This window comes from Chlorocebus sabaeus, chromosome 23 (assembly GCF_047675955.1).
Source record: "Chlorocebus sabaeus isolate Y175 chromosome 23, mChlSab1.0.hap1, whole genome shotgun sequence".
Taxonomy (NCBI): Eukaryota; Metazoa; Chordata; class Mammalia; order Primates; family Cercopithecidae; genus Chlorocebus; species Chlorocebus sabaeus.
In genome coordinates this window covers 57,152,913-57,441,270 of record NC_132926.1, presented here as the reverse complement: position 1 = coordinate 57,441,270, position 288,358 = coordinate 57,152,913, and the positions used below count along the sequence as shown (strand labels likewise).

General features: G+C 40.3%; 1 protein-coding gene and 1 pseudogene across 4 annotated transcripts; both read right to left on the bottom strand.

Moving 5' to 3' along the window:
• Window positions 1-74,818: 74,818 nt before the first annotated feature.
• On the bottom strand, window positions 74,819-187,885 carry ZNF608 (zinc finger protein 608). Of its 4 annotated transcripts, XM_008014276.3 has the most exons (11): window positions 185,247-185,981; window positions 183,133-184,220; window positions 140,162-140,417; window positions 87,875-87,962; window positions 84,942-87,396; window positions 82,482-82,899; window positions 81,747-81,919; window positions 79,161-79,314; window positions 77,045-77,126; window positions 76,693-76,734; window positions 74,819-75,814 (listed from the first exon to the last, which is right to left on the bottom strand). In XM_008014276.3, exons 2-10 carry the CDS (start codon window positions 184,036-184,038, stop codon window positions 76,731-76,733), a joined length of 4,536 nt encoding a protein of 1,511 aa, XP_008012467.2. In that variant the 5' UTR covers window positions 184,039-184,220; window positions 185,247-185,981; the 3' UTR covers window positions 74,819-75,814; window positions 76,693-76,730. The 4 variants fall into 4 exon arrangements, with proteins under 4 accessions (XP_008012467.2, XP_037864396.2, XP_008012466.2 ...); XM_038008468.2 differs by lacking the exons at window positions 76,693-76,734; window positions 185,247-185,981 and adding an exon at window positions 187,592-187,885; XM_008014275.3 differs by lacking the exon at window positions 76,693-76,734.
• A 59,901-nt stretch (window positions 187,886-247,786) lies between these two features.
• On the bottom strand, window positions 247,787-248,212 carry LOC103244435 (large ribosomal subunit protein eL28-like; annotated as a pseudogene).
• Between the last annotated feature and the right edge of the window lie 40,146 nt (window positions 248,213-288,358).

Sequence of the window (288,358 nt, the reverse complement as noted above, 5' to 3'; positions counted from 1 at the left end):
CCAAAATTACTGTTAAATTTTGTCACCCTTTGTGTCTTTGATTTGTATGCTCAGAAACAATAAGACATGGTGTTTCTAGGCCAGGCGTGGTGCCTCACACCTGTAAACTTGGCACTTTGGGAGGCCGAGGTGAGAGGCATACCTGAGCCCAGGAGTTTGAGACCAGTTTGGGCAACATAGAAAGACCCCTGTCTCTACAAAAAATACAAAAATTAGCCAGGTGTGGTGGCATGGGCCTGTAGTCTCAGCAAATTGGGAGGCTTCGGTGGGAGAATCAATTGAGCCCAGGAGGTAGAGGCTGCAGTGAGCCATCATGGCACCACTGCATTCCAGGCTGGGTGACACAGAAAAACCCTATTGATTCACATTAGTAAATCTTATGCTATCATTTCAGCACCTTCGGATTTTTATACAACTGTGGCTTTTCTTGTCATTGCCAGAATTTTACCTTAAAGATCTGGAAATAAACATACACTATGTGAAATCTTGTCTTAACAAGACTTGACTACCATATTATTTTCATGTACACTTTTTTTTTTTTTTTTTTTTTGAAATGGAGTCTTGCTCTGTCAACCAGGCTAGAGTGCAGTGGCGCTATCTCGGCTCACTGCAAACTCTGAGGCCTCCCAGGTTTAAGTGATTCTCCTGCCTCAGCAGGCACCCGCCACCATGCCCAGCTAATTTCTTGTATTTTTTAGTAGACATGGGGTTTTACTGTGTTAGCAAGAATGATCTCAATCTCCTGACCTTGTGATCCGCCCACCTTGGCCTCCCAAAGTGCTGGGATTACAGGCATGAGCCACCACACCCAGCCATGTACACATATTTTTTAAGTGCTGGGCCAATCTTAAGTTGATTCACATTAGTTAAATCTTATGTTATCATTTAGGCACCTTCAATGAAGTCTGTAAGCTCCAAACCTTTCCCTCTCGCACTAATCAAATACCTTAAATTCTACTCAAAGAGATCTAGTCCTTTCTCAAAGACACTTCTGTCTTTCAGAGTCCCCTATTAAAGTGCAAATGCTGGCCAGGCACTGTAACTCACACCTGTAATCCCAGCACTATGGGAGGCCGGAGCAGGCGGATAGTTTGAGACCAGGAGTTCAAGACCAGACGGAGCAATATGGTGAAATCCTGTCTTTACAAAAATTCAAAAACAGCCAGGTGTGGTGGCATGTGCCTGTACAGCCAGCCCCTAGGGAGGCTAAGGTGGAAGGATCACCTGAGCCCAGGAGGTTGAAGCTGTAGTGAGTTGTGATTATGCTACTGCTCTCCAGCCTGAAAGACAGAGTGAGACACTGTCTCAAAAATAAAATAAATTACAAAAGGCCTTCAGAAAGCAATGACCTCAAGAGAGCAGTTTTGTATGATGAACTGTCAGTTGGGCTCAGATCCCTGGTCTATAGAAATCTGAATCAAGATAGGGCCATCAGTAGAGGGAGAAAAGGGAAGGTGGGTAAGATGGAGATGACTCTGGAAGCAGAAGGAAGGCAGATATTCACCAAGAGGAGAGAATCACAGAAGACACTGCCGGGGAGAAGGGGGATCAAGCAAAACCATGCTTCTCCATTTCACAATATTTTAGAAGGGTAGATAACACAAGGGAGCTAAGAGACTTGCTTACAATGGCAGCAGAACAAGACAATTTTGTAGCAAGGCATCCAGAAACACTAAGTCACAGGTCACCAATTCAGTTGGCTTCAGCACTATGATTTTGAAACTCTCATAGAAAGTGTGTTAAGCAGAACAAAAGTTTATTGTCGTGTATTACTGTACACAGCATTTCTAGAATAATAGATTAGATGCCTCTAGGAGCTTAGAGAGAGAACCATATGGATGAGAAAGATTCCCCACTGATACTTGATACATGTCTAGACTCCCTGAAGCAACTTAATGTACATCTTGAGATTCAAGCTGGGAGAGGTTTTAATATTTATCTTTCTTAATTATAAAGGTGATACATTTTCATCATGAAAAATGGAGAAATTGAAAATGACTGTAAAACACCATTTCATATTCATCAGATCGGCCAAAATTGAAAAGCTCAATAATATCAAACGTTAATCAGGATGAAAAGAAATAGAAACTCTTTTATATTGCCGGAAAGAGTAGATTTTAGAACAACCACTTTGGTAAGACCTAGTAAAATTTAAAACTGTGTGTACTCTTTTTTTTTCTTTCTTTTTTTCTTTCTTTTTTTCTTTCTTTTTTGTCTTGAGATGGAGTTTCACTCTTGTTACCCATTGCTGGAGTGCAGTGGCGCAATCTCGGCTCACTGCAACCTCTGCCTCCCAGGTTCAAGAGATTCTCCTGCCTCGGGCTCTAAGTAGCTGGGATTACAGGAATGCACCACCATGCCAGGCTAATTTTGTATTTTTAGTAGAGATGGGATTTCACCATATTGGTCAGGCTGGTCTTGAACTCTTGACCTCAGGAGATCCACCCGCCTCGGCCTCCCAAAGTGCTGAGATTACAGGCATGAGCCACAAAGCCTGGCCATGTGTACTCTTTAACCCAGAAACTCCACCACTAGGTATCCACCTTCGAGAAACTCACCATTTTACACAACAAACCATGTACAAAGATGTTTGTTATAGCACTTTTTATAACAATAAAAAAGTGAAACCAATCTATATATTCCTCAAGGGTGATAGACGTAAACTGTAGAATAATATGTAACAGTCAAAATTAGTGAACTGTATCTACAGATATCAACACGAATAATTATGGAAAACATCTTATGTTTTTTAAAAAGCAAATTACAAAAGGATATGTACAGTATAATATTTAGTTATAATATTAACACATACTATATATTATTTAGGATACATACGTATGTGTTAAAAAATACAAGACATATTTCAGAACAATGCACAGTATATGGGTTAACTTAGGCTACCAGTGACAAGAAATTTAGTGATAGTGGCATAAATACATTGGAATTAGATTTGTCAAATAGAAGTCTAGGTAAGTTGCTTAAGTTGAGGTGGCAACTCTGCAGGCATGAAGAAAACAGAATTTTTCTGTCTCGTAGTTCCACCATCCATAGCCCATAGCTTCTACTTAGTAGTCCAAAAGAGCTCCTACCATGATAGCCCCACTCTAGCCAGTGTGAAGAAGGAAGAGGAAAGAGAAGGGGCCCTTCTTTCTTTAGGGAATCTTCCAGGATGTTGTACATATAACTTCTACTTTAATTCCACTTCCACTGGCCAGAATTTACTCAAATGGCAATATCTGGGAGATGCAATGTTTATTCTAGGCAAACATGTACCAAAAGAAAAAAACCATGATTACTTCTACAAAGCGGGGGTGGGGGAATAGGAGAGAGGAGTGAAACTAAAGTTGTTACCTATAATGTCAAATTTCTTGTATGTTTTAAGGAGAGACCAGAAGCAAACACGGCCTATTATCAGCATCTGTTTAATATTTGTGATGGGTGCATAAGTATCATTTCCATGATTTCCAATCTTGTCTATTTCTTTGAAATTTTCATAATTTAAAAGAAATTTTTGTTTTTGTTTTTGTTTTCGTTTTTGAAACAGAGTCTCACTCTGTCACCCAGACTGGAAGGCAATGGCGCAATCTGGGCTCACTGCAATCTCTGCCTCCTGGGTTCAAGCAATTCTCCTGCCTCAGCCTTCTGAGTAGCTGGGACTATAGGTGTGCCTCACCACACTGGGCTAATTTTTGTGTTTTTAATAGAGATGGGTTTCATCATGTTGGCCAGGCTGGTCTTAAACTCCTAACCTTGTAATCCACCTGCCTTGGCCTCCCAAAGTGCTGGGATTACAGGCACGAGCCACCATGCCCGGCCTAAAAGAAATTATTTTTAAGGCATGGAAAATATAAGAAAATAGCTATGTAGAAAAACCACTGACCATAGTTCCCCCATGCACATTACATATACATATACATAAAAATACCAGAGTTAACATTCTGGCAGCCAGGCCTTTGATCTTTCTCCTATACATATTTTTACACAACTGTGTTTTTAATATTTATATATTTTTGTAACCTACTTTTTAGTTTATTGCATCACAACTGTTTTTCATAGGTTTTAAATTTTAAAAATATATAATATTTAATGGCTATCAGGTAATCTATCATAAGGATGTATCATAATTTAATTACCCCTTATTGTTGAATATGATGATTTTATAAAGGTTAAATAAACTTTATATTATGGATTTCCAATGTACATATTTCATCTTCTATCACTTTGTCTCCAGATACTATTAATTTCAACATAGGAATATTTATTGGTGTTTCCCGTTCATTTAGTTATAATTCATCCCAAAAGCGGTTTTTGTTTTGCTAAGCGATTCTCACTGGTCTTCTGTCCAAATTTCTTAGAATCAGTTGAAATCCCCTGAAACCAGAAGCTATCCTCACATATTTTCCTGACTCTCCTGGAACTTCTATTGATTTTATGTGAGCCCACAAATATGACAGAGAAGCATATCAGGGAACTCTGATACTTGGGAATACTAAGAGTCGACGGTATTCTGTGTTCCCATCTCTGCAAGGCCTGAACAATATCTTGATACAATTGATGAATGTGGCCAAGGTGCTCATTTTTTTTCCAAATGCTAAGTTCAATTCACTCTCACTTGTGCTCTCATTCTCTTTCTCATGCATTTTTAGTAGTCTCCCATTTAGACAATGCATAAAAGATACCTTCCAAAACTCTTTTAATGGATCGTGCTTGTCATGCATGCATCCAAATGTACTTCAGAACTCTGTCTAGATACTATTGTGTGCCACAATTTAGGGATGCATTTTTAATCTAATTCAAAAATATATTGGCCAGGCATAGTGGCACATGCCTGTAGTCCCTGCTATTTAGGAGGCTAAGACAGGAGGATGGCTTGAGCTCAGGAGTTTGAGGCTGTAGTGCACTGTGATTACACCTGTGAATGGCCACTGCACTCCCACATGGACAATATAGTGAGAGCCAGTCTCTTAAAAAATACAAAATAATGCAAATGTGTGTGTGTGTGTGTGTGTGTGTGTATATATAATTACTACAAATTCTGAAAGAACCTACACAAAGAAAAGCTTTCCAAGAAATTCCAAATTGATTCATTCATTCATTTGACAAATGTTTATCAAGCATTCAGTGGGTTTCACTTCTGGCACTACAGAAAAGCACAGACTAAACGTGGGAAGTGGATATGTAAGTAAACAGTTAAGACAATGTGACAGGGGGCAGTGGCTCATCCCTGTAATCTCAGCACTTTGGGAGGCCAAGGTGGGTAGATCACTTGAGGTCAGGAATTCAAGACTAGCCTGGTCAACATGGTGAAACCCCATCTCTACTAAAAATGCAAAAATTAGCCAGGTGTGGATGTGCACACCTGTAATTCCAGCTACTCAGGAGGCTGATGCAAGAGAATCGCTTGAATCCCAGGGGCGGAGGTTGCAGTGAGCCAAGATCGTGCCACTACACTCCAGCCTGGGCAATAGAGTGAAACTCCATCTCAAAAACAAAAGACAATGTGACACCTGAGTAGAGTAAGAGCAAGTCTGGGAGTATCAGTTTGAATATGTTCATGTGAGTGTCTTTGTAAAACAAAGACCTGGCCATTTTCTTTGATTCTTTGATACATACTTATTAATCGAGTCTACTAAGAGAAACACACAGACTCACAGGTTCTGCCCAGAATCCATGGGAGCCAGTATCCCTTTCTGTAGCCACTCTTCTTCTAACTCCTTTCCCAGCTATTCACAACTTGCTGCTCCATCCTTACCATCTCCTTTGTTCTGTGTAGATACTAACCACACATCCCTCACAATCTCATTCTTGGGGATTCCTCTTTCAGGAAACCTTCTCTGAGTTATGTGATATCCCAGACCTTTCTGGTGTTATCTCTACTACGCCCCCAGCACAGTGGTTTGTAGTGGGATTTTGCAATAAAAAGCATATGGAACAAATTGGATAAACTCAGATCATGCCTGCATTTGCACTTACTCTACTCAGGTGTCACATTGTTTTAATTGCTTTGTTTGTTTGTTTTTGACATGGAGTCTTGCTCTGCCAACCAGGCTGGAATGCAATGGCACCATCTTGGCTCACTGCAACCTCCGCCTCCTGGGTTCAAATGATTCTCCTGCCTCAGCCTCCTGAGAAGCTGGAACTACAGGCGTCCGCCACCATGCTTGGCTAATTTTTGTATTTTTAGTAGAGATGGGGTTTCACCATGTTGGCCAGGCTGGTCTCAAACTCCTGACCTTGTGATCAGACCACCTTGGCCTCCCAAAGTGCTGGGATTATAGGCGTGAGCCACCAAGTCTGGCCTATTTTGTTTACTTTAATATCCACCTCCACCACAGTTAGTGAACTCAGATCATGCTTGAATTATCTTTAGCCAGATAATTTCTGGCTTTAATTTCTGGTTTTCTAAAATGGACATGGTAGATCAAATCTACAGTAAAGACTTAATATTTGCTGAGTGAAAGAAAAAATAAATCAATTTGTGTGTTTCTAGTTCCCCCTTAGCAGAGTGCTGACCATATAGGTTTCAATCAATTGTCAATTGATTTCCTTTTGTGGTACAAAATTATGAACGTATCAACAGAAATTTTTTAAGTAGGTGTTCTTTTTCTAATGATTTAGCTTGGTAATTTTAATATATATTCAATTAGATACAGAATGTTTGGCAGCACCTTTTCAGAATTGGTAGTCACATCAACTTCCCATTTTGAATGACAGATGTAAAACTTTGTTAAAGGAAAAAAATCTGCAGCCCAGTCCAAGGTTCCTAGGAGGCTCACCCATGACAGGACCTACCCACTGATGCCCAGTCTACTTGAAGAATGCAAAATGATCCCTGAATGTGTCATCTGATGGTCATTTTTCTTAGACACAAGGTGCAGCACATTACAAGATACCTAGAGGATAAGATAGCGTTCCCAAACTGCATCCCTACAAAAATCTACAACCATTCTCAGAAAGGCAGACATTCTTCTTCTCCCCTCCTGCAGGGCTCAGTTTTGTTCCTTCAAAAGTCATAGTTGAGGTCCTCACCCCCTGTACCTCAAAATGTAGCTGTATTTGAAGATAATAAGGTCTTCAAAGAGGTAATTAAGTTAAAATAGGATCACTAAGTTAGGCCCTAACCCAATATGACTGTTGCCCTTAGAAGAAAAGGAAATCTGGACACAGACTTGCGCGTGCACAAACGGTGACATATAAAGATCCAGGGAGAAGACAGCCATCTACAGCAACGAAGAGAAGCCTCACCAAAAACTAGCCCTGCCAACACCTCGATATCAGGCTTCTCAGCCTCCAGAACTATGATAAAATAAATGTCTGTTGCTGAAGCCACCCAGTCTGTGGTACCTTGTGATGGCAGCTCTAGCAAACCAGTAGATCTCCAGGGGGAACTCTCCATGTGACCCTCCTGCAACCAGCTCATTGTCCATGTTACAATGATGAGCTGCTCGAGACCTGCCAACAGAATTTATAAATGGTCTAACAGGGATCTGAAAATTAACATCTCTGCCCCAACCAGCTTAATTGCCCCCTCCCTGTGCGGAGAATCACCAGACAGCCGCCCCTTCCTCTGCCTGGCCCTGATTCTCTATCATACAGAGTTACTGTTTTTCGATCATAGCATTCAGTTGCAATCTATAATTATCTTGCTTTTTCCCTAACAAGAATGTAAGCTCTATGAGGGCAGATCCCTGTCTAACTCCTTATGTCTGTATCCCGAATGCCTAGCACAATGTCTCCCAGAGAGTCACAGATAGTTTTGAATGAGTCTATTATTTTTGTTTTTTGAATCTCCTAGGTAAGCACGAGCTCTTTTTGTTATATACTAATGCAAAAATAGAATATTTCTTCTTCATTTCAATTCATGAAGCTTTTGAAATACGCAACTGAGAGACCTAGACTTGACTTCTTTAAAAAAAAAAAAAAAAAAAAAAAGCCAAAATGAAACCAGATATCCCTGGCTCCATGTGTACTAGCCTGCCTGACAGCAACAGTTCACAGTATTTTAAACGATGGAGGTTGGGCGAGGGAGGGGTTCAGGATGGGAGACCCATCAGAAGAATGACATTGCATTCAGAGGAGTGTTAAAAATGAAGCATGTGTTATAAATAATAAAATACACCCAACTGTGCATATTAAGTTGTAATTTGATTTCTGGCTCCTTCTGACATTGATAAACCACTCATAGATTCCCTCTCATGGTTACGATGCCACGAGTGACTAACCTCTCTTAGTGGAACGTCTACCTCCTTAATCCCAGCTACTTGAGAGGCTGAGGAGGGAGAATCGCTTGAACCTGGGAGGCGGAGTTTGCAGTGAGGCGAGATCACACCATGGCACTCCAGCCTGGGCAACAAGAGTGAAACTCTGTCTCAAAAAAAAAAGAAAAAAGAAGTGAAGAGCAGAAGAGCAGAAGATGTGTACATCAAGTATACAGGTCCTGTCACTACAATTTCCTCTATTCGGTATTGACTTAAACAATTATTCTGAGAAAGAAACTGTGTTTTCCAGGTGGATAGGACCCCTGGACCACGTTGGAGGCAGTGCTGCTCTGGGTGTCCAGAAAGTCCACTGGGCTGGTCTGAATTCCATGGAATGCCTGACAACCTTCAGCATAAAATGGCCCTAACAGCAGAAATATCGGCTACTGGTTCTCCCCATCTGACCAAGTAAATTCACTGGACTTATCCTTTGAAAATCCGTCTTGCTGCCACTAGCTCCACTGTCACTCAGGGCTTTTCAGCCAGGAGAAGCCCAGGGTGAGCTCTATGCCCGGGATCTGAGCTTGGGCAGGGGTTTCACCAGGCACTTGGAGAATAAACACGAGCTCATTCTTCCACCTATTCATCAATTCCTATAAAGTTCCAAGGTCTCCCCTTCCTTCCAGGTATCTGGTTTATTCCCTTGGGAGCAATAGGACATCTGCTGAAGCTACCAAGTGTGGTGGCTGGTTCTGCCCCAAAGCACTTAGCTAAATCACGAGAAGGGAGTCTCAGCAGCTAAAAATAACAATAGAACATTGATAATTTTTTCTCTTCCCCTTCTCCCCTTCCCACCAGTCACTTTCACTTCAGAATGTTTTCTGCTGACATCAAGATAGGGGACAATCTAAAAGAAGAGGGTCAGCAGGCAAGGAAGAAAGAGAGGAAGAAAGAAAGAGGCATAAAGAGACACATTCTGGGACAAAAATCCTAGACCGGTCAGAGCAGGTTCCCCAGCACATGGGCCAGCTGGGGGCCGTCGGTCCCTCGACACACACAGATGGTCTTGCAGAAGCGTCACACAGCTCAAGCCAGCCAGAGCATCCTGAAATTGACACGCTGGATGGTCAAGGACAGCCTGTGACCTTCATGCCGCAGCAGCAGCAAATCAGGCTCACACTTGGATTTTGGAGTGTGCTACTCTTCAACGAACTTTCGTCAGGAAAAAGATCTGGAAGTGCACACAAAACAGCTATTAACTAGAGTTTATCTCTGAGGGATGGGGTGGGAGGTGTAGGAAGGGATTTGGACTTTTGACTTTACATCTTTTTATAAAAAGCAATAGAGTTATAAATGGTTTTTCCTTCCTTTTGGGATTTCAAAGTTTTTCATAAGAAATGGTTTGCTAAAACAATTTTTGAAATTTATTTTTATCTTTTGAGACAGAGTCTCCCCCGCTGCCCTCCAGGTTGGAGTGCAGTGATATGATATGATCTCACTCACTGCAGCCTCCATCTCCTTGGTTCAAGAGATTCTCATGCCTCAGCCACCTGAGTAACTGGGATTACAGATGTGCACCACCACACTCATCTAATTTTTGTACTTTCAGTAGAGACGAGATTTCGCCATGTTGACCAGATGGGTTCGAACTGCTGACCTCAAGTAATCTGCCCGCCTCAGCCTTCCCAAGTGCTGGGATTACAGGTGTGAGCCACCACACCCAGCCACTAGTACAATTATTAAATAAATAAATAAATATTTTAAAAACTGATTTCACAGGCACGATCACATTTAATCTTCTCCACAACCCAGTGAAGTGAGCAAGGTGGATGCAGCTCAGGATTCAGTCACCCAGCCTTGGGTTTGATCCCTCTTTTCAAATCTACCAGATATGGAATCTGAGGGAGGAATCTGAACTGGTACCACAGATGTGACAACAGTACCCACTATGTCAGCTTCCTAGGAGAATTCTATTAACTTTTTTTTAGACGGAGTCTCACTCTGTCCCAGGCTAGAGTGCAGTGGCTCAGTCTCAGCTCACTGCAACCTCTGCCTCCCGGGTTCAAGCAATTCTCCTGCTTCAGCCTTCTAAGTAGCTGGGATTACAGGCACGTGCCACCATGCCCTGCTAATTTTTGTATTTTTAGTAGAGACAGGGTTTCACCATGTTGACCAGGCTGATCTCGAACTCCTGGCTTCGTGATCCGCCAGCTTTGCCCTCCCAAAGTGCTGGAATTACAAGCGTGAGCCACCATGCCCGGCCTTAGATACAACATATGAACCCTTATAAAAATGCTCGGCACATGAGAAGCACTCAGTAATTAGAAGTCATCATCATTGTTCTTGCTATTATCCTAGTTAGTAGCATCATTATTATTATGAGAGAATTTTAAGAGCTAAGTCCAGGGCAACACAGCTAGCAGTGGCTAAGCAAAAACCAGAGCCAAATTCATTTTATGGCTACCACATGGCAGGGGGTTAACCAGGACTGGTTGTACTACCCCCACCTTGAGTTTCAGACTGGAACAGGACAGCCGGAGCCCTCTCCAGAATCAGCCTCAGAGAGAAAGCCTCATGAGAGCCATATAGTAATATGGACACGGGTCAGCTCAGCCCCAAATTCTTCCTGATCCAAATCACAGATGTTTTGGAACAAATAATGCTATCAAAACAGCTTTTGGGGGGAAAAAAAGCCTGTGCCTAATGGGCAAAACCCAAGAGAAAGGTTTGAAGGAAAATTAATATTTATGTGGATAGACCTAAAATAACTATTTTTTAAAGACACGGTCTTGCTCTGTCACCCAGGCTGGAGTGCAGTGGTGTAATCACAGCTCCATGTAGCCTCAGCCTCCTAGGCTCAAGCAATCCTCCTGTCTCAGCCTCCCAGTAGCTAGCACTACAGGCACATACCACCATGCCCAGCTACTGGCTAACTTTTTAAATTTTTTGTAGAAATGAGGCCTTGCTGTTTTGCTCAGGCTGGTCTTGAATTCCTGGCTCAAACAATCCTCCTGTCTTGGCCTTCCACAGTACTGGTATTACAGATGTGAGCCACTGGCCAGCCTTAAATTAACTTTTCACTAAAGATTTTATTTTTATTTTTGTTGCTCATAAAGACAAACGGCAACAGAAAAGTAGTTTGACTATTCCTCAAGTCTTGTCACCAATTTAGTTTCAAAGCAATTCCAAAATTTACTAGTGTTTCATTGCACTTCAGGGTCCCTTTATTTTTATTTTAGACAGTGTGATTACTGCGAATCTTAAACATCATTACATCATTCAGATTGAGGTCTAAACTATGTTTCAGATCTTCTCTGTGCTTCTGTTAGGGCCTTGAACAGTCTGCAGAGGAGATCCACAGTGATTCTGCCTGACACCAGGCAGGAGAACTAGGACACGGCAGGGAGGCCAACGCCAGGGGGAGACCCACTGCCCCTCAGTGGGAGTGTCCTCGGGACCCACTGCCCCTCAATGGGAGTGTCCGCCACTTGGAGCAAACACCTGGTGCTCTAGTTCATTGTGGTTAGTGATGACCCCTGATGTTTATATGGTGTTGAACTGTTTACAAAGCACATCCTTGTACATTATCCCCCACTATCCTCTCCACAATCCAATAAAAAACAAACATTATTAGCTCCATTTTTCAGCTTAAGAAACTGGACACTCAGCAAATTGAAGTGATTTTCTCGAACCCATAAGGCTAGTAAGGAACCACATGGCATGAACTCCACGTTGGCATCCTATCCTCTACACTTCGAATGTTGTTTACACCTCTAATTCCTAAAAAAAAAAAAAAAAAAAAAAAAAGGTTTTCCATTTAACCTCTCCATGCTTCAGTTTCACCACCAACACACTCTCACGCCCCTACACATTCCCCTCTCCAAAACTATGAAAGCTCAGGTAACAACAGGCAACAGCAAAATCAACCAATGCTTGTTGGAGTCCTGACAACATTGGCAAAGTCCTTGGCAGGCCCTTCTATTTTCATGATCAATGGTACTGCAGTCAGAGACAAGCCTAGCTGGCTCTGAGCTGATCTCTACTGTGAAAATGCACGCACGGTGTACACATTCGTTTATATTCTAAGCACAGAGGATGAAATAATTCTGCACCGTGTCCATTTTTGTGCTGTTAAGGCATACAGTTGCTTTGCAAGCAAAACAGTAGATCTTTCATTTGCCAGTGACATTCCACAAAGTGCTTATAATTCAGTGTTAGCTTATCAGCCGTCCAATCTCCCACTCCAGGGAATGTGTCAACCATCAAAAGGAGCAGAGGAGGTGTGCTGCATCTTAATGGCTTTCATTTCATCAGACTTACTTTCTTAAGGGCATTTAATCAATGAGGACAAGTAGTAGGCAGATTTTTAAATAAATGTGTCACTTTAGGTTAATCCACAGCACCGTTGAATATATTTGTTTATGTGACTCCCAAATATGTCCCTCTGTTGCTCAGCAGAATTGATAATCTGTAAATCAAAACATGTTACAAGTAGTTTTAAACTATCCCCCTAGGAACAGCTTTATTTCACCTGCCTGAATGGGAGATGTCCAGGAGTTTCAGGAACAAGGGTGTTGAATGTCAGAGCTGCTCAGAATGTCTGAGTGAAATGCCAGTTCCATTTACGACAAAGCTTTCTATTCATTCTTCCTTCCTTTCTTTCATTAGCCAGGTGAATGATGTGCTTAAAAAAATGTATTTGAAATGACAAAGAGCCTAGCAAAAAGATGGCAGACTGGGAAACAAGGAGGACTGCAGGAATCTTAATTTATTCTTTGGGCTACTATTAAATGCAGAAGGAAATAAAAATTGAAAGTAGACTGGAATGATCCTGATGGGGTTTATATCACTTTGCATTGATTATACCAAGATACAGGCTTCTGTTCGTTCTCTCCACTTTTTGCGTCCTTAATGTGCCCCAGACAAACAGAAGGGCTGTAATTGTGTAAACTCAGGTCCCATGTCAAATAGAAATTTCTTTTTCCATCCGTTATCAGCTATCTGAACTGTCAAAATATGATTGTCACATCTGCGGAAGTGTATTGGCCAGGTTGGGACGTGAATGTGGTGTTGTTATTTTAGATTGATTTTCTTAATGCTGGTCATAAGCGTGCCCATGTGCAGGCTTGGAGATCCTTTCAGTCCTTTTAACAAAGCTTGAACTGTGTTGACATTTGTCCCCAGGCAGCAGTGTCCATTCAGAGTAGGACCTCTGCTGAGGCTTTTGTTGGAACCACTTAAATAATCTCTTTCTTCTTTCTTTTTTTTTTTTTAAACAGTGAGTGTTTACCAAATAAGATTGAGACTGTATGATCCTTTTGACACTGCAGCTAACAAAAGTTATTAATATTCTGTGGGCTTCAGAGCAAGAATCTATTTAATGGTTTCAAGAATCATTCAAATCCCAGGCACAGCCTTAACTACAGCTTTTTATAGATAGAAAAGGATATCCAGATCTGTACGTGTCTGTGACATTGCAGAGGACACTGGGGGTTGATAAAAGCTCACTGTATTATGTCTCTTTCCCCATTTCTTTACAGACTGCCAGGGAGATGGCTTTCTTGGACTTGGGAAGAGTCATTAAACTGCCAGTGCTCGTGAATGAACATCACGAGAAAAGATGATGCGCTTCGTTTTATTTTATTTTACTGAAAATAGTGACATTTACATAATGATGTCTCATTTCTTTTTAGGCCTAGTAAAGACTCTGCAGGTTTTCAGAATGTTGCCTCTGCTTCCTTAGGGTGCCAGGACCTCAGAGTTTCTAAGACGTTCAGGGAGAGGACCCCAGCCCTAGGTGCACCTCTAAACATACATAATAGCCAATTTACAAGAGAGTCAGTCAGAATGGATATTCATGTGCCAGCTTGTAGTACAATTCAGCTTTCAATTCTGAGACAAATTAAATTCATTCTTGTGCATCCTAGTGGTAATGTACAATTAGCTTTCAGAAACTGTAATATATTTTCTTATCATATAGAAGTCTTTAGAAATTTCAAGGGTAACCTCTCCAGTCCCCTTAACACTAATCTTAAGTGTGTATCTCCGAAGTTACATAAATCAAACCATTTGGTAAACCGTGTTGTAACCTTTTTAAACATATCTCCCTGTTAGCTTTAACATCATTATATCCCATTGTGATGAAAATGGACTTTCTGTATCCAGCGATAATGAAAATAGCCATTTTATGCGGTTTCTGCATGCAATTATCCAGGCTTTTCTCAGACTCTAGAGAAATCTAAGCTAATTGCTTTGGGACTTTTCCTACATTTCCATAAATTCTTTGTTAATTTTTTATGAGAAACTGTTATTGCAGTCGCCCTTAAAGTTCCCATTGTATTCAATAATGTAAAGAAGTCATAATGGAAACAGCTATTTGCTAGTGTCCCTGCCAGAGCCAGACGCCTTCTCATCCCTATGTATTCTCAGGTGAGGTGGGAGGAGTTTTTTTCTCAGTTTTTTTTTTTTTTTCCAATACAAATTTTTCTTCATCTGAGTTTACTCAAAGCCAATCTAAAAGCAGTTCTATGTGGTGCACGACCTTGTCATTATAGGACGAGAATTGAGTTTGCTTTATCTGACAGTTTGCTCTGGATTTGCTTTTATACCTACTCATCAACCCCAAAGACAAAGAACTCTGTTTTAAGTGATAGAGGAGTAACTGAATGAGCCACGTTTCCCAGGGAATGCTCTAAAATTACCTTGGATGTTACATTTGATTTACTGATTGCTTCAAACCTAGAGTCACAATTTCTGTAGCTTTCAATAAGCACTGCCTAAGAGCACCTCAAACACATTGCCAAGATGTTCAGAGATTTTCTCAGCCTGATTTTCTCTTTTGAGCTCCCATGGGTACAAGAGCATGCCCTCTGGAACCACTAAGGGAAGACAATCTTCCCTCTCTTGTTCTTAGGCAGGGCTATACTAAACAGAGTCAGACCAGCCTGGTGCTTAAGACACGAAAAGCAAACACACAGAGAGGAAGAGAGATAAGCTTAGCTTTAATTAATTTATCTAGAATTAGCAATCAGAAAATATAAAAAGAAATCCTTTTAATATCAAAATACTTGCAAAGCTTGTGTTTTACAGCTTGCACTCAAGTTTTATGTCAAATCACATGAGAGACAGATATCAACTCATCAATCTAAACTTAAGATTTGTGCAGGTTACTATATGCATGCTACACCTCGATAAAAATGACACGGAGAGAAGACCAAAAAAAGTCACCTGAATTTGTCATTACTTTGGGCTTCTAAAGGCCTTCCTCTTTATGGGAAGGCAACAAGCATTGGGGAAGTTACTCTGCCACTTTCAGCCCACCTTGAGCTCTAGGTTGGAGGCTTTGGATGACTGACTTCCAAGAAAAGTACTTGCGTTCCCTGCAGGTTATTGTCTCTTAAATATTATAGGAACTTGGCTATATTTAGGGCAAACCACACATTGGCTGCACTACACTCTTGGTTAGGGCACACAAGTGGTAAGTATAGCGTAGGCCTGCCCACATGTGACCTGAGAACTGACCGTTCAGAGTGTGAAAGCAACAAACTCTTCTTGACATGAGCTCTTTGTTATCCACGGGTAGTTTTGACAGCCTGCATGTAAAAACTGCCCATTTGCAAACATGTTCTATACATCAGCAAATGACCAAGTGGATTTTCTCAAGTATCAAAACCCACTGGGAGACATTCAAAGTGTATAAATCCATTCATGCTCTCTTAAGGAAAACAGAATACACAAATATTTTCACAAATGATACTTGTTTATTTTAATGAATGATATTTGTTTAAAACGATTAAACCTGCTGCTTTCCAGTCATAAAGGCAAAGTTCTTGGACCCCAATGTCCCCCAGGAGCTTTCCTAAAGAGTAACTGTTCATTTTGGTAAGCAGTTCAGTAAATCTGTGTTACATTAAAATGGAAACTAAAAGAGTAATGTCATTTGGAAGATTCTTGGTCTGCTTTCAGCATATCTGAACACTTCACTTGGTACTGGGAAATCCTAAATGGTTCCCAATCTTTGATGGAGAGCATCAAGGCACTGCTGGTACTTAAGATGTTCTAGCTTCTCACAAGTGCACAGACATGGCTTCAACCACACTTCTCTCCAAATCACAACTCAGAATTCGGTCTCCTCTCATCTTCCAATTGGCATTAAGCATTCTTTCAACAGTTTCATAAACTATTTCTATCAGGAAGTAATTATTGTCTTTAACTATGGAAACATAAGTCAGCTGCATTACATAACAATAATAGCAGTTGGCCTGGCACAATGGTTCATGCCTGTAATCCCAGCACTTTGGGAGGACAAGGCGGGCAGATGACTTGAGGTCAGTGGTTCGAAACCAGCCTGGCCAACATGGTGAAATGCTGTCTCTACTAAAAATACAAAAATTAACCAGCAATGGTGGCACATGCCTGTAATACCAGCTACTTGGGAGGCTGAGGAAGGAGAATCCCTCGAACCCGGGAGGCAGAGGTTGCCGTGAGCCAAGATCATGCCACTGCACTCCAGCCTGGGTGACAGAGTGAGATTCCATGTAAACAAACAAACAAACAACAACAACAAAAAAACAATAACAGCAGTTATGTGATTTCAGGACATTACCACAAAGAAGCAAGGGTATGCTCTGAAGTCCCTATACTTACCAATTTGTATTTGAAAATTGAAAATTGGATGAGGGTGGAAGTACTATCACTTGAATATAAGAAAAGCTAGCTAATAAACAAGAAGATTTTTTTTTCTTAACAACAAAATTCATGTGGAGCAGTTACCGACACATCAGCATTCCCTCATGTAATCCTCCTAACAATGTGATTTAGAAAGCGTAATCCCCATTTTACAGGTGAAGAAACTGAAGGTCAGAGAGGTCACAGAAATTCCCCAAGATAACACAATAAGTAACATAGTCAGGACTTCAGCCTCCCCATCTCTAAAACTCATTTTTTTCCCACTGTGTCCCATTCAAGGGTCAGCTCCTCTGTGCCCTTTGACCTGTAGCCTTGACCTATCGTAGTAGAATTGCCCACATGGTTCTTTGGACTCTCTCAGTGTTCTATATGAACTTCTTCTGTGGTGCCTATAATACTTCACTGCAGTTTTTGTTTATGTGTCTGATAGACCATGAGTTCCCTAAAGAAAGGCGTCTTATCCTATATATCTTTGTATTCCTGGCACTTACCACAATACCAGGCACAGGCACGAATTTGTTGAAAGATAATACTGATGCCAAATAAACATATATAAAGATACTCAAGTGCTCACATAAATAAATGCAAGTAAAACAACAATGAAATTAGAGGGTTTTTTAGCTACTAGACTGACCAATATGTTAGAACATATTCTAACATTTAGTGTTTTCCAGGATGAGAAACAAAAACAAGGACTCTCCTACTTCATTGGTTAGCATAACAATTAATGTGTTTGAACAAATTGTTGGCAATACCTAACAAAATTTTAAATGTCCGCACCTCTTCTAGACATTTGCCTTTCAGATATACTCAAAAAACAGCACAAATATGTGTACAAGAATATTCATCATAGTATAGTTTGTAATAGAAAAAAAAATGAAAACTTCCTCAATATCCTTAATAGGAAACTGTTTAAATTGAGTGATACATTCCTGTGTCAGAATACCACTATCTGACTGAGGTGCAGCTCAGTTGCTAAAAAAATAAAAATAAAAAGTTCTTTGCATACTATGTACTGACATGACATGGAGATAATATTTATATATGTGGAAGTCTCCATAAAGTTATATAAGAAACTGATAGCTGTGGTTGCCTCCAGGGACTGGGGAGCTGAGAGAGATTGAGTAGGGAAACTTTTTTCTTTCATTTTATATTCATAGCTATATTAATGATTTTACAACACTCATGTATTAATTTGATCGTAATTATGCAAAATGTAGAATTTGATGAATGACATTATTGTTTCAAAACCTGTAAACTGTCTGGCTCAGTATTATGCAGATATTCCTTACACCAATCGCCAATAATGCTTTAAGACACAATGTGATGTTCTGAGGAGCACCGCAGGACTTGGGGATGGAGAATCAAGAGTTTTGTTTCAGATCTGCCACTTGTATAAACTTATGAAAATCATACTCAACCTATCAGCTCCTTGTTTGATCACCTGCACAACAGGCAGAGTGTCACCTACTTCATAGGACCACTGACAATGGTCAGCCAATGAATAAACAGGAAAGCTGTAACTTAACACCCAGCATATAGTAGGTCACTAATAATTATAATGAATGCTCTATGTGCTTTGTTTCCCACAGACAGTCGCTTGATTTATTAGCTTTCTCCCCATGGGAGGAGCTCAGAGACTAAAAAATAGAAAGAAAATAACTAGTTAATTTTGCTACTTATAGTAGATGTGTTTAAGATATGGAAATCAGTGAAGGAGGACAAAGAAATAGCAGATATAGCAGATTATAAAGAGATTCTGTTTTTTTTCTTTTTGGAGATAGAGTCTTGCTCTGTTGCCCAGGCTCAAGTGCAGTGGCACGATCTCAGCTCACTACAACCTCCACCTCCTGGGTTCAAGCAATTCTCCTGCCTCAGCCTCCCAATTAGCTGGGATTACAGGTGTGCACCACCACACCTAATTTTTGCATTTTTTAGTAGAGATAGGATTTCACCCTATTGGTCAGACTAGTCTTGAACTCCTGACCTCGAGTGATCCACCCACCTCTGCCTCCCAAAGTGCTAGGATTAAGATTACAGGCATGAGCCACCCACATCCTGCCTGTTTTGTTTTTGTTTTTGTTTTTGTTTTTGTTTTTTTGTTTTGAGACAGGGTCTTACTTTGTCATCCGTGCTGGAGTGCAATGGCACAAACATAACTCACTGCGGCCTTGACCTCCTGGGCTCAAGCAATCCTCCCACCTCAATCTCCCGAATAACTGGGACTACAGATGTGTACCACTACACCCACCTAATTTTAAATTTTTTTGTAGAGATGAGGTCTTGCTGTGTTGCCCAGTCTGGTCTCGAACTCCTGGCCTTAAGTGATTCTTTTCTGCCTTGGCCTTCCAAAGAGCTGGGATGACAGGCATGAGCAACCCCATCCAGTTTTTAACAAGATTCACGGTGGATTTTATTGTTTCCACAATGGACAATGATTCTTGTTTGCTTTCTAGCTGAGAAAGCTAAGGGTAGCAAATCATTCTTAACTAGGGTGACCAACTTGTCCCAGTTTGAGAAATCCTGGATCCCAGATCTCCCCTCAGTCTTCAGGACAGTTGTTCACCCTTTAATTGCAATGACTTGCCTGATACTCAATCTCCTCCCCTCCCCTCCCCTTCCCCAAAACTCAGCTTCACCTGAGCTGATCCTGGCCTTGCCCTTGAGGTGCTTTTCCAGCTTGAGAGAACCTCAGAAGAAGGCATAGCGAGCCCCTGTCCCATCAGGCAGCCTTTCCCAGCGTGGCAAGCGGGGCTTTTCTGAAACCAAGCAGGGTGCCCCGAGCCTCATTTGCATGTCAATGCCCTTTCAGTGGTGCAGTGATTTTGTTGCTGGGCTGGTCTCCCAGCTCTGGGAACAAACAGAAAGGTTTGTGTGCGCTTGTGAATGCATGCCATTCTCTTTGCTTTGCTTTGCTATCTGTCACCTCAAATGGTGAGGGTTAGACAAACAGTTCCTTGAACTGTTTAAAGGGAAACTACCCCTGCCTAAACAAGGCGGACTTGGATTTTCTCATCCCCAGGATAATGATAAAGAGATCGAACTTTGGCCTGTGAATCCACATTCAGTGCCTATAGAGGGATTGAAAGTGAATTCACTTTTTCTTAAAAGTGGCCACCAAATTAAATGGAGAAAAGGCTTTGTTTAGGTTTGGGTTTGTGTTTCAGCTCCCCACAAGCCTGGCTTTCATGCATTCTGACTGTCCAGGTCAGCAACCAGAATGTGCCTGGCTCCACAGCTGGGCCTCCGCACGGCTTGTCTGGCTAAGTCCAGGCGCACATATTATGCCATCCAAGCATCAGTAGGTATTCAGAGCAGACAATTAGTTCTTTGAAATCAACTGGAAAGCCAGCATTCCTGTGCTCCAGTGAGGAGGAGGGGGAGAAGAGGGCAACTTTTAGACTATTAAAACATCCATCATACAGCCCTTTGCTATCAGGGGCACCTCACAGGAAAGCAAAGGCGACAAAGCAAAGAGTATAAACAGCTGCTTGTTCGTGATTCTGCTGTGTCTCTAAAATCTCTCTGGCTCCTGCACTCCAAGCCCCAGCTGAGTGGAAAAGAAGTGTCCTGTGCATCAACGTGTTCTTCAGGATGCTTGTTCTTCTCCGCACTGACTAGGAATTTTCAATGCCGCCATGCAAGAATGGCGCTTTACTTAAAGACACTGCATTATGTTAAGCAGACAGTCTGTCATTACTTAGCAGCCACACTATACTGTGGATGCAGTCCTGTTGTTTTTATTAAAGGGGTTGTCAGGATCTATAATTCACACATCATTAACCGCTTCATTAAGAAGACAGCAGCCCTGTGGGCCCTAAACTTGTAGCAGTTTGAAGACAAAGCAAGTAAACACTCTCCTTGACTGAGCCAGAGAGGCGACCCCCCCAACCCCCCACTGGTGGGAGTGTCTGAAGAAGTGCTGTTTCCTAGGAAGAAAGCTTTTTCAAACTCTGGAGCATAAATGTGCAAAACATGTTCACTTAAAACTGATTTGATTTAAGTTAAAAGCATTACTTTGCAATGAGCTGCGCAATCCCACATCATTCATCAAAACCAAGCCATCACCGGCCGCAATGTGTGGCTACTTAAGCATTTTCATATGCCCTAGACTTTTTTAATGGAACAAAAAGCAAGACCATGAAATACACAGAAGGGAAAACATCAAAAAATTTGTACACGGCCCATGACATTGGTATTCCTCTAACATGGATTTTACTAAGCATCATTTATATAAACAATGGAGCCAAATCCTGTTTTCTATTTCATAATGCATGTTTTCTCAGCAGTAGTACTGCAGATCTTGAAATACAATATGAGGGCTCTGGTTTCCCAGTGAAATCATATGGTTGGTGTATTTCCTCACAATAAGCTTGCCTTATGGAACCAGCCCCAGAGCAGGCCTGGATCAAACAGAAATAGCTAAAGATCCTGCACCTCTTGAACCAGCCAACTCAGCCAGTGTGAAGACCAGTCAGCCCTAATGATTTCTTTAGTCTTTCCACTTGGGTCCTATATTGGACTTTCTCTGAAGTTTTTGTTTGAAGAAAGAATTCTGTGACTAAAGTGAGTTGGAAATATACCGTGATGGGACTTTCTTGATTTTTTTACCCTGTCAAAACCTTCCTGTTCTTATTGCCTTTTTTCTCGGAGCTCTACCAGGTAACTGGCTAAGTAAACCATACTATACTAAAGTCAGTGTAAGGGATAAAACATAATATGTTATGTTTTTCTGGATAACATTTGCATTTATACTTCAGTCTTCAACCTCCTAACCAAAGAGAGTTGAGCATGAATTTCAGGTTCCATGGCAGGGCTACCTGGCAAAATAGTTTTGTCATAGGAATGAAGTAAGGAAGAGACTTCTCATAGCACCTAGCAATCACCAAGACGATGATTCTCCAAATATGGTACCTATACCAGCAACATCAACATTACCTGGGAATTTGCTAGAAATGCACATTCTCTGGCCACACCCCAGACCTACTCAATCAGAAATTCTGAGATAAGGGGCCCAGTGATCTGTGTTTTTAACTAGCCTTGCAAATGATTTTGATGAACGCAAAAGTTTGAGAACCACAGACACAGATTCATGTTCTAAGTGGTGTTGCCTAGAAGCAGAGCCTGAGATGGGGATTCTTATGCAAGTTGTTTATTGAGGACCGTCTCTCGGTAGAAATCTGTAAGAAAGGAAGTGGAGCAAAGAAAGGGACAGAGACAAGCAAGCATGTGATGTGAATTCAGGTGAAGTCTCTCCTTGGCCTGATTCACACGAAGAGGATTCTAGAGTGCAAACTCTAGAATCAAAAAATTTGTACTCGGCCCATGACATTGGTATTCCTCTAACATGGATTTTACTAAGCATCATTTATATAAACAATGGAGCCAGATCCTGTTTTCTTTCATAATGCATGTTTTCTCAGCAGTAGTACTGCAGATCTTGAAATACAATATGAGGGCTCTGCTTTCCCAGTGAAATCATATGGTTGGTGTATTTCCTCAAAATAAGCTTGCCATATGGAACCAGCCAGAGTTTGCAAACTCTAGAGTGCAGCAGAGATATCTCCCTTTGAAACAAAGGGCTAACCTTTGTCATAAGTCCTTCTTAGTCACTAACTATAGGGAGGACAGAGTCCTCCCCAGTTGAGGCCGGTTCTCTGGAGAAGGGAAAGTAGTTGTCATTAGCAACCAACAGTCACATAGCTGTGTGATAGGGGGCCTGGGTGAGCGCTACTGCTACCAATATAAAAAGTCATCTTCAGCAATAGACAACCGCCACTGCTTTTACTATGAATCAACTAGAGAATGACTCATCTACTCACTCTCAGTACCCAAGACAGTATTGGTTATGCAAATACGAAGCAGGAAACACCTTAAACTCCAGTCTGCACTGAACAACTACCAGAAACCTAATCCACTTCAGTCACCTTTGAGTACTATCAACACCGGAATAAAGCTGGTTTCAGAACCTGAAGCCACCAGCCTCATGGTGCAGTGAGAGAACATTTGAATTACTAGTTCCATACAACATGAGTTTTGGATGCTTGCATATCTAGTCCTCCTTTTGTAAATAAGAGCACCCTGATTTCCCTTGGGGTACTTAGCCCTTCCCCATTGTATGCTGATCTTGGCGAAGCTGCAAATCACTGTGCCCGTCTTCTGCTAGACAAGGTGCAGGCATGTGGCTCAGTCTGGGTTGACTGATTACTTTCCTTGTAATTAAAATCTTAATCAGAGTGACACAACTGACTCTGGTCAGAGCACATTCATAGCAGTGCTTGAGACTTGAAGAAATTCTTCATCAGTTCCTTCTGCCCAGGCCCTCAGAGGGCCTTTTTAAGTGGAATTATTCTTAATTCCTCTAGACCTTTCCAGCCTCAAATCCTGCCAGTAAATTCTCTTTTGCTTAAGTGAGTGGATTTTGGTTGCATGCAACCAAAGAATACTGACTGACACTGGTTTCCAAATTCCTTGAGTTTGATGGTCTATTTTGTTTTAGTGTTATGGTTTTTATTCAGGTTAGAAGAATCCTGTTTCCATTATTTTTACTACAAAACAAGCTACCTCAAAGCTTCATGGTATAAAATAGCTATTTTAATATGTTTATAGAGTCTGTGGGTCAGGACATAGCAAGGATGGTTTGTGTCTTCTCCAAATTTTTTTTTTTTAAATTAGCCAGGTATGGTGGCACTTAACTGTAGTCACAGCTGCTTGGGAAGCTGAGGTGGGACCATCTCTTGAGCTGGAAAGTTTGAGGCTGCAGTGAGCTATAATCGCACCACTGTACTCTAGCCTGGGCAACAAAGCAAGACCCCATCTCTTAAAAAAAAGTAAAAGAAAGTACATAAAGCTAAAAGGCAACTTTATGAACCCAATCACAATTTTAAAGGAATTTCTTCTAATTTCTTTTAATATTATACATACATTTAACATAGTATATATGTATGTGACATTTCTTTTTACTAGTAATGAAACAAGAAAGTCCCCTGATCCCCCTCATAGGACATGCAGCAGGGCTGTGGCTAGCCTGTTTGGTCACTGCTGCTGCTCAAACCCCTGACTGGAGGGAGAGTACACAGATGGGCAGGTGTAGGAGCCAGGGTGAGTGCTGTGGGCTCCAGCCCCATGCTTAGGGGTGGGTGCCTGCAGCCCCAGTGTTACAATGCTCCTTTAGCCTTGCTGTCTACAGACAGCTTAAGTGTTAACCAGCTCAATGGACCGTCTGCCTTTTCACAAAGGCAGAAGGCCAGTGTGACAGCTTTCTGTATCCTGAGCTCTTGCCCAGCATCCTGGAAGAATTGGGTCACACACAGGCTTGAAGGATGAATGAGAGGTTTCATTGAGTGGTGGAGGGGGCTCTCAGCAGGATGGATGGGGAGCTGGAAAGGGGAATGGAATGGGAAGATGATTTTCCCCTGGAGTTTGGCCGTCCAGCTGCTAAATTCCCCTCTGACTGCCCCCAGCCAAACTCCTCTCAGCTTTCAGACATGCCTTCCCTTCTCTCTTTCTCTGCAACACCATTCTGCTGTTCATGTGCTTATCTCCTAGTCTCCTTGTCTGCTCTTCTCCTCATCAGCTACTGGAGCCTGGGGTTTGCAGTTTACACGGGTACAGGATAGGGGGTTGTGGTGGGCCAAAAGACAACTTTTCAACAGAAAACAGAAATGCCTGTTCCAAGTTAGGGCCATGGGTCTCCAGGCTTGAGGGTGGGGAATTTGCTGGGGAACTGCCCTCTTCTACCCAGTATTTCCCTGTCTCCTGTCCATATCAGTAACACTCAGAGACCACAGAGATTCTGCTCCCCTTTTGCAATCATACCCCATGCTCCCCACTTTCACGCCTAAGAGTACTTGACTTTTAGAGTAGGAATAGCAGCTATAGAAGATTCACCTTTGGGATCTTTTAAATACAAAATGTGCTAACATTTAACATAGTTAAGAGAAACATTACATTGCTCCAGAGTCACATGCTACAACAATCATGTCAGAAAGCAGAGTTTGCAGTCACTATTATCCTGTTATTCTTTCTTGCTTCCTCTGAAGCAGAAGTTTTTATCCTACTGTGGCAGGTAAACCCAGGGTAGTTCCCTGCCACATAGAAACTGAACGTGGCAAGAATGGCTATTCTGTAATTTCAATAAGATTGACTTTGCTTCTGAATGAAATCTGAATTTAATACATTTGCCTGAAGTAAACCAAATCCAGGCTAAATAAGAATCGATGTTGGAATTTTTTCAAAATGGCTTTCCAGTTTTCAGAAATGGTCTCAGCATCACCCTCGCAGCATTTCTCTCTGCTCCTCTTTCACTGAGGTGGATTGCAACTGAGTCAATGAAACTGAAGTGGAGCTTTCTGGGCTGTTTACTCCATCTCTCTGACATTTTCACACTCATCCATTTCTTCCTGCTTTTTGGACTTTTATCCTTGAATTTGGTTATTTTGAACTTTAATTTTTGTCTTTTTTTTTTTTTTCTTTATCCAAACCACCAAGGGTCAGTATTGATTATTGTGGAGACACACACCTTGCCCCAGAGACAAAGAAGCCTGTGAGAACAATCCCTGGTCACATCTCCTCAGCTTCTGCTTTGTCACTGTCAGAGTCACTCTCGTCTAGAAGCGAGGGATCAGGAAACCTCTGTAGCATGTTTTATGGGACTGCACACAAAGAATGCTAAATAAAATGGATGATGTTGTATTGTATACTTTGATATTAACCTAAGAGTGCCAGGGAGAACTTAATTGATTGATGATATGCCGAAGATCCATTTGAATTGTGCTAAGCTCATTCATTTCAGTTTTGCTGACAATCTGAACAGAATATTTGTTAGCATAAAGTCAGTCTCTGGGTAAATGTACTGTCAGCAGTGATATTGTACAGTCTTTTTGAGGTGAAATGTAAAAATTCTATCAACAATTTTTTTTTTTTTTTTTTTTTTTTTGAGATCAAGTCTCACTCTTTTCCCCCAGGCTGGAGTGCAATGGTGCTATCTCGGCTCACTGCAACCTCTACCTCCAGAGTTCAATCGATTGTCCTGCCTCAGCCTCCTGAGTAGCTGGAATTACAGGTGCCTGCCACTATGCCTGCCTAATTTTTGTATTTTTAGTAGAGACGGGGTTTTACCATGTTGGCCAGGCTGGTCTCGAACTCCTGACCTCAGGTGATCCGCCTGCCTCGGCCTCCCAAAGTGCTGGGATTATAGGCATGAGCCACCGTGCCCGGCCTCTATCAACAACTTTTAAAGTAAATAAATCTAAATTTAAAAAATTTAAAGCCATCCCTTTGAGCCCCTGTTGACATGTGTAGGTGACTCATACAACTATTTCTTTCTCTTTAATCATGTTGTGTCTGGTCAGTGTTATCATAGTCTCCAGGGGGAACTAATAGTCTGAAAAAATATATACACTCATATAGAGAGAGTTTAGTGATATGGGGAAGGGGGGTTCTGATCAGAGAAAAGAAATGACTGACAATAAAATGTGGATAACTACTTCACTTTGAGTCTTGAATATAGATCACAAATTATGATACATCCTTGGTATAATTCATCAAAATATGCATGCTACAAAATTGCAGCTAGTGCAAAGGTATCATTAACCTTCATTTACAAACAATGACTGTGTTCACTTCTTCCTGAATCACCTCAAGTCATTCTATTTTATTTTCATGAATTGGCCTTTAATCTTCCACTGATACATTTATGTTATGCGAAGTCTGACAAGAGGAGATTACTGAAAAATCTCCTATTTTTCTTTTACGCAGCCTACTAAATGAGGACTGTATTTGCTCACCAGAAAATCAAGTATGAGAACATTCTAATATTTGCCACTTTGAGGGATGTGTGAAGAGAGATTGGGCTGCCCCCCATCTTCCCCCTGTATGCACACACACACACGCTTGCCACTGACTTCAGTCTTAACCTAGAAACATTATTCCTAGAAAGAAGAGATATAAACCTAGTGACATTAGTTATGTGGCTTTTCCCTTGAGAGAAGTAGCTAGAGAGTGTGTTAATCATTTCCTGATATAACACTGATTCACCCATTTTTATGTTGTAAACCAGTTAGGACAATTTCTCATAGGGCAGAAAATGTGACTTGATACTCCTAAATATCAGCTAGCAGCTCTGGGCTTAATTGCTGCTGCTTTGGTACTTCTACCGAATATATAGTTATGTTGATTTTGAAGTGTTTTCAAGATGCTCAGCAATTGCACAAAGATACTTGATTACAAAAATCAAGGAAGCTATTTCAAACTATAAGTAATAGCAAAATGTAACATCTCTGCCTTATACCAACAAGGTAAAGAGTACCTGAAACATGTTTGCACTTTTCAAAGATTTTCAGACCTTGATACTTCTAAGGCTTATTCTATAGGGTTTTTGTACTTAATATAATACAATTTTACAAGGCTTAGAGGCAAACTGTTAGAGACATATATTAAGCAGAAAATAGAAATACTTGTATCTTTTTTCTATGTGTTAGTTTTACCCTCTAACTAGATAGCTCCTTGGCATCTTGAAGTTTACATCTTAGTATATATTTTGATGCAATACAAACTACTTATCACAATGTTATATTCAAAATTGCTTCTCTGTATTAAGTCTTTGATTGAGTGGATACTGGTTCCAACACTTCTGAGAGTAGATGGCATCTAGATCTTTTCCTGCTTCTTTGCCTTCCTTCCTTACTTCCTTTATCTAGTTATTTTCATATATATAGATAGATATAGATGTATGATTTCAGCTTTTATTTTATTTATTTATTTATTATTTATTTATTTATTTATTTATTTTGAGATGGAGTCTCGCTCTGTCACCCAGGTTGGAGTGCAGTGGCACGATCTTGGCTCACTGCAAGCTCCGTCTCCTGGGTTCACGCCATTCTCCTGCCTCAGCCTCCCAAGTAGCTGGGACTACAGGTGCCCACCACCATGCCTGGCTAATTTTTTGTATTTTTCAGTGGAGACGGGGTTTCACCATGCTAGCCAGGATAGTCTCGATCTCCTGACCTCGTAATCCGCCCATCCCGGCCTCCCAGAGTGCTGGGATTACAGGCTCTCCTTTTATCCACCGTGCCCGGCCCAACTTTTATTTTAGATTTAGCAGGTACATGCACAGGTTTGTTACATGGGTACATCATATGATGCTGAGGTATGGAGTATGACTGATCCCATCACCTAGCTACTGAGCATAGTACTCAATTGTTATTTTTCAGTCCTTGCTCCCCTCCCACGCACCTCTAGTAGTCCCTAGTGTCCATTGTTGCCATCTTTGTGTTTATGAATACCCAATGTTTAGCTCTTACTTATAAGTGAGAACATGCAGTATTTGATTTTCTGTTCTTGCCTTAATTCACTTAGGACAATGACCTCCAGCTGCATCTATGTTGCTGCAAAGGCATGATTTCATCTTTTTTTATGGCTACATAGTATTCCATGGTATATATGTACCACCTTTTCTTTATTCAATTCACTGTTGATGGGCATCTAGGTGGATTCCATATCTTTGCTATTGTCAATAGCACTATGATTAACATATGAGTACATGTGTCTTTTTGGTAGAATAATTTATTTTCTTTTGGATATATACCCAGTAATGGGATTGCTGGGTCAAATAGTAGCTCTGTTTTAAGTTCTTTGAATCTCCAAACTGCTTTCCACAATGCCTGAATTAATTCACATTCCCCGCAATAGTATATAAGCATTCCCTTTTCTCCACAGCCTCGCCCACATCTGTTGTTTTTTGACTTTTTAATAGTAGCCACTCTGACTAGAGTGAGATAGTATCTCATTGTGGTTTTGATTTGCATATCTCTGATAGTTAGTTATCACATGATTTTCAAATTCTTCTTTGAAACTTGGCAGATACATTTATAGGTAGAATGGGTCACTAGCAACATTTTCAACAGATGCATACAAGATAATTTTAAAGACGTGGGAAAATGCTCATTAAATAATTTTAATCAGTGGTGCCACAAGGTACAACTGGACAAGTCCCTTCATTTGCAAACCCATGGTTACTGAACCACTCAAAATCTGGAGAAACAGCTCAGGGCTCTGCTGAGGAATCATCCGTCATTGGACCAACATTGTAATCTGACCTGAGAAGTGTCCATTATATTTTCTGTCTTACTGAAGTTGTTTTTCTACTTCCTTTTTAACCTTTTTCAAAATTTTAAAAATATACATACAATAAAATCATTCTTTTTAGTGTAAAATGCTATGATTTTTGACAAATGCATAGAGCCATGTCACTACCATCACAATGAGGTGACAGAATATTTTCCTCATCTTCATCACTCTAAAAAATTCCCTTATGCTTCTCCTTTTCAGACAATGTCCTCAACCACCCCTAACTCCTGGCAACCACTGACCTACTCTCCATTTCTATAGTTTTACCTTTTGGGGAGTGCAGTATAAATGGAATGTCACCTTTTAAACGTGGCTTATTTTACTAGCATAATGCATTTGAGACTCATTTATCTCATTGCATATATTAGTAGTTTACTCCTTTTCACTACTAAGTAGTATTCCGCTGTATTCGATGTACTACAACTTGTTTATGCATTTCCTAGTTAAAGAACATATGTTTTGTTTTATTTTCCAGTTTGGAGAAATTATAAATAAAACTGCTATAAACATTCATGTAGACTTTTTATTCATTTTGTTTGTTTGTTTTTATTTCGTTTTTTTGAGACAGAATTTCACTCCTGTTGCCCAGGCTGGAGTGCAGTGCTGCGATCCTGGCTCACTGCAACCTCTGCCTCCTGGGTTCAAGCTATTCTCCTGCCTCAGCCTCTGAGTAGCTGGGATTACAGGCATGCGCCACCATGTCCAGCTAATTTTGTGTTTTTAGTAGAGAGGGGATTTCTCCATGTTGGTCAGGCTAATCTTGAACTCCCAACCTCAGGCGATCTACCTGCCACAGTCTCCCAAAGTGCTGGGATTACAGGAGTGAGCCACTGTACCCAGCCTTCATGTAGACTTTTAAAAAATCATTTCACTTGGGTAAGTATGTCAAAGTGGAATTTCTGCATCATACAGGAAGCGTATGTTTAACTTGATAGGAAATTTACAAACTGTTTTCCAAAGATAAAAAAAAATTTTCAAGATAAAAAAATGTTTTTCTTGCATTTCCACCAACACTGTTGAGAGTTCTAGTTGCTCTGTATGTTTGCCAGTTTTTTTTAAATAAGTGTGTAATGTTAGCTTGTTGTGGTTTTCATGAACATTTCCCTAGTAACTAATGATGCTAAGCATCTTTTCGTGTGTTTATTTGCCTTCAGTACATATTGTACCAAGAACAAGCTTAATAAGCAAAGGGAAGCAGAAATGAGAGAAATCCTGTGATCGCTGAGGTTGTGAGTATAAACATGGTCTTTAATTTCCCATTCTACGTCTCCTGAAACCTGTCTTCTCTTCTTCTCATCTGTAGATATCCATGAAATTGCCTTTTGGAATTCTTAAATTATCCTTTACTCTGTTACCTGAGTGAACCTTAGGGAGTTTCTGATCTTTGCCAACAAAACAACTTTAACAGGAACAACTCTGCACCCAGTATTATGTTCTTACTGAATGTGCGTGTGCACGCATAATTTTAAGTAACACAACCCAGGTAGATGGAGAAAACACATCATTTCTTTCATCTATGGATGATGTGTTCCTCCCCTTCAGTACTCAGATGTCATTATCTGGGAAAACATTAACTAAGTGCCCTGTCAGATATAACATTTAATCTGATTTTATAAATTAGACTGCTGCTTTAAGTAGTATTGAATAGAAATGCTAATATCTCAAGGTAAGAGGGGAGAGGTGACCTCAGGGCAGAAAAGCCAAGTCAATTTCTTTCAGTTCTTTGCCCTCCCTTGCCCTTGGAGCAACCTCACCCCCTAGATGCTACAGCCCCAAATGCCATTCATAGCATGTATCTGTAGCTGGTGGAGCTGGCAACCTGGTCTCTCAGCTTGGTTGGATAAGCTTGACATTCTAGACTTCTCTCAGGTCTTACATTTCCCACTGAGCCCCAGCTTGAGCTGTCAGCTCTACATCTTTTGTGACAGAGGCACCCCACCTCCACTCTGATAACCCTGTTTGACAGTCTCCACCGTCACGCTGGGTCTCTCTTGACTCCACAGGGACCAAGGACAGCTCCAAAAAGATAAACTTGAAGACCTCTCTCTGCCTGAGCTTGCTGTACCACCATTTATTTTGCTGTGGCTTCAGTTCTGATTGATACACGGTAGCCAGTGTGGCAACCTCCCCCATTCCCCCAAATGGGCATCAGGAGGAGGAGGTGGGCAAGACTCCTGTTGTTCACCTCATTTTTCTAACTCACAGCACGTATCTGATGTTTTCTGTCTCCCAATTCTCTTTCCTTCTTCTTCCCTCAAACTCCCTAGACTGGAACACTGTTGTAATCTTCCTGACCGGCCCTCTATTAAGAAATTACCTATGGTCTAGTTCACTAAGTATGGATTTTGATATGCTAAAAAATAAGGAAACAAAGTAATTTTGAATTATTTTTCTCCAAGAAATATCCTGATTTTCAAGACTATTGATTTGCTGCAAAATCATATCATTGAATATCAAAAATTGAGTATCACTGTGTTCCCTGTCTGCATTCCTGACAGATGGATAGGTGGTACATCAGGCAGAATAAGGCCAAGGTCAAGTGCTTAGAAAAATAAAAGAAGCCACATCAAACAATTTTAAACTATTATGACCACCACACCCCTCTTACAGGCCCACTTGCATACATGCCCCCACCCGCCCCACACACACACAGAAAGAGAGAGGGAGAGAGAGAAAGAGAGAAGTAAATACACATATTGAAAATTCCAAAAGACAACACATCGAATTCTCAATTGTGGCCGCCTCTGGGTGGTATCATTATAGCTGATTGCTGTTTTCTTCTTTGTACTTTACAGAATTTTCATAAAATGCAATGATGTGCATTTATTCTTTCCATAATTAAAAATATTAAGATTTCCAAAACTCGACTGCAGTCTTACTTCATTCCAGAAGCCTGCTCTATTAACTTCCCCATCCCAAATCCTAGGAATTACACCATTTGTTAAACATCCACCTAATACTTATTGTGCACTACTTACATGGCAGTCTCTGTGCTGGGTGCAGCAGATTCAATGTCCAACAAGTCCAGTACACAGGGAGGATATTCAAACCATCGAGCAATCTTTATGGCCCAGATGACAACTAAACAGAATGGCCCCAGGCCAAAATGCTAGAACCATGCCTGCAGGGCCTCAGTCTGTCCTTAGTTACTGAGTCTGTGGGAAATAGCTGGGGCTCCTGGGGTAGAAGGGACACTGAAGTCATCACCTACTGCTACAGGAGTATTTCAATGTTTTAACAACGGGAACAGTTATACCAGTGTGTGCTAGCCCTGCTCCCACACTCTGCTCTTACAGTGAGGTAAACACTATGTGGGGCTCAATGTGGCAAAAGGGCCAGTAAGGGAGCTGGAAGAACCCAGAGCATCTGACTGAGATGTCTCTCCTCCTTGTTCGCACAGCTGCATACCAGTAGATCTACTATAGTTTTGGGGTTTTTTTGTCTGTTTTTTGTTTGTTTGTGTGTTTGAGATGGAGATTCGCTGTTGTTGCCCAGGATGAAGTGCAATGGCACAGTCTCGGTTCACTGCAACCGCTGCATCCCTGGTTGAAGCACTTCTCTTGCCTCAGCCTCCGGAGTAGCTGGATTGCAAGCATGTGCCACCACATCCGGTTAATTTTTTTTTTTTTTTTTTTTTTTTTGTATTTTTAGTAGAGACAGGGTTTCTCCATGTTGGTCAGGCTGATCTCCAACTCCCAACCTCAGTTGATCTGCCAGCCTCGGCCTCCCAAAGTGCTGGGATTACAGGCATGAGCCACCCTGCCCGGCCCCCTGGCATAGTTTTTATTATGACTAATATATTACTTAATATTATCATTGATTTACTTGCCTATCTCCTCCCACCTGATTCTAAAATTCCTAAAGTGCTGAACGTGTATTATTTATTTAAGTGTCTACCTGGCACAGTACCTGGCACAGGGTAGGACTTTGAGAAACATTTGTTGAATAAATGAATTAAGTTTTAAGATTGTGATTCCCCAAATCTGAAAGGAGAAACAGTTTTCCAAATGGAGTCCTCTGAGAAATAACCAAAAGGATTCTGGATTAACAATGTTTGCTTAGATGCAACAGTTTGTTGGACAGTTGCTTGGGAAGGAGGAATGGTGCTGAGAGACAGGGCACCAGAAGATGACAAGAACAGTAGAGAGGGAATCCGGGAAGAAGGCAGGGGGAGCAAGTGTGGGGAAACAAAGGAAAAGAATTGTTCATTGTTGTGCGTGGAGCCACCATTCCACTTCAAAGCTGTACCAGGGATCCAGGGACAGACCTTACTGGAACACACACATGCAGATGAGCACACACCTGTCCCAAAGGACAGCCTAAGGTGAGTTTTAAATTCAGAGTATGATACTGAAGTCTAGGGGTACTAAACCAAATTCAGTAAAAGCATGTCTGAATACAAGCAAGAAGCCTGTTGCTTCATTATCCAAGTGACCTTTCCACTTCATTTAGGGCACGGTGAGGAGAAAACTGCACCTAGGAGCTGTCTGTTGTCCCACACCCCCAGGGTTGGTGCAAGATTTATGTCCTGAGTGTCCTGCATAGCCCAAAATAGCCTTATTTCCAGGACCTCTGTAATGCATGGATATGTGTCCTGCTTCTGGAACCCGGAAGGAGTGCATCCTCACTAAAATAGATAAAAACTGCCAGATTCCATGATTAAAGTCCTTCTCACTAAAGAACTGTGTCAAAGAACTGTTCTTGTCAAGCACAGTGACTCACGTGTGTAATCCCAGCACTTTGGAAGGCCGAGGTGAGTGGATCACAAGGTCAGGAGTTCGAGACCATCTTGACCAACATGATGAAACCCCGTCTCTACTAAAAATACAAAAATTACCCAGGCGTGGTGGCATGCACTTGTAATCCCAGCTACTCAGGAGGCTGAGGCAGAAGAATTGCTTGAACCTGGGAGGCGGAGGTTGCAGTGAACCGAGATCGCACCATTGTACTCCAGCCTGGGCAACAGAGTGAGATTCTTTCTCAAAAAAAAAAAAAAAAAAAACTGTTCTTTAGAGAGTCCACCTGTTCTGATTTCCTATTTGGTGTCTGTATTTCATTCAGAAGGCTAACACTTGGCCAAGGGTGGCCAGCAACTTCTCTGAAATGAGTTGAAGGCACAGTCAATGGGGCACTATTGAGCTGTGAGCCACTGGGCACCCCTTCACTCATGTGGATTTCACTTAGAGCACTTTAAAGTTCCAAATGAAACGCAACTTTTTTGTTTTCTATGAAATGCTAGACTTCAAAGCTGGAAAAAACAAGACATCAGTCATGTCACCAAATCTAATATTATTTTACTCTCAAAGATTATCAAGCCCAATGCACGTGGCACCGCCTCATTGTTTTAATCAATATAATATTCAATTCTCAAAGGATTTCTGGTGAAAAAAATTAAGATTACATATTTTTTAAGAATGGTAAACACCAGGAGGAAAGTACATCCTTGAAATACTCAATATATAAACACACACACACACACACACACACATACATAATACATATTATTTATGTCTTTTATTTATGTCTTCTAACCCCAATTCAAGTTAATCTGCTTTCTTTGTATTCCCTGTAATACCTTGTACAAATGATACATGATAGGCATTCAATAAATCCATGCTGAATCTACTGCCAGCTACTATTTGGTCCAGACAGTAGTTAAAAACATTTCTCATTGTGTGAGACAAATGCTATTGAAGGTGTGTGAAATGAAGTAGATCACAAACACAGCATTAAGTAACGCTAACTTACACAGTGAGTAAGTTATTCTATTTTCAGTTTTCTCTCAATCCTTCTGAATACATCAAGGAGAAAGTTGTTTTTCTTTTTTTTTTTTTTGAGACGGAGTCTCGCTCTGTCACTTAGGCTGGAGTGCAGTGGTGCAATCTCAGTTCACCGCAACCTCTGCCTACTGGGTTCAAGCAATTCTCCTGCCTCAGCCTCCCAAGTAGTGGGGACTACAGACACATGCCACCACACACAGCTAATTTTTTGTATTTTTAGTAGAGATAGGACTTCACCATATTAGCCAGGATGGTCTTGATCTCCTGATTTTGTGACCCACCCACCTCGGCCTCCCAAAGTGCTGGGATTACAGGTGTGAGTCACTGCGCACCGCCTTTCTTTTTTTCTTTTCTTTTTCTTTTTTTTTTTTTTTTGATGGAATCTCACTCTGTTGCCCAGGCTTGAGTGCAGTGGTGCGATCTCAGCTCACTGCAACCTCTGCTTTCCGGGTTCAAGCAATTCTCCTGCTTCAGCCTCCCCAGTAGCTGGGATTACAGGCACCCACCCACCATGCTCTGCTAATTTTTATATTTTTAGTAGAGACAGGGTTTCACCATGTTGGCCAGCTGGTCTCAAACCCCTGACCTCAGGAGATCCACCCGCCTCAGCTTCCCAAAGTGCTAGGATTACAGGCATGAGCCACCATGTCCAGCCAAGGAGAAAGTTTTAGTTTGGCACTGGTATGCCCTTGCCACCTCTCTAACCCTGACATCTCTTTCAGAAAAAAGAACAGGCCTCAATCTCAGATCCTTTTCAGCATTTAAAGTCTAAACACCATTGTTTTCTCTCCACAGTTTTGAATGGAGTCTCCTATTTATAGCATAGGATATCTTGTTTCCTTCTATAATACATTTATTTAAATTAAAATGTAAGTCAACTTTTTTTTTTAAGATTTGGTAAATTTTAGAAAGGTGGATTCACAAATAACTCAAGTGGGTGAAGCACTGCTTGAAAGATATATTTTTTAAGTTGTTTATCTCTAAACCCTGGTGAACATCTTTGGCCTGGAGCTTTGCATGCACAATCCATGGATCAACAGTAGGCAAGTTAGCACTAGTTCTGGAATAGGGGTGAGGAGCAGGAAGAAGGAAGCAGTCTAGACAGTGATGCCAAAAACCAAAAAACCAAAAAACCCATGAGTTTCATAAACACACAAGTCCCCCATAAATCAACTCAAATATCCAGGCATGCCTCACACACCCCTACCTCAGAGACTGCTCTGTGGGCTGTCTCAGATCATTGCTTTACCCTGATTTCACTTGAGTAAATACTCAGTTGTGGAAGGGGCAGACCACATGACTCATCCTAGACCGACGGCCTCTGAAGATTTGGACCTCACTTTTCCTAACCATGACTCAACATATTCGAGCTCATTATTTGTCTTTATCTTTGAGGTATGTATGAAATGGAGATCACAGCCCCAATTTGGTGATCTAAAATGTTAGCAGAAACTAATCTAAATTCCTAGCTTTAGGAATTCCTGGGGAAATCAAACCAGGGAAATTACATGACACCTGGCCAAGAATGTGTGTAAGAAGTAATTATGCTGAAATTCCTTTGTTATCTATTAATATCAACTGCCTGGCACTGTGTCAGCATGCGGATAAACAAGTGACCCTGCTGGTTCAATTGTTTAATTCTTTCATTCTAAAGGAGATAAGACAAAACAATAGATTCCTCTTTGGGAAGAAATGCCCTCTTATTTTTGTGGTAAACAAAATAGCTTTTTGGACAAGTCGTTTCATCATTTGATCCAGGATAGATTGATGGCTGAGGTTAGAATTTCAAGATATTTATCCTGAACAGAAGTGGTAGGAGAGAAAAACAGCAGATGTAGAGTAAAAAGTGGTTCCAAATGTTAGGAATGAGATTTACAAGGGAGCAGGGTTAGAGTCAAAAGAAGTAAAACTAAGGCAAGAGGACTAGAAATGAAGCTATCCAGGCTGACTGTCTTCAGGTAAAGATTATAGGAGCTTAGACACTACCATAAGTCATTTAAACAATTGCACAAGAAGTAATTATTAAATACATTTTATTTGATTAATAAATGTGTACAGATATATAAAATTGGTGCATGCTTAATTCTTCAAACCAATCTTTTAGACTTTGCATTAATGGAACACTCTAGCTAGTCTCTAAGAATAAAGCCAGTAGAATCCATGGTCATAATCCTGTCTGGTCTGCCAAAGACCTGGGTAACCCTACTAACATTGACAACACAGCCAGGGAAGAAGTGGACTGCCAGTTGCTACTTTGACATTTCAAATTTTATATTTTCAATAAAGCTGTGCTGTTGGCCGGGCACAGTGGCACACACTTGTAATCCCGGAACTTTGGGAGGCTGACGTGGGTGGATTGCTTGAGCTCACGAGTTTGAGATTAGCCTGGGAAATGTGGCAAAACCCTGTCTCTACAAAAGATACAAAACTTAGCCAGGCATGCTGGTGCACATCTGTAGTCCCAGCTACTCAGGAGGCTGAGGTGGGAGGATGGTTTGAGCCCGGGAGGTAGAGGTTGAAGTGAGCCAAGATTGTGCCACTACACTCCAGCCTGGGTGATAGAGCCAGACCTTGTCTCAAAAACAAAACCAAACAACAACAACAAAGCTGTGCTGTCATGGTTTCCGGAAAATATATTCACATACCACATGGGAATATATTTGAGATAAGTCAAAGATCTTACTTATTTAAAGTAAGCCAATGGAAACCTTTCTTTCTTTGCTACCAATAAAGCTGCAGTAGGATAACTTCTAAATACAGACTGATTATACTTAAATATCATCCATATTATACAATTAAAATGAAGTTATATAAATAGTAATAAATACAACAAAGACAGTGATATTGGCCATTTCTTATATGAGATAGCAAGTGTATCTGAAAGTCCTACACTATACACTATAATTTGAATTTCTTCCTCTGTAAAAGGTCATAATCCCACATTCCAGAGATTTAAGCTCCCCAAATCTGAGTAGGCAAATACCATGTAGTGAGGCTATTTTATCATAAATTTGATAAAAAATTATATGTTATTATTTATGGTAAACTGCAATGAGGCAACGTAGATATCTATGCATATTCACAATTATAACTAACCAAGGGTAAGTCTGAGTCTTTTTTATTTGTAGACATATTTAAAGTGATTTTCATATGTTCAGATTTCACAACTGTTGAATTTTACAAACGGAAATTACCTTGAAGATCCTCTTTGAAAAGACGGAAATCCAATAAAGTATAATTGTTAGACCTGGGAAACATCCTAGCTGGTATGCTACATATTAGATATCTGACTTTGAGCAAAATTCTTAGCTTTGCTGAGATTCCATAGGAAATAGCAAAGCTAACTGTATTCAGCTTTCAGGGCTTTTCTGAGGATAAGATGGAGTATTGCGTGTCAAGCTTGTAACAGTGCCTGGCATAGAATACAGGCTCAATAAACACAAGCTGTTGTCATCGGTATCATCAACAACAGCTTCGTTAAACTAGAAAGGTTAAGTGAGGACTTGACCAAGATCAAACAGCTACAATAGTAAATGGCAGAGTTAGGGCTTGCATTAAGGTTTCCTGAATTTTCATACAGTGCTATTCCCACTAAACCACAACTGCCACTGATGTCTCATCCAGTTTTTAAGATCACATTTTTAAGAGATTGATTAATGTGGTGTACCCTGCAGCTTCTGTTCAGCTTCATTTCGACTTTGCAGTGAAGCCACAGGAACTGTGTGTGATGTGAGATGAAATTGCAGTTGAACGGGGTCTTTAAGCCGGTTAGAGAAATTTCTCTTGTGTTCCATTAGTTTAATTATGACATAGTTAAACAGACTCTGAGAAATTTCAAACCTGGGAACATTTGCCCGCAGAGGCACGCAGGCCCTGGCAGTAGCTCTTAATCACATTCCTCAGTCAGGTGTCAAGCAGAACACAGGCACAAGCACACAAGCAAGTTTTGTTTAGAATACCTCAAAAAGCCAGCCAAGTGGCAAATGTGGACATCTGTTCTAGACTGTGGCTGTCCTGTTTTTTCAGTCTAATCTGTCAAGATAACCATTTCCCCATTCTCTTAAACAAACACAGACTTCCTTGTTTAAACACTATAACAGTTCTAACAGAACACACAGCTTTTAATCATTCTGTGTTAAGTACACTGGCAAGAGTCTGAGAAAAGAATCAAAACATCTTAAACGTAAACTGGCTGATTTTGCTACTTTACAAATCCCAGGAAACAGAAAAAAGAAACCTGAAATTCCAGATAAAAGGAATACAACATTGTAGGAGAGACTGCAGTGAATTTTAAATTTTTAATGGAATTGGAAATGCAATTGTGAACCCAGTTCAGCTTCTAATGAAGAAAGCGATCTGATCATGTTTTATTTTTTCTTCTAAGTTTTGCAAATTTCAGTTCATTTGTTCCAGTGGTTTTGTATATACTTATAAAGGCAACACTAATGCTTGAGCAATGTGATATTTTCAGGAGAGCTATTTAAACGCAGAGCAAAGTTGCTTCTCTGCTAACTCTCTTGAAAGCCCTTTAGCATAAAGCTCTGTCACAGTGCAGAGCACATTTTTTCCATATAATATTTGAGAATAAAAATGTGAAGGGTGGGGAGAAAACCTTTCACGGTGGAATACGCAGGAATATTGACAACACTGAAGTTCAGGTGTGCACCCTGAGCCTCGATACTCTTCATTTCACTTGCAAAATATCCAGGCTCACCCTGAGATATGAAAAAGTTAAAATGTACATAAAACCTGATATGCTTTCTACTTGGAGGAAAATGAGGGTTAAATAATCCAAACTCTGCTGGTGGCTCACGCCTGTAATCCCAGCACTTTGGGAGGCTGAGGCGGGAAGATCACTTGAGCCCAGGAGTTCAAGACCAGTCCTGGCAATATAACGAGACCCCTGTCTCTACAGAAAATTTTAAAAATTAGCTGGGCACAGTGGTGAGCCCCTGTAATTCCAGCTACTCAGGAAGCTGAGGTGGGAGGGTGGCTTGAGCCTGGGAGTTTGAGGCTGCGGTGAACTATGATTGCACCACTGCACTCCAGCCTTGGTGACAGGGAGACACTCTGTCTCTAAAAACATAAAAATAAAAATAAAATAATAATTCAAATTCTACATTGTCCGTGCTTGAGTGTGATTCATGTACAGGTTTTGAAACCTAACCAACTTAAGGTCATATCCCGGTTCTATGACTTAATTGTGACTGTACACAAGTTAATAAACTGAGTCTTTTCTATGAAATGGGGATAAAAAGTATCTTACAGAGTTCTTGAGAAGATGAAAGAAGACACATTTGCAATGGTAAGTGCTTGATAAAGTTAGTACTTTTTTTTTTTTTTTTTTTTGAGACGGAGTCTCGCTGTGTCTCCCAGACTGAAGTGTAGTGGCGTGATCTTGGCTCACTCACTGCAACCTCCGCCTCCCAGGTTCAAGTGATTCTCCTGCCTCAGCCTCCCTAGTAGTTAGGATTACAGGCACCCACCACCATGCCTGGCTAATTTGTGTATTTTTATAGAGACAGGGTTTCGCCGTGTTGGTCAGGCTGGTCTCAAACTCCCGACCTCAGGGGATCCACCCGCCTCAGCCTCCCAAAGTGCTGGGATTACAGGCATGAGCCACCGCACCTGGAAAAGTTAGTACTTACTATTAAATAGAATATCCATTAACACCTGTCAAAATTGTATAAAGTCCCAACTGACATAAAATTCAGGTTTAATTGAGTTTATATACAACATATGAATTACCAACTTTATAAAATTAGAAAATAATTTAAGAGTGAAAAACTAAACCTGTTTAAGAGATTTAATGCCAGGAGTGTAAGTCTCATGTCCAATTCCTTAGGTGAATAAGTGGCCAGAATTTGCACAGTTTTCACAGTCATCCTAACACCGCCGGCTGGGCCACAGTGGGACATGAGTAGGACCCCAGTCTAAAAACTCTGGCATTTGGCTGCCTTGTAGACTGTGGGCCAGCCACAGACGGCTTGAGGGCACCTAGTAGATTGGGACTGGCTGGTCAGTCAAATCTTCCACTCTAATGACAAAGTCAATCTTGAGAGCAGTGGTAGCAAAGACCAACAGAGGCTTAGTTTCCATAATGGCAAAGTTCAGGAGTTGGGAGCAACAGGGGCCTGTGCTGAGGAGCCAAGGAAAAACTAGAAAAGAGGTAAAAATTCTGGTCCTCCAGGAGCTGGGGTAGTGTGGGAAATGGATTGTTTTTAATCATTCTTTATTTCCTTTTGAATCCTTACAATATACGCCCTAATTGAAGTAGGCTGGATATATATTAGTTGTTTTGCAACCTGAAAGAGTCTAGTAGATCATTTTATCTTTGATGAGTCAGAACACACTTGAAGATCTCAAAACACTTGAGGGTCAGAATTGTTTGCATCAGTTATCACATAAGTATAGATGTCTAATTACTTCCTCTTGAGACTTCATGTCTATATTCTGATAGCTGCTACTAAGTCGCGGATTAGGACACTAATTGGGGTCTCTTGGGTCCAACCTATATACTTTAATTAAACAAATATTTATTAAGAAACTACTATATGTAAGGCACACTGATAAATATTGTGAGCAATTAACAAATAAATAAGAAGTTTCCCTGACATCAAGAATATTACAACTTAACAGTATTTGACAAGTTCACAAGTACTATGAGATAGAATGTAATAAATGCTTTAAGAAAGAAGCAAAACTTTCACCATGATCCAGAGCAGGAAGAAATTATAGGCACTTGGGAGGAAAAACACATCAGGAAACAGGGAAAGCTGTAGGAGGGCATGACTCTAAACACCTTGAAATCCAAGTGAAATTTTGACAGGAAAGGTGAAACCCATGATAGGGAGCAGGAAGAAATATTGTTTGAAGAATAGCAAGAATCACTGATTGGCTGCTGTGTAGAGAACTTCTAGTAAGAGATAAAGATGGAAGAAAGTTTAAGGCCAGCAAATGAAGGACTTGAAGTGTCAGAATAAAGAATTCAGAATTTGTTTAGTAAGTAATGGAGTCTGGTGAGGGTTTTGAGCAGGAAATGATACAATCAGCTGAGCGGGAGGCTGACACATGCTTCCACACTTGAATAACTTTTCTATAAAAATATGACTTTATCAAAATCTTTATGAATAAAATAACACATACCTATAAAACATGAATAGGCAATAGAAACACAATAGAGACTAAGACTGTAAATAGTATAACATCTAGGCATAATGTGTTATCCAATTTGCCTTATCAGAGAAAGATGTCAATTTTCTCTCCTAATAATCACTTGAAGCTGATTTCTGCCACCATTATTCTCTTCTTCACAGAGCATGGAACGAACTGGTCCTTCATCAGGTTCTCTCCCTAAGTTGCGGGATTGAGAGTAGTTATAAAGACTAGGAGCTAGACTGCCTTGAAACTGGAATTTTCATTCATAACTGGCTCAGCCCTTTTGGAGAGCAATTTGGCATGTGTATTAAAAGCTATGGAATATCCATACCCATTAACCCAGTGTATCCATTTGTAGGGTCTCTAGCCCCAGGACATCTTTAAAACAAGGGGAAAGTAATGTGAATTAATATAATTCAATATTATATAGTATAGGAACATATATGGCAATATGATTCACATAATATATAGTAATAGGATAGTATAGTTTACGTATATATGTGTAAAAATAAAAAAAAACTTAAATTTAAAAAATAGGAAGACTTCTCTATATAAACAATGGACCGTCTATTTCATGAACTGTTACACAGCTGTTTTAAACAATAATTATGAAAACCGGATTTAAAAATCCAGCAATAAGTCTATGTTAAGTATTAAAAAAAAGCATGATTACAAATCTATGTAAAATTGGATGTATACAAAAGAGACTGGATGACAAAATATGTTTTTTATAAATATCAATTGTGTTGGAATAATTTTATTAAAGGAGATGGTTTTTTCCTCCATTTTGTTTTCCAAAATGCTATTATGTTGTCATAATTATTCCAGCACTTTGGGAGGCTGAGGCAGGTACATCACCTGAGATCAGGAGTTTGAGACCAGCATGGCCAATATGGTTAAACCCCATCTCTACTAAAAATAGAAAAATTAGTCGGGTATGGTGGCGGGCACCTGTAGTCCCAGCTACTCGGGAGGTTGAGGCAGGAAAATTGCTTGAACCCAGGAGATGGAGGTTAGAGTGAGCCGAGATCATGCCATTGCACTCCAGCCTGGGTGACAGAGCAAGACCGCCTCAAAAAAAAAAAAATCTCTAAAAAGAAGCTAGTTAGTCCCTTTAAGGCATGCGAAGAAAGAATCAAGTGGCCGTGAGGGGTTTCCTTCCTGACAGATCCCATGGGAACTTAGGGTCCCAAGAAAACCTGAAGCTGCCAAAGCCACATAGCATAGGATGAAAAATGAGCTTCACGATGATTTTGTCCTCTATGGTTCTTGCATGACAGTGCAATCAGAAGGGGACACAAAAGGAAAGGAGGGCGTATGTGTGATATTTCATTGAGTTGTAGCTCTAGTGTGCACAAATCATCAGACTCCACTCTCCAAGGTCTACTCTCAAACGTTAGGCAGATTCTCGTTTCCTTGTTTCTTTTTCTTCCCTTAGGAATGAGAAATAGGAGATCGGTAATGGAATACTAGGAATAAAATCGATTTACCAGTTGATATTAGCAACATACATTTAGAAACAGAGCTATTTCATTCTTTTTTTACGTAAACCAGTAAAAATAAAATGCTTTCTGATCAATCGGGTCATCAATTGAGACCATGATAAAGTCCTGCTTAAGTGTTTTGTGAGTAGCAGGATGCAATATATATTTACCTGCTGGCTACAAATGGTCGAAGTATTATCTCTATGTTTCTTAGAATAATCTTATCTATAGAATTATTCACAATTCTACAATATGTACAGCAAATAAAAGAATTTTAAAAAGCGTCACCATATAAAACACAGCAAATTAAATTATTACTTTGCAAGGATTTAAATATTGCTCAATAATTAATGTTCCTCTTGTACTAAATCAGTTTTGAAGCAAAGGTCTGACTCCAAGGCAATTAGTACTATTAAATGAAAGTTTTTGCTTTGGGGACTTTTCTTATTTACAGTATATTTTATCATTAATTTAAATTAGGCAACACTTAACTAGGCTGCTGACATGTATATTGTATAAGACAGAAACAAATACTCTTCTCTGAATTCATTTCTATGTGCAGCCACTTTCCATTGGTAGTTGGCTGTTCAGACCTGGTCCTGTGTGCTGGAGTTATTTTCTCGGTGTGCAAACATCTTTAACCCTGCTCCTTCTGACTATTGTGAGGAAGATACACAGAAAGAATGCAGAGTCTCGGCAGTATTTCACACTTCATTCCGAGGAGAAGGCAAAGGTTAAGAATGAGGAAAATTAGGCAGACAACCATGTGTGGCCGAAAGAAAGGCTTACTATTCTGCAGAGGCCGATTCCCCTGACACAAAGAGAAGAAAGGCCCATGAATGAGATCATGTCAACTTCCTCTGCTTACATAGTAATGCTGGCCTTCTTTCCTTTCGGAAAAACAAGTCATCCGTGCACCAGAGTTCAGGGCTGCATTGTAAAATGTTTCCGAACTCCCAGTGACAGCACACTGACACAGGTCCAAGGGACAGGTCCAAGCAAGCTTTTCCAGGCTTGGCCTAAGAGCCCTAGAGAATTCACAGAGCCTATTTTCTGCATGTCGATGAAATCTAAACCTCTGATTATCCAACAGTCAATGAACTTCTGGAAACGCGCTAAATGAATGGACTTGATTTTTGAAGGAGAGTCTTTCAAGAATCTCAAGATGGTGTTGGGCTGGCTTTGGGCTCAGTGATACAGTTTTACATGTTAAAGGGAGGTGATTCTGGTTTTTGGCAGTGTCCCTACTTGTGGGGGACGGGACTCAGTAAAATCATTTCACAGATGAACTCTAAGTCAGAAACAGATTTTAAAATTATATTTTATCCATGGATTAGTACACTCGATTTCTTTTATGATTATTTTTCTCAATAAATTATTTTTGCTCTCCAAGAGTGATTCTAGTTAGGGAATATGACATCAATTCCCAGAGTAGGCATTAACTCATGGTAGATTGAAAGGCTGAAGATCATCATATTTCATATAAAGAACGAGGTTCCTATAATCTAATGTTGAACAGCATTACGCAACTGTTTTATGGGCAAATCAGCCTCTAAGTTACTGAACATTAAACAATAAGTAATATGCTGCTATGGAAATTCTACATTAAAATCAGATGTGTATAAATGTATTCATTTCAATATTTTTGTATGAATTTTTTTTTTTTTTTTTTTTTTTTTGCTAAGTCTCTGTTTAAAAAAATTGAAAAGGCCCTGTAGCATTTTCATTGCTTTATGTCAGACTAATAGCCATCTCTGCCAAGGCAGAAGTTACTGATAGGGGAATAGGGCATTATTCTAACAATACTTCCCACATTCCCTCCTCAAAGTAAGCTTCCCATGAGGTCAGGTATCTCTACAGACTGTGAGTGGTATTCTTTAGGGTTTCAGAAACAAAGCGATCTCACTCCAGGTAATTTGACAATACAGTAGATGCTCTGTTAACTCAACTCCAAATAGCCAAATTCCCAGACTAGCTGATATGTTCTCAGCCCTGATTCTTGGCCACGACACACAGATGTCTTGTCTCATCACAAACAGGCTCCTCTCTCCAGACAAAATATCTGAACACCTTTGCTCTCACCATTTGTATTATATACTTAGCAAGATAGGTTGCCTTTGTGCCCAAATCTGTTTATACAGGTTGTCTTTGTTATTATAATTAGATGATTTATTTAATATCTAAAATAAACTGATAAAATTACAGTGGTGGAAGAAAGAGAGTTGTATTTTCTCTGAAAGAGGTGGGGTTTTTTGGGTTTCTTTTTGGTTTTTTTTAACATCATCAAATTAGGTGTGGAGGGCCAGGCGTGGTGGCTCACGCCTATAATCCCAGCACTTTGGGAGGCTGAGGCAGGCGGATCACCTGAAGTCAGGAGTTTGAGACTAGCCTGGCCAACATGGCAAAACCCCGTCTCTACTAAACATACCAAAAAAAATTAGCCAGGTGTGGTGGCGGATGCCCGTAGTCCCAGCTACTCAGGAGGCTGAGGCAGGAGAATTTCTTGAACCTGGAAGGTTGCAGTGAGCTGAGACTGTGCCACTGTACTCCAGCCTGGGCAACTAAGCAACATTCCATCTCAAAAAAAAAAAAAAAAATACTTGGTGTAGAAGAGAAAGCTATAAATGGCTGCTGGGATAGCATTAAAATTTAGGAGGATTTTGTTCTCATATAGCTTCAAAAGTTTCTTTAAGTTCTTGCTCCATTTAAAAGAAACCAAAACCAAAGAAATCATGCAGTTGAGATGTGAATGCAAAAAAAAAAAGACGATGCAGAATATGAGTCAATGGGCCAGAAAGTGTTAAACTAAGGCACACTTATATGTTTTAAGGTAAAAAAAAAAAAAAAAAAAAAAAATGTAAGATATGTATGTACCATCTGATTCTACTTTAATTGGCTTTGTTTGTATTAACCCACATGCTACCTACAAATTCTGATATTTTAGAATAGGGGGATTTCTACTGTAGTGTGTCTCATGCCCTAGAGTTCAAGAGCTAGAAAGCAGACATACTGGCAAACCAAATTCAGGAAGCAATTTCACTCAAAGCAAGAAAGGAGAACCTGAACCTCAGTCATGACAAGAAAGTAGGAGGTGTACGTAAGAGAAGTTACAGAGTAGAAGTAACCTGTTTCTGACCGTTTATGAGAAGGCATTAAGAAGACTCCAAGGTTTGAGTGTGAGTGGGAGGTGGCACCTTGGAAAGATGAGAGTCCAGGAGAAGCATCTGATTTAGTGGAGGAAAAGGGACTCAGGTTTTTGATTGATCGAGTTTGAGATGGACAAAGACCTTCAGGTAGAGATACCCTGATGTTGTTAGGAGGGAGTTAGAAACGTAGTTCTGAAACTTAGGAAAGAGGTCAATAGTATAAATACAGGTTTGGAAGTGGCAACATAGACAACAGCAATTGAAGTCCGGAGGATGAAAGAAACCTGAAGGAAAACCAACAGAGAGAAGTGGCCTAAGGAAAAAAACAAAACAAAACAAAACAAAAACACTATGTTATGTTTGAGGGCAAAAGGTTTAAGAAAAGCTATAATACTAAGGAGATAAAAGAGGTGGGGAAAAAAAAAAAAAGGGAATTACTATTGGACCAGGTCTCAGCATCCAAGGGAAGGGAGAGTTGGGGAAGAGGAAGATGGTCAGGGACATAAGCTTCAGGGAAGTGTCACTTAGCCTGTCACCAGGCTCCAGTCACGGAAGCACTCTCAACAGAACATTAAGGGAATACACCAGATTTCAAAAGGTGAAGGATTGAGTATCTGGTGAGGAAGAAGAGTCAAGGGTCATAGAAAGCTCAAGAAGCTCAGTGTGAAGAGAAGGCAGACTGCATTATCTCTTTGAGGGGAAAATGTTTGAGTGGTAGTGTTTAAGATAATGAAGGCTTCGGCTGACCATATTCATGAGAGAAGGGAAGAAAGCATTAAACATACAGTTTGTGAGAGAGTAAAAGAGAAGGACCCCGCAGAGGTAGATGGGGGAGAATCAAGAGAGCCAGAAGGGGCAAACTGGGCAAAAAGGAAAGGGTCTTCTTTCTCCAAGATAGGAGCCAGGAAAGAGAAAAGGTAAAGAGAGGAGGAAAGTTAAAGTGTTCACATCCGCTAGCCTCCATTTTATTACTAAAGTCTGCTCACACAATGGCCAAATCAATGTTTAGTGAATAAATGTGTCTAAAGTCATCTGCTAAGTGGGATTATCAAGGATAGGACTGGGGATTGGAATTTATGCGTGACATGTAAGAAGCATACTTACCAAATGGACAACTGATTGATTAGTACATTCAGTGAGACAAGCATTCAATGCCACGTAAAAAATAAATTCCTGGACACAGACATCCTCACAAGACTAAACCAGGAAGAAGTTGAATCTCTGAATACACCAATAAAAGGCTCTGAAATTGAGGCAATAATTAATATCCTACCAACCAAAAAAAGTCCAGGACTAGATGGATTCACAGCCAAATTCTACCAGAGGTAAAAGGAGGAGCTGGTACCATTCCTTCTGAAACTATTCCAATCAATAGAAAAAGAGGGAATTCTCCCTAACTCATTTGATGAGGCAGGCATCATCCTGATACCAAAGTCTGGCAGAGACACACACACACACAAAGAGAGAATTTTAGACCAATATCCCTGAAAACAAATGGAAGAACACTCCATGCTCATGGATAGGAAGAATCAATATCGTGAAAATGGCCAAACTGCCCAAGGTAATTTATAGATTCAATGCCATCCCCATCAAGCTACCAATGACTTTCTTCACAGAATCAGAAAAAACTACTTTAAAGTTCATATGGAACCAAAAAAAAGCCCGCATTGCCAAGACAGACCTAAGCAAAAAGAACAAAGCTGGAGGCATCACGCTACCTGACTTCAAACTATACTACAAGGCTACAGTAACCAAAACAGCATGGTACTGGTACCAAAACAGATATATAGACCAATGGAACAGAACAGAGGCCTCAGAAATAACACCACACATCTACAACCATCTGATTTTTAACAAACCTGACAAAAACAAGAAATGGGGAAAGGATTTCCTATTTAATAAATGGTGCTGGGAAAACTGGCTAGCCATATGTAGAAAGTTGAAACTGGATCCCTTCCTTACACCTTATACAAAAATTAATTCAAGATGGATTAAAGACTTAAATGTCAGACCTAAAACCATAAAAACCCGAGAAGAAAACCTGGGCAATACCATTCAAGACATAGGCATGGGCAAGGACTTCATGACTAAAACACAAAAAGCAATGGCAACAAAAGCCAAAATAGACAAATGGGATCTAATTAAACTAAAGAGTTTCTGTACAGCAAAAGAAACTACCATCAGAGTGAACAGGCAACCTACAGAATGGGAGAAAATTTTTGCAATCTACCCATCTGACAAAGGGCTAATATCCAGAATCTACAAAGAACTTAAACAAATTTACAAGAAATAAACAATCCCATCAAAAAGTGGACAAAGGATATGAACTGACACTTCTGAAAAGAAGACATTTATGCAGCCAACAGACACATGAAAAAATGCTCATCATCACTGGTAATCAGAGAAATACAAATCAAAACCACAATGAGATATTATCTCCTGCCAGTTAGAATGATGATCATTAAAAAGTCAGGAAACAACAGATGCTGGAGAGGATGTGGAGAAATAGGAACTCTTTTACACGTTGGTGGGAGTGTAAATTAGTTCAACCATTGTGGAAGACAGTGTGGCGATTCCTCAAGGATCTAGAATTAGAAATACCATTTGACCCAGCAATCCCATTACTGGGTATATACCCAAAGGATTATAAATCATGCTACTACTATAAAGACACATGCACATGTATGTTTATTGCAGCACCATTCACAATAGCAAAGACTTTGAACCAACACAAATGTCCTTCAATGATAGACTGGATTAAGAAAATGTGGCACATACACGCCCTGGAATACTATGCAGCCATGAAAAAGGAAGAGTTCATGTCCTTTGCAGGGACATTGATGAAGCTGGAAACCAGTATTCTCAGCAAACTATCACAAGAACAGAAAACCAAACATCACATGTTCTCATTCATAGGTGGGAAATGAACAATGAAAACACTTGGACACAGGGCAGGGAACATCACACACTGGGGCCTGTCAGGGGGTTCGGGACTGAGGGAGGGATAGCATTAGGTGAAATACCTCATGTAAATGATGAGTTGATGGGTGCAGCAAACCAACATGGCACATGTATACCTATGTAACAAACCTGCACATTGTGCATGTGTACCCTAGAACTTAAAGTATAATAAAATAAATAAGTAAATAAAGAAAACACTACAAAAATATTTGTTATTGATATTTTTTCAACCTGGGTAAATATTAAATCGATGATCACAGGTACTGGTAGGACCAGAAAAGACTGAATTAAAAATTCCTGGTTTTCTCTCCAGGCTCTCTAGTCTGGGTGGGAAGAAGAGACACCTAGAGATTCACTTTTCATTTTGACAAAAATGTTGGGACATTGGCATAGGTAATAATAGCACAGAGCCTTAAGGAATCCATTTTAATGAATAAATTGTCCTTCTAATTCACACAGCATCTGCCCTAGCTCTTCTGCAAATGGATTTTCTATAGTTATAGTTGGTGTTTTTAATGAGGCCTCATCAAGTTGTGTGAGATTTCCTTCTTGAGAAGCAAAGCCTTTTCTTGATAAGAATGAGAATGTCCAGCTCCCCCTGCCAGAGAGGCCATCCAGCAGACCTTCCTTACTCATTCTCAGCCACTGAAAAAGGTGTCCAATTTAAACATGAAGCAGTTGGATTTGATTTTCCTTTTTAGAAACGTTGAAGAGCCGAGATATTTAGAAGATAATGTGATTGGACTCAGCCTTTACTAGGTTATTTCAATCTTATGCTGAAGCATTTCAACTGCATGGAGTAATCAGGTAAGTTGAAAGAGACATTCTCTGTTTCTGGTGTACATGAACACTGCCCACGCTGATCTTAAACAGATAGAAGGAAAATATGTTGTATGATTTGAAGAAATGGGAGGCCTTCCGATGCCTACCTCTCCCAAGATATCTCCCCTGTGAGGTTGCCCAAGTCCCAGATAACCTTATTTCATTCCTGCTGAGAAGGTCACTGTAGTTTTATGAGTCACCATTAAAATGAGAATAACCCCAAGAGAGAAGATCATCGTTAACACTTTATATGTTGGTATATCAAATTAATCAGCCTGTGACCTGAGGAAATTAGACCCAGAACAATTAAGTACAGAAAGGCAAGGGAAGCAAATGGTCTGACCCTAGAAATACTGAGCAGGGGAGCAGTTCTGAGTGGCAAACTTCCCAGGATGGAGGATACTGAGCAGCCAGCCTGGTCCCCCAGAGCAGGTCTAGAAATAATTACATCAGCTAAATGGAGGAGTGCTTCCTTAACTTCCCAAGGAACCCCAAATGCTGGTAGATCAAGTCCATTCCAGAAGAAACATATTTCATGAGGTCAGTCGCCTTGTACCCCACCAGTTTGCTTCACAGATGAAATTCAAGTCAATGGCTCCCCCAATCTGTTTTCTCCTTTAGTTCAGATAAGACCAAAGCATAAGAAAGAGGGGATTAGAACAAAAGGTGGGCCATTAGACCAGATGATCCTTAGAATCTCTTCTAACATCAAGATCCTAGGATTCTGTAAAATATTGCTGAAAGTATAGGGGCCAAAGCTTAGGATTTCAAAGGTGTTTGGTTAGATAAGACAATCTTGCAATTGAGATTTTGATTTTTTTTTTTTTTTGACAAAGAAATTATCCCGCTTAATTTTCTATTATTTCTTGACTGATTTTGAGTAGAGAAATCAGAAGTTTGTAAATATATTCCATTTAGCAGTTGAGAGATTTCAACTCCTTCATACACCTTTTGCTTGTTTGTTCGAGACAGGGTCTCGCTCTGTCAGCCAGGCTGGAGCAAAGTGGCATGATCATAACTCACTGCAGCTTCAATCCTCTGGGCTCAGGTGGTCATCCCACCTCAGCCTTGTAGGTGGATGGGACCACAGTCACGTGTCACTACACCCAGATAATTTTAAATTTTTTTCGTAGAGGTGGGGTCTTGCTATGTTGCCCAGGCTATTCTCAAACTCCTGGCCTCAAGTAATCCTCCTGCCTCAGCCTGCCCAAGGGCTAGGAAAGACATGAGCCATGGTACTGGGCCCCTTGTGTACCTCTTGATGTTAGGTTGAGATAGAAAAAGGAATAGGAAGGAGAAAATAATGTTTATTGAGCATCTATTAGGCACTTTAAATTAATTATTTTATCTAATTCTCTTTAATAAACATTTTATTTTATCTCCATTTTATAGGGGAGATCATTGGTCTTATGGAGGTTAAATCACTTGCCTATGAACATAGAATCAGAGGGCACAGATTTAGAGTCTAACCAAATTTTTTATACCAAATCTCATGCTTCTTTAATATGCATTATGTTCTATTTCATACTTTGAGTTGTAATATAGATATTTTTTGATTGATTCCACCAAATCACTCCACTTTCAAGGATGAAAGTCGCGTGAGTTTTAAATGTAGCTGGAACCCAAGGACATTTGTGACCCATATACTGCCCTTGCTAAGTACCTTCTATCCAATAAGGAAGGTTTATGCCTGTTCTATTCATAGAAATAATTTCAATTCATTGAAATGTAAACCATTAAAGAATTTTAAGTGCTAAATATTGAAATACAACCCTGTTTGTTTTAAAAGATATGTTAAAACAAAGCAAAAATGCCATGGGGTACTTTAGAAAACAATGTAGCACTCTAAAATATTTCCAGTATAACTAATGTTGCATATCTAAATAAGATGCTAAAAAAAAAAAAAGACTCTGGAAAGGTTAAGAATGCCTATTCGTGTCACCATTGCAGATCTTTATTTACTCTGGTATTTAATTTAAATTTTTACCAAAGTAATAAATAGATTACCCCCAAATATGGTGACAGACTTCCTAGCAATTATATGATCATTTTTATTTTGTATTTTTCTTTTTAGTGATAAGGTCTCACTCTTGTTGGAGTGCAGTGGCATGATCATAGCTCACTGCAGCCTCCAACTCCTGGGCTCAAGCTATCCTCCTATCTCAACCTCCAGAGTACCTGGGATTACAGGCTTGAGCCACCACACCCAGCTATATGATCTTTTATTTTTTTTTTAAGTCATATTCTCTGATAGAGAGCAAACTAAAAAGTAAGCCATGCCTTTCCTTAAATTAAAGAAGAAGTAGATTGTACCCCCGACACAATTTGAAATCATTTTTAAGAAACCTATAGAAAAAAAAATGATGTTCATTAAACTGGTTGACTCCATGAGGTTTGAGTCCTATAAGCATGCTTCTCCAAATGTATGATTTTTTCCACAAGAAGAAACAAATAGAAATTGAGTATTAATTATTTGAGGTTTTAACCTCTCTTCTGTAAGACTTGCTAAGAATAACAAGGCTCTGATCTTGCTTTAGTTCTTAGATTATATCCTGCTCTAGAATGTAACAGAAGACCTTCAGGCCCTTGAACTGCAGTTACCACATTCAGACTGAATCATCTAATGTGGTCCACCTCTATCCAGCCTTCTATTAATAAGCCCAATATGCTGAGTTTTTAGATTAAGAAGTGATAAAGCACAGAATTCATCTACTTTCTATGGACTTTAAGTGCTTAAACCAAAGGAGAAGGGGAGCTTAATTCCAAGAGCTGCTGATCTGTCTTAGGCCTTAACCAATCTTTTCTGACACAGATAGGTTCCAGATGAATCCCAGAGTTGGGAAAATCATGCTAAATATTTCAAAATTCTGAATATACTTCAAAGTATCTACTGCTGTTGTCCTATAACAATTTTTGACTTAGTATCTTGGAGAAATTCTTACCCATGGATATATATCTGAGTTCATAATAGACATCAATAGAGAAGTGGGATTTGCTTTGCAGAAATTCACTTTATAGCCAAATTTGCTAGCTGCATGTATTTGATAAAGTGAGGCATAAATTTATTTATGTTCGTATTTATCATATCTATATCTGCTTACCTCTCTGGGGTTCCTTCAGACAGAATCTGACAAAAGAAAATTGACTTAGAGGAGAATGTGGGTAGTTCAACAAATATGATAGATCTTGTTTGGGAGAGCTTAGCATAACATTTATAACCATTTCGTAGAAGCCTTTCAAATAGAGTGTATCGTTTAATTGCCTCCCCACTCCCAATCTTCTCCACCTAAAAAATAAAGCTGACTAATAAAGAAAGTATTATTCTCATCGTGTTATTCATGCCCTTATTGTACAGACTAGGAGATAAACGTTTAGTAATGTTATTTGATTTCCTCAAGATCACAAATTTAACAGTGTAGCAATAATCTTTTTTTTTTTTTTTTTTTTAAAGTTCAGGGTTACAAGTGCAGGTTTGTTATATAGGTAAACTTGTGTCATGGGAGTTTGTTGTACTGATTTTTTCATCACTGAGGTATTAAGCCCAGTACCCATCAGTTATTTTTCCTGATCACTCTCTCCAACCTCCTCCCTCCAAAAGGCCCCAGTGTGTGCTGTTCCCCTCCATGTGCCTATATGGGTTCTCATCATTTAACTCCCACTTAAATCTTAAGGGAAAGATTCTTTCAGGCCTTTTAAGCCCAAAGTTTGCCTTTCTTTCTCATTCATGAAACCACATTGTCTTGTTGGTTTCATGTAACAACTTAGTGACCATTTTTCTTCTCTTTCTTACCTATAGTCCTATTTTCCTTTCTTTCTATTGAATTTCTCTTCTTCCTTCTTTACCCAACTGAGAAAAAAAAGTTTCTTGAACTCCAAACCCTCTTTGTCTCTAAATTCTCTGATTAGAAATAAGACGCTAGCCAAGCTTTATTTCAGGTCAGAGCAGTCTTGACTCTGATTTGGAAAACTAAAACTGTGTGTGTAGTGGGGAGGGGTGGGAAAAGTAGGGGCAGAACAGTTCAGACATCCAGGTGGGATTTTTGAGTAGGACTCATCATAGCCCTTAAGAAGCAGGAAGGAGACCTGAAGCCGCAGAGTCATTCATTTGAGCTTCAGATTATTCACTTTCCTAACTAATCAATAATTGTTATAATTAAAATTGATAGCTGCAAATAACATGACAGAGGGCTGCTGCCAGAATACTGATTGTGTCTTTGGCTTGGAAAGATAGGCAGCAGCGTGGAACACTTATTTTCCAATTTGCTTTTAGCTGTGTGCAAATTGCTTTAGCTGTATCCAGCTGATTTAGACCTTGCCTGGAGGTACACTAGATTAATTGGGAGCCACACATTCATTGCTTACAGAATGGACTCTGTAATTGGCGAAATTTGTTAGTGCCAGTTATAAAATAACTATATAGTTCTGTTTTTAGCTCTCCTTTCATTACTCTTTCTGTTAGAAGGGCGTGGAGACAATTAGAACTCATCTGACGATTAAGATTGGCGCTTTTACGTCAGGACTCAAAGGAACGTGTCTACAGTCAATATTTTATCCAAGCAAATGTTAGTGTGAATATGGTATTGATTTTTTCAAAAACTGAGAAAGTACTTGAGCACATAAAAGAATTTTTTCATCTTTGTTGTGACTGAGCCTTAGATAAGAGAACCTATTTTATTAGAACTATCAGCAGATTTTTCAGAATGATTCTTTGTTCTCTCTTCTAACTTTATTGAGTTAAATAGAACAAGCACTCTTCCTTGCTTTTTGGAAATGAAAGAAATAAGAAAAATCTTGAAGTCACACTCAGGTGCCCTCCAGTTTGTCTTGTTTCTCCCACTTTCTTCTTTGGGTCACAGGGTACCACGGGGCCATCCACACTGCCGACTTAAAATACCAGATAAATATGAATGAATTCGAAAGTCATTTTTGGCAGAAGGGCATTTTTAAAGAGCACAACCACGCAGACCAAGGACAAAACATAAGTTATCATACAGGTTAGGAAAACAAAAAGTTTTTCTTTTAAATCCCTTAAAAAGTGTTTTATGTCAATAGACTTAAATATGCGAAATGGTAAATTACATCTCCCAAATGACTCGTAGTATGTTGAGACGCATGCCAAATTGTCAATGCTATTCCCGCATATATTCAAAAACCATATATACACACAGAGATGTCAGTGAGGACTCTGTCACCTGAGTGACAAAATCCCAACTCAAACTCATTTAAGTAAACAAACAAAAGAGTGGAAGAAGAGTGTGTTTATTAGTTTAGGTAACTAGAAAGTACACAAGGAGACTGTTAAGACACTACCAGATTTATGGGCTCAAAAAGGTATCATGACTCTCTTCTTCCATTTCTTGGCTCAATGTTATTTCCTGCTAGCTTCACTTTCAGAAAAGCTCTTACCCCATGGAGGTCCCTGTCAGACCCAGATTTATATTATATCTGTTCAGCACCTCCGATAAAAACAAGATACTTTTTTCCTAATAGTTTCAGCAAACTCTCAGACCAATAGTGAATTACTTGCCCACTTCCTGAACCACACATTATGGCCAGAAGGGTAGAGTATGCTTATCAACCACACCTGAGCCATGTGCTCGCCTGGACTGAGAGTGAAGGAGGGCAGTCCCCCAAAGGAACACTGAGGTACTGTTACCAAAGAAAGTGGAAAGGATACCAGGCAGGGACAACAACAAATGGCCACAACACTACCCACACTAAAGTTACAGTAAACTATTAGTATCCTTAGTAGTAGTACTTACACTTTTCATTCATTGGTGTCTTTGGGATCTAATTAAAACTAAAGATCTTTTCCTGTAGAAAAACGCCTACGTGACTATGTCACGCAAGATGTTGCTTGCTATTTCAGATGGGTTCATGCATCCCTAGAGCCCAACCAATAACACAGAAACTAGAAATCTTTCTGAAATAAAAGATGCTTTTTAAAGTATCCCGTCTTGTATCTAAGTCCCACAATTTTTGGTTTTTCTTTTCCTTCCAATGGCCTTTTTTTCCCCCAAGTAATTTTGTTTGTGAGGAATTCCTCTTATGCAGGTATTTGTTATCCTTATTGTAGAAGGACAAAGGAGGGAGCAGGCCTTCAGTTCTTGCTTTCAGATTTTAGAAAAGAGAGGGGTTTAAATGAAAACTCAGAAAAAAAAAAGAAAGAAAGAGAAAATTACCACAATCATAATGTCCAACTTTTGTTGAACACTTTGCCCTTGAAGATAGAAGGAATTGTCATATTTCAAGACCAATAATTCTTATAAAAATGTATCATGTTCTGTAGCTATAGAATAAGAGCAAAGTTAATGATAGGATGAGATAGTATCCTAAAAGTATTAACAAAAGACAAGATTAAAGATGAATTTTAAAATATATATCAATTTCATATACGTACATAGAGAAATATCTAGAAAGATGTGTACCAACCAGCAAAAACTGATCCTTTTTAAAGAGTTTAGGAGGAAGAATCAAAGAGACTTCTATTTCCTTCATTCTCATTTAGTTATATATGCCTTGTGCAATGAAAAAAACTGTATGATAGTAGTGAAAATGTTTAAAGTATGAGAATAAAGATTTCTGATATAAACAAAATGACAATTTGGTCCAGAATTTCTCTTCTCCTGGAAACTGTACTGAGTAACAAGGACTATGGAAACAACTTTTTGGTAAAACTTTATTATTATTATTGCTGCCCCAAATAGCAGAGATTAGGCAGAGCACAAAAGGAAGATATTCTGGAAGCATCAGGGAACAGCCCAGCAAGGGATGAAGGAGCCCAGATTCACAGCAGATCCCCAAAAGCATAAACATACGTGCACTGAAAATGAGAGGCATCCACTAAGAAGTGAAAACGAAAGAGAAGGCTGCTGTGAGATGAAACAGAGTTACCATCAGGCTATCAGGTTCAGAGAGGAAAAGAGAGCCTGCCAAGCATGGAGATATCATACTGAAGCAAAACGCCTCTAAGACAGCAAAAAAACAAGAACCATTACAACGCCTGGAATTTTATCTTGCCCTATTTCCCGCTCCTAACAAAAACATCCTTTAAATAAGTGGTTGAGGAAAATGTAACCCAATCAATCATGTATAACATGATTAGTACAATGTGGTTTTGAAAACATTTTTACAGCAGTAAAACTTAGAAACGGGTTTAAAAAAAAACCACTCGTTAAAAAGATATTGCCATAGAGTAGATAAAACTCATAATCACAAAAAGTATCGTGACTTTTTAAAGTAATAAAAAATTACCTCCATAAAGCAAGACTACAAAATAAAAATATAAGAACAGAGAGAAGACTAAGCACCCAAGGGAGTATAAAATATCACTGACAGAACTTAGGAAATAAATACTAGAAAAAAATTGCAGAAATGAATTTTTCTAAATGGAAGGAGCAAAGGGGGAAATGGAAAAAACCCAAAAAGAAATATTAAAGACAGAAATGCAATAAACTAACAAGATAGAAATTTTTTTAAAAATTAAAAAATTGTACAGAAAATAATGGTTATAAAAGACAAAATGTATCTAATTGATCTAGAAATCAAGGATATTCAATGTACACAAAATTGGAACCTCCAAAGACGGGAATGTAAAACAGAGCAAGTATTCTGAAACGATCAGCAAATAAACTTTCCTGAAATAAAAAAGATTTGTATCTATACATTCAAAAGGCACATTTTGTATTAGGGAAATCAAAACAGAACAACCAATACTGAGACATAATGGTTTTTTTTGTTGTTGTTTATTTGAGACAGAGTTTCACTCTTGTTGTCCAGGCTGGAGTGCAATATGGCGTGATCTCAGCTCACTGCAACCTCCACCTCCCGGGTACAAGTGATTCTCCTGCCTTAGCCTCCCAAGTAGCTGGGATTACAAGCATGTGCCACCACGCCCGGCTAATTTTGCAATTTTTGTACAGACAGGGTTTCTCCATGTTGGTCAGGCTGATTTCGAACTCCTGACCCCAAGTGATCTGCCTGCCTCAGCCTCTGAAACTGCTGGGATTACAGGCGGGAGCCACCGTGCCGAGCAACATAATCTTTTTAACTCTGAGATATGAAGTACCATAACAGGATACTTAGCCTATTATTAATAAAGATATCTATTTGTTTGCTACTCCACTTGAGCACTTTTCTAATAAAGTTATGGGAATTTTAAGATAAAGAAGTAATATTCTGCACAGCTAGGCAAAAAGATCACATCGTTTATAAGGAGGGTTTGGTTTCATTTTAGGTATGAAAATGTTTTTATAACCTCTTAAAAATAATAAAAATAGAGAGGAGAAGGTAGAAAATAGGTGAGGACAAGGAAATGTTATTTAATATTGACCAAGTGATGGAAGGGTTAGCACTACAAAGGTGACAACAAAAACAATAAGGCTAAATTGGAGGAAGGAGAGTACACAGAGAAAGAAGAGAACATCAACCAATCCTATCATGGATGATGGTAAGGAACAAAGAGGATGGGCGTTATTAAATAAAGGGAACCTTTGTACAAGGGAGCCTTTGGATGAAGAAGTCTTTGTATGGGGTAAATACGCTTTTATATAATACAAGCAAGTTGTGCAAAATAGTTGCACAAAAATATAAACCTTCCCAAATATCACAAGAATTACAATGTTAAAATTAGCACAAAGATAATATAGTACAAAATAATATGACAGAACAGAGACAAGTATACCTTTTAGAGCCATCAATAAAATGAGATAAACTTGAATATTAAAAAAGAGTTTCTGATTGGATTACTAAGAAACTAATCTCTACCCTTCCTAAAAGAAACACACCCAAACCAAATGATTCAGAAAGCTGGGGGTGAAAAGGTTGGGCAAAGGTATTCAGGCAAATAAAAAATACTTGCATATATATACAAAAGATCCAGGTTCACCTCCACTGACATAGAAATATATGAGTATATGAGATGGCAATACAAGGCAATTGTTTTACATTAAGAGCTATCTTAAGCCTGCTTACAGCTCCTGGTACCATCAGTGACTCCCAATCCCTAGAGACTAGCAGTAGAAAAGCAATGAAGGTGGAAGGAAGTCTTTCTGTTACTCTGGGCATTAACTAATCACAAGTCCCTCACCAAACTCATTTTTCACTAAACATGTAAGGAATCTAAACTACTCTTTTCAAAGCAGCAGCTCACAGTGCGGAGGAGTCCACTACTTGCTCCTTACTGCCCATCACAACTCATTCTTAAAATGATAAGACTTTTCTCTTTCCGGACCTGGCCGAGCAGGAGGCGCCATCATGGGAGTTGACATCCCCCACAACAAGGACCGAAAGGTTCGGCGCAAGGAGCCCAAGAGCCAGGATATCTACCTGAGGCTGTTGGTCAAGTTGTATAGGTTTCTGGCCAGAAGAACCAATTCCACATTCAACCAGGTTGTGCTGAAGAGGTTGTTTATGAGTCGCACCAACCGGCCGCCTCTGTCCCTTTCCCGGATGATCCGGAAGATGAAGCTTCCTGGCCGGGAAAACAAAACGGCCGTGGTTGTGGGGACCATAACGGACGACGTGCGGGTTCAGGAGGTGCCCAAACTGAAGGTATGTGCACTGCGCGTAACCAGCCGGGCCCGCAGCCGCATCCTCAGGGCGGGGGGCAAGATCCTCACTTTCTACCAGCTGGCCCTGGACTCCCCCAAGGGCTGCGGCACTGTCCTGCTCTCCGGTCCTCGCAAGGGCCGAGAGGTGTACCGGCATTTCCGCAAGGCCCCAGGAACCCCGCACAGCCACACCAAACCCTACGTCCGCTCCAAGGGCCGGAAGTTCGAGCGTGCGAGAGGCCGACGGGCCAACCGAGGCTACAAAAACTAACCTTGGATCCTACCCTCTTATTAAAAAGATTTTGAACGCTAAAAAAAAAAAAAAAAAAAAAAGATAAGACTTTCTCCATTACTTCGAAATAAGACATCTGCTAAAAGAACATTACATAGACAGCTTCACAATTGACATGTTTAACTCCAAGATGTCTATTTTTAACTCTGAGATATTATCATAAGAAGGTACTTAGCCTATTATTAATAAAGATATCTATTTATTTGCTACTCCATTTGAGCACTTTTCTCATTAAGCCTATAAGAATATGCATATAATGTTAAGCTAGAGAATAAAATATTATTCACTAATAGCCAAAGACAAACTTTGTATAATTCAAAGCCATTACCATCACTGCAAAAGATTATACAACTAATAAACATTCTCCCTTTATTTAATATATATTAAATTAATTAAATAGAAATAAATTAAATAGAGGTAGTGATACTGAAAGAGATAGAGATAATTTGGAGACACACCATGCCATGTTGGTGAAAAAAATGTCAGTTTATTTTTAAAGTGATATATGTCCTTCATTTTAAAAAACCAAATAGTTCATAATTATATTAATTAACAACAATATTTCCTCCCCACCAGGCTACTTCTTTGCACTTCCCATTCATCATAAATCACTTCTGCTAACAGTTTGAAATACTTTGCTTTCCAGGTATTTCTATCCATATATAAATATACTGCACAAACACACATACACATCTACACACAAACATACACATACATAAACGTGTACTCATTGTGTTTCTTTACAGAAATAAGATTACTCCTATAATCCTATACATAGTATCTAGCGAATTCGCTTGTTAACAATATGTGACGGCCACCATATCATGTAAATACATGAAGACTTATTTCATCATTTTCAAGGCAGTACACTGTGGCCCTGCTGTTACTAGAACACACTGATGGACATTTCGGTAGTTTTCAGTGATTTAAAATGATGCAATGAGCATTTATGTACAGTGTCTTTGCGCAATTGAGGGAGAAGAGCTATGGACTATTTCCCAAAAGGAAATTATTATGTGCATTTACATTGTTGACAAATAGTGCCAAATTTGTCTCTAGTAAATTTCTCACCAACGGTGCAGGAATTTGGACCCACACACCAACATTTAACCTCTGTCATACTGAGAAATGAAAAATAATCTGTTGTCCCTTTAATTCATTAAATGACCATCTTTTCATATTTTTCTCAGTCATCACAGTTTCTTTGCTGTTAATGTTGTTTATACCCTTTGCTCATCTTTTCTGTGAGGTTGCTGGCTCAATGCTTTTTACAAATAATTTGAGTATAAAAATTGGCCCTTTGCCTGAGGTATATTTTGCAAGTATTTTCCCATTTCCTGTTTGCTATTTGACTTTATGATGTTAGTCCCCAAGTGCAACTTAAATTTTTTAAAATATAATCAAATTATCTATCTTTTCCTATATGGCTTCTGAATTTCATGCTATGCACAGAAGCACTGCTCCAATTCCAAGAATGGAAATAAATTCATCTACACTTTCTTCTAGTAGTGTGATACTTGCACTAAAAGTTTGATCCATCTGGAATTTATTTTGTTGTAAGGCATTATATAATAGGATTCCAGGCTAATTTTTTTCCACATGGCTAACCAATGTGTCAAGGTATATTTAGGGCAATACATACCACATTTACTGGTCAAATAATGTTTTATTACAAATACAGATAAAATTACCTTTATGCTTTCATGTATTAATTTTACTTATTAGTTTGTCTGTTTGTTTGTTTTCTTAGACAGGATTTCTCACTCTGTTGCCCAGGCTGGAACGCAGTGGTGTGAACACGACTCACTGCAGCCAGCCTCCAACTCTTGAGCTAAAGTGATCCTCCCACCTCAGCTTCCTGAGTAGCTGGGATTACAAGTGTGTGCCACCATGCCTGGCAGAAACATTAACAGTACACTCTTGTTATTTCATAAGCTTTATGATTTTTTTTAAGAAACATATTCTGCAATTTACAAATAAACAAAATGCAATTGCTAGTTCTGTGTTACAGGAACATGAAAAAGGAATATCCCCTTAATTTCTTTTCAATGAAAGAATCCAGAAAAAAGAAAAAAATGAAAACAATTATACTGCACAAAAACATTTTTAAGTGACTCTTTTAGTAGAGCTTAAATTAGCTTTCAGGGTTTTATATCAGGTAAGATTGCTATGCCCTTTTGCTTCGTAAACAAACACTGCAACATTTCTTTTTTTTTGAGATGGAGTTTTGCGCTTGTCGCCCCAGGCTACAGTGCAATGGCACAACCTCGGCTCACTACAACCTCCGCCTCCCGGGTTCAAGGGATTCTCCTGCCTTACACTACTGAGTAGCTGGGATTACAGGCACCCGCCACCATGCCAGATAATTTATTTTATTATATTATTATTATCTTTTTCAAGATGGAGTTTCACTCTGTCACCCAGGCTGGAGTGCAATGGCACAGTCTCAGCTCACTGCAACCTCCGCCTCCCGTGTTCAAGTGATTCTCCTGCCTCAGCCTCCCAAGTAACTGGGACTACAGGCGCACGCCACCACACCTGGCTAATTTTTGTATTTTTAGTAGAGACAGAGTTTCACCATGTTGGCCAGGCTGGTCTTGAACTCCTGACCTCAGGTGATCCGCCCGCCTCGGCCTCCCAAAGTGCTGAGATTACAGGCGTAAGCCACCGCGCCTGGCTCAACATTTCTATCAGCAGGAAATATGTTGGTGTTCTGTCCCAGTTAACTCAAATCATGAAAATAGTGCCAAGTATAAAATATCATATTATTCAAAATCTATTCAAATGGGCAGAAGGAAATAGATAAGGACTAACTGAAACAGGACATCTTGGGGGGAAAGTCAAGTTTATTGTAAAAATTGAACAATCAGTTAAAAAGCAACCGTGTCCCTTGATCTTAAAGGTGCTAATTTATCTCCTCCTGTCTTGCAAAATTCTCCCATTAAACTTCTTCCAGAGCTGGCTGGATCTGCTCTCTAGGCTGACCCATGTCTGCTGTTGCCCAGTGCCTCCTTTCATCCTGGAGTAGCTGCCTTGTCCCACACTTTCTTCTCACTTTTTCATCATTGCAAAATTGGAATGACTGGTAGGCAAACATGTGAAACTAATACCCATGATCCTTCCCCCCGCCAACCACCCGTGACTCACATTCTCAGCAGCTTTTATAAAACACCACTCTTCAAAGAAGCAGCTGGCACCTTCTTCTATAATTTTTCTTACCTCCTACCTTTCCTAAAATCTTCCATGCATGTGACAAAGAATCATCTAAACAGGCAGCTCCTTCATTCCCTTTAAAGTAAAAATGAAGTTCTTACAAGAGTATACAAGATCCTAGTTAATATGTCACTTTCCCAACCCAAGCACACACACAACTCTTGGGCCTCACGCAATGACCATTTGCTGAATTGAGAATATTCAATTCTGTCAGAGAAGGCAAAGATATAAATTAAATTGATGTAAATCATTAGATGTGTTAAGCATAGATAATTAAATTATTTACCTGAGAGATATGTTAGATGGATAAAGTAAGTAGAGCATATATGTTTGAACCTAGTTAGGAAGGCAAGGAAGAACCAAGTAAATACTAAATACTCATAGCTGGGCGCAGTGGTTCACGCCTGTAATCCCAGCACTTTGGGAGGCCGAGGCGGGAGGATCATAAGGTCAGGAGATTGAGACCATCCTGGCTAACACGGTGAAACCCGTCTCTACTAAAAATAAAAAAATTGGCCGGGCGTGGTGGTGGGCGCCTGTAGTCCCAGCTACTCAGGAGGCTGAGGCAGGAGAATTGCGTGAACCCGGGAGGCAGAGCTTGCAGTGAGCCGAGATCGCGCCACTGCACTCCAGCCTGGGCGACACAGCGAGACTCTATCTGAAAAAAACAAAAAAAAAAAAGTACTAAATATTCATGATACACCAAATATACATGAGAAACATGAAGCACTGAATATTTATTGTATCCTAAATATAAATGAGGTCACGAAGCACTCACTATCCATGAAGTCTTATTTCAGCCACTTAGTGACACCCATGAAGGGCCTCAGCTGCCCTCTATCCTGGAGATGCAAATAAAGCCCTTAACTGCTCATCAGGCTAATGCTAAAGCCCTTGGCCAGGCTCTCCAATAGAGCAGGCATGTGCTCACTTCAGGCGCCTTCCAGTTTCCTCGTCCTCTATTTGGGCCCTCATAACCACATTACCAGACGGAAAGGCCGATGCAGCACAAAGAACGACAAGATATGTGATCATTGTGCTACCCTAAATTCAGGTCCTGTGGCCCTTCCATTTGCTTGTGCTCCCCCGCCTAGGTGCATTAATTTAGCGCATTTTTTTTTTTTTTTTTTTTTTTTTGAGACAGGGTCTGACTCTGTCGCCAAGGCTGGAGTATAGTGGTACAATCATAGCTCACTGCAGCCTCAAACTCCTGGCCTCAAACAATCCTCCTGCCTCAGCCTCCCAAGTAGCTAGGACTACAGATATGCACCTCCATGCTCAGCTAATTTTTTAGTTTTAGTTTAGTTTTGTTTTGTTTTTGCAGAGACAAGGTCTCACTACATTGCCTAGGCTGGTCTTGAACTCCTGGCCTCAAGTGATCCTTCCACCTCAGCCTCTTGTGTTACTGGGATTACACATAAGAGCCACCATGGCTGGCCTCCTCTCCATTTTATTCAACTTGCTTGTCACTGTATGCTTTAGTTTAAAATGCTTCAGCAAACTCTGATCTGTGCATTTTAAATCTGTCTTTCCCACAATTACAGGATAGCATGTCTGACTGTGTAGCTGAAGGTAACTGTAGCCTCAAGGTTGTATCCACATAACACCTCATCTGCCATTCTGCCCCTCACCTGTACTTCAACCACAATGTTTCCCATGCTTTCCCTTAAACACTCCAGACACATTCTCACCTTAGGACCTTTGCACCTGCTCTTCCCTCTGCCTGAAACATTTCCTCAGACATCTGCATGACTTGTTCCTTTAGTGCCTTCAGATGTCTCTTCCCTGAATTGTCTACAGAAAATTACATCATTTTCCCAACAACAATTTCCAATTCTCTAACACCAACTGGGTGTCCTACAACCCAGTTCAATTTGGACATTACTTGGAGTGAGTGCAGATCCATAAAGTTAAGGATTCAGTCCCACAAGACTTCCTTCACTTCAGGTGCCAGCCACAAACAGGGTCCCCATACTACTTGCATTTCTGCCCAGCCAACTACAAATCTGAGGCTTCTCATGATCCCCTTGTGGTTCAATAATTTGCAAAAATGGCTCACAGAACTCAGGAAAGAGTTACAATCTCAGTTTTATTATGAAGAATACAACACAGAACAGCCCAATAGAAGAGATATATAAGACAAGGTATGGAGACCGGGGTGGCACAGAGCTTCCATGCCCTCTCCAGGCATGCCACCACCCAGCACATGGGTTCAGCAGCCCAGTTCACCAGCTCCCTAAACCTTGTTGTTGAAGAGTTTTTACTGAAGCGTCATTACATAGCCATGGCTGATTAAATCACTAGCCATTGGTGACTGGACTCAATCTCCAGTCCTTCTTCCCCCAAAAAGTTCCAACCCTCTAATCACGAGGTTGGGTCCTCTGACGACCAGCCCCTTCCTGAAGGACCCGCCAAGAGTAACCTCATTAGCATAAAGTCAGGTAAGGTCCAAAGGGGTTCATTATGAAAAGTAAAACCTTCTAGAGGTTGTGGGTGAGGGAGATTCTCAAAGAAAGGAGGCAGATCAATGGCATCTCTACTGTATCCTGACATGACATTTGCTCACTCATTCATTTGACAATATTTAAGAGCCTATTTTAGGCAAAACACTGTTCTGGGTGCTGGAGACAGAATAGTAGGAAAAAATGATTAGGTCCCTGCTCTTATGGAGTTTACATTCTAATGAGAGGAGAGGCCATAATCAGATACACAAACAAATATATAACATGTCATTTGGTGGTAAACACTATGGAAAAAGTAAAGTAGGACAAAAGAGGAAGTACTCAGGAAAAAGGGAGACATTTCTATTTTTGTGGTATAAAAAATAAGTGTGTGTGTGTGTATACATATATATAGTCTTTGTCTGCCACCCCACAATTGCTGGCACAGAGCTCCTAAAATCCTTGGAATCCCCTAAGTCACAGGAGTGTTGACAGTCCTATATAATTCCATACACTTCTCCCAAATCTGGCCCAGCCACATTTGGTTATTCCTTGGACAGAAATCCACTGCACTTGGCACAGGAATTTGGAATGCAAACTGAAAGTCTAGGTCAGTTAAATGATGGTGAGAAACGAGCCCTCGTGAACTCCATAGCAATCCCAGGCCACATTCCATGACAAGAACAGGGAAGTCACAAAGAGGTAGAAACAGTCTGTCAGCAGAAGCAGGAGAATGGGACAGAGACACCAAGAGAAGAAGAGGTAAGAGATGATGTGATATTCGAGGAATATTTAGGGATTTTCTAGACACCAACAATCACTATGACCTGCCAGTTCCCTCCTATCCTTGGATAGTATGAGACAGATTCTTATATGCTTTCAATAAACCTTCTTTTTAACTAAGCTGGTTTGCTTGATTGCTCCTGGTCATAAAAGTTCCTTCGACAAAGGGCTTAGATGAAAGTGGTGTGGGGAGTCAAAGAAGCCAAAAGTAGGAGCCAGCTTAGCAACTGTTCCCACCCCACACTGCCCAGCCTCCGTTCCCTCAGCAAGCTCATTCTATCCTGCGGCCCTTGGGCCTGGCCACTTCAATCCTTTTTTCTTCAGAATCTGCGATTTGAACTGGGAGATGACAGACAGTATTGCCAGTCAGGTGAGGTCATGTGTTTGGAGAATCAGAGAGAGCCAGTGTGCAGAGAGAGGAATGGGGCAGAGGAGGAGTAACAGCAGACAAAACAAGCCATGATGTGTGAGAGAGAGAAGCTTCCATGGTGCCTAGACCTCCTCAGTCCCACCCAGCGCCAGCCCCTAGGAAGCTTGGACACAGTTGTCACCCTTGCCCTTGTAAGAACCCCTCTGCTTTTACATTAAATCTGCCTACTTTGCTTATGTTTGCTTGAATAGATTTCTGTGATTTATACCTTAAACGTCCTTGACCAAGGCACAGTGGCCCTGGAAAGCAGGAGGTACACAGGGGAGCCCTGCCAAGCATTCAGAGGGAGGCTTCTAGGCCTGTGGAGTTGCTGACATGGAGTGGGAAAAGATTAGAGATTCTCAGCCTCCCAGGAGGATATCACATTCATGTTAGGTACCAATTCATTGATTTCCACCGCCAGATGATAACGAGGGAGTCCCTCCTCTAGCTCACCTGGGAAGGCCACTTGTTCACCTACCGTAGCACACCGTATCCACTGGAATCAGTCACAGGAATGTCCCTGGGCCCCACAGGCTTCCAGAAACTACACTGCCACAGCTTGAGGACTGTCAAGCTGGAAGCCATTTAGAGGCTGGCTGCTCACAGGTACCGGGCGAGCTCGGTGTTGGCTCTCTCTGCTTTTGACTCCTCAACTCCCTGCCAGTGCCTGACAGGGATGGAGTGACTCACAGCATCTCCCTACCTCTGGGCACATCTGTGGCTCCCCAGTGTCCCGTTATGACCCAGCCCACAGCACTGCAGGGTCAGAGGCTTCCTCGGCTGTCTGCTGGGGCCTCTCCATGAGTCATCCCTGCTTCCGCCCTCAGCAGAGGCAGCCCTGACTGCGGGATGGTCTGGTCACCAAGCTGTTGTCATAAAATCCACCTTTTATGGTCTGCCTCCCAGTATCTTATCACTGAGGGGATGGTGGGGGCTGGCGGTGGCAGACACACGGGCACCTGGGGGTTTCTGAGGCTGAGCACAGCAGGCTCCCAGGTTTATGAGCTTTCGAGGCAGAGTCTCACGGTGAGTGCTTGCCTTCATGGCAGACCTTCTTGGCCAGCACTAGGTCTGCAGAGTTCAGCTTTGCTCAGCTTTACGGAGACATCTATGTGCTCATCCAGAGGTGGGAGGGGGCTGCCCCACTCTGTTTATAAGTGGGAGAAGGCAAGGCCTGGGCATCCTGTCCCCAGGACACAGGACCTGGGCACCCAGTCCCTAGCCCCCTCACAGGTACTCAGGAAATACTTCCTGAATGAATTCTGCCTCATGTCCTGCTCACCCGCTTTCAAAATTCCTTCTTTTGAAGGAATTAATCCCACCCCAAGGGTTTGCAGTCACTAGATCTGCTGGGTGGGTCACTCCCCACCACTCACCCAATCAGGGACAAATTCAGGTTGGTAGAGGGGCAGGAAAATGAGGCTACCAGCTGTGTCATGGAAGAGAGAGAAAAAAAAGATGGCAGGTTTCTGAATCTCTTCACGTTCCTTTGGAACAGTGCATTCAGTGCAGCCTCGTGCCCGCTATCCTAATTCTGCCTCATCACCAGATTCTCTAAGGAAAAATCAGTCACAGCAGAGGGTCTCTGTGAGTTCTGCTGGAGTGCAAACAACTCTCTGCCTCCCATGTACACCCATCCCAGATTTACACCTCAGGAGAACCCAGAGGACACTAGGAGAATCTACCACCGTTCACTAGCCTCAAGGAAAGGTTCATGCCTCAGAAAACAAAACATGCATCCCCCTCTCCATTCTCCCCAACAGAATCCTAGTTCTAAGCCATAAGCCACTCCTCCCATGCATGACTCAGGGGCAGATTCTCATCCTCCTTAGTCTAAGGAACTCATGGCAATCCCATTCTCTTGTGATGATGTTTCAGGAGTGAGCATGTGTCCTGGTTCTGGCCAAGGATATGGGAGGGATGCCTGCCAGAGGCGTCTGAGGAAGGTTTCTTCCCTCCTAAGAGACATAGGAAGACACAGTTCTCTCCCCTGGACACTGATGTCTCCAGACACAGATCTGGAACTCCTGTGGCCCTAACACCGGGGACAAGGCCAGGAAGACTGAGCAAAGAGTATCACGGAGCAGAGTCAGCAGCATGAAGGATAATGTCTGCAGATTACCCTGCTCTTGGCTTCGTGTTAGGGAAGAGAACACAGTTCCTTGTAGTTGGTGGCAGTTTCAGTCATGGTTTCCATTACAGGCAGCTGAAAACATCCAGCTGTACAGCAGCCTTGCTAGAGACAGTCTCCCTCTCCATGGTTATTACGCTGAAAGGTCATCCCCACTAGGCTAGGGATTCCACTCCCCTTCCCCCATCCTGGAAAATTCCAATCTGGTCTAGGAGGACAGGTTGGGTGGCTGGACCACCTTCTCTGGAGAGTGATGAGGAAGATGGAACTACTTTCTCTTTCAGACCTGTAGTTAGTTCAGTGACCTCTAGTGATTAAACGGGGGCCAGGATGCCTTCATTCACTGGCCCCTGCCACCCTTATTAGGAAGAATTTTTCAATTTCTGTATTTTGCCCCAATACATACTATTTAGAGCAAAGTCCTCACAAAAGCCAAGAAAAATCTAGGCATTCATTTTTTGAGGTTCTCACCATATTGAAATAAAGAAGCAATTTCAATATAATACTGCAGAAATTATAATTTAAATGTTTACATCTTGCAAGTAGTTTCACATATTCCCTTGTCCCTCAGTACACACAAAATACACTGGAGAAGGATCTGGTTAGGGGAAGATGTTTAAAGAGTTACAGCTGAGGTTTGAACATCCTTCTTTCTAATATTTTCAAAAATCCCCCGAGACAGTAAGAATGACATCATTTGTAGATAATTACAAGTACAAATTTGGGGCCCTTTGTCAGAACGTTGGAATGACCCTTTATAGGAGCCCATGATAGTCTCTGGCAGAATCACACTGGTATCAGCGTTCCTACCAGCCTCTGACACCCAAGCACCAGTTCCCATGAAGCCCAGCTCTTGTATTCTGAGCTTCTAGTCATCAGATACATATGGTAGAATATTGAAAAAGCAAGGGCCACCATAACAATGAGAAAACAAAAAAAGGTAACCGTTTCAGGAACCTCTGCCAGCAATGCACTGAAGAGCCACTAGGCTCTCAGGATCCTGGGCCTCGGATGTGGAGTTTAACAAGGGTTTGACACCTGGCTCCAGCAGAGGCTGCACAGGGGCTTTGTCTCACAGCAGCCTGGAGAGACACACCGTTATTTGCCCCTCTGAAATAAGCACTTTAGCAAAGCAAAATCTTGTCGATTCCCTAGGGAGTGTATTATCCCTTCTCTGAAGCAGTATAGCATAGTGGTTACGGTCCTGTCACTTACATACTGGTGTGAACTTGGGCAAATTACTTTAGCTTGGTGCCTCAGTTTTTCCAGCTCTAAAATGGGAATAGTAATTTAGGTGGCTATGAGAACTAACTGAGTTGTCACATGTGAAGTGCAAAGTAAATATACTATAATTTTGATGATGGTCATTATACCAATTGTAATATTTTATATTATACAGTAGAACTATTATACTATTATTATTGTGTTAATAATACTGCCCAGGCAGAAAGGAATTTGTGTTCGGTGGTGTAGCAGGCAGAGTGGTAGCCCCCAAAGATGTCCATGTCCTAATCCCCAGAATCTGTGATTCTGTTGTTATATGGCAAAGTGGAATTAAGATTGTAGATGGAAATAAAATTGCTAATCGGGTGACGTTGAGACAAGGAGATGATACTGGATGATCTGGATGGACTCTATCTAACCAAAGATCATTATAAGAGGGTGGCAGGAGAGCCAAAGAAGACATGATGGTAGTATGAAAGTAAAAGAGAAAAAAATAACACTTCCATAAATCAGTAGAAATTTGGGTCAATAAGTAACAATTCTGGTTCCCCAGCTTTTCTGACTAAAGAAATCACGGTTGGTTGAAACACTGAAGGTAAATAAATAACTTCCAAAGTTTCCAATAGTTGAAAGGAGGAACAGTGCCATGTTAAGCCTCCTTGCCTGAAATTGGGGAGTGTGAGGGTGACACCCTTCAAAGTTCCAGGGGTCATGATTTAGTTCCGTAAGAATTTAGTTTCTTGCAGATGTGGTAAACAGCCTTCGTGTTGCATGTCAACTTTGGTCTGTTTTTTAGGGGCTACTGGGAAAGCTGTACTGAGGAAGTTATGAGGTCTCACACGCATTCAGGTGGAGAGAACGCTGCAATGATTAGCCACGTCTGTTATGGACACAGGAAAGAAGCTGTGTTCCATTGTACTACTTGCCATTCCAGGTATTACCGACAGGGACATGACAACAGCTGCCCAAGGGTCAGGCCAGTCTGATCAGACCTAAACCTAGACTTGTCCATGGGTGTTATCGTGCCATGTGCTCTTGACAGCCCTGGATACTTTAACTTTCTCCATATTGCAGATTTTGATGTTTCCTTTCATTTTATTTTCAAATGTCTAAGTGGAAAAAAAAAAAAAAAACTTCACTGAAATGTACGGTGTATGTGAGAATCTCTCAAAGTTTGTTCCTGTATATGAAAGAAATGCCTCTCCCTGTGTGAAGAAAATCTGAGTTCCATCCCAGCAGCTCAATTAAGATTTATCCATTTTTTCCAGGTTTTCCACTGACAGCCTTCATTCCAGAAGAAATAATAATGTATTTTCAGTGGGCTAGCGTTGCTAATTGACATGCTGTGAAATGAATCTGGCCCTCAGATGTGGTTTTAAAATTGAATTCATCTTCAACCTAAAAGAACTACTGATTATTATGTTAAAATCTGGGTCATCCAATTCTTTTTAAAGAGGTGGAGGTCTGGTCCAACTTTATCCACATTGGTCGAATTAGTATCCCCATTCTATCTACATCGAGTTACAAGGAACCATCGATGGCTTTCCTATCTCTAAAAGCAACAAAGAACAATAGAACTCAGCACTCTACCTGTGGGGCAGGGCCTAGGCATGAGTTCTAAATTTCATACGACCTGTTGGTTGTCACAATTTGTTCAGGAGGTTGCTACTAGCATCTCCAGAGTAGAGGTCAGGGGTACTGCTAAATATACTACAATGTACAGAACAGCAAAGAATTATCTGGTCTCCTATGTCAATAGTGCCTAGGTTGAGAACTCACCCCTTGCTTAAAAGAGTGATTTTGTCAAGAAAAATGAAAAGTCAGACTGGGGACTTTGCTTTGTTTTCTCTTCTAAAGTTAACTGAAAGTAAACAACATTTATGACTCAGGCTACTGCAAGAAGCAGGGAATGGATGACTGTGGTTAGTGACAAAAACAATAATAAATGGCTTTGCCTGTCTTGTCTCTTTTTCAGAGTCAGGGAAGGAATGAAATGACCAGTAATTATCATTTAAACTGCTGTTTTTATCCTGCATCAATCAGAGCCATTCATTCTGGTTACTCACAGACCCTTGGGCTGAAACCACACTAAATCAGGGTCACAGCCAGTGTGAATGTATAAGGCCACACTTTTTACTCTGCAAGTGTTAATGACCTGGGCTGAACAGCAATGGCAAGTTTCCATGAAAAAGCCATCTGAGATTGTAATCTAGGAATGAATGGTTCTATACGGAGCCTATTACCTGGTTTTTAATATTCTGTATTCAACGGGACCACAGCTGTAAACAACTCTTCACTCCCATTTCTCCATGAAGTTAATTTGCACTGTGTCAGCACTGCAGGCTTTTTGCATATGTTCAGGACAAGCTGATATGAGCAGGCCTGGAATGAGTAATGTTTAGTAAAATCAATAAACCCTATTATTAGTCACTAAAGGGACTGATTTTATGTCTATAAAAGTAAAACAATTAGAACGTATTAATGGCAGATTCATCATAGTAATATAATGGAGCCAAGTATGCTTGTCTTTTGGGACTCTTTAACTTACCATTCGGTACTGACTATATACTCAGCCAGAGAAATGGCACACATAATATAAATAAGCCCTGGCCTTTGGCAATTCATATTGTCATCAGTAAAGACAACACTGTAACAGTAAGAGGAAGAAACAAAACTTCATTTAGTGATTAATGTAAACCCATCATGAATAATGTTCCAGTAAAAGCCTAGGGGAAGAGCCTATTCAAATTGCAATGTGCTTTTGGTCGTATATCTCTTTGTATTTATCAGCATTCCTGTTTATTACAGTAGCAGAGTTAAACATGGTCCAATGCAGCTATTTATAACCTACTTATTTAGCCACCTAATTAGAAGTGATTTTAAAAAGCCTGGTATGTAATAAACATACATCTAGTCATTTTGCAACTGAAAGGGAAGATTGACTTCCATATATATTATTAAGAGCAAGAAAATCATCAGGAGTCCAGAGTATCACCCAGCTACCAACAAGAACATGAAAATTCAGCTGGTGAAGATATAAGTTGACCTTAGTTCTGCTTCTGTGCTTTGACAGTTAAGGGGTTGGTCAAGAACTGAATCAGCATGTAGGCAACCAACAGATGCCAACTATATTCTGAACAGAGAAAACATACTTGCTTAACTGGTATAAGACAAATTGCCTCAAGTCTTCAAGGAGAATCAAGATGTCGTATAAAAATGAAAAAGCTTTGATAGCTTAAAAATGATGAAAAACATGTGAAATACTCTTATGTGTAGGATTAAACACCATAAACAATGTTCTTATAAATGACAACTTGGATGAAATTCAAAAGAAAAACTGAAAACTAACAGAAAAATATCTTCCTCCTGAACTCTATTAAGAACATAGACTAGATGTGTTGCAAAGGCAACACGTTAAGGTGGTCTTTCAAAATCAAGGGAAACATTTCTTTTTGATTGCAAAATTCTATTCATTTGCGACGCAAAGGCCTCTGGGTAGAACTAACCAAATTACACCAAGACAAATTCTGTCAGCTTAAAGAACTTTTTAGTAAACCACGTGGTAGCACTGTCATTAGCAATTATAGTAAAATAATAAAAACTTACAGCTGGAATGAAGCACTGAAATCAACCAGTCCAAACATACAACGCACACTCCCACCTTGGGGCTTCAGTACTTGCTTTTCCACATCATTGCAGTGATGTTCCCCCAGATGTCTGCATGGATCCCTCCCTCATCTCTTTAGTGGCCACTCTGTTTACAGTTACAAACTCCAGCACACATTCACTATGCCCCACTCCCATGCTTCGTTTCTCTTCATTGCATTCATCAACCATCTAACATGCTTTATATACCAGATATTTTATGATACGTTTATCCCACCACCAAAAAATGAAAGCTCCATGAAGACAGGAATTTGTGTCTGCTTTATTTACTGCAGTATGCCAGAACCCTGGGCAGTGCTTGGGATAAAGCAGGCACTCAGTAAGTGTTTATTCAAAGCAAAGAAGGGAAAGAAAAGGCAGTTAAAATTTGGCATAAAATATTCTAGTAAATCAATGTAATGACAGTTAACTAACTAAATGACTTTTTACATATTTTCCCTATTATCCATATGTCATAACATTTGCATCTTTGAAGTATCATTCCATACCACAGAAACCTGTATCTACTAATTTCCAGTGATATCGTACTCCATGTTTAGGGTAAATACCCTGTAAATGGGAATACATTCACCGAATTAAATACACTATTTGGTTGTTATACTTACGTATCCTATAAGAAACGTTAATATCTGTTTACTGTATCTTATGCATTGGATATTAATAATATTAAGAAACCCTTTCTTGAAAATTAGAATGACTATCAGGCAGAAAATAACATGAGACAGACAAGAAGCCATTATTTAAAAAAAAAAAACTTTTTAATTCTGATTGCCAAATTATTTAAGGCAGGTATAAAAAAGGAAAGCATTCAATATACATTTTACATAAAATAAACTAGATTACAGCATAAAACAAGTAACCAGGCAATGGCGTTAAAGTCTCTCTCCTCTAAAACTGGATAATTGTAAACATTAAAAAAAAAAAAAAAAAAAGACTGTAGAACTATTCAAGTAATAGAACAATCACAGATGTCTCTGGTACGCAGGCTATTGGGTTATTTGCCATTCAAGATTATCAAAAAATGACACCTCATTATTCACAGATGCTCATTATTTCCCCATTTTAATCTTTACATTATGTACAACACAGTTTTTGTGGTACTGGCAACCCCATGCCTTCCAAAAGTACTTTTTCCACAATACACAAGTACAAACAGTGACTACAGGAACATTTTACACTGATGCGTCTTTAACAGGAGCCACCAAATAGACATCTAAATTGTACCAAAGTGTCATCATCACAGTTAGCCTTTCTGAGGGGCTTATGGGAAATATGTGAAGGATATGCAAGGTTCAGGCACACTGATACATAACATTATTTATTTACAATTTTAAAGGAAAAGGAAAACAAAGTAAGTAGCCTTTTGTGGCTAACACTTTTCAACATGACAAATACATTTTTAATTTCCTTTACTGAGTGGTTTGCGACGTGGCAGCAGACCCTGTGTGTGCGAGCCTGGTTACTGATACAAAAAGTAAAGAATATATTTATATTTTTATATATATATATATGTATATATACAGATATGTATACGTATATATATATAAAACAGAAGTTTAATTACAGCAACATTTGTTACTCTGTGATAAAATCTGTAATTTACAAAAATGAAATGACTGGTTTTTGCCTGCCATTAAGGCATTTCAAATTAACACCATGGAACTGATGTCTGTATAAAGCGCTTCCCCATGTGATCCAGTCACATGACAATGTACATTTCCAATCTTGTTATTCTCTGCAAAAGAAAAGCAAACCTTAGCACACGATTCTATCAACACTTTGTTTGTTTGTTTGTTTTTTGAGTCGGAGTTTTGCTCTTGTTGCCCAGGCTGGAGTGCAATGGCTCAATCTCGGCTTACGGCAACCTCCGCCTCCTGGGTTCAAGCGATTCTCCTGCCTCAGCCTCCCAAGTGGCTGGGATTACAGGCATGTGCCACCATGCCTGGCTAATTTTGTGTTTTTAGTAGAGAGGGGGTTTCTCCATGTTGGTCAGGCTGGTCTTGAGTTCCCCACCTCAGGTGATCCGCCCTCCTTGGCCTCCCAAAGTGCTGGAATTACAGGCATGAGCCACCGTGCCCAGCCAACTTTTTTTTTTTTTAAATTTTGAGACACAGTCTCACTCCATCACCCAGGCTGGAGTGCAATGGTGCAATCTCGGCTCACTGCAACCTCCACCTCCTGGGTTCCAGCAATTCTCATGCCTCAGCCTCCCTAGTAGCTGGAATTACAGGCGCACGCCACCACGCCCAGCTAATTTTTGTATTTTTAGTAGAGACGGGGTTTCACCATGTTGGCCAGGCTGGTCTGGAACTCCTGACCTCAGGTGATCCACCCGCCTTAGCCTCCCAAAGTGCTGGGACTACAGGCATGGGTCATCACGCCCAGCCTCTGTCAACATTTGTCACTGTAAGCCTGAAAACCATAAGACTAATAAGACTTATTTTAATTCCATTCAAATGTAGAATTCAATTCCAGAGAAAGTGAATAAACACAAAGTAATGATATGCATTGTGAAAAATATTAATTTTATAATACTAATAATTTAATTCCTTTAAATCATTTTCCTTCTTAAAACTTAGGGAATAATTTAAAATATTAAAGAACAAACATTACCTTTAGTATTATGAAAATAAATGTCTCCATTTGCGACTTTATCTTTAAACATAATAAAACAAAGGGAGTCATGGTGAATTATTTTAGCAATGTTGTAAGGATAACCCAAGAAAATTTCAACTGCCTAAAAAACGAATCAGTTAATTACTAATCTACGTAACCCTTACAGAATGGGGTTCGTGGAATTTAAGTTGCATATGAAGCAACTTACACTGGCATAAATAAACACATTCATTACAAGGATATAAAACCCAAGGAGTTCAGTTTTTGGTCTAAAAATCCTGTACTTGCTTCCTCCCAACCATTAAGATATTTCTATCTAGAACTAATTAAAAATGTAGAGGATATTTACCTTCTTTGTCCAGGAAACATTCCAGATGCAGATGCCTGGGCAGCCACCTGCTGTGAAGCAACAAGGGCAGCAGAGGTCAAGCCTAATGGGGAAAAAAATGTAGAGTGTCTGTGATCTTTAGAAGGATAAGAGTAGATACAAGCCCAGTGGGGAAGGGCCACAGACCCAGTAGCAGAACGGTGTCCTCTCCTGAACACACACACGAACTCTTTCATGCAGCAAGGACACGGTACAAACCATTTGGTCTATCCGCTATCTATCCTTTCTTGAATACTCTGCAGTTTTCTTAATAGCTATTCGAAGGAGATACAGCATTCCATCTCTCCAGCTCTGCATGGTGCTAAATGGTTTGCATGCATTCCTGAATAGGAAGCTCAAGAGAAATAATAGATGCCAGGTAACAACAGGAATCAAAAGTCACAGTGAATTACAGAAGCGGCATGCTATTTGCCTAGAATACAATACTTCCATAATAATTGTTATCACTTTAACATTTCCCCAGTGACTGAACACAATGTGTCCCATAAGATACACAGAATCAGTAAATCAAACTTAGAAATGCTCTTCACTTTCACCCTGCAAGACAAAGGTAGCAGTCAGAGACTGTAATAGCTCCAAATGGCATGATGTTGCCTAACAGAGAATTCTTTCAAATTCTATAGAAGACAGTCCTGGGGAAAAACAGAGTAAACACATGCAAACCTAGGGAAGATTACTGTCTCTTTCTATGTCTTTTATTTGGATATATTTTCTTTTCCCAGAGGTAACTTAAGACAGTACAATAACAATAATATTATCTTAAAAGAGATAATTATTTTCTTCTCATATATACTTTATTTATATATAGGTATAATGTGTTAGACTAGAAATAAAACCTTTCTCTTCCAAGTACTTACCACACTCAATTCAAATTGTTTAAGAAATAGAAAAGCTCTTTTTAAACACTATTAGTTGACACCAACTAAAAAGACTTGAATAAAAAAAAATGACCCCTTCACATTTGTATATCACTTCCCAGTTTTGGAAACACTTTCAAACATATTATCTTACTTTCTATTCACACAGCAGCATAAGAGGCAACTTGGCAAGTGCAATAGACTAAATTATGTCTCCTCAAAATATGTTAAAGCTCTAATCCACAGTGTGATTAGATTCGGAGATGGGGCTTATAAGGGGGTAATTAAGGTTAAATGAGGTCATATGGGTGGGACCCTAATAGGGCAGGATTAGTGTCCTTATAAGAAAGCACATGAGGGCTCCCCCTGCCTCTTCCCCACCCACTAGCTCATGCACAAAGAAGAGGTCATATGAGCACACAGCAGGACAGCAGCTGCACACAAACCAAGAAGACAGGCCTCAGCAGAGGCTGGCTGTGCTGGAACCCTGATCTTGAACTTCCAGCCTCCAGAACTGTGAGAAAATAAATTCCTGTTGTTTAAAGCCATGTAATCTGGGGTATTCTAGCAAATTGTAAAGATGGTGCCATCACCCACCCCCTATGAGATGACAAAGATGGGACAAATAATACATGCTCAACTAATGAACCACAAGGTGAAGATTCCCTGATATCAATCCTATGGCTTAAAACATGTTTCTCTTTCTCAATTCTCCCATTTAGTGAAGTCGCAGCAGTGAAGGGCTGTGAAGAACCCTTGAATGAGGTTATCAAAGTGTTAAACCTGATCACATTACTCCCATGATTTCCATGGGAAAAGAGCAACTTAAAAGGCATGCAGAAATCAGAACAAGTAATTTCACCAAAGCCTCCCACAATCCCTCCCTTTTTCTACAATTTCCCTGAAGTAGATATCTGATCTTCTGATTGTTATATTCAGTGCCCCAGACACTGGCCACCACCCTCAGTCTGTGAGATAACAGTAAGCCGCCGATAACATCAACTGGTGACAATTATTAAGTGGTAGCCATTTCAAGTCTCAATAGAATACAAAGATGAGGGAATAGCCTTAGCTGTGTCACTAGGAAATAAGTGTTAAAAACCCTCCTGAGAGCTAATATGAACTCAAAGCTCAATATTTTTAAGATGTGAAATGCAATTTTAGCAACTGTTTTTCCAAAGCAGAATGGACAAAGACACAATAATGACAAAGCTGCTGACCTTGAAAAGGGTCATATTGACCCGGGATTAGCGGGTAACCCATGCCAACGTGGGTGTGGTGATGCGTGTGCAGGTGCCGCTGGCCGAAGGGGGAGTGGCGATCCCTTTCCCTTTCGGCCTCCCGTTCCCGCTCAGCTGTAGCCTTTTCCACAGGCTGCAACAAAAAAGAGAAATTTTCCCCCTTCATGCTCTGAAAATCAACTTATAAGAGTACTAAACCACCTTTGTCCCTCTGACAATATTGTGTTAATGATTAAAAAGTAAATATAAAGATACAATCTTTAGTAACTAAAGAGAATTTCAAAAAAACATGCATTAGTTTCCGTTGGAATTAAGCCAACACAAAAGAACTGCTCCACCCAGAACAAACCAAGTGACACCAATGTTTTCCTGAAATGACGGAAATAAGAGGACTTCTCTCCATATTCATTCATAATTGCAGGTTAAGAATTTATCCAATTGCTTGCCATAAACAACTTTTAGAGAATAAGTAGTTTTGGAGATATCTTTACGGTCAAGTTTTCTTTTTCTTTTTTTTTTTTTTTTTTTTTTTTTTGAGACGGAGTCTCGCTCTGTCGCCCAGGCGGGAGTGCAGTGGCCGAATCTCAGCTCACTGCAAGCTCCGCCTCCCGGGTTTACGCCATTCTCCTGCCTCAGCCTCCCGAGTAGCTGGGACTACAGGCGCCCGCCACCTCGCCCGGCTAGTTTTTTTGTACTTTTTAGTAGAGACGGGGTTTCACCGTGTTCGCCAGGATGGTCTCGATCTCCTGACCTCGTGATCTGCCCGTCTCGGCCTCCCAAAGTGCTGGGATTGCAGGCTTGAGCCACCGCCCCCAGCCAAGGTCAAGTTTTCTAATTACACTTGTATTTTATGGAGAGAACCTATCTCATAATTTTAAACGTGTCTGTATACATTTTGTTCTACTGAAAAAACATGCCCTAAAGTTATATGCCAACATAAAGCACAAGAAATCACTGTCCTACACCCACATTTTGAATCTCTCAATTTTTGAACTCTCACAGAGAAGCTCCCATCTCCCCAAACCATAGTCTGGGGTAAGGATGGTGTTATTTCCTATGACTTTCTACCTTTAGAACCTAACCACCCTTTAACTAAAGTTATCCTTCTCACTTAAAAGAAATCCTTGTACTAAGAAGGCGGTCTCAGAAAGATTCCGAAATCACCTTTTCTAGTTTCTCTATAGAGTTTCTGGTAGGCTCATACACATTGCAGATACCATTATTTTAATTTACTTTAAACTCTTTCCTAGCCAACCACCATCCTATTTTTGTTTAGTCTCTCTTCACAACAGTCTCTAGGACTACAGCAGTCACCTTTTTTGGGGAACAGTCATCTTTCACAGACAAATATTTGTATTATTCAGCAGAGTTAAAGGGACATGACAAAGAATTAAGGCCCGAAAACAGCAGACACAGCTCTCACCCCTAAGCCACATGACTTACTCTTAGAAATGAGCCTCACACTGTGCAAGGCTCAAATTTGTGCCTTATTACATGTCATGGGCACTCAGCTTTGCTCGTGATGAACCTCCAACCATGAACACTGGTGATGTGAATATGGAGGGTCAATACAAGTAGGAGAAACCTCAAATCTCTCCAGAAGTCAAGCTAACAACAAAGACAAGCGATGCAGGTTGGGGAGCTTTTATTTACATCCATGCACATTGATGGGGAGCAGGACAGACTGCCTAGATGGGGCTACTAGCTCCCATCAGTTACTGCCATGTGATTTTGAACAAGATTTTCTATTGTCTTTTTTTTTTTTTTTTTGAGACAGAGCCTTGTTCTGTCACCCAGGCTAGAGTGCAGTGGCACGATCTCTGCTCACTGCAACCTCCACCTCCCAGGCTCAAGTGAGTCTCCTGCCTCAGCCTCCTGAGTTCCTTCGATTATAGGTGCCCACCACCGCCAGGCTACTTTTTGTATTTTTAGTAGAGATGGAGTTTCACCATATTGGCCAGGCTGGTCTCGAATTCCTGACCTCAAGTGATCTGCCCGCCTAGGCCTCCCAAAGTGCTGGGATTACAGGCGGTAGCTCACTCCCGGCCCAGATTTTCTATTGTCTTAAGAGAAAGAGGTCATCTGAATTTGTATGTAAAATATATGATTTTTAAAAGCTGTCCCGCAAGGAAAACACTTTTTGAAAAGCTTGATTTGCCCAAAAGGTCAACAGTTTGTAGCCTCTGACCTGCTTACTTACAAAAATTATATAAAATAGACTCCTCTGTTACCTAATTCCTCAATGCCTTATCAAACATATTTTACACCAAAAGTTGGTTCCTATGAATTTAAATTCCCACCTAACAACCATCCTCCTGGGTAAGCAAGGTATACTAGATTTTGCAACAGAAAAGCTAGCTACTGCCATACATGCTTTAACAATTTTCTCTCATGTGGGAAAGCATCTTACTTTTGAACGCTCCATTCTTTATGTATTAGGATAAAACAGCATCCTGAAATCACAGCTGGGTTCCGAAACCATTTATATTTCAAGTCTGTTCTGTAGCTTGTTCCCCTTTCTCCCCAAAACACAGTACTTTTAAATAACAACAAAAGGAGGCTTACAGCAGGAGACTTGCTGCGGTATTGGTTAGCATGCTGCTGGAGCAAATCCAGTGCTTTAGATTCAGTGGTTGTTTTCGTGTTGATGCTAGGGCTGGTATTGACTTTCTCTGTCTCTTCTCTCCCTGACATCTTCCCATAAACAGGATAATGAAATCCTGGAGAGAGATAGGCCCCTGCAGATAAAAAACAAATGCCACATCAAGTTACAGGCTATATCTTTAAAAAAAAAATAATTTGGGTTACATGAATTTGGAATAAGAGTCAAAGAGATCTTAAAATAGGGGGTTACATTAACAATGGGCTACATCATCATTAAACTGTATCTAGCTTCTCCAGTTTTCTTCTCCCAGTTAATTCATCCTGATGAAGGGAGGTTATAAACAGAATTGAGCTTACAGCCATTTCATACATTTACGTGTCTGCTTAAGTGAAAGGAATAGTAACTATAATGATTATGACAGTAAGTGCTTAGAATATTTTTATAGGCAATAAAGTATCTGTCAGCCTAACAGCTATAGCAGACCATCAGAGACTATAGAAACTATAGCTAAGGATTCCTGACATTTCATTTAAAAAACTTATATTAAATCAGTTTTATCTTTGGGACTTTAAACAGCATAAAAACAAGCAAAACAAATGTCACTCTTGAAGCTTCTAATTTATCTTGAGTTTTTAACAGCTAATATTTGAACATCGCCTCTTCCCTCCAATATAGTCAGAACCGACAACACGTACCAGGATAACTGTGCATTAGGACGGGAGAAACAGCCCGGTACGCAGGATGGCTGGGGTCGTACATCTGTGGGTAAGGATAAGCATGCAAGTACTGTATGTATGACTGATGCTGACTCATGGGTGAGGAGACAGCCACTCTTGTTCCCCGAGAGTCCTTCCAGTTCACAGGAGTCTTTCGATCATCATTTTTCAGCTTGCTCTCCTCCATTGATTGAGAATCAGGACGCTTGGCCTCTTTGGGCTCCTCTTTAATGCTCGTTAATGATACAGGAAGGCTGGGCACACCACTCTCTTTATTAGGAGTTTTCCTTGGACTATCCTCTTTTAATTTCTTCTCTCTATCAAGTTCTTCTGACTTTTGCTGATCCAGATATTTGGGCTGGTATACATAATGATGCCATGTTCTTGAATCTGGATCCTGATTTTTTTTTTTTTTTTAAAGAAAAAAACCCAACAGATTTGTTTTAAAATTTCAATTTTAAAGAAAGCTTGTTAATAATCATGACAGGACTAGTACTCTTAATTTTAATACTAAGTTGACATTTATTTCTGTGCTAAACACTGTGCTAATTGTTTTACCTCCTTCTCTTACAAAGTAATAATGTCCCAGATAGGTGTTATTATTGATCCCTTGTACAGAAGACAAAACCAAGTGTTTAAAGTTCAAAGCAACGTCAAGGTCATGCTGCCGCCCAGTCGTGGAGCTGGGCTTCCAACTCGGGTCTGCTGAAATTCAGAGCTGGGCCCTTAATGTCATTCCTCAACACTAAAGAACATCCTCAAGACATATTTAATTCTACCTTCATTTGCCTTTTAATATCTCGCACAGGTAAAAAAGAATGTTAAAAACTCCAACTCAAGCTAATAATAGTAAATTTAAGTAATTGCTATAGCTATTAACATCACTTAGGAGGAAAAACTCTTGGTTTCCGAATACATTTTCCTCATCTACTGCAGCTGAGGCTTAATATATTGGCTCACTTCTCATTCCGTGCTAACATCTTAATCAAAACAAAATTTCAAATTAATAGCACACATTATGGCTTCTGTATTGGAAAACAAAGCCATCTATAAAACCCCCAAAATTATATCATTCTTCTGTAGCCCTGTGAAGTGACAGCCTGATTTTTGCCTCTGGAAGTGGGGAAACTGAGAATCCTAAATGGCCTTTGTGATCCCCATCCTATTCATGATAGAAACCCACTGGGGATTCAGGTTCTCAGAGAACATGCAAAGTTGTGCCTAAGTAAATGTGTGTGTGGGTGGTGGGGGGGGGGGGGCTGGTGGCTCTTGCTCTAATGCACCAGGGATTATCTAAGCACGGGGGTGAGGGTGGGAGTGGGGGTTTGCAGTGCTGGGAAATACCAGAATTAATGTTCACAGGGTTGCAGTGGGTCAGGATGTCTGAAACATGACAGAAGGTGCCGGTACATTTGTGGTTTCATGGTGACCAATTTTCAGGTGTTCTCAAGCTGACTGACCCCTGGGGCTCTGGGACAGCTGTTGAGGCCCGCCACCCAAACCTCCTCACCCTCCTCACAAACATTCAGCACTGAGCTCTGAGTTTTGGGGGACTCAACATAGAGAGTAAGGCTGAAATCTAGGCATCTCTGACCACAAGTGAAAGAAATTTGGGCCCCGAATTCTATTCAAAAGATTAATGGGAAATGTGAATTCAGGGACCCAGTTATTATTATCTTCCAAGAAGATGCTAGTAGAAATTTGAAAATGGAAAATAAATATTTTAGAGATGAGACTCAGAATCTCAGAGTTAGAAGGGAATTAAGCAGCCCCATTGTGGAATGCCCTCGCCTTGGACTAAAAAATTAAGGGATCTTGGCCAGGCACGGTGGCTCACGCCTATAATCCCAGCACTTTGAGAGGCCAGCGTGGGCGGATCACGAGGTCAGAAGATCGAGACCATCCTGGCTAATATGGTGAAATCCCATCTGTACTAAAAAAATACAAAAAATTAGCCGGGGGTGGTGGCACACGCTTGTAGTTCCAGCTACTCAGAAGGCTGAGGCAGGAGAATCGCTTGAACCCGGGAAGCGGAGGTTGCAGTGAGCCAAGATCACACCACTGCACTCCAGCTTGGGCCACAGAGTGAGATTCCGTCTCAGGAAAAAGAAAAAAAAAACAAAAAGAAAAAAAAAGAAAGGAAGAAATTAAGGGACCTCATCAGAGTCACAGAGGAAGTCAGTGGCATGAAACACAAATCTGCAAAGCACATGTTCACAGTTCCTTTTACTATACAACATGACCAGAAAATAGTGATAATGCACATTTTAGAGCTACATAGTAACTCTTGAGAATCTTAAGATACTTTTCAAGAGCAGAGGAAAAAACTAATGTGGGTTTCTTTCCTGTGTCAGAAGTCTAACCAGATCAAGCCCAGACATGTATAATACAAGTCTCAGACTGCTCTGTCCCTGTTGGGGCCACGCTCCACAATCTTACTTGTTTAAATCTCGAGGTTGGGTCTACACCTGTCTGCTTCATAGAGTCCATGACAGACTTCATTTCTACAGCCTCCTTAATAAGCTGGTGGTTTTCCATCTGCTTAGCTTTGAAGCTGTCGGCCTGAAGCTGCTGCTGGTGACTGGAGAGAAGCTGTGATTTACCTGTCTCCTCAGTTTTATTAGGCACTGATGGCCCTAGTTTAGAATGGTTTTTGTTAGGCTCCGGAGTAGAGGGAGCTTTTGAGATTGTGGCCGATGGCATATTTTTCTGTTTAGCTTCCTCCTTGCCCAGCTCTTTCAAGGGGAGCTCGCTTTTCCTTTCACAGTCTCCTCTCCCAGTCTGGGCCATTTTCTGCTCTGCCAGCCTCTGATCTTCATAGTACTTCTCATATTGCTGTCTATAGGCAGGGCTGGTGGCCATCAGAGACTTCTGGTCCATATAGAGTCCATAGGCATACTGGCCATAATAAAGTGACTGAGCCAGGGCAGGATGTCTTTGTGTGATCACCGATTGGTGCTGAGGCTGTAAGGATGTAGAATTGTGGTCCACTTTCTTAGAATCTAACTGCTCTGCCTTGTCTTTCTTTTCAGCATCTTCCTCAGACTCCTTCTTGATCTTCATTCCCTGCGTGCTCCCACTATTTCCAGCTGCAGGGGTGCCAACCTGCCCAGGGTGCATGTAACTTGGAGAATAATAAGGATCATAGCCATGGTAATAGGGAGAATGGGATTCTTTCAGTTGAGATGATTGTGCTGTAGTTGAAGAATGCCCTTTTACCACACTGTCCTTACTAGAAATAATATCTGATGGGGAACTGGCCTTTGATCTCATGCCCTCTGACCTGCTGTCGGAACCACCATCGTCAGCAGCATCGGATATGTCTGAATAGGCCGGGCTGCTTGTCTTTGCAGCTGAACTCTCTGCCCCATTCTGGGTCAACACATGCAGAGGTGCGACTGGTGCCTGCCCGTTCACCAAAGTGCTGCATTCCATCCTTGAGGCGCTCCCTATGGAAGGGCTGGGAGCGTTGTCTGTGAAAGTGTAAACCTTATCGGCCTCAGCTTTGATACTGGCCATGCGGCTCTCCTGAGACTCGGACAATCCATTTGCCAGCCCTTCATTCTTGTTGAGATGATCCTTTAAAAAATGCCCAGGTAAATCTTTGCTGGCCCCCTTGGAGTCCTCTAGTTTCCCCAGCTTGGCATCCATTTTTGGGCTTCCCGTCTCTTTCCCTTCTTTGTCCTTTAGCTTTCGCTTCTCCTTTTTCTTTTTGTCCTTGAGTGACACCAGAGCTGGGTTCACGGTGATGGGCTCTCCCATAATCGTGGGCTTTGGTTGAATGGGTTTTAACGGAGGACTCTTTGGTGTAGCCTGAACAACAGTTGTTGTAAGGGAGGGCAGTCCGGGTATTGTCCCAGTGGTGGTGGTTGTAAATGTTGCAGTGGGTATAGCGATTAGCTGTGGTGGAGTGGGGGCTGGGGCAGGGGCAATGGGCCGGGCACTTTTCAGTTTAGAGAGGTTTTTGTCCATTTTGCAGTTGTTAGCCTTTTTGCCCTTTTCTTTATCTCCTAAACTTTTCTTGTCAATTAATCCTTCTGCTTCCAGCTTAGGCATCTCAGCAGCCAAACTGCCGTCTGCTGCTGAGCAACTGTCTAACGCAGCCGTCATGTTGGAGATTACTGGAAGGTTGTTCAGTTCGTTGTTAAGGCCCTTCTTTTTGCCAGAATTCTTCCCAGCTTTAGCACCAATAATGGAACCTGGGCCATTGCTCATCAGCTCTCTCTTTCCCTTTGGGGTCCCAGGCGGGTTTCCAGCACCAGGGGATGCGGGTGCCTTCACCTGGTCATAAGCAGATACACTTGTGCTTGGCTCACTGCATTCAAGTGCCACATTACTCAATGCTTCCTCACAGTCCGAGATCTTGTCCTCACTGTCCGGCTCGAACTCCAGTTTGTTTTCTGGGTCTAAGTGTGCATGAGCCTGGTGGTACCTCAGGCCGTTAATGTGCTTGTACTTTTTGTTGCAGTTCGGGTGGGGACAGTCGATTAACACTGGAGAAGAGCAGCCTTGGTCCAAAAAAGTAGTCTCTGGTTTCCCTTGAGGGGTAGTGGGAGTGCTTCTGGAATTTGTGCGGACACGCTTCCCAGGCTTATTGTCCTCAGAGCTGGAGTTCAGGTCCAGCTCCATTGGAGGCTTGTTTTTCCTTTTGTTGGTGGAGGAAGGGCTGGCTTTGATGTCCTCAGCAGCACAATTTGGGGGTGTCCTTCGTCCGCTGGCATTGAGGCTGCCCCGCCTCCCTTTCCCATTGGCCCCCCCTCTGTTCTTGTTCTGCAGCCCTCTGGACTCCGTGAAGCTGGCCTCAGAGCCGGGGGCAGCAGCAGCAGACCTTGCTCTCTTCCCTCTGCCCCGGCCCCCTCTCATCTCCAGGTCACTTGTTGGTGACTCACAAAACCTATGGAAGCAAGTAACAGATGTGAAAATGAGCATCCCCAAAAGAGCCAAGTGAAATCACAAAGTACACAATGCAGCAAAGAGGAGTCAACACTCCAGTAGCTTAAGGGCTGGGCCCAGTCAAGGAAAAGACTGACGATTTCTGATACCTGCAAAAGAACAGGCTACCAAGGGCTTATATTCTTCCTCAGAAAAACCAAAGAAAAACAGCTCAAGTAGCTAGCTTCCAATCCAGTTCAAATTCCCACTTTGAGAAAAAAATGAAAACAAAGACAAGAGAGAAGGGGTGGGGAGTAGAGATCTTCTGACAGAAAAGAAATCTAGCATCTGCATTTTACTGCGTTCAGTCCTAAATTGCTCATTTCTCCTTTGCCTGGTTTCAATTACAGGCACACTTTTATGTATTATGAATCTCTCTCTATAGTTTCCCTGCAAAGAGAGGATGGGGGAAGGAGAGAAATAAAAGGCCTTGCTCCTACCTGGGAGGGGCCCAGTCGTGCTTGGTGCAGTCCAGTAGGGTTCCCACGTACGTTTTGTTCCTCCACGTGACATTGACCACTAGGACACCTGCAGGAGGCGGGGGATGAAAAAGGATCATAGTTATCACTGAGTACTATTATTTCCAGTTCACTTATTCATTCTTTCTTTCTTTCTTTTTTTCTTTTTTTTTTTTTTGACAGCAAAGTTCTATTCTCATTTGCTTTCAAAAGCTGTGGTTTGCATTCTTCCTCTTTCTGGTTTCAGTGACCTCAAGTTAAAACCCACAGGAAATAATGTGTGTTGTGCATTCGTGCGCGTGCGCACGTGGTACAAAAGGGTGAGACTGTGTGTGAGAGTGTAATCAAGATACTGCTGACAGAAGGAAATGGTTTTTGCCATGTCCTGCTGTAAAACAGCAACACTCACCTCTTAATTTTTCTATTATTACACATAATTGCTTTCGTTTGGCAAGCAGCCAACATAAACTAGCGCCAGTTACCAGTGCTTAAACCAGAGGGTGACTGAAAGGAATCGGTTTTGTTTCCAATTCAACAATATAAAATGATGGTGATTTTTATTAAGAAAAAAAATTATGCAGGTGCATAAAAATAGGCATAGAGAGGAGAGTGGGGACTTAAGAGTCCAGATAGCAGACAATCAACTATTATTTCACTTCCCTAATCCTCCCCTCTTTGACTTTGTGGGACAATAATCAGCCTGGGTACCATATCTGTTTCAGTGTTTGGTCTTGTTTCATATTAAGGACTCCTAAAATAGCCCTCTTAAGAAAATAAATGTGCACAATAGATTTACTCTTGGGGTTATCTTTGGAATCAACTTTGGTAAGCATTTGCCTCGGAGGATTAGAAAAGAAATCTCAAAACTAACACACTTGTTTCCTGCAAGCCATTCTGCTTTTTCCAACTGCTTTTCAGACAGACAATTTAATTTAGCACTGCATCTGTGAATTACTAAACTTAAGTGTGCTTAGTATACCAAATGTCACAGAGAAACAAAATATAATATCCTCTTTATTTCTGAGAGGACAAATGTCAAATTTAAAAAAAATCACTTCTTTAAAGCATATTTTAATAGAACCTTGATTTTGAGACATATATAAACTATCAGGGTAAAGACATAAAATATTTAATTGAGCCTTTGTTTTCTTTCTGCATCTACCCCTAGTCTTTCTTGGAAGCATCAGAAGAAATTAGTCAAAGTCTATTTCTAGCTAGTTTGCTCACTTGCATGACCATTGTCATTGTGAATTTTACAGAAAACCTGTACTGGGTTCCTTTATGGTAAGGGAAACCTCACAAGGTAAGACTCATTTCCTTGGGAACCTTTTAACAGCAGGTAACATATTTGAATGGTTGGGACGCAGCCCCCCACGGCGCGCTGGAGAACGATTTCTTTCCAAAGTCTCAAAAGGAGATTTTAAAATTGTTTCCCATATGGTCTATGTTGCTATTACTTAGGCAACAGCTGAATTATTTACTCAGTGTTAATTCAGTCTATTATAGCAATAGGCTAGCAGGGGAAAGGCTAGGATGGAGCAAAGCATTTCCTCAAATCATAGCTGATTCCAATGTAATTCCCTCAGGACATTTTTTTTTTTTTTAAGCCATTGAGTATAAAATTTCATATTGTGATGAGAATCCATGGCAATTAGGCATTTGGTCAAAATTTGCACAAGACAGAACAATCGGAGGAAAGGATTCTTTATGAGCACATCCCTTCAGGAAAGGGGAGGGAGTGGGAGAGGAGGCGAAGGGGAAGACTGAGCTGGTTTTCTCATCATCTGCTCTCTGGGGCACTGTGTGTGGTGTCAAAGACTTTTGCAGCTGCTTAAAATTCTTTAGCATGTCAGCTATATTTACAGTGCAGGAATATATCTGTATTGCCAGAAGGTTACTGCATTTTAGCTTTAGATCCAATAGGCTGAATCACTGCGTTCCAGAGTCCCTGATGTAGCACAAATGTATAATTAAAATTGCTTGAAAGGAAACATGAAAGAAACAACAAACCCTCCATTCTTGCAGTAATAAAATTAAAAACAGGAAAAGTCTGCACAGACACTTAACATTTGTCTGCAGTGAAAGGCTTTTGTTATTGCTTTTCCCCTAAGGGTTTCGCGTTTCCAGCGAACGCTGGCCGCGGATTGGCCGGCGCCCGCTGCGAGCACTAGCGTCTGATTGGCTGGGACGAGGCGGCCGCCCGCAGCACAGAGGCAGCGGTGGGGGAGAGGCGAGCGTGGTGGAGGCAAAGGCACGCAGCCCCCACGGCGCGCAGGCCGTGCAGGGCGAGAGGGCCGCCCCCATTGCTCGGCTTCCTCGGTGCACGCGGGACACAGGCTCATTCGCATTAACGAGCCCGGCCGTGCCGTGAAAGCTTCGGTCTGTGTGACCATGCTGCGCTCCCCCCAGCACGCGGCTCCACACAGCACGCCGGCCCACGCAGAACCCTCAGAACGGAATTCACCTTCTCAAAACAAGCTCAAGGGAAACCTGGAGCCGGAAAAAGGGAAGGGACCCAGGGCAGGCAATTAATCACTGGCTATCTGGGGCCACAGGTTGAAGCTGTCACAAAGGCTAATCTGCAGTTGCAACTTCCTCACTGTAAAATTATTCACATCTCCTGCTGCTCTTTCTGGAAGCCACACAGGTATAAGTGATGCCGTTGTTATTTGCACTCGGAAGGAATAAAGTCCTGGAAAGAAACGTCCATTTTCAACTTCAAAGGACCTAAATAAGTCACCCTTATTTTTCCAGAAGCACTCCGTATTTAAAATGCTAAAATTTGTTTTAAAACTCACGGAGAATTTGAACAGTCTCCATCAAGCAGTGCTAATTAAGTATGTGTGCTTGTGTTTATCTTTCTTTATATGTACGAGCCGCTTCACAATGCCACAGAGTATTTAAATCTGCCTACAATTCATATCCGAATATATACAGGCACATGTTTACACAGCCAAATCTGCCACTCTATATTGGAATGAAGGCTTAAGGAATGTTTCTCATATAAACCACACAGTGTACTGTTTCTTTGTAAGAAGGTCTATGTTTAGACAACATCCCGTTGTGAAGGGCCAAGTATAAAGGTGGTGTTTAAGTTCTAAAACATGTAAATGATTTATCATTTTGCTGAAATCTCAAAATCTTAAACATTTTGTAACCCACAGTCATATAAAACAGACTACAATTACTGAAGGCATAAACGCCCATGATGAGAATCAGTTCTTTAAAAGTGCAAATTTGAATTTATAAATCTGGTCATAAAGTTCTATTTCTCACATATAAATTGGAAATAAGTGTACATTTACTCCAGAAAGATGAGTTTCTTTTCATGCACACTTACTCAAACATCTAGCCTGTGAGCTAGGTGTTGGGGACGCTCTATACAGGTACTTGTCATCTTTATATTCAAGTATTCTACCAGGTTTATCATTCTCCCCTGTCCACCCATGGACTGGGCCTGGTCTTTGTCAGAGAGCTAATGCCCTGTAACATGTTATACTTGAAAAATATCTGAGGCTTATTACTAATAAAGAATACAGCTGAAGAGTACAATGGATAGTTTGAGAGTGTGCTGACCACACACAGGTTTCTTCTTTGTATTGTTAATACTTTGTCTGAGATGCTGCCCCTAAAGGCCTATTACCTACAGAACATTTAATAAGAACAAGGTCTTTATTATAAAACCTGAGCCTCTTACTTCCTCAAGCCAAAAAAGCCTGAGACCTCATAAGGATTTCAGTCAGTGTTCTGTTATGTCCTTTGTAAAGGGTTTCCAGGAAGATGTCAAGCTCAACACTTACTGTGTGTGTCTACAGGGTACACATTAGGTGCCTATTTGGTGCTATGGAATCAACCATGTTTTACTTGGAACTCCATCCAAACTCTGTACTTCAAGAGTCTGTGCATGAAAAGAACAGTACACAGGCATAACACTGATGCACAAGTGGAAGTATAGTTCTGTCTATTACCTGCATTTTTACAGTAGGCCTCTTATGCTATCACATCAGGCTAGATCCTGGATTTCATGTTCATGGTGCCCCCACCTAGAGCAGTGATCCTAACCCTGCTCCCATCTGACTGGACCAGTGATGGGCACCTGGAGCAAAGGCAGCCAGCCCAACAGGGGCTTATGTTGAGAATCTGAATGAGAAATATGGAAGTTCCAGAGAATTGGCAATAGGAATAGAAGCCTAAAGCTTGCAAGGTACTGAGGCGTAGAGAACCATGATGGGCCAAAGTTCCAAGGGTGCAATAGCTATGAGACCAGGAAGCCAACTGCACTGTTGGTGCAACACCCTCAGGACTTCGTGTGTGTGTGTATGTGTGTGTGTGTATGTGTCCCTTTTCCCTCCAGCTTCATCACTGATAGAAGATTTCACCAGCACCCACCCAGGACTGCCTAGTTATTTTCCAGCCCTCTTGTTAAAAAGTTGTTCCTTGTGTTAAACTACATTGGTCTTTGAATACCTTGGTCCTGGCTGTGCCTCCTGATACCCTGCAGATGCAGTCCACCCATCATCTACTCAACAGCCTTTCATCCAGGCAAGGATAATGACCATGTTGGCATTCTCCTCACCTTCTGCTCACTCTCTCTCTCCTTTTTTTTTTTCTTTTTCTTTTTTTTTTTTTTTTTTTTTTAATGAGATGGGCTCTCACTATTTTGCCCAGGGTGGTCTTGAACTCCTGGCCTCAAGCGATCCTCCCCGCTCAGCCCCCCAAAATGCTGGGATTACAGTGTGACCCACAATACCCAGCCTCTATCTCTCCTTTACTCTCCAGCCTAGACAAGTTTCTTTAACCGTTCTTCATGTCACACTTTTAATTCCCCTAAAAGAAACCTTGAAGATGCCTTAGTCCAAATCCCTAGGGAAAGTTAAAGTTCCTAATGAATTAGAAATAAATGGAGACAAATGCAAAGGTTCTCACTTCTGTGAATCCTTGCCCTAGACACACACATACCAGGCACATGGCCAAAAGATGGCCATTCTCTCCTGGATCCCCACAGCACTGCATACACAGTTCTTGCCCTGATGGTAACTTACAAGCCATGTTTCCCTCCCCTTTCTGAGCTCACAACTAGACACCTTCTCATCCTCCGTATCAGTCTGATGCGGAAATGTGACTGAGTCCTATGGAAAGCAAGTGAGAGACCTGATCAATGTGAGCCACTTCCAGGCCTGGCCCATAAGAACCTCTCATCCCTTTCTGTCTGGCTGCAATGGAAATGGTAATTGTGATCTTGAAGATCTCAGGATGAAGGTGGCAGAGTCTCCTTCATCTGGGATCCTGAATGACAAGGAGAACCTCCCAGGTCTGAACTTGAGGCTATTTGTCCTACTGTAATACATGGCCCCCATAATATTTTACTCTGCTCGTATACACAGTATGCCTATCTCTTCCAACTAGATGACACTCCTTGAAAATAGGAGCAGTGTCTGCACCCACAACCCCTGGTGGCACAGTGGCTACCTAACAGTGAGAATCATTAAACACCTAGGAACTAACTACACAGGGACTGACGAGAGAGAGTCTAGACTGAATCCTATTCAGTGACTTCCTTTTAATGCTAACTACCATCCTTTTTCAATAAGCATAATCTCCCACTAGTTTTATAGATGATAGACATTCTCTGCGAAGAGGCTTTGCTCCCAAGATGTTATAAATGTGGTTTATGAATTATTATTTCTGGTATTTGTGAAGCTGTTTCCTCAAGAATGGGGCAAATGCCTGATTTCCCAGTGGATCGACATAATTCTGTTTGTATTGAGTTTAAAGACTGTTTCAGAGTCTTTAAAGTGCCTCATCCCCGGGACAGAAGTCTTTGCCAAGCATCGCAAATGCTGAGTTTGGAATCAGAAGTTTTTTTGAACTCTCTCAGACTACCACATCTGGATGGATTTGATGTGCACCCAGGCAGAAAACAGAAACCTCATTCGAATAATACCAAATGGTAACCCATTCATGCCATATGCCTTTAAAAAAGAAAGTTTACACATTTCTTTCCTTTTGTATATATTTTTTCTAGTGAAACATTAGGGACAAAATGTCACAATATGCTGATTTCATGAGTACAGGATAAAATTCATATATTTCAGATATCATATTACCCTACAGTTTTATACAATGTGACTATTGTACAAGGTATGATTTATCACCATTTCTTTGTTCAGGACTCTCTGCCCCCATTATTTTGTTGTTGTCACTCTGTGGTATTCAATACTGGTACTTTTTAGAAGCTGAATCTTGTATAGTACAAGCTTTGCTGTTCCAGCCTCGAAGCTTATAACCTTCAGACAGATCCTTCTTCAAATATAATTATTTGGGAAGATTTTAAATGTACAACTAAGGTTGCTCATAAAATACCTGCCAGCCAAAAATCATAGGGACTTTCCCATTACCTGTGCCAAGTATATATAGAGCACTAGGACAGGAAAAGTAAGTGTTGTCACATGACCATAAAATGCAGTATGTTTTTTTTAAAGAGCCCTACTGCTGGGCTGAATGTTTGAAGAGTCACTTTAACCACATCCTGTAATCAAACCATCTGGAACACAGTGCTGCGATTAGTCACCCTGAACACAGGGCTTTATCTGAACAAATAGTGTATGGCAATGGAGCTTGGGAGATAGGGCAGTACTAACAAAAGGAAGTGTAATGAAACACTTTATGCCCTAGTGTGCCGCCACCCCAGTCATAAACCCCAGAGACACACTGCTCTGGTGTTAATGTACTACTTTATGAAAGCACAGTGAGCTTAAAGATTAAAGGACTGAAGGACTAAAAATTGCTGGTTTGGATAGATCTTCTCTGTCAGCAGCTGGAATATGTTGGCATCACTCTATCTGCGTTAATTTTAACCTCTCAGATGACGGTTGAGCATTCCTATTAGGAGTTGGTGTTATTTTCAGGGCATTAGGAACAGGGTTTGTTTATGGGAGGGTAGTTATGATTCTTGATTTGCCAGAGGTTAATCTGAACACAGACTTTTTTTTGGTTCATCTAAACCCAATCCATATATAACAACAACAAAAGATGAAACCTTAAGCAATACCAAAAAGCAATGGAAAAATGCTGTTCTACTCTGCATTTTAAAACATGATAGTCTTTCTTACTTGACTGTACTTATCTCTTTCAAAAGTACATTTGATCATTGGTATACAATCTATGGAGATCCTTTTTTAAAAAAAACTGAAAGGATTTCCCCCTTAAATACACAGAATAAGCCCTAAACACACACACACACACACACACACACACACACACACACACACACACACCCCACAGCTAAAGAAACCTTGTTTCCCCATGGGCCTTATGGTTTAATACACAAAAGAACACAGAGCCACTTCCATCACTGTCATCTCCCCCGCAGCCTTTGTTCTGAGGCCTGATGAGCTGTATTGATTTGGGAAAATCATTGAGCTTCTTGGAAAACTAGACTCTCGCTTATTCACTGCCATCTATTTCTTTCCCATGAAGACAGGTGGTCAATATCCAGTTGACTGGTCAGCTAAAAGAAGCCCTAGCTGCTTTTTTCTTGCTTCCCTAGTAACATTATCCTTTCCCACTTCTAGAAGATACAATGGCCTGTTAAGGAGTCTTGTAAGAAAAGGGAGCAGAAATAAGACTTTAATAAGGCACCACTGGTAACACTAAAACGCTGTCCCATATGTTCACATGGGAGGCTGCACCGCACTTATAGATGGTGACAATAGTTTCACTGACCAAGTTTAAGCATCAGTGAAAACTCAGAGGGCCCAAGATATAACATGAAAAAAAATACTAAATCAAAACAGATCATTAGAGGCTGGGTGCAGTGGCTCATGCCTGTAATCCCAGCACTTTTGGGAGGCCAAGGAGGGCAGATCACGAGGTCAGGAGATCGAGACCATCCTGGCTAACGTGGTGAAACCCCGTCTCTACTAAAAAATACAAAAAAAAAAAAAAAAAAAAAAAATTAGCTGGGCTTGGTGGCGGGCACCTGTAGTCCCAGCTACTCGGGAGGCTAAGGCAGGAGAATGGCGTGAACTCGGAAGGCAGAGCTTGTATTGAGCCGAGATCGCACCACTGCACTCTAGCCTGGGCGACAGAGCGAGACTCCGTCTCAAACAAACAAACAAAAAAAACAAAAAAACCCAGATCGTTAGAGATCAATTAATGTTTACTGTGGAAAGACATACTTTACTTCTTTTAAATAATCAAAACATACGTTCTACCAAGCAAGTGTCCTAGTTGTAAAATGTCACAGGTGTAATTGTAGACATTTTAGGTAACAAAGAGCATCATAAAAAAAAATCACATGAAGATCTTTAGAAAGTAATTTTTAATCAGAAATTTTGATCAGTAACAAAAATACTTGCTTTTAAGTTAGGCAAACATGCATATCCTAAAGCAACATTGCCCTTGATGACTTGAGGCCAGCTTTAAAATAAAATAAAATATATGTACCGCACCATTCATACACAATATGTATCCCTTATTGTGTAGGCCGTTCCTCTAGTAGTTTCTGCTAAGGTTTACAGAGTCCCTACTTTGGGGGCAGACAGGCGTAACAGGTTTGAGGAGATAGTGTTGGGGGAGGAGGGAAGAGGACAAGACTCCTGAGCTTGCTTCAACAAGGTCAGCAAGTCAGATATTTAACTGGGATGCATCAAAAGCCACCCCCTGTACCCAAAAGGGATGGTCTTCATGCTGTGGTCCCTCAGGGCTCAGTCAACACACAGCCCGATGCAAGGGACAAAGAAGGACAGGAAGATGGAATCAAATTAAAAAATACAGTCTTCCGAGTCAGACATTTGGAGCAATTCAAATGCATAAACTGAATGCGTACATGTATAGAGTGTGTGTCTGTATACATTTGTACCAAGAGGTTTTATTTCTTGTCTTGAAACTTCCTAGTAAGTAGCTGCCTCCTCTGAGGCTTAGTGCCACCAAACTAAGCAACAGCATCACTCTGATTTCTAATGCCAAGTTTGAAACTTAATTTTTCTCCTGCTCCTTGTCAGGCACCACTGGTTGGTCTGAAATCTGATTAGTTTGGATGATGATTTCTCGTGTGGGGCAGGTTTCTCAAACCCCCTCCTTTTTTAAAGCCAAATTTCCTCATTAGAGTAGCAGAATTCTTTCTCCTTCTCTTCCTCCTCCCTCTCTTCGTGGTAAGACAAAGGTTCAATGCCCACTGTAACAGAATTGACTCCCCTCCCCCAATCCAGTCTCACAAGCTTGCATCATTAGCTTGTTAAGACATATTTTTCTTCCTTTAAGTAAAAGTGTTAAAAAGTTTGGGAAAGGTGTTTTGTAATTATTGAACTAGGCCTACTATGAGCCGTAAAAATGACACAGATCTTACGGTACTACCCCCTAATGGTCATTCCTTTCCTAAGAGTGTTATTTTAGGAGATAGCTATTACAAGTGGCCCTGGGCACATAGCACGGGGCCAGGGTGTCCCAAAATGAGAGGGAAACAGCTTTCACTCACTACCACTGTCAGACTCAGGATGTCACTGAAGATAAGCAACTGAAAGAATGCAGCCTTTCGAATCATTGGTCCCAGTCCTTTCCTGCACTTAATATTACAGGATTTTTTTTTTTTAAGTTAACGACTCAGATACCAAAGCTCTCCACGATGCCATTATTTCAACTAGAAAAAACAGGTAAAAAGAACAGCAAAACCAGACAAAAATAAATCATCCTTCAGGCAAAAACTCCCCCTCCATGCCACTCACCAACAAACAGAGTACTCTAAGGACCAAAAGCGGGTAGAAGGGTGTAAAATGCTCTGAATTTGAAAAGTCATTAACAGCTATCTGCCACTTCCCTATTTTCTGTATCTGGCAGCAGAGTCTGTTTCTTGCCCAATTTTTCCCCAGTGGCAGAAGCAAAGGAAGGAGGAGCAGGCAGGAAGGCAGAGTAATTACCAAGATGAATGAAACTGAAAGATGCAAAGGAAATAAAATGTAAGAATGAAAAATCTCATGCCTTGTGGGGAGGGATAGGCAAGGAAAAGGGAATAGGAGCTATCGTCTTCCGAACACCTCTCATCGCCTAGTTTTCCTCACAAACCCACCACCTCTTGTAGATCAGTAGGTCATGGGTGATTTGTAGAATTCCAGGTTTAAATGCTATTGAATTGCTTGTCAAAATATGTGTAATACAACTGTAGATTATAGGACTGTGTCTTAAAGTAATTTCTTACCATCCCCAGTCCTTGAGCTATAAGGAGACAGTGGGAACCAATTGACAATTATGCTCCACATCAAAAAGCTGCTACTGATCCATGTGTCTCGCTGGGATTGAAGAGCGAGGCTTCCTATAAATTATGATGCTTTATTTAAAGTCAGAGCGCTTATTTGCTTTTGTGCCAGCTCTGGGCCCTTTTCATCTCTAGCTATACCGGGCCCAGGAGAGCACACATTCCTACCGCTCTGCTGGCCACCAGCTGTGTCCTCTGTAAATCATAAAACCTCTGAACAAGCTATTCTTTACAAAGGCCAACAACATTTACTGGAGATGATCACTCTGCTATTATTCCACTCACTGAAATTTAAAATAGCAATTTACAACAGCAGCCGAAAACAGAAGAACTGCCTCTCTTAACTCTGTATGTGTGTGTCTGTGTGTGTGAATGGGAGGGATCTGTATGTATATGGCACACAAAGGGGTACATTTTGTGTGTCACCAAAAAGCCACCAACTTTGCCAATCTAGAAAAGAAACAAGGAATATGAATGTCAGAGAAACCAGGCTCAGTTTCACCTTTGGAGACAAGGTGAATGAGGCTTATGTCGTTGGTGAACCTCCCTGTTCTTCCTGGAGGTGACCATGCCCTGCAGGCAGTGTGGGAAGTAGTTACCACACTCTGGTAGAGAAGCCACAGCATGTGGCTCAGGTTCAGAATGCAATAGGGAATGCCGAAAGGATGAACGCTAATCAAGTTTAGTCTGCAGTCATTTCTGAGGAGTAGGAAGGAAGAAAAAATAAACAGTGGTCATCAAATGGAGCACCCTAAGCACCTGAAAGCATGTCTCTGGAGACAGAGGCAGACCCACCTGTTCACAGCCAGCTTTGTAGCTGCTTCATCTTGAGCTGACCTAAACCTACCTGAGCCTCAGTTTCCTCATCTATAAAATTGGAATAACATGAATAGTAAATAAGATGTGATTTATGTAAAGTATTTAACATGAGCATAAAGAAGCCACTCAGCCTATGTACTATGGCGTCCTCATCTTTTAAACTCTCCTGTAATTCACCCAGGTCATAAGCTGAAGAAGGGAAGGAGATGCCAAAATGCTATGAATTCCACACTCAGAAATGCCGCCGGTGGCTAGCCCTCCCGCATTCCTTCCAGGTGAAGCAAACTCGGTTATGCGCATCTACACTAATTATCCCACACTGCTGGTGACCAGGCTTACTATAAAGGTGGCCTATCTGTCTTTTAGAATCTTCAGGCCTACCAATTCCAACCTGAGGGACTTCTTTTATTATTTCTATACCCACTGTCAATTTCAACCAATGTAAAAGTTATCTTTCCTAACCCATCCATTGTTGAAAGCAAATGTTTCCTCTGACTACTCAGTAGTAAAGTCAACTGAGAAAGGCAGTTCTAAATCACTGAAGCCTCATCTCTGGACTGTTTCAGGGTAAGAAACCTCATTTCATGTTTTCAGGAACAGCTACAGCTAACTGAATGCCTGACATTGGTCAAAATTACAAAAGGCAAAATTAAAGCTCCCCAGTACCGTGACAACAGAAACGAGACCCTGCAGCGAGGCTCTGGGGATGCAGATGGACGGAGCAGGTTAAACGTGAACTCATCTTTCCAGTTCCCACCTGGACCCACCAGTTTTCTCGACAGCACTCAAGAGGCTGCCTTCCCACCCTCCCCCATTCCACATTCCAAAGTTCTTATCTTTCAGGGAAGAAGAAAAAAAAAAAAAAAAGCCCCACAGAGTTACAAGTATTTCAATAACGTGCTTAGAGACCAGCTCTTTTCTGTAAACAAGCCTAATGAAGTGTGACTAATAGTGCTCTCCTCCAGCACAGGGAAGGTAAAAGGGCCTTTGTTAGCACTTACTGGAGCAAAGTCGTCATTTTGCTGGAGCAGAACAAAACTTAGCTGGTCATTGATTGACCAGCCTGCTCCGTGTCACTGCTTTACTGTCTATTTCTATATACTCTGTGTGTAAATACGTGTGTTTACGCAGACACGGAGATCGTCTGTACACACACAGTCACACACAGCCAGCTAACTGTTCTCTGCAAACAGGATGAAGGGCTCAAGGCATCTAACTGAAATCTAATTCCTCTCCGATATTTGTATCTCTTCTAGTCCTTGATATCACCTAACGTTTCTCTCCATGTTGTCAGTACCATGACCTCAGTTTCAGGGCCTGTAACCGATGCTCCCCATGGACACTTAATAGTTTCCGAAGTCACTCTGATTTAACCTGACCTGGTTATTACATTCTAGAGGTGATTTTGTTTCTTCATGAATTCAAAATCGCTGCTGTTTCCTTTCCCCATTTCACTGATCAATTCCGAAACTCCTGAAATTTGGCTCCAGATGTTAACTGCTAAATAAATATTTCATGATTAAATTATCTTCTTCAATTAACATTTGTCTTAAGTATTATTAATATACACAGCAGCGATGTTAGCAGGAAGATCTGAAGTTGGCTCTGACTTCTTTCTTGGATGGCTGAGGAGGAATTCAAGTCAAAACCTGCTTTCCTTGCGAATCTGAGCACAAATTTCCGTATAAATTATTGACTGCACTTTGGCCTCGTCTGAAACATTAGCCCCACAGGCTGATAAGTTCTGACCCCAGGTGGCACATCAGCCCTCTCAGAAGAGGCAGGAACATTAGTGCTTCGCACTGGGGACTAAGGCGTGTGAGCCAATCAATCACGCTCTCTGACAGCTTTTACTGCCTCTGTGCATTAGGCCCAAGTCAACCTCCAAGACTCCTATTGTTCACATTATTCTCTTATTCTCTGCTCTGATGAAGTTAGGGTTAAGTCCAAGGCTTTAGCCAGAGAAAGGCTATTGTTAGTAACTCAGTCTTTATTGACTCTGACCTGTAGGGCAGCCGACTTCAAGTCTTTTCCAGAAAGTAATGCACTGTTAATTGCTGCTCATTGTCAGGGTGTGCCTTATACACCTCTCTTCACTGAAAGAAAACCTGACCAAATATTTCAGCATCCTCGCAGGTTGCCTTGTAATTCTCTCAAGAGTTACAGACACACACAGACACACACACACACACATACACACACACACAGACACACACACTTCTAGACAAAAATCTGATTTGTACTTGCCACGGTCCCTGAACCAGTAAATCTAATACCAATGCAAACAGAATGTTTGGCTGGACAATGCTAACACTTGGGGGTTGGCACTTGGAACAATAAATAAATTTTTTCATGGCAAATATCTGTGGGGATTAGTATATAGGGCAGGAAAATGCCTGATGGAAGAATGAGGTAGAAACCTGTTTTTCCTTCTGATGTCCTTTGCTTAAAATAACTAAAGATCTTTTTCAGCGGAAACTGGTAGCTCTATTTGTGAGCAGCCAGCAACAGACTGGATAGCCTCAGGGTGAAGAGTACAGCATTCCACTCAGGCTTCCTTTGAAGAAATTCAGCACTCTAAAGGGGTGGCAGAATTATTGGTCCAAAGGCTTTCTGGTTTTCTTTGAAAGCGAAAACAGGCAGCCCATTATCTCTTCTTACCCAAACAGGCCTCTCAGGGGAGACAGGAGGGAAAGGCCAGTGGTGTGGCTGTAGAAGGTACACACCAGAGCGTCCAGGTCTGCTGCTCACTGCACCAGGGACACAGACCCGGCCTACCACACAGCACGCACCAAACCCGCCCCACCCCGCAAAACCTTGCTGTTCAAAGTGGTGAACGACAGGCTAGAATGTGAATGCTTCAACGGCGGAAGCACATGTTGACATTTTGGAAATCAAATTTCTTGGGTTCAGGGAAAAAGCACAAAAATCAAATGATTTGGTTTTATACACAGCTTTCGATTGAGAAATTTTCAGCCACAAAAGACTTTGACATTTAGCCAAAGTATTAGGCTATTAATACTTTATTTAGTACATCTCAGCATATGAATTAGTATATATGAATTAGTGCACATTTTCCCAAACCAGTGAGCAGAAAGCCATTTTAAATTCTGTTCCATTTGTGTGCTGGATAATGGATTGACTCTTAAGATATGTGAAAGTAATACTAAATTTGATAAGCTTTCCAAAAAGGCGCTGGTTAGGAGAACAATGCTTTCTGTCTTGATAAAGTCTCCTAGTGCGGCCGATTACATTTTCTGGTGCCATTCAGTTCAACTTAATTTTAATATTAGAGAGAATTAGATCAAGGAAACCTAAAATTTGCAATTAACCTTTTTCCTTTACATTGTAGTCCTGTATCTGCAGCTTAAATTTTTAACAAATCCTTAAATTTTTTTCTTTTTTTTTTTTTTTTTTTTGAGACGGAGTCTCACTCTGTCACCCAGGCTGGAGTGCAGTGGCGCGATCTCGGCTCACTGCAAGCTCTGCCGCCTCCTGGGTTCATGCCATTCTCCTGCCTCAGCCTCCCGAGTAGCTGGGACTACAGGCGCCCGCCACCACGCCCGGCTAATTTTTTTGTATTTTTAGTAGAGACAGGGTTTCACCGTGTTCGCCAGGATGGTCTCGATCTCCTGACCTCATGATCCGCCTGTCTCGGCCTCCCAAAGTGCTGAGATTACAGGCGTGAGCCACCGCGCCCGGCCCAAATCCTTAATTTTTAACAAACAAGAATGCAACATCACAGCACATTAAGCTCATAAATACGATGGGCTAACAGGGCCAAAACGTATTTTGTAAAGTACTCAAAACAAAATGGAATAGCCTGTTCTTATATAAATGAACTTTCTTGAGTAGTCCTATTTCTTACAGCCTAGAAATAAGTTAGGAAACAATTCAGAGGGAAAAAAACTAAAATATTCAAGTAGCTGCTGAAAAAAGACAGACTACAAATTTTAAGTCTTGAATTAATAAAGATGGAAACTGCAGGGGGTCAGAATTGAAATCACTAAAAATTGTAAGCCTGTGGATAAACTGAACTCAAGACCTGCTCACTGAATCTTGGTAGAGTTGAATTTGGGGCCTCCTCTGAATCTTAAAAGAAAGCAATTCAAAACTAATAAGCATTATTTTACACACTAGGCAGTTAACATTTTTGTTACTGTCCCCAGGGGATAAAGACAGAAAGTAAATATTAGGAACATTGATTGAGTGCTTTGCTACATGTAGGTCGCAAGAATGAGTGTTTTTATACAGCTTATCTCATTCATTCCTCAGAGCCTGTGTGTCAGGTTCTTTTATTATTGCTATTTTACTGATGAGCAAATTAACTCTTGGAAAGCTTAACTGGCTGACTTGCCCCAGGTCAGAAAGTCAGAGATTTGGAGCACAGGCAGTCTGACTTCTGATACCATACTTCTAAACACACTGTATAAGTTTACATAAACGTATTTATAAATAACACAGTGTCATGAAGGAACTATTGTGCATGTATGGATGGGGACCCACACGGCTAAGGTCTTCTCAATGATGACAGTAGTATGCTGGAGGCATGTGCTGCAGGTGGCAAGCATCTCTTCTCAATATCATGTTCAGTGACATCACACTGGAAACTTGAAACTGACCACAGTGGTGATATAATCACCACAGAAAACAACAAATGTTACAAATCAGGGCTCTCCCACTGCAACTCCCACCCAAGTCAGTTGTTAAATACTTATTGGCACACCAATGGTTATAAATTTAATTTGCTGAACTGCCATGCTTCAATCACATGAAATACTAAAATAAATAAAAGTACAACAGAGTCAAAAGAGCTCCTGTATTATAATTATGTTCCCCAGTCAAATATAAAAATAAAAACTGGAAAGGTGAAAATTGTTCATCAGTTGATATCGCCTAAGTGAAGGAGCCCATCTCAGTTGTTTCTTTCCATTTTTAAAATAATCTAATAACAGTAGAGCTGTAAACAATTTGGTTTCATGTATTTCTGTTTTTTATTAGAAATTTTTGTGGATAAGTAATCTCACAGGTTAAAGAAATCAGGAACCTTCCTCTGAGATCTCAGTAGCCATCCAGTTTTATTGAACTATTACAAAAGCAATTGATGAGGTACATTTGTCGCTCACCTGATGCAGAAGCTCTAAACGCAGCCCATAACGTGCCCAGCCACGGTAGATTCAGACTGTTGGTCTCTCCCACTACTCCTTGCAGTTTAATGAACGGTCTATCCAACAAATCTCCTCCCAATAGCCTGCCAGTGGTTATTCTCCCAGACTCTGGGCCCCAAAGAGAGATTTGTCATTGCTTAAAATAAATTTTACAGATGTAATAGATAAAGGCAATAAAGAAAACAGAGCTTTTATAAAACAAAGTTGACAGAGCAGAAAGCTATCTGTCCATAATGGGCACGTACATTTGTGCGTACTAGGTTGCTTGTGTGTACCAAAGGGAAATAGACAATGAAGGTTAGGAGGCATGAAATGACAGCCTTCTTTGCCTTTCAGGGAACGTAAATTTTATTCACTGAATGTAAATCTTAAGGCCATAGTTTTCAATCTGCATGTGTGATCACCAGAAATTGATTTCAAAGAGATATAAAATTATTTAACATGTTGCTTGGCAATGCAAATCCTAGGCTACATAGTCAAGATTGTCAATAGTAGAAAATTCAGTTGATGTTTCCTGTTGTGATCCTTGTTGGGACAGATTATTTTCATCTGCCTTTTGGTGACTGCGCCACTACTGGATGCAATCTGTGTCCTCAAGTGGCCCGTTGCTTCTAATAGGCACTTCCCTTGTACTAGCTGAAATACTAAAAGATAATTTTCTTTCCCAGTGTGCTTTAGGGTACCTCATGCTCTCCAAATAATACAAATAGAGTAGTTTCTTTTAAAATGCCAGTTCTTTAGGCTACTAGAAATCATATACCTGGTTCCTAATACAAGGGAAAGAAATGGAAAGAAAAACACGTCAATTTTCTTGCCTTCATAATATAGCAAAGGCACATTCCCCACCCCAGCCCCGGAAGACTGGTAACTCAATTTGACTACTTTTATCACAACTCAAATGATCAAAATACAAACTGGGTTTACTGTGTGTGTGTGTGTGTGTGTGTGTGTGTTTAATCTGTTTAACAATTTTGGCCTTTAATGCTTAACCCTAGTTAATTAAATTAGCCTATTTTTATGTAGAGATATATTTTAAAATAGAAACTTAGTAAATATGTAGAAATCCCAGTATGCAAACATATGTTCTATAAAACAGAACACAAAATATTAAAAACATTTAATACAAATTGTCATTCTAAAAACACATGGTCACAATAACCAACAATGTGGGTGCCTGGAATCAACATATGAGTAAATATGGTCAGTGTAGATGCAGAAGGTATCCTCGGGAGCAGCAGATTACAGAGATGTAAATTTTCATCTACTTAATATAAATTAGCAATTCAATTCAAAGTAAAAATGAACTGCCTGATCCCTGAGTGCAGGAAGTATTTAAGATCAGCTCTTCAAGGTAACATCTACTTAGACTACATTCACAACCCCAGTCATTACCTTCAAGATATAAACTTACTGGTATGGGTTTGGAAGTTAGGATGGCAGGAGGAATGGCAGGGGGCAAGAAATATCTTTTACAAAGCATTTACACATGAAGCACTGATTCCAACTACATGTCCTGTAGTTTAATTCCATCTGATCCCAGAGGAAAGCGGCTTCTGATAATCAGTGAAACTGGGCTCCTGGGGACAGAGTGTTCATTCTGTGCAGGCCCTGCACTGCATTCATCCCCTGAACACAGCTTCCTCCCACCCCCATCATCACTGTGGCTGGAAGGAAACAAGTGGCAACATCAACACCATTGTTGATAACTGTGAGAAGATCCACAAGTAGCAGGGTCTTCTATGCTGAAATTCCGAATTATAGACAGCATGCTAATGACAGACACCCCTCTGTCTCTGCCTAGAACAAATATTACAACACTGGGAATTGCACTTTTGTTTGTTTAACAAGTAGATATCGTGCTATGTTAGGCACTACTCAAAATGTCTTCCGAATATTAACTCTTTTAATCCTCCTAACCACCCAAAGAGGAAGTACTATATGAGAGTATCTCTACTGTACAGCCGAGGTACAAAGAAGGCAATAAGTAACTGCCCAACATCACATAGGCAGTAATCTGTGGAACTGGGAAATGGAACCAAGGGTGGATGGCTCCAGTTTGTGACAATTACTCAATATTTCCTTGTAGAAGACACTGGTGCAAAGAGAGTGAACAGAAGACTCCTGGCCCTCAACTAAGAGGTTTGCCTCTTGCTCTAGTTGGTCAGGGTGCTAAATATACATGACAAGGTACGTAAATTACACAATAAGCTTCACCATATCACATCTAGAACTCATATAAAATAAATACCAACAAGCAAGCAACAAAAGCCAGGCATGGTGGCTCATGCCTGTAATACCAGTACTTTGGGAGGCCGAGGCAGGAGGATTCACTTGAGGTCGGGGGTTTGAGACCAGCCTAATCAACATACAGAGACCCTGACTATGCTTAAAACAAAACAAAACAAAACAAAACAAAAAAATATATATATAGCCGGATGTAGTGGCATGCACCTATAGTTCCAGCTACTTACAAGGCTGAGACCAGAGGATCGCTTGAGCCTTGAGGCAATCGAGGCTGCAGTGAGGTATGATAATGCTACCCTGCCTCAAAACAAAACAAAACAAAACAAAAAACAAAACACACACACACACAAAATCACAGAATTTTCAAGCACAAAAGAATCTTGGAGACCACTTATTCCATATTTGTCCTCCTTATCAAGAAGGAAACTGGGGCCCAGAGAGGTTAAATGGCTAGTCCTGGGCCCTAAAACTAATTGGAACAGAGCCAAAAACAGAGCCCAAAGCACAATTGGATCTCTAACTTTCTTCTCTTCCAGTGATCCTTTGCCTCCACCTAGCAGCCTCTAGGGTAGGTGGCCGTCAGGACGCCAGTTGCCTGGCTCTCAGCACTTCTCCAGTAAGCATAATGTTCCTTTAACACCCACCACACAGCTGGGAGGCCTGGCCCACACCCAGGAGCCTTTTGGGAATTTTGCCCCAGTGAGACTAACACAAAGCTAAGTGATTAGAAACTGCTTTGGAGAATAGGGAGTTCAAGACAAGACTTCCTTGAGGTCTGGGTAAAGAAGGGGCCAATGCACTGAGCAATAACCAAAGTCCTGCAGTTGGTGACACAGGAAGCAATTCATTTAATCAATCATTCAACCAATTCATTTAATCCTAAACTTCCTAATTAGCAAGACAGCCAAACCCAAATGTCTCAAATTTATGGCACATAAAGTAATTGAAGAGAATGAACCAGAAGACTACCTATTGCAAAGGGCATACTGCTAAAATATAACTCATTTAGCACCACATTTAGTGCACCGAGAAGAAAAAAAAAAATCAGATTGAGCAGTACTGACTTTACTGCCTCTGGTAAATATGACCATAGACTTCCCGGGATAGCACCTTGATAAGACAGGAACAAGTGGTAGACAAGAATGAGCCTGGTGACTCAGCATCCCTCACTGAAATCACATTACAAAATAGAGTTTATCTAAACTTACATTGCAAGCCTGTTGCTCTACTTGCTTCATTTTATCACAAGGCTTACGTAGCCACTCTGGCTGAAAGGTTGGGGGGGCTGCATCCTCAGAGGCACACTGTCTGTGCTTTCCACAATGGAAGAAGAGATATTCTCAGGATGGCATCAGCCACCACACGGACTGCTCTCATAGAGATGGTTCAGCACCCAGGGACCTGACGGGAACAGTGGGCAGCATGTAATACAGTACTCAAACCAAATGGGCTGTCCCTGCCAAGTGAACGATATAGGCTGCAAGGTATTAGCTTGTTCCAAATGTTAAGAATCAGGGTTCCATTTTTGAAGGAACTATAGCGTAGGTTTCAGAACCTGGGTCCCTGGTTCAAAAAAATCCATGAATCCCGTCTCCCAAACACACACACACACACACACACACACACACACACACACACACTCCTGGAGGATGGTATAGATGGGTTTCATACCTAGGCTTATCAGACTCCTCTGTTTTCCCAAACTCACCAGATGATAAAAATACCCCTGAGTGCTTATTACAGATACTAATCCCTAGCTCTCCCCTAAGGATCCAAGGTGATTCTTATCAGAGCCACTAGGCTAACAGACTTTAAAGAAAAATGTGTGTCATACAAACTAAGAGACACATGAACTGCGTTGAGTTTTTCCAGGAAAGAAATGGGGAATGATGAATTTGATTAATTACTTTCCAGTATTTTGGGGACTGGGTTGCAGGTGGGAGTAGGGTGTATTTGACTATTCCTTTAGAAGTCACTAAGGAGCCTGGAACAAGGCTGAGAGGCTTTTTATCTGCCTGAGCCCTATGACAGGAGTATTAATACAACAGCTTTACTTGGTTTAAAGAAAGAATTATTTCACCACCCACACTAATCTCTTCTGGCAAGGAGCAGTATTCTGCTGTGGCTACTCACAAAAGATGATGGAGCCCAGCAATCCTTTCTTTGTAGAGATAGAGGGGAATCTGGGACTTTTCAAAATATTAATATAATCTCACTTATTAAGATAAAATGATGTGCTAAATAAAGCACTGGAAATTTTCACAAGTGCAGCTATCTATCCTTTTTTTTTTTTAATGGAAAAGCTCTATAAATAAGAGTGCCCATTTTCACATCATTGCCTAAAATATGAACATCTTGATATGCTATGTAATTGTGTGCTATTTTACCAGAAGTCAAATAACTGGACCAGTCACCATGCAAGATAAAATAAATTGTAGCTTAGAATAAAAAACCAATAGCAAGGCTAGCTTCTTCCTTGTCGTAGGCATGGATCCTCTGCCAAGGATGCCTGTGTATGACGGTAAGTGTGCCTGAGGGTAACTCCTAACTCCATCTAATCACCCTACTTTAGAATCAGTTAACCAGTACACTTTTCATTAAGTTTATCAAAGGCCCTTTCTTTTCTTTTAAAACTATAAGAGACAGAGACAGAGAAAGAAAGGAACAGAGGCAAACACGCTTGCCTTTTCTATACCGTTCCATCACACAAAACCCTTCTTGTGAGGTCTTCAAAAATAACAATTCAGCAAAAAGTGACAGCAGAGCAACCACTGGGTCAGCCCTTATAAGTCCTTTTCAAAAAGCTGCTTTCAGTGAATCAATTTTCAATGTTGTTTCAGTTATTCTTAGACAGAAAACTTTCTACCCCCTCCCCTTCTCCTTTGGAAATTTGGTAACCATAGTTTCTGTATCCTGCTGAGACTTGATATGTAGAGCTGTATTCTACCTGCTATTAAGCTGCTGATAGCAGTGTTTCTGTTGCAATTTATGAGCAATGTCAGCTGAAGGCAGAGAGTATTGTACACACTATATTTTCCCAGCTGGAGATCTCCGTGAATGGAAAGCAAAAACATGAATACACATGCACTGTGGGCTTGAGGGAATAAAACGGCAGAAAAGAGTCAGCAGGCTAAAATCAGGTGGGTGGTCCTGATTATAAACCAAGTAGATAATAAAATATTCAAAGGAAGCTCTAACTAAATGGTCCAGAATAGAGACACACAATATAAAGAGAAGCCCAGAGAGGTCTTTTCTTGGCTGTGTATCTCCTGCCCAATTCCTGGATCAGTAATGTGCCAAGACTCACCTTGCCACCTGGGGTTTTAAATAACTCACCATATCCAAAAGGTCATTTGAAACCACAAAAACAAATCCCATTCCACATTAAGTTTCTAATAACTGCTACAGCACATGGTGAGAACACCAGATTTAATTTCTCAACCTTCTCTTCTAAATGTGTCTACCCACACAGTACCTCAAGAGTCAAATTTATCTCTTTTCCCTTAAACGAAAAGATTTTCTATGGAGAAAGAAACTAGGCTTATCTTTGGGGCTAAGAAACAGGCACATCATACTGTCCTGGGGCTTCTCTCTTTTTTTTTTTTTTTTTTTTTTCCTGAGACAGGGTCTCGCCCCAGAGTGCGGTGGCAGGATGACATCACAACCTACTGCAGGCTCAACCTCCTGGGCTCAGGCCATCCTTCCAGCTCAGCCTCCCGAGTAGCTGGGAGTACAGGCATGAGCCACCACGCCTGGCTAAATTTTTTTTTTTTTTAAATTATTATTATTATTTTTTTGAGACGGAGTCTCACTCTGTCGCCCAGGCTGAGAGTGCAGTGGCGCAATCTCGGCTCACTGCAAGCTCCGCCTCCCGGGTTCATGCCATTCTCCTGCCTCAGCCTCCCAAGTAGCTGGGACTACAGGCGCCCGCCACCTCACCCAGATAGTTTTTTTTTTTTTTTTTTGGATTTTTTTAGTAGAGAAGGGTTTTCACCGTGTTAGCCAGGATGGTGTATATCTCCTGACCTCGTGATCCGCCCGTCTCGGCCTCCCAAAGTGCTGGGATTACAGGCTTGAGCCACCACGCCCGGCCGCCTGGCTAATTTTCAAAATTTTTGGAAGAGATGGGGTCTCCCTATGTTGCCCAGGCTGGTCTCAAACTCCTGGGCTCAAGTGATCCACCTGCTTCAGCCTCCCAAAGTGTTGGGATTACAGGCGTAAGCCACTGTGCCCAGCCCCCTTGGGCTTCTTTATCATGAAGTACACAGAAAAGGTAACAGGCCTCAGAGAAGCCCAACTCTACAGAGAAAAAAAAAAAATCAAATAATGAATCAAGAAAGTATCCAGCAAAAGCATTTTTAAAGTCATTCTTTTCCTAAGAATTCTACTGAGAAATACAACATAAAATATTAATAGGCACCTAGTTAAATAAACTTGATTTAACTCTCTCTCAGCCAAATATAATACAGAACTGGTTTGTCTGTGTCAGTGGTTTCCAATCCTAGTGCTCATTAATTATAAGGGAGGTTTTATTTCATTTTGTTTTTAAATAACCACAGCATGGCTGACTCCAAAATATTGTGATTTGGTTGATCTGGATCCCAAAGACCACTTATTAAAAAAAGGAATTCTTATGTTTAACCAGAGTTGAAAACCACTGGCCTATGCTCTTCCTCCATGGAAATAATGAATCTCTAAAGAACTAATAAACTAATCTAACTATGCCCTCGATTACCTCAGTAAGGCTAAGTTGACTGGGAAACAGGAAAACTGTCTCCTGATGTTAAATGAAAAATGCATACAAAATGAATAATTACAAAAAGCAAACGGACCTTCACTTATTTTCACCGGAACATAGTTTGTTTCTCAAGTAACACTGGAACAGATCTTCAATCTAGGTGTTCAACTGTCTTTCTAATCAAAATTTAGTGTTTTGATTCAGACACTCATCTCATAGTACCAATATAAAATAAAAATACTGAGCCTATTAAATTTACCAAGCACAGAGCTAAATCAGGGGAAAAGTGATTACCAATTAAAGAGCAACATAAAGTTCTTTGAAGGAACAGCCTTTTGATGTTACTGTCTCAAATGCTAAAAGGCAAAAATCTCAGATCTTAACCTTGTTCAGAGAAAGTCCAGAGAAAACAAGTATGTCTCCTAAAACTTCTTTCATCGGAAAAAAGTATGAGCCCAAGTCAGTTATCATAGGCTTGTAGTGAGTATGCGGTGACAACAGTAAGGTCCTACTAAATTAAGGTGACTCTCAAAGAAACAGGAAAAAAGGGGAACTGCAGTGGGCTGGCTATTCTCAAACTGCAGGAAAAAACATAACCCGAAAGACTGGGTACATGCAATTAATACATTTCTGGAGCCTCCAATAGCCAGTGAAGGGGCCTAACTTAACTGTGAGGTCCCAGCACCCACCCTGCATCCCTACCATCAGTATGAGCACAGTTTGTGCATCCTTTCAAATGGATTCAGCACAAAGCTGCAAATGCTCGTTATTATTATACTAAGTGTACTTAACTCATACCAGGAGAACTTTCTCCTACGAGAGATTGAAATCTTACAAATGATTAGAAACACCAGACCGTATGATGGTTATAGATAGAAATACAGATACGCAGATCTCCCACTCTCAATTATTATGCAATTAGTTAACCAGTTGGTGGATTAAGCAGTTTGTACATTTTTTTGGACGCTGTAAAACATTTATACTTATCCTCCAACCACAAGATGATCTTAAACTTTTAATTTCTTTCCTAGTAAAAAAAAATGTATAGACATTCTTACACAATGCTGGGCACATAATAGAATTCAATAGATGCTATTGAACGAGCTCAGTTTTTCATCTTTGTTTTTTTTTTATTTCTCTTTTTTAATATAATACTATATATGAGTATGTCCTTAAAACAAAAATCATGAAAACAAAAGAGTTAAACACAAACCAGACAACAGCTCAAAATTCAAAAAAGCCTAAATAGAATATGGAGTAGGGGGGAATAAACCTTACATATAATAAGACTTCTCATCAGTTTTGACGCATATTCCTATTATCAAATGTTTATCTCTAAATCAGCTATTCATTTCAAGGATATATATACAGCATGTAGTTTATGATCATTTAACGATAGAAAGAAATTATAATTGTTTCTTGACATGGCATAATTTGATGCCTGTTGCTGCTTATATACATTTTCCCTAAATATGAAAGTTTTTTTAAAATTATTCAAAAGATAGTATGTGCTTGCAAAGCAAGTTTCTCTGCTCAGAGGCAAACCAGGTAAATTATGAGAAAATTCACTCATAAAGATAATAATTCTAGAAGTGGAATATTTACTGGGCCATGTTCTCCAAACTTGCATTATCATAAAAATCATTGTGGAGCTTGGCATTCCTCTGAACATTCTTCTGTAGATTCTGGTGTGGTATCCAGGAATCTGCATTTTAGCAAGCACCACACATTATAGGTAAATTGAATGATCAGGTAAAGTCAGACAAGGGCTAACCTATCTGTGTCTGGTACTATGTTCAAAGAGCCCACAATTTAGTGTAATGGTTCAAAAACTGCTGCACGTTGGAATCAACTGGGTGGCTTTTAAGCTTTGATGCCCATCCCCATTCAAATCAAATCCTGTGGAAGTGGGGCCCAAATATCAGTACGTTTTAACCTGCCTAGGTGATTCCAGTGGATGGTCACACTGGTGAACTAATCTTCCAGCCTAGTTTAGTGGTTCTCAGTCCTCACTGCTCATCAGAGTAACTTGTAGGAAGTTATAAACTAACTCATTTAAAAAAAAAAAAAAAAAAAAAAAAATGCATAGACTGCACATTAAACCAATTGAATCAGAATATTTGACCATTAGGACTTAGTCAATGCATTTTTTTTTTTGCTAAGTTCCTAAAATGATTTTGTGTGTTTGTTTTGCTTTGAGACAGAGTCTCCCTCTATCACCTAGTGTGGAGTGCTATGGTATAATCATAGCTCACAGCAGCCTCAAACTCCTAGGCTCAAGCAATCCTCCCACCTCAGCCTCCTGAGTAGCTTGGACTACATGTATGCACCACCATGCCTGGCTAATTTTTTTATTCTATTATTGTAGAGACAGGATCTTACTTTGTTGCCCAGGTTGGTCTTGAACTCCTGGACTTAAGTGATCTTCTGCCTCACCTCCCCAAATGCTAGAATTACAGGGGTGAGCCACCACACCCAGCCCTAAAATGACTTTAATATGCAGTCCAGATTGAGAAGAATGGGCCTAATCGATTCTAAGGTTAATCAAAAGTATTTAAAAGTATTTACCCAAACACGCTTTCTCTGCAAGGCACATGACTATGTTTGCCAAATACAACAACAAATTAAAAACAAATAAATTAAAAACAAAACAGTCTCTCCTTTGAAGGAGACTGCAACTCAGCTGGTCAGATAATAATACACCCTGATGAAAAAACAAGAGGATATTACAGGGTATCAGCGAAGGTGAAATTTACAGAAGGCTCAATACCTAAGTGCTAAGGAGAAAACTAAAAATGTTATTAGTAAGTTTCTAGTACATGTTAGCTAAGTGACTAATCATTCAAACGTGTGCAAATGCTTGAGAAAAATTACTCAAGCTGACTTGGAGGTCATGGATTTGAAATACAAAGTCTTCCAGAGCCTTCCAACCTGACTGATCCTTTTCTATTTGAAGACTATTTTCTTCCTGCAGGAAAATGTATAAAAAACACTTTCAATCCAACTTCCCTTCACAAACATTTAAGGCTAGTACAGCCAGTGGCAGTTTAGGTATCAACACATTCTCAAAATACTGTTTCCATTTTTTAAAGCAATATTGTATCCCTTAACATTTTGTGTTTATCAAATCCTTAATCTCATTTTACAGACAGAAAAATAAGGCCTAAGGAGTTTGATCACTTGTTTAAAAGACTCTTGTCCCTATCAGGATTCATTCCATGAGACTACAGTCATCTTTTTTTTTTTTTTTTTTTTTTAGAAATACCCTTAATCTATCTGTTATTTAAGGGAAATTTATTTTCTCCATCCATTTTTATGCTCTGCCCCCTCACAGCGTTAGGCACTTCTAGGTGCTTGGAATACAGTAGTGGACAAGACAGACTCCATGCTCACATGGGGCAAGAGAGATAATAACCAAGCAAGCAGCTATAATTTTAGGTACTTAATCCTTGATGAAAATAAGGCAAAGGTTTAGGGAGTAATAGGAGAGAGACTATTTTAGAAAAGGGAGTCAAGAAAGGCCTTTCTGGGAGGTAGTATCTGTGCCAAGAGCTGAAAGACATGAGACAGCTGGCCACGCAAAGGCCCGCTGGCAGCGAGGAGATGGGCTGCAGAAGTAGAGATGTAGCATTCTACTTGTTCAACAAAGCCTGTCTCAGAAGACATACTTGAAAAATGGTACATATTTATTGAGAACTTAGTGTGTTCTCAACATTAAATGAAGTCAAAGAGATGTCATCAAAGGCCTTTGGTGAATGCTACTGGAGAGAAGTAACCAGAGAAGCCTAGAGCCATCTGAGGGGCGAGTGCACACAATAAACAATAAATGCTCTGTGATCCCAAGAAGGAGAGGTGAATGCAGCATATGGAAATGAAGTAGGCACTTCTTGGAGGTTTTCTTTTCCTTCTGTTTATCTTTCTGATCTTAAAATTCCATTGGACTCTTCAAGCTGTAGTTTTAACAAATATTAATGAAATGCATTTTGCAGAAGCAATGACTTATCTAGACCGCTATTAAGAGCAGACAAACAAAGCTCCTGTTCCTTTATACTATTGCGTAAATACGGAACTTTCTTTGAAGTGTGTAATAAATGGTCATTTTATAATCTATAATACCTAAAATATTTTGACGTACCCTGTTAGCAAAACAAATCTTTAAAAAAAAAAATAGCAGTACACTATTTAAAGTAGATTGGTTTGTTTAACAATTGGCTTAGATATCAGGAGAAAGTGTGTGAAATAGTAAAGAACTGGCCACAATCCAAAAATCCATGGGCACAAGAATGGATAAATAATAATGGTATATTCAAACAACGTGATGCAGCATTGACAATGAACTCATGCTTCATGTTGAGTGAAAAAAGCAAGTTGGAAAATATACTATATATGATTCCATTTATGCAAAGTGCAAAGCCATGCAAAACTGAGCAATGTATTATTTAGGACTGTAGAAGTATATGATAAAACATGGGAATAAAAACCATAAAATTCAGGATAGCGGCTATGTAGGGAGGGCAAGAAGCAGAATAGGGTTAAGGAAGGATCACTGAGGGGTTAAAAAGGTCCTGAAAATGAAATTTTCAATTACTTAATCTAGTGATAGGAAATATATGTTTGCTTTCATGCTGTTTTTTTATATCTTATGCAAATGTTTTAAAATATTATTTTGCATATATATTCAATGCTTAATGAGACAAGATTTTAACTGATTTAGGAAGAACTCAGATCTTTACCCAGATACATTCATGCTTGTTTCACATTTGTCTATAAATTCCTTTTCTTAAGCTTAAATTTAACATCCTTTCTTGCATTTATTTTGGTGAACACAGCCTGAAGAAAAAGAAAAGTAATCCCCCCTTTTGAAAGGGAAAACATCTTAAAACACAAAGTAGATTGTGAATGAAAACAGTTTTCCCCTGAGGAGCCATGGGAAACTGGAGCAAGAACTCTCCTCTTCAACTGAACAGAGTCTAAGGTGTCCTGATCTGTTTGACATGGGACACAGCACAGGGTCTGTAAGGAACACTGAAGCAACATTCACATACAAGGGTGTACTTTGCAGGAAACCAAGGATTAATTTTCCCAAGGCTCACAGGCAAGTACTTCCAAAAAAGGGAAAAATACAACTATTACATATCCGTGCAAATCAAAATTCATAGAACAGTGGCAGGCAGCCAACCCAACTATTTCAGGTCTGCTCTCCCATCTGCTTGGCCTGTTAACTGTCGGAAAATACAAGCAAATCGCTTCTTCTGCAACTAATTCTCAATAGGGCTCCTAAAAACCAGACTCCATGATGCAACTTTAATAAGACAGAACAGCTTATTATGATCAATAGAGCAAAGCCTTCCAGCAGTTGCAGAGCCAAAAGCTAGCTCAAATGCCTCTTCGCTGGACACGGAGCACGAACACCACCCTTGCCCAGCACTGCAGAAGGCCCCGAGCCAGAAACACTCAGACACCAGGAAGCAGCTCTCAGTCCTTATTCCTCTCTGCAGATGAACCCAAAGGCATTCTCATCCTGCTAGATTTTATTAGCCCCAATATATGGTAATTAATTTACTGCAGGCTCTTAATTCATAAATGGATCAAATAAAGCCTTACATGGCTTTTGGCAGCCAACCCTTACTAAATTATGGTGACTAGAAGTTTGTTCAAATGCTGCCCGTAAGTCAGCCCCTTCAGCTTGTAAAGTTCAATTAGAGAGTTCTTAGCTTATTGTGTGCCTTAAAGCTTCAAAGAAGGCATTATTCATGCCTTTTCCACTGCCAAAAAAGGAAAGCTGGCAATGAAGCAATTCCTAGAATGTTGATCCAGGCATTACCAAGAAATCTTAAAACTTCAACTCTCAGTACCCAACACTTTGAGACAAAAATCCCAGCAAATTGTAATAGACTAAAATTAATCTAATTAACTATGGAAATCCACAAAATAATGAAACGGCTGACTAAGAATGCACAAACAGAACCACCTGGCAGAGTTTCTTTTTCTACATTCCCCTTCTAAGTGCCACTGATAGGTTCCTGTAAATGTAGTCTAAACAGACGGGAGACTTAACCAGAGGCCAGAAAAGGACAACTTGGAACTGTCATTCCCACCACAATGGGCTGCCATTCCGTTCCCATGCTCACATCTAGACTGGCAGGCAAAGCCAGGGGTGTCACTTGCCAAAGGTTTGAGTCTGACGAGCATTTTCTGAGGGTGCGTGTGAGTTGATGTGTGTTTCCTTTGTATGCTGTCTACTTCTGCCAGGGCTAATGACAGCTCTGCCCAGGGCCCATGAGCCAAAAGCTTTCCCCTCTGATTCTTCCTTTCCCAGCAGGTAAGTGACTGGACTCTAGTGCTCCTTCCTGTGGGCTGTTCTGTGGTTGCCCTCAGATATGAAAAAAGATGGGTGTATTTTCCCAAGAGTACACCATTAAGTCAGAAAAGTCCTGGGCAACAAATCTCCAGGTCTGTCTGCAAAAAGAAGAATTTAGTCCTGCCAGCTCAGTAAACACCCCGGCCTTTCTTATTCCTGTGCGGCAGACTTACATGAAGGAGGAAGAAAACAATTCCACTGCGAGCTACTGCCGGGGAGGCCAAGGCTCTAAATCTCCTTGAAGCTGAAAACAAATTAGCAGCTTTGCCTGCATCAAGCCGGCCATCTGAAAGGAGGCTCCTTTTCACTCCAGCATTACAAACTGTGCTTCTTGAAGATAACACTTTTAAGGATATAAAAAGGTTTCCTTCAGTTTACTGCCTGTCACCTATTGACTCAACTGGCAGAACAGCACGGACTCCATGCAACAAGGTCCCTCTGAGTGTCTGTGTAGGACTTGAGCAACATGGGAGGCAGTGGGGACAGAAGTGGCAAGATTGTTTTCAGTCAGGTTGAAGTCAAGTCATGAGTTCTCTTGACTTCCTTCTCTCTCCCTCCCTCCCTCCCTTCCTTCCTTCAGACAACACATATTTATTGGTAATTGCCAACGTACTGGGCACTGGGGCTACATTCATGGACAAGAGAGAGAAAAATCCCTGCCTCAGAATAAGATATCAATGTGATGTTTAAAATCACCTTTTACAGTCTCCACTCAAGGAAGGCAGGCAAGTACCTTTTATTATTCTGAAGTAGGTGGACTAAAGGAAAAAGTACCTTTCTAGGCTGAGAAGAAAAACTTGAAAATACAGGTGACTGAATGTGCTTTGGTTAAGTGAGCAGAGTGCTTTGGAGCTCTGGGGAATACACCCTGCCCCGTGGCTTGGTTTTACCATAGAACATAGCAGTGTACCTTGGTTTTAATGAGTGTCTTCCACACATCTGTCCCTTGTAGAAGGAAAATGCTTACGAGATCTGTCTTTTCCTAGGACTCTGATTCTTAGAAGTGCAGGTATTAAAGGGCTGGTCAACATTGAAAGAATTTGTGAAAAATCAGCTTGGCGAACAGCTCATGTTGATAAGTAAAGATAAAGACAGAGCTCAAGCCCAAGATAATGATCTGGCAAGGACCCATAAGGGAGGGAGGTAGGGCTGGGCTGGGGGGAGTCTGGCCATTCATATGCTGCTGATTTAAGTCCCAAGCTTATAGCCTTCTGAAAACCAAGCATCACTGAAGCCACATTTGGGGGAAAAAAAAAAAAAAGGCCAAGCAAACCACAATAATGATAAATTAAATGACTAGATCTCTGTAGAAGGATAATCATGATGGCACATTCCAAATTGACTGAAATTTTCTCAATTTCAGGTCATGAAATAAATGATGGCCATGAAGAAATTACAACAAAGAAACTTAAAGCTCTAAAAATTTTCTCATTTGTAAAATGGGGATGATATTATACCCACTAAAAAAAAAAAAAGAGGATTTCAGTCATAGTTTATAAAGTTTAGTTTATAAAGTTTATATAATGAAGACTGAATGCTTCACTCTCTTTTTTTCCAAAATTGGCAGCAAGAAAGTTGGTTGCCAGGAAATCAGTGAAGTCTTTTTGGGGGAAAACTGATAAAAGCAAGAAAAAAGGAATATGGGAATTGCAACTCTACAGAATTCCAGAATATGGGAATTGCAACTCTACAGAAATAATTGATCCAGGTCTTCAGTTCTACTGAAGCATGTAGAAAGAAGTTCAAACTAGCTTCTCAGCACACCACTCATAGAAGCAGACAGCCAATGGTCATAGGCATTTGAGGAAAGTCTCCAACATAAAATACAGATGACAAATCACACACATACACAAAAAAGAGAGGAATTAAAAGCAATGCTGACAATAAAAAGAAGAAGAAAAGCTAATTAAATATCTGCAGAGAAATAAGGAGATGCTTCATTCATGAAACTAGAATAGAAGGCTTTTTAAGAGAGCAATGCCAATAACCAAAATAGAAAATAAAAAGCTTTTAGAAATTAAAAACGATATGGGGGAAATGAAAACACAAAGATAAATTCAAAAAACTCTCCCAACAGAAAATACAAACTGCATATAAACCAGAGTTTTGAAAAAGGAGAAAGATCAGAAAAGAAGAAGATTGGTACAGGAAGTTCAACTTCTACATAAAAAGAGTTCCAGAAAGAGACAGCATGGAAATGGAAATTAATCCTTTCCAAAGAAATACATCTATAACATTTCCAAAACTACAAGACTTGAGTTTTCAACGAGAGGACCAAACTCAGAACAACAGATTAAAAAAGAATCCTAGGCCGGGCGCAGTGACTCACACCTGTAATCCCAATACTTTGGGAGGCCAAGGCAGGCGGATCACTTGAGGTCAGCAGTTCAAGACCAGCCTGGCCAACATGGTGAAACCCCATCTCTACTAAACATACCCAAAAAAGTTAGCCGGGCGTGGTGGTGGGCACCAAGAGGCTGAGGCAGGAGAATCACTTGAACTGGGGAGGCAAAGCTGCGGTGAGCCGAGATTGCGCCACTGCACTCTATCCTGGGTGACAGAGACTCCATCTCAAAAAAAAGAGAGAGAGAAAAAGAAACCTAGCAACTCCGGAGGCTGAGCTGGGAGCATCACTTGAGACCAGGAGTTCAAGACTACCTTTAAACTCCTAGGAAGATCCCATCTCTACAAAAAAATAGAAAAAAAGAAATGAGCCTAGCATGTTGGCACATGACTGTAAGTCCCAGCTACTTGAAAGCCTGAGACAGGACAATCCCTTGAGGTCGGGAATTTGTGGCTATAGTGTACTAGGACCATGCTACTCACTCTAGCCCAGGTGAAAGAACAAGTTCCTGACTCTAAAAAAAGACTCATGCTAAGGGATGCCATTGACATATGTCAGAATACTAGAAACGAAGAAAAGATGAAAGTTTCTGGGGTGGAGCAATAGGTATCAAATACAAGATCTGAAATCAGGAATGGCATTGGCCTCCTCAGAGACAACACTGGGGAGCTTAAAGCAAAGGAGCATAATCTTCAGAAGTCTGAAGAAAAATGATTTTCAACCAATTCTTCATGTAACCACATTATCAATCAAGCATGAAGGTAGAAGAAATTTTTATGCATTACATTTTTTAAGCATCTGAGCTTTCAAAATTTTTACTTCCCATGAATACTTATCTTTTCCTTTCTTTTTTTTTTTTTTTTTTTAGACTGAGTTTCACTCTTATGTCCCAGGCTAGAGTGCAATGGCACGATCTCGGCTCACTGCAACCTCCGCCTTCCAGGTTCCAGTGATTCTCCTACCTCAGCCTCCTGAGTAGCTAGGACTACAGGCGCCTGCCACCAAACCCAGCTAATTTTTGTACTTTTAGTAGAGACGGGGTTTCTCCATGTTGGCCAGCCTGGTCTCAAACTCCTGACCTCAGGTGATCCACCCGCCTCAGCCTCCCAAAGTGCTGGGATTACAGGCGTGAGCCACCGTGCCTGGCCTACCATTAATCCTTTTTTAGGATGCTATTTGAAAATGGGCACCACCAAAATGAAGGGATGGACCAACAGAGATGAGTCAGGAAATAGGGTATCCAACATAAGAGGCAATGACATCTTCAGAATAGTATACAAGAGACATTTCAGATTTTTATAGCTATGAATAATGCCTAAGCAATCAGTCCAGATTGGAGAAGGTCAGAAAACTCTGGGAGAGGCCGGGCGCGGTGGCTCACGCTTGTAATCCCAGCACTTTGGGAGGCCGAGGCGTGAAACCCCGTCTCTACTAAATACACAAAAAATTAGCCAGGTGTGGTGGCGGGCGCCTGTAGTCCCAGCTACTTGGAGAGGCTGAGGCAGGAGAATGGCGTGAAACCGGGAGGCAGAGCTTGCAGTGAGCCGAGATTGCGCCACTGCACTCCAGCCTGCGCAACAGAGACAGACTCCGTCTCAAAAAAAAGAGAAAACTCTGGGAGAATATATTCCAAAAGATAAAATGTATAGAACTTATACTTGGTGTATTTCAATATACTGAGATGCAAATTTATAATTCTGGCATGACAGTTAATGGTGAATCAGTGTGGATGTACAGAACACTAAGCCAACAAAAAAATAAGTTAATTATTAACTCAGGGAAAGAGTTGGATTAGAAAAGGTAATCGTAGAACATGGCTGTGCTGTAGTCGTAATGTAAACGCTGAATAGTGACCTAACCATAATTACTTGTGGTGGGCAGTCTCATAATTACTTGTGATGGCCCCTGATGACACTGCCTCTTGGCATTCACACTCTTGTGTGATGCCCTCCCCTGAGTGTGGGCTGAACTTACTTATAATGAACATAAGTATAACAGAAGTAATGAGCTATCATTTCTAACATTAAGTTATTCAAAGACTGAATCCCATTTTGGGTGCTCTCTCTCTCTCTCTCTCCCCCTCTCTGATCTTGCTGGGAAGCAAGCTGCCATGTTGTGAGCAGTCCTATGGAGAGGCCCAGGTGGCATAGCACGTGGAGTTGCCGGTGAGGAATTAATGCCTGCCAAAAACCATGTAAGGAAGCTTAGAAGTGGCTCCTTCATCTCCACTGGACGGCGTCTTCAGCTTACAGTAGCACCTACAACTTGACTGAAACCTTCTGAGACAATCTGAGCCAGAGGCACCCGCTAAGTTGCTCCCAGATTCCTGACCCATGGAAACTGTGGGATATGTTTGTTGTTTTAAGGTACTGTTGTCTAGAATAATTTGTTACATAGCCATGAAGAGCTCATAACTCATAATTATATTGGAAGTACGGGTGGTGGTAAAATATATTTGTGTTGGAGGAAAGGGTGAGTAAGGGAGCTAAATCATTACCTTCCATAATAAAAAGTTACTATAAAATACCTAAAACTGAAAAATAAATCAAGAAACACCCATATAAACATGTGTTTTCAAAATATAGAGGAAAATGCCAGCCCAAAGTGTTTTGTGAGTTGCCTCTGGAAAGTAGAAACTGGGTGAAGGGAAAGGTGAACTACGAAACTACTGTTCTTTGTTACAGGCCTTGTAGAGCTATGTGGCTCTTTAAACTATATACATACATAACCTGAATAAAAGTTAAAAAGAAAATTCAACTACATTTATGTGTTAACTCTCGTGCATCCAATAAATTCTGTATTTCACAGTGGTCTTTTGAGCATTCTAAGAAATCTTAATACAAGGTATATATAAGTGGCACTAGAAGTCATTGGATGTGGTACAGGCACGTTAGACCAGGGGTTCCAAAACCTGCTAATGAAACTGGTAAGACTCTACCTCTTAGGAATCTTATTAGATAATGTCTTTAATGGGTTCATTCTTCTTTGGAGTGTATCAGAGCATAAAATAAGTGTCAGCCTACTCAAACCAGATCCCGCTTTACTTGCAGAAGTGCTACTAGTTTAATAAATGATGGGAGTAAATAGAGTCCTAGAAATAGATCTGTTTTTGGAGACTCAAGTCATGGCTACTCGTTCAACAGGACTTCTTCACACTATGGGTAATGCCATCAGGGCCGAGTATTTGCTAAGAATTTTGTTTAGAATCCTTTAAGTCTGAAATGATGCTGGCATGAAGAACACCTTAAGATCTTTACCACTCCTTTGCTACCTGATTCTGCCATGAAGAACACTGTAATATCTTAACACTCCTTGGCTACCTGAATTTCAGGTATCTTCAAGAGATTATGTACTCCAACATCCACCCCTTCTCTGTATACCTGAGGAAAGTGAGGCCAGAGCCAAGAAAACACAAACAGAGGGTGCGAAAAGGGAGGTTACAGCTCCGTTCTCTTGATACCTGATCCAGTGCTTTTTTCCAGGGTTCTTCTTTTCCCTTGTACCTTATCAAGCTTACCCATTAAGTCCTAAGGTATTTCCGAACTACATCATACTTAGCTTATATATAATGCATTAGTTTTCACCGTGAATGGGGGATATTGTCACCAAAAGGAGAGGACGCAACAAAAATACTCTGAAAGAACTTCGTTAGGTCATTATATATACATATATTTTTATAACAAATGGGTGTGGTGCGAAGTGAGAGTTCCCAACAGAAGTTCACTAGTTACTTAGTTTTCCTTTTCCTTTTAACTGGACTCCTTTTTCCCTTGTTTTAAAACAAGTACACTATAGTAACCTCAAAGTTAGAGCAACCACGCCATTTTGTTTTAATTCCGTTTTTCTCATGGTTTAGCTACAGGTCTTTTCTCAAACACAGTTTGTCCAATAGTAGTCATAACTGAAATACCAAGAACTCTTGATGATTCTGCAACAATACATTTTTAAAATCTGCTAAGTGGATAGATGTTAGACTACTGAGCCAAAAGGATAAAGAAGAATCTTTAAACAAAATATTGCAGATGCTTCTTGATTTATACAATTATGTCCTTTCAGAGGGTCTTAATGAACACAATATTTTGTATGAAATATAAATGCACTTTTTGCTTAGTTGTCATGAGGCATTACAGAGGCAAATAACTTCTCACATGCTTTTGCAGTCATGTACTGTCAACTCCAGATACTCTTCACTATTCATGTATCCAAAAAAGAAGTTCATATGTAATAGAAGTAAGGTTTTGGCTGCCTTCAAGTGATCTTAATGTTTTCATTTTGGGCTCTAATCAATCTTATTATGCCTACCAACTGGCCTGGCACTCTTGCTACACTTTTGTCGCTTTTCATTAATGATCAGAATGAAATAAACGGGGGAATGACACAAAATACTGAACCATAGCAAGTTGTACTGCCAGAATTCACAGAGCGAAAGAACAACACAAAATTAGGCTCCCTGACAATCCCCTAATATTCCTCTGTAAACACCAGACTATTCTTTCTACTTTCCAAAATACACAAACAATTTACCCCAAGGAATGCATGAAGTTACAGTTGCATACCCGCTGGTAGAGTATCTGCATCTCCTTTGGGTAAAGTGTAGTGTAAAACCTGACTCTCCTGATCAGGCATAGTCAGGGTAGAGTCAAATCTAGAGTAAAAATAATAATAAATAATAATAATTAAAAAAATAATAAAACAACAGCAACTTATCAACAGACCCCAGGGGATCTGACTTAGCTGCCAGCCTGATTCTCCAGAGGAGGAACTCAGCACGCGGCCAGCCCACCTGATCCTGAAACCTTGAGGTGGGTATATGTGGTTAGAACAACTAGATCCCTCCCAAGCCATCACTAGAGCCACAGAACTCTGTGCTTTTAATTCTCCTTTGGACTCTGCCTTGATTTCTATGCAATTCATAGGTTCCCCCATACTTCATTTTCCTCACTGTGAGAAAATAAAGATGGTGATTCTAAATCACAGCCTCAAATACTTAACAGTCACACTCAACATATGATGTGCTTTGTTGAAATTCCATACTTGGAAATGTGCTACTTGCAAGAAACTGCAAGCTAAGGAGGACTGGTATGGCTGATGATATTTATTTTAAGAAGACTTTTAATTCCAATGCCAAATATAAAGTGAGATTTCCTAGAGGGTGTATACTTTAGGGATTCTCTAGTAACTGACTGGAAAATTTAAGGTAATACTCCCCTTCTGAATCATTGAAGATTAATGTGTAACCAATATAATATTAAGTAGCTCACTCTAGTCTGCTTCTTTGAAAACTGACCCTCCATTTCCTTAATTCCATTAGATTATCTGTCCCTGTGAATGTGATAATGCCCTTCGGTCACCCTATCAGGCAGGAGTCTATGGAAGAGATGAGTTCAACATGGCGCTACTGCTTTGCAATGAAGATTGTCCTGGTTCCTGGTCTATGGCCTCCTAATGTGTCTGCCCTTGAGTATTCAAAGACTTTTTGAACTGAAAGTGACTCTCACACACTTGCTTACTGCAGCCAGCTTCAAGAGTGAGCCAAGCCAATGGCCCAGTCCCAGTTGTGGTTCTTCTGTGCTTCTGGTACCCACCCGCACATGTTTGTCTGGACAATAAATAATTTTATATGTGTACTTATGTGCACTGTCTGGAACTGGCTGGCTTTTCATATTCCAAAAAGTGACTAGGTCTTCTTATGAAGATGAGGAAAGCAGTGGAAAGCAGCTTTTGCAGGTTCTCTTTAAACAAGTTGGCCTCTGCTGCTGCTCAAGTGAAATAAGACACATTAAATGTTCTCAGTCAGCTCTGTCAACTTGAGTTACTTCAAAAGTTGTCTGTCAACGTGGATATGAGGAAGACATCTACAAGACAATATACAAACTGTGCAAATGTACAGGTTAGTCTTCGAAGAGCTGGCAGGATCAAAACTGTCCACTGGGCCAGGAGAATACAAGGCATTGACTCTCTGAGGCACAGGAAGTGGTGGGCCATTTTTTTTCCTTGTTATGAAATATATAGTTGGAAACTACAGTTGGGGTGTTTTTGTAAAAATATTTGGTGAATATCAAATTTTAAAAACATTTCACTCAATAACCCAAATTAAGTTTCCACATTTCAGTCAAAACCTCAAACGGACAAGCAAATGTTTGTTTATTTCTCTCATAGCATATTTTTTAAATAGTTGGTTATATTCATACACACATAAACAGACTTAAAACTAGGAAAAGACTAATCATATTAGATAAAACTAGAAATTCAGAAAGAAGGCACTTCCCACAGTCATTTTCTTTGGATGGTCTGTACCTCACTTTTTGCATAAGAATAATGGACCTGATTATGGGAATCGTCTCCGTAAATGAGAAAATGCTAACTAGATGGTATTGACAGAGCAACAGAAGGTTCTCCAGGCAAAAGTGTTTAATTGTTCAGACACACCAAATGTGTCTTGTGTCACATAAAGGAAAGAGCCACATTTCTAACATCCAAGGTTGGAAATACTGTGAAGGGGTCTCAAATATATACATTGAGTCTGAAGACTTAATTATGAAATGAATATATGGGTATAATGTGTATGTATATAGTAAATGCTCAATTTACTATTCAATTCCAAGAAATTATCAGATGAGCAGTAAGCATCCTGCCTGCCTCACAGCACTTTTTTACCTTCCTGGGTCTCCTGACTGGGTTATGTCAGACTTTGCTAGATACCCTGCAATTGTGCCCATGAGCCGAATTCCCCCTACTTTTTTTGTTGAGGACAGCTTTTGAAAATCTGTGATATGTCTTCTCTCATATTACAGCTTATTTTTCTTTTGCCAGGAAAATACCAGCCAAAATTATTTGAGATCAGAAAGGCCCCAGAAGGGCATATAGGAATGCTTTTGTAGATACTACTTTTGAAAACTACCTTGATGGTTCTTCCTCCTGCTGTAGTTATACACAGAAGAAGCCAAGGGAAAAAGAGATTACAAGAGGAAATAAAAGCAGCAGGGGGCAGGACAGCACTTGGGCATACCAGGTAAAACTGCACACTGCATGCATCAAGTGACAAATTATATATTATAAACAAATCATGAGACGCAGAAGGTTTTCTAGAAAATCCTGTCCTTCATCCTTCTTTATTCTGAAAAAGCAGAATCCAGAAGAAAAATGTTTGCAGAGACAGCAACACAAGTAAATCAGATTCCTTCCAGTTCAGAATGGATGCTTGACAGACTAATTTTCTCCCTTGAGTGTTTGAATTCTTCATATTTAAAAGTCTCTTTTAACTTCCTTCACTTGGGAGAGAAAGAGCTGTAAAAGGCATTCTAGACACAAGCCGAAGTTAAATCCAAACCTTTCTGACATCCAGAGCAAAGCCCTCCATTGATGCAGAGCCCAGTCGTGTGGTCTCTTGGGAGCATCGTTTGCACTCTTGCAGATTCCTCTTGCTGAACAATTTTGGGTTTTACTATAAGGAGAAAGTCTCATTCCCTTTCTATGTAGGGTAGGACCCTGGGTATGAATGTTGAGAGCTATACATTTGACTTACAACTTCATCCCTTTGTCATCAAAATGTCAGCAAGTCCAAAGTTGGAAAGGATAACTGAGATGGGCACTCTCATCCAGGAAATATAAACTGGTACAACTCTTAGGGGAAGTAGTTAGGCAATATGTGTTTCTACTACATTAGAAATGTTTGTGTACTTCAACTCAGCAATTCAGCTTCCTGAAAACTGATCCCAGCATAAAAATTCCAAATTCACAAAACAAAACAAAAAAACTTCATACACAAAGACATACTATGTAATGCTATTTATATTTATCTAAGAAGTTGAAAGCAATGTAAATATCCATTCTTAATGGAATTTAAATTAAATTAAGCTTTGGTGTATCTATACCATGGAATATTTGATATTTTAAAAAATGCTTCCTAGAAAGTGTTTTCCTGACACCAGAAATGCTTGTGTTTTAACATTAAGATTAAAAGAAGGCAACATTTAAAAGTGTATCTACCTAGAACTACTAAGAAATTATAGCAAGGTTGCAGATGTAAGGTTAATATACAAAAGTCAATCAATTTTCCATACACCAATAATGAGTAAGTAGAATTTGACATTAAAAACACAATAATATTTATATTAGCAATGAAAAAGATGAAATACTTAGGTAGTATAAATGTAAAAGGAATATGTGTAAGATCTATATGAGAAAAACTAAAGACCAGGCGTACTGGGTCATGCCCATAATCCTGTGCTTTGCGATGCCAAGGTGGGAGGATCACTTACGCCCAAGAGTTAAAGGTTACAGTGATATGCTTGTGATATGCTTGATATGATCGTACTACTGCACTCCAGCTTGGGCAACTGAGCAAGGCCCTGTCTCTAAAAAAAAAAAATTTTTTTAAATTAGCCAGGTGTAGCGGTGCACACCTGTAGTCCCAGCTACTCAGGAGGCCGAGCCAGGAGTATGGCTTCAGTCAAAAAGTTCAAGGCTGCAATGTGCTATGACCACATCACTGCAATCCAGTGTGGGTGACAGAGTAAGACCCTGCCCCCCCCGCCGCCCAAAAAAAAAAGAGAGAGAGGAAACTATTCTCCAAAACATTCAAAGACCTTTTCAAATTCAATAATAAGAAAACAACTCTAAGAAAAGTGGGCCAAAAACCTTAACAGTCAGCTCATCAAAAAAGATATACAGATGGCTGATACGTACCTGCAAAGAGGCTCCATATCATAAACTGTCAAGAAAATTCACATTAAAACAATGAGATACCACTACGCACCCATTAGAATGGTCAAAATCCACAACACTGACAACACCAAATGAACTCTCATTCATTTCTGGTGGGAATGCCAAACAGTATTACCACTTTTCCAGAAAACAGTCTGGCAGGTTCTTACAAAACTAAACATACTCTTACCAGATGATCCTGCAATTGCACTCCCTGGTATTTACCCAAAGCAGTTAAAAACTTTATGTCTACACAAAAACCTACAAATGGATGTTTACAGCAGCTTTATTAATAATTGCCAACCTTGGAAGTTACCAAGATGTCCTTCAGGAGTGAATGGACAAATAAACCATGATACATCCAGACTCCATGAAATAATATTCAGCACTCACAAGCAATGAGTTATCGAGCCACGAAAAGACATGGAAGAAACTTAAACGCATATTGCTAAGTAAAAGAAGCCAATCTGAAAAAGGCTACAGATAGTATGATTCCAACAATATGACATCTTTAGAAAGAGCAAAACAATGGAGACAATTAAAAGATCAGTAGTTGCCCGGGATGGGGGAAGGAGAGATGAATAAGTAGAGCACAGAAGATTTTTAGGGCAGTGCAAATACTTTGCATGAAACTACATAGTGAATACAGCTTATTATCTATTTGTCTAAACTCACTGATTGCATCACACCATGGGCAAACCCTAACATAAACTACGAGCTTTGGGTGATGGCGTGTCAATTAGATTCATCAATTGTAACACATGTACTACTCTGGTGGAGAATGTTGATAATGGAGAGGCTATGCATGTGTAGGGGCAAGGGATATATGGGAAATTTTTCTACCGTCTTCTCGATTTTTTTGTGAACCTAAAACTGCTCTTACAAAACAGCCTTTTAAAAAAGTGTATCCAGGTCGGACACAGTGGTTCATGCCTGTAATCCCAGCACTTTGGGAGGCCAAGGCAGAAGATCGCTTGAACCCAGGAGTTCAAGACCAGCCTGGACAAAATGGTGAGACCCCACCTCTACAAAACGATCTACTGAACGATCTCAACTAAAGACACTAAGACAAAGGCAACAAAAGCAAAAATAGACAAGTGGGACTATATGTAACTAAAAAGATTCCGCACAGTAAAGGAAACAACAGAGTGAAAAGGAAAAAGAATGGAAAAATATTTATAAACTCTGTTTCTGACAAAAGGTTAATATCCAAAACAGGGACTCCTTCAAAGCAACAGCAAAACACACACACACACACACACACACACACACACACACAAAATAACTCAATGAAAAAATGTGCAAAAATTTTTCACACAATTTTTTACACAATTTTTCATTGGGTTATTTGTTATTTGCTCTAATTCCAGGAACTCAAGAGGCCAAAATGGTAGGATCACTCGAGGCCAGGAGTTCAACACCAACCCACGCAACACAGTGAGACCCTGTCTCAGCCAGGTATGGTGGCACACGTCTGTAGGTCCATCCCAGCTACTTGGGAGACTGAGGCAGAAGGATCACTTGAGCCCAGGAGTTTGAGGCTGCACTACAGGCTGGGTGACATAGCAAGACCCTGTCTCTTTTATTTAAAAAAAAAAAGAAAGAAAGAAAGAAGGTGAGGGCTGGGGGACACTTGAATAGACTTTTCTCCAGAGGAGACACACAAATGGCCAAATATGTGTGAAGATGCTTACAGTGCTCAGCATCGCTACCCACAAAGGAAATGCAACCAAAACAATGAGACAGCACCTCGTACCTGTTAGGAGAGCCATTATTTAAAAAATCAAAAGATAACCATTCCACTTCTGGGTTGTTTATCCAAATTGAAGTCAGGATCTTGAAGAGATGTCTGTATTCCCATGTTCATCACAGCATTATTCACAATAGCCAACATATGGAAGCAACCTAAGAGTCCATCAGTGGGTGAATAAAGAAAATGAGGAATATAGACACACTGGAATATTATTCAGCATGTCAAAAGGACATCCTGTCATATGTGACACCGTGCATGAGCCTTAAGGATATTACGTCAAGTGAAGTGAGCCAGTCACATAATTATTACACATATATGATGTATCTAAAGTAGCTGGCCAGACAGAAGCAGAATGGAATGGCGGTTCCCAGCAACCGTGGGTGGGAAAAAGGGGAAATTGCTGCTCAACAGGTATAAAGTTTTAGTTGTTCAAGATAATTAAGTTCTAGAGATCTGCAGTACAACACTGTACCTAGAGTTAAGAATAAAAAAAAAAAAATCAAGGAAATGAACTAACATATTTATTAAGTCATCACTAAATTGTGAGATTATAGAGTTTTTTCCCCATCTACATTTTTACTCTTCTTCCCAAATCTCCTAAAATGGCATGTATTCCTTTTATAATTGAAAAATGAAAACTGTATTGAGGATATGTATGATTTGAGGGTAAAAGTATGTCAAATATTTTGTTCCTCCTTTCTTGTGCAGATTAATCTTACAATAACAAGGATGGAAGCTGAAATATAAAAAAATGTAATGAGATTTTATAATGCATTTTTAAAAATCAGTGACAAAGTAGATTTCTCTATTTTCAATTGTCTAGACCAAACTTAATTTAAAAGTAACATATTCCTGACTAGAAAGCTACACTACTCAAACAGGTATCAAGACCATATCACTTTGTTCCACGAATTTATTCAACATTCAACAAATATGTATGGCGCACTTACTCTGTGCCAGGCGCTGGGGATCCAACAGTGAACAAAACAGATGGAATTTGTGCACTTAAGAAGCTTGCAGCATAGTGGGACTGAAAGTGATGGTTTGTATACATCAACCCAGCTGAAGCTGATTCAAATACTACTGCCAAAATCAGATGCTAGAATTATAAAGAAATTCCTATCATTCCATGTTTAAAAATAAACTCCAGTTATTACATCACATTTGACTCCCTTTCCAAAGAGCACTTTGTAAAACAGACAGGAACTTTTGTGAAGGGGTAGACAAAAATCCAGAACACCCAGGAATTGTATGAAGAACAAGGACTCTGAAAGTCCAGACTCTCCCCCACTTGCCACGTGTGCTGCCTGGCACAGATGAATCCCTTTTTAAGTCTCCTTTATTAAAATATAGATAATGACAGTGGGCTTATTTTGGTTTTTGTTCTGAGGATTAAAGGAAATCATGACCTGACAAGCATGTCTAGCACAATGCCTGGCACAAAGTAAGTACTCAACAAGCCAGTCCCTTCTATCATCCACACAACATACATGTTTGCACATAAAAACAACAAAGAATCAAGGACAAGGATGTAAAAGTCAACAAAATGGGGGCATTGGAGTAAGTGGTAATGACTGTTGACAGATACAGGGTTTCCTTCAGGGTGATCAAAATGTTCTGAAATAAATTGTGGTGATGGTTGTACAACTCTGAATACACACACACACAAAAAAAACACTGAATTATACTCAAGTGGATAGATTGTAAGTTATGTGAATTATATCTCAATAAAGCTGCTGTGAGAACTTATTTTTTAAATGTCAGTGGAATACTTTAATCAAATGTCCACCTAGGATAACAAGCTATTCTTTGCAACCAATGAGACCATCTCCATTTTGTAATTAGAAAATACCTCTTCAGCTCAAAGTCACTACAATATTAAGACACTCAAGATTTTCTTACTAATTCCTGACCGGGTGCGGTGGCTCACACCTGTAATCTCAGCACTTTGGGAGGCTGAGGCGGGCAGATCATCTGAGGTCAGGAGTTCAAGACCAGCCTGGCCAACATGGTGAAACCCCGTCTCCACTAAAAAATACAAAAATTAGCTAGGCGTGGTGGCAGGCGCCTTAATCCCAGCTACCTGGGAGGCAGAGGCAGGAGAATCGTTTGAACCTGGGAGGCAGAGGTTGCAGTGAGCCGAGATAAAGCCACTGCACTCAACCCAAACCTGGGGGAAAAGAGCAAGACTTCTCTCAAAAAAAAAAAAAGATTTCCTTACTAATTCCTTCTTTACAGGAAGAAGACTAAAAAGCAGAACAATACCACATGTACACACAAATATTACAAGATAGAGCTTACATCTTTTACCATAAGTCCTAAGAAAAAGTTAGTTTTAAAGTTTTCCATTATATATTCACATGTAAGAATAAACCTGGCTACAATATCAACCAACACAAAAAAAGAGGTAACAGTGTCTTTACACAGTGAGTTTTAAACCTATTGGTTCATTACTTAGCACCTAATGTCACCACGAAAATATATACACAAATGACACCAAAAAACAAATATTTGATCTAAAACATTAAACTGAATCCTACTCAACAACAGCTTATTTTTCACATCGACAAGAGTTAAAGTGACGGTCTATGTTGTTGCTTTCCCACAAAATACACAATCACTCATCATATCCAAATTTGGCTGCATTCCCTCATCAGGAAAGCATAAAACAAGTAGGTCTATGAGTAAAGCAAATCCAGGAAAATGGCACAAAACCCAGGACAATTCCTTCCTTTCTCTCCATTCAGTACACCTTTATTGACTGTCTATTGTATGCCTATGTGAAGACCTGTCTTCCGTTTTTTTTTTACCTTCTGTATTTTTCTATGAAACTGCTAATATTTCATTAATCTTTTTTTTTTTTTTTGATACAGAGTCTCACTCTGTCACCCAGGCTGGCATGCAGTGGCACCATCTCAGCTCACTGCAAGCTCCGCCTCAGCCTCCTAAGTAGCTGGGACTACAGGCACCATCCACTATACAAAAAAAAAAAAAAAAATTTTTTTTAATTTTTAGCAGAGACGGGGTTTCACCATGTTAGCCAGGATGGTCTCGATCTTCTGACCTCATGATCCGCCCACCTTGGCCTCCCAAAGTGCTGGGATTACAGGCATGAGCCACTGTGCCCGGCCCTCATTAATCTTAAAATGAAAATACCCTGATGAGTTTTGTTGTTTATTACGTATCCTTAATTCGATTTTATTTTTACTAAAAAAATTTTTTTCATCAATGTACTCAGAATAATCAGAGGTAACTAAGATGGTATGTGGTCCAGTAAATATACAGATTTGATTCACTATTTGGGTTGCCTTCTCCATATGAAAGTGGGTAGCACTTGTGAACTTCAGAAGTGACTGGTACCCTGAGCTGCTCTGCTGACAATGGTGATGAACCTCAAGGAACCATCCACACTTTTTGTTTTTTTTTAATTATACTTTAAGTTCTAGGGTACATGTGCACAATGTGCAGGTTTATTACATATGTATACATGTGCCATGTTGGTGTGCTGCACCCATCAACTCGTCATTTACATTAGGTATTTCTCCTAATGCTATCCCTCCCCCTCCCCCCACTCCACAACAGGCCCCAGTGTGTGATGTTCCCCTTCCTGTGTCCAAGTGTTCTCATTGTTCGATTCCCACCTATGAGTGAGAACATGCGGTGTTTGGTTTTCTGTCCTTGCGACAGTTTGCTCAGAATGATAGGAACCACCTACACTTTCACTGACAACTTCCATGGCAAGATGGCCCAGGAAGCCAAGGGGAAAGTTCACAGCCAATACAGAGTGGCACTAACTAGTAGTTCTTCCAGCCCCTCAAAACTTCTGTAGAGTTCATGTGGAGGCTCACCACTTGGCCCTTTTTCTCATTAGCATGGTAATTAAACAACCATGCTCACCTGCCCAACTCACATACTGGGGGCTGATTTATCTCCATTTAGCACAGGAGTCATAAGAAGCATGCGCACTAGACATCTCAAGTTCCCCATCATTGCACTGTTATAATCGCCACTGATTTGGATAGGGGTAACGAAATACAGACATCTTATTCCTCTTGAGAGTCAAAGTTGAATTGATAAAGTCACTATGAAATACCTCAATAAATATTTCACTCTGTAAAGTACTATACCAACTCCATGCTGTTACTGAAATACAAAGTAAGCCTGAATTAATGTTTAATCTTGCCTCAAATTAATCAGAATTTCAAAAGAAAAGTTCTATTTTCAGTAGTAAGATTGGTAAGCAAATACTGCAGAACAGGAATAACAATACTACAGATTCATTTTCCATTACATAGGATTATTTACCTTTTAAATTGATTAGCTTGAGGCTGAGTAAGATACCTCACTATAATCCCAGCACTTTGGGAGACCAAGGCAGGTGAACCGCTTGAGTCCAGGGGTTCAAGACTAGCATGGGCAACATGGCAAAACCTCATGTGTACAAAAAATACAGGAAAAAAAAAAAAAAAAGAGCTGGGTGTGGTGGTATGCACCTGTGGTCCCAGCTATTTGGGAGGCTGAGGTGGGAGGACCACCTGAGCCCAGGGGATCGAGGCAACAGTGAGCCATGATCACAACAACTGCACTCCAGCCTGAGTGATGAACTGAGACCCCTGTCTCAAAAAAAAAAAAAAAAAAAAAAAAAAAAAAAAAACCAAGAATTAGCTCGAACCTCCTCCTGCACTGCACACTTAAACACCATCATCTTTATGACTTTGGAAATACAGGAGCACCTGGCCCGAAGCAGAAGAATTTAAGAACATCCCTGGTGATTTAAAAGAGAATCATTTTGGTCAGGTGGGGTGGCTCAGGCCTGTAATCCCAGCACTTTGGGAGGCCGAGGTGGGTGGATCACCTGAGATCAGGAGTTCGAGACCAGCCTGACCAACATGGAGAAAAACCCCGTCTCTACTAAAAATTAAAAAATTATCGAGGCGTGGTGGCGCGTGCCTGTAATCCCAGCTACTCAGGAGGCCGGGAGGTGGAGATTGCAGTGGGCCAAGATCGTACCACTGCACTCCAGCCTGGGCAACAAGAGCGAAACTCTGTCTCAAAAAAAAAAAAAAGAAAAGAAAAGAAAAGAAAGAACCATTTTTTCTCCAATTAACTACCCCGAAAACACTGATTCCCAAAGTCAATTTCCTTCCTTGAAAAATGCATCAGGTGAAGAAGGTCCTCATACAAACAAGCATTCTTCCTCTCACACCAGGTGCTGAGTCTTCTCATTAAAACAACAGTCACTATGGTAAGTTGCCCTTTGTATTTCTGTTGCCCCCACCCCCGAAAAATCTGATTCTCCAAGCACAATTCTATATTTGCTACATTAACAACTTTCCTTAATACTATGGGGTTCTGAATCATCTCAAAAATAATTCAGCAGAGGCCACACAGAAATAGAAGTATTGCATCTGGCTCACTTGAGAAATCAACAGTAGGGTCCACTCTTCCCATATCAATAACTTAGGAAGACTGGTACTACCAGTTGTTTGTTAAGCCTCTTAAATCCTCTGTGGAGTTCACGTTGAGGAACAAAGCCAGACCCTCTTCTTCATCAGCACAGTGATTAAACAACTCTGCTCACCTGCCATAGCATCTTGATGGACACTATCCGTGAGGTAAGCAGGACAGGTGTCCCTATGTCCATTTTATACCTGGGAAAGTGAAGCAATAACATGTGTCTTCCTTACAGGGAAAAGGTCAAGGAACTTGCAGAGGGCTAAGACATAAACTCTTTGCCACGAGACAGTGGTTCTCAACCTTGTTTGCGCATTAGAATCACCTAGGGAGCTTTGACAAAACACCAATACCAAACCAGACCAAAATGCCAACCCAGACTAAAACGCCTGCGGTGGTGCCTGGGCATCAGTGGGTTTTAAAAGCTCCCAAGGTGATTCAAAGGCACAGCACTGAGAACCGTCTTTGGCAAGTACCAGTTTTCTTTCTCCCACTTTCTTTTCTTCATGGCTTTACTTAACCAGTAAAAAAGTGAAAGGGTCGTGAATGACAGAGTGGCAGAGCAGTAGTAAATAACAGGCATAACAATGGCGACAGATGCAGCTAAACCAAGTATGTTTTCAGGTAAGGCAAAAAAAAAAAAAAAAAAAAAAAAGGCCAATAACAAACATGATTCAATAAAAATCAAAAGGAAACACATTCATAAAGGCTAAAAAGCCAAGTTCAGCACATATGTATTACACATATTGCTATATACACTATGTTTTTTTCTGTTTTTTTTTTTTTTTTAAGAGCAAATTTTCAAACAAATGACTATACAGAGGCACGTGTGTCCCAAATGGCAGGAATAAATGCTAAGGAAATTCTTTCCAACATCTGTGAGTAATTTTGTACCATACATCATTGGTCCTATGCATTCACCTTAAAGAAAAAAGATCAGAGTAGAATTACCAAACATCCAAATGCAGTAATCGTTTTTCTCTCCTATTAGGCATGATCTGAAACTCGTTAATTTTTTCCAGAGGGAACTTCACTAGTAACACTTTATTCGTGAGCACAACTTGGTTCTTAGACAACTAGTACTTCATGTACTGGCAGTAACACTAGGGGAAAGACTATGACTAAAAGAATCCTCCTCTAATGAGAAACTCTAAACACAAGAAACAATTAAGTATTGAATGGGGATCCTCCTAGTCCAGTCTTGCAATTCCCAACCATCCAAAGAAATCACAGTAATATTCAATATTCCCCAAAGAGTGCAGACATGAACTCTTAAAATTCTAGGATCTTAAAACACACGCATATATATATGACCTTCACACACATATGATCGCACGTAACAAATTAGGTTTGTGGAAAACACTATCAGTTACACAATACTCTCAAAGTGAAAATACCAGGGACAGGATTTTATTCAACTCCATCTACAGGACATTAGTCAAAGGCACCTGACAGTTTTATAAATGCTCAACTTGAAGCTCTTTGTTAGTGAAACCTCAAACTACAAAACTATTGTAGCTTACTCTCCCCTCCCCTTCTCCTGGAATCCCTCTCTTTCAGCCCTGCCAAATAACTGGCTCCCAATGTGTTTGTTCTGTGTCTCTCTTTGTTTTTCCCAAAAGGAAAAAATTAATGGTCAAGTGGGTTTAATTTTTAAATTGGTACAAGAGCTTTAAACACGCTGTAGTGAGAAAAATGCAAATGGAATGCTCTTGCAAATGGCTGCACATTAAACATACATCTTATGACCCAGGCCTTTACTAAGACGAGTTCTTAAATTCTTTGGAGGTCAGAAGTTTAGTTTATTCAGCAAGAATAACTCTATTAACAGCTCCAGCTCCTTCTTGTCACCACAGTAAACATCCACACATTCCAAATCCTGTAAAATGTGAGGCAGTCAAGAGAAAGCTGGAGCTGCCAACAGCCTGAAAACCTTCTAAAGCTATCAGTCCATTGTACGAATGAACAAAGATATCCACAGAAATGGATGGATCGGAGCACATATAAAAGCAGCTACATTGGACTCAGGAGACCAGTTTTTCTGAGGACAGAGTGGAACTGGTGAGGCTTTATGTATATCACTATCTAATAATAATAATAATAGTAATAATATCTTACAGCTCTTTAAGCAGATGCCCAGAATTCCACATCAACTTATGTACTGCTATAGTTTTCAGACCCTGATTTTTTTCCTAAATAATCCTATCTTTGAGAAGAGGCTAAGGTTAAAAGTCAAAACGAGGCAGACTTCTAAGCAAAGTGAAAAATAACTCAAGCTTTACAGCTGTTCCAGAAAGTCTGTGGCTAATTTTACAACATCTACCACCCAGTGAGGTCACACTGCAGGAACTTAGTCCTACTCCACACTTGAATAAATAAAATCATGACAAGCAATAAACTGATGGGAGTGCTAAGTCATAGCTAAGAAATGGGAAGACAGCATTTCACCCTAATGAGTAAATTATCCAAGTACAAAAAAATCTGATGTTCAAGTTGAGGGAAATTAACCCTTACACTTTCCAAATATTTTGCTGTTCCTGAAAATGTGCACCTAAACAAATTCACTGTGACCTTATTAAGGTCTTGAATCCTTTTTTGTACTTTTCACACCGAAGTGTCAGTCTGAAAGCCTTATCCACCTTTAAAGAAAATGAAAGGGAAGGCAAACTGCACAACCCAAGAGAATAACATGATAGAAGCTTGCTCCCCACATAGGACCCCTTGTACTGGAGGGTGACTGAACAGACAAGCAAGATGAGACAAATTCTGGCTCCTCTGACATCAGTTCCTCCCAATGTGGTTCCACGGTATTGTTTCAAATGGCTTCCCAGAATATCTGAAAAACCCAAATTAAAAGTACAAAAAGAAAGAAGAGACCCAAAACTCAAACATTTCTGAAGCCACAAAAGTAAATTTTAATCACTTCCCTCTGAGCAAACAAGAGCTGACCACAGTCATACTTTCAGACCTTTTCTCTGATTCTTTCTTGTATACTCTTTATTTATACTTACCAGTGCCATCTAAAATATTTTTTATTTAATTATGAAACATATCCTACAAGAGTATATTTAGTGTAAAATGTAGAAATCAGAGTTCTCTAAGAACCTTTGTTTTTTACCTTGAAACAGCTTAAGCCATTTTCTACCTTTTAAGAATTACACTCAACACTTGTCATCTGATTTTCATTTATTTTTATTTTCTTCTATCATTCCCCAGTTTGTCACTATCCTCAACTATTTTTTCTCAACTACTTCTTGCCCAGCAGTTACCCTCAACATTCCCCGTTCACTCAGTCACTTTTGAATACATTTCACCTTCTCCCTTTGAGTTTTGGCCCTCAAATTTTCCCCCTTGATTCAGAGGAATCGAATGAATAATTGTGACTCTCAGACCCTTCGTGTTACCCTCATCCTGCCCTTACTCCTCTGGCAAATGACCATGATATCAACAAACTGTCATCTCCTTTATCTTTGACCAATCTAACTGACTGGGGAAAAAAGTTCCCCACCCATTCATTTTTCTTTGTTCCCTGGTACACTCTGAAGCACCCTGCAGCATGCTTCTTCCTTATCTCTTCTACTCTACTGATTCCCCAATGGAGCACTGCAGCTCGTCTTGGTACTTAGTTTTCAATTATTGGTTGGCTTGTTTTGGTCGGCTTGTTAATGACACTGGCCATATGAAACACGTTGTACCTGGTGGTCATGTGCTATGAGACATGGCCAAGGTTTGGATCCACTATCGGCATGGCATATGCTCTGATATATATTCCAATAGCAATGACAGATTAATCCTGATCCATTTCCTTTGAACCTTGTTTCTCTTGTGGCTAATGGACTGCATTTGCCAAAAGGCTTGCTGAGTTAAGGAACAGAAAAGGTTTTATGTCTCTGGCCATAGAAGAGAAGTGACCGGGTTACTAGGGCTTAAGTCTTTGGCCCTGGCCTCATTACTTCTGAGCACCAGCTGGCCACAACCACATCATGACCATGATCCTCACTATGTACAAGAACCTTGGCTCAATTCAGAAAATAAATATAAGCCTCCATAACACAAAAACAACCATGTCAAGATAGACACATTGGTTGGCACCCTAAGAATTAAATAAACTTGAGATCTATCTCCCTTCCCAATTTCCACAATACCTTTTAGGGGCAGAGTAAACCCTAACCCGCTTCTCACAGTCCTTCCATGTTAGCACTTAAAAGAGGAGAATCACTTCTCGAAACACCTGACTCATCCGCAATGTAAAAGCAGCCATGCACAAGAGGACAAACACAGTTCTTCCTTCCAACACAAATCCAGAGAGCGGAAAAAACCACTTTTCATTCCTCTCTGAATACCGCAAAACAAATTCTCCTCACAGGTGGACATAAATGCATCGTGGGGAAGAGGGCATGGGGAAATATATAAAAATAAATTGTATTTACCTTCTTCTGTTTCATGCCACACGATCCCTTCCAAATTCACACTGGTCCCAGGTTCACAGGGCCCAAGACACTCTGGCTCTGTCACTACTCCAACTTCACACGTATTGACACCCACAGAACGAGTCCGAACCAAAAGCTGTTCAACCGGTGCTGCAATATTGGATGAAGATGGGGAAAAGTAGGAGGGTAGAATCTGAGGCGTGAGACTGCTGGAAATCGGCGGTGGTGGCGCTGGCACTGTAAACAGGGGATCAACCTGAAAGACAGACAGGCTTACTGCAGTAGTGCTGCATTCCGTGCATTCCTTTTAATGCAATTTGCTTATACCACTTCTAGAATATATCACCATTCCAAATTCCATTTGCAATTATAATATGCTTTGAGTGTTTTAATGGTGCCAACATATAAAGTAGAAGAGAAATGAGCATTTTGTTTTTTCATGCCAAATAAGGTAAACATGAGAGCGCTAGCTCCCTGAATCATAAGCAGGCCTTCAGTGTTCTTCTAAATTCATCATTGGACAACCGTTAGCCTCAGCAGACGTGAATGAAACATGTTTTGCAAAATTAAGGCTACTTCTGACATGTAATGAAATCTCATTTTAAAAATTATAACATTTTCCAAAGGAGAAACGCCAATAAACACTAAAAATTTAAGTATAAGAGTTGAACTAAAACTGTTTTCAAAGCACTTTATAAACCACAATGAATTAAATCACTACTCAAATATATTAGCTTTGCTGAATATATAAAATATATGAACTTTACAATCTACACCGAAACATAAAAACTGGATATTGTTAGCATGTATTAAGAATCAACTCCTAATTAAGTGTTCTATTGCAAAGTTTAGCAGAATTCATATCGGGGGGAGATAAATGCGTGTACCCCACATCAACAGAACTTGAGTTTCTCCAATGCACAAATTCTTCTGTGGTTAAACTGGTAAAGATCCTTAATGAGCTTGATTAAGGCTCAGCCACCATCTCTCTAAATAGAGGAAATGTAAATCACAGCCAACTACAAGATCTTGTGGTGCAATGACATCCCCTTTGCACCGCTATCCCCAGGAGAGCAGCAAAGGAGTTCTTCATCACAAAAAGTTTAAAAGTCTGGCCATAATGAAACCAAAGGCTATGCATGTACTAAACAGTACACTCATTTGGCCCATTGCTAGAACTGCTACAGATAGCTTTGACCCTGATTATTGGTTGTGAAAATGCCACACACAAAGCCCATTTGTACCAGGACTCCAGATTATCTATGTCTTTGTGTTGCACATAGAAACGGCCTACATTTAAGGGATGACACCCACATGTATTATCAGTTGGGCTAACAAATCCCGTATGTAAACAGGACAGATCGAAGATCATTCTGGTAAAAATGTTATCTTATTCTGCTGTTCATAGATTCCCAGTTATCCACTGTAAGTTATCTTTCGTAGCCACTTGGCTACAGGCATGATAGTATATAGTCTTTGTTGGTTTTTGGTTTTTTTTTTTTTTTTTTTTGAAAAGAAACAAAACAAAAAGAGTGTATTTCAAGAGTCATATGAGGAAGTATGCTCCTAGTTAAACAGCTGAAGCAGTCATCTGTGTGGGCTCCTTGTTCATATGACTGTAGGAACCATTTCTACAGTTTGCATTTCACTAAAATGATAAACTGACGTTCACTTGCCTGACTGATCCAAGATGCAACAGAACAGCCTTTCACCCATCTGCATGTTAAAAAAACTTAATTTCCTGCTCTCAAAGCTGCCATAAAACTTCTTTTGCTCCATGCTTTTTATTGTTCTGCATTCTTGATCACAGAGCCCAGGAAAGAAAAGCATTTAACAGCCCCAAACCCCAGGTACTGTGATTTATGCTTTTGTGTAAATGTAGCTTAATGTGGATCAAAGTTCACACTGATAGTTCTTATTTTAAAACTGAGCTGACAAATGAACAAAGGGGTTCTGAGAGAGGAAATTTAAGGGGGAAAAAAACAATGCTACCTAGTAGTCTTTATTACAACTAAAAGACTGTCTGAGATTAGAATCACTTTCCAGAGTCAAAAATAAAGACCAAAGAAAATTGTTTTTTTTTTTTGCATGCTTTCCAGCTTCTTAATTTGTATAGTTAGTTGTAAATTGACTGCAATTCGATGTCACATGTATAAACTGAAAAGAAAAAATAGAACATTATTCTGAAAATATTCTTCACATCACCTGATCAACAGCCTACATTAATATCAAGAGAACAAATGTAGCTTGAATAGGATGCATAAGGAAATGAAATAAAATTAGAGATGAAGAGTCTTATAGCATATCAATTCTCTGATTTGGAGGTGAGAACACAACGGGGCAATGAGAGTTATGGTGGCAAGACATACAAACACTAGGATTGGCACCAACTCTGATATTAACTAGCTTATGACCCTGGAGAGTCATTCAACCTCTCTGAGGCCCATTTTCCTCAACTAGAAAACACATTCTTGGCCAGGTATAGTGGCTCACACCTGTAATCCCAACACTGTGGGAGCTCCAAGCAGGAGTATCACTTGAGGCTGGGAGTTGGAGACTAGCCTGGGCAACACAGCAAGACCCCCTTCTCTACAAAAAAGAATTTAAAAATTAGACAGGCACGGCTGGGCGTGGTGGCTCACGCCTGTAATCCCAACACTTTGGGAGGCTGAGGCGGGTGGATCACGAGGTAAGGAGATCGAGACCATCCTGGCTAAGACGGTGAAACCCCATCCCTACTAAAAATACAAAAAATTAGCCGGGCGTGGTGGTGGGCGCCTGTAGTCTCAGCTACTCGGGAGGCAGAGGCAGGAGAATGGCATGAACCCGGGAGGCAGAGCTTTCTGTGAGCTGAGATCTTGCCACTGCACTCCAACCTAGGCGACAGGGCAAGACTCCGTCTCAAAAAAAAAAAAAATTAGCCAGGCATGGTGGCATGAGAGTAGTCTCAGATACTGAAAGGCTGAGGTGGGAGGATCAATTGAGCCCAAGAATTCAAGGCAGCAGTGAGCTATGATCATGCAATGGCACTACAGCCTGGGCAACAAAGCAAGTCCGTCTCTTAAGAACAACAACAACAAATGCATTCTTCAGTCACCTAATATTGATGACAAATACCATCACAACAGAGTTTCTAGACTAAATCCTTATTTCAACATAACTCCACCTATACATATATATTTGCATGCAGAAACACACACACACACACACACCTCTCTCTCTCTCTCTCTCATATTTATGTAATTTCCAAGTTCAAATTTCTATGGAACCGGGATGCCTTGAGGGGAGAAGCCAGAGTACTCTGGGCCTACTTGTAAGGTAATTGTGTTTGTTTCCATTAACACAATCCAAATGTAACCATGAAAGTTCAATTGATATTTATAGCAAGAACCTTTGAGCCCAGTTCAACATGTTTTAAAATGAGAAAGACAAGGTTCAGAGACTTTGACTAAATATAAACTTAATCATAAATAGTACCCCGACGTGATAATAGTCTTTAGACTATTTAAGGCTTTTAAGGCTTAAACTCAATAGTTACTATTGTTTTGAGGTTCACATCTTTGACTTGCACAAGTGAACTTCTCTGTTCGTTTTTCCACTGTAGTATCGGTTTTTCATGGTGACTCAGAACTGCCACTCCCATAGGTACCAGACCAGCACTACCAGTGAGAGGAGAAGCAAATGAGAGGAGAATCGCACCTTGCCCCCATTCACTGTGAGATGTTGGGATTGGGGAGGAGGTGGAGCACAAAGTCTACCCACGTGGTCTACCATAGGCCCCTCTTCCTTAGAGGTAGCTAACGAGAACAGGATTTGCAGGTGGGATTACAGCCACTCCCAGAGGTGTTTTTATTTGGCAGGTATGTTACTTTTTAAAACATTCCAATTTTTTTACCAACACTTTAATAAATTAGGGAAGAATTTAAATTTCTCCTCTTTCGTAAAATAATAATTGAATAATGTGCTCTCCTGGGCCCACATTCCTCATGGCATCAGCTGACAGGACTGAGCTTCACTGCAGCCTTGCCACGTGACTTGCCCAACCAGAAAATGCTGGAGTTTGTGCTTCCAGCCTCTCCCTGAAACAATCACAGAATGTCGCCTAGCCCGACCTACTCAGTTGAGAGAAAACTGTGGCCCATATTTGTACAAGTGTAATAAGCTATCTCTAGTGGCAGCCCAGGTACACATAAAACGATGGCATCCCACAAGCAGAAAATTGACAGGAGTTCAACATACACTAGGAAACAGAAGAAGAGTGGAAGGGAAGTAATTCAAAGAGTGTGGCCAATTCTTTCTGCTAGGTAATGCACTCAGCAGGAGCTGCTCCCCCCAAAAGGTTTCAGTTCTCTTGTGTATCTCAGTGTCAAACATGAAGTCCCATGTATCATATGTAAAGCAGGATTTTAAAGCATTTTCAGTAGTTATTTTTGCCTTATACAAAAGATCAACTCCACTGCACCCTGATTTCTCAGGTCACTGATCCATACACTGAACCATAATTTCTTCAGCCAATGAAGGTCGTTAAGGCAGAGGGTGGCCACAGTTTCCACAAGGACTCCCTGCAGTAAGGAGGCAGCATACCACGCCTGGAACCTCTGGTTCTGTTAGCAGACAGAATTGGGTTCAAATGCTGACCCTGTCAGTACCTGCTGTGTGGAACCCTGAGCAAGTTACCGGGCTTCTCTTCTCTAAGACTCAGTGTCTAGTTCTAAGAAATGGGAGTAATAGTAACAATTACCCCCACAAGAGTTGCAGTGAAGACTCAGTGAGATAATCCGTGCAAAGTGAATGCTCAGCATAGTGCTTAGCTCAGTAAACACTGGCTTAAAAGTCCCTGGTCTGATATTACAGTTCTCTAACCCTGCACACAACCTTCCAAAGCTCCTTTTTATATCCTACTATATTTAACATAAATCTATAATCCCCTCCAAATGCATGGTTAAGTGCGGTTAAAGTATGTTAAAAATATAAGAAAGGGGGCTTAACCTTGAGAAGCTCAGCCTGGGGAAATACTGCTTCTTTCATACACTGGCATCTGGCAGCAGTCGACTGGCTTAACCCACCCCCATTTTACAATTTTATGGCAATGATGGGATCACCATGAAGGTCCTGATGAGTCCCGTACTACTACAGAATCTCCTCCTCCTAATCTCTAGTTGCAGCTTTTTTTCATGCACTGCTGCCCTAACAGTCAGCTCACCTCAACTCTTATCACACATCCACCCAATAATTACTACCTGCCGTGTGCCAGGCACCGTGCAACCTGCTAGAACAAGAGTGGCCCACACAGACCAGGTCCCTGCCCTTGTGGACTGACTGTGTAGTGGGCAAGACTGTGCACTAGTCAAATAATCATACAAATACAGCAAAATTACAAGGATAATTGTAGAACTACAACCAAAGGACCTTTCATGGTGGCCTGAGAGCAAAAAGTAGGGTGTTAATGGAAGACAGGGTGGGGCAGGGATCTGTCTTCATTGGGAGTTGGAATCCCAGCTCTACTGTTAGCTACAAAACCTTAAGCAAGTAGTGTGATCGATCGCTCTGGGGAATCACTGCCTTCATCTGTAAAACGGAAATAACCCCTGGTTCATGTGACTACTACATAAGATCATACAAATAACTTTAGCTCAGGGCCTGGTAGAAGGTAGCACTCAGTAAACAGGGGCTACTGCTATTGTCAATATTAGTATCATTATTACAAATATATCTGAGACCTGCAATCGATAGGTGGTTTGGCCCTATGGGACCAAATGCTAGTATTTGCTGCATTCAAAGGCAATTCACAAGAGGCAACTACAAATCCCTTTCTGAGGGGAGTAACACAATATAGTTCTAATCAGATACTCCTCATTTAAAAATAAGTGTGGGTGATTGTTAGTCTAATAATACTAATAACTGGAATAAAATATCAGAATAGAGAACTGGCCTGTTTCAGCAATGGTTTCTTTGTCAAAGCTCTTTTCTGTCATCTTGATAGGACACTGATGTAACCTATTAGAGCCCAAAAAAAGAGGAAAGCAGGAAAGCAGCCATCTCCACTGGAAAAAAAAAGACCCATAAGTCTAACAGCTGGTGGTGGCAGCCTGTCAAACTGAGGAAAGTTAATGTCAAGAACAGACGCGCGGCAGTCTCTCACTGTTATTTTTGCATGATTATTCCCAGGTGTTGGTGCATGCTGAGCAGTAGCCTGGCTATTTATCACACGAGAGAGCCTAAGAGCATGGGAGAGGGGAACAGGGAGGCTGAAGGGAGACAGGGAAGAAAAGGTTATTTACACAGATAGTGGCACTTAGTGTGTGTAATCAAAGGGCTGGGTTAGGGGCGGGTAATCCGCAGGGAAACCCTGGCAATGTTGTCTCTGTTCACCTTCTTTCAAAGGCTTCCTAAGTGCTGATGGGCAAGGAAGGATCCAAAGCTGGAGTGTTGGTGGGGACAGCTTTTCATCACTGGGACATTTCACTATGTTGGTCAGTGATGCTTTCAGTACCAGGAAACCGACAGCCCGTGAGGATAGGTGGCTAGGGCAGGGCTGGAGAGGGCTCCCTCGAGCACGCCTGCTCCACCCAGACCCAACAAAGAGACATTCAGGTGGCTCTGCTGCCAGGTAGAAGGAGAAGGTGAAACCCAGGACTGCCAAGAAGCAAGCCTCCAGAAGGCAGAGAGATTTCCTCCTTTACCTGGAATCAGGTCTAAACCCTGACAGGGAAGCTTGCCACAGCTTTCTCCCATCTGTTGCCAAAAATATCCACACCTATCCTGCTATTAACCCCTCAATCCCAGGATCGCCAACAACCAGAGGGGGAATGGTGTTTTACTTTGCTCAGAGCCAATATTTTTATAGTCTATAAGAATGCTGGGGCACGATTACTTAATGCTCACTTTTTCTCCATATCCTGGTATTGGGCTGTTTTATGAGATTGCCCATAGTCACCTCTTCATTTAAAAAGCGTTAGAAAGAGACTCCACTACCATATAGGGGAAATCACAGCTCTTTAGAGGTGACCACTGCTGCAGTCTCTTACTTTGCATTTTAACCACCCTTTTTCTGCCTGACGTCACTGCTTCATTAGCAAAGCAGGGGAAACTTAAAAAACCGTTTCCTTAAATTAGGCACTCATCTTTTCTCCAAAACGAATCAGCAAGGCTGAATTTCCATCCCTAAAGGACAAACCTGTAACAACTGCATTTTGGTCACTTCTAATTCCGCCTTTCATAAATGCGATGGAGACAACTCTTCCTTTCAGAACCATGATCAAAGCCATTTATGCTTTGCAGCTTGCCGAGAAAACAACATGGGCAAATTCTCACAGAGGGTCTAAGGTACCAGACTTTTTCTATCTCCTTTAATTCTCACAACATTCCTATTTTATAGAAGCAGAAACTGAAGATCTCAGAGGATGGGCAACTTTATCCAAGGAGCTGAAATTCAAGACCAAAGCTCTCTGATCTTAAAGTCCATGGGCTTTCTCATAAAAATAGTAACATCAGCAGCTACTTTTTAACACACACAACATAGAGGGATTATAACTGTCTTACCACATATAGTGTAGGAGGGATTATACTGTGCATTCTCTCTTTTGATCTTTACAAAATTGTTAAGGGAAGTATTTTACAGATGAGGAAAAGGAAACGTGGGAAAAGTTAAGTAACTTAAAAGGTCACTCAGGGTCGGTGGCTGAGCCAGAATTTGGCCCCACATTGGTCTAACATCAAACGCAAACCCTTCTAAATGTAAAATAGAAGATGAGATGGAAAGAAACCTTTCTCCACGGGTAATTTCTGACCCTTTTCTGTATGTTGGAAGCAATATACCTGAATCACCCTTTATTACCCATAGTTCAGAATAGTGAATCTCAGGCTTGCAAGAAAATACTACAATCCCTTCAGAAACCTCACTTTAAAACCTTACTGAAACCAAAGCTCAGCTTTTGTTTTATTGTTATTGTTGTTTTAAATCATCCAATTCTAAAATTACCACTATGCACAGACTGGGAATTATACTGCCATTTCCACTTTCTCATTACCAGGTATGAAGACCAATCCTGCCCTCAAGTGCTGTTCAGGCTTAGTAGCTGATCTGGTAGGACTTGGCCTGGGGATAGACCAGGGGTCTGGCCCCAAGGCCATCGGGGCCAAGATGGATGCTTCCACCTCCAGACAGAACCCCGACCATGCCAAAATTCCAGAATGCCAAAAATCCGAGGCCAGGTGCAGTGGCTCACGCCTGTAATCCCAGCACTTTGGGAGGCCGAGGTGGGTGGGTCGCCTGAGGTCAGGAGTTCAAGACCAGCCTGACCAACATGGAAAAACCCAGTCTCTACTAAAAATACAAAAATTAGCTGGGCGTAGTAGTGGCACCTGTAATCCCAGCTACTCGGGAGGCTGAGGCAGGAGAATCGCTTGATCCCAGGAGTCGGAGGTTGCGGTGAGCCAAGACTGCATCGTTGCACTCCAACCTGGGTGACAGAGCGAGACTCCGTCTCAAAAAAAAAAAAAAAACTCTGGGGTCTGCATGGCACTGCTTTGGGATGGAGAGGAAAGGGGGTCACTGACTGTTCGTGTCTGACTGCCAGAAGGGTCCCTATATGCAGGTCTCCAAGCAAGAGAATGTACACGTACACAGCTACATGTGTAAAATATGCTTTAAACAGCCGGGACTATTTTTAACTTCATTCTCTAGTCATGACAGTTTTCAAAGCAAAACAGAAGGTACTGAGTATGTAAAGATGGAATATAATTAAACCACTCTACTCAATGTCTTAAATTTCTTTTGTTATGAAGCCAAATTAAATTCCTCCCTCAAAGACCTTGAACTGTGTAGCGTTCTATAGCAAAGCGATATTGGTGGAGGGGGAGCAGACACGGGGACTCTTTTCTACCACACCACATCATCTGTCACATACTTAGCCTCAGTTGTGTTCTTTGAAAACCTGTCCTACTGCTGAGCCACAGATACTTAATCTGTTTCAAAAGTGCCGCTGACATCTTTCACTACTCACAGAGCTGTGTGTGCTTTAAATAGTAGCAGTAAATGATCAGTGTTTTCATATCGTGTTCATAACAGTTCTCTGATTTCCTCTCATCCTATTTCCAAAGACACTTAAAGCACAAAAATAAGCCACAAAGAAAGGAGACCATCGTAAAGGTACTAAAAAAGTCTGTGTTCTTGGATTAATCCTTTTCACAAGGCCCTTTGTACAAAGCTGAAAAGTTCCACGCAAATTCCATTTCTATCAATTAGATCTTGTTCCCAATCCCTTAAGAGAGAAACTTTTTAAAAAGAAAGTTCAATGGAAAATTCTGGATGTTCCTAAACATGGTTGTGCCTATATTAGCCAATAAATCAATTTCAAAACACATGAATAATGCATGTATCTTAGTTGATATTGGTCATTGATATAAATACACTGTCCTTGTGTGACCCTTATTTCTCCTTGAAATTAGGTTGAAATCAGGGAAAGTTTAGAAGTCTCTCATCCTTACGCTTCTGGATGCAGACATGATTTTAAGAAGAAAGAAAGGCAGGGAGAATAAAGAAAAGCCCATTTTGGAAACCACCATATTCCGATTTCTCTCAGCTTAACATCAGTTATTTTTCTTACCTTCTTTTAGGGAATCTCACTTGCAACCACCTAAAAGGAGTGTTTTCAACCAAAATTTTACACATTTGAATTACAAACTGGGAACATGCTGGTCATAACAAATGAAATGACAAGGAAGCGCCTGAGTCACACTGTATGGGAGCTATGTGGTGTCCTATAAAGATTGCGGTGAACTGAGATCCATATAAAGGGAAGGCCACAGAAGCATCCAAAACATCGCGGGTCGGCCACAGAAGAAGACAATTTTGACTCCCTGCCCAGGATACTATCTTGGTACCACTCACTTTCCTCCCTGCAAAATCTGAATATTGCTCGCATATATTCAACATATGTCTAAGAAGCCTCTTATGTGTGTCTCCTGCCTCTTCTTTCCATACCTCCCAAATGCTGACCCAAAACATTGATCAATTTTAATAAATTAAGCAAAGTTTTGGAAATGTAATTTCATTCTGAATCGCAGTTAAGCAACTGGGTAGAGCTCTCCATAGTTTATCACAGAGATGGAATGGTTAGAGAGAACATGTCAAAGCTTCCCCATACACCATCTCTATACATGCACGTATACTATATTTCCATCCATATGTAATACTTAGCTACATATCTGTTGTCAAGGACTCTTTAAAGAAACATTCATTCTTACTACACATCTAGAGAAAGGCAAGGGTGGGTTTTCTCATCTGATTGTGTAAACTGAGGAAACTTAGTCTTAAGAGATAAGTTACTTCTCAGGGTCAGGAGCAAAAACAAGAGGCCATAGCCTGTCCCAATGGGGTCTTATCAGGCCCTCTACCAAGTTCTAAACCTAAACCACTTTTAAAAGTTTCTTCTCACAGAGCCCTACACACACACACACAAAGCTGCTTGCTCACAGGTCCATAATTCGATTTCCCCACTTTGAGAACACAGCAGATTTTATTAATAAAAGTCAACAGATCACTCTCCAGAGAGAACCCTCTTCTAACAGTTTCTTGTGTGTTCTTTCAGAAATTTTATCCATATAGAAACATACAGAGGAAGAAGGAATCACTTTTCATTGTATAGCCTTCTGTGCTGCTTGAATTTTAACATGACCATATACTATTTTATCATTTTTTAAACTAATTTTTTAATGAAAAGATGCTAGGGCATTCCACTTCAGAGTAAAAGCAAAGCAGAGAGGAGAAGGTAGATGCTTGGAGACTATTATTTCAACTCCTCATGCAGAGGTCCTGAAATCCACAAGTGAGTCCAAGGTGGCATAAAGACCTAGTTTGTGTGACAGGAATCATGTATTAACCCCAGGCCCTCCCCTTTAGATGGGTTGCCATTTAAGCTGCCTCACTGTTGGGGAAGTCATTCCTTCATCCAACAAATTATTGCCAGGTGCCACAATATGCCAAAGGTGAGGAGATGAGCAGTGGTCGAAGAGCCAAGTGTGGTAAGAGCTGAAGATGGTCAGTTAAGCCCAGGGCATTGTGGGAGCACCAAGGGGGTGGGGCAGGGAGTGTGCTGAGCTCTGTGTTAAGGAAGTGGAGGACTTAGCCTGAAGGGATGGGAGGTGGAGTGGGGCTGGGCAGCTCTGGATGGTACACTCTGGGAAGGGGCTGGCAGCTTAGGGGGTGGGGGAGCAGAGAGAGCTAAAGCTGGAATACCCGAGAATTCACAAGAGCCCAGGCCAGGCTAAGAATCTGAGGGGTTACTGTGAAGTTGGAAGTGGGCACTGAGGATTTTAAAGCAGGGGCACGGGAGGATCCGATTGTTCATGTGGTAAAAAGCACACTGGAAGCCACGGGAAAACAGATGAGACAGGCCAAGACTGGAGGAAGGAAGACAAGAAAGCATTACAAATTAGCCAGGTTAGGTGTGTGCCTATAATTCCAGCTACTCGGGAGGCTGAGGCAGGAGAATCACTTGAACCCAGGAGGTGGAGGTTGCAGTGAGCTCAGATCGCACCACTGCACTCTAGCCTGGGCAACAGAGCCAGACTCCATCACAAAACACAAAAAAAGAAGCTATTACAGTACTCCAAGAAGACCTGGCACCTGTGTTGGGGTGGGGGGATAGGGAGGAGGGGTCAGACTCGGGAAGGCAGCAGAGGAGGGCAAACTCAAAGATGTGCCCCAGGGGTCTGTTTCAGTTGGTGACAGTGTCATGGCCTGGGATGGGGAGGATGGGCAGAGGATCGCCTGTTGGGCAATGTCTATCAGGCAGATGGATAGAATTAGATCATCCTAGATCAGCTCTGTGACCCCTGGCAGACAGAAAGTAATGAAGCCACTGGAGTGGCTGAGATGGCTCAGGGAAAATGCAAAGAATGTAAAGAGAAGGGGCGAAACCCTGTAGGCCTCCATAGTGATGGAGCACAAAGAGTGAGAAGGAGCAGAGTGGCTGGAGAGGTACCGGCAAACCTGGAGAGTGGGGTAACTAATCTAAGGAGCGGGGCTCTAAGAGTAGGGAGGTCTGGGCAGTCTGGTGTCCAGTGACGCCATGGAGAAGCCACGAGAAGACGCTGCCCACCCATGGTCCCCGCTTTCCTTCCAGCTACCAGAAGAACAAAGCAGCTGGCTTTTTAAAAGCTGTAGATTCCTAATAATTCCCTTAATTTTACCCTAACAGCCACTGGCAGCCTCAGTGTTGCCCCTACACCAACCTGGAAATTTTTGTTTCAATTTAGGTGAAGAAATGACTCCACACCATGGCTGCAGTCACCTATTTTTCCATTAGATGACGCGTGATCTTTGAGAAACCAGATCCCATCCCCAAATGCCATGACCCTTAATCTTTGTGTGTCACGGACAACCAAGATAATAAGCCCTTCATTTCAGGAAGCTAAATCACAAAAGTAATGGGTATCCTAAATAAGCTTTTTCAAACCTCTATCCCCACCCACCACCTGATCCCGGCCTTCCCAGAATGATGTCCAAGGCACATGCCCCTTAATCACCATTGGTCCCTGAACAGAGATAAACTCTCTCTCCTTCCCTTCTCTCTTACTACTCTTGTATCTTTATATTCACTAGTTCCCTAAGGTGGTTCTACTCTATAAATCCCATTTGAACATCCTCCCTTTCCAGTCTTAGAGCAATGAGCCTTTAGGAGCAGGAATATCGAGGGCAAGTGACCCTGCTTAGGGATTTCTCAGTCCACAGTCTAGTTAAAAGGTCACCAAATGATGATCCATGGTCCACATCTGGCCCACTGCCTGTTTTCCTAAGGCCTGAAAGCTAAGAATGTTTTCTACAGATGAACTTTTGCAATCAATGTAATGACAGCAAACATCAACTTTGAACACTTATTAAGTGGAATGTTATTCTCTCCCACAAGAAGAATTTCATTCTTCTCATCAGTAGATCTGTATTACTGAAAATTATGCTCAATAATTGTCATTGGATTTTAATTTTTGTCAATTAAAAAATTCTGTGGAAATCTGTTTTCTCTCTTGTTATCCAAGTGCCTACATAATATACATGATGTTGCCTCTTGGCCTGCAAAGCCTAAAGTATTTACTATCAACCATTTACAGAAAAAAATTTGCCAATCCTTGCTCTAGTGAATTCAAGAGCTCATTTAGGTTCACTCTTGGACGTTAATATCTGTTGGTGGAGAGGGGGAGGGGGAGTTAACAGTATGTTGGAAGAAGGCAGGAAGGAAGGGAAAAAGGAAGTAGGGAGTGGAGAGAAGTGTAGGAGATTTTAAAAGTAAACATCTAGATCCATGTCTGAATGAAAAATAATAATAAATATACCTACTACTACCTAACTCTTAAAAAAAACCTAAGAGTCATAAACCAAAAGAGATATGAGGAGCCACATTCCAGTTCTAACTTAAGCAGTCATAACGTAAAACATTAAATATTTATTGAACATCTTTTTATTATACTAGCCATTGTGCTGGGTGCTAATAATAACCAAGATAGACAAGATCCCTCCCTTCATGGAGCTTACAAAGAAGTAAACTTTTTTAAAAAACAACACTGTCAATCTATGATAACCTCTCTATTCCTAAAATTAAGAACTTAAGCATCCTATGTAATTGCAATGTGTTTTTGGTACATTTTCAGCTTGAAAACCAGGATATTTTATCTTAATTCCCCCATAAGTGAATAAATTAGATGAAAAAATCAAGTTCTCAAACACATTCTGTTGAGAACTAGAAATGAAACAAGCCCTCCTAGAAACCTGGGGTTCTTTCATCCAGAAGTCTAGTCATGGATGAACAACGAAGACCATCAGTCCCAGAAGCTGCTTCTCACAGAGTATGACAGGTCAATGTCACATGTCACATGTCTCACTAATGCTTTTGAACTGGGTAATATAGTGTAATAAATAGGAGTGTGGTCTCTGTGCTTCAATCTCAGATCATTTACTTACTAGTATAATCTTGAAAATTTACTTAACCTTTCTAAGCCTCAATTTCCTCACCTCTAAAGTGGAGATTATAGTATTACCTCATTGTATTTAATGTAATAGACACATCAAACGAGAGATCCTACATAAAGCCCTCAGTATCTCTATCATGTAAGTGTTCAACAATGTTAGTTATTATTGTCCTTGCCAATACCAATCTCAATAACAAATGTTCATAAGCCTTTCTTAATTTGTCACATGGCTAAACCAACACATTAAAAACATACTGCTATAGTCTCTGAAAACCAGAGGACAATTTTCAAATTAAATGAAACACTTCAAAATACCTAGGGATGAATTTATAATTGAATATTTAAGGTTCTTTAGAACCAACTACATAATAAGATTTTATTTGGAGAGAACAGTGATTTTTCCTCTTCTAAAAGCTGACATCCTAAGAGAAATCCCAGGCTAAGAATGAAATCAGGATCTTCTACTTCTAGTGTCAACATCCATGAGAATTCAGAATGTTTGCCTCCGCTATTTTATAGGGGTACTTCAAGAATTAAATGAAACAAACTCTATGAAAATGGTCTCAAAAGAATGCACGAATTGTAAATAAAAATAAATGTTATTAACTATTTATTCTTGCACAGTTACCAAGTCACCTCATTTACTCTTTAACACAAAAAAATGATGCCACAAAGAAATGAAGGATAGCAGGGGTGGTAAACAGGACCACACTCTCTTGGCATCACATTTCCAGAATATTCATTATTTATTTCTACAAATGTGTCTAATATCCAAGTACGAGCACCCCATGGGTGACAGAGCTTGCCATATCTGCAGCAAAATAAGTATTTCTATTATGCACTCCCTTAACCATTAAAATAATTTCTAGCTAGTTGACAAACACCTGCAATATAGTTTTAGCAATATCTAGACTACATTTAAATCAAGTTGATTTGAATCATGATTTAAATAATCAGTCAAGAAAAACTATTATCTTCTAAAATTAAAAAGTGCATGCTTATTTTTTGCCATAATGGTAATATACACACTTCATAAAGCTCATAGATATATGTACGTATACTGCTTTTTAACAGAAAATATTATTTTTAAGTGGTATAAAAAAATCTTTTTAAATGTTATCATTATTTTTATTTTTAATATTACCAACCAGCCCTTACTTATGCATACATATTTTACATAATGAAAACCATACTCTATACCTTTAATGCATTTATCTCATATTTTATAGATGCATTAGAAACTCTAATATAGTTGCTTTAGGCATCAAAACTAAATGAAGCATCTATTTAAATCACTGAATGGCTATCTTCTCTAAGTTAATCATGGGTATTTTTCCATAGTGCATTAAAATCTAATAATCATCACCAAAACAACTTAAATTTAAATTGTTTCATTTAATAAAAAAAAAAAAAAAGGAGGGGATTTCCTTCAACCACAAGTCATTTAAATAAGCAGCTTGGTTAATTACCTTTGTTCATCAATGTTAATACTTACCAATAAACATTTATTCCCTGACTATAGTGCTTATTTTAATTACAGTCCTAAAATATACCAGGAAAAAGTAGTGCTCATGTCAAAGCCACTCTTAGGAAGTTGGGAAATAAACTTGCCACCTAGACTTAAGGTCTAAAAGTACTGGATATAACAGGAAGTACTCAGTTAAATCTTACATGACTTTTGTTTTGGTGGAGTGGGGGAGGGTAGGATAGGTGAAATTTTTTCAGGTAGCTTTAGTGTTAAGTGCATTCTCCTGCATTTTTGCATTCCAGGGCTCTAATAACTCTTTAAACTTTAATAAGTTATTAACAAAAGCCCCACTCCCAATCTTTGTCACAGAACATAATTTTATTCTGAATAAAAGTTGTACATTTTGGCTGGGCATCATGGCTCAAGCCTGTAATCCCAGCACTTTGGGAGGCCGAGGCAGGCGGATCACCTGAGGTCAGGAGTTGGAGACCAGCCTGACCAACCTGGAGAAACCTCATCTCTACAAAAATACAAAATTAGCTGGGCCACGGTGGTGCATGCCTGTAATCCCAACTACGCGGGAGGCTGAGGCAGGAGAATCGCTTGAACCCGGGAGGCGGAGGTTGCAGTGAGCCAAGATCGCGCCACTGTACTCCAGCCTGGGCAACAAGAACAAAACTCCGTCTCAAAAAAAAAAGTACATTTTGATTAAATATTTACCCTCTGACACATCTTAAAATTATATAAACTTCTCTTAAAAGAAATGTGATTTTTAAAACTCATTTTTGCTGGCCAGGAGCAGTGGCTCATGCCTGTAACTCCAGCATTTTGGGAGGCCTAGGTGGGCGAATCACCTGAGGTCAGGAGTTCAAGACCCGCCTGGCCAACATGGCGAAACCCTTGTCTCTACTAAAAATAAAAATAAAAAAAATGAGCCAGGCATGGTGGCAAGCACCTGTAATCCCAGCTGCTGGGGAGGTCGAGGCAGGAGAATTGATTGAACCCAAGAGGCGGAAGTGGCAGTGAGCCAAGACTACGCCACTGGACTCCAGCCTGGGTGACACAGCGAGCAAGACTCCACCTCAAATAAATAAATACATAAATAAATTCATTCTAAAAAACCAGTTTTTTAAAAATCACAAACCATTCTGATTTAACCATTTCTTTGCAATCTAATATTTGATCTCAAAAATTAAGCAAAGATTAACTAGTATTAGCAAAAAGGCTTCTTTGAGGCTCTGGAACAATACAGTCCAAGGACATGCAAAATTAAAAGCAGTAAAATCACCTTAGATATTATTTAGTCCTTTTGTTGTTGTTGTTTTAGTTTTATAAATGAGTAAAGTTAACTCAAGACCACAGGAGTTTGTAGCCAACAAAGACCCAAAACTTAGCAGAAGTTCTCAAAGCCCACCATGTGCACGCAACATGCAATCTGGTTTCATCTCTGCCGTACACAGAGTTCTGGGCAGATGGGAGACTCTGGGTGTGTCTATGGCCGGCTGAGTGTCCCCATAGGGCAGCAAAGAAGGAAAATGAATACTATGGCTGGTACCTTTTCCTCTTATAAATCCTTTTTGCTTTCTCTTGCCTGTCTATAAAGGAGAATCACACCTTGACGCATGGGCTCAACACATAACATGGCTGAACAATTAGTGCTATCTCACTCCTCCACCCTATCACAATCTGAGCACAGGCCCGCATTCTGCAGACTTCCTCCCTGGTGGCCTCTTCTCTTCTTCTTTCAAAGTGGCATGGCACCAGATGCCATGGCCCCACTCCATTCACCTTGAAGTAGGTAGCAAAAGCAAAACTAGGACCTGCCATCCCAACTTGTACATCTTCCCACTGAAAGCAGGTCATCTTTCTCTGCTTAGCACTCTTTAAATACCTTGTTAGGAGAACAAAAAAATTCTCTTTCACATGCGTTAGAAAGTCTAATATTTTGTCTCACAGAAATGAAAAATAAACCTAATCTAAGCTGTCAAAGAATCATGAAATGCCTCTGGCACTTCCATCAAAGTATGCAGAATTGTACGAACTCTTTGAAGAAATGAAACTGCAGTTTATCAAGTGTGATTTATAAGCAACACTGATTTAGCTGGTAGATAACACTGCTGTCTAATCATTAGTAGTCAGACAACAGCCATGTGAACACATCAATTATGGGCCACTGCCAAAAGCCCTTGAGATCTTGGAGATTAACAGCCAATCCTCTGTTTTACAAGCTCACATCAAAAAGAATATTAATAAGAGGAGGGGCAATGTGAAAGCTTGTCAGAGTAATTCAGCCACTAAAACAAGGCATTTTTTTTTTCTCTCTTCTCTGTTGAATTGGCCCAAGGAAGAAGCTGGCATCAGCTACAAAGTGCAATGCTGCCAATTTCTTGGAAAATGTTTTTCACTAGCATATGGGAACTTGTAAGGGTCTGCAAAACTGCTATTTGGTGAATAAAGACAGGCAAGCCTTCTCCATGTCCCTTTTTAATGCTGGAATGAAACAAATGGAGTCATTATTAAATTATTTTTAAATTAACATGCACAATAGGAAACCCACTGGCTTTTTCTCTACCCTCAAAATCAGAAATTTTGTAAAATCTCATCACATATGTGCCATTTTTAATACTTCTGCCATCTACCAATATGTAACTAAGAGAAACTACTAGTACTGACCTGCACATTAATGAGTTTCTTGAAATTAACATGGTTCTTTACAATGTAGAACAAAAATCAAAATGCACTAAGTGCTTAAATTTCTTCTTTCCAACTATTTGAAGACGGATATAAATCCCACTGATATTTCTGCAATTAGAATTAAACTAGCTCTGACAACCCATACATAGAAAGCACTCGCAAAAATGTATGTCACAGGCACAGCATTCGTTTCAGTGATGTCTGTATTTAACATACACACCAGTGAGGATTGCTGTATTTTTGTAAATGATCAGATTAAACCAAACAGCTGGCAACTAACAGTTTAGTGGGGTTCCAGCAGGCTCCCTAATATATGAACATAAGCCACACTGCAAAATGTGTGGTCTGGGTTTCCCTGCCACTTACAGATTTGTTTGCATTCGTATCTGTAGAACACTACATTTACCAAGTGTTTTCCTGTTATTTCATTTGTTGTTCACCACTTCAAAATCAGCATGGGGTGGTGGGAAAAACATTAGGGGAGGAAAAAGAAGCATGGGGTTCCTGTTGCTTCTCAGTAGTTAAGCTATTTGCCCCCTAAGTCAGTCACTTAATTCAAGTGCTTGTTGACAAGCAATGGTTAAATCAAAGATTCTTTATGTGGGGATCAAAGATTCTTAATCTGGGGTTCAAAGATTTGTGGAGCCTCAGAAACCTTGTAATTACAGAAGCAAAGGTTTATACATCTGTGTACTTTCTCTCTTCCTTTTCCTGTAGAGAGAGTCCATAGATGCCCAGTAAAATCCTAACCTACCTAGGAGATGAGAACTGACCCAGTGGTAAATTCAAGGGCAAGAGCTGTGCCTCTTCTTCATTACAGTGCATGCTCCATAAACATTTGCCAGACTAAAAGCACAGGCATCATTCTGAACCTCAGTTTCTTCACCTGGGAGCCAGAGCAATAACGTACTCTCTTATGATCTTTGAAGGCTGTCAAAACAACAACAACAACAACAACACAACCAACAGGAGTGTGGCTTTGGAAGTACTTAGACATAATTTAAGGTGCTACTGAATTCAACACATGTTCCTTGGGTAGCCACATGCCAGGCACTGTACAGAGATTACAAATTATTGATGGTACTTTTTATTTTAGAAAAGAAATAGCCTTCTCAGTATGTAATTTATCTGAGCGAATGTATTTGGGGGCAACAGGGGTGTCTCAAAAAGGAAACCCTTCCAAGGCTTTGTTGATACTGTATTAGAAGCTCACTCCAAAAGATGTTAGATTTCTCATTAATGGTTGCCATAATCTTCTTTTATAATATATCTGACTATGAGGTTTCTCTATCACCTTTCTGATTATGAAGTTTCTTTTTTCTACCACTTGTCTGGCAAAAATTGTGAATGGTAAGAAAAATAAAACTTAGTAGAGGCTCTATGAAAACCATGCTATAGCTACCTAACACAGCAACACCGGAATTCATTCAGGCGAAACAGACTTTCATGGTAAACATGTATAGCTTCAATCTGTTGAATGTAAACTGAAAAGTACACTTTTTGGAAAAAATAAATTTTAATAACATGTTGTGTTTGATGGGCAACTTCCAGGTGAAAATAAATCAAACCACTGTTCTTTTCAACAACAATTATGGCTATGAATGACCTATGATTAAAGTGTCAGAATGGGCCGTGCTTCATGTTCTTATACAAATTTCAACAGAGAGAAAGGGGCCAAATTCATGCCTGAGCTCGTAATACCTAATTACACTCCAAACTCCTGGGCTGGCTTTTTTTTTTTTCCCCCTTTTACTTTCTCTCTTTTTTTTTCCACAAATTAAATCATTAACTTGGTTTAAACAACTTTTCAAAGGTCACACCTAAGCTATATGTTATAATAATCGCTTCTCTCTTACTTTTGAATAACGATTTAAAAAAAAAAGTAGCACTTCATTTTAGCCCTGAAAGCCATGTGGGTAACAAAGAAATCATCAGACAAAAATCTGCCTAATGCAGATGCCGTGACAGTTTGTTATTCTGACAGCATGACCCTTTTGAATAAATCATCTTTATTCTTTAAAATTCAATAGGCATGCTCTACCAAACCTGGGAAACCAGGTGCTGCAGTATAACTGATTATACAGATGACAATACCGTTAAAGAATTAAAAATGTCACATAAATGCAAGATAGAAGAAAATCCAGATAATTCTCATCAATGTTTTTGCCAACGATCTCTACATGGAAGAAAAGACAAAAAATGTGGACCCCATCGAGCCAGTTTTAAGGCCCTTTTTTCTTCTGTAACCCTACTAAAAGAGAATCCAATTCAACAAATATTGACTGAGCATTTCCTGTAAGAGGGCACAGTGCTAGGCGCTGGGGAGATAAAAAGAAATAAGATGGCATCCATGCCCTCAGGGGTCCTAGGGTGGCAGGGAAAACATGCACTCACATACCCCAGAACAAAACAGCAAAAGTGTAGATAAACGACACGTGTTTCCAGAGCAACAAATAGAAATGGGGGAAATTACAACCTTTTGGAACAGTAAAGGTAGTCAGACAACATAACCAAGAAGCAACTAAGGCTCAGAGACAGTGGCTGTTGCCCAAGGGTCATAAAAGAACTCAAAGCCAGGCCGGGGCCGGGTGCAGTGGCTCACGCCTGTAATCTCAGCATTTTGGGACACTGAGGTGGACGGATCGTCTGAGGTCAGGAGTTCAAGACAAGACTGACCAACATGGTGAAACGCCATCTCTACTAAAAATACAAAAATTACCCAGGCATGGTGGCAGGCGCCTGTAATCCCAGCTATGCGGAAGGCTGAAGTAAGAGAATTGCTTGAATCCAGGAAGCAGAGGTTGCAGTGAGCCGAGATCACGCCACTGCACTACAGCCTGGGCAACAGAACGAGACTCTTATCCCAAAAAAAAAAGAACTCAAAGCCAAATCATCAAGTAGGACCAGTCCCCCAATTCCCAGTTCTAGAGCTTCTCTCCCTGGATCATGACCCAGGTAGAAATCAAGAATAAAAGGTCTGCAAGAGGGAACAATCTGCCTAAAAGCCACACGTGGCCAACATCAGCAGGACTTACTGGCTACCCTCCACACTGAGAGCACCATAGCAAAATGGCAATTTTCTGAAGCCCAGCTGACCAGAAGAGATGACCTGCATAGATCAGACCTACAGCAGTAATATTTCCAACTTCATGCTTTAGACACTCCCAAAACGCTTCCCCTGCCTCCATGGCAATTATCTACATTCTACTAAACCAAAATGGCTAACTAAGCAAAGCTACGGCTCATCTTTACTACTTAAGCAATTCATTTGTGCAGCGATGTCTCTGCCCTAGGATTCTGGGAAATACCAGTAAGTGTATTTACTGGCTGTAAATGTTCCTAGGGCTAGAGCTGCAAATCATTAGTCCCTTTGCCTCCCATTTGACCAAGTACACTAATTAACCACCTGCAAAACACCTCAATGAAGTCATATTGAAAGCAATACTGTGATGATATTTCTAAAAGACGAAGCCTTAAAACACACACACACACACGAAATTCTAATAACCATTCCTAACATCTGCCCTTTGAGAAAGGACGGGGAGGTGGGGGTTGCAGGTTGGAGAAAATACCTTCAAATAAGTTATCTGAAGCATTTGCTAAATGCACACAAAGGAGCCAACCTTTAGAGCTAGAGAATCAGAATAGGGGTTAGGAGACCTGAGACTGGGTATTTGTGGAAATGAAAACAATTAAGCACTTCGGGTAATTCAGATGCACAGCTATGATTAAGAAATAATATTTATATTACGAGTTCAACAATTCTGTATACTAGATCAAAAATTATTTAAGTAGAAATACGACCCCCAAAACCAAGAAGGTGTGTATCATAAATTGCAGTTAAAGACCATAAAAATAGTTCAACTACCATAAAAGCAGTAGGAGACCTAAGACACAAGGTCTTTCTGTGTTGCCCAGGCTGGAGTGCAGTGGCACGATCTTGGCTCACTGCAGCCTCCACCTCCCCAGTTCAAGCGATTCTCGTTTCTCAGCCTCTCAAACAGGTGGGATTATAGGCATTATAGGCACGTGACACCACTCCCAGCTACAAGGTTTCCTCATGTTGGCCAGGCTGGTTTCACATTGCTGGCCTCAGGTGATTCACCCACCTCGGCCTCCCAAAGTATTGGGATTACAGGCGTGAGCCACCAGGCCCTGCCTTATAGTCAGATTTATAATTCATTGCCTTTTATGGCTAAGGGGTTTTGTACTGGTTTAGGGAGACATTTCCTATTCCAAGGTTAAGAAATAAAAATTTTTGGCTGGGCACAGTGGTTCACACCTGTAATCCCAGCACTTTGGGAGGCCGAGGTGAGCGGATCACCTGAAGCCAGGAGTTCGGGACCTGTCCGGTCAACATTGTGAAACCTCATCTCTACTAAAAGTACAAAAATCAGCCGGTCGTGGGGGTGGGCACCTGTAATTCCAGCCACTCGAGAGGCTGAGGCAGGAGAATCACTTGAACCTAGGAGGCAGAGGTTGCAATGACCAGAGACCGTGCCACTGCACTCCAGCCTGGGTGATGGAGTGAGACGCTGACTCAATCAATCAATCTGACTATACAGTTTAAGATATTCGCACGGGGTAGGGGGAGGAACAGCATAAACAGAATCAAACGACAAATGAAGAGATGGGAAAAAATATTTGCAAAGCACGTAAAAAAAATTTGCAAAACACATGAAAAAATTATATATTTAATAATTATACACTGAAATACTTAAAAGTCAGTAAGACATGGCCAACAGCTCACTAGAAAATTAATCAAAGGTTATAAGTTATCAATATTTAGGAAAATAAATACAATGGCTTGTACACATGAAAAATGCAAATTAAAATATATTACTATCAGATTAGCACAGATTAAAGCCAGAAAATTATAACTCACAGTGTTAAATTGTAGAAATTACAGGCAATTCATGTTCCATAGTTGCTGGGAATGCAAATGGATGTGATCAAGTTGGGGGGCAATTAAATTTTGAAACATACATGTGCAAAGATGTTCAAAGGAACATTTTAAAGGTGCAGATCAGTTTCTTTAAAATGCTGTGATTTGTATAAGGGGACAAAAATATAAATATATATTCTTGAACATATGGGGACTATTTTGAGGACATACAAAACTGTTCAAAATAATTGGCTCTAGGGAACAGGCTGGAGGGCATAAGGGGGAAGTAAAACCTACTTTTCATTATATAACATTTTAGTATAGTTTGAACTTTTACCAATTTCTGACCTGCTTTTTTAATTTAAAAAAAAAAAAAGTCAAAAAGTAATAAATGCAACTAATTTCTCGGGGCTCTAGGCCAGTCTCCCAAGTAGGAAACATGTTCAAACCCAGGGAGTATGCAAGGAGTGCAAGAAAAAAAAAGACTGACATTTCTATTTGTATTATTGTATCATTACCTCGTCATTTCCAATTTTTTGTTATTTGTAACTTTAATAAACATCAACTATATTAATTCAATAGCACGTGTGTACACGTGTGCGCGTGTGTGTGTGTGTGTACACAACTAGAGACACCTGGAAAACATTCTCTGGGAAAAGTAATACTCTTTGAATCAATGTCTTCAGAGAAAGTTACCATTTTGTCCACTTTCTGAAAAAGGACTCAATATTTACGATCTTGCATGTTAAATCAGTTGATATAATTCACACAAGGTAACGTCATCTCTCCTAACCACTGAGAAATGAGAATGAAATCAAAAGCCAGAGGTTAAGCTTAGGATCAGTTCCCACACACTGAGATACTTTTAGAACTTAAGTCACAGCCTGTCCCTCCTCTGCTCAAAGCCCCCCAGTCCCTCCCACCTTTCTAAGTCTTACTTGGTTCTGGAAGGCTCTTGGGAGCCTGGCCTCAAGCTCCATCTTAGATTTCATCTTCTGGAACTCTTCTCTCTCCCTTATCCAGCTTCAGTCACTCTGGTGTCTCCTCAAACACACCAAATACACTCTCCCTCTCCCCCACCCCTGGGGGATTATGGTACACAAGCCCTGAGTCTAAAAAGTTCCCTCCACAAGGGGGCCAAATGGCTCCTAACTGTACTCAGGTCCCTACTCAAACATAAACAAATAAAATTCTTATTTTCCACTGTCTCTCTCTACCACATTCTCCTGCTTGATTCTCCCTTAGAGCACGTAACGCCAACCAAAATATATTTGTTTGTCTGGAATAAATTTTAATATAAGCGTCATGAAAGCAGAGTCTTGGTTTCTTCACTACTGTACCTCCAGGACCCAGACTGTGCTAGGCATATAATAGACATTCAAAAAAATTTTTGCTGAAGCAATATTTTTACTAGGTATTTTTGCTGGGTAAACAAAGTAAGGAATGAATAAAGGAAGGAATGAACGAATGAACAAATGAAAGCACAGATTAAGACCTGCTTTTACACCTCCCCCATTCTAATTATTTTTGCTGTCAGAATACAAAGTGGCCAAAGCTTCTAAACTGTAGGAGGAGGCAAGGAAATGAATATTTAACTGCTGTCTATGACTTGTGTATTTTTTTAATCCCTTAACACAGCAATAATACTCTGCACAGTGATAAAATGAAAACGCTCTAGTACTGTACCACCCCTAAATCTGTACATATTCTCTGACTTTCTCCGTTAATAATGGCGGACTGTGCTAGCTCCAGAGACCCATGGATGCACCCTATTCCAGGACACTGTCTCCTCTCTCTCTAGTATGGACAGCTCTTCTCCATCGCTCTCTCATCATCTCATCATTCCCATCAGCATACAAACAGGCTGTGACAGTTCTCCACTTTTAAAAAAGTGATAGATATTCCCTGATCTCTTTGCCTCTTACAGAAAAAAAGGGTGCTACATTAATAGTGTCCTGCTTTTTCTCACCTCCCACAAAAAATCCAAGCACTCTAATCAGACTTTTTATTTCCCCATCACTACCCTTTACCCCAGAAGCCATTTGTGCTAATGTCACCAAGAATCAATTCTGAGTCTCATTTTAACCTGACTTCTTGGTAGCAGTTGACACAGCTGATCACACCTTCCTTGCTAGAATTTCTTCAACTGCTTTCCAGAAACACCAGACCGGCTGGGTTTTCTTCCCCTTCAATGGGCACGGTGTTGGCTCCTACTGCTCCATAGCCCACCTCTGGGCCTTAGCCTTTTCCATCGATACTAACTCTAGAGGTGACCTCTTCCAGCCCAATAACTTTAAAGCCCACCTATTTGCCCATAGGTGTCTACAGCCCTGGCCTTCCTGTGGACGGATCATAATCACTTGGCAGCCACAGGATATATCAAATATGAGTCACAACTCTTGATTCCATCCACCTCCAAAATCCAGATATTTTCCTTAATTCTCATTCTTTCACAGCTCCACATATATCCATATCCTCATCATCTCAAGATGATGTGACCACTTCTTGCCACCACTTCCATGCCTACACCCAAGAAGCTATCTTCTCTCAACAGGACCACTGAAAAAGTCCTGTAACTGATTTCCCTTGTCCACTTCTTGCCTCTTTACATTCAATTCTCCACACAACAGTCAACAGTAAGATTTGCTTTAAAAAAAAAAAAAAAAAAAGGCACTCCCTTGCTCAAAATTCTGAAATGGTTTCTCATCACATTCAAGCTAAAATCCAAATTCCTTACAATACAAATTCCTACAAGGCCCTGCATGACCTGGCCTGTGCCCAACTCCCAGTCCAATCTGGACATGGTCTGCGCGCCCAACACATTGCATGTGTGTTACCTGAGTGGATTTAACAGCATGTGCAGTCAGTCAAGAAACAGACTAGGAAGCACCTCTAGAAAAAAAAGTGCAAATATCCAATCATTTGGGATTCCAGGCTTTAGATCCTCTCTCAATTCAGCATCAGTTGCTGAATCCGCTTTTTCTCTCCCATCTCAAGCTTGTACTTAACAACCTTTCTACCCTTGTAATAGAGCTTCAAAATCACAGTAAGATCCCACACTTCAACTTCATCCCTTTACCTATAGTTCCCAGCACCAAAGGTCTTACAGTGACAGCAACAGAGTTTTGTTACAAGTAGGCAAATCTCCTCCAGTAAATTTCTTCTCCACTGTGTTCTAAATGTGCCAGGATTTTCAATAGAAAATTTCACAACCCTGTGCTCTGTTAACCCTAAAACCCTCTCCTCTCCCCAAGTCAAGGCTTCAGAGGAAATAAAAAGTATCACTGCTCATACAAGTCATATTGAGTTTATCACATCCATTGTCTTTCCGACTTGTGTCCTTGGGATTCCAGTGGCCTTGACCTTGTATAGCTGCCCTCACAGTATCTTTGCCAGTTTATGCACACTACTTCTATTATTTCTATTTCTCAAATCAATTTCATTGGGTATGTTAGAAATATGCAGAAATTCTAGAAACGAATGTATAAGTAAAAATATATTAACAAATATGGAAAAAATAACTATATAACATTTACACTACTCTCAAGATGGTATCAATCCTCAGGATCTCGTTTTCTTATTAGGTCCTTATTGAACTTTACTTCTTAGTTATAAAAGTCCCTTAAAAGAATCAGACCAAAAAAAAAAAAAAAAAAACCACACACACATCAGATACAGCTTCAACCTCATCAGTTATATCTTGTTGCCAGCTCCCAGTATCTTTTTTTTTTTTTTTTAGATGGAGGTTTGCTCTTGTTGCACAGGCTAGAGTGCAATGGCACCATCTCAGCTCACCACAACCTCCATCTCCTGGATTAAAGCGATTCTCTTTCCTCAGCCTCCCAAGTAGTGAGGATTACAGACAGGCATGTGCCACCATGCCCAACTAATTTTGTATTGTTAGTAGAGACAGAGTTTCTCCATGTTGGTCAGGCTGGTCTCGAACTCCCAACCTCAGGTGATCTGCCCACTTGGGCCTCCCAAAGTGCTGGGATTACAGGGGTGAGCCACTGCACCTGGCCCCAAGTATCTTAAGAAACATCTGTAAAGGAGGTTCTCTCCAAACACAGCTTTATTAATAGGCAGAAGAGATGAATGCTCAAAGGTGTGATTTAAGACACCAGGAAAGCTCTTATGCCTCTCCTCCTATCAGACCAGTCCCTACCTTTGAATTCCATACCTTGGTCTTGAAAAGTCGACTCACGATGGGATAAAGGTGCTATCTTAAAATCACCTTAAGGGTCATTCAGTAGGTTGGTAGTGGAGGGCAAAGCTCTTAATAAATGGAGAAAAAAATAGGCTTTAGGTGGATAGGAACATATCCGAAAGATATTTTCAGAAGGAACTTAGCCAAGGGGATCAAAGCAAAGATCACCTCTGCTTTGCAGTGGCTGACCTTTTGTTTATCTAGCTCTCCCATGCTACTGGCAATAATAACAGCCTCACAGACATGTATAGTACTCACTCCTCCACAGGAAGCACCTTCTCTTGACCTATCTTACACAGATGTTCCATAATCTGAAAATCACTGTCCCAACATGGCTGGCCTTCTGCTTATCTTCCTTACCATGCAAGACAACCTCAAACTCGTTCCTTAGCCATGTTTAAATGCTGAGGACTCAATAATCAAATATGACAGCAATTGATATATGATAAATACAAATACATTTAGCTCATTTATCTATACTTCCTGAATATTATTCAATTATGTTGATTTATAAATACTTGAGCATATTTCCACTCTAGTGCAAGAAATATATCCATGTTGCTTGCATTGTAGACTATAGTACCATAAACCCCATCCACTCAAACAATGCCGACTTTATCAACAGCCCCATAGCCTCACCTTCTGTCCTGCTATTTCCTAAACCCCATGACACATCACTCTTCTTTCTCTTCTTATAATTCCAGGTAACACAAATAAAATTCACTATAGAACCCTATTAGCCCACCAACTTCAAAGCTAATTTATGGGCCCAAGATTTAGGTCAGCAGTATTCTAACTCTACAAAAGGGGAGGGAGACCAATTTCTGTCCTTTGAGCTCTCATCTGCACAGGAAGCAACCAGAAGGAGGAGGTCCTGAGTCGTTTCAAAAGCATCAGTTCTGATTACTGTACTCATTCTGGAATGGCCATCAAATGCAAGAAGTGTGAAGAAGAAATGGATGCTGTTTTAAAAGAAGGCTCATCCTGACACAGCACAGTAATCACCATCTCACTGTCCCTTTCACAAGCTTACTCCCTCTTTGAGCTTACAGCTGCAGTTTGGGAAGAACAGGCTGGCCCAGTCCTCGGAGAACATCCCAGAGAGGAAGACAAGCCAATGGAAGTCCTGAGTGAGAGGGACATTTGCCCTAATGTTTGGTGAGATACCTAACAATGCCCCTAAACCAAAGATAGCCAGTGGCAGGAAAGTGGTATCTTAACACACTGCAGGGGAAACCTATTCTGAGCCCAAGAGAGGCTAAACACTCACATTTAGGAAACACTTAAGAACAGAACATAGTAAATCCTTAAACATTAAAAATTACTCCTCTTGTAGGTTGTACTGGTTCAGGCTGTTACAACAAATTCTTTAAGCTGTTCCTTGACTGTAAATACCGTACTTCTATATGTGTATATGTTTAAGTATATATGTCTATGTGTGTTTATAAATATAAAATATACATATATGCTATATTTAGTGATCTGTGGTTACTTTTATTTCTTTTTTGTTGTTTACTTGTTGTTTCCCGCACTCCCCCAAAGGGTACTTTGAAATCTTTCCAGTTTTTACAATTAAACCTAACCATCTGGACAAAAATCTTCACATTCACTAAATTAGTCACAGATTTTGTGGGTAAGCTGAGAAAGCAAATGCTATGCTCAGTGCTAGGATTTAAACCACATCTACCACAGCAAAACACTCTCTCTCCAATAATCTCTCCAATTATGCACGCACATTCAGGCTCAAATAACATGGAAGCAACTACATCTCACTGCACAGATTTGTACAATTAGTATTATTCCTTAGATCCCGAAGTAACAACAAATCCAAAGTAAAATTATTCAAAAAGCTTTCAGAATTTATTTTACAGACAAAAGATAAAACAGTGCCTATTTTTTCACCACCATTTAACTTCCTCCTACTCCTGGTGTGTGCTGGCAAGCTGCTCACCAAATGCACAAGTGACTTGAAGAGATCTGTGTTTATGTGTTAAACACTGGCAAAAATGTGATTTGAATACATAGGGCATTTTCTAGATTTTTCAAGTGTAAAAGCCTTTGACCCTCTTCAGAGTTTACTGTAAGTATCCAAAAAGGAAAATTTAACATGTTTCAGATCCAATATACTTACAGAACCGAAATCCAACAAGGGCCAGTGACTTCGTGTTGTCATCCAATCACCGGTATAAAACTATAGATATTACAGAATTTCTATCAATCTAAAACTAGACAGGATTATCTGCTGGAAGTAACTCTCACAGATGGACTGACTCCAGGTAAATGGGAAAGACTGGTTTTTACAAGGAAATAATGTACGGAAATTTATAGCAGGCTTACGGATGCAAATACTAGTGTTTCAAAGGAGACTTTAAGCCTTTAATATGAGCTAAGAGAGGGAGTATTAGACTTTGGTGTAAACAGGTTTAAAGAAATCATTTTCAGAGTGTCTTAGGTTGGCATTTTTCCTTTCACATTGTATATGGGCAACAAAAAGGATCCACATCTGTAGTATACAGAACAGGTTAGAGAGGAGAAGCAAGAGACAAGAACTCTTGTTAATATTAAATTTTGAGGGGCTGAAACCTCAGCACTTACTCTCCATTCTTTATGCTACATGTAAGCACATATTAAACTTACTGAAATAAATTGTGTATTACGGGGCAGTGTTTTTTAAATCCTCAGAAGCATTCATATAGTGGAGGCACTGACAATTTGATAAAAAGCTTTCTTTCCAGGAAGGATTAAAACCGTAGAGCAATTTCAAGATTGCAAAGCCTCTAAGCTGTCACAAATATTAAGAGAAGCCATGTTTATCTTTGCACTTTTGTTTTGGTTTGCTAAGTAAACCTGGACTGAGCACATGTTAACATTCAAACAACCAAAGAAATCACAGGTAGGTGAGCATCTGCAGGTTTTCCCACTGGTAAGACATGATTTTTTTTTAATACCTTTTTAAAAATGTGTTTACACAAATTTGGTCTGCTTAGTGACTACGGCAGTGTTAAGTTTTTTGTTTTTTGGGTTTTTTTGAGACAGAGTCTCGCTCTGTCACCCAGGCTGGAGTGCAGTGGCGCAGTGTCAGTTCACTGCAACCTCCACCTCCCGGGTTCAAGCAATTCTCCTGTTTCAGTTTCCTGAGTAGCTGAGGTTATAGGCCCGGCCAAGTTACATCATACTTAAAAGTTTGGAGTTTTAGGCCAGGTGTGGTGGCTCACGCCTGTAATCTCGGCACTTTGGGAGGCGGAGGTGGGCAGACTACCTGAGGCCAGGAGTTCAAGACCAGCCATGGGCAACATGGTGAAACCCCGTCTCAACTAAAAATATAAAAATTAGCCGGGCGTGGTGGTGGGTGTCTATAATCCCAGCTACTGGGGAGGTTCAGGCAAGAGAATCGCTTGAACCTGGGAGGCAGAGGTTGCAGTGAGGCGAGATCGTGCCACTGCACTCCAGTCTGGGTGACAGAGACTCTGTCTCAAAAAAAAAAAAAAAAGTTTGGAGTTTTAGACATTAACAGAAGTAAAATCCAGTCTCTTTCCTCACTAATATGGAAAATATTAACAGGAAAGAATCAGGAATGAGCAATCGCACATTAAAAAGTGAGTAGCAGTTTGACAAGACTGAAACTACTTAGACCCAATTTTTTACACTTCTTTGCTCCCCAATTCCTACAATCCTTCTCTTGTTCACCGCCCCTCAGAAGAAACAGATCTATATAATGAAGCTATTAGCCATTATTTGGACTCAAAAATCATGCCATTTCAAAAGGATACCAAAATAATAAATAATAGCAGAACTTAAAGCTAGGAGAAAAACAAAACAAGATCACTTTAAGCCAAGTAAGATATTTAAAATGTCAATGTATCAAATATGCATCAATAAACAAATGATTTTAATGTTATAGAAGAACATGCTTTTTCATGGCATGCATCCTGAGTTATCAAAAAGAGACAATTTATATACAAAAGAGCAGATTAAGATAAAGGGTTTCACTCCCAAGATTAAAGTAAAAATAAAAACAGTGAGTTGGGGAGTGTTTAGAATGATACTTCTAGAAAACAACGCTAGATCTTTCCAGAAACCTATTTATTCACAAGAAGATTAGAAGGACAAACTGCAACTACAACATGGACAAATGCCATGATTTCTGGTCATCCAGTCCTTAGGAAAAGGGTTTTTTTGTTTGTTCAAAGAAAAAAAAAAAAGAGAATGACATTCAGGCTGCCAGGCAACTGCTTTTCCCCCTCCAAAACTGCTGTACCACTTCACTGCTGTTGCTGGAGAGTCCCTTTCTATTCAGAAACAGGGCTAACTAATGAAATCGTGGGGAATTTCTCTAAACGGTCCCAATTATTCAAGAGAATGCATTGTCTAGGGCCCTTGCAACAAAAGCTCTACCACAACTACCCTCTTTCCCACACACCTTTCTTCTACTTTTTACTCCCTACCTCCACTACCACCATTCCTCCCCTAAGTGAGCAAACAGGAAGATTCACCAAGTTTTCTAACCCCTCTCTCAGCTAAAAGAACCTTAAGATTTTTGCTTCCTGACCAGGGAGCACAGAAATAACCTGCCTCCCTCCACCCCCCGCTTCTTCCCTGCCTCTGTACAGCTTAAAAAATGCACTTGGCCAGGCAGTTCTCTCCACTAAACAATTCATTCTTCTTTTGCCTTCTTTGTGAAAAAAAGGGTAAAAACAGCTGAGCATGATCACAAAACATAACATTGGGCATTCAATTTCTGTACCTTACGGCCTCATTCTTTCACCTCATCCATAGGATTTGGCGACGGAGTAAATCTTAATCTGCAAACAAATGGTTTGCTCTACAATTAAACCATTCATTCTCTCTCTCTTTCTCTTCCCCCACCCTGCCCCCCGGTTTGGCCGCTGCCCAACCCAAAGTCTTCTAGGTTCTTCCATTATTTAGCTCTCCCAATGGTTAAAAAGCAATAAGCTCATTTGGAGTTTATAAAACTATGCACCATCAACAAAAGCATGTAATGCTTCCAAGATGCACAGTGGTTTCTACAAGCACAATGAGGAGCTGTGTATAGTCTCCCCCCAAACAAAAATGCCCAGGCCCCAATTAAGCACCCTGGGGGCTTTCAAAGCAGTTATGCTAAGTTGCAAATACAGCAAGATCCACTTGAACTCCAACTGTCTTGTGTGCTTTTCCTCCCAAGGTAGGGAAAAAGCCGGGGCAGACTGACCTCATTAAAGGGTAATTAGTGAACCCCAGGACTTGAGGGGCTACCACAATCATTGCTATTGTGAGCATTTCACTACGGGGCCACTATTTTTTTCTTTTTTTAACCCAGGAGGTCTCTGCACTCTGAAGGCCCAACATTTTAAACGTTTAAGGATTTCAATCTGGCTGTTTTTTTCTACTACTAGTCCTTGAGTAAGAAGAAAGGAAGCAATACAAAGAGCACTCCAACTTCTTTTGTGGAATTCTGGCATATCTAAAAATAAGCTTTTAGAAAATCATTTAAATAATGTATATTCTATATATCTAAGAAATAATTTTGAATAGGTTTTGTGGAAACAAAATGAAATAAATTCTCCACCTCCTGATTAGAGATTGAAAGTGGCACATAAAAGAGCATTAGAAATCAATCAATATAGGGTTTTATGACTGTATATGATAAAGATGTTTAAAAAAAACTCATGCAACCATTTACATGCACAGTTGTTACTCAGAAACTAATACACAGTGATGCGATCAACATAACCACTTTACCATCAATAAAATTCTTCACACCTCTTTAAAGCCCATTATTACTGTTGATATCAATCTGCCAAGATGCTTGAGGACTAAATTCTACTATAAAATGCACCAGTAAATTTCGCTGTTTACATTAAGAGTAGCACCTTTTCACAAATACTAATCCAGAGATCCACTGCCTTGGTACTAAAATTCTCCAGTACTTGAGAAAGCAGTCTTTAAGGCAAGTAATAAAATGGTTGTCTTAACTTGACATTCTCAGCAACCAAGATTTAAACAACTCTAATATTTACATATAACCAGGGGGATCAACATCTTTGTTAAAAAAAAAAAAAAAATTACCGAAACAGAGGAAATGGAGTTGGGGTGATGGGTGATGATCACCCTCTAAACAGAACCACCCCAGAGCTAGGTCCATTCTCCTAACATTGGCGTAAGGAGGGAGTCGGAAGACCAAAGTCACAGGAACCCACCTACTATACTGATCTCAGCACAACAGGCCCAGCCGCTCACTGAGGGAGGGTGTGCTCCAGAGACCTACACAAAAACTTGGGTACACATTAATGCCCACAGTAACTTCTTTAATGCTGCCGTTAGATTTGTGCCAAGCCAATTAATCACCCAATTCGTTTATTTGGCTTTACAGCTTTTGAATATTGAATGAAAGAATTTAAAAGTGTGGAACAAAAGTCTTTGTGTTTTGGCCAAAGTATACTTAAGCTATATTTAGAAGGAAATGTGTGTGTATATTTCTCTTTTATTAAAACACTGCATAGGGACCCTTCCTTAGCCAAACATCCTTGTTTTGTTTATTTTAGAAATACTACAAAATTTATTTGCATTACTTAAACATATGCAATACATTTTGGGAAATCTTGAAAAGATGGAAAAGGCTTATTAAGTGATGGGGGGCAACATAGTTGCTTTGTTTTGTTTTAATGTACTCAGTATATTCGGCTTTCGGGAAAAAATGCAAACCCTGGAAGTCATTCCAAACAGTTGGAAACTCTTCCTCTTAAAGTAAATCCAAGGGCTCAAAAAATAAATATTCAAGAGCATTAATTTGTTTCTAGATGTGTGCGTGCAAGTAAAACAGCAGTCATAATGTGGAAATTTCAGTCACATTTTGCAACTAATTGGAAGCAGATTAGAATTCTGCCTCAGGGGAACGTTGTCAAACTAGAAGCTGGAGCAAATGAAGAAAGAGGTGAAGGCGTCGTGAAGAGCTGACAGATTTACAGCGCTCAGGGCCATAAACGGGTCCCCGGCGGGAAGAAGGGCGCGTCCCCGGCTGCACGCCCCCGCCGCCCCGTCGGGAGCGCGCAGCCCCGGGCCCGAGGTGCCAGCGGCCACGCCCCCAAGAGCCCAGGACCCTCCATCTGCTCCCATAGCGAAAACAATAAACGGACCTGCTGAAGTGCGAATGATAAGATAGAAAACCTGCACACTGATAAACTGGAGGATGCAAAAGTCAAAGGGAGAGAAGGCTTCTTTATTTTAAGAATGGGGGAAGGGAAGAGCAAAAGAAAGCAGATTGTGGAGGATAATACAGCAATGGAGTAATGTTTGGAAACAGCTGCTCGCTTTCTACTTCAGTGTCTGGCATCTGCTGCGGCATCATGGGAAAGGCTGTTGAAAGATTTGGGCAAGGAATGTAAATGGAGACAATTGACCAAATGGAGTTGGATGCGGAGAGGCTCAATTGCTCTGTTTTAACATCATGTTGCTCCCTTTTGGGAGCAGAAACAAACAATATTACTTAACTCAAATTACACCTTCAGAGAAGTTTAAAGATTTGGGAATACGAATCGCTTTTCAATTACTGAAGATGTCAAACGATATAGGGGGATTAAATCTAGTTGCAGCCTCCACTTCTCAAAGTGTTGAGCTCATCTTCCACACATCTTCACAGAAGCTAAATGGAAGTAGCTTCCTCTGTGTTTCAATTATTTTGAAAAAAAAGATGTTTAATCACCACTGCTTACTTCTTAACTGGCTCAAGGGATAGTTTCTATTTGTTGTGCCTATTTTCCCCTTCGCTGCAAAGATTCAGCTCTAATTTCATTTCCATCACAAAAGAACTGGCAAATAACTAAAGCACGAGAACACATAACTAAAGTGCTGCTGTGCTAGTCATAAGCCTATAATAAAGCACAGATTTGATAGTATTATCCATGTACTGTGGTGAACCACACACAAATAAACAGTTCTCCATGAAGAATGAAAACCCAAGGCTTCAACCCTTCCAGTTCAAACATTTTTGTTGTTTTTAACATGAGCCATCCATAAAATCAGTCAAGGAAGTGACAGGAAATCCAGAAGTAATCTGGTCTGGCTATGCACACTTTGGAAAAAAAAGTTAGAAGATGCTTTCCAACTCATCCTGATGATGTTTGAGGTGAAGAATGGATAAAACTGTAAAATCTAGGCAGAAAAACAAAAGGTACTTTTATGCCAGCTGAATTCAAACACATGATGAGTGTAGTTTAAAATTTTTTTTTAAAAAAAAAGTACATTTCCTCCAGCGTGGGGAAAATTTTCTAACCTAACTAGGAACAACTTAGACACAATCTTTGAACCTTCAGTGACTAATGCGAAGGACAAAAAGGTGTACCAAAAGCGGCCAGAGGGCCAGATGTGCTTTCCTAAGAAACTAAACCAGTTTTCTTTAATCAAAAGGACTAACAGTGACTTCCAGGAGTTTATGAAAGTGTGACCAATTGGAACTTTGTCGTCTGTTGCTAATTGAGGCATATAAAAGAGTCCACTTCTTAAAACATACTACAAACACTTTTTAAAAAATTCTCTGCCACATGACAAAAACCAGAATCGAGTTGACTGGTAGAAGATCAGTGCAACCAAAGACCAAGCTATTATTTCAAACTGTCAGGGGAAGGCAGTAAAATTGCTACCAGGTCTCCTTAAGTTACCCTTCAATAAAAAGAAGCCATCAGGGAAATAAGAGGAAAAGAAAACACATCAAAACCTTAAAAGTCCCTTTAAGTAAAATTATTCATCTGTGGCACCATGCCATCTGCTCTCTGGTTAACATAATAAGCCAATTCCACAACCTAAATATCTGCTTTCTGAAATCATTATGTACAACACAAAATATAATCAATACATTTTTACTTGCTTTTTAAACTGTAAAAGCTACATTCATGTGGCATTATTGGAATATGCCTAAATGTCCCTGTAGACACATTTTTCTTAAGGTGCTAGCTGACAATGAGGCTTCCCTGGAGGCAGAAAGCTCAGTGGTTGGGCTGGAATAGTCACAGTGAATAATAATCAAACTAGGTCGGGGGGTGGAGATGAGAAAGAAGAGAAAGTGGCTTTGAAAAACCCACAGAAGTATTTGTTCATCATTTCAAACCTATTTGTTCTAACCGAAACACCCTTTCCTTTGTGTTCTCTATTACAATTATATATATTATATAAAAAGGTATATATTATACCTTTAAGTTTTCATTTAGTTTCACTGGGGAGAAAAGCCTTCTGAATACCAGATGGGATCCCTGTGGTTCAAGGCCTACTGACCTAGCAAAATATAAGTATTTGCTTTGTGATCATTTCAGTTCTTAAGGCAAAACCCATCATCTTTTCTACTACATTCCCAAAGGTATTTCTAAGCAAAATTTAGCAAATATGCAAAATTCAGCTTTAGGAGCAAAGTGCCAAGTCTCACCCTCTTGCATATCCTTTGAGCTCTCAAAATAACATTACAAACAGCCCAACTGCTGGTCAATCAACTATGAATAGTTTAACAACCTTTCATTCAGTTGCAAAGGCTTTGTTCCCATTGCCAAAACCTTGAGCTTAAATTAAAAAGAACTTAAGACAGGGAGCAAGTGGTCACTAGTGAAACTGCAGTTGGAAGAAAGAATTAGACACAGAGGGAGAGGTCCATATACTCTGCAGCAGAGTTGAACATAAAACCAACAGTGACCATTTTTTAGAGAATAAAGCTCATACTAACTAAATACTCCCAATCCAACATCTGTATATGCAGTTACAACATTTATATACACACACCTATGAAATACCAGTTACAGGGCACCAATATCATACACATATTACTTACTCTCTAATGACAACCTAAGTCATCACTGAGGCAAGGAGCTCGCCTGTTCTCCAACCCTTTAATCTTCAATGACTGCATTAGGAGAGGAGAGTATTATGATCATTTATCAACAAGAATCCTAGTGAAGAAGGGATATTTTCCCTAAGATGTTGCTAACAAGGAGAGCCCAGTATTTCCTTAGTTCTGACTTCCATATGACACAGGAATGTAATACAAGTAATTTAAGAATAAACTATTTTGTATTCAAGCAAAACCCTTGATGTTCAGATCGCTGGCAAGTTCAGAGTGCTGGCAATCAAAACTATGTTGCGCTGCAGAAGTTACTATGAAAAACTTCCAGTGCTTAATATTAGAGAATAGAATAACATGATCCTGCCACCTCTTCTACACCTCTAGAGTGTGTTCAACATGGCAATTATCTTCGTTCAAGAAGACAGAGTTTAAACTGCACTGAAACTCAATTATACTCATGACTTTTGAAAACATACACTCCAAAAGTCAGATTTCATCACATTCAAATCATTGCACAAAATCTTATGAAACAGATTTTATGCCCCTCCCACAAGACATCTTCAAGCATAAAAATGACTTATTTTCAGCTCTGTACCCACTTATTCACTTTATTAAAGTAGAGGGATGGCTGAGCAATGCTGAAAGACAAAGAAGGATCTCAGCTGATAAAAACAATTCAATGTGCAGCTCCCCCACATGTCATTACCCAGGCAGCCTAGAACTGCCACCACGTTAAAAAACAAGATCACACACTTGTTAACAAAAAACACATTACTTTGCTACTTTTAAGAATGCAAAGAACTAGGAGTAGTAGATTTATGATTTAAGTGCTTGTGGCTAAAATAGCTTTCCAATTATCAAGGGCCTCTTAGGAAGAGCAAGAATGCATTATGTGTTAATGACCACAACCAGGGGTCCCTTTCTCGACTCTTTTGTCAGAACCCAAGCAGATCCTCCCCGCAGCTTCACCATTAACATGTCTGTTTCCTGTCAGGCCACTCAGAGATAATGTCATTTATCTCAGGGAGGCACAAGCCCAGTCATTAGCTTCAATAAAAGACCTCAAACAAAGGCCGGATAATGTTTTACCCAGGGCTCTAACTAAACCCAGAACCAAGATTCTTAGTGTCTAAAAGTCAAGGACTCAAAAGTTACCCTTCCTTAAAAGGATATTTTCCTCACTGTCAACAATCCTAGATTACAGCTCTGAACAAGAGCAAGGTCTATGTATCCTAAACACCAGTCCACAGCAATATCACACACAATTAGATTAACTGATAAACGCTGACCAGAGTTGGCGTGAGAGCCTTTTCCCCTCCTCGCCTCCAGAGGGAAAATTGACAGAATAATTCAGGTACTGACTAAATAGTCAGATCTTTGGAAAAGCTGACCGCTCATTATGATTGCCTGCAGGAACTGTATAACCATTGTAAAGTGTTCAATGGCTGGGCTTCTGGAAATCTTTTAAATAAAAGTGGAACTGGTTAAAATAAATGTAGGAACACGTGTTTTCACAGTGTTGCTCATATTACTGCAATTTCAAGTTTCTATGAAGTACCAGGTGAACTTTTTTAAATTAAAAAAAAATACACGCGCGCACACAGACACTGTCAAAATCGGAGCAAATCTCAGCCATTCAATCTCTCTTTTTCATGCTGAAAACCAAGAACAGATGGTACTTTCCATGTTGTTTGAATCTAGTTATTGAACACCTCTGTGGTTAGGGAGATTTCTGCTTAGCACTTTCGGCATACATTTCATTTACTAACTATAAAATGCTGCTTAGGAAAAATAAGTCTTTATAACAGTCTAATTAAAACCATCTTGTAGCCAAACAATTTCACTTGAAGAGCATTCTTAACCTCATGACATTCGGACTATCAATCCCTCCCCCCACCGTTTTTTACAGACTATTTGCAAAGTTATTAAAAGTTGCAAAACATTATATATCTCCTATAGGACAACCTTGATCAGTTATGCATATTCCTTCTCCCTCCAGCGAAGCAAAAGGATTTCACACACCAAAGTCAGAATTCAGTGATGGGTCTGATCACAAAAATACCTAAGTTCCAAGCGTTCTTGGGGAAAGGGCAGCCCCTCCCTACCTCAAAAAGCCCTGTCACCCTGTGAGGAGAGCTATAGAAAAGTAAGGAGCTGGATCAATGCTGATTGGAAGCCACCCTTAGTTACCAACGTTTTTAACAGCTAAATCCCTTATGTAGCTTTCAAAACAGTTAGCTGTCCAACAACAATGGACTCTGTTCTTTAATTAAAGCAAGTGACCTTTCTGCCCTTTTATTTCACAGTAGATACACTAAACTCTAGGCAGAATTCATATGGGACACTATATTTGAAAAAAAAAAACAAAACAGCATAACGTTCACAAAACTCATTAATCAAAATATGTTCTTAAACTGCTCACACTCACTTAGAAAATGTGCCAGAATTCCCTAGTGAAGTATAAAAAGGCCTCTACAAAAGAATAACATAAAATGAATGATATCCTTCATGGACAGGTCCATTTGTAGACACCGCCTTTATGACCAGGGCCATCTTAATGAAAGCAATATGATATGACAGAAATAATTCTCTTCCCTGAATAGGTATTGAGACACAACTATATGACCTCCTGTGCCTTTCACTTCTGTTTAAGTATCAGCCACTTTTAGGATTTTTGAGTTTTTGTATATATTTTTGAATTTTCCAGAAATCAAATAAATCCATCAACTTGATATATAAACTGTTTGTTTATAAAGCCCAGCTGAATGCCTCCCTATCTGAGAAGTCAAAACTGTGAGATGGCCAGGAGGATACATAAAGAAGAGCTTCAATACAAGGCTATTTTGCTTCACAAGAAAGGAGGGGAAGGTGGAGAGGCAGGTTTTAACAACCAAAGTCAACCCGTCAAATCTACTTATTCAGACATGTCACTGGTGGCTTAACCACAAAATGGGCTACAGAAATATAGCTCAAACATCTTAGAATTATGGCATGTTTTGATTTTGTTCACGTATTAAGGGAGTGGCGACTTTTACAACATACTTGTGGTTTCCACATAAAGGAGTAGAACACTCATTGATTTAATTAGGTTTCATAAGGTCCAATTTATCATGTTTTACATGACTTTGTGTAGTGAAGAAACAGAATAAACAGACCAAAAATAGACATTTAAGCATGCTGTAAAAATTAACCGGTGACAGCAAGTCTTATGAATCTCCTGTGAACCTTCCAATCAGAAAAAGAATATATACATATGCACACACACATACACTCCCCTTTGGTTTTCACACGTGGCCCCTCACAAGCCACATCTGATTGCTGAAAATTAATAATCTTCACTCTCCAGGCACTTACTCTTCACAAACCCAGATAATCAAGCAAGGCTGAAGGAAATTAAAACGTTGTATAAAATGTCAAAAAAAACCTCAGTGTTGAAATATTTTTTCAGGTGAAGCTTCTTGTCCTACTAAATCTTTACTTCCTGAATAGGTATTCTCACATCAGTAGGAAGCATTTTCTAAATGGATGCCTAATTTGATGCAACCACTAGTTAGTGGAATTAGAGTTACTTTCCTGTGTGGCATTCATACAAGGGAGTGCCATTTCTGTGTGCCAAGGATGAAAGCATTCTTAAGAGAAGTCGTTCTCAGGATGAGGTGGGGGTGGGGAGGAAAGCCTTAAGGAATAATGTTTGAGATCCTGAGCCAACGCCCAACTTGACAGAGAATGGCCAACACTACAGGATCCAAGCCCCTGGATCCAAGCCTCTGAGGGGCCCCTGTGCCAACTCCAGTGGCTAAGATTGGTGGCACGGCTTCCTCTGGTACAGGACCAGAAGTGAATCTAAATTGCAATGTGCTTTCTTCCGCCCCCACCCCAGATACATCATGACTTGCTTGCTCTTCATTTACGTAATTCATATTTATCACATTTATACTGCTGTAACTGAAGGTGAGTTGCATGTATATGAATAATTTAATTCTTCCATTCTTCACCCAGTTTCCTCTGTGACTGGAAAGTGAAAAGAACACAAAAACTGGAGAAACGACACCACGCTTTAATCTCAGTTGCCATGACAGCAGCCTTTGAGATACTGAAATGTTCCGATTGCCAGCTAAACAAAATTGTTGAATGTGAACATTTGGCTGGAAGATTAAAAGGCTAAGGGGAATGCAAAAGGGCAGTACCTCCCACATTCCAAGCAGCCAGTGAATCCAATCAAATGGCTCTGACTCCTTAACCACAGCCATTGTGAGCACTGGATTAGGGCAATTCATCTAGATAGTTAAAGCAGATTAGAACTGCAATTTGAAGACTATTGGCAACAAAAGTAAATGCCCTACTGTACTAAGTAATAAGAAGATTTCAGAACGTCTTTTAGCAGAAATAATGTGAAACTACACATTTAAACATAAGAATCAAAACCTGGAATTTTAAAAAATTAATTTATATTCATCAATGTACCTTACCAAGAGGATATGAATTTATAAGTGTTCGGAGGCTTTTTGCAAATTTGGCATTGTCTACACCTTAATGTGCCTCTATCAACTTTTAAAAATGAAAACTTTACTCCTATAGTCCAACTTAAATCCTGAACACAAAAACAAGAATATAAAAGTTTAAGGAGCAGTGAACCATTTTACACAGAAATAATTCTCCAAAGATATATTATCACCACTTACAATTCCAATCGCCAACTATAGCAAAAAAAAAAATCAAAATTATTTCCTAAGCATGTTCCCAAACAACCATGCCACAACCCACATGACAGAAATCTTGCTTCTGCAAGGCACAACCTGTAGAATTAATATGAAGACTAATTTCGTAGAAATATCACACACACACCCCTAACTCCTTCCCAACTTGCGTAGTGGACAGAACACCTTCTGTTCCCAAACATTAGTCAATGTGGTCTATGACTAAGCAGCAAAACATGGGGTGGGTGTCGGGGCGGGCAGTTCTTCCAAGGCAGTGTCTAACTATAGACTTGTACAAAGATGGGAGGAAGGGTCCAAATGGTCTAAATCAACCATCCACACCGTTCAAATGCAGCACATAATTCTATATTCCAATTCACTCAACCGTCTGCATCCCCTTTGGCTACGTTTTCACATTTCACGAGTATCAGTCCAGCAAGTCTGCTTTATTCTTCTTAGCTGCCGCGCAGCTCCCCAGTCAAGCTAGGTATCCAAGTGATAATACTCTTAAATCTCTAGCTAAGAACTGGAACTGGGTAAGGGAACAAAAGTAGAGTGCTAACAACCACCACAACCATGGAGTTTTTCTGCAGTTATGAAACCAACGACCCAACACATCAAGCTTGGGGTTTAATTCAGGACCAATAACAAGAACTCATTCAAGGATATCCTTTCACAGTACTACTTTGTAGACAGTAAGGAAAAAAAAAAAAAAAAAGAGGGAGGATGAGGGTAGAATGTAAATTAGAATCCTCGACATTCCTCTCCAGGGAGGGAACTTGAACCTTACACCTAAGGACACATTACCAGCAATACTAGGATGAATAAAATAAAATAGAAAACTGTTCCCCTTAAGGAAGAAACCAGGACAAGAGTTAAGAGGGTGCATGAGCAGGTTTTCTATTAAAAGGACACGGCAACCTGCTGACTAGTGAGGAACCGATCTACAGGGCAAAAGGTACTTAGAACACTCAGGCCCTCCCACCTGGGAACCCAAACACTAGCATCACTAGCAGCAGCAGCAGCAAGGACAGCAGAAGCAAGAGCCAAACACTGCACCCAAGTAGGCTCCCCCATATCAAATTTTAATATAAAGGATGCATATCATAGAAATCTCACAAAGAACCACAAAGCATAAAGAAGTGTAAGGCACACAGAGGCACACCCCCCCACACACACCCACACAAATGCACACAGAGAAGAGTAGGACATCTAGGAAGGCGACTTTATCCTACCTTCTCAGTTTTCAGTTTCTTGATTCGCCTGTGGCTCTCCTCCTCCTCCTCTTCCTTCTTTACCAACATAGAGTTTCCCATGAGCCCTGAATCCGGGGCACTTTTGCTAACTTCCCCTGCAGCGGCGACGCTGCCACTCCCAGTGCCCCCGCAGTGGAAGGGGCTCGCGCCACCTCCATTGCTCTTGGCCCCAAAGCCATAGAGGTGCCCCCCGGAAGGGGCCTGGCTGCCACTGCCATTCTGGTGGCCCTGAAGCAGGTCGTGCTTGTCCTTCCTGGATTTCCCCGCATCCTTATCCCGCTTGGCGCCTCGGCTGCTCTGGCTTTTACCTGGCTTCTCCTCTTTGCTTTTCCCACAGGAGCCTGCCCCCGCGGTGGCGGCAGAGGTGCTGGTGCTGGTACTATTGCTGTTTGGGTTGCCGCTGCCGCCGCTGCTCACACTTTGACCCAGCGCTGAATTCATGCCAGTTGCCTCTCCAGGGCGCCCTTGGACTTCCTGCCTCTTGCCAGTGCTGCTGATCTCGGGAATCCCATACAAGGCAGCAGAAGGCAGAGATTTATTAGCATCCTTAGAAGTTTTACTCCTTTTCACTTTTGATTTGCTGGTCTCTTTGTGTGAATTCCCCTGGGGAGCAGAGGCCTGAACAGAAGCAAATTTTAGGCCATCAGCTAGGGCTGCGGTAGCACCAGCCCCACTGGAGGCCGGACCTCCACAATCCTTGGAGTTGCTGTTACTAGTGGTGTTGGTGGAATTATTCATCTCAAATTTCTGTCTGTCCTTCTCCAAATCAGCGTCCAAATCAATTATTAAATTTCCAACCCCGATTTCCCAATCATCGCCACTGTCATAAGTATCAACTGTATTTGGATCCACACCTTTTCCTGCAGTAGAAATGTTCACTGACATCCTGAAGATGAGCTCTCTAGAATAAAAATCCGATGAACTTTCCTTTGGAGATGAGGGGACATTCGTTTATCTCCGCTGGGCTTTCTCTCAAAGAAAAAAAAATCTTCTAATCTTCCTCTTCTTTTTCCTGCCTCACGAATGTGTCCAGGGATTTTACACCCTCAGTCCAGGTCCACCTTTTCCTGTGAAGGGGGGAAAAGTCGAATATTTCTTGTCTGGGTGTTACCAGAATAAAAAACGATTAGTATTGGGGAATCAGTAAAGGGGACAGGGAAGGATGGAGAGTAAGGTGGCTCATGTATTGTCTCCACAGTCCAATATCAGGTTTAAAGGAAAATAACCAAACCCAAAAAATAAACCTATGACAGTAAGCATCTTATGGTAGCTAAAAAGAAAATCCCTTTATCAACAACACAAGGATAATCACCTTTTTAAAAGCATTAAATTATCTTAAGGATCTGATTCAAGTCCAGGAAGGTTTTTGTGTTCTCTTTTAAACTTTAGGATTTCTGTCTGGCACATGTGATATCTCAACCCCAGAAACACAGCCTGAACACTCAGACAAGAAGGAAGAAGACAGCTTTCAACATCCCTAAACATGTCCTAGATCTTGCAATTTAGAAGACCAGACCCTGGAAGTTCTGAGGCTAGTTTTCAGAATAGAATGTTGCTAAAATTTCCTTATTTCTAATTTTAGGTTTCAGTACTTCTTTTTACAAATTGTCTGGGCGATCTGGGTTTTGTTCCTAGTAAGGAACAGAAAAAAACAACCAATAACTGCCCCCAACACACACACATACCTCCCTCCTATCCTCTTTTCCCCAACAGCTTATGCGATTTTTTTTTTAAATATACATGTCTTTTAAGAGCATTTCTCTCTAGAAAAGACAGTGTTATATAAAAAGTTACAGATCTGCCTTTTGAGAAAAAAAAAAATACATTTAAACAATTCTACCATATTCCTAGGTCACAGAATTGCTCACTCTGTTAAATATGGTGCTACTGACTGTACGGAAAACTGATTAAGACATACACTTTAAGTGATCTGCGCCAAGGTGGCCTCAATGACCGCAAATGAGTGTGTGTTTGACAAAGAGCAGTTAAAACGGTTTTTAAAGGGATCAGCCCCTTTTTAACAGTTGATTGTCAAGAAAAAAATAAATAAATATACATACACACACACATACACACACACAGACATTGCTTACCTTTTAATCCTTTATCATTTTTTAATTAGGCCAGCAAATCAAAATGCCTTTCCCACTCCACTCGGCAAACAAGCCTGTGCCTCATTTTACTTAAACACCAAATGATCAAGAAGGAAGAAACCAAATAACACATCTCAGCCAGAATAATCACTCGATAACATTATTCCACCTCCCCACCCCCCTTTTGGCAAACGAATCAGTCCTTTTCTCCTTAAAAAAAATGTGTCACTGTACAGCTGGAAAATAATGTTTCACATTCACAACAGAAGCACCAAAGGTTTTTTTTTCCTCTTAACAAGCATCGAGAATAATAGTTTTTTAAAAAACAGAGAGTTTAGAGAAAAAAGTTTTCCCAACTTCTCATTCCGCCTTCAGTTCCAGACTTCAGAGTCACCGTGATCAGTAATGATCCCATGTAGCAAACCTACAGGCGTCCGCTAGTAACGAGACAGAATGTGCTAACATCGGGATAAATTAGTGAAAGGGAAGAAAGAATAAGAAGAAAGGACTGAAAATCTGGGCTGGATTCCGCCTGTTAGTCGGGAAGTGGCATTTTTCCGCCCGTCCTGACAGATTTGATTTCTTGAACTAACTTAAGAGAAAAGGAGGGGGGGAGTAGAGGGAGGAGGAGGAGGAGGAGGAAGAAAGGGTGGGATGAGAAACTGGGCAAGAGGAGAAAAAGAAAGGTGTGGAGGAGGAGGGAGCAGATGATTCAGTGAGCTGATAAACCAGTTATAACAGCATTCGCTCGGGGCGGGGGGCGGTGGGGTGGGGAAAATAACGGCGTTTAAAATGGGCTCAGTCTTCGAAACCTAAAGGATGTGATGTTTTCCTGTCTTACGTTGTTTTAAGAAAAAGGAACTGAGTTCCTCGTACAGTTCCCGAGGGGAGTGGAATCCTCTGTCGCTCAGGTCAATCAGTCATGTGGTAATTCGATAATTAGAGTCAAAAAAAAGGTTTTTGGTTGTTTTTTTTTTTTTTTTTTTTTTTAAGGCGACCTTTTTCGGGAGTTCTTCCCTCTGATACTCGCAGCAAACGGTGTGACTCCCTTTTATTTATTTTTTCTCTCGTCCTCCTCCCTTCACCCACCCCCTCCTGTGTTTAGTCAGATGGCCCCGGAGCTTGGCTTAGTATTTTTAATTAGCTGGCGTTTGGAAGCTAAAAGCAGTAATGAATTGTTGATGGATTGGAAGTGGAGAGTCGCTTTGCTGGAAATGTCGGGGCTGGGAGAGGGGGATGGGCGAGTTAGTAACAACCAACCATCTAAAAGGAGCGATTTTGTTACAGTGCAAGCCTTTCACATCACGTGAGGATCAAGGGCTCAATTGGTTGTCGTGAGAACAAAAATGGTGACAAGCGTATCAAGAAAATACTGATCTGGTCTTTAAAAAAAAAAGCTGTAGGTCTCTCCCCTCCCCCTGCACACACTCCCCCAACCTCCTCCCCCCGCCCCCCCGCCCCCCCGCAGTGGGCGAAGCTACAAGTTATGAATGTGAAACATTTCTTGGAGATCTAGGATCTCCGAAGTTCGGAAGGAGTGAAATGTAATGAGCACAAGAGCAAAGCAGATGTTTTAAAGAAACACTTTATAAACCTTTCAACTTATCTCCAATTTGTCAGCTTTCCCAAGGGGCCAGGGACGGGGACGCCTGGGGAGGGAGAAGGGTACCTCCGAGCTACTTGGATTTTAGGGACCCCCACTTCATGTATTAAACAAAGAAAAACCTTTTGCTTGCTCACCAGCCTGGTCCTGTAATAAACACACCATTGTTACTATTTGTGGGTTTGTTTGGGTTGGGTTGGGCTTTTATTTTTTCTCTTAATGGTATTTTTGTTGCTTGCTTTTTCAAGGAGATGGCGAATGGTAATTATAACCATTACACGTAATGAGTGACAATTCCCTTGTTTAATATTAAATTATCGGGCACTGGGAGCTGACAGGAGAGAGAAATCGGCTTGTTCTGCCCTTGCCCCCATTTTCCTGGATCGGTTTGGGAGAAGGGTCTGCCCAGCTAGGACAGAAGAGGGAGGGAGTAAGGTGAGCTAGAGAATTGACACTGCAGACTAGGATATGTAACTGTGTCACTTTTATTCTCCTTTGGGTTAGAGCCCAAAAGCTAATTTACTCTAAGTTACCCCGAGTGCCCAGTCAAGCTTAATTTGTGTGAAGTTACAAATGCTTCACCCTCCACTGAATAAAATTCACCCTTCTTGGGTTGTTGTTCTAAATGCAAAAGCCAAACCCTGTAACTAGTTCCTCATTTCTATGCATAAAACTCGCACATTCCCCTGCATGAAGTCCCCGCTAAGTGCTATATAGAGACACACCACGCAACCGTACTTACGGTCTGTATTGGATCGAGTTGACCTTTTCCTTCTAACTGCATTGAATGTGTTTGGTTGCAGCCGCTTTATTTTGGAAATTATAATCTCTTCAACAAATGTATTATTAAAGAAGATGGACCATCAAATGTCACAGACCGTCCTGTGTATGTTTTATAAAAGCAAAAATTAAAATTTAAGAAAAGCAAAACAAAAATCCCCCTGGTGCACACACACAACAAGCTTGTTCTGCAACACTGAAATCAGGACTGAAACACAACACACACACAGGGGGAGTGGAGCAAAAGAAGCTCTCAGCCTCTATACCTGAAAGGGACTTTTCTTTGTTCCCAGTGCCCTTTCGCATCGGGCCAATCAGAGAGCAGCTTTTATGAAACTGGGCTCTCTCATTGGCTAGCTGCTTTCTCTTGGCTACTGTAGGGGGTTGAGATATACACACGTATAAAACACACACTGAGAGCGGGTGGGGGTGCTGTGGGGGGTGGTTGTGGAGACAAAGCGTTTTATTTTCCAACCAGATTGGGGTTGAGGAACCTCCCGCAGTAAGAAGGGAAAAAAATGGTGCGCCCGTTTCAATTACTACATCATTCACATAAAACACTTATTTATTAAAACAAATCTCAAACAGGCTGCGAGGAGAGGATGTCGGTAAATACAAGTTTGATTGTGTTATCTTGAGGGAAATAATGTATGTGATCGCTCGGTGGCAGAGAGAAGCCAAATGAGCCACTAGCGCGTAGCGAGGAGAAAAGGGAGGCTGGCTGTGTGGAAATGACTGCGAGCATTTTGCTGGCTTCCCTTCCTTGTTCCAAGGACTCCGCAGTCCAACTCCCAAGACTGATTTTCTGTATTGCAGCTTCTGGCTTTCAACCCTCCCCCCACCACTTTGCCCTTCCTGCAATTTTTTTTTTTCTTTTTCTTCCCCGTGTCTCTCTTTTTACTCGCTGATTAAATAAGAAAAATCGATCTGCGGGTAAAGGCGATGGTGGGGAAACAAGTAACCCTTTTGTTTCCGGGGCTCTGGTCTACAAGCACTGAAGTGTGAATGCAGGCGACCGTTTAACCAACACTCTGTGAATGATTCTTCCCTGGAATTAGTAACAGATCTTTTCCACCTGGTGTTATTGACTCCAAAAAAGAAAAACTTAACGTTAAAATAAGGTCCTAGCTAATCATAGGAACACCTCGGGCCAGCCTCATCTTTTAAAAAATTGACTTGTGAAAGTTAAATATACTAGGAAGATTAACTGTTAAACAGTTCCAGTACACATATTTAAACTGTGGAATGGTCAGAATTCCTCTTCCCCCAAATCTTTCACCCTACTGCTGGGGAACCGGGTGTCATAAATCTTCTGAATGCTACATCTACAATCCACAAACACAGAAATATTTTACAATTTATGGTAGGACAAATGCCAGCAACCAAGTTAATGAGACTCAGGTCACAGGATAAGAGAGGTTAATATGAAATAACAAGTTTAGCGTTTTACTATAACAGCTAACATATTTAAGCTAATGTATTTACATATATTAAGCCTTTAGAGTACATTTAATTTTGAATTTTTTTATTGTTACCTTCATTATTTTTAGAAGCTACAATATGGACATTTTAAAGTCAAAGGGTACTGTAAACTGAAAGCATCATGATCCCAAGTTGTAAAGATCCAGTACTACTGGGATTGTAATTTCCACCTGACAATTGCAATTTAAGATTGTGTCTTAACTGAGTCATATGGACACATATAAAGTGAATGAGTGCTAGCAGAAGACAGCTTCTGATGTAAATATTCAGTGATGACTTCGTGGATCAATAAAAATATTTATGTCACATATTTTAAATAATGGCTATTGACTCATGTTTGAGCTTTCAGTATATTTAGTCTATAAAAAATTGCCAATTAGCTGTTTCACTACCATAAATGAACTAGATTTGAGGCTGCAAATAGTTATAAACAGCAGTTTCCACCCTTTATTGGGATATATAAACCAGAGGAATGCAATCTGTAATAGTCCTTAGCTCTCCCTAAGTCGATTTGTATTCAAATCAAAGCTGTACTTTAACAAATAAAATGGGCAAATTAGGGATCCATTTCAGCTTTGAGATTTGTTATATATGTTTGAATGTACAGATTTTACATTTGTGTATGCCCCATTGATAAGAATACAGCACCATACAGTTTTTTGACTTTTCTTCTTTTAAAAGAGTGATTTCTCAAAGGACCAGATCACTCTCGGGCACTTCCTGTGTCCCTGGGGTGCCATCTACATCTCAGCCTTTGGAAGCCCATGCCTACCCCATATGTTATATTAGTTTAGAAAAATCAATAGTTAGTTCTTAAAAGAATGGGACATTTAAAAATGAGACCTAGTGAAGCTGGAGAAGATTGGAGTTCCTCCAATACAAAACAAATTACAGCGTCTGCAGCACGGATGAAGTCTAACTAAAACCAAAGTTTAGGGTCCCTAATAATCAAATAATCTAATCTAACCCTAGCTTCAACACTTAAACCCAAACCTTAAACCTTTCTGAGAAACCCTACTGGCCGAAAGATGAAGGCTTAGGCCCGACCCGACCACATAATTTAACCCAAACCATTTTGACAAATTGAAGTATTTCTTTCCATTCCAACATCTCCACACTCCATTTACACCCCACCCCCACCTCCTTCCTCCCAGGTTCTTCCAGGAGACTTTTGAATAAACCAGTGTTGTCAGACTGGCTTTTCTTGTGTTTGTTTTGTTTTGTTTTGTTTGACAAAGAGGCCAATCAAGAGGCATCAGAGGACCATCACCTAATTGGTGACTGAAACTAAGACAATTAACTACCAGCTTTGAAAATCAGAGCTACTCTTCTCACAAAACTGGGGAGTTTTCTGTATTTATAGAGACGAAAATGTTATCTTAATCTCTCATCAATGTAACTAGGAACCTATTTATCTGCGTTCTAATATCCACATGCATATACTTCATAATACCAATGCACTACTGTATAATATGCTCACTATGTAATTTTACACCTTAGTGTCTACTCAGAGATGTGGTAGAAAGGAGGAGATGTCTGGAAATGAGTATTTGGAACAGAGGGTGGAAGAAGCATGAGGATAGTGTAAAAGGGCATTTAAAAAGTATCATCCAGCTCTTTGGGAGGCCGAGGTGGGCAGATCACCTGAGGTCGGGAGACTAGCCTGACCAACATGGAGAAAACCCCGTCTCTACTAAAAATACAAAATTAGCCGGGCGTGGTGGTGCATGTCTGTAATCCCAGCTACTCGGGAGGCTGAGGCAGGAGAATCGCTTGAACCCAGGAGGCGGAGGTTGCAGCAAGCCGAGATCGGGCCGTTGCACTCCAGCCTGGGCAACAAGAGCAAAACTGCATCTCAAAAAAAAAAAAAGATCATCCCACCTCCAACAACCTCCACTGCCCCCTCCTTGGATCTCAAGATCAACTCTGCTTATACATCATTGTTAAGGCCATCAAAAGGGTCCCTTTCCTCCTTTTTTAAAGACAGAAGATCTCGATGCTGAGGAGGCCAGGGGCTTCTAGCAGTAACACAGGAAAACATGGTGATCTTTCTTTGGTGCCTATTTCCTCTGATTTAGGGTATATTATTAAAGATCAAAGATTATTTCTTGGGCTAGGCCTCATGCTTGTAATCCCAGCACTTTGGGAGGCTGGAGGATTGCTTGAAGCCAGGAATTCAAGACCAGCCTGCTTAGCATAGCGAAACCCTGTCTCTAGAAAATTATTTTTTTTGTTTTTTTTTTTTTTTGAGCTGGAGTCTCGCTCTGTCGCCCAGGCTGGAGTGCTGTGGCGCGATCTCAGCTCGCTGCAACCTCCACCTCCCGGGTTCAAGCAATTCTTCTGCCTCCGCCTCTTGAGTAGCTGAAATTACAGGTGTGTGCCACCACGCTTGGCTAATTTTTGTATTTTAGCAGAGACGGGGTTTCACCATGTTGATAAGGCTGATCTCGAATTCCTGACCTCATGATCCTCCCGCCTCAGCCTCCCAATGGGCTGGGATTACAGGTGTGAGCTACTGTGCCCAGCTGCAGAAAATTTTTAAAAAGTTAGCCAGGTGTGGTAGTACATGCCTATAGTCCTAGCTACTCTGGAGGTTGAGGTGGGAGGATCATTAATGGCCAGCAGTTGGAGGCTGCATCGTAACACTGTACTCCAGCCTGGGCAACAGAATGAGAACATGTCTAAATATATATCTATTTCTCCAGTTTTTGTGTATTTGTAAGGGAGTCTATTCCTAGGCCTACCTTTTCTATATTTATGCCAACATTGACACTTGAGATGTACTTAGGATCAAGGGAAAAAGTGGAAAACAAAGTTATAAAAAATAAAACCTACATGGAAAAGGGGTTAATTTATAGGAAAAGGAACTTAATTTAGACATAATGAGAAACTTACTGGCTATCCCAGAGGATTATGGAGAAAGATTCTTATCTCTCTGGGTTTGCTCATGAACAGGATGGCCTCAAGGCAGTGGGCAGGTGTCCTGCCCTGGTTTCTAGGCAATATAGTTGATGACTTATGAAACACCTACACAAACACTAGAAGGTCTTTGCTTTTTTTCCCTACAGGTAACATCCTGACTTGCTAAAGGTCCTCTAGAAAAAACACTGTCTCTACTTTTTCACACCTGCATGCTAAATGCAATTCAAGTTTCTGGGTAGTACTTTTAACAATATCCATTTCCCAGGCTGGATGTGGTGACTCCTGCATGTAATCTCAACACTTTTAGAGGCTGGGGTGAGAAGATGGCTTGAGCCCAGAAGTTCAAGACCAGCCTGGGCAACATAGGGTAACCTCACCTCTACATAAAATTAAAAGACTAGGTCGGGCGCGGTGGCTCATGCTTGTAATCCCAGCACTTTGGGAGGCCAAGGCAGGAGGATCACGAGGTCAGGAGATTGAGACCATCCTGGCTAACACGGTGAAACGCCGTCTCTACTAAAAGTACAAAAAATTAGCCGGGTGTGGTGGTGGACGCCTGTAGTCCCAGCTACTCAGGAGTCTGAGGCAGGAGAAAGGCGTGAACCTGGGAGGCAGAGGTTGCAGTGAGCTGAGATCAGGCCACTGTACTCCCGCCTGGGTGACGGAGTGAGACTCCGTCTCAAAAAAAAAACAACAAAAAAAACAAGTCAGGTAAGATGGTCTATAATGCCAGCTACTCAGGAGGCTGAGGCGAAAGGATCACCTGAGCCCAGGAGGTCGAGGCTGCAGTGAGCCATAATCACGCCACTGCACTCCAGCCTGGGCAACAGAGCCGGACCCTGCCTTTTAAAAAAAATCAAAAAATATCCATTTCTAGATAACTGTTGCCAAATAGAGAAGAGCAGTGTTGTTGTTGGTCAAACATTTGACGTTTTCTATTATCCTGAAATATCACTGGAACAAGACAAAGCACCAAGAGCCTTGTCTACCATGGAAAGAGGGGCCCCTGCAAACCATAACACTTTAGGTCCTTTTGGGGAGCAAGGTTCTCAGAGAAGAAAAACATCAACAGTCTTCTCCCTGCCATGAAAGACTGTGGGACATTTCCAATATGCATTTTGTAAATATGGCTACTTACACACATCGTATAACTCTGCTATGTTAACTTTTCAAGATACTCCTATGCCCTATTAATTCACCTTCAGTTTAAATTCCTTAGAGTATAACAAAAGATCCTCCATCCAAAGGAGGGAAAATAATGACTGTCTTGACATGTCTTTACAATACAGGTTACCTTAAACAAGTTGCGTCGATATAAAGCAAATATTACACGAATTTATTTAAGACTACAATGCATTTAATTAGTAAAGCAATATAAAGGTGAACAACTTTATATACTTATAAACCCTCTATGTTTATGTAATTCCTCATACAGTCTCCAATCCTCCATCTTAAAATAATCAAAAAGAAAAAGCAACAAATTGGATCTTTTTTATGCCTTGCAGCTATGGAGAACCTAGCAAAATATTGCAAAACAATGTGGTCTTTAAAGGAAAACATTTGTATACTGCTCGCATTAAGAGAACTGCAATGTAGGTCAGTGTTAAGTGTCTGAAATTGTACCTCCACTTGGCTCAGGCTCTTGTGGTGTGGTGTGTACAGCTATATCTGAGTGGGTGCCCAAGCAAGGTCTGAGGATCAGTTAGCAAAGTAAGGCAATTTACATCTCATGTAATGAAACCATTTCTGGAAAAGGATTTTTCTTTTATGCCAGTGGAGACTGACTGCATAAAGAAGATCAAAACACAAGCTACATTAAAAAAAAAAAAAAAAAAAAGAACTACTTATTGGAGATTTCTGTTGCTGGTTTTATTACAATATGTATTTTACAGATTTAGGTAATAGCCCTGATTTTTCAAATCGACCTCTGTTTAGACACGTTTCACTTTGGGCTGTTTCTTGTCTGTAAAATTACAGTCATTTGCACGTTATTACAGTGAGTAGGAGACAGATTGTATTTAGCACTGGGTGGGGGAAGGGTTATTATGGGAAGTGATCTGCTAAGGTCAGCACATAATTTCAGCCTGAAGAAAATTGCTTCTGAATGGCTGGTCTGTTAGCTAGCCAAGGAATAGTCACTGGGAGAGACTGCAAAATACTTCTGCTTAATCTGCATTATAGAGTTATTCTCATTTCCAGATAGATGGCCTGTAGATACAATGTCTGTAAAACTAAATTTAAAAACTTGTAGAAGAAATGTTGTCACTGCTGTATTTGAATTCAAAACAATTATAACAAATGCAATATGACCAAGCACAGGAAGATCAAGAGGCAGCAGGATCCAGCCATTACGTTCCACTCCATCTTTCTCCTTTGCCTCCATTTCTCTGCTTCCTCGTTTGTCATTTTAAAAATCCCTGTGACTTAATGACAGTAGATTTTTACATATGTGTAAAAATTGAGAGCAATACCAAACACATTGATAAATGTATCTCCAACTTTCACACATATATGACTGCAGGAAAAAAAAAAAAGAATGCCTACATTAGCTTCTTTTTGGAGAGTGGCAGAATTCCCTCAAGTGTGAAAGCATTACAAACACTTTTGATGCTAGAATTTAAGGATTTTTTTCACATTTTATAAAAATACATTCTATTTGTGCACATTTTCTAAAGCTGACAGACTAAAGCAGTGATACTTATCAGAAACAGTAACCCCTGCCTAATTTTATGATTTAAATCCAACCCTCATGCATCACCTAGGAAGTCTTCACATATTTGGTTAGATGAAATCAGGAGACTAAAGTTTATTTTAAAGAAGAATAAAAGAGTTCCATTATACTCGGCTCCTTTGGCTGTTGAATATCACTTTCGTTGTGAACAACTGTGCCTCTTTTGTTTTCAAAACAAGCTTTCCTAAAGAATGAATCACTACAATCATTTGGAGACTATGCAATAAACAACAGAAAGCCAGAAAGTTGTTTTGCTATTTTCTCAGCAGAGCCTTTCCTCCCCTTCCTCACAGCTCAGGGAAGCCTCCAGTCCACCAGCCAATCATCATTATGGAAATGTGGTTCTCAGCCCCCTGATTGGCTGACTTCTGGTCCAGGATGTTTAAGGTTTCTACAGCTCAACACATGCATTGCATGCCAGACTGCTCTGTGGACCTTTTCCTACTATGAATATTTTAATTACCTTTTATTTTCCTTTCTTTTCTTTTCTGTCCTTCTGTCTTTTTTTTTTTAAAGATTTTTAAAATCATTTAAGGAAGCACCTTGTATTTTCTTGTGAATACCTTTAAAATGTAATGATCTGTTAAGAATAGAGTCGAATATATGAGAACATGTTTTCTAACCATATTTTAATGTTTTCTGTTTATTTGGGTTCTAATGGTGTCTCTTTGGATTTTAGAGGAGTCCCATGAAAGTTAAATGAAAAAACATATGCTTTAATTTTTATAATTCTAAACATAATGTCTCCGAAAAAAGAATTTTCTTGAGATTTTTACAATTCAAAACATTACATTAAAAAACCTTTAATACTGAAAACTAATCTTTCAGGCAAAGGAGACAATGTATTTTTTCATAATTAAAACATTGCCTTTTGTTTATAATTTTAAAGGATGTTTTAAAGCCAACACTCTTGGCCAGGTGCCGTGTCTTACGCCTGTAATCCTAGCAGTTTGGGAGGCCAAGGCAGGTGGATCACTTGGGGTTACGAGTTTGAGACCAGCCTGGCCAACATGATGAAACCCCATCTCTACTAAAAATACAAAAATTAGCCGGGCATCGTGGGGCGCCTGTAATCCCAGCTACTCAGGAGGCTGAGGCAGGAGAATCGCTTGAACCTGGGAGGCAGAGGTTGCAGTGAGCCGAGATCAGGCAACTGCACTCCAGCACTCCCGTCTGGACAACAAAGCAAGACTCTGTCTCAAAAAAAAAAAAAAAAAAAAAAAGAAGTTAACGCTCCTATAGTGTCTTAAGGATGCACAACTCTTTCAAGTTTGCTGTTGTTGTTATTGTTGGGTTTTTTTTTTGTTTTGTTTTGCTTTTTTTGTATTTTTGGAGACAGGGTCTCACTCTGTCACCCAAGCTGGATTGCAGTGGCATGATCAAAGCTCGCTGCAACCTCAGCCTCCTGTCAAGCAATCCTCCTACCTCAGCCTCCTGAGTAGCTGGGACCACAGGCATGCACCACCACACCCAGCTAATTTCTTTATATTTGTAAAGAAGGGTGTCTCCCTGTGTTGCCCAGGAGGTCTCAAACTGCTGGGCTCAGGGGATCCTCTTGCCTCGGCCTCTCAAAATGCTGGGATTATAAGCATGAGCCACCTCACCTGGCCTGAAATAGGTTTGTAATTCAAATGAGTAATAGTAGGAAATATGTGTGTGATTTACCATGTTCCAAAAACTCTTCTTAATTCTTTATATGTATTAATTTATTTAATCTTCATATCAGGCAAGTGAGATAAATAGTATTAGCATCAGAACAAGGAAACTGAGACACAGAAATGAGGTAATCTGTCTAAATTTTCCAGTCAAATCTTGGTCCAGCCAAGATTTAATATAGGAAGCCTGTATGCTTAACCACTGCACCAGGACTATCAGAAAAAAACAAAACTCCAGACAACATTCATTGCTATATTGCCACTCTTTTTGTTGAGCACAGAAATTTTTTTTTTTTTTTTTTTTTTTTGAGATGGAGTTTCATTCTTGTTTTCTTGTTCCCCAGGTTGGAGTGCAATGGTATGATCTCGGCTCACTGCAACCTCTGCCTCCCAGGTTCAATGATTCTTCTGCCTCAGCCTCCTGAGTAGCTGGGATTACAGGCGCGTGCCACTACGCCCAGCTAATTTTTTGTATTTTTAGTAGAGATGAAGTTTCACCATGTTGGTCAGGCTGGTTTCGAACTCCTGAACTCAGATGACCCACCCGCCTTGGCCTCCCAAAATGTTAGGATTACAGGCGTGAGCCACCGCGCCTGGCCGAGCACAGGAATGTTAACAGGTGACTAAGGACTTCTTTTCCTGAAAGAATGCAGTTCACAAGCAATGTGCTCATTTTTTTCCAACATAAAACAATTTTATGCCAAACCGAAGATATGGCACATTTGATCAGATATATGCAAATTATGCGAGAAATTGTATCTCTTCTGGTCCTAAGACTCAGGATATTTTTATAAAAATCAATTTTCTTCTTATTACTTAATTGAAAAAAAAATTGGGGGGTCAGATCTTTGGATCTGAGAAAAATTTTAAACATTTAAAAAATATTCCCGTAATAGTGAGGCAGTCAGGTGGGAGGGGATCCCTGGAGAAACTCCAACCAGCCAGGCCAGTGAGGTGGAGCCTCGCCAACGCGAAGTTCAGGACATTTGCGGCAGGGAGGAACCTTGCCCCACCTTTTCCTGTGTGGAACCTGAGATTCAAGCTGCTGGTGGGCAGCACTCTATCTGGCCTTGCCAGAGTCCTTGTTTCCCCCTTTTTCTTCCTTTTCACCCAATAAAACCCTGCTTCACTCACCCTTCAAACCATCTGGGAGCCTAAATTTTCATGACCGTGGGACGGAAAAGGACCCCGTCGTTAGCCGAACCAAGGAAAAGTCCTACCACAATAGGTGGCGGAGTGAGGTTAAAAAATGACATAAAACTGGCCATTATTGGGACTGGTGGTTTGTTGACTGGGATCGTAATTTTCTTTTTCTTTTTCTTTTTTTTTTTTTTTTTTTTGAGATGGAGTCTCGCTCTGTAGCCCAGACTGGAGTGCAGTGGCGCAATGTCCCCTCACTGCAATCTCTGCCTCCCGGGTTCACGCCATTCTCCTGCCTCAGCCTCCCAAGTGGCTGGGACTACAGGCACCCGCCACCACTCCCGGCTAATATTTTGTATTTTTAGTAGAGACGGGGTTTCACCGTGTTAGCCAGGAAGGTCTCGATCTCGTGACCTCGTGATCCTCCCACCTCAGCCTCCCAAAGTGCTGGGGTTACAGCTGTGAGCCACCATGTCCCGCTGGGATCATAATATTCTTTATGTAATACATGTGCTCACATACACACACACACTTTTGAAAATTTCTATGTTAAAAACTGGGGCCAGTTGAGAGGCTCATTCCTATAATTCCAACACTTTGGGAGGCCAAGGCGAGGGGATTGCCTGAGGCCAGGAGTTCGAGACCAGACTGGGCAACATAACCAAACCATGTCTCTACAAAAAAAATTTTAAAATTAGGTGAGTGTGGTGACACATGCCTGTAGTCCCAGCTGCTTGAGAGGCTGAAGCAGGAGGATCACTTGATCCCAGGAGTTCAAGGCTCACTACAGTGAGCTATGCCACTGTACTCCAACCTGGGCAAAAGAGCAAGACCCTGTCTCAAATAAACAAACAAAAAAAGCTACTGTGCCTTGGAAAAGGAAGGAGCTATTCAGAAACACAATTTATCCCTTGGCTTTAGAACAGTTTTTGCATTAATCCAATAGGGTAAAATGACTTTACTGTATATACAAATAAGCAGCAGATTACGCCTGTAGGCTACCCTTTGTTTACACAGGTTTTTGTTTGTTTGTTTGTTTGTTTTGAGTCCAATTTACTTGCAAGGCCATATACGTTGAAAATCTGTAACATGCTATTTATATTTTCTTTTTTTCTTTTGAGACAGAGTCTGGCTCTGTCACCCAGGCTGGAGTACAATGGCGCTATCTTGGCTCACTGCGACCTCTGCCTCCTGGGTTCAAGCGATTCTCCTGCCTCAGTATCCCAAGTAGCTGGGATTACAGGCATGCACTGCTACGCATGGCTAATTTTTGTATTTTTAGTAGAGACGAGGTTTCACCATGTTGGCCAGGCTGGTCTCGAACTCCTGACCTCAAGCAATCCACCCATCTCAGCCTCCCAAAGTGCTAGGATCACAGATGTGAGCCACCGCACCCAGCCACTATTTATATTTTCAACATGTGTCTAGGAGACTCAGTTGAACAGTTTATAACTTCCTTGTATAAGCTTTTTTTTTTTTTTTTTTTTGAAACAGAGTTTCACTCTTTCACCCAGGCTGGAGTGTCATGGCCCAGTCTTGGCTCACTACAACCTCCACCTCCCAAATTCAAGCAATTCTCCTGCCTCAGCCTCCTGAGTAGCTAGGATTACAGGCATGTGCCACCATGCCCAGCTAATTTTTGAATTTTTAGTAGAGACAGGGTTTCACCACCTTGGTCAGGCTGGTCTCAAACTCCTGACCTTGTGGTCCACCTGCCTTGGCCTCCCAAAGTGCTGGGATTACAGGCGTGAGACACCGCGCCCAGCTCATTCATTTTCTTTAAAATAAAGAAAAAATTTGGTAGTTTAGATTTCTTCAGTCCATGTTTTCTGTCTTATTCAAAGAAATAGAGCTGTAGAAATGAAACACAGAATACAGACACAGAATTAAATTATTTTTTTTTTCTAAGGTGGGCTCTTGCTCTGTCACCACAGCTGGAATGCAGTGGCATGATCATAGCTCAATGCAGCCTTGAAATCCTGGGCCTAAGCCATTCTTCCGCCTCAGCCTCCTGAGTAGCTGGGACTGCAGGTGCACACCACCACACCTGGCTAATTTTTTAATTTTTATTTTTGTAGAGATGGGGATCTTGCTTTGCTGACAAGGCTGGTCTTGAACTCCTGGACTTAAGCAATCCTTCTGCCTTGGCCTCCCAAAGCACTGGGATTACAAGGATGAGCCACCATGCCTATCCAGAATTAAATTCTTTAAATAAAATAGCAGCATACAGTGAAAGACACTATATAATATAAGCAAAATTGAACACAATTAGACTAAATGAAGAGAAAAATGTTTAATCTTTTCACAAAGAGGTCTAAGACATCGACATTAAAAAGGGCATTGAAAAAGATAAAATCATGGTAACAGTTACTATTCTTAACAAATAGGATATAATTTTGTGAAATAATGAGATTATAACACAAGGAGTCACTGATAAAACTGTTATAGCAGAAAATGGATAAATCATTAAATATAATGAGATTTAACTATCACTGTAAGAGAAATGATATGTAATTAGAAAAAGGAACAGAATATAAAAAGAAAGCAATGTTTCTACCCATGGTTCCACATTAGTAAAAGTCTAGTGATAAAGAGGAAAGTATCTCTGAGTCTATTAATAAATTATAGACCCAGTTTTCATTAATTATAATAACAATGGTTCTTCCAAATTCAAACTCATCTCCTATCATCCTTTCATTTTATTTAAGAAAGACCTGTATAGCATTTACTCAGTGCAAGGCACTATACTAAGCATTTTACAAATATCAACTCATTTCCTGTGTTTAAGTTTGAGATATCCATGTAGTAACTCAACAAACCTCTATTGTGTTATCTAAGGTTCAAAGAAGATATGAAAAGGAAAAGACATCATCTCTGCCCTTGAGAGGCTTCGAGTTTCCTAGAGGAGATAAGACACTAAACTATGAAAAGAATGTGATTTATGATAATAAGTAGAAAAAAGCATTGCTTTGGGGCAAAAGGAAAAGCTACCTTTATCTGACGAGTCAGTATAGGTTCTAGAAATAAAGTAGGTTAAATTGTTAAACCACATTAGAATGGAGATTGTATTTCCAAGCAGAGGAAATACAATGACCATACATGTAGGGGCAAGAAAGAATGGGGCCCCAGTGTTGTCCAGCACGGCTAGATCTTAGGGGTCTTAAAGGGAAGGAATGCTGGTCAGGCTGTAGGCGGAAGTCTTATTGTAGATAGGGTCATCATGAACTGGCACAACGGTGTTCTGTTGAGGGAACATGACATCAGACCATGCTCTGCTCACCAGGCTGAGTGCCTTGGCTCTGTGCTGTGTCACCCTAACGAAGGGCAATCTTTTGTAATGTATGTCAAACTGTGTTCTCATCCAGACTGGATTACACAGTTGCCTTTACCCCCTGTAGAGGGGCGTTTGAGTTTATCAGAGGACAATGGCCTACCCCAGTAGGGACTATGGAAAATTCTTTAATTTCTTATCACTTACAGTTTTTTATTGATGTATATGAAAAGAAAAGATAGAAAAGTTCCAGGAGATAGTAATGAATCATACCATATATGCCTGGGCACATTCTTGAAAATTGTAATGCTCAAAACATTTGTAAATTAATGAATCTATATTGAACTTCTATATGTGTAAATAGTAGAGAGAATGGATTCCCCAAAAATGTAAGGGACGGTAATGAATCACAAGCAGCTCAGGATGTATGGAGATATATTGAAGCCAATGAGTATATTCACTGGACAAAAGATAACAATAAACATGTAGTAAGACAACTCTGAATTTAGAAACCTTCAAATTAGAAAGTGCAAATTCTGCAAGAATATTTTACAGCCAAATTAAATAAACTAATGGAAGCAGAGAGAGGTCTTTATGAATGAAAACCTGTTGAGAGACAGGTCCTTATGAATCAAAACATGTTGAATGAAGCAAAAGTTAATGTCAACAAACGGAACATAGAGTCAAAAATGGGACCCCTAGAGAAAAACAACATCTAAGATGTCAAGGAAGATCTTCTGGATAAATAAATAAATATCTAAGTATAGGGCAGAAAGTAAAAGGGCTTGAATGAGAGAGAAGAGAGATTTTCTAAAACTAGGGAAGTGACAGGTCTGAGGAGAGAGTGACCAACAATTCCAAATGCATCAGGTAAATCAAGTAAGTTTCAGATGGAAAAGCCTCCGTTGGTTTTTATTTTTGGAGAAGTCATTGGTGATCTTAGAAGGAGCAATGTCAGTGAAATGATAGCAACAACCCATTGACTACAATGGGTTTGGGACTGAAATAGACAGGAACAAATAGATCAAATGAAGTCTACTCTTAGAAGCTTGTTGTTGAAAGGGACGAGAGAGCATCATTGTTAGAAAAAGAGTCTGGGAAAAAGACTTTTGTTGTTGTTTGCCTACTATGAAACAGCCTTCAACATTTTTTTTTTTTTGAGACAGAGTCTTGCTCTGTCACCCAGGTTGGAGTATAGTGGCATGATCTCAGCTCACTGAAACCTTCGCCTCCCAGGTTCAAGCGATTCTCCTGCCTCAGCCTCCCAAGTAGCTGGGATTACAGGTGCACGCCACCACACCTAGCTATTTTTTGTATTTTTAGTAGAGATGGTGTTTCACCACGTTGGCCAGGATGGTCTCAATCTCTTGACATCGTGATCTGCCCACCTCAACCTCCCAAAGTGCTGGGATTCTAGGTGTGAGCCGCTGCGCCCTGCTGACATTCTTAACATGTGGAGAGAAAAGAGTCAGTAGAGAGGGGTGGATATGGGGGCTCACGCCTGTAATCCCAGCACTTTGGGAGGCCGAGGCGGGCGGATCACCTGAGGTCAGGAGTTTGAGACCAGCCTGGCCAACATGGCGAAATCCCATCTCTACTAAAAATACAAAAATTAGCCAGGCGTGGTTGTGGATGTCTGTAATCCCAGCTACTCGGGAGGCTGAGGCAGGAGAATCACTTGAACCCGGGAGGAAGAGGCTGCAGTGAGACAAGATCGTGCCATTGCACTCCAGCTTTAGGGACAGAGTGAAACTCCGTCTCAAAAAAAAAGGACACAATGGACTTTGGAGACTCGGGGGAAAGGGCGGGAAGGGAGTGAGGGATAAAAGACTACAAATTGGGCTCAGTATATACTGTTGAAATGATGGGTGCACAAAACTCTTACAAATCCCCACTAAAGAACTTACTCATGTAACCACAAACCACTTGTTCCCCAATAACCTGTGGAAATACATTTTTTTAAAAAAATAAATGCCTATTCAAGGTTTTATCGTAGTAACAAATGCTATGCAAAAGGAAAGTAATGCAGCTGCATACAGTGTGAATATATTCCCCACTCCCAGGTCCTTTGGTAGACCTTGCGTTACCTAGGGCTCCTCTCCAACTTGAACTCACAAACTAGAGGTCATCTTATTTTGTTTGGAAAGAAGTTAGAGTGATAATCTGGAGGCAAAAAGCCTTTGTTTCCTGCTGGTCAATTGATGTGGCAAAGGAGCAAGCAGTTGGACCCTACTAGTGTAGCTCTTTCAAATGTGGTTCTTTGGTACTTTGAGGATTTCTGTGGGTCCCTATTGAACTTCGCATATGTTAGGTTATTGTTGGTATTACTGATATCACGTTTGTGATAGCTTTCTTCTGTTCATGTTTTTCTCTACTGCTTTTTCTCTTTCAGGAATTTCTCAAGAGAATATGGCATTCTTATGGTAACCCATGTTGCTTTGTAGCAATTTTTGTTGTTGTTGTTGTTTTGGAGACGGAGGCTTGCTCTGTTGCCCAGGCTAGAGTGCAGTGGCATGATCCCAGCTCACTGCAACCTCCGCCTCCTGGGTTCAAGTGATTCTTCTGCCTTAGCCTCCCGAGTAGCTGGGATTACAGGCTTGTGCCACCATGCCCAGCTAATTTTGTGTATTTAATAGAGACAGGGTTTCACCATGTTAGCAAGGCTGATCTCGAACTCCCGACCTCAGGTGATCCGCCCGCCTCGGTCTCCCAAAGTGCTGGGATTACAGGCATGAGCCACCGCGCCCCGCCAATATGGTGCTCTTATGGTAACCCATGTTGCTTTGTAGCACTCTTAAAGGTTATTTTCTGTCATCTCAGTGGAGTTTGGGGTGTTAAAAAAATCGTATAGGCATGCTGAGGTCGTTATCTTGATGTAATCCCTATTGGGTTTTAAACTGAAGAAATAAGTAAAAATAATTATGTTTGTCTCATAAAGTAAAACTACTACTACTAATAAATGCAATATTCAGGTGTATATAAAGCAAAAAAGAATATGTTGTATCCAAATCTCCTTCTAACCATACTCTCTTCTCCAGTAGAAACGTTTCTCCGTGATTTACTATATTCCCTTGCATATTTTGTTTCCATGCATTTATAAGTTTATACATGATATGCAGTTTTTTCTTGTAAAAACTAGAATTTCACTATTATAGCTTTTTCTGCAATTACTTTTTCACTTAAGAATATATGATAAACATCTTCCCAGATCAGTACATATAAATGAGCTCATTCTTTTTATGGCTGCATGATATCATTGGGATGGAAATACTGTAATTTACTATATCAGTTCTCCAAGTGATGAATATTTAGGTTGTTTCGAAAAAGCATATGGTTTGATTCAACATCTCAAATAGTTATTAAGGTGTTATATATATCAGAGGTATCAAATAACATCTTATACCATAACAGAAAATATTATTAAACTATTCAGTATGAAAAATGAAGACTATTCCAAGAAAAGTCATTTAGTCGTCTTTCTTATGCTTAGGATTAAAATTATTAGTCAGAAAAAACTAAGTAACAGTCGCCATGGCTGAGCATGAAAGCAAACATCACATTAAATATTTGCTTTCCATGGGTCATTTGAGGTTCTATCAACTCTAAACCCATTGTCTTAAACTGTTGAAAATCTAAAAATAGTTGTGCTACTGCTTTCCTTTTTGTTCCTTATTCATCTCATATCAGTTTACCTGATGTGAGATGTTTTCTTCTAATATTTATTTAAGCACTCTCTGTGTGCCAGGCATTGCACTAAATCTTTAGCCAGAATATTTTGCTTAACCAATACACCAACCAAGAAAAGTGTTATCCTTGTTTTTAAATTAGACAGATTTTGTTCAAATCTTAACTCTGTTCTTTGTTAGCTGTGTGGCCTTGTGCCAGTCATATAACTTCTCTGAGCTTTGTGTTCCTCATAGAAAAAAATGAGAACCATACTCTAGTACTAAATCATTTACAAACATTTATTGAGTTCCTACTGTGTATCAGGGACTGAGTAACAAGGTTGTTTGAAAGATTCAATGAAATCATGCTTGTAAAATTGTACCTGGCACAAAAAATGATAGATATCAGGTTGGTGCAAAAGTAATTGTGGTTTTTGCAATGTAATAGTAACACTATTATTTTAAAAATGTATTTATTTATTATTTATTTTGAGACCAGGTTATGAAACTGGCTACTTTTTATATTTTTGATAGAGACGAGGTTTCACCATGTTGCCAAGGCTGGTCTCAAACACCTGGGCTCAAGGGATCCACTCGCCCTCGGCCTCCCAAAGTGCTGGGTTTACAGGCATGAGCTACTATGCCTGGCCTGTAATGGCAGTACTATTATTGTGACCAGAAAGACACCAAGCTTGAATTTGAACTCAAGTCTGTATGAGTCCAAGGCCTCCTCCATGTTTCTTCATGACTCCATGTTATCTTCCTGAAACCAAGATCATGTGACTATACCTGTACTTCACCATTCGTTTCACTGGTTTTTGTAATCTAAATCATACTGTTCTTTCAAGGCTAAAAAGTAAGTCGAACCCACCATAGTTTTTATGTTGAGGAATACTACCCCAAATCATTTTTTACTTCTCTTGTTTGTTGTTGTTGTTGTTGTTGTTGTTGTTGTTGTTTTTGCACTGTACACTACATGATCTAGTTAGTTCTCCATAGGTTGTCATATATTTTTTTCTCTAAGCTATAAAAGTTAGCTTGGGCTAGCATAACAAACAAGATACATTGGGAGACTTAAGCAACAGAAATTTATTTTTTTCACAGTTCTAGGGGCTAAAAGTCTCAGATCAATGTCTGGTATGGTTGGTTACTGGTGAGCATTTTCTTCCTGGCTTGCAAATGGCTCCCTTCTCCCTGTGTCTTTATGTGGTGAAAAGAGAGAGAGGTAGAGGGCTCTCTGGTGTCTCTTCTTATAAACACCAGTGCCATTGGATCAAGGCCCTATGCAGATGATCTCATTCACCCTCAGTTACTTCCTTAGAGACTTCATCTCTAAATACAGCCACGTTGGAAGTTAGGGCATCAACATATGAATTTGGGGGAGACACAAACATGTGGTGCATAAAAAGTGCTTTCTTAAATGTATCTTGTCTTTCAAGACTTCAAGCAGACAGATAGTATTGTATTTTCAACTTCTTTTATGTTTCTTGCAAAGGGCTTAGCTGTAACTAGAAATGTAGTAGACTGAGCAATATACACATGAAATCTATTTTACAAAATTTGCAAATCAAAATAAATGGAAGGACAACCACTAAGACACATGAGTTCATGGATACTAGTGTGAAAGAAGTCAGTGATAGAAGACTGAAGAAAGGGCAAACATTTAAAACTTCTAGGCTCTTTGACATTGAAATATATGTATATATATATATGTATTTTTTTTTTTTTTTGAGATGGAGTTTCACTCTTGTTGCTCAGACTGGAGTGCAATGGCACGATCTCAGCTCACTGCAACCTCTGCATCCCAGGTTCAAGTGATTCTCCTGCTTCAGCCTCCCAAGTAGCTGGGATTACAGGCATGTGCCACCATGTCTGGAAAATTTTTTGTATTTTTAATAGAGATGGAGTTTTTCCATGTTGGTCAGGCTGGTCTTGAACTCCTGACCTCAGGTGATCCGCCTGCCTCAGCCTCCCAAAGTGCTGGGATTACAGGGGTGAGCCACCACACCTGGCCTGACATTGAAAGAAATTGATGCCAATACCCATGATGTTACAGTAATAAAATTGGGAAGGTGAGTGTAAGTCAGCAAGAGTAAACATCGACCTAATAGTTTATTTAGAGTTGTAAATAGCAGGAACATTACAGTTCAAATATATATATATATATATAATTTTTTTTTTTTTTTCACTAGACTCTTGTTATTTTTAATTGATTATCAGATGGTTTCCTCACCAGGGCCCATGTTGGCAAAGACAGTAGGGCACTAAAGCCAAACATAACCAGAATTTTTTTTCTTTTTTCTTTTTTTTATTTTCTTGAGACAGAGTCTCACTCTGTCACCCAGGCTGGACTGCAGTGGCGTGATCTCGGCTCAGTGCAACCTTCACCTCCCAGGTTCAAGTGATCCTTCCACCTCAGCCTCCCGAGTAGTTGGGACCACGGGCATATGCCACCACACCTGGCTAAATTTTTTTGTATTTTTAGTAGAGACAGGTTTTTTGCCATGTTGCCCAGGCTGGTCTCAAACTCCTGAGCTCAAGCAATCTACCCGCCTCAGTCTCCCAAAGTCCTGGGATTACAGGTATGAGTCATCACACTGGTCAGGATTTTTATCTTCAGCAACACATCTAAAACTGTGAACTGCAAACACCTACCTGTATAACTTTTCATAAGAATATAAGCACATGTATACACTTTTCTATTTTTATTTTTATATAACAAATTATTTGACTATTTTGCCCAAACAAAGCAATGTGGTCAATGGGTAAGAGATCTTTTACAGCAGTGAAGAATTCGGTGATGGGCACCTAGTGGAGTGAGTGAGCTGGCTGAGATTGGGGGCAGGAACCATGGAAATAACCCTGGATTTAGAGTTAGAATCCTGGGTTCTTGTCCTAGTTGTCACTAATCAACGGTGGTGCCTACGGCAAGCCACTTCAGTTTTCTGCTGTGCCCTAGTTTTTCTTGTTATAAATTGGGACAATAAGGCTTGCCCTACTTATCTCATTCATTTGTTGTGAGGGTCATACAAGTTAATGTGTGAATGTGCTTTTAAGACAAAAAGCCATCCACAAATGCAATGCATTTTCATTTTTTATGTTGTCTAGTGAAACTATCAAATAAACATGTAGTTGGATGATACTCCATCTTAACGGCTGTGGATTATACAGACAGACATAATAAATTGCTAATATTATACCCCCAAATTGTATTTCAAAACAGTATGAATTGATAGAGGGATAAACAGTTGTATACAGATGAGGCTAAGAGTATGTTAGAAAATGATATATTAGACACTGATAGCTTTAGGAGATGTTGAGATAAAGATATAATAGCAAATATGCAATCTAGATAAGTTGGTCTAGCATTTGATAAAATAATAGTGAAGTTGAATGCTTTGCTACAGTAGTTATTTTTAAAATTTAACCTGAGGAGGTATGAAAGTAAATAAAATTTTTCATCATTAGAACTATATCCTTCCTTCCTTCCTTCTTTCCTTCCTTCCTTCCTTCCTTCCTTCCTTCCTTCCTTCCTTCCTTCCTTCCTTCCTTTCTTTCTTTCTTTCTTTCTTTCTTTCTTTCTTTCTTTCTTTCTTTCTTTCTTTCTTTCTTTCTTTCTTTCTTTCTTTCTTTCTCTTTCTTTCTTCTTCTTTTTTTTTTTTCTTCGAATACAGGGTCTCACTCCTGCTACTCAGGCTGGAGTGCAGTGGCATGATCACAGTTCACTGTGGCCTCTACTTCCTGGGCTCAGGTGAATCTCCCACTTCAGCCTCCTGAGCAGCTAAGACTACAGGTGTGCACCACCACACTGGGCTATTTTTTTGTATTTTTAGTAGAGACAGGGTTTTGCCATATTGCCCAGGCTGGTCTCAAACTCCTGAACACAAGTGACCCGCCCTCCTCAGCCTCCCAAAATGTTGGGATTAGAGGCATGAGCTACCACTTGCAGCCAGAACCAACATTTTTAATTAGAAAAGACCTTAGAGAATATTCTAACCCAAATTCTCGTAATTTGGCATATGAAAACATGGAAACTCAACTTGCTTGTTCCTTGTCAAAGGTCACACATCAAAGATAGTGGCAAGATTAATCTAATATTCTGGATAATCAGAGCTATCTTTGAAACCATTTTTCAAGCCCAAAGTGAGAGACTCACTCAAAGTGGTAGCTAGATTAAGAATCTGGGATTCCAAAGATGGACAAGATGAACAATGCTGGCATGGCTGGGCTGGGAGAAAAAATGAAGCTTATGGACAGCCAGGAGTAAAGACAAGTTGGTTGAATGATCCACTCCAATGAAAAGATAGAAATGGGTCAATTAAATTCTAAAGGAAAGAATAAAGTATCTGAAGGGAGATCTTGAGCTGAAGACAATATAGAGCCAAAAAGTAAATACCCCAAGTTAGGACAGGCTAGCCAAAATAGGTTTGGCAACAACGGCAACAAGAGAATCATGACACTACTTCTAATGAGTCTCGCTCTGTCACCCAGGGTGGAGTGCAGTGGCACAATCTTGGCTCACTGCAACCCCGACATCCTGAGTTCAAGTGATTCTCCTGCCTCATCCTCCCAAGTAGCTGGGATTACAGGTGTCCACAACCATGCCCAGCAAATTTTGTATTTTTAGTAGAGATGGGGGTTTCACCATGTTGGCCATGCTAGTCTCAAAGTCCTGACCTCAAGTGATCCTCTGGCCTCGGCCTCCCAAAGTGCTAGGATTACAGGCATGAGCCACTGTGCCTGGCCTCATAATTTTGTTCTTAAAATATATTTTAAAAAATAAGATAGAAACTGTTATCCCATATTAGGGAGGAGGAAATGGAGGCATAATGGGAGAGCTGGAGCTTAAGTAACCTGCGTAAGTCTAAAATCCACATTCTTAACTACTATGCTCTATGACCTCCAAATTAGGAAAAAAGAGAAGACATATACTGGATTTGGCAAGACCAGGCTTTGATCCATAGGCTTGTTTTTAAGGGTGCAGTGTATGGCTCCCAAAAACTATCAATGTGTTTGAATATAATATCCAGAACCTACATCCAACTCTTGTTTCAAAATTATAGCTTAGCTTGTAAGTTATCATCTTGTGCTAATTCTGGATCATCGTATGTCTTAGTTTTCTTTGTAATGTAGATGTGATAAAGTGGCAGTAGAGAGTCACAGGACGTTGGCTTGCAATTAATTCCAGTGGATTTACATTTATACCAAACAGCAATCAAAATAATCAGGTCATTTGTATACTAGTTAAATATTTACAAAATTACAGAATCAGAAGTCTATCAAATGTTGATATATGTGTTTAGAATAACTGATACCCATTCATTAATTCTTTCGACAAATATTTATTGAAAATCTATTGTGTGCCAGGCTTTGCTCTAGGAACCAGGGATACTAAAGTTCCTGCTTTCATGAAGTTTATATTCTAGTGAAGTTGAGAAATAATATGTAAACAGGTAATAACATATAATAATTTTAGATAGTAATAAATGCTGTAAAGAAGATAGAAAAGGATGATATGAGGGAATGTGATGGGAGCAGGAAGAATTTTAACCCTCTAACTCCCCTCTCACCACTTCGTCAAAAATCCATGAGGGGCTTCCTTTCGTAACTGTAGAATATTCCTCTGAATTGGGTTTAAAATAAGCCTCAAAAAATATGCTTGCATTAGAGGGAATATTAAATAAGCATCGCCCATATGAAATAGGACTAGTCCCAGAAAAACCATGTCTTGGTTCTGTGTGACCGAGGGACCCACAGGAATAAAGTACCCTTGTCATTTAGCACTTCTTCATTGGCCATTTGCTGCATTCTCTTTCAGGGTAACACAACCCTGAGATCCCAGTGAGCTTTTGAAGACTGATGAAATAACTGACTGCTGTGGTCTGGTTAGTTCACAAGGAAAGGCACAGGACATACATTTTCCTTGTTTTATAATATCTATCCATAAAATTAGGCTAATGAATTGGTAATATAAACTGGCATTCTGAAGTTATCATCAAGAAACTCCCGATATTGGTTGGATCATTTTCATAATATTGCCATTTCATTTTCATAAGCAAAGAGACCCCATTTGGAAAATAGTGCCTCTTATGCTTTATCATGTAAATTCAAACCACTGTTGAAGTTCAGACACATAATGCTATGGAAGTGAGGAGACCTTGTTTTGGCAAACTGACAACTCCTATTGTGTCTCTCTGATTAATATGGAAGTGATGCATGCAAATCTTATGACTTCATTTGATATCAGAATGGTAAAAAATTGACTCATAATATTGTTTTCATAAAAAAAATCATTAAGAATCAAGTTTGGGAGAATAAGATTGGGGATGGGGAGAGAAGCTGTGAGGTAGGAAGGGAAGAGAAATGTGAAGAAGAGTCTTAAGAAAGTCAGCAAAGAGAGGGACCTGTTAGGAGGTTTTTTAACCTTTGGGAATTGATTATGTGCATATGTATCTCTCTTATAAAGAGAGGTCTTTGTATCAGATTGACAGGGAAACCTGGATGGATACCACACTCTTCTGTGGAAGGTGCTTCTCCTACAAAAACAGAACCAGCAAGGATAGTCTACTTTGAAAGATGTCATTTGGTTTGGGCCAAAATTACCTAGGTTTCAGTTGGGAGAGCTGTCCCGAGTGTTTTTTCTTAGAACCAGCACAAGAAATGCATTTTCTTTTAGTTGGTTCAAAATCCCTGTGGGATACAGGCACCATCAAATGCAGATTGACATCTATTTGTAGCACAACCAGAAAGGCAGTTTCATTCTGAATTATTTAACACGGCAACATTTTGCACATATAAATCATGTCCAGCTTTATTAGATTAGGCCAATTGAAGAAATATATACACCTGCCTGTCATGTAAAGCCCTTTATCTTGGGGAGTAGACTTCCCAGGGGGACATCCCAGGAAGTAAATTGAATACTGAGTGGTTTATTCAGTGATGGGGCCTGACTTGAAAATTGAAATTCCTGCATGGACATCAAATTTCACATCAAAAATGAGAATCTAGTTTATCTCTTTTGGTTACCAGGGTACTAATCACTCTAGAAATTTAGATTTACATGACTATGGCCCTTCTGTGCCCTTTATGTTGGAGCTGGGCCCTGTCAATGTGATAATGTTCATAAGGCCCTTTGAGGTCTTCAGATGAAAGGCATTCTACAAACACAAACTATCAGTTGCATAAATCAACCAAATAGCTTGATATTATTCTCTCCATCTTTGGGTTTGCCAGAATGAGACAGGAGATAGCAAATGCTATACAGTGAGATGAAAGCATAGAGATTAATAGGCAACTGCTTTGTAATCAGATAAGGCATGATGATGCACAGTTGATAGACTTGATTTCTATTACAGGAAAAAAAAAAATACACCCAGGGTTGTTCTCATTGTATTCACAAAATCTCAGAGGGCAATCTCTTTCCTAAAAACAGGCTGCATCTTAAATAACTGCACCATGTTAAAGCTCTTCCTAATTTAAGTTCAGAAAAAAAAAGAAATCACTTAGTGCCACATATGGGCACAGCATTGAGAAAATGGGATTGTATTTCTTCTCCCTCTCACTCCCCCTTCTTAGACCCAGTGCCATTATTTTGGAGAGCTGAGAGGTGGAGAATGAAAAAGCCATTGGTCTCAGTTTTCCTGCCACAATGGCCTTTTATGAGAGGGATTAGATACGCCAAGAACTGGTGCAGCATTCACTGGTGCCCCGAACGACAATCTGGAAAAAAGACGATAAAAATCAGTTTGTCATAAGGTTAAATCACCAAAGACTTCCTAGATTGGTTTTTTCAGATTGTTTTTTCTTTGGAAAGGAGATTAAAAAAAAAGAAGAAGAAAAAGAAAGAAAGAAAGAAAGAAAAGAAAGAAATATGGGCTAAAAGCTGATTTTTTTTTCTTTTCCTTTTTCCCCCTCAGTGCAAGATGTAGCATTCAAAAAACATGTTGAGTGAGTTGAAGCATTAAAAAGATCAGTCTTTGGCTGTTGAATGAAAGGCTGTTGTGTGTGTGACTCACATACTAAATGGAAACCTGCCTTCAAAGCCTATTTTACTGCCTAATTATATATACACAAAATGTAGCTGTCTGTTTCAATCAAATCATAGGAAAAGGAATAAAACTCCCCTAAAGATGCAATTTTCATGGTTTGTCATAACCTTAGAAACACTGCTAATGTAAAAGGAGGAAGTACAGCTGCATGGTCCAGATAAGGTTCCAGTAATTGTTTTTCTTTTAATTATTACTTTATAAAGACATTATACTTCCTACTCCGAAGAAGAAAAATTAGTGTCCTCTGTCTCTTCTTTTTTTTTTTTCCCTCCCTTTCCATTTTCACACCAAGCTTGTTGATATGCATTTGAGCTGTGGCTAGAAGCCAGTGTAGCTATGGAAATAATATTTAAGTAACCACCATAACTACAGGCTTTTAGAGGGTTTCAGGGAGGAAACCTTTTCTAAATTTATGTTTGAATTGAGTAGAGCTTTCCAAAGCACAAAATAGAGTGCCAGGGATTGAGATAAAGTGCTTAGACCTAAACAACTGTTTGCACTTGGCTTTCATGGAAATAGTTTCAGTTCATAATAGCTAATGCGCTTATTTTTAAAAATTAGTAATTGCATGGGCATTTTTATTCTTGTCATCTTCACAGAAGAATAATGTAATAAAATGCACAAAAGGCTCCCCCCTCAACATCTTATAATGTACAGATCTTTTTATACAATAACCAGAAATTGTAAAGTTTAATAAGCCATTACTAATTTACATATTTTCATAGATTCAAATCATTAAAATGCAATGATATTTTAATGGCTTAATAATATATCTAATTGCAGATTAAAACTTTCTAACACTGGAGATGGCATTGAACATACCACCAAGGGACTCCAAGTGCATAATTCAGTAAGCATTGACAGCTTCTGATATTTCTTAGGGAAACAGAGTTCATCACTGAATGAGTAAATTGATTATCTTGCAACATGCACTTTTCAAAAAAGTTATAATTTTAACTACACGTACCACCCTTCCCCTTAATCTCTTCCTGCCTACCCCCAGTTGCGTCTCCAGCCCTATTGAGTTTGGGACCTGCCATATGAATCCACAGAGTAAACAACTTAGCTGAGAATTCTGTGATGATTAAGCAGACATGATCACAAAGCTACTCTCAATTACTCTGAGAAATCCTGGGGTATGAGAGATATGCTAACAAATAAGAAACACGCAAAAACTGAATGAGTTTATACTCTAGAAATCACTGTCTACACCCCAAATTCCAAAATGGGGTTTGGGACCTGTTAGAAGGAAATATACAATGTTCATAGTAGCAGTACTCACAATAGACAAAAGGTGGAAACAATCCATGGCCATCACAGACAAATGGCTAAAATAGAGGGACAAACGGAGGGACAAATGGCAAAAGAAACAAGTATGTCCATATAATGGAATATTATTCAATTGCAATAAGGAACAAAATACTGATACATGCTGCAATGTGGATGAACCTCAAAAACATTATGCTGAGTAAAAGAAACCAGAGAGAAAAGGTCATATATCATATGATTCAATGATATGAAGTATTCAGAACAGGTAAATCCATAGACACAGAAAGCAGATTGGTTGTTGTCGGAGACTAAGGGGAGGAGAGAATGGGATGTAACTGCTTCATGGGTACGAGGTTTTATTTTGGAGTGATGAAAATGTTTTGGAACTAGATAAAGATGGTAATTGAACATTGTGAATATACTGTATGCCACTGGTTCTTCACTTTAAAATTGTTAATTTTATGTTATGTGCATTTCACCTCAGTGAAAAAATCCATGGTCTCATCACTCTCATTCACTCACTCACTCACTCACTCACTCACTCACTCACTCTTCATTGACTTCAAGAAGCATATATTTACTACTGACAATGTGTCAGGCACTGTGGTAGGCACGGGGGGAGTAAGGTTGAATCAACTAAGAAAGCCTCATGTAGCTTGCCTTCTGGTTGGAGGAACAAAGCAAAAAAAACCAAATCAAACAAATTTGATCATTATAAATGCTTATGTGAGAAATAATGACTAAGTTGGTGGTCTGGAGCACATTAGCTAGAGATGTCACTGAAAACCTTTCTAAGGAAGTGATAGTTGAATTCAGACATCAAAAAGAACCCATACATGGGAATTTACTGGGGGAGAGAATAACATATACAAAGCACAAGTTTTTCTTGTTATAGGAAAAGAAAGGAGTTCAATAATAGTAAACAAAGTGAGTTAAGATAAATGTATAAAGTGAAGTCAGAGAGGTAAGCAGATACCAGGTTGTGTAGGACATGTTCAGAAACTTGGATTTTATTCTAATTGTGATGGGAAGATATTACAGAGGTTTTTTTGACATACAAAAAGCTGTACATATTTACTGTATACAACTTGATGAGATATTACAGAGTTTAAAACAGAAAAGTGACATGCACTTTTTAAAAGATCACTGTCGCTAACTCATGAAGAATTAATTGGAGGGTGGCCATTGTAGACATAGACTATCAGGCTACTGTGGTTGTCCAGAAGCAAGATGATGATGGCCTGGAGCAGGATGCTGGCAGTGAAGAGGGAGAGGAATGGACAGATTCAAGTTCTATTTCGGAGGCAGGCCCATCAGAACCTGTTAATGGATTGAGTGAGTAAAAGGTAGTTAAAAAGGAAGCATCACAAACTACACATAAGGTTTTGGCCAGGGCAACTGGGTAGGTATTGGTGCCACTTCCAGAGATGGGGGGGTTGTATTAATTTTCTATTACTGATGTAACAAAATACCATAAATTTAGCAGCTTAGGACAATACAAATTCAATATCTTGCAGTTCTATAGGTCAGAAGTCTGACCTGAGCTAAAATCCAGGCATCAGTAAGACTGTTTCTTTCTGGAGGTTCTAGGGGAGGATCTGTTTCCTTGTCAATACCAGCTTCTAGAGACTAGCAGCATTTTTAAACTCATAGCTTCTTCCTTCATCTTCAAAGCCAACAAAGGTGGCTCTTGCATGTAATCTCTCTGAGCTTCCTTCTGTTATCACATCTCCTTCTGACCACAACTGGGAAAGGTTCTTTGCTTTTTAAGGATTAGATTGGAGTCAACTTGATAATCATGCTACCATCTTTCTGACTCTCTTTCCCATTGTCACAGCTCCTTCTCTGTCCTGCTTCTTCATCCCACTTTTAAGGACTCTTGTGATGATGCTGCCTCTATTCAGATAATCTAGAATAATCTCCTCATCTCAAAGTTCTCAATCATAACTGCAACGTCCCTTTTGCCATGTAAGGTAATACATTCAAAGGTTCCAGGTATTGGCATGTGGACATCCTTGGGAGGGACATTATTCTGCCTACCACAGGGATAATTGAAAGAACTAGGTTTAAGATGGAAAATTACGATTTAAATTTGAGATTCTCAAGAGACGTCCAAGTGGAATGTCAAATAGGTGATTGGATCTCCACTTGGAATTATGCCTAAAGTTCGCAAGGGAGGTCTTGTCTATGTAAGACCTCCCTTACATGTAAGAGGTGTGGTATTTAAAGCCACAGGGAAATAGATTATGTAGAGGAGACCGGGTGTGGTGGCTCACGCCTGTAATCCCAGCACTTTGAGAGGCCGAGGCAGGCAGATCATGAGGTCAAGAGATTGAGACCATCCTGGCGAACATGGAGAAACCCTGTCTCTACTAAAAATACACACACACACACAAATTAGCTGGCATGGTAACGTGCCCCTGTACTCCCAGTTACTCAGGGGCTGAGGCAGGAGAATCCCTTGAACCTAGGAAGCAGAGGTTGCAGGGAGCTGAGATCATGTCGCTGCACTCCAGCTTGGTGACAGAGCGAGACTCCGTCAAAAATAAAAAATTAAAAAAAAAAAAAAAAAAAAAAAAAAAGATGATCTAGAGGAACAATGAGATTGAGAAGAAAGTCTAGGCCAAACCCTAAAGCACTTCAGCAGTTAGAGTTTGGGTTGAGTAGGGGGACCAGTGAAAGAGAGTAAAAGAAAATCAGTGATTTAGGAGGCAAAGTATAAAAAAAATGGTGTTTCAGAAACTAATGGAAGAAGAAAAACATTTTTGTTTTTCTCAACCTCACTGGCTCAAGTGATCCTCCCACTTCAGCCTCCCAAATAGCTGGGACCACAGGCATGTGCCACCATGTCTGGCTAAATTTTCATTTTTTGTAGAGACTGGGTCCCTCTGTGTTACCCAGGCTGACCTCAAATTCCTGGGCTCAAGTGATTCTCCTGCCTTGGCCTCCCATAGTGCTGGGATTATAAGCATGAGCCATCTTGTGCAGCTTTAGAAAAGCATTTTAAGAAAGAAGTTCTTAAATGTACCAGAGAGATGGAATAAGAATAGGTCAGACAGGTGATCTTTAAATTTAACAAAAAGAAAACCATTGGTAAACTTGCTTAAAGATGTTTCGGTGGTGTTGGGATGAACATGAGAAAATGGAGAATATGAGATTAGACAATGCTCTGAGTAAGTTTGGCTATGAAGGGGAGGAGGGAAGTGAGGCAACATTTTTGTAGGTGCTTGTAAAATTGGAGAAGAGTTTTGGTGTTTTGTTTTAAAGATGGAGTCTCACTCTTGTCACCCAGGCTGGAGTGCGGTGGCTGATCTTGGCTCACTGCAACCTCTACCTCCTGAGTTCAAATGATTCTCTTGCCTTAGCCTCCTGAATAGCTGGGATTATAGACACCTGCCAACACACCAGCTAATTTTTGTATTTTAAATAGAGACAGAGTTTCACCACATTGGCCAGGCCAGTCCCGAACTCCTGACCTCAGGTGATCCACCCACCTCGACCTCTCAAGGTGCTGGGATTATAGGTGTGAGCCACCACACCCCGACTGTTTTATTTTAAAGAAGGGACATACTAAGGTTGATGGTTCTCAGACTACGGTCCCCAGACCAGCAACATCAACATCAGCTGGGAAATTATTAGAAATGCAAAATCTTGGCTCCGACCGCAGAACTGTTGAATGAGAAGCTCTGGGAATGAAATGCAGCAATCTAGGTTTTAACAAGGCCTCCAGATGATTTTGAAGCCAAATCAGGTTTGAGAACTGTGATGGTTAATATTAGGTGTCAACTTGATTGGACTAAACGATGCCTAGATGGCTGGTAAAGTACTGTTTCTGGGTCTCTTTTGAAGGTGTTGCCAGAGGATATTGACATTTGAGTCAGTGGACTGGGAGAGGAAGACCCACCCTCAGTGTAGGTGGGCACCATCCAACCACTGCCTGCACAGCTAGAACAAAGCAGGTAAAAGAAAGTGGGATAACCTTGCTTCCTGAGTCTTCTGGCTTTCCCATGCTGGATGCTTCCTTCCGTTCCTCCTGCCCTTGGTCGTCAGGCTCCAGCCTTTGTATTCTTGTACTTACACCAGTGGTTTGCCAGGCACTCTCAGGCCTTTGGCCACAGACTGAAGACTGCACTTCGGCTTCCCTGCTTTTGAGGCTTTTGGACTTAAACTGAGCCACTATTGGCTCCTTTTTCCCCCAGCTTGCAGACAGCTTTTCATAGGACTTTACACTGTGATCGTGTGAGCCAATTCTCCTTAATAAACTCTCATATACATTTACATACACACACACACACACACACATACACACACATATCCTATCAGTTCTGTCCCTTTGGAGAACCCTGACTAATATGAGAACCAATACTGCAGTTGTGATGGCTATGATCTGATGAAAGAAGGAGGGGCTGATATTACTGAAGAGTAGACATGTCTAAAGTCTGCAACAAGATGGAAGGAGTTAATTTAGGAAGTCCTAATAGAAGGATGTAACATCAATTGAATCAAGAATGTTTTCCCCTGGTAAAAATAAGTAAGATAAAGTTGTATGAAAAGTTGCAGATCAGTCAACAGAAGAGGAAAACAAGTCATGACAAACCTAGTTTCCTTTCATTTTTAGAAATAGGATTGGTTAAATAGGTAGGTAGAAAAGGGAATTCTATAAATATTTGATATTTATTTATTGAGACAAGTTCTCTTTCTGTTACATGGACTGGAGTGCAATGGCGCAGTCATAGTTTACCGCAGCCTCAAAGTCCTGGGCACAAGTTTTTCTACTATCTCAGCCTCCCAAGTAGCTAGGACTATAGCAGTGCACCTCATGCCTGGCTAATTTTTACATTTTTTTAGAGACTGGGTCTTGCTATGTATCCCAGGCTGGTCTCGAACTCCTGGCCTCAAGACTTCCTCCCACCTCAGCCTAATATTTAATATTTTGATTTCAACAAGACATATGACAAATTGCTAATGACATCCTCAGAAAAGGTAGAGACATGAAAAGTGGGGAATAGGAGAATTGAGTGGGTGTGGCTGGTTCAACTAATGGGGAGATTTTTAGTGGTACAATGGTGGCATGTCTCTCTTTCAGAACTTCCCTGTCCAACATTTTATCACCTACTTTGCTGAAGACAGAGGAAATGTGCTTATCAAATTTGAATTTGGCACAAAACTGAGAAAGCAAGCAAATGTGTTTGGTGACATAATGCGGATTCAGAAAAATTCCGACAAATTTGAATGATGAACCAGAAACTGAAGAGAAGTCTGAGTGAGGACAAAGCTTAGTATTTTATGGTATTTTAAAATGATTTTTAATGACAATTTGGGGATGGGATAAGCTTAAGATTTGTATGGAGAGTCATTTATAGGTGAAAATAGGACTTTCAGTTGCCTATAAGTTCTATATGAACCAAGAAGTTCCACCTTAGGCTGCATCAATGAAAGTGAAGTAATCACATCAAGAGTTACTTCTGTCCTTCTCTAATGATCATCAAATATACCAGAAAGATTTTGCACAGTACTAGAGGACATTGGGGGCTAGAGGACATCATGCATCTACACAGGCATGAGTGCAGTGAAAAGTCTGAAAGCCATAAATAACAGGAATTTTGAAATGACTGACTGCATTCAATCATGCAGCAAGCATTTCTTGAGCCAGACATAGCTGTATGCGCTGAGCACAGAGTGGAAGACCAAAATCTTTATTCTGTCTTATGGTACTTATAAACTTACTGGATGAAAACAGACCACAAATAAGAAACTAAATGAAACTGATAATTTTAAATAGTGATAATTGCTGTGAAGAAATGAAACACAGTGGGACGGGCACGGTGGCTCACACCTGTAATCCCAGCACTTTGGGAGGCCAAGGCGGGTGGATCACAAGGTCAGGAGATCGAGACCATCCTGGCTAACACAGTGAAACCCTGTCTCTATTAAAAATACAAAAAAATTAGCCGGGTGTGGTGGCGGGTGCCTGTAGTCCCAGCTACTCGGGAGGCTGAGGCAGGAGAATGGTGTGAACCCGGGAGGCGGAGGTTGCAGTGAGCCGAGATGGCACCACTGCACTCCAGCCTGGGCAACAGAGCGAGATGCTGTCTCTAATAATAATAATAATAATAATAATAATAATAATAATAAAAAGAAATAAAACACGATGACAAGAGAGGTACAGGAAGAGAGTAGGGCAAGTAACATTTAATAGAGAGGCTGGGGAATGTCTTTCCAAGGATAGGGCACTGGAGCTAAAGCTGGAAAGGCTAGAAGTCAACCTTGGTACAATCTGGGTGCAAAGTATTTCTTGCAGAAGGAACAGTATATGAAAAGGCAGCAAGGCAGGAATGAGCATGGTGCCTTAGAGGAAGAGAAAGAGGGCCAGGATTACTAAAGTACAGAAAGTGAGGGGAGCAAGGCTGTCGGAGATGTCAGTTGGGCCCTTCTAGGCCATGTTTATGAGTTTAGATTTTATTCTAAGGAAAAGAGAAAGGTCCTACAAAGAAAATGATAAGATCAGAGCTATGTTTTTAAAATATCATTTGGGCTTTTATGTAGAGAATAAATTGTTGAGGAATTGGAAGATAAGATGGTCTGACGAGATGGGGTGGGAGATGAGGAGGAAGGTCAGAGTCATGATCCCAGGGATAGCTGATGGTGGCACTGCTAAGAGACAATGCTCCAGGTGGTGCACTGGTCAATTTTTAGCCACTTTACAAACAGAAACTGCAAACCATACAGTTATTACAATCAAGGGAAAAGTCAGTGGATAAAAGGGAATAGACATGCATTGACTTCAGATTAAAAAAAAAACGTGGGTGGGCTGATTTATAAATACCTTCCACCATAATGAAAAAAATCTTAACCTTGAAGGGGCGAAATGATCAATTCACACATACTTAAAAAATACTTACTCTTTGAAAAAGGATCTTACGCAATAAAACATCATTGCCCTGATAAGACAATCCTATACTTAATGTAAAGCTTAAGATTTGCTACAAAAAAGTCTCAAATATTTTCAAATGTCAACACTTTGGACTCTTCTTCACACATGGGATACTTTGAGGTCTCCAAATCTCCTTGGTCCCTCCACACCACGCCCCATTATCTCACCTAATAAGCACCTCTTACTCCCATTTCTTTCTCTGTGAACAGGACCGCTAGTGTCTCAGCAACCCAAGGTAGAGACACAAAGGGTTACCGCTGATTCTCCCCTTTGCTTCACTTTACCCTGATTGCATCCATAACCATGGCCTTTGTTCTACCTACTGTTCCCATTATTTTTTCCCACTGTTACTTTCTATTTTCCTCTTTGCAGCAATTCTTGTTATCCTTGATTTACCCTACTCCAGGTCTCCAAACTTTCTATATATACCAGTGGAAATAGTTCCTTGAACAAATTCGATGATGTCGTTCAACAGGTACCTGGTATATCATTAAGTTTCCATGGCTGCTTCAACTGAGCATTAGAGACCTTGTATCATGAGATTGAGTCTACCTTATCTTACACCCTTTCCATTTCTAAGCCTTAGTGATATAGCCAACAAAGAGAAGGACATTACAGTGTTTATAACAATGTTATATTTCATATATGATTATCCCCATTTCATAAAGAAGATAGTTTGTTTGCAAGATGGCTACAATACTTCGTCCCATTCCTACGTTCACAGCTTTTTGCAATGTGACTTTGCCTTTCTTCTCATCAAGAGATACAGTTTCTTTCTCTACCCTTTGTTTTTTTGTTGTTGTTTTGGTTTTTATATTGTTATTTTTATTTATTTTTAGACAGTGTTTCACTCTTGTTGCCCACGCTGCAGTGCAAAAGTGCAAACTCAGCTCACTGCAACCTCTGCATCCCGGGTTCAGGCGATTCTCCTGCCTCAGCCTCCTGAGTGGCTGGGACTACAGGCACTGACCACCATGCCTGGCTAATTTTTGTATTTTTAGTAGAGACAGGGTTTCACCATATTGGCCAGGCTGGTCTTGACCTCCTGACCTTGTGATCTGCCCACCTCAGCCTCCCAAAGTGCTGGGATTACAGGCGTGAGCCACTGTGCCCAGTTTGTTTTGGGTTTTTTTTGAGAAGAGTCTCACTTTTTCACCCAGGCTGGAGTGCAGTGACATGCTCATGGCTCGCTAAAGCCATGACTTCTTGGGCTCAAGTGGTCCTCCTGTCCAGCTAAATTTTCTATATTTTATAGAGATGGGGTTTCATCATGTTGCCCAGGTTTTTCTCTACACTTTGAGTCTGGGCTTGGCCATGAGACTTGCTTTGGTCAATGAGACATTAGCAAATGTAATGCAAGCATTGGTTTAAAAAGTGTTTATAGATGGGTTTGTGCTTTTTTGCTTGTGGTTGCAATCCTGAGATCATTGTGTGAATGAGCCCAAGGTAGGCTGCAGGTTATGGGAAGGAGAAGTGAGATGCCTCAGGCAGACATGTGAGTGAGACCATCTTTGATCAGGCATCCCGTAGTTGAGTCTAGTTGAATCACTGTCCTACTATATCCTCATACCTGACCTTAGGAGAGATCAGAAGAACTGCCCCATGGAACCTAGTCCGATGAGCTGACCCACACGATCATGAAAAAATAAAATGATTCCTGTTTTAAGCCTACTAAATTTGGGGCTGTTTTGTTACACAGCAACAAATAAATAACTGCCAGTGGGAGGTTTGGAGAGTTGCTCACAATTTCATAGGAAGTAAAGTGTTGGAGCCAGAAATCCAACCAAGTCTGCTGACTGCACTGGCTGTTATTTTGCCAGGACCTACACTACTTCCCCCAATGTGTTCCCAAAGAACTGTCCACAAAGTTAAACTGTATGTTGGTGAAAAATGTATAATTGCACATTTGGTGAAAATCCAAAGTCAGGGGAACAGTTCTCAGAAGAACTGGGTATATGGCAATGCTGTTTTTCTGTTAAATTGAGCAATGTCTTTTAAAATGCTCAGCCAAAAAATAGATTTGCCCTAGATTTGGGGAAAAAAATCTCTGACCCACTTTTCTCTGCCTCTAGAAAACAAAATACCTTTGCCAGCAGCCTTTTCCCATTCTTTTATGAATCCTCCAAACAACAACAAAGGCTTTGGGCTAGAAAGTGGCCCTAGTCCTTTTGCTCTAGGGACTGCTGGGCAAGGGTCCTCTTGGGCAGCTAGAATGCTTGCATGGAAAAGCCAGAAGAATCTTGAGCTCTGTGATAATGATAAGCATCTTGAAAATCACAGGTTGTTTTTCATTCGTTTATTTTTTACTTTTTTTATTTTTTTGAGACAGAGTCTCGCTCTGTCGCCCAGGCTGGAGTGCAGTGGTGCCATCTTGGCTCACTGCAACCTCTGCCTCCCGGGTTCAAGCAATTCTCCTGCCTCAGCCTCCCGAGTAGCTAGGATTACAGATGCACGCCACCACACTGGCTAGCTTTTATATTTTTTAGTATAGATGGGGTTTCACCATGTTGGCCAGGCTGGTCTCGAACTCCTGACCTCATGATCCACCTGCCTCGGCCTCCCAAAGAGCCGGGATTACAGGTGTGAGCCACCGTGCCAGGCCCAGGGTTTCTATGTGTTGTGTGCATAGTGAACTCTGTGTTGGACAAAGAAAGCTTGAGTTTCCAGGATAATAGATCCATCACTCTGTAAGCTTCTGGAGGGTAGCCTTTTCCCAAATATTTAAGTAGGTGCATGCAGTGTGAACTAGTTTTTATATTAGCCCAAACAAAGCCTAATTAGAAGGAGAAATATATTATCTTGGAAACTTTAAAGCTATTAATAGAACTAGAAATAGGTTTTCTATTACATCATTCTCTGGTTTGGAGTATCTAGACCATTGCAATGTGGAGAAATGGGAAAAGCACGAGCTCTGAATAGGAGAGAATTAGGATGGTATCCTAGTTACGATGTCACATGATCTTGAGGCTTCAGGGGTCTTTGACAATAATGTAACTGTTACTATTTTAGTATTAAATAATGTAATATCTTTAAAGGGCTTAGTACATTATCTGGGCCCTTGAGGGTTCTAAATATGTGTCAGCTCCTGTGATGGTTAATACTGAGTGTCAGCTTGATTGGATTGAAGGATGCAAAGTATTGATCCTGGGAGTGTCTGTGAGGGTGTTGCCAAAGGAGATTAACATTTGAGTCAGTGGGCTGGGAAGGGCAGACCCACTCTTAATCTGGGTGGACACCATCTAATCAGCTGCCAGCATGGCCAGGATATAAAGCAGGCAGAAAAATGTGAAAAGGCTAGACTGGCCTAGCCTCCCAGGCTACATCTTTCTCCCGTGTTGGAAGCTTCTTGCCCTCAAACATCAGACTCCAAGTTCTTCAGCTTTGGGACTTGGACTGGCTTCCTTGCTACTCAGCTTGCAGATAGCCTATTGTGAGACCTTGTGATAGTGTGAGTTAATACTATTTAATAAACGTCCCTTTACATACATATATCCTATTAGTTCTGTCCCTCTAGAGAACCCTGACTAATACAGCCCCTGAGCATGTTATAATGTTATAATTGAAAACAAGAACAATATTTACATATTATTATTTATCATTATTATTATTGAGATGGAGTTTTGCTCTTGTTGCCCAGGCTGGAGTGCGATGGTGCGATCTCAGCTCACTGCAACCTCTGCCTCTTGGATTCAAGCAATTAGCTTGCCTCAGCTATCCCAAGTAGCTAGGATTACAGGCGCCCACCACCATGCCCAGCTAATTTTTATATTTTGAGTAGAGACGGGTTTTAACCATGTTGGCCAGGCTGGTCTCAAACTCCTGAACTCAGGTGATCCTCCTGCCTCGGCCTAAAATGCTGGGATTACAGGCATGAGCCACCGTGCCTGGATGGCCCTGCATATTATTTTTTGAATAGCAGAAATTAAACATGGTTGGGGGGGGCAAATACATTTTAAAATGTATTTTTTTTTTTTAGAAGGAGACTTACTCTGTTGCCTAGGCTGGAATGTAGTGGCTCTGTCTCAGCTCACCGCAATCTCTGCTTCCCTGGTTCAAGTGATTCTCCTGGCTCATCCTCTGGAGTAACTGGGATTACAGGTGCCCATCTCCACGCTAATTTTTGTATTTTCAGTTGAGACAGGGTTTCACCATGTTGGCCATGGTTGGTCTGAAACTCTCAACCTCAGATGATCTGCCCGCCTTGGCCTCCCAAAGTGTTGGGATTACAGGCATGAGCCACTGGGCTTGGCTAAAATTGAATCTTTTTGTTTGTTTGTTTTGAAATGGAGTCTTGCTCTCCCACCCAGACTGGATTGCAATGGCGCGATCTCAGCTCACTGCAACTTCTGCCTCCCAGGTTCAAGCAATTCTCTTGCCTCAGCCTCCTGAGTAACTGGGACTACAGACACACACCACCACATCCGGCTAATTTTTGTATTTTTAGTAGAGATGGAGTTTTGGTATGTTGGCCAGGCTGGTGTCAAACTCCTGAGCTCAGGTGATCCACCCATCTCAGCCTCCTGAAGTGCTGGGATTACAGATGTGAGCCACCACGTCTGGCCCTAAAAATAGATCTTAATGCTACATCATGAATCAACCTTGAAAACACTATGCTAAGTAAAATAAGACATAAAAGAACAAATATTGTGTAATTCCACTAAATGAGGTACCTAAACTAGGCAAATTCTTAGAGACAGAATGGCAAATAGAGGTTACTAGAGGCTGAGGGGAGGAGGAAAGAGGAGTTATTGTTTATTTTATTTATTTATTTATTTTTTTTTTTGAGACTGAGTCTTGGTCTATCCCCCAGGCTGGAGTGCAGTGGCGTGATCTCGGCTCACTGCAACCTCTGCCTCCCGGGTTCAAGCAATTCTCTGCCTCAGCCTCCCGAGTAGCTAGGATTACAGGAGCCGACCACCACACCTGGCAATTTTTTTGTATTTTTAGTAGAGACAGGGTTTCACCATCTTGGCCAGGTTGGTCTTGAACTCCTGACCTTGTTATCCACCCGCCTCGGCTTCCCAACATGCTGGGATTACATGTGTGAGCCATTGCGCCTGGCCTGTTTATTGTTTTGTGGGTACAGAGTTACATGTTGAAATGATGAAAAAGCAATGGAGATGGATGGATGGTTGCCCAACATTGTGAATGTACTGATGCCACTGAATGGTACACTTAAAAATGGTCAAAATGGTAAATTTTGTGTTATGTATATCTTACTACAATTAAAACAAAAATTTTAAAGCAAATCTTTATTAAGGATCACACAAATGCTGAGCACTTTCTTATGTGTTATTGAGGACATTAAAAACAAAAATCCTCCAATTCTAGGAAGATAGAGTGTCGACAGCTTGGGAGGTTAGCTTTGAATGTTAAATGCTTCTTTTTAATATCCATTTTCTTTGTCTTCATCTCTGTATCAGGTTGAATGAGAATTGATGGATTAGAAAGCAGTTGGCTCTACCTCTGTGCTTAGGGTAAGCTCTCAAAGATGGGCTTATCCATTCTCTCATTGACTCCACTCAAATCTATTTCACCCTAAGCTGAAATATACATCTGGAAGCACATAAACCAGTAGATACTGAATAGGTACAAAAATTAGATACAAGGAAGGTGTTAATTTGGTGACTATGTCAGCATTCTCACAATTGTGACCAGAAACTCCACTCAGTCTGGCTTAAGCAAAAAAGGGCTCATGCACATGAAATAGTTCTGACTTTGCTTTTTTTTATTTTGTTGTTGTTTTTTGAGATGGAATCTTGCTCTGTCACCCAGGCTGGAGTGCAGTGGCACGATCTTGGCCCACTGCAACCTTTGCCTCCCAGGGTCAAGTGATTCTCCTTCGTCAGCATCCCCAGTAGCTGGGACTACAAGCACGTGCCACCACATCTGGCTGATTTTTTGTATTTTTCCTAGAGACGGTGTTTCACCGTGTTAGCCAGGATGGTCTCAATCTCCTTGTGATCCACCCGCCTTGGCCTCCCAAAGTGCTGGGATTACAGGCGTGAGCCACTGCACCCAGCCAAAATAGTTTTGACTTTGGAGGAAGCTTGACCTACAGCTCCCGGGATGTCGCTAACGGGCTGAGTGCTCCATCCCTCCATTCTGCCTGCCTTGTTTCTGTCTTCCTCTTCAGGTTCCACATGATAGACCCCAACAACTCCAAGCTCAAAACTTCTGGTTGCAGAACACCCAAAGCAATTTCTGACTTCACATCCTCACACCACATGAACCATGAGCTCCTTTTGGGAGCGCTCAGGAAGAGCAAGGGGGCTTCTTTTTCCCAAAGTCTCAGCAAACATCTCTTCACATCTCAGTGGCGCTGATTGGGTCACACATTCATCTCTGAGCTCTTCACTGTAGGCAGGGAGATGGGTGTGCCAATTGGTTTAAGGCAGGGTTAGAGTCTCTTCGGGGCTACGTTGTAGTCTGTATGCAAATGGGTCCCCCTGGAGTTGTGCAAAACACAGTGTGTCCAGTCAATCACAATGGCAACTGAAGTATTTATCTCATCCTTTCCCAAAGAGTAGAGTATTCACACTTTGAGTGCAAGGACTGTGTCACCATCTTCTATTTTTTGTTTGTTTGTTTGTTTTTGAGAGAGTCTCACTCTGTTGCCCAGGCTGGGGTGCAGTGGCGTGATCTCGGCTCACTGCAACCTCCGCCTCCCGGGTTCAAGTGATTCTCCTGCCTTAGCCTCCTGAGTAGCTGGGATTACAGGCGCCCGCCACCACACACAGCTAATTTTCATATTTTTAGTAGAGACGGGGTTCCACCATGTTGGTCAGGCTGGTCTCGAACTCCTGACCTCATAATCTGCCCTCCTCAGCGTCCCAAAGTGCTGGGATTATAGGCATGAGCCACCGCACACCACACCATGTCACCAACTTCTTTCCACTCATAGCATCTGGCACATTATGGCTGCTTGGTAAGTACTTATGAATGGATGAATTATTGCATGAGTTCACAGAAAACTCATTGAAAAGTATAAATCTTCCATCTGAATTTAACATACAATTATTATTTTTCCAATGGTTTCTTGCTACTGGATGATTAACAGTTCTCAATTTTCAATATTAACAAAGATGAGGCAAAGCATAGATGGATACGATTTCAGTCTTCTGCTCTATTAGAAGGTGATACTTTTGTACTTCACATTTGTTATATTTAGGCTCGAATGAAAATTCAGTTATTGCAATTCAAATCTCCATGAGCAGAGACTAAGCTCTTAACCTGGGCCTTCTCTCCACACTCAACTGGGGAAAGACGAGACTGACTCAGATGGTTCTTGCATGAGTAGTAGTTAGACTGTAAACACTAACTTTGTGTGTATTTTTATGATTTAATTTCCCCTTTTTATGGGAGTATAAAACGTAGTTTTAAAAATAAATAAATCTTTAATGAAAGTGTGTGATAGTTGACATGGGAAGTGTGTAAATCTGTCACCTGCAATATAAGCACATATTTAAATATGCATATTATGAACATTTAAAGCTGCAATGGTTCAAAATAATGTTAGCCTCTTATGTGAAACATTATTCTATAAATATGAGCCCACTAGCATCTTAAATACAGATTGCATTTTATATATAAGCAACAAATATAAAATATTTTTAATCTAATACTTATTCTCAAATTTTGTCTTTAAGGAGTTGTTATTCTATGTGCCAAGTTTACTTTGTAAATAGAAAAAAAAATTCCTCAAGCCTCTAATGTTTTTCTTAATGTAAAAACTATCACAAAAAATGGAAAATAGTTTTTCTCCCATAAAATATTCCCTGGACTCTCTCTCCTTCTTCTCCTTTCTTTTCTTGCCTTTTATAGTCTTATCTTCCTCTATGACTCAAACAATCAAGTATAAGTTGATGACCGCCAAATCAAGGTATCCAGCCCTGTTGTCACTTATAAGTGCTATAACATCCTAACAGAAATCATCATTCCCATGACCTTCCTTGCCTTGTTCCATGGCATTATCATCTGCTTATTCGACACAACCAAATCCCTTGGCATTGTCTTAGATTCCTTTTGCTCGATCGTCCACTCTCTGGCTCCTTCCAGGAACTCTATTGACTAGTCTGTCACATCTGGCTCCACAGTGTTTCTCTCCACTCTATGGGTTTAAGTTGTTATCACTGCTTTTCTGGGTGACTTGTACTCTCTTCCACCTTGGAGACAGTGATTCTAGTTTCTTACCAACTAATCTGCCATCCAACCTGCGCTTGCTCCAAATAATCATTTTCCAATACAATCTGATTATTCTAACTTTTCTGCTTCAAATTCTTCACAGTTTTCTCATTCCTTTTAGAATAAAGGACAGGTACAAAGACTTTTGCAATCTGACCCCAACTTACTGTACAATCTCATCTTCTACCACTCCTTCCAGCTCTTCTACACAATCTTGCTTTCGCCCCTGCCCCAACAGATTGCTCTATGAACACTCACTAAGGCTTTATGTTGTTTCCTATGTCTAGATTGCTATTCTCATCTTTCTCCCTGGCTAAAGTTAACTTCAGCGTTTTCTGATTTCCCATCACAATCAGCCATTCTCCCTTCTGTACTCCCACCAAATCATGTTCCCAGTGTGCATGGTATTAGTGGCCTTAGTGTTCCTGGGTGGGTTGTGCACTTATTGGAGGAGGCAGAGAGAGGGAGGGCTATGTCTCATTCGTCTTGGCATGGACAGCTCCTGGCAGGTGCCTGGTGTTTAGTATGTACTAAAAAATGTTTGGTGAATGAGTCTTTATTTTGAATGCTCAGAAAGACCTTAAATTTGACTTATAAGCTTCCAGAAAGAGGAAAAAGACCTACAGATTCATAGCAGTTGTATGACTACATGTGGTAAAAGCGAGCAAGTTATATCCAAGACAGACTGCAGCAAGGTAAACCCATTTCGCTACAGTCCCTTCTCTGTCTTTTAAGACATGTCTAATTTGAGATCCTTTTCACGTGCTCCCCTTCCAAGGTTTAATGTATGTGATTAATCTTGACTTGCCTTAATACTGCTAGGAATGTGGCAATGACCTCAGCTGAACACTGGCAAAGTGATTAATGTTACATGAACTGGATGAGGTGGTTTTTTTTTTTTTCCCCCTCTGCTCTAGCTCCTGAATAAACACATTCATGCAAGATTCGGTTGCAGACCTTTGCTCGATGGAAAATGTACCATGATTTCAAAGAGTAATGTTTCAGATGCAATAAACAACGTTAAAGGAAACACGGTCCTTGTTAAAGAAAATGCTGTTTCAGGCTAAAGTCCCAGTGATCATAAAAGATATATGATGCAATAAACAAAATGAACCATAGACAGACAGGTCCATTCGATGACTAACCACTGATTGAATTTTCCAACACGTTTAGACTTTCTAAGAGATAAACTATTCACAAAAGGTTCGTGTTAAATATAAGGCTGTCATTTCCTTTTTATGTTTCTAGGGGGGTCCAAGAACAGTAGAGGATATTCCTTCTTTTTTTTTTTTGTATTGGTTGTTTGTGTTTTTGAATTTTTTATGATGTGAGAAAACTGGCAAACAGTTGCTATGATTGTCAAATGCCTTAAATCAAGAAGACAGAATGCAATAAAACACAGTTTCCATGGTAACACATTGTAACCTAGTACCTCTGGATTATGAGCCAGCTCACATCTATGATCATTACTTGTTGACAGGCATAAATTGAGCCTAAAAGCATTAATTTTAGAGATAAAACTAGACTGTGTAGCTAAGTTTTAATAATGTTTAAATATTTCCAAGGTAGTGGCAGCAAATCAACTATGGTTGTGTTATTATTTAAATAATGTTAATAAACTAATCACAAATACTTTTTTAAAAGGTACGAGCTTTTTTCTAAAAATGGTGTAACATCTGGGTATGCAGTTGGGTCCTCCACATTCCTGGGTTCCACATCCATGGATCTAACCAACCTTGGGTTGAAAATGTTGGGGAAAAAAAGACCCACAAAGTTGCCAAAAGCAAAACTTGAATTTGCTACCTGCCGAACATTGTGTTGAATTCACCTGAATGTGGTGATGTGTAGGCATTGTATTATTATAAGCAATCTAGAGATAACATAAAGTATATGAGAGATGTGCGTAAGTAATATGCAAATACTAGGTTATTCTGTGTAAGGAACTGAGCATCTGCAGATTTTGGTACCCAAGAGGGTTCTGGAACAATCCCACATGGATACTGAGGGACAACTGTATACTCTTGAGGCTGCAAGTGGTAGCTGACATGTTTTTGATGGAGTTTAAAGAATCTGAAATCAACAATGATATGGAATGTTAACCAGAGATTTTAGTGAAGGAATGTTGTTCAATATGGACAATTCCTAAATATCTTGATAGTAGAGAAACTCCTAGAACTCTTGTAGGACAATCACACACAATATTCTTTAGTAGAAATAAGTTCCTTTTCCTCTTTTTAAGGAGACTGAGGCAAAATGTGGATGATCACATGCTTTTTTTTTTTTTTTTGAGAGGGAGTCTCGCTCTGTCATCCGGGCTGGAGTGCAGTGGCGCGATCTTGGCTCACTGCAAGCTCCGCCTCCCAGGTTCAGGCCATTCTCCTGCCTCAGCCTCCTGAGTAGCTGGGACTACAGGCACCTGCCACCACGCCCAGCTAATTTTTTTGTATTTTTAGTAGAGACGGAGTTTTACCGTGTTAGCCAGGATGGTCTCTATCTCCTGACCTCATGATCTGCCCATCTCAGCCTCCCAAAGTGCTGGGATCACAGGCGTGAGCCACCACGCCCGGCCAATCACATGCTTTTTACACATTCATTCCCATGTCCTCATCAGAAGCAGTCACACTACCGTCAAACATTTAAGGTTAAAACAAAGATTACATTATGTGTAGCAGTTACCGTTAACCAATATAGTTAACAAGACAATTTTTTTCCAAGGCTGCTTGTGACACTTCTAAATATATCTTTATGACAAGATAATCTTGGCCAGGTGCAGTAACTCATGCCTCTCATCCCAGCACTTTAGGAGCCCAAGGCAGGAGGACTGCTTGAGTCCAGGAGTTCAAGACAAGCTTGGGCAACATGGTGAGACCTCATCTCTACAGAAAATAAAAAACAAAAAAAAATAGCCAGCTGTGGTGGTACACACCTGTGGTCTCAGCTACTCAGAAGACTGAGGCAGGAGGATTTCTTGAGCCTGGGAGATTGAGGCTGCAATGAGCCTTGTTCACATCACTGTACTCCAGCCTAAGTGACAGAGCAAGATACTGTCTCAAAAAGAAATAAAAAACAAAACAACAACAAAAAAGAGATAATCTGATATGAGATGATATGATTTAATATGATACAATAATAAGAATCGGTCCATTTTCTCAACATCTAGACTTTATGTAAGAGTTCACTTTTTTTCTTCTGGCAACTTCTGAGCTCCCTTTCCTCACTAACGCTTTTACAGTGAGTGTGGGATAAACAAGGAGAGACAGATTGCTCTTCCTCCCAGTGTGCCTTTCACTGCCCTGAGCCTCAGAAAGGCAGAGAGTGACCAGCACACCTCAGTTTCCATTTCTGTACACTTGGGATTGGACCTATTTCATAAGGTTGTTGTAAGCACTTATTGAGATGGACACATGTGGAGAGCTTAGAACAGTACTTGGTGCATAGTAAGTCCTCCATGAAGGTTACCCACTATAGGGGTAATGCTTTGTCTAGCATTGTGCTTCCCACTCAGGTGTGCCTAGTAAATGTTTGTTAACTTGAATAAGCCTATTTGCCCAATTGGATATTACAAGAGTGCTTATTGTAACTAATTTTGGAGGAATGTGTAACATTTTCAGGAAATCTGACTACGCTGCTTTTATTCACTTGCACCTTACCTGTCAGAGATTCACAAAATGCTTTAGTTATCGGAGATCATGGAGTTGTGTAATAATTGTATCTCCTAGTATTGCTAATTTGTAGAATCAAACCCTTGGCAATACTGCAGGGTATCTGAACCAATCTAACACAGACTAGTCTTTAACCTATTGACCTGAGAAGGGTACCTATTTCAGAGTCTGCCATACTTTCAAGCAATAACTCAGAAGTTTGCCAGCTACTTCTGTTTCGTTTTTTCAGTTCTTTGAATTTAGCTTTGTTTTTTTTTTTGTTTTGTTTTGTTTTTGACAGAGTCTCACTGTGTCGCCAGGCTGGAGTACAGTGGTGCAAGCTCAGCTCACTGCAACCTCCGCCTCCCAGGTTCAAGCAATTCTCCTGCCTCAGCCTCCTGAGTAGCTGGGATTACAGACACTCACCACCACGCCTAGCTAATTTTTTTTTTTTTTTTTTTTTTTTTGAGATGGAGTCTCTGTTGCCAGGCTGGAGTGCAGTGGGACAATCTCGGCTCACTGCAACCTCTGCCTTCTGGGTTCAAGTGATTCTCCTGCCTCCGCCTCCCAAGTAGCTGGGACTACAGGCACCCGCATCGGCTAATTTTTTGTATTTTTAGTAGAGACGGGGTTTCACCATGTTGGCCAGGATGGTCTCCATCTCTTGACCTTGTGATCCACCCACCTCAGTCTCCCAAAGTGCTGTGATTACAGGAGTGGGCCATGGCAAAATTTTTGTATTTTTAGTAGAGATGGGGTTTCACTGTGTTGGCCAGGATGGTCTTGATCTCTTGACCTTGTGATCTGCTCGCCTTGGTCTCCCAAAGTGTTGAGATTACAGGCATGAGCCACCGCACCTGGCCTTGAGTTTAGCTTTTTTTTTCTTTTTTTTAATTATTATTATACTTTAAGTTCTAGGGTACATGTACACAATGTGCAGGTTTGTTACATATGTATACATGTGCCATGTTGGTGTGCTGCACCCATTAACTCATCATTTACATTAGGTATATCTCCTAATGCTATCCCTCCCCCGCCGCCACAATAGGACCTGGTGTGTGATTGTCCCCTTCCTGTGTCCTAGTGATCTCATTGTTCAATTCCCACCTATGAGTGAGAACATGCGGTGTTTGGTTTTCTGTTCTTGCGATAGTTTGCTGAGAATGATGGTTTCCAGCTGCATCCATGTCCCTACAAAGGACAGGAACTCATCTTTTTTATGGCTGCATAGTATTCCATGGTGTATATGTGCCACATTTTCTTAATCCAGTCTGTCACTGATGGACATTTGGGTTGGTTCCAAGTCTTTGCTATTGTGAATAGTTCCGCAATAAACATACGTGTGCATGTGTCTTTATAGCAGCATGATTTATAATCCTTTGGGTATATCCCCAGTAAAGGGATGGCTGGGTCAAATGGTATTTCTAGTTCTATATCCTTGAGGAATCGCCACACTGTTTTCCACAGTGGTTGAACTAGTTTACAGTCCCACCAACAGTGTAAAAGTGTTCTATTTCTCCACATCGTCTCCAGCACCTGTTGTTTCCTGATTTTTTAATGATTGCCATTCTAACTGGTGTAAGATGACATCTCATTGTGGTTTTGATTTGCATTTCTCTGATGGCGAGTGATGATGAGCATTTTTTCATGTGTCTGTTGGCTGTATGAATGTCTTCTTTTGAGAAGTGTCTGTTCATATCCTTTGCCCACTTGTTGATGGGGTTGTTTGTTTTTTTCTTGTGAGTTTAGCTTTTTAAGGATAAAATTATTTTAAGAACACAAAAAGCAATTTTCTTCCATTCTAATTGCTATAGACCCTGAATTATGTCAACATGATATTTAGTTAGTCTGAAAAAATTAAGACATTGAACCGTGCATATCCAGCTTTGAACACTGAATACCATTTGGCATTCTTTTTATTTGTCTCTAGTCATTTTTGCTTTCACCTTTCCCAAAGCATGATCCCAAGTGTAACCATCTTCTTAATCTCACTCTCTACTTTCAAAATATCAGTCAGTGTTCTTGTTCTGTAGACACATAGAAAATAAAGACTATCATATGATAACCTGCTCTTTTTTTAAAACAGTTTCCTAACGTACAGTTGACACTGGAGCAACTTGGGGGATGGGGTGTCAATCCCTGCCCAGATAAAAATCCTCATATGACTTTTGATTCCTCACCAAATTTACTAATAGTCAGCTATTGACTGGAATCCTTACTTATAACATAAACAGGTGATTAACACATTTTGTATGTTATATGTATTATATACCGTATTCTTAAAATTATGTAAGTTAGAGAAAAGCAAACATTAAGAAAATCATAAGGAAGATAAAATATATTTACTATTCATTAAGTGGAAATGAATTATCATAAAGCTCTTTATCCTTGCCATCTTCACACTGAGTAGGCTGAGGAGGAGAATGAAGAGGAGGGGTTGGTCTTACTGTCTCAGGGGTGGTAGAAGCTGAAAAAATATCCACGTATAAGTGGACTTGCAAAGTTCAAACTCATTCTGTTTAAGGGTCAACTGTACAAGAAAGTGCTGAAGCACAGTGCTAGCTACATGCAAAGTCACCAACAAATGTTAGTCCCCTAGTTTAAAGGAAGGAGTTTTCTAGCTTAGAGTAAGGAGTTTCCTAATGCACAGGAATCAGTGTTCTTTTTGCTTTAGGATTAACTATTCAATCTGTATGCACCCATCAGTTCCTTATTGTTTTCTCTCAGTTTTGGTTTTATCATTTGTTTCCATTTCTCTATTTTCAGGGTATTTCTCTCTCTCTCTCTTTCAGTCCTGATTCTTCCTCATTGTAGTCTTTCTTATCCAGACCTAGTCTTCGTCCAGACTTCCTATCTCAATGAAAGCACCATCACTCCTATCAGAAGTTTAGGTATTGTCTGCCCTTCCTGCTCTTATACATTTCATCTCCTCGCACCCCCTACCCCCTGCATTTTGGGCTCAATGGGATGTGGGTTTGCAGCTGAAAAATGACTTTGCAGGTGGTGGTATGATGTTGCTTTTATTCATGTGCTTGTCTTAATTTAGACTATGTTCTAATGCAGGGATCCCCAACCTCCAGGTCACAGACTGCTACTGGGCCTCACAACAGGACGTGAGGGGAAGGGAGCATTACCACCTGAGTTCAGCCTCCTGTCAGATCAGCCAGGGCATTCGATTCTCAAAGGAGTGTGAATCCTATTGTGAACTGTGAATGCGAAGGATCTAGGTTGCATGCTCCTCATGAGTATCTAATGCCTGATAATCCCAACCCACCCCCTCACCCTCACCTTACTGTGGAAAATCTGTCTTTTGAAAAACTGGTCCCTGTTCCCAAAAAAGTTGGGGACCACTGATTTGGTGTTTTTTTTGGGGGGGGGGAAGAAAACATTTAGAACGTGGGAGGGTGGGATGGGGGGTGGGAGAGACTCTTTCATAATTGCATTCTCATTTTTAGATGATTGCTAATCTACTCTCACCTTTGAACTGGTCCTGAAAGAATTTCCCCATTGTAGGAGCTACATTTCCTTTATAAAAATTATTTACTGGTGACTGATGTTCCACTGCAAAACACCATTCTCTTAATGAGACTGTCACTATTTCACAGTTGCTTTTGCTGTCTGTGTGGGACAAGGCCCAGGATGTCATACAGCCTGAGAGATTTCACTACCAAACAAAGCTTAACCACCATGGGCTGGCCTAGAGAAGCAAGAGTGTGCTCGTAGTCAACTCAGAGTTACTGTGTTTCTGGGTGACCTGGAGCAAAATGACTTCATGTTTGGGCTGTTGTTGCTCACTCTAGGTCTCTTCTTCACCCCAGGGAAGAACCTGACCCAAAAGGGCAGCAGGCAATAGATGAAAGGCTATACTATGCCTTTCCCAGTCAGGTCAGCCAATTGGGTGCTGCATACTTCCAAGCTGCCTTTAACATTTTTCTAGGTAAGTCAACACAAAATAGTTTTTCTTCTTTCTGTATTCTTGTATTCTTTTCATTGTATAAGAGTATTTTATGGTGATAGAGGCAGGAGGCAGAGAAACTCTAGGCAAACATGGGCAGGTTCTCCCCACCTTCAAGTTGAAAAGCCTGAAAGCCACGATCCCCTCTCTCCTGGTTGGTTCTTTCTGAACAATGTCTTTTTTCTTTCTTTCTTTCTTATTTTTTTTTTTTTTTTTTTTTTTTTTGTGATGGAGTCTTGTTCTGTCCCCGAGGCCCGAGTGCAGTGTCACAATTTCGGTTCACTGAAACCTCTACCTCCCGGATTCAAGCAGTTCTCCTGCCTCAGCCTCCTGAGTAGCTGGGACTACAGGTGCACGTCACCACACCTGGCAGGTTTTTTGTATTTTTAGTGGATACAGGGTTTCACCATGTTGGCCAGGCTGGATTTGAACTCTTGGCCTCAGGTGGTCAGCCTACCTCAGCTTCCCAAACTCCTGGGATTGCAGGCATGAGCCACCCCGCGCCCTGCCCCACGTCCTGTGCCTACAAAGATCCGCAACTCAGCTGGTAGAGATGAGAAGCAGCTGGACATCGAGGAGAGGCAACTTGACTTTAGGGACAACGGCTGGATGTTGGAGAGAGGCAACTTGCCTTTGGAGGAGAGAAGCAGACAGACAACTTGACTTCAGGAGAGGGCAACCTGCACTTCCCATCCGCTTTCCAGCTCCACTGAGAGCAGCTTTCATCACTCAATAAAGTTTTCTGCATTCACCATCCTTCAATTCATCCACATGACCTCATTCTTCTTGGTCACTAGACAAGAATTCAGAACCCACCAAATGTGGATACCCGAAAAAGCTGTCACACTGGCCCTTTGCCCTTGCTGGTGGAGGACAGCCGCCCCACGCAATGAGGAAAAAGGCTCACTGAGCTGATAACACTCTGCTGTTTGTGGACAGCAGAGCTAAGAGAGCATTGTATTACACCTCTGGGGCCTTAGGGTCACAGGCACCCCCACCTGGATGCCACCGAAGGGCCTGCACAGAGTTTGCGTCTGCTGTTGCCAAAGCAGCCAGCTGGTTCCTGCCCTCGATTACCTGTGTGCTCCCTCCGGTGGGGTTGGAGCATGGTAGACTGAGGAATGGGGCCAACCTGCCATAAGTCCCACACAGGGGTCAAGAAAATATCCCACATCAATGGGATACCGGAACATAGTTAAAAACTAAGGAAATCTAAATAAATTATGAACTCGAGTCAAAAACAAAAGTGTGCTTGGTCTCTGTATTATCTATATTAATGAAATGAAACGCTGACCCTGTGCTTGTTTCCCACATTTTCCATAAAATGGCATAGTTTTTCTTTTCTAGAGACTTTTGGAAGCTTGCAGTAAAGGAAAATAATGTCCTAACCAATGGCCTAGTTTGCGTGCCAGAGACCAGTGATCTCCTGACAACTCTCCTGTTCAGCTTCCCAGGTGCAGTGCTCAGTGTTGACTACCAAATGTTGACTTATGCTAGAGAATATTAAATTGCAGTCTACTGAGGGCTCTGGGTCAATCCCTACATTTACCTAAAAGGCAACACAGTATTGGAAGTCACTTCTACTCCTGAACCTTAATACCCCATTATTCTGATAATTAAACTATTTTTAAAATCACAGCTTTCCAACTTTCTATTCCAAAACATTATTTCAAGGACAAGACCTCCGTGTTTATTATTTCCATATGCTTGCTGAATGATGGTTAGTTTTTATTTTTATTATTATTATTTTTTGAGACAGAGTCATGCTCTGTTGCCCAGGCTGGAGTGCAGTGGCATGATCTCAGCTCACTGCAACCTCCACCTCCTGGGTTCCAGTGATTCTTCTGCCTCACCCTCCTGAGTAGCTGGGATTACAGGCGCGTGTCACCATGCCCAGTTAATTTTTTGTATTTTTAGTAGACATGCGGTTTCACCATGTTAGTCAGGCTGGACTTGAACTCCTGGCCTCAAATGATCCGCCCACCTCAGCCTCCCAAGATGCTGGGATTACAGGAGTGAGCCACGGCTTCTGGCCAATGATGGCTAATTTAAGCTGCCCTCAATTTATTATCTGAGAAGTATATACAAATAGGCAGAACGAAATATCCAGTCAGCGTAATAACATCACATTTCTTCTTTGAATGGCACTTTAGAAAAAGAATCTGTAGAACTCAATTTGCCATGTCTCTAACCCGGTTTTGGAAAACGGACCCACCATCACTATGAGAACAAAAAAGAAGTGAGATGGTTGAAATTCAGATCCATCCAGATGAGGTGAGAAAAGGAAGAGCTGTTTTGCATCTTGCCCTTGTGCTGCCTCCTTTCATCATTGGTAATTCTAGCCTTCTCTTATCTGATCATGCAGGCACACGTGATCTGAATGCACCATGGAAAACTTCCCAAATGCAAAGGAAATTAAAGGGGCTCCCTACTCTTTGTCCATGGATGGAGAAGTTATGGACATTCTGAACCAAATCCACCTCTTCTACTAATACAAACTTTGTCAGTATAAACATGTTTTTGTTCTTATTGTTCTAACACTATGTAGAGGAGATGATTTACATGAAAATAATTATGTTGCTGTATTTAGTACTGCACTCTCTACCCATTCCTTAAATTGCTTTTATTTAAAACATTGAATGGGCTTCTGAAAACTTGGAACGCATGTGTATAGTACTATTTAAAACATGACATCTAGAAAGCAACCGTATTTTGATACAGTTTGTGTACCTCATAGCTTTTGGGGAAGAGCAGAGGAGAAAAAATATCTCTAAACTTCCATTTTAAACAATGCATTGTAGCCGGGTGCAGTGGCTCACACCTGTAATCCCAGCACTTTGGGAGGCTGAGGCAGGGGGGTCACCTGAGGTCAGGAGTTCAAGACCAGCCTGGACAACATGGTGAAACCCTGTCTCTACTAAAAAATACAAAATTAGCTGGGCATGGTGGTGTATGCCTGTAATCCTAGCTACTCAAGAGGCTGAGGCAGGAGAATCGCTTGAGCCTGGAAGGCAGAGATTGTAATGAGCCAAGATCGCGCCATTGCACTCCAGCTTGGGTGACAAGAGTGACACTGTCTCAAACAACAACAACAACAACAACAACAACACACCAATGTATTGCGACAGAGGAAAAATATCGTTTCCTCACCCATTGCTAGGTTCATGGTGAGGCCTCTGTAATGAAAGATGGATGAAAGAAAAGGACTGACTTATTTAATGCAGGTTTTATGTGACATGGGAGCCTTCATACGGAAATGAAGACCTGAAGTAACAGGTAAGCCAGTGTTTTTTTTTTTTTTTTTTTTTTTTTTTTTTTTTTTTTTTTTAGATGACGTCTTGCTTTGTTGCCCTGGCTGGAGTGCAGTGGTGTGATTTTGGTATCTGTGGGCGTCTTGGAATGAATTCTCCATGGACACCAAGGGACGACTGTATTTTAGTATACATCTCCACAAGATAAGGACTCTTTCTCTCTTTTTTTTCTTTTTCTTTTTTTTTTTTTTTTGAGACGGAGTCTTGCTCTGTTGCCAGGCTAGAGTACTGTGGCACGATCTTGGCTCACTGCAACCTCTGCCTCCCGCTTTTGAACCTGCAATTTTCCTGCCTCAGCCTCCTGAGTAGCTGGGACTACAGGCGCGTGCCACCGCACCTGGCTAATTTTCGTATTTTTAATAGAGATGGGGTTTCACCATATTGGTCAGGCTGGTCTCAAACTCCTGACCTCGTGATCCACCCGCCTCGGCCTCCCAAAGTTCTGGGATTACAGGCATGAGCCACCGCGCCTGGCCAACCCGTGTATGTGTCAATGCTAAGCTGGATGAGTAACTGGATAGTTGTGAAGAAGTAAGATTAGGTTAAAAAGTATGATCTAATGGTAACAAACTGGGGGCAGGGAACTTAGCAACACCTGCTTCAGATTCTTTTCTATGTCTCTATGGCTTCGGAGATAAAAATGTTCCTTTCCTTTATGTGTAGGCAGGGAACCTCTGACGTGAATATCTTAACGACCTGCTTCGTGGAAAGGTTAGAAAATTCTTCCTATGTTTTAGGACCTGCATCAGAAGAGAAGGGTGGGAGAAGGTCTGAGATACTTTCTTGCTTCTACTATTTTCTCAAATTCTTTCAGTTTAAAATATTTAATATGCCAAGGCACCATATCTTGAGTGTAATGTGTCTTGAACCCTAGCAATGTACTCTTAGAAGGAAGCTTCTGTAAGTTTTATTGGCTTTCTCTTCCCACAAACAAATTATTATTTTCGTTTTCTTTATATATTTTGCCCAGCTACTAGAAGCGGTTTCAAAAAAAAAATCTGACATTGATTTATTTTTCTTCTTCCCTCAGGTTAAAACAATGAAAAGAAAGCAACTATTCTGTTGGACTAAACAATTTATTTGAAACTTGGACTTCACAAAGACTCAAGTAGCATTCTTTCATTTGTTCCATGGTGTTAGTTGGTTTAACCTTTTTTGACTTGTCCAAGTACAGTGAATTCACTGCCCACGGGGAGTTTGCTGACCATCTGCTCTATGTCATGCATAAAAGCCATAGGGCCTTTCTTCCTTTCCTGGTGTCCGTAGTTCCAGAAGGATTTAGTCAAGATAAAATTGCCTTCCATCTTGAGTTGATGTGTTTGAATGTAAGAATTACGTTTGGAGGGGGAAAAACATACGTTCTTTTTTTCTTTTCTTTTTTTTTAACCTATCATGAAGTTCATGGCTTAGGCCCTAATAACAAAAGACAGATTTAACAAGAGAAAAGCATACACGTTTATTTAATATAAGTTTTATGTGATATGAGAGCATTCATAAAGAAATGAAGGCCCAAAGAAATAGACAAACTTGAGGATTTTTATGCTGAAGTTTGATTAAGTGTGATTGGAGGACAAAAGGGCATGATCTAATGGTAATAAAAATTAAGAATTAAGGGAGAATTAAGCAAGGTCTGTTTGTTCATATTCTTCTCTGTGTCCCTGTGTCCTCAGAGGCAAGGCTGGTCCTTTTCTCTGTGTTTGAAAGGATATTTTTTGAATGAGGGTCTCATGCCCTGCTGCATGGAAGAAGAGTGAGGGGAAGGGGAGAATGGCTTTTCTGCTTCTGCTGTTTTCTTAAATGTCATGATGCCATATTTGGGCGGCAGCATGTCCTGAACCCCATTACCTTGTTTCTTTCAAAAGTAATTCCAGATTAGTATCTTGGAGGGTTATAAAGCTTCACTGAACAGAATGTCTGTTACACCCGGACCCTCTGGAGGCCTTCCTTCCTCCATCTGCATGATCAGTCTCTGGGGATTCTCACAATCATCCTAGAACCTCCAAAGAGTTCTCCACTTTTGTTTTCTTTTTCACATTTCATTTTAGTTGCTGAGATAAGCCTGAATTGGCATTTCCATAAATTCCCCTTTCATAGCTATAAATAATTATATTTCCTTTAGTCCAGTCTATTTACAACGTTGTGGTTTTAAAAAAATAAGTTAAAATTTAAAAAGACTTCAATTTGGGCTTTCAACTTATCATTTTATGTATTTTTTATTTTTGTGGAGGGAGGGAAGTGTAGAAGAGAGGAAAATAAAGCCAAAGTATAAAACTGCAGGAACAGTGTGTATGAGAGCATTTTCCACCATTATAATGGAACTAGAATACATATGCCCTGAAAAGTTAGAAAAAAAAGACCACATTAGATTTCCAGTGGAGGCGGCAGCAAAGCTTTAGAAATAAAGCTTCCTTTTACTCCTACTCTTTATGGGCACGGGTTTAAAATGGTATTTTTATTAACAAAGTAGTTCTATCAGGGAGGCATCCTTGGCATGCCAGTGTACCAGCTGATTCCCCTCTTAGTCTCTATTTCTAGTCTTCCTTATCCTATTCTTCCCTATTTTTATTTGTCTAGTTCCCATTTTTTTCCTTTTGACCTTCCTGTCCCTGCAATGTGCACATTGGTCCTCAGCCCTTGGTGAACCAAACTCTTAACAGTTTCATGACTCTAAATCCACATCAAGAAAATCACAAAAGATTCCTTAAAGGATCAGGAAGTGTTACTGTATCTGTAAAAACCGCACATAGCTGAATTTCTAGGTCTCCTCAAATCTGAATTTCAACCTCAAAAAGCAGTTGAAGACGCCCTCTATTTGTTTAGTGCATTTATTAGATGGCTTGATGCAGGTCAAAGGGGGTGTGATTCTATTTTGAAAGTATCTCAGGTGATTTTGGTTCACACCTAGGCCCCCACTGACATTTTTTCCTAGATATCCGTTGAAAAATCAGAAATTACAATGAAATGCTGTATTCCACATGAAGCGAATGTAGGGGAGCAAAAATATCTTTTCCTCACCCATTGCTAGGTTCATGGCTAAGGCCCCTATAACAAAAGATGGACTAACAAGAGAAAAATAAATACATTTATTTGAGTTTTATGTGACATGGGAGCCCTCATAAGGTAATGAAGACCTGAAGAAACAGGTAAACCTGTGTATTTTTTATGCTAGATTTAGTAAGTAGATAGTTGTGGAGAAGTATGATTGGATTAAAAAGTATGATCTGATGACGATAATAAACTGGGGAGACTTAGCCAGGCCTGTTTTCTTAGATTCTTCTCTGTATCCCTGTGTCTTCAGAGATAAGGATGTTCCTTTCCTCCAGGCGTAGGAGGCAGCCTCTTACATGCGGGTCTTATGTTCTGCTTCAGGGGAAGGTCAAAAAATCCTTTCTAGGTTTTTTAACCTTCCTTCCTTCAAGGGCGGAAGGAAGGGCGGGAGAAGGTCAGATAGGCCTTCCTGCTTCTGCCATCTTCTCATATTCCTTCAGCTTAAAATACTTAGTATGCAAGATGCCATATTTTGGCGGGGGTGGTTTCTGAACCCCATCAAAGCTATTTTCATTGCAGGAAAAAAAAACAAAAACTGCTTCAATGGGAAACTATGCTTCATCTGGTACAACCTTCCTGTTATCTGATTCTAGCCTTTCATTGTCTTTGAGTTATTTTACAAGTCTGTATCTTGTAGGTAACTGATAGACATGCACCTTCTGCCCCGTCTAATATAGGTTCAATTGACTTCCTTCCCCTACCCCTGGAAAAACTGGTTTTATTCAATTTGCATGCTAATTTCAATATTCCTGATCTTTAAATATATCTCTTCACATTCTCTTGAACCAGTTATAATATCTTCTGCATTCCGTCTTTGATTAATGGTTAGAATCAAATCTTTAACGTGTTCATTTTTATACCTGTATGAGAGTCGTGATTTCACCCTTCTTTTGAAAATTATCTTGTAATGTCATTCTCCCTAGCCTTTATTCATCATTATTTTCCTAACTCTGATAGCTCTTTTTATTTTTAGAGGGGGTGATTATGCTTCCTGAGTTCAGCATTTGATGAGCATAAATATTTTTACAGGCATGATGGGCCACAACATTTAGAATTGGGATGTCCCAGAAAATCTGCACAACAATATTTCTCATGGAACTATAGAGATGGAAAACGTCTTAAGTTCATCTCGTCTCCTTCATTCCAGGAATAAGACTAATACAAATCCAGAGAAATGGAGAATTTTTTCAAGATTGCAGAGATTTTGAGTAGTAACAGAATTGTGCATGAACTTGTTGGGGCTCAGAACATGATACTCCAAAGTATGGTGCTTTGGCATGCGGACTACTTTGAACTAAAGGAGATTGAAAGGCCTCAGAAGCAAGGTCTCTCTGAGCTTCTCCTGCTCCCCTGGGAGTCCCTCACTTCTTTTTAGTGAGCCATAGACACCAGAATTCTTCTCCCGCAAAGCAAGCCATAAAACTTAGAAAGGTCACTCTCTCTCTTCTCCCCTGAAGACTGCCATTCCATAAGGGTCCTGTCCCATACCTGGGAGGAAGAAATGTGACACAGAGAGGCCAAAAAGAATCTAAACAGACAGGCCTTGCTGGGCTCCTACCATTCCCAATCTATTACCATTAGATCATACTCTTTGGTACAATCACATTTCCATATGCCTATCCAGTCTTCATCAATCTCTTTCGTTATAGGAGTGTCCCTTACAACGGACGAGGAAAGTTATTATACCTTTTCTCCCTTGCAAACCCAAGTCTGGCTAATTCCAGATTCCAGGGTCTTTTTTACTGCAGTAAACTCTTTCTAAAGTGGGGATAATAATATGAACCTGAAAATTAATGTAATAGTTAAATGATGTCTGAATCTGAAGAACCTAACACCATGCCTCACTCATAGCAGAGGCCTCTGGTGTTCTCTCTCAATGAATACAATGAAATGAGAAAGCAAATGGCACCATTTCTGTGTCTGCTTGGTCAGCCAGTCTCATTAACTCATAGGCACACTTCACATCTCATTGACATTTCCCAGAATGATTAGACACATAATAAATGCTCGATAAAATTTTGTTGAATAGAATTGATTTGAGCAGAATGAGCAGTTATGTGAGGGAACCACAGCTGATTTTAAACAAAGACTCTTTCAGCTCTAGAGCTTGAAGGGAGAGCATGTTCTCATTGTGAATTGTACCCTAATCCTTACATCAACCATAAATTCTAAAAATAATCAAACTAGATTTTTAGTGAATGATTTATTATCTAGAGCAATTGTGTTTTCTTTTAAATTTAAATGTAAGTTTTTTCTTTTTTTAGAGACAGGGTCCTGCTCTGTCTTCCAGGCTAGAGTTCAGTGGTACAAGCATAATTCATTGTGGCCTGCAACTCCTGGGCTCAAGCAATCCTCCTGCCTCAGCCTCCCAAGCAGCTAGGACTACAGGTACGCACCACCTCACCTGGCTAATTTTTATATTTTTTTGTAGAGAAGGAGTCTTGCTTTGTTGCTCAGGCTGGTCTTGAACTCTTGGCTTCAAGTGATCTTCCCACCTGGGGCTCCCAGTGTGTGGGGATTTCAGGCTTGAGCTATCACCCACCCGGCTGCAATTGTTGTAACCAGATATCCCGACCTACTTTCTGCTGAAAATCACCCTACATTCCTCTTTACATAGAAATATTATCACAAATCCCTTTGAATGAGCGACTGCCTATTTTAGGAAATCAGTGACTGTACTTATATTGGTTACGGCTTCCTTCCCCAGCAAATATTCCCAGGTCGATCTTCAGTGCAGGCGGATGACGCTGGGAGGTATTCGCAAAGGCACTCTATAGTATAGATGCCTGAGAGCTCTTCAGGCTGTGTGCTAACAATATTTTGATATACTCTGTTTTTCTCCCCCCTAGCTGTTTCCTTTACTGCCTGAGCTGTTTGGTCATGTCTGAACTGCTGCTGATGAAGCCTTTTCTGGCAGGTTGCCCGGGGAGCAGCTCTCCTGTAGATTCCGCCTCTCTCCAGGAGTTGCCTGCCTTCAGTATAATGGGCAACATTGAAAGCAGCAAGGCGTTCGGTCGACAAGGTCAGAGTGCCTTTCATTCCTGCAATAATCAACCAGTGTAGCTCTTCCTTAGACCTGGGGAGAGAGAAGATAGAGGTCAAAAGAGCAATTACATTTCACATTGACTCCAGAAAAGGCTTGGATCACAAGACTGAAAAGAAAAATGGATTCTAGCCTCATTCTTATCCATTCCTTTTCTGGTCATTTTTGTTATTAACACTGCCCTGAAACCATAACAAGTTTTAGCTTGATGACGTGAAAAACGCATTTTCCGCCTGCAGATGAGATCTTTCTTCTTAGACATTTAGCACTGTCAGCATATTGCAAAAGAATGCAAATGAGCTGCAGGATCTATAACCAGAGACAGTAAGCAAAGGCCATTAATTATGTTTTTAAAAAATGTTAACCCTAGCAGACTGTATAACAAGCAATTGTGCTAATTTCAATCTGTAATCAGTCCCTACATTAGCATAACTTTATTTATTTAGCATTAAGGCAACAATTTAGAGAATATAATTTAGTTGGAAATGTCAGTAATTTTGCAGTGGCAGATTGTTGTTACAAAGCTACCTCTATTTGACCTTACAGCTGCCAGGACTAATTACTTTAATTGCATTAATTGCACTGACCATTCTGGTGTTTAATGTAGTTGCTGTTACTCTTTAACCATTGAGCAGATAAGCCTGGCTGAATTCTCAGTAAAATGGGCCAATGCTCCTTTCTAAATCTCCTTTGATTCTTTTCTGCATTTTGAGAGCCCAGATAATTCACAGATTACCAGTGTTCTCACTGAGGTCATGAATTCTGAGGAGAGCTCTTGAAGGAAATAAAAATCTGTACTATATTACTGTATTTCCTCATGGATTCCTATTGCTCACTGCTGACTCGATTAAAGTACAATTAGTTCACTAATGACAAAGAAATGTGTAAGAAATGTTTGTGGCAGTTTTGACAGTAGATTAAAACTCCTTTATTTCACATTTTGGAATGAATTTCTATGAACAAGTCTGTACTCTTATTTCTGCCTTATCGACTGAACCTATAGCTTTCCCCAGGATTGGACTCAACGCAAATTGAAATACACAGCGATGTCCTAATTTAAGGATAGATCTAATTTAAGATCTATGGCTTTGGGAATCTATAAAATAGATACTTCCTCCTGACAAGGAAAGTTTCACAGGACATTTAATAAATACTTTACTACCAGTGATACATCTATTAGTCAAAATGAAGAGCACTTGAAATATCCTTCTTTTTTTGAGACGGAGTTTCGCTCTTGTTGCCCAGGCTGGAGTGCAATGGCACGATCTTGGCTTACCACAACCTCCGCCTCCCGGGTTCAAGCGATTCTCCTGCCTCAGCCTCTCAAGTAGCTGAGATTACAGGCATGCACCACCATGTCCGGCTGAATTTGTATTTTTAGTAGAGACGGGGTTTCTCCATGTTGATTAGGCTGGTTTCGAACTCCCGACTTCAGGTGATCCGCCTGCCTCTGCCTTCCAAAGTGCTGAGATTAACAGCATGAGCCACCGTACCCATCCTGAAATATCCATTTCTCATCCTCAGTAGGCTGAGGTAGGAGGATTACTTGAGTTCAGGAGGTCGAAGTTACAGTGAGCTATGATCATGCACTCAAAACTGGGCAACAGAGCGAGACCCTGTCACTATATATATATATTTATACATATGTACGTATATACTCCAAAAGTCAGAAAAACTAGACTCAGCCAGTTCCTCTGTCTACTGAAAGCAGGCAGCAGCTCCTCCTTGCTTCTTTCAGATGATCCTCTAATCTCTGGTTAAACATTTTAACTTTTTTATTTTTTATTTTATTTTTTTTTATTATTATACTTTTTTTTGAGAAAGCCAGCTGACTTTTTATTGCTTTGGGGGCGCGGCCTCAGGAGCTCTTGGTGGGGCGGGTCCGCTTCCTCTTCACCATTACAGGCTTCTGGCCGTGCAGGGCGCTGGCCCTGGGGATGGCAGCCATGCGCAGGTCAGGGCATACTTGTTGAGTATCACGTGTTCGATGCTGCTGAGCGTGGCGCTAGCATTCTTGTTGATGATAGTCCGCACATAGGCGGTGGCAGGCTTCCGGGGGCTGGATCTCCGCTTCATGACCAGTACGACACCTCTGCAGTCGGCTGCCGGCTCCATGCCCACAGTCTTGCAGGGAATCAGCCCGTTGTGGCGGAAGGAGTTGCAGGCCTTCAGGTTACTGGGCTCTGTGCTGTAGGCCTGCTTAACTCCTCTTGATCAGGAAACTGGAGCAGTTCCGCACGACCATCCTTTGCAGCTGCGCAGACATGGCGGCGGCTCCTCTCGCAGCGGCCTCAGGGGCTATTTAAAAGGTAACCCTGATTACTTTGTTCAACGATTTGAATTGCAAAACATTCTTTAATATAGCAATATATGCCTATCTGTTTTATTGTAACTCTTACTCACTGGATAATAATATTAATAATAACCAACATGCATTGAGTGACTGCTATGTTCCAGGCACTGTTTTAGGCACGTGATGTGTATTAATTCATTTCATCCTCCCAACAATTCTATGCAATTATTATTATTAATGTTATTATACAGAAAAGGTAATGTAATTCATAGTAGGGCCGGAATTTAAACCCTCATATTTGGGTCTAGAGCTTCTGAGCTTGACCTTGACGCTAGATTGCCTCAGAATTGGATGACATTCTTCCTCTAAGGCTACATGAAATTGATAACCATATTTCTTGCTATGTCAGTTAACTCCTAGCTAGCCATCTTTGATTCCTCATCTGGCAGAGTTCAGTTTGGCAACATTTTTCTTTAAAATGAGGCACCGTGGTCTGAATACAGTTTTCACACTCCAAACATGCAGAGTATTTCTTCAGGCTAAGCTTTACTGGTCTGGAAGTTCTCAGCCCCTATGTCACTTCCTTCTCATGACCCCCCCCCAGTCGGCCTTAGGAAGCCTCAGCATCAGCTCTGGTGGTACCACAAGGCTTTCTTTACTGGCATTAACACCCTGAAATTAAAGAATTAATCCAGATTCCCTGCCTTTCACAGGAAGAGGAGGGGTGGCTCTGTCCACAGTTTTCAACAGTTTCACTGTTAATTAATCAATCCGACACAAAACAAAACAAAACAAAATTCATGAAACTCTTGATTCCTTCAGATTTCAACTCTATATTCAGATTACATGGTATCTCCAGAATGAGGAGGCAAATGAATGGCTCTATATGTGCGTGTTTTTTTGTTTTGTTTTTAATTCCTCTCTGGATCCTCATCAGGTGTGGAGCGCTCATTGGAGACTTTCTGACAGGTAGTAAACCCTTCAGACATGGCGTTTATCCCTTCCTCTAAGGCCCCTTTATAGCCAGCTATTTCCCTGGAAATAACCTGTGACTCTGATGAACCGGGATTCTCACTATTTCTCCAACACAGCCCCCATTTCTGTCTCCATGAATAGGCTCATGTGGTTGCTCTCCCCATCCCCATCCTGTTTGCTTTCTGCTTCCACAAAAGATATGTGGAATCCTTTCCTTCTGTAAGTTCACCTTAAGCAGCACATCCAGCGCTTTTCTAGAGGCTTTGCAGTGGGTTATTCTGTCATTTCCGCCCTCTCAGCCCCTCTCCCCTGTGCCTGCTTTGCTCTGTTCCTCTGGACTGTGTCCTTATCTCCTCTTGTATGGTCCATCACAGTAGTTGCCCAGCTTCTGGCTTCCAGTTTTCTTCATCCTGCTGACACTGGCCTATGGAAAATCACCCCGGGGCTCCCTGCCTGATAGAGAACACTTTTTGTCTGCAGTTGTCAGCCACATCTGCATTTTCAGTCTGAAGGTCATTCTTCTAGTGGAAAAGACACAAGCAAAATGGAGTTAAGTCATTCTATTTTCTCTTTGTCTCATTACCATTACATCATGATCTCCTAGAAATGTGGCTAACAGTTCCTTGTTCTTACTCTGTACACATTAGTAAAAGTCATTTTTAACCTTTTATTCAGCAAAATTGTGCTTATTTTTCACTTTATTCTATATGACACCATTCTTTTAGGTTTGTGCTATTGAATTGCTTTTGTTCTTGGCTACAAGTTCTTTGATCTTTCAAACATGCCTTTTAATATCTGAGCTCCAAGGAGAGTTCCCAAGCAACCATATTGATTTCTTTAGTTTTTCTTCCGTATCTGGCTAATTTTTATTATATAGTTAGAATTTAATTTTCTAGTCCTTCTGGACCTATTTATACTCTTCTAGAAAACCCTCTGGCCCTGGGACCAAACATATATTTTCTTTGAACTTTTTGAAATGTGCTTTTCCATGGTCTAGGATGCATGTCAGATACTGCTGAGCCTATCTTTTGCTCAGATGGATTTTAAGGCAATCTCACCTTCTTCCAAGGTTCTCAATACTTCTTTGTTCTAAACCTGTTCTTTTTTGAAGATTGGACTCAAGTTCAGAGTGTCCTGCCAAGTCCAAGTTGACAGACTATGTCTTTTTATTTGCTCCAACTTCTGTTCCTGGAGGTGAGACAGGCCCCAAATCCTACACTGCTTTGTGATGATAGGTGGCCACACCAAGCTTTGGCTCCTGTGCACAGGCACTAGCAAAGAACACCGGAGGACCAAGGATGACAGCTACAGGGGAGGTACCCAGCCTCTTTACACTGGAATGAAGGCCACCAGGTCAATGTGTTATCCGACATAAATGAATGTGGTCTCCTTTGCCCAGAAGTGTTCCTTTGACGGTGTAGAGAAGGAGATGGCAAAGCAGAGGAGGCAAGGGGACCAACATGGGAGGAAGAGAAAGCAATGAGGGGTGGGGTGGGGAGGTGGGGGACTAGCATCTACTGAGACCCTATTTTGTGCCAGGCACTGTGCTAGGCATTTACACACATCTATCACTTATTTCTCTTAATACTACTGTAACACATAGGGAAACCGAGCATGATGTAAGTTGACTTCTGACAGTCACAGAGTTAAGGAATGTGAAAACCAGGAATTAAACCTATATTTGAAGATGACAGGATAACAACAGTAACACAATGCCATTAAAACAAAACCAGAAACATACAGTTCGTTGCAATACAGGTATCTCAAGTCACATGCATCACAAAAGTAATGACCTTATAAAAAGATATATGTATACATCAAATCCTTATGACAAACTTCAAGAGAATAGCTATTTTACTGTTCATTATTAATAATTTTGATGTATATTACTAGAATTTTGTTGTATCTAGTTTGTTGAAAATTGTACCCTTTATTTGAGTATTTTTGCTGGGCAGAGTTTTTTGTTTGTTTATTTTTAGTTTTAAATCCTATTGATGATACTTCTTAGCCAAATGGGAAGAAAAATAAATAACACCATAGGGATAGTTACATACTTTGTGACCTATAGAGGAAGTAGTCTTCTTGGTACATTACTGTCAGCTAAACATATAAATGTTCTTTGAAAAGTCTGCTTCTAGATGTTAATGGAGGTATTGATTTTACCTCTGTCTTTTTTTGATAATGCCTATTTACTGTGCTACCTCCTCATCTCCATTCTGAGCTCTGCTCTCTCAAGTGTTAGTGTCAGAGGCAAGTGCCAAAACCCAGGTGACTAAGTGGGTGTCAAGCCAGTTGCAGAAACAGAGGGAAGACTTAACTAATGGCACAGGTCTTCTAAGTCAATGGACCCTGTCTCTCCTAATTTCATTATCAATTCACCACAGGAACCTGACAGAGTCCATGTGCTAAGTCAAATTCAAAAGCTCAAAAATGAAAAGGGAAAAAAAAATCCATTTTCAGAGTCAGGTAAAAACATCATAATTCAGAGAAAATCTTTAGTATTGATTTATAGCCGCAGACTCCTGTCCAAAGATTTCCTCTTTAAATTAAGAATACTAATGATTTCTCATGCTGAAATTAATAATCCCAAAGCTGCACATATTCAAAAAAGACACTAATTGTTGTACTTCAACCAGGAAGTGCCAGTGAGCAGATTCCTAACCTGTTTCCTTCAGTGACTGTGGCTGATGACGTGCTGTGGTGTTCCTGAGAATCATATGCTTCCCTGGGAGGCATTATTGTGTTTGCCAAGAGGCTATCAATTTGAGATGGAATATCCTGTTTGTTGAGGCTTCTATAACCTACGATCCAATGGCTCTCTGATAAACAGATTTGTTTGAGACAAAAGTTCTTGCCTGAGTCATTTGGAGACTGAATTGTGCTTGTGAAGGAGGTGACGCAGACCCCACATGAAGACAAGCCAGGGCAGGCTGGGGCCAGAGCAAGGCACTGATCAGTTCCAGAGGAAACCAGAGCTTTCCAGATAGCCACAAATAATTGAAACCAGGAGAGAGGAAATAGCTATTTGTGGGGAATAGGAAATTGATATTGAGAGGAAATTGATATAGAAAGATACACAGATCTAGTCATTTTGCTGCTATTTTCATTTACTCTGTGCCATTGTATGTATTTTTGTAAGCCACATGAAAATATTTTTAAAATTGTGTAAGAGTATGAATGAATAGGTAAAATCTCTTTAAAATATTTAATTTTTTTTTTCTTTCTTTTTTTTTGAGACAGAGTCTCACTCTGTTGCCTAGGCTGGAGTGCAGTGGCGTGATCTTGGCTCACTGCAACCTGTGCCTCCTATGTCCAAGCTATTTTCCTGCCTCAGCCTCCCGAGTAACTGGGATTGTAGGTGTGTGCCACCATGCCCAGCTAATTTTTTGTACTTTTAGTAGAGACAGGATTTTACCATGTTGGCCAGGCTGCTCTCGAACTCCTGACCTCAAGTGATCCACCTGCCTTGGCCCCCCAAAGTGCCAGGATTACAGATGTGAGCTATTGCACTAAGCCTGTTTTAAGTTATTTTACTGGCAAATACTATCATTAGAAATTAGGCCAGGTGCAGTGGCTCACAACTGTAATCCTAACAGTTTGGGAGGCTGAAGTGGTAGGATTACTTAAGGCCAGGAGTTTGAGATGATCCTGAGCAACACGAGGAGACCCCACGTCTACAAAAAGTAAAAAAAAAATTAGCCATATGTGGTGGCACATGCCTGTAGTCCCAGCTACCCGTGAGGCTGAGGCAGGAGGATCTTGTGAGCCCAAGAGGTCAAGGCTGCAGTGAGCTACGATCGTGCCACTGCACTCCAGTGCACTGAGTGACACAGTGAGACCCTGTCTCAAAACATAAAAATAAAAAGATAAAATAACTTTGTTAGAAATAAGTAACTCTGTTAGAAGAAAAGAGTATTTAGAAATCTTTCCAGAGTTCCCTTACAGAAAAAAAGGTAAAGAGGTACCTATATTACTATTTAGTTACCCATCTGTTTTTAGAAAGCTTTTTGTATCAAAATATTGGAGTCTTTTGCAACAGCCTCAGAATGTGTTTTTTGGGGTAAGCCTACCATTTTGATTGGTGCACATATTAAAGAAATTTAAATTTAAAATGTATGCTCGAATATCCTTCTGTTCATCTCCGTATTATGGGACTTTACTGTTTGTACTGTAATTAGTCATTCATATGCTATCTTCCCCACCAGACTGAGTTCCTGGCGGGATCACAAAGTCTCTAACCCCTGTAAGAGTCCCTAGAACAGAAAAAGTACACAGTAGACACTGTCTGGGGATTAAGTTACACAATGTAACTATTTTGCAGAATAGTTACAAGGATTAAATGAAATGACATAAAATCCAACATGTATCTATAATAAATCACAATAGGAATTCAACTGTTAGTTCTCTCCTCTTCTTCTAACTAAAGAAAAGATATTTTTCAATTTTCAAAGCAGTGTAGAACACTAAATATCAAGTTTCACCTAAAAATATATATATTCTGTAGAACTTGGTTTGCTTTTAAGAATAATCACATTTGAGGCTAGGCATGGTGGCTCATGCCTATAATCCCAGCACTTTGGGAGGCCGAGGTGGATCACTGCGGGCCAGGAGTTTGAGACTAGCCTGGTTGACATTGTGAAACCCCGTCTCTACAAAAAATACAAAATTTAGCCTGGCATAGTGGTGTGCACCTGTAATCCCAGCTTCTTGGGAGGCTGAGACAGGAGAATCACTTGAACCTGGGAGGCCAGGTTGCAGTGAGCTGAGATTGCACCACTGTATTCCAGCCTGAGTGAAGAGTGACACTCCATCTAAAAAAATATATATATATTTGATATATTTGGAAATTTAAAGCCGAGGGAGATGGATGGGAATAGAAAAAAACCTGGAAAACAGAAAATTTGGCTTTCTTCTTATCAGTGCTTTGCGGGGAAACAGCCTTAGGAAAAGGTTGGCCTTCCTTCTTCTAGACTGTCATGTCGCTGCCTGGAACTAATCTGGATCTTTTGGTCCATCTTGGATGTACCTCCAGGCCACAGGCCCAAACTAAGGGTGAGCTACTTTAAAGGAGCAATGGGAGATTTGGTGCCAATGGCTCAGATCAGTGTTTCCTCAGACTAAGTCACTTATACTGCATGAATTCCATGGATGAGACAACCTCTGAGCTCTTCCTCTGGAGAGTTACCTAGCATTTCCATCCTGCACACAGGTAAGCTTTGCCTCTAAAGTCAGGGCTGCTGAGGAACATCTGTTTCTCCAGGTGTTGTAAGGATAGGAATCCCCTATAGAAGAAAATTAGCTGTATATGGCTGTATGCAATGTTAATATACAGAAGGAGGGAGTGGCAATTTGTACCTAAAATGTTTGTAGTTAGTTAAGGGCAAGCTACGGCTTTGGGCTCATAGGAGGAACAATACCCCAGATGTGGTAGACATAGAGATTTGTCAGACAATTTATATGCAGGTTTAAAAATATCCTATGTGAAATACAAATACAAAAGGGAGTAACTGCCATGCCACAAGTGATCTGGTGTACTCTTGTGAAAATGACCATTAGGCTACACTGAATTTTCTTTGTAATTGATTTCCATCAGACCATAACTAGCTACAAAAGTGTGACCAAAGGATATTTCTTTCTGAAAACAATGTCTACTCTTTTAATGTTTTCCAAACACATCTTTCTCCATCAAACTTCTAATCTCTTTAAATTGCTAGTGAAAGGGGTTTAAAAACATCTAGTTAGTGATTCCTGCTTCTTAGAGCTGTAATTCAAAGAGGGGCAGTGCCTCTGATCACTTAGAAGAGACTTGGAGAAGTACCTCTACAAAGACGTCTTAAAGTAAACAGTACAATCTTACTTTGGTCTCTGTCTGTCATTTGAGGCATATGTGTTTGAGGACTGATGGCAAACAGCATGGAGCTGTTTTCAGTTACAAATTATTTCATCATTTCTTCTTTTGAGGGGAAGCCGAACAAGGTTCTCCGGAATTTTCTTTGTCAACAAAATGATCTGGTCATCTATGTTATTTCATTTCAAAAACTGGGACATATTCCAGACTCTGTGGTCTGTCCAGAAATCCCAAAAAATGAGTCCAAGAATCTGAGTTAGGTGTTAGCACTGACCAATTTGTTGGCCTCAAGGTTTTCATTAAAAAGGCAGTATGGGTTGGGTGCAGTGGCTCTCACCTGTAATCCCAGCACTCTGGGAGGCTGAGGTGGGAGGATCACCTGAGACCATGAGTTTGAGACCAGTGTGGACAACACAGTAAGATGCCCCCACCCCAGATCTCTATGAAAAAAAAAAAAAAAAAGTCAATATGTTTAAATATCACTCTGACAACCAACTTTAAACACTTTTGGCTCTAGAGTATTCAACCTAAAAGTTGATATTTGATCATATAGATTGATAGTTCTCATTGTCTGCACTTCGGAAACACTGAGGACCTTAATAAAGAAAAGAAAAAGGAAGGGAAGAGAGTAATATAGATACATAATGAAAAAAATTGAATCCACACAAAAGATTATACAGTGAATTAATGCTCTCTCCAATCCAAGCTTCAGTTTTCCAGTCTCTCACTCTCTTTCAACTGGGATTAAAAAACATATAGATGCCCAGACCTCACCTCATTCCCACTGGATCACTATCCTCTGGCATGGGTACTTCTAGTAAGTTCCCTGGGTGATCCTATTGCCCAATCAGGTTAAGAACCACTGACTTCGATGGTGTGGCAGAATTCCTGGACGTCTCACGCTGGTGGGCACAGTATAAGATGTGTGGGTCTGGGGACTCACTGAGTATCAGACTTTAGAATTGGAGAACCCTTATTATATGCACTTGTTAGGGTGAAAAGGTTTTGTGTTACTTGCTTAAGAGGCAGTTTAATATAGTTAGGACAAAACAACACTACAGCAAAACAAACTTACGACTTGGAATGTAAGAAAAATGCTAGATCTGACTTTACCAATACTTCATTGTGTGACATTACCATCACATTGGAAAACTTAGGAGGCTGAACTAAATGAAAGTATAATGTTTACCTTGCTAATATTCTGTAGTGTAAAAGGTACATGACCGCCGGGTGTGGTGGCTCAAGCCTGTAATCCCAGCACTTTGGGAGGCCGAGACGGTGGATCACGAGGTCAGGAGATCGAGACCATCCTGGCTAACACGGTGAAACCCCGTCTCTACTAAAAAATACAAAAAAACTAGCCGGGCGAGGTGGCGGGCGCCTGTAGTCCCAGCTACTCGGGAGGCTGAGGCAGGAGAATGGCATAAACCCGGGAGGCGGAGCTTGCAGTGAGCTGAGATCCGGCCACTGCACTCCAGCCTGGGTGACAGAGCAAGACTCCGTCTCCAAAAAAAAAAAAAAAAAAAAGTAGATGACCTACCCTGGATCGATCTATACTTTTTTCCTAACACTACCTGGTTTTGTTCAGGTACCTAAGCCCTCTGACATAGTCCAAATACTTCAAGGGAAGCTGACTCCCACATGGCCTATCGGTGAGGCTGATTGATTGAGGGATAAGTCCTTTTCTCTTTAGGGGTGGGTATGTGACCCAATTCCAGAAAATATAAGATGCCGACAGATTTGTGGGAAGTTTCTGAAACTATGGGGATCTAGTTCCTCCCTCCCACCAAATGTGAACAAGAAAGCACCAGAGCTCTGACTGGTACTGTGGCCATTCTGTGATTAACGTGGAATGGACTTTAGTACTGGGCTTTCACTCTGCAGGCAGAGTGAAAAGACTAATAGAACCCAGACCAGGTCGATGTATTGAACCATGGCATCCAACAATGCTGAAGCCCTCACTATATCTGGACTTTCTGATAGATGAGCCAATAAATCTATTGCTTAAACATTTCTGAGCTTAGTTTTCTGTTACTTGAAGCTGAAATCCACCTTAGTAATCCATCTTCTTTAAGTCTAAATCCCTCACTCAAGGTCTTAATTCATTCCCTGCTTTCAGGTATCTTTCATTAGCTTCTTGGCAATTTACCTTTTTAAAAATTTATTATTATTATTATTTTTTCCAGTTTTATGACCTCCACTCACCCTGATAACTTAGAAACTACTAATTTGCCATTTTTATCATTTCTTCTCTGTCTACTCTTGGCCCATTACAAATTAGCATTTAGAAGCATTGAAGTTTATATGTATGTGTATATATACAGCTCTTGTTCACAGTAAGGGGATACTTTACTAGTGACAAGTGGAGAGGAAGCTAATGTACAGTCAGTCAACCATTTTAGAAATCTAGGGATGTCTGTAAAAGAAATTTCCAATGTCCCCTTTCTAACTTTAATTAAGTAAAGGACTATTTGAATCTTGATGCTAAAGGATCAAGAAATAGATTATTTCATATGGAATGTAAAAGTTCTTTCTTCTTACCTTGGGGAACTGATTTTATAGAAATTCAGGGGAAGGAAGGGGAAAATTCATTTTTTCCTAGTTTTACATCTTAGGGCGTTTTCATATATAACTTCGGTTAAGTCTTACAACAAGTCTGCAAGGTAAGTAACTTTTATCTCCACTTTACGTTTAGGGGCAACTGAAGCTTAAATAAATAATGTTCTCAAGGCCACTCAGATATGTGTCATAGCCAGATTTACACCAAAGACTGTAAGACTCCAGAGTCATATATTCTCTACAACTTAAACCTCATCAGCTCTTTGCCTAAATCCCTGGCGCGTTTTTCTGACTTTTGCAGTCTTCTCCAGTGGTCTCTTTGTTGAGCAAGTGGTCAGTGTCACGGGGACGGCCTTCTAGCTTTGGGCTACTTGTGGCTTCCATTCCTGGGTAGTTCTGCCCTTCTCCTCAGGCCCTCGGAAGCCAGTGATATTGTCCGGCTGCTTCTCTCCCAGGCAACTCTGGTAAATACCAGGTCACTGAATAAATGGCTGGTTCCCATCAAATATTTCCCTGACTTGATTTCCCTACCATACTTTGGTGTTCTTGTGGTCACCACATATGAAATGATAGCCCTGGTTATAGCCACCAACCTGGTCTTGTGGATCGTTGCAATTGATTGAATTGTTCACAAATACCCACTACCTGTTTTTATGCTGCATATTTTCTCTGTTTTCTCTTAAGTAATATGTCTCAGCTCTTAGTGAAACCTGCCACAGTGCCCAGGAACACACATTTATAGTACTCCCTGACATGTCAAGCTTAAAGTATGATGAATCACCCTGAGCAGGCTGGGGTGGCTCTCTTTTTAGAATTATTCCCAACCATGACATCAGAACACTGTAATGATATGGAGAGAAAGTGGATGGGAACATTGACAAAAAGGAAAGAAAGAAGGGAGGGAGGGAGGGAAACAGATCTGGAATGGTTGAACCCGTAGAACGGCTGATAGGATTTTTACCAATTCTATTTACATAGACATTGTTTTGGCTTAGCGATGTCAACATCAGTACTTCTGAAAATTATATTTAGAGGGTAACAATGTAACGAGATCTAGACATCAACTCAAAGATACAAGCAGAATCTTCTTTTGGGGTTGCCAGGGGGCATCTGGCCATTCTTAGAGAAAAAAACGACGTCCTGATTTTCTTGTTTCTCTTCCACTACTTTACCACTCCCAGTAATTTGAGGGACAAAGGGAAGGAAGAGCACAGATCTCCACATTTCTTGAGTGATTCTTATATGCTAGGAGTGTTCATGTCTGTGAACTCATTTGATCATCACAAAAGCTGTTCAGTGAAGGTGGGTGAAAATTATTGTCCCTGTTTTTTATCCTTAAGATAAGGGAGGCACATAGAAATTGAGTAATGTTCCCTGCTATTGCTAGTGAGTGACTAAGTGGAGACTTGGACCTCCTCTTGTACCAGCCCCTTTGATATGGTTTGACTGTGTCCCCGCCCAAATCTCATCTTGACTGTAGCTCCCATAATCCCCACGTATTGTGGGAGGCAGCAGGTGGGAGGTAATTGAATCATGGGGGCGGGTCTTTCCTATGCTGTTCTCATGATAGTGAATAAGTCTCATGAGATCGGATGGTTTTATAAAGGGGACTTCCCCTGCACAGGCTCTTTTGCCTGTTGCCATGTATGACACACCTTTGCCCCTCCTTCGCCTTCTGCCATGATTGTGAGGCCTCAGCCTTGTGAAACTGTGAATTAATTAAATCTCTTTCTCTTTATAAATTACCCAGTCTCAGGTATGTCTTTATTAGCAGCATGAGAACAGACTAACACACCCTTCACGTGCATTGTCTCATTTAATTTACACAACACTTTCATGAGGTAGGTAAAATTCTTATAGTTCTCGAGGCCAGAAATCTAAAATCAAGGTGTCAGCAGGGCCATGCGCCCTTCAACGACCCTAGGAGAGAATCCTTCCGTGCTTATTTCAGTTTATGGTGGCTCCTTGTGTTCCTTGCCCTGGCCTCTGTTTTCATGTGGCCTTCTTTCCTGTGTCTCTATGCCTTCTATTATGTCTCTCCCAAGACACTTTCATTAGCTGAAGGCCAACTCTAATCCAGTATGAGCTCATCTTGATCTTTTTATTTTTATTTTTTTTGAGACAGAGTCTCGCTCTGTCTCCCAGGCTGGAGTGCAGTGGTGCCATCTCGGCTCTCTGAAAGCTCCACCTCCCGGGTTGATCGTTTTTGTTTATTTGTTTGTTTGTTTGTTTTTTGAGACAGAGTCTACAGGACCCTGCCACCACACCTGGCTAATTGTATTTTTAGTAGAGATGGAGTTTCACCGTATTAGGCAGGATGGTCTTGATCTCCTGACCTCGTGATCTTCCCACCTTGGCCTCCCAAAGTGCTGGGATTACAGGTGTGAGCCACCACGCCCAGCCGATCATTTTCTTAGTTATATCTGCAAAGACGCTTTTTCCAAATTAGATCACATTCTGAGGTTCAGGATGGACAAGGATTTTGGTGAAATACCTCTTCACCCACTAGAGGAGGTCACGAGATCGTATGCTTAAGATCATACAGCTATGTGGCTAAGGATTTATTTACTGCTCTTGTTTATTTGATGCCAAGTCTTGTTTATAACCACTTCAGAGACAGCCCTTGGGGATACACAGAGTTAAGTCATGGGCTTTGCATGGGGCTCAAAGATTTGCAATAATAGGTAGAAAGGAGAGCTAGAATAACAATTAACTAAAATTAATGTGGCTCTATTTGAGGGCCCCCCACCCAGCAAGTATGGTAGTATGGAAATGATAAAAACTACATGAAGATCTTTGGTGAAACAATCAAAGCTGAAGAGCCATGTCCTAGGGGACTATATTGGGAAAAGGGTTAATGTAATGGAGACTATGACAAGATACTGTGATGACATAGAGCTTAATGCTCAGGCAATAAAGTGAGAAGCTCCCAAGTGTTCACAGGCTTAGAAAATAAATACAGGAGTAGAAGATTTTAAATGGATTAGTGAACACTACATTCTTGGATATTCTTAAGCATTCAAGGAGATCAATAAAAATTAGGAATTACTTTTTTGCACTATGCTTTAGTGGAGATACATTTGCAAAACTGGTCTTAATTTTAGTCATTGATTTGTAAATATTACACACAGATTATATAGAACTTAGTAGAAATTTCTAGCCATTCTGCTAGAAGTTTTCTACATTCTTTCTAAGCAGTTCCCAAGTCTTGGGAAGAAAAACCATGGTTCAGAAATTAGGAGAAAGAATCAAAGAAAGGTCAGAAAAAGTGGAGGGGAGGAGAGGGCATCAAACCAATCTAGCTAATGAAAAACACAGACAAGAAATATGATAACATGGAAATCAGATTTACAATGGTGAATTAAGTCTAAATTCAGAAGTAGTCTTTCCAGTCATTTGTGAAACATTTTTCTTTGATTTCCTTACAAAATTCCTTTTGCTGGTAAATTACATAATTTTCACCATGGAATGATTAAGCACTACATTTGGGACATCCATCACTGAGCAAATCATCCACATCTAACAAAATGAACATTGTGGTAGTGCTGCTGCAATTCTAATGCCCGGAAGTCTTCAAGGTGCTCCACAGAAAGAAAAGGAAAAACTCTGTTGTCAAATGTTTGTAATCAATTAAATCAAAGTAAGACGATCTTGGATTGTATTTATGAAGTCATAAAAACATTTTATCAAAACAGTCATCTAGAGAGTACTCAATAAACTAAAAATAGAACTACGATATGATCCAGCAATCCCACTTGTGAGTACATGTCCAAAAGAAGGGAAATCAATATATTGAGGCAACATCTGCACACCTAAGGTCATTGTAGCGTTATTCACAATAGCCAGGATATGGAAATGACCTGGTGTCCATCAGTGGATGAATGGATAAGGAAAATGTGGTATATACACACAATGAAATGCTACCCAGTCTTAAAAAAAAAAAAAAAAAAAAAAAGACATTCTGTCATATGCAGCAACATGGATGAATCTAGAGGACATTATGCTAAGTGAAATAAGGCAGGCACGGAAAGACAAATACTGTATGAGCTCACTTATATGTGGGATCCAATAAAGTTGAACTATGGTTACCAGCGGCTGGGGCGGGGGAAAAGGATGGGAAGGGAGGAAATGTGGAATTGTTGATTGAAGGGTATAAAGTTTCAGAGAGACAGGGAGGATAGGTTTTGAGATCTATTGCACAGCAGGGTGACTCTAGTTAATGATAACTAAGAGAGTAAATTTCATATGTCTCACCATAAAAAATGATAGGGAAGGTAGATGATGAATATGTGAATTAGTTTGATTTCATCATGCCATGTTGTGTACAAATATCAAAACATCACATTGTACCCCATAAATGTACACAATTATGATTTGTGAATCAAAATACTTCTAATACTAAATTTTAAAATTTCTCCAGGTACCTCAAAAGGGTCTCTCTTTTGTTAAGAAGTATAGAAGGTATTTATATATGTGTCTGCTTGTGAGGCTGAGAGGGAAAATGTTTTTATTTAAGCCAGCCATTTAGACAATGGAGAGAATAGGCTATCCATTAAGAGTTTGATTCCATCCAACTAGAATCACGTATGAGAATGTATTTGTCCCTTTTACATTTATACCCTAGCCCTGATTTTGCTTGGCAACTTACTGGAGAATTTTCAATATCTTGAAAGCTCTTTAGTGTTTTGAGAATGGTACTGAATTGTTTCCCTTGTAACAGATTTAGCAAGTGAAAAATGGAGGGTTTTTTTTTTTTTCCCCTCATTTTCAGACATAATCTTGGCAGAATGTTTAAAAGAAAGATAAACACAATGTCAGGAACACTTACAAAAGAACACGACAACAGAGATGCAAGAGGTGGCAGGGAACAGAATAAATGGATATTGTCATACAGATGGCAGCTGCTGCTAGATTGGCCAATGCAGTGATACTTAGTTTTCTTTCATGGACACTGAACTCGTTTCAAATAGCCCTGACACAGCAAAAGTGGAAAGTAAGCGCCTTTCCTTTTCTTCTCTGCCACATGGGGTAAGTCATAAAGTCATTCTTGGTACCACGGACTCATCTATTTCCAGAGAGGTTATGAGTGTAAGTGGGAGAATAAATGTTTAGCTTCCCAAATCACCTTGTTCCCTGGGAGGTTTCATCAAACCTAGCAGAATCTGTGTGGATACTCCAAATCTGTCTGTTCTAAGCACCCACAGATGTTTTCTCTTGGCACACATAATAAGGATCTAGGATTAAATGTTACCATTTAATAATTAATTCCATTCAAACTCTCCCTCCCTTCTGTTGAATGCTGGCACTCTGGCATAACTGCTGATGTGCTGACATCCTGGAACACCTGAGGTGCTGATTTCCATGCTATTTGTAACATTATATTCAGGATAAAAGTACTTTAATTTCCCAAGATGTAGTATTGTAGTTTTCATAAACTGAACCATATGTTGGGATGTGTTCATATACCTGCAGTTAGTTACATTTATATGTAAAAGTTGGCAATTGATTTATTTCAAAGAAATTGAGAATGTGGATTCTCTAACATTCTCCTAAATGATTTTCAATGTGAAATCCCTATGCCTTTATTAGACATATAATATGCTATCACAGAATTGTACAAGACTTCTGTTTCTGAACCAGGAATCATTGTCCTCTTTTAAATTACACTACACATCTGTAAAATTTTAACATTTGAGGAATCTGAGTGAGAGGTATCCATATAGTCTTTATATTATTTTCTCAACGTTTTGGTAATTCTGAAGTTATTTCAACACAAATCATTAAAAAATTACACTACACATACGAAGTAGCTTGGTATATTTTAAAATAAACGATCTTCTGTTTCATCTAAAAAAGCATTAGCTGAAATAAATCTGTCATTTTATATACAGAAAACATGTAGTTTAAAGGTTCTACCCCGCTACCTATAGAAACATAAAGTAACAGATATGTTTGTTGTGTAACTAACAAGGTCACAGGCTGTTCAGCTGCTGGAGCAAACTCGATTAAGACCGTGATAATCTTTTGAAAGATTGTAATTTATCTCCATTTGAAGGGCATTATCTTAGTTCTTCAGCTATCACAGGGAGCAAGGTTAACAAATATTCAGTGATGAATTTTTGAAAGCTATAGTCAGATCTTGTTCTCTTAAACCCTTCTAAAGGGCTGTCAAAAGGCAATGAAATAAAAATTGTCAAATTTGTCCACAGACTTACATAATGGCTGTTATCTGAGAAAGTGGTTTATGATTCATACAGTCACTACCTTTACTTAAGCAATTTCTTGTTTGCATTAGATTGAAAACAGTCTGTTCCCATTGCTCACGTGGGAGAGATTAACACAAAAGGTTCTTGTTTACTTGAAATAAGAAGCTATGAGACACAAAATCCATAAAGAGGGGATCTGTACTCTCAAAATAGTGTGGTACTTTCATTAAGGGTCAGCATTATTGAGTACCTTTTTACCAAGTTTTCTTGATTTAAATGTAGATTTTGGAGTCTACAAGTAGCTTTGAATATTTCAAGTGGATTTTGAAACTAATTTTTAAGGAGGACGAGAGGAAAGTAAACAGATTGAGCAGCTTCTGCATGGTGGGTGCTCTGCTTGGTAAACAGGTTATTCTTATTGAATTTTCCGAACAACCCCCACGAGGTATGTATGATTTACATCTTACAGATAAGCACATTAAACACCGAAAGCTGAAGTACACAGCACCCATTCACATTGTGAAGTCATTGGGAATCGAATTAGGGAAATACTCACCAAACTGTATCACAAGGATATAGCTTTCCACTACTATCTATGCTTGCAACTGTTTGTATTTTAGTCCCCTTTCTGTTGCTTATAACAGAATACCTGAAACTAGGTAAATCATAAAGAAAACAAATTCGTTTCTTATAATTATGGAGGCTGGGAAGTCCAAGGTCTAGGGGCCACACCTGGTGAGAGCCTTCCTGCTGCTGAGACTCTCTGCAGAGTCCCCAGGTAGTGCAGGGCATCACATGGTGAGGTGGCCGAGCATGCTAGCTCAGGTCTCTCTTCCTCTTTTTATAAAGCCACCCGTCCCACTCCAGTGATAACCCATTAATCCATGCATAGATTAATCCATTCAGGATGGCAGAGCCCTTATAACCCAATCAACTCTTAAAATTTCTACCTCTCAACACTGCCACACTGGGAATTAAATTTCCACATGGGTTTTAGAGGGGATAGATGTTCAAACCCTAGCAGTCTTTAAAAGGTTTTTGTACAATTTGGTCCAATCATTTGCTCAAGTGAGTGATTTTTTTTCCCCATCTATGCTGAGAACAGTTTCTTTGAGGTGCAATATTGCTATGATGTAGATGTTCAACTGGCCTGAAAAGCCTCAGTAACAGTAAGTGTGGCCTCACTGATTCTCAAAAGAGTAAAATAAAAGTGGGGGATGGGGAAGGAGAAGAGGAACTGATATGCCATTCCAGTGTCTTGTGTATTTAGAATGCACAGACCCACCAGCTTTCAAATATTACTTTATGTAGCTTAACTTTTTGCTACAGTTAGACTTGGGAAGGGTGATGAGAGAAATAAAGTGTAGCAAGAGTAGTGTAAGAGACATACAATTCAACTTTCTGTAAAAAAGTAAATGCATACTCTTTACACACAGTTTTTCAGTTGTCTATGAAGCCAACCACATAATTAGGGCAAGTTATTTGAGCACAGGAGAGAGACCAAGACTACCTTGTATTTTTGATAGGCTTGGTTTAATTTAAAAATGGAGAATGACTAAGACAGGCTTATAAACATTAAAGTATATTGAGAAACTTACATTTTTACAAATTTAATTCTTTTACCTGCAAAATATCAAATGCAGCATAATTATGCTATTCAGAAGATAGTAATAGGATTAAATTTTTTTTTTTGAGACGGAGTCTCACTCTGTCTCCCAGGTTGGAGTGCAATGGCATGATCTTGGCTCACTGCAACCTCTGTCTCCCAGGTTCAAGTGATACTCTTGCCTCAGCCTCCTGAGTAGCTGGGATTACAGGTGTGCACCACCATACCCGGCTACTTTTGTATTTTTAGTAGAGATGTTTCACCATGTTGGCCAGGCTGGTCTTGAACTCCTGACCTCGTGATCTGCCCACCTTGACCTCCCAAAGTGCTGGGATTACAAGGCATGAGCCACTGAGCCTGGCCTAAAAATATTTTTATTTGTAATGTAGTATAGGTGGTATGGTCTAGTAATAAGAAGTAAGCTCGAAGTAGGGTGGTGGTAGTAGTCATACAATTGTGTATATTTGTCAAAACTTATAAAATTGTATACTTCAAAAGGGTAAATTATTTCTTGATGTAAATTTTACCTCAATAAACCAGACCTTTTTTTTTTTTTTTTTTTTTTTTTTTGAGATGGAGTTTTGCCCTGTTGCCCAGGCTGGAGTGCAGTGGCGCCATCTCAGGTCATTGCAACTTCTGCCTCCTGGGTTCAAGTGATTCTCGTGTCTCAGCCTCCCGACTAGCTGGGATTACAGGCATGTGCCACTATGCCAGGCTAATTTTTGTATTTTTAGTAGAGACGGAGTTTCTCCATGCTGGTCAAGCTGGTGTTGAACTCCTGGCCTTATGATCCGCCCACCTTGGCCTCCCAAAGTGCTGGCATTACAGGCATAAGCCACCACGCCAGGCCAAACCAGACTTTTTTTTTTTTTTTTTAATTGCAGTTTTGTCAGTGTATTCTTGTGACTATATAACTTTATATAACCTTGTTCGAAGATATTAGTAGAAGCATGCATGTGAGTCCTTTCAAGAATGTTAATTTCAGGATGGTCTGATTGTCTCCCTGGGCTGCAATGAAGAAAATAACTACGTATGCCATATTCGGCATACAGTTTCAGGCCTTGCAGAGTATTGGCACATAGTCGGCTCATTTGCACTTGTTGATGGAATACATGGAGATTCCCACTAGGGCATAGCCTCAAGGCACCCTGTTAGCCTTATGTTGTTCTGGAGCCAAAGGCATCTTGTAAGCCTTGCTTCTTTCTTTCTTTCTTTTTCTTTCTTCCTTCCTTCCTTCCTTCCTTCCTTCCTTCCTTCCTTCCTTCCTTTCTTCCTTCCTTTCTTCCTTCCTTTCTTCCTTCCTTTCTTCCTTCCTTTCTTTCCTTCCCTTCCTTCCTTCCTTCCTTCCTTCCTTCCTTCCTTCCTTCCTTCCTTCCTTCCTTTCTTTCTTTCTCTCTCTCTCTCTCTCTCTCTCTCTTTCTTTCTTTCTTTCTTCTTTTTATTGAGATGGAGTCTCAGTAAATACTCCATCTTTATTGAGTGGGAAAAGTGGGAAAAGATTCTCCTTGTGGTGAGTATTTCCCCAATTCAATTCTCATAAAGTGGGAAAAGATTCCCACTGAGGGTTGGAGTTCAGTGGTGTGATCTGATCTCAGCTCACTGCCAGCCTCTGCCACCCAGGTTCAAGCGATTCTTGTGCCTCAGCCTCCTGAGTAGCTGGGATTACAGGCCCCCACCCCCACACCTGGCTATTTTTTATTTTTATTTTATTTTTTTTTTTAGTAGAGATGGGGTTTCGCCATGTTTGCCAGGCTGTTCTCGAACTCCTGACCTCAGGTGATCCGCCCGCGTCAGCCTCCCAAAGTGCTGGGATTACAGGCGTGAGCCACACCTGCTTTCTAAGGCCCTAAAGATGTTCATGAATATTGGCGGCATTATGTTGTGTTGGTCAATTCCAGGAGAGGGTCTACACTGGATCTTCTAAACTTTTTAGATCCTGTTTCACCTTGAGAGTAGTTATAGAGGGTTCTCTAGAAGCTCAGGTTTTTGGTGGTAGCTTTTCGGGGCATAATCTTCACTAAACACAAGAACATTTCTACCTTGGGCCTATCCTGAAAAAAAAAGGGGGGGCAAGGCTGACCTACCTGGAAAAGCATATTTGTTCAATTATTGTTCCTTTTGCTTAGAGAGGAACAATTGCTTTTGAGATTCATTTCTTCTGTGGATAGACACAATTTTAGAGTTAATTATTCTTCAAAATAAAGTTCAGACTCTCAACAACAATAAAAGAAACTTACTCTACTTGAAGGCATTGTTTTGATAGAGGGATAGATACATAAATTTTCCTTCAGACTAGAGAAGTATTTACAGTCTCTTTCCTGGTTATTCCTATTGCTAATTATGGATTTATTTTATTATATGAAATTCATTTGCAAAATAATTGTATAGAACTAACAAAATATCCCAAATATTATGGATTTCTTCAGTTGTTTATATTTTAGTATGTAAATTTGATAATATTATAAGTCAATCTTTGTATCATATATAAAAACAGAGTAAGCTATATTATCATATTTCTCCAGAAAATTGCCTGAAGTCTGTTAATCAGTCAGTTAAAATAAAAATGCACGAGTATGTGGAAATACCAGTCTTTTCTATGAAATTTAGCCAACCTTAGAAATAATTTCATAATGTTAATGGACCACCAAATTTCTAAAATCCTCTAAAGTTTCACCTAGATGATTTTGTTACTTATCTCTGGAAGGGACGCCCTGCTCTTTTTGTATATCAGAGGGATTTTGTTGAGTTTCCTCTTTTTTTTTTTTTGGTCCAGGTATGATGATAGTGCTGGCCTGGACCAGCTCACTGATTAGGAATTTCTCCAGTGGGAGAAATCAATAGGGCTACTGCATGGACCAGGAGCCTGCCAACTAGTGCAATGGATTGTTCCTAAGAATTGATTTTCCATTTTTAGGATTTTGGTGAGCTGATTATTAAACACAATCATTCTTCAAAATTAGATTATACAAGTTTTTAATTACATAAATTATGTTAAAACAAAGATAATACCTTAAAATCGACCACCTCTTAATATTTACTATTACCAATGTTCTTGAGGTTATCTACATCTATTGTATGATAGAAGTATAGTATAATGGTGTACTGCTTCCTCTCTCCCCAACTGTGTGTGCAATGACATTGCCTTGGTAGCTTGAAACTGACCATCATAGATGGGAAATCAGCAGCACAAAAACTCGAACTGTCTATACTCCTACACCCTAAACATCTGTCCTTTCTTGTCCCCAAGGGCTGCTAGCATTTACCAGCACATTTAACGCCTTTCTATTTAAAGCTAATGGGAGAAAAAAACAAAACAAGCAAAACCACACACACACACACAAAACCCCAGGATATCTTAAGCCCTATAAGCCCTATTAACCTCTCCTACCCATACTACTGAATATAGTTAATAGGTATTATCATTACACAACTCTGTTTATAGAAACTATCCATTCATCCATCCCTTCATTTATTCACTATCTACTTAGTGTTGTTAGGTAAAGTGTTGTGCTAAGCATTGCTGTAATGGGGGTGGGAGGTAAGTAGATACTACACAACTCAACAAAGAAACTATTGAGTAATGGAAGGAACACCAGCTTTGGATTCAGAAGGATCTGGCGTGTGAATACAACCAGGTGGAGTGACCAAGTACTCTGTATTGGAACATTTGGTCATGCTGCAACTATAACATTGAACAGTTTTGAAAATTTGGGTTAGTTGCTTTGCATCTCTGAAACAGTTTTACCATGTGTGGAAAAAAGTCATTTTTAAGAGTTTTTGTGAGGCTTAGGATTATATATGGGCACCCTGTTTAGGACAGTGCCTACATATGTAGGCAGTTAGGACAATCCCTTACATATGTAATATGCTCAATGAATGAGAGCTTTCAGAATTATTCACAATAAAATCCAATATAAAATAGACAAAGAACACTTTTGCAGGAGTTGAGATATAAGTCTTTTTTTCTTGTTTTTTTGAGACGGAGTCTCGCTGTTGCCAGGCTGGAGTGCAGTGGCGTGATCTCAGCTCACTGCAACCTCTGCCTCCTGGGTTCAGGAGATTCTCCTACCTCAGCCTCCTGAGTATCTGGGACTACAGGTGCCCGCCACCATGCCCAGCTAATTTTTGTATTTTTAGTAGAGACGGGGTTTCACCATATTGGCCAGGATGGTCTCGATCTCTTGACCTCATGATCTGCCTGCCTTGGCCTGTATCTTACCCATTATCAAACTATTTCTTGCTGCCATATTCTTTTCTAGTATTTGACATCGTGATTTTCAGAACCTGGTCAGTCTTAGCATGAAAACCTAGCTGCCATTTTACACCTCTTCTCTGACTGGCTCAGGGCCTGCTGTTCTTTAATGCCTATAGCTGGGCGGAATGAAGCAAGTATTTAAATACTGATCTCTAAATCTTTTAATAGAATGATATATGAGTTCAGCTTATCTATTAGTGGGGTAAATTTTAATGGGAGAAGAGGAAATCAAGTTACAATACCTACATTGCAGATTTTCAGTGAGGCTTAAAAGGCATGAAAAATTCCCCAATGTTAGTAAGTACTCAAGAAATGCTGGTTAATATTTCTACTTCTGGTCGATTACTTTCCAAGTTGAAAGAGCTGATAAAATTCTATACATTATGCATTATGTTATTCATATTATGAAAATGTTAAGTCTTTTATTTCACAGTATTATTAGGCAAGAAAATAAAGGTTTGTAGTGACTTAAAGATCTTGTATGCAACATATTGTTTTGCTTAAGAGGGATGAAAAAGTCCACATAGAAGGTGATTTAAAAATACCCACATTGATCATCAATCAAACCATAAAAGGAATATAAGAAAAGCATCACTTGGCCGGACATGGTGGCTCACGCCCGTAATCCCAGCACTTTGGGAGGCTGAGGCGGGCAGATCACGAGGTCAGGAAATTGAGACCATCCTGGCTAACATGGTGGCAGGCGCATGTAGTCCCAGCTACTTGGGAGGCTGAGGCAGGAGAATGGCGTGAACCCAGGAGGCAGAGCGTGCAGTGAGCTGAGATCGCGCCATTGCACTCCAGCCTGGGCAACAGAGTGAGACTCCATCTCAAAAAAAAAAAAAAAAAAAAAAAAAAAAAAAGAAAGGAAAGCATCACTGTTGTTTGGAAACCTTTTGCATAGTAGGTAAAAATATAATTTTGAATAGATATTAAAATTAGACACATATGCAAACATTGATCTCACTGTTGAGGAAGTGGCTTCAAGAAAAGCTTACATTGTTCACCTTCCCCTTCCTTCAGGGGAATTAGTCTTACTCTTATTTTGTGTCTTGATACCATAATATTGTGATCATAGATGCTGAATGATCACTCCTTTTTGGGGAAAAATGTGAGGAAACTGAATGGATCCCTGGAGAAACCCTTTGGTGACAGGTAGCAAATCTGGTGTTTTAGTCCGCCTCCAAAGTAGCCCCCAGTCATCTTCACCTCCTGGTGTCCACACCTTTGTGTAGTTTCCTCTCCCATTGAATCACAGCTGCTCAGCATGGCTAATTAAATATGGCAGAAGGGATGGTGTGTGATTTCTGAACCTAGGTAATGAAGGGTGGGTTTTTAGATAAAATACAGTATATCCAATTAATTTTGAATTTGAGATAAACAAAAAAATTTAGTGTATGTCCCAAATATTGCATGTGTCATGCTTATACTAACACTTCATTTTTTATTTACCTGAAATTCAAATTTAACTGGGTGTTATGTAGTTTAATTTGCAAAACCTGGCAACCCTATATAGGGCATTTTGGTTTCCACCTTCTTCTTTCAAATTGCTGTTTATGTTGTGAGGACACTCAGACAGACTTGTGGATAGACCCAGTATGGATAGAAACTGAGGCTTCCTGCCACTAGCCAGCACCAATCTGCTGCCTATGTGAGACAGCAACCTTGGGACTTTTGTTATAGCTCAGATATCTCTTTATGTAACACGATTTGTGTCTTTCTTCTTGTTTGTTTGATTATATCCTTAGTGGCTACTCTAGCCTGTGGGTTCCACTAAAACAGTTATGTGAGTTTTGCTCCCCATTGTGCCCAAGTGCTTAATACACCACAGTGCCAGGCACTTGATTGGTTTCAGTATTGTGAAATGATGTAAAATGTGCTCTGAGCCTCGCTTTCTTCATCTACAAGACGGGATAAAAATGGTATCCACCTTATAGGGCTGGTGTGAAGATTAAATGAGTTAATATGCTTAGAAATGTGCCTGGTGCATAGGAAAGGCTCAGTACACATGGGAAGAAGCTTCCTTCTCAATAATTAGCTTGCATTAGAATCACCTGGAGGGCTGGTTAAAACTCTAATTACTCTTATTACTGGGCCTCAACCCCCTGAGATTTTGATTAAGTAGGTCTGGGAGTGGCCAGGTGATGCTGACACTGCTAATTTTGGGCCTGAGCCTCTGCTTTAGCTTGATGCTTTCCATGAATGTGACCATGCTGTGAGAGTGCCTTCTCATTTCTGTTTATAAATGATTTGTGTTGGCTGGGTGCAGACCTCAGCTCCAGCAGAGCTGTCAAGAGTGTGAAGTCCGATTTCTCTTAACTCAAGCAGGCATAGAAGTCTCTGATTTATTTCTGGCTATAATCAATACCTCTAGGCCAAGGGATGCTCTTAGCCAGCAGGAAGTCTAAAATAGTAAAAAGATAGCAGCCTCTGTTCTAAATTCAGAGGTGAGCTCTGTTCAACTACTGCCATTTTTGCTGGCTTCTGGGCCCTGATCTCAGCCTGTTTTGAAGTGCTAAATATATACATTCAGCTGAAGTCCTCACTGTACTCCAGTGTCCTGGGAAATTTCCTAGTAAATAGTAAATAATGCTGTAGTGGATCAGACACAAATGTTTTGTGGCCTCCTAATTGGCACAAGTTTAATATTAAACAAACAGAACCTAAAAGCATTTCCTGTCACTAGACTCCTTTCCAGGTCACAAACATCTCCCAAAGTAGTATAGGAGAGAAAAACTTCCTCTACTGTCTTCAGTTATTTGCTTGAGGCCTATAATTAAACTAATAAAAGACAGATCAACAGGAGAAAAGTTATACACATTTTAGGAACATTTTTACATGCATAGGGGCTTCCCAGAAAAGAAATGAAAACCCAAAGAGGTGGTTAGACCTGGTGACTTATATACCATTTTAACAAAGGGTGACAAATTGTGGAGAAATGACTAGACAAAGGAAAAGGGGATTTGGAATCCTAAGTGTGATAAATTGTGAAAGTGACTAGGAAATGTATTGTAGATAAGTTTTGTTTTGTAAAGTTTGTTATGCAGACTCAGGTTGTCTCTGGTGATAAGAATTGTCTCTGGAGTTGCTCCCCTTTTCCTGGTAGAAAGAAGGGAACATCTTTACAAAGGAAGTTTATGCCTTGCTTTTAGGCAGAAAGCGGGAGGGCAGAGAGCTCTTCCTGTTTCTGCTGTTTCTCAATTGTCTTCAGCTAAAAATAATCCTTACGCTAAAGTAGCATAGTTGGGTTAGCATATTCTGATCCCTTTCAGCAGTATTTCCCTAACTAACTTCCTTCATTCTCTTTTCTTTTCTTCCTTCCTTTTTCTTTTTTTCAAACAGGGTCTCCCTTTGTCACCCAGGCTGGAGTGCAGTGGTATGATCTAGGCTTACTGTAGCATTGATCTCCTGGGCTTAAGCAGTTCTCCCACATCTTCCTCTTGAGTAGCTAGGGCTACAGGTGCATGCTAGTCCACCTAGCTAATTTTTTATATTTTTGTAGAGACGGAGTTTCACCATGTCGCTTGGGCTGGTTTAGAACTCCTGGGCTCAAGCAATCTTCCCTGCCTGGGCCTCTCAAAGTGCTGGGATTTCAGGCATGAGCCACTATGTCTGGCCAGACTTTTACATTCATACAAATCACATGAAGTTTTTCTTAAAATACTGACTCTGATTCAGTAGATCTGGGCTGGAGCCTTGACATTCCACATTTCTAACAAGCTCTTTAGTAGTACCATATCAAGGAAGATTTTGAGCCTCATTGCAGAGCAGTTGAACATGAATTTAGCGGGAGTTGAGCACAGGTGCCAGGCACCAAATATTAGACCCTGCTACACAGTGAGGGTTGAGGACCACTGCTGTACATTCAGATGCTTGATGTTGTTGTTTCTTTTTGCCAGTGTACACTTCCACCATCCATGTAGCCTAGCCTGTACCACATTTTTATTCCTACAGGACCCAGGACAAATGGAATCTTTGCCTTCCTAAGCCCTACAGGCACCTGTTTTAAATTCAGGCAAACATCAATCTCAAGGGAGCCAAGCACTACACAAACTGTATATTTGGAAAGGTGTATTTATTGCTTATGCCCTTAAAGGAAAAATGGGACAAACCATTTGAAATCAGAAGGTGCTAAAAATTTCGAGATATGCAGTCCCCACACTGTGTTCCCTGCAATTTGGCCCCAGGAATTCTCTGAGTGGCCTTTGCTTAGCTCCATCTCTGGGTGGGATGGGCCTTTGGCCATCCATGTTACACTTTGATCCTGACTCAGCTCTTATCTTTTCTATACATTCAAGTCCTTTCAGAGGTTCAAGTCTACTCTAGTTTAATACCTCAGGCCTTTCAGGCGCATAGGTAATATTTTTTTTAAAAAAGCATCCTCATATTCAGAAAATTTCCCCCAAATTTATCCTATATGTAACATATCTATGATCTCACATTTATATGTTATCACACTTACAGCAAAGGCAATGCTAAGAGGAAAGTTCATAGCCTTAAATGCCTTCATCAAAAAGTCTGAAAGAGCACAAATAGGCAATCTAAAGTAATGGCTCAAAGAAATAGAGGAACAGAAACAAACCAAACCAAAACCCAGCAGAAGAAAAGGAATAACCAAGATAGAGCAGAACTAAATGAAATTGAAAGAAAGAAACAAACAAAAAAATACAAAAGACAAATGAAACAAAAAACTGATTCCTTGAAAATATAAATGAAATTGATAGACCATTAGCAAGATTAACCAAGGAAAGAAGAGAGAAGATCTAAATAAGCTCAATTAGAAGTGAAACAGGAGATATTACAACTGACACCACAGAAATACAGATCATTCAATGCTACCATGAACACCTTGCACACATAAACTAGAAAACCTAAAGGAGATGGATAAATTCCTGGAAAGATACAGCCCTCTTAGCTTAAATCACGAAGAATTAGAAACCCTGAACAGACCAATAGCAAGCAGAGAGATTGAAATAGTAATAAAATATTACCAACAGCAACAACAAAAAAGTCCAGGACCAGATGGATTCACAACTGAATTCTACCAGACATTCAAAGAATTGGTACCAATTCTATTGACAGTATTCTGCAAGATAGAGAAAGAGGGAATCCTCCCTAACTCATTTTATGAAGCCAGTATCACCCTAATACAAAAACCAGGAAAGGACATAACAAAGAAAACTACAGACCAATATCTCTGATGAATATAGATGCAAAAATCCTCAACAAAATACTAGTTAACTGAATCCAACAGCATATCAAAAGATAATCTACCATGATCAAGTAGGTTTCATATCATGAATGCAGGGATGATTTAACATGCACAAGTCAACAAATGTGATACACCACGTAAACAGAATTAGAAAAAAAATCACATGGTCATCTCAATAGATGCAGAAAAAGCATTTGATAAAATCCATCATCGCTTTATAAACCCTCAGCAAAGTCAGCATATAAGGGACATACCTCAACATAATAAAAGCCATCTATGACAAACCCACAGCCAACATAACACTGAATGGGGAAAAGTTGAAAGCATTCCGTGTGAAAACTGGAACAAGACAAGGATGCTCACTCTCACCACTTCTATTCAACATAGTACTGAAATTCCTAGCCAGAGCAATCAGACAAGAGAAAGAAATAAAGAATATCCAAATCAGTAAAAAGGAAGTCAAATTATCACTCTTTGCAGATGATCTCATTGTATACCTAGAAAACCCTAAAGACTCCTCCAGAAAGCTCCTAGAACTGATAAATGAATTCAGCGAAGTTTCAGGATATAAAATTAATGTACACAAATCAGTAGCTCTGCTATACACCAACAGCGACCAAGCTGAGAAGTCAATAACTCAACGCCTTTGTGATAGCTGCAAAAAAAAAATAAAATATAATACTTAGGAATATACTTAACCAAGGAGGTGAACGACCTGTACAAGGAAAACTACAAAACACTGCTAAAATAAATAATAGATGACACAAAAAGAATGGAAACACATCCACGCTCATGGATGGGTAGAATCAATATTGTGAAAATGACCATACTGCCAAAAGCAATCTACAGATTCAGTGTAATTCTGATCAAAATAGCACCATCATTCTTCAATTTAAAAAAAAAAAAAAATGGCCTGCATAGCCAAAGCAAGACTAAGCAAAAAGGGCTGGGCATGGTGGGTCAGCCTGTAATCCCATCACTTTGGGAGGCCGAGGCAGGTGGATCACCTAAGGTTAGGAGTTTGAGACCAGCCTGGCCAACATGGTGAGCGCCTGTGTCTACTGAAAATACAAAAATTAGGCATGGTGGCAAATGCCTGTAATCCCAGCTAGCTACTAGATAGGCTGAGGCAGGAGAATCACTTGAACCCCAGGAGGCTTTGGTTGCAGTGAGCCAAAATTGCACCATTGCACTCTAGCCTGGGCAACAAGAGCAAAACTCTGTCTCAAAAAAAAAACTAAGCAAAAAGAACAAATCTGGAGGCATCATATTATCTGACTTCAAACTATACTGTAAGGCTGTAGTTACCAAACCAGTGTAGTACTGGTATAAAAATACCCACATAGCCCAATGGAACAGAATAGAGAACACACAAATAAACCCAAATACTTAGAGCCAAATGATTTTCGACAGAGCAAACAAAAACATAAAGTGGGGAAGGGACACTCTGTTCAACAAGTGGTGCCGGGATAATTGACTAGCCTCATGTAGGAGAATGAAACTGGATCCTCATTTCTCACCTTATAAAAAATCAACCCAAGATGCATCAAGGACTTAAATCTAAGACCTGAAACCAAAAATTCTACAAGATGACATCGGAAAAACCCTTCTAGACATTGGCTTAGGCAAAGATTTCATGACCAGGAACCCCAAAAACAAATGCAACAAAAGCAAAGATAAATAGGTATGACTTAATTAAACTAAAGAGCTTTTTGCGTGGCAAAAGGAACATTCAGCAGAGTAAACAGACAACCCATAGAGTGGGAGAAAATCTTCAAAATCTGTACATCTGACGAAGGACTAATATCCAGAATCTACAAGGAACTCAAACAAATTAGCAAGAAAAAAAAATCCCATCAAAAAGTGGGCTAAGAGCTCTCAAAAGAAGATACACAAATGGCCAACAAACACATGAAAAAATGTTCAGCATCACTAATGACCAGGGAAATGCAAATCAAAAACACAATGCAATACCACCTCACTCCTGCAAGAATGGGAATAATAATAAAAAAAATAATAATAGATGTTGGCATGGATGCAGTGAAAAGGGAATACTTCTACACTGCTGGTGGGAATGTAAACTAGTACAACCACTATGGAAAACAGTGTGGAGATTCCTTAAAGAACTAAAAGTATAACTACCATTTGAACCAGCAGTCCCACTACTGGGTATCTACCCAGAAAAAAAGAAGTCATTGTACGAAAAAGATACTTTCATATGCTTGTTTATAGCAGCACAACTTGCAGTTGTGAAAACATGGAACCAACCCAAATACCCATCAATCAACAAGTGGATAAAGAAATTATGGCATATATATCATATATAATATAATATTATATATCATACATAATATGTACTCATACATACATTATAATATATAATATAAAATGTATAATATATGATATATAGTATTGTATATCATGTATATCATATATTATATATGATCTATATATATATGATAGAATACTACTCAGCCATAAAATGGAATGAATTAATGGTATTTGTAGCAACCTGAATGGGATTGGAGACTGTTATTCTAAGTGAAGTAACTCAGGAATAGAAAATCAAACATTATGTGTCCTCATTCATAAGTGGGAGCTAAGCTATGAGGATGCAAAGGTGTAAGAATGATACAGTGGGCCCAGTGCGGTGGTTCACATCTATATTCCCAGCACTCTGGGAGGCTAAGCGGGGTGAATCACCCGAGGTCAGGAGTTTGAGAGCAGCCTGGCCAACATGGTGAAACCCCATCTATACTAAAAATATGAGAATTAGCTGGGCATGGTGGCACACACCTGTAGTCTCACTTACTTGGGAAGCTGAGGCAGGAGAATTGCTTGAACCCAGGAGGCAGAGGTTGCAGTGAGCTGAGACCGTGCCACTGCACTCCAGCCTAGGTGACAGAGGCTCTGTCCCTCCCCCACCCCAAAAAGAAAAGAATGATACAATGGACTTTGGGGGAAAGGGTGGGAATGGGGTGAGGGATAAAAGAATACAAATTGGGTTCAATGTTTACTGCTCAGGTGATAGGTGCACCAAAATCTCACCAATTACCACTAAAGAACTTATGTAACCAAATACCACTCCAAATACCAAATAATGTTCCCCCAAAACCTATGGAAACAAAAATTTAAAACATAAATATATATACAAAATACGAAAAAAACAAATGCAGAAAAAGAAACGTTATCACCCATATTAAGGGTGCGAACCCTGAATTCATGATTATTTTTGAGAAAAAACTGTTTGATTGTAAGCCCACCTTGAAAAGGAGGCTTCTAGCGTATCACATTTCTCTGGTATCCTTATTCACGTTCCAAGGCTAGACTGAGAAGACTTTTCCCTTTGTTTACAAAATACAGGCTTCTCATCTGGAAAACTGCCAAGCAGATCCAAAGTAGTGATCCACCTACCTTGGCCTCCCAAAGTGCCTCTTCTTTAATGTAAGTTTTCTTAGAAGGTTTTGATAATTCTAATATGTACTTATACGTATTCAAGTAAAATGCTATAACAAAGTGGGCAGCAGAGTGCAAAAAGGGAAATTTCATATGCACAAAGTAGAAAATCAACCTTAAAACTTCTCATAATAGAAAATGGATCTGTACAACTGGCAATCATTTGCCACCATCAAAGATGAATTTTAAAATATTTTGTTTTAAGAATCATTTTATAAACGATAAATAAGTCAGAGGAAGAAGATAAAAATCACTTAGAAACTCATCACCAAAAGATGGCCACTGCTTCCATTTTGGTATCTGTTTTCCAGGCTTTATTCTATATCTATCTAAATCTATGTCTACACATGTATACATGTACATACACACATATATATGAATATGAGATAATTTTTTCCAAAAATGAGATAACACAGAAAGTTATAATTTAAATGCATTGTGAATTACCATTTTCCAATTATTAATTTATTAGAGCTTTTTCAGTTGAATTAATATGGCTAATATCTCAAAATTTTCTTATTCTTGGTAATTTACACATTCATTTATCTGTGCAAGGATTGTGTACATAGTGATTACTTAATAGTGTCCATTTAATTTAAATTATAATTGGCTTTACTAAACACTTTTCAGGAGCCCTAACTTTAACATTTCATGTTTCTTGGCTTTAAAAATGTAAGCCTAATTTTTACTGTACCATATAATGTATATTTCACTTCATTTCCATCATTTCTTCAAGGAATGAGGGTTAGAAATGAAAATCTTTGTTCTTAGGAATTACTTACTGCATGAAGAAAAACAGTATCTTATGCATGGGAAACAAATAATGCATCTGATGAAAATAAAGATAAATTTAAATTATGATTTACTGCTTATGAAAATGACTTTGTGAAATGAAGTTTGGCAGTCTCTCTCAATGAATACAGTAATTTAAGTAAATTTTGCATCAAGATTGAATTATAGTAAGGATTTTCTATTGTGACATGGTAAGATTTTAATGGCCATTTGTTTTGAAGCAAGTCTCTGAAAAGAATTGGTCAAGTGCCAGAAGCTCATTGTAATGACAAATTGCTCTGAAAGAAAACATTACTTTTTGTTTTTGAAACAAATTTATATAAGAGCTAGACTTATTCCAGTATCTATAAATCATATTATCTGACCATAAACTTAAGAGGCCCAATTTTATCTTTTCTAGTTTGTGACTTTCAGATTTTCCTAAACCTTCTGCCTATGTTCTTTGTGGCTTCAGAGTTGAGTAATGTGTTATCATCGCTAGTGATGTATTACTCTTTCACATGTCCTTATTATGCAAACATCCAAGACTTTGTTGATTAGTTTAAGTTTTGTGGTTCTTTTAAGTGGTCATTAAAATATGAGGTTTTCTCTCCCTTTGTTCCACTCTTTGAGGATTCAGAATTGTCCATATGTTTTTAATAGGTCATCTTCAGAGTCTCATTTCAATTCCTAAAATAAATAAAAAACCTTTTTCTCAAACAAGCTCTACATTGATTTACAAAGATAACTGTTGTTAAAATTGTAATTACCTGTATTTCAAGTAATGTTATTTGTAATATGAATTACATAAAATCAATGAGAATACAAATTAATATTGTCCATTTTCACAAATGAATAAGATGGCTGCTAATTTTTAAAAAGCAAAACGTGTCTTCATTTGATTAATAGTTCTAGAATTATATTGATGGATTCAAGGAAAAAACAGAGAACTGGCGGCAAAGTAATCATTTATTTTTGAAACCCTAATTCTGCTTCTGGCTTGGTTGCCTTACTCATCTTGGAACTATATCCATGTACCATCTCTAGGGCCAGACCCAAGTCATATAGGGTTTGATGCGTATACAATTTTGGAGGCCCTCTTCAAGAAGACAGTTTAAAAAATATTTACTTTCGCAAAATTTGCAAAAATAGTTGACCACAGTAACTCAATATCAGGGCTTCTCATTGAGCCACAGAAGGGCATGATGAAGCTGTGATCCAAATGATGAGCCTGAAGATTAAGCTTCATTACATGGTAAATCCACTTCTGGACTTATATGCATAATAAAACTGGGATATGCATCTGTAGTAACTCTCCCCATTAGAAGCACCACGTGATTTATTTGTGTATGGCTTGTGGAAATCAGTTTTATTACTTAGCTATGTTATCTCGAAAAAGCCCTGGCGTAAAAATCATATATTGATGAATTAGTAAAAGATTTTGTGCAGCACATAGCAGAGGACTTTGTCAGATCACTGTGTGGCCAATTTGATTCCACTAGGAGGATGCCTGGTACAATTTTAGAGTTCTTGGTGACTAACCATTATCATGTTTATTTAAAAAACAACAACAACAAATTTAAAAACAGTTAATTTTTGTTTTGCTATATAAATTAAACCTTGACTAGGATCTTCAAATTTATTGGTTGTTTTGTACTGCAAACTAGTTTACTTGATCACATTTATGGATAGATAAGTAATAATACCAGGCAGTTTATACCATGGCCAAATACATAGAAGAGAAAAGCCAATGCTACTATAATCAGAGATGAAAGAAATCCTGAAATCCTGTAGAATCTGGAGAAGACCTCATGGAAGTGGTGGGATTGAGTTTTACAGAAAGAGTAAATGTATGTTTTAAACAGCAGAAATTATCTCAATACAGGTGGCAACATCTGTTCTGGGGGTAAAAAATAGAAGAGTTTCACCAAAATAGCAGGTCTCTGTGAAAGGAACTTATGGATATCCATTTCAAGGAATAGAGAAAGGCCATATTATTACAAGAAAAGGGCATTGAAATCAAAGTGAAAGTCTGGGTTTCAATGTCAATGCGTTTTCAAAGTGTGGTCTCTACTCCAACAGCTTCATCCTCACCTGAAGCATGTTATATATGTAAATTATCAGGCCCCACTCCAGTCCCACCGGATCTGAAACGGTGGAATTGGGCTGAGCAAACTGTTTTAATAGGCCGTCCAGGTGATTTTGGTGCTCACTGGAGAACGATGCTCTACATGATACGAAGCTGCAGATTTCTGAAAGGTATGTAAAGTGATGTTTCTGTAGGATTAAGGTGGCAACTGTGAGTTAGATTGGACAGAGAAGAGACCGGAGGCAGGAAAATCTATTTTAAAACATAACATCTTAATCAGCATAACATATATAATACCTGCTGCTGAATTCCAAAGTTGTTCTTTGTCAGGGCTTTAGCATCTTCATTTTATGCTACAACATATTAAGTTGTGGCAATATACCTTAGTGAGCCTGCTTTAAATTATTTAACAATCAAGTAAATGCTTTCATTTTATTACAGTGAAAGCTAATTTAATGACTTTTAGCTAGTAACTAGTAGGAGGAAACTCCATCTTTGCACAAAAAACAATAAAAATCCAGCAACTTTATAAATATACATCAGATAGATGGAGAAGCATTTTTAGGTAATGAATTTGCATTATTTAAGAGAGCTTTAAACAGAAACTCTCCTTCCCTAGACATAATAATTTCAAATAAACATGTGCGGACTTGCAGTACTAGGGGTTGTTTACGAAAGAGGGAATGGAGAAAGGGGAGAGAGAGGACAGAGATAATGGTTATTCTGGAGAGTGAATGAGAGAATGGAGGAGCAGAAGAGTGACAAGAGAAGAAAATGAAAGAAGAAAAATGCAGCAAGAATATAAAAATTATGTGTCTGAAAAATCAGATCCATCAGCCATTTGGTCTCAGCAGATCAGTAGAGTAGGGAAGCCATCTGCTTAGAAGCACTTGGTAATGAGCATCAGCTAGAACCGTCCAGTTGCAAAGAACTCATTCTCCTGTGCCTCGGGGCAAAAAAATGACTGTAATGCTGCTGGATGGCCGCCCTTTAAGTGTTTTCTTAAGTTTGAAATCTTGGCACTTTTTATATATCCATCTATAGAAAACCTGCTGTGTGAGAACCACGCAGCAAATGTACTTATGGAACCCCATGTGTGAAGCGATATTGTTTACATAAGGCTTACACAATTTGAGAATAACGCAATTTGACAGAAGAGACAGGTTGATGAAATGTCTGTGGTTTTTTTTTTTGGCATTATAGTTGAGTGGGTAGAACATAGTCATGGGAAAGCCGAGAGCTGGCCCCAGTTTCTGGCTCTGTTACTGACATCCTGTATGTTTCAGGGCAAGAGACACGGCTTCATCCCCACATCCGTTCTAGAGCTGGACTTGGGGGCAGAGGGGTGCAAGGGATTGATTGTACATGACTCCAGCACTTTTATCTTTTATAAGATGAGGAAGGTTATCCAACAGATAACTTCTAAGCCACATGTGCCACGGGCAGTCTCCCCTCAGGTTAGGATGTAAAAAGAGAGCCTGTCATCAAGACCAAAACTTGAATATTGTTAGTGCTGGAACTGCACGGAGCAGCTGGTCAGGGAAGTGGGCTGGAGGCCTGGGAGAGTGTGATAAGAAAGGTGGTGCTTGATGTGGAAATTGGTAGGACTCTGGAATAAGTGCCCAAAAGCATCAGGCAAGTTGCAAGGGCCTTCAGCTGGAGAAGAGACCCAGAATCAGAGCGCACCCGTGAGTTATGTAAAATCAAGGCAGTGGGACCAACCCTGGAGGTGGTTAAGGAGCCAGGAGGGCATGGTAAGGGAGTAATAATAATCACATGTACCCAGGGTTCACTAAATGCCAGGTACAGATTCAGCATCTTGACTATATTAATTCATTTAATCCTCACAAACCCGCATGGAGTAGTACTATTATATAATCCCTATTTTACAGATGAGGAAACTGAGGCACACCAAGGTTAAGATGATAGCATTGGTAGTGGCTCAAAGGCTGAGCATGTGGGCTAGCTCCTGGCATTTCATGGGAATGGAAGAGAGGGAGTGAGGTAGATTTATGTGTGTATATCAGAAGTAAAATTCCCAGTACACAGGTTAACTCTGTGGACCAATCAGAAGGCTTCCTGCACACTTCCTGTGAGGGTGCTAGCCAAGTCCAGAACGTGACAGACTTACAGTAGAGCAGTTTCTCACCTCTCCCAACTCAGAGAATAGCAGCTGCGTGAATCTGTTTTACCATTCCAGGCTGATCCTGCCACTCTGACGCTCTGCCGGGCCTGAGAGATGGGGAATTGGTGGCCTCTGTGCCAGTTCGGGGAGAGTGGGCTCGGTAGCATTACAAAACCACAGACTTACACAAACTCTATGTTTACTCAACAGAAAACGAAGTGGAAAGTTTGCAATTATGTAGTTTATTTGAACCAAGCCGTCATCCAAACTGGGTAATTTGACTCTCAGACATAAACCAGTTACAGTAGAGAAGGGTTGAAGATGTATTTCTCTCTCTCTCTGACACACACACACACACCTTTGTTTGAGTAAAATGCAACTTGGATAACATAGTTGTTGAGATTCTTTTAGCTGAACTGTACTTTCAGAAGAGCAAGGCAGTGTACAATTTTGAAGAATAACACTTTAACATATTGACAAAGCTCACAATGCTTACCATGATATTACAGGTGAATTCGTTTCTCTTTTCAGAAAGAATATAACCTGCAAAGATCTTTGGAACACTCATTTTTCTATTAATTACTTCTTTTGAAAAACCCAAGTTGGGCCAGGCATGGTGGCTCATGCCTGTACTCCCAGCACTTTGGGAGGCCGAGGCAGGTGGATCACGAGGTCAGGAGTTCAAGACCAGCCTGGCCAAGATGGTGAAACCCTGTCTCTACTAAAAATTAAAAAAAAAAAAAAAAATTAGTTGGGTATGGTGGTGGGCATCTGTAATCCCAACTACTCGGGAGGCTGAGGCAGAAAATTGCTTGAACCCAGGAGGAAGAGGTTCAGTGAGCTGAGATTGTGCCACAGTATTCCGGCCTGGGTGACAGAGTAAGACTTCGTCTCAAAAAAAAAAAAAAAAAAAAAAAAAGAAAGAAAACACACAAGTTGCTTTTCAAATGAATTTCTTATTAGTTTCCTCTTCCCTACATCTGAGCAAAAATATTTCTGAATTTAAAAAGTCCATCAAACTTGGACTCTGGCCCTGGACCATCATGAAGTATCTCATAAGATTTGGTGAATCGATGTACTGAGTCGACTGGAGCCATTAAACCATGGAATTTTAGAACTGGAAAGGAGACTTAATAATCACATAATTATAACTAGAGGTTTTTATTTTACAAATGAGGAAAGCAGAGCACAAATGACTCTTACAAGGTCACAAAGGGAAGTCGCAGAGATGAGTCTATTCTTTCTACTGTCTTATGCACTTGCTTTGCTACCTATTAGTATTGAAATGTTTTCCAAATATTTCTAAAGGTGTTTTTTCCTCACATATAAAATAAACACTAGTACTCAGTTTTACCACTTAAAAATTGCATGGAAAACAAAAGAATTGAAAGCAGGAACTTGGAGAGATGTTTGCACACCCATGGTCATAGTAACATTATTCACAATAGTCAAAAGGTGGAAGCATCCCAAGAGTCCATAGATAGATAATGGATAAACACAGTGTGGTATAAACACACAGTGTCTCAAAAAGAAAGGAAATTCTAACACACACTACAACATAGATGGACCTTAAGGACATTGATTTGTTAAGTGAAATAAGCCAGTCACGAAAAGATACTGTATGATTCCTCTTAGATGAGTACCTAGAGTGGTCAAATTCATAGACAGAAAGTAGAATGGTAGTTGCCAGGAACTGAGGAGGAGGGGAAATTCGAAGTCATTGTTTAATGGGTACCAAGTTTAAGCTGGGGAAGATGAAAAAGTTCTGGAAATAAATGGTGGCAATGGCTGCACAATAAATAAATACACTTAATGTCACTGGACTGATTCCTTAAAAATAGGATGGACCGGGCATGGTGGCTCATGCCTGTAATCCTAGAACTTTGGAAAGCCGAGGTGGGTGGATCACCTGAGGTCAGGAATTCGAGACTAGCCTGGCCAACATGGCAAAACCCCGTCTCTACTAAAAACACAAAAATAAGCCTGGTGTGGCGGGCATCTGTAATCCCAGCTATGTGGGAGGCTGAGGCAGGAGAATCGCTTGAACCCGGGAGGCAGAAGTTGCAGTGAGCCAAGATTGGGCCACTTCACTCCGACCTGGGTGAGAAAGCGAAAATCTGTCTCAAAAACAAACAAACAAACAAACAAACAGAAAACAAGCAACAACAACAAAAATAGGATGGTAAATTTTATGTTATGTGTATTTAACCACAATAGTTTTAAAAAGTACATAGGAAACTGTTATCTTTGCTCTAGGTGAAAAGACTGGCAGAGCTCTTATGATTGTGCCATTGTTTCATTCTTTAAAATAACTATGTTTTTTGATGAGCCTTTTAATATAATGTTTTCATGAAAGTGATGCTTTTAGTTTATCACACTGTCCTATAAATAAAAGTTGAATATGTACTTGATCCACTTAAGCAGTTTTACTTTGTAGATTTATTAAATCTATTTGGTAAAGGGGAAAAGGTTAGGAATATATTTATTTCCATGGACAGACAGCATAGAAATTTAAGAATGTAAGGTACTGGGGTCTTCGTTTCAGAGCTGGATGTGTTTGCTGTAATTGCATTTGTGCATTTTGGACAAACATGTCCCACATAGCTGTGAACAAAGATTCAAGGAAAGATATAGTAAATTCTGAGTTGTCCCACTAGCAAATTATGAGTTAGAAATTCTAACAAGAAAGTTGGAGGCTAAATTCTAATTCTTAGACCTATGCTCTTATGATAAGAAAACAATTTATTATTATGTGCTGCTTTAACCAAAATATAGCATGGGACCTGCAGACTGTGAGATGACTCATTTTTCTAAAATAAGTGATGAAAGTATATAACTTTTACTGAACATTTTCAACCACTATTTCAATTTATTTAAAAATTGAATAATTGACTATATGTGGTGGCTCTTGCTTGTATCCCAGTACTTTGGGCCAAAGTGGAAGGTTTGCTCGAGTCCAGGAGCTTGAGACATGCCTGGGCAACATGGTGAAACCATTTCTCTACAAAAACTATAGAAAGTAGCTGGGTGTTGTGATGTGCACTGATCGGCCCAGCTACTTGGGGGGCTGAGGTGGGAGAATCACTGGAGCCTGGAGATTGAGGCTGCAATGAGCTGTGATCACGCAGCTACACTCCAACCTGTGAGACAGAGAGAAATCCTGTCTCAATGAATGAATGAATGAATGAATAAATAAATAAATAAATAAATAAATAAATAAATAGGATAATGTTTGTCTAGGTCGGGCACGGTGGCTCATGCCTGTAATCCCAGCACTTTGGGAGGCCGAGGCAGGTGGATCACCTGAGGTCAGGAGTTGGAGACCAGCCTGGCCAACATGGCGAAACCCTGCCTTTACTAAAAAATACAAAAATTAGCTGAGTATAGTGGTGGGTGCCTGTAATACCAGCTACTCAGGAGGCTGCGGCAGAAGAATCGCTTGAACCCGAGAGGAGGAGGTTGCAGTGAGCTGAGATTGCACCACTGCATTCCAACCTGAGCAACAAGGGCAAGACTTTGTCTCAAAAACAAACAAATGAAAAAAACTTTCTCTATGCTTTCTTCAGGGGTCATGGTAAGTATTATTAGCAAATTGTTTTTATTTCAAATGGGAAAATACTATATAAGAACAAAGTCTGTTGTTCATTTTTGTATGTCACCTGTAATGGAGATTTCTTAATGATTAATGATAATTAAATAAACTCTTATTAAGCCAACATTTAAATCCAGCTTTTCACGAGTTGCTAATACAGGGTTAAGCTCTATTCGTTCTTTTTTTCAGATGTTTAGAACTTGTGACATATCTGAAAGGCAAATTTGGCATTAGACCAACATTTTACTATTGTCAACTCTACAGAGTCAATATATCATATTCCCAGAAGAGTAGGTTGTGTTCCTCTTTGCCTCAAACATCATTAACAAAACTGACAGTGAAGCGCTAATTCAGAAGTGTTCCAGTAGTTGCTGATGTACAAAGCAGAAAGGACTGAGTATGACTGTCAGATGTCAAGCTGGGTTTCCATCACTGACACAGAGAAAATGTGTACAGTTTGACTTGTAAAGAGGGGCCCAACTGATAAGAACATTGTAAGCTAAAAAAAATAAGAAAGGTACAATTAGGTACCTTTTTGGAACTTTTTTTTTTTTTTAATGAATAAAAGGAATTGGAGAAAACAGAAGATTAAACAAAAACAACAAAGATGCTTTAGGGACAAAGAAAGAAAACAAAGGAAAGGTTTCATACAGAAAGAATTACATGTTTGTCTTCTTTTATCTTTTACTTAGAAAAAGTTCAGCATTCCCCTATTTGTGATATTGCTGTAGGCAGCTTGACTGCTTTTTAGGTTCATTTCTTCTAGGTCTGAGTGTCTCCATACAGATGTAGGTTTCAACTCTTTGCTCCAGTTCCAAAGTGAGACAAGCATGTGTCTTCATGTCATGCATTTCCCTGACAGGGTTCTGATGACTTCTATTGGAGATCTCAAACATAGATTTTTTTTTTTTTTTTTTTTTTAAGAGACTTGTAGAATTCCTTAGTTTTTGTTCTTTATGCTTCCAAGTGTTAGGAGATAAAGACAAGGCTGGTTGCTCACCTGATATCAACCCTTCCCCCACCTTCCTCCCTGACATAACCCTCATTTTGTGTAGGGAAGAGATTTGCCCCTGCTGAAAAGCTGTTTCTCATCACCCTTTCTTACCCGCCCTCCTCATCATCACTCTCACAACTCCTCACTCCCCACAGTCACACTTTGTAGCTAGAGGTGGCCATGAGACAGTTTGGGTCACTGCAGTGTAGGTGAAAGTTACTGGGTAGGGCTTCTAGACAAGCTCTTTCAAGGACACCAGCTCAGCTGGTGGCTCCTTCTGCCCTTTGCCTTTCTCTTCTTCCTGCTCAGAATGGGCTCATAAATTTGCAGCGAAACAGCTATCTTGAGACCCTAAAGAGATGAACTCACCCTAAGGACGTGCTGAGTAGAAATAGAAAAGAGCCTGGATCCCTTCCCATTACCTGGAAATACTGCATCAGCTCTGAACA

Excerpts from the sequence above, each read along its gene's own strand:
- ZNF608 (XM_038008468.2), bottom strand. The coding sequence starts at position 184,038 with ATGTCAGTGAACATTTCTACTGCAGGAAAAGGTGTGGATCCAAATACA. Across the intron at positions 79,315-81,746 it reads ACCGCAGCAAGTCTCCTGCT|CCTGTGGAAAAGGCTACAGC; the intron begins GTAAGCCTCCTT and ends TTTTTGTTGCAG. Across the intron at positions 77,127-79,160 it reads TCAATATGACCCTTTTCAAG|GCTTGACCTCTGCTGCCCTT; the intron begins GTCAGCAGCTTT and ends TTTCCCCATTAG.